Genomic DNA, 288,358 nt, shown 5'->3' with positions numbered 1-288,358 from the left:
GTGAAGTCCTCCTTATTTGTTACCACCGTCACTGTGTCTTGCGTTTGGGTCCAGCTCCACTGGCGTCCTAACACACTTCAGTTATGCACAGATTTAAAATATTTCTCATCAGAGGTATTATTAAATCCTTTGATAGCTGTTTTGTACTGTGCTGATATTACAATATTATAAATGAGAAAATGATCCCAAATCATAAAGTATTTTCTGTGTGAACTATACAACTTAAGGCACTTTCTTAACTTTTTCTTTAACGTTTCTTACAATTTTTGTTTGTTTGTTTTGTATGAGGACCTCCTTGAAATCATTGATCTGCAACACATTTGCCATAATATATGCATTTTAAGCAGCAACTCAGGTGAATGCAAGAGCTTAATGTTTCTGTCAAAGTAGGCACTATGTACACACACAAATCAAACAACCATAGAGATGCTGAAATGTACAGTTATAATGCCAGCATCCAGGGTCTGTGACCAGATTGAAAATGGTCATGTTTTGTTTTTAGGGACTGTTCTTGAGACTCACACGCCCAGTTCCTTAGGCTCGGGGTAGTTTGATCTGCTAGTGTAGTGCTGCGTTGATGTCTGAATACACAAATTCACATCCTGAAAAAGGAAGCAACTGCACTTTTCATTAAAGACCAGTGTTGGGGGTAACAACTTACAAAGTAATGTGTTACTGTAATTATATTACTTTCCTCCACAGCAAAGTAAAGTAAAGCATTACAGTTCAAATTTCAGTAATGGCATTGCAGTTATTGGATTATTAAAATGTCCTTTCCTGCATTACACACGCCTTTTCAAAAGAATGTTTTTCGTGCCGAATATTTAAATGTAACTTAGAAAATGGATAGTTCCAGTCAAAGATGCTAATTGCTCAATACAGTGTTCCAGCAATGTTAAAAGGCAATGGAATTGACCAATCAGAATCGAGTATTCAACAAAGCCGTGTAATAAAAAATATTCTTAAACAACATTCCTGTGGTCCTGAGTATTTATTTGTCACATTTATATTACGATCTACAGTCAAAAGTAATGTATCCATTCAACCCTTTTACTTTGCGCAACTCCGTTATTTTAATTTCAACCCTGTTACTGTATCATTTTTATTTAAATAATCTTAAATGATTTTCTGAGCTTACGAGGGTTTAACCGGTTGTCCTTTTAACAGTTTGAATGATTACATGCATAATGTATTTAAGCAAATATTAGAAAATAAATACTAAAATTAGTAAAAAAAAAATGTGTTCGCACATAACAAATAAAACATCTCATAAAAAGTGTACCTTTGATGCCTGAGCTGGACCAATCAAATAATTTGATGGTTTATTGCCTGTTTTTCTTACTGATAAAATAAAGGGTCAGTTTTGAAAAGTGCTGATGCCTAAATTGTCCTCTAATTCTGGAATGACTTAAAAACATTTAGCCTAGATTTGAGAAAAATGGTCCCAAATCACAATGTGTATTTTTGTGTAAATTTTGTGTCAATCACAGCTTGAGAACCTCTGATTTACCTCTAATTTTTTTCTGCCTTAGGTCATTCAAGACACTGTTCATCTGTAAAACATTTATTTCTATAACTGCATTCTAAGGTGGAGCTTAGGCCAGTGCAAGAGTTTAACATTTCAGTGAATCTATGCACTATATACATGGATAATTAAACAATTATTCAAATGCTGAAAAAATGTTGCCCTGATAAAACAACTGTGTGAACAGCAACCATGAGTTTTTGTGAGGATACTGTGACATGAGTGAATAAATTACCATTGTGAACAATGTTAACCACACTGTCAAGTATTTGCTCTCAGAAAGAAGAACTGAATATACTGTACAAATTTACCATTTTCAAAAACTGCCAATTGAAGTGTTCTTTATTTTACATGTCTTCAGTCAAGTGACTGATCGCATCATAATTGAATAGTATAAGAGCTCATGTGGCTAACTGTCATATCATGTGGTCTTAAGTCTTATGATACAATGTCTGCACCATCTAAACTGTCATGCTGGTGGTTACTTGAGAAACTGGTATACCAGATGGTGATCATCCTGTCCTTGTAAAGGGGGCACCTATCTAGTCCCACACTACTGGGGAACAGGTGAAAACTCAGCCAGATCAGCTTTCCATACCAGACAGGAGCACAAAACCCTCAGCACGCATTCAGAATCCTCACACCTCTTTTCTCATATAGATCCCGGTTCAAATACACTGAGACTGGAGCTGTGACACTGATGCTAATGTAAGTTACCCAATACATTATAGTGAGGGTGTGTCCTCTGGTTACCTTATGTGACATCTGTTGGGTTGGATAAGTACGGCCAAGGCGTTTGAGGAAGAGAGATAACCTTCCCAATCACAGTCACACCCACCATATCACTCAGCCACTCAGCCAAGACTCAAAAGTGAAGAAAGCAGCTGTCTTTTTTACTTCTTCCCCTTTCCTCCCTCTGGTTACTAGTTGAGTCTTTTGCTAAAACTGGTAAAACATTTCCTGCTCAGATGCTTTAAGACAAGACTCTTTCTGTTGGGAATTTCCACGCAAACCAAGCAACTAACTTGGGGAGGGACATAAAAAAGCTGCACTCTGAAGAAGAGGGAACACCTGCCACCTCTGCAGATGGACGCCCAGACACACATTTACACATTCAAACAAACTGTACAAAATGTACTTTCACTGGTCCAGATACCCTCCCATTTATTGCAGTCATTGTTACTTAAAGAACTAATCATGAATGAGTGAATGTCCACAATTTTAAAATATGTTGGCATTGTTCTAGAAAGGTGGTTTTGGAACTGACCTTACACTCGTTGACAAGTTCTGGATAACAATTTATTGAATGATGTTTTGACATATCACAAAAATTTGAAACAAATTGTCAGCATTGAGTAACAAATGATCTCTAACATAGTATGCATGGAGATCCATACATTATATCGCATGCTTTTTTAAATAAACCAGATGCCAAGTATGAATTACCTGAATCAGTAAATTAATGTGAATTAGATGAATTAGTGTCTAGCATCCTGTCAGAAGTCCTGGATCTCCATACAGCAGTCAAATGTTTCCAAGTTTTATATATCATTTGCAAGGTACAATACAAGTAAGATGTTCATTAAGATTACTCACAAAGGATCCATACATCCCTCTGCTTTTTACAGATCAGATTGTCAACAATTCAATTTCTACATATGCACTTCAATCAAGACTGACATCTGGAGGTTTAATTATACTTAAGGAAAGAAACAGTAAGAGACTAGATGGGTTCATTAAAGAGACAACTTTAAGGTGTAGTGTTGTGCTTGATGAGCTGAAAGGCCACTTCTTCTTTAGCAACATAAAATGGAGCTCGGTAGTGGGAAGGGCAGTATTGCTGATGGAATAATGTCTAGTTGTTGACTTAAAGACGCAACTTTAAGATGATTGTGATGTTCAGAGTGAGCATTCAGAATACTTATGAGAATTTCAAAATGAAAGAAGTACTAGAAGCTTCTGTAGTGATTACTTAAAAATATTGATCACTTATAACATTATGTGTAGTTGTAATCCCTCTTTGGGAGCCAGTGTGGAAAACCAAAATGCCACCTTTTTCCAATTACACATTTGTGTTGCCTACTCTGGTTGAGGCAGGATCCCCCTCCCCAACACTATACAGTCTTACGGAGGAAACGCTATTGAAATGCTCTGCTGCTGGTTTGATCTCTATAATAACTCTGAGTTGTGCTCTTGGGACTCACTAATCTTTTCCTTGAGTGCTTATATAATCCATACGCCAGGCCCTAGGATCTTTTAAAGAGTATATGACATGTTTTAAAGTGCAAGTGATGATAGCACAGTTTGTTTCTGGTATAGAAAGGAATACTACGATGACAGGTAGTTGTCTGGTTTCATTGTTTTCAGTTACCACACTTATAACTTCCCTTTGGCAGCAGACATAACAGTCTTTGTGGTTTTATCTCTTTGTATGAAGATTAGCAGACACAAGCTTTTTTAAGTGTGGATTTAGGAAAATCAGCACACGTTCTGTTGATAAAATGCCCCAGCATTTTTCAATAACAGTCCTATCTTTATGTAAAAAATGTCAAACAGTACTGAATATTTTGAGTTTTGTTTAAGGTTGATTTGTAAGCCTCTTTAATACATGGTACTCCAGATAACAGAGATGACAGAATTTCTGTTGACAATGTCAAGATTTCTGGTTTTTTGGAATGTTTTTCAAAAAAATCCTTGGTAGTCTGACATATTCTGGCATATGTAAAAGGCAGGCATCCTCTGTGTGTGTAGGTGTGAACTAGAAAATGTAGTGCTGAAGCTTACAGTTTTTAACTTCCCTGTCTTCTGTATGGTTTTGTGGTGAAATAACTGATTTACTTCTTTCCCCCTGTTTCCATTTCCTTCTTTTCTTTTTCTTTCTTTTTTTATTTTTTACTTCTAATTGTTGTGAATCTAAGCATTATTTTTCCCCACAGCTGTGTGTGAATGTTTGGACATATCTGAAATACAACACCGATAACAAAGTTTTGCACAGTAAAATTTCAAAAGGTTTCAGAATTCAAAGCGAGAGATGAACATACCTGCTAATTATATCACAGACATTTTCCAATCCATCAGTGATTTAAATTTTGCCTATAATCTTAGGAAGAGAAGAGCCATCAACAACAACGTGGGGGCGGCAGAGAAAGCATCTAGATGGCTCTGGCTGAAAAGGGGTGGCCAGTGGGGTCAGAAGATCGCCACTTGGACACAGGCCGAGGCTTGATCAACCTTTGTCAGGTCACTTGGACGAGGATGTCTGTTGTGAGACCTGAAACACCCAGTGACTCCAGGATACAACACCGATGATGTGTCCAAGTATGTGCATCAGGGGATGTATGACATACACAGCACAATAATGTATAGCATAGCATAGCATAACACAACAGAACACAACATAAGAACTAAATAAACAGAGGGGTGTGTAATGTCACACCATTTTTTTTTTAATTTCAAACACAACATTTTGATAATTTCAAACATATTTAAATTTTGATTAAGTTAGAAGCGGAACTATATGATGATATTATTCTGAAAATGTCACCATTGTCTCACATTTCTAAGTGCTTTTGTCTTCCTGCATGTGACAGTCCAATTGTAAATTAAGTTAAATTTATTTCCTTTATTAATCCCACCAACGGGGAAAATTCGACCTCTGCATTTTGATCCATCCAAAGCAGTGAACACAAAACACGCACTATGAGCAGCAAGCAAAACAGCACACACGGGAGGCACACTGAGAGGTCTTGCCCAATGGTACTTCAGCCGTGAATGTTGAGGGAGGGGAAAGCACTGTTCACCCACTCCCCTCACCCATATTTTTTTTTCTGCTGGTCCTGGTGATTGAACCAGCAACCATCTGGTTGAAAGCCCGCTTCCCTGACCGTTAGACCACAAAGTTTAAGACAAAATTTAAATATATATAAGGAACATCGTGAACATTTCATCATCGTGCAAGCTATTCCATATTGTAAAAAAAAAAAAAAAATGGGTGGGATGGGGGTAAGTTCCTGCATTCAGTCATTGATCTATTCCCCCAGTTCACTACAGGTTGTCATGTCTCAGTATATTAGAATTAGAATTTCTGTGATCACACACACACTGGGAACAGTGAGTAGTGAATTTAACCTCTGCATTTAACCCATCCTAAACACACACACCAGGAGCAGGAGTAGGAGCAGTGGGCTGCATGCCTGCGCCCGGGGGGCAGTTTTGGTGTTCAGTGCCTAGCCCACGGGCACTTCAGCTGTGGATGTGGGAGGGAAAAGCGTTGTTTACTCATTCCCCCCGCCCACATTTTTCCTGCCGGTCAGAGAGAAGTTTGACAAGTGGCTCGCTCACGTAGTGTTTCGTCATAAGATCTGAATTACAACCTGGACAAAGTAGCTAGCACTTGCCTTTGTCTGATCTTCCAAGTTGCCTTAAGAAAACTAAGTGTTCTATCACCAATGAAAGTTTTGAAATTAGTTAAAAAGTGAAGAGATTGAAACTGATTGCGAAATGTTTCAAAAGAAATGTCTTACATAGATGTCAGAATATCTATCAGATCTCATCAAGTCGAGTTTGCAAAATGTTTAAACTTCTTCTTTCTAGGCGTTGAAAATAGCTGTCCATTTCCTGCACATTTTGCAATCTGACCTCCAGGGATTTGGAATAGCAATGACTGTAGTAAACAAAGAAATTCAAAATGTGACTGCCTGGTACTAAGATAGCTACCTTGCTCTGAATGGGCCTCATTCACCGATATCTTCCTAAATTTTTTCTTAAATATTTGCTCTTGAGAAAGGTCCTCAGAAAAAGGTCTACGTCAGATTCATGTCGTGTTCTTCAACTGCAGAACTGTTCGTATCTTTGTTCTTATAATGATGAATCCCATGGTCATCGTAAACTTAAAGCGCGTGCCAGTTGTTCCTAATCAGGTAAACGTCTGACCAATCCCCATAAAAGGGCATGAGACTGCAGGGCCGTGTGCACGCACAGAAATCTACGGAAGCCTGTTTCAGCCACATTCCAAAAAAAAAAAAAAAAAAAAAAGTAAAAAGTTTGCTTAATTTCTGACTTTATTTTGCAGAATTCTGATTTTATTTCTCGGAATTCTAACTATATTTCTCACAATTCTGACTTCATTTCTCGTGATTCTGAGTTCTTTTCTAAAAGCCAACTAGCAGCTTGATCTATCATTTCTGCTCCCGCTTTAATGGTTCAATGCAACGCACGCACAGTAGCAGACAGGAGCGAAGGCTACAATGGCTGCGTCTGCTCTGTTCAGGTATTTTAATATTTATCCATATGTAAAAGTAAAACTGACTGATTCTCACACACCTGCTTTACAACCTATATGGTTTCAGATGGCATAACCCATAAGTAGTGTATGTAAAACTACTGTTCACTTATCACAGTCTCCATCAACTGTTATATTCTCATATTGCTTTTTTTTGTTCATTGTACAAAAGTATGAATAACTAGAAGGGCACTTGGAGAGTGCAGACCTCAGCCAAGGCCAACAGTCCACTCTAGTCGTGACTTGGCACACCATTCTCGTTAATTACGACGGGTTCGCCCCTGCGCGACAATTTCACTTCATTTTGCCATAGACACCGGTGTTACGAAAGTGGAAAATAATATGTGGATCCAATCTGTAACTGGAATCCGCTCCAAATTTAATGGGTCCTTTCTTGGCCCACACTACACACTGCGGCCAAGTTTCATGAAAATCGGCCTGGCGGTTTTTCTGTAATCCTGCTGACAAACGGACAGACAAACCAACAAACAAGTCAGAAACGGGCTTCCATAGATTTGTGTGTGTGCACACGGCCCTGCAGTCTAATGCCCTTTAATGGGGATTGGTGGGGCATTTACCTATGCTAATTAGGAATGACTGGCACACGCTTTCAATTTACTAGGGCAATGGGATTCATTATTATAAGAACAAAGATGCTAACAATTCTGCGATTTAAGAACTTTTTCTTAGGACCAATCTCAAGAACAAATTTAAGAAAATATTGGTGAATGAGGCCCATTATTCCCTGTCATAGTCTACTCATGTTGGAGCCAGACCGTTCAAAGTGCTCTCACCATGGAAGGATCCAGATTAGTGTCATAAATCCCATTGTGGTATGGGGGCACAAAACCCCCTCGGATTTGGTGTTGTTGCACAAAGTTCTTTGTCACTAAATAAAATGATACTATTTGTACTTACAAGGTGCAAATCTCTAAGTGGGATTAATCAGATTCAAAAGTGTGGGTACAATGGAGTTTCCTCATTTGCCTCATTCAAATTACATTGCAGAATGTAGCCAGAAGACTAATCTCCATTGTGGTTATCAAAATAAACAATTATTGTGTGAATTAATACTCTCATTACATGTTGAGTTTTGTTGTGCCATCATTTGCAAATTGTCAGGTACAAGAATGACCACAACTTCAGGCCTTAAATCACAAAGAAGAGCTAAACTGGTGTGACTGGTGTTACTGGAGATAAATTTATGTTAGAGATCATGAGATGGGTGAATGGAATGAAATGTTACCTGATTAACTTTGCAGTAGAACTTTTTAAGGAAACTTGCTGCTTCAGTCATTAATTCATCATGATGACAGATTCATGTCTTACAACCTTAGTAGCCAGTACTGAAATCTGGTAACTTTAACAGCCAATCAACCATATACAAACAGCTGCACTAATGACACTTTTTTCAGCAGGCGATAGCTATTTTTTTGCTCTGTGTGTGTTGTCCTGAAATTTCTGCCCGTTGCCATCAAAGCTTTTTTCTGTGTTTTCTTATTTTATATGAGCCGGACTTTTAGTGCAATTGTTACATAAGGCGGTTTACTTGAACCTTAACTTCTGCTTGAGGAGAAAACTCTTAGAGAAGTTACTTGTGACCGCCCTAACAACTGTCCTGTCCTCCAATTCTTTCAAAAGGGATATGAAAGTGGCACTTCTTCAATTAAGATAATGATGTGAAAATAGGGAGGCTCCCATGCGGTGTAAATAACTTAAACTTCTGTTTGTCTAAGAGTTACAGCTCACTCAGGCTTGTGACTGGAACACATCACTAAGAAAAGCAGACAGACATTTGTGTCCACCACAAGGGTAAGGTGAGGGAATGGTTGTCATCCAAAATCACATGTTATTTTAGACTATAGAGCTTACACAGGGGATGAGGGGAGATTTCTTGTGAGTACTTACCCTCTTAGAGGAGTCATATTTTCTGACGGAATAGTGACCTTGAAGTAGTGAACGTATGTGTTAAACCGAACTGTGGTGTTTTGGAAAGAATCATGTTTATTCGTGTCTTTTATCTGCTCCTCTCTCGTAGATGATTGTTGTGCTGATGTTACTGATGGTTGGGCTGGTTTCCAGTGACATAATCTGCCCTGATGGGCACAAATGTCCAGATGGAAGCACTTGCTGCCAAACGTCATCTGGATATGCGTGTTGCCCTTTACCTAATGTAAGTCAAATGTTTAGCGAATGGAAAGTAAGGACACAAGAAGTGACTGTTTGTCATGAAAGAAAAGAGGACAGAGTGAATAAAATGTAGTTGTTTTTTTTTTAAATTTATTTTCTTTTTGTTTTTATTGCTTGAGATGGACTTCTGTGAAATACCAGAATAAAAGCACCTCTTTGACCTATTTGAGAGTTTCTAAAAAAAAAAAAAGAAAAAAGGTTTTGTTTGTTTCTTTTCTAAGCACATCTCTGTCCTCGCCCTATGATGACCATGTGTATGTGTTTGACTGTGTTCCAGGCTGTTTGCTGTCCTGACCAACAACACTGTTGCCCAAGTGGTTACACATGTGACGGTGACCAGTGCAAGGAAGGGCGGCGATGGGTAACACTTAATACATAATGAATCTATTTCTTTTCACCTGTGAGATTTTTGGTTCACATATTTAATCTTTTTACATACATTTTTGGATAACTACAGAATGGCTTTTCTGAAATGCCCTTTGGGGCACACACAGACACAAAGGCAGAGGTTTTTGAGTGTTTTATTGGGGTTTTTTTTGCTGTTTTGTTTTGGTCACTTTAGGATTAGCTCCATCTGAGTGAGAGAAGCTGCTGTCCCTTTGTGTCCCCTGAGTGACACAGAACCAGAGGAAGAACCATTATGTCCCTGCACTGGGTCATGGACAGCAAGACTCAGGGTGGTCATGTTATACAGAAAAATGAGTCTTATGAATTTCTGCTCTATTTTAAGCCAATGTTGGAAAGATGATAAGTATTCCGGTTAATTTAGGTTGCTCGGCATTATCTGGATCCGCTCCTCTAAATCTAAACAGTAGGAAAATGTTCTCTGACATATAGTTGCAGTTGATAAAAGCATAACCTTTTTTGTGATTAATGTGATTATGCAAACACTTGAACACTTGCTCTTGTATTGGGATATACTGTGTCTTGATAATTCAGAAAATAAAGCATACAGAAGTGTGATATCTTCTCTCATTTTATCATTACACAGACAATTTAGTATAAAGATGGTAACAAGATCTTCTATGAAATTGTCTCTTATACCTTTTTTACATAATAATGTTCTAAAAGTGTAAGCCTTTCGCCCAGTGAATGCTAGGATAGGCAACGGCACTCCCGCGACCCTAAGTAGGATAAGCAGCTTAGATAGTGAGTGAGTGAATGAGTGAGTGAGTGAATGAGTGAGTGAGTGATTGAGTGGGTGATACATATGCTGTCCCTGGTGGCTTTTTCCTCTATTTTTAATGATCATATTTCGGCATTGTTGCCTGTTAAGACATTAGCGTTAGTTTAATCTTGCCTAACGTTTTGTAGGACATTATAACTCCTTAAGCAGTATAACATGAATACCTATAACTGTGTTCTCTGACGTGTCCCATTCAGGCTTGCTCTGTGCAGGAGGTGAGGAAAATGCAAGGCCTTGTTACTTTAAAAAAAAATGATTTTGCTGCATTTCATGTGTTTTAACTGTAGTTTAAAACAAGCATACAAACAAACAAACAAACAAACAAAGAAAAGTTAAGAAATCTTCCTAGGGAGCTATTAAGTCATAACTGTTACCACTTTCTTCCTTTTTGATTAACATTGAAAAGAATATGCCAAAGGAACATAAAAAAAGCAAAAGTGTATTAAAACATCCAGCCAGCTGTTACTGCATCGCTTTAGTTATCTCCCCTGAACGAAGTTGCCACGACTTCATAACCACCCCTCAGTGGTCCAAACTGTCAGTGGCCATCTTCACCAGACTACTGATTTTTTGTTCATTGGATTTTTTAGTTCATCATTGCACACGTCTTCCATTCCATCTGAGCTCATTATCTCTGTTTGCCCCTTTGTCTCTGCAAAGTCTCACATTCCCCTGTGTTACCGAGCCTTTGACTGTCTTCTTATTGATAACACGTGTGCTTACGTCTTGTTTCATTACCAAGTGTTTGTCTTTCCTGTGACATTGTGGTTTTGCTTGGTGTCTTCATCTTTCCCTGTTTTGTGCCGACGATTTAAACCCTCTCTACCGTAATCTGTTCGCCGGTAACTGGACCTGGCCCGATTATCGTCTTAAATAAACAACTTGCTCAACACATGGATCGAATCTCTTCATCGAGAAGAGGGCTGGATAATTAGTGGTGAAATTTCTCGATGATCAATACCACCGAGGGATCCACATATAAAAGTACAGTAATGTCAGTGACAGAACAACACCTGAATAAAATATTTATGAAACCATTTTTTCTACTGTGTTCCACTGCTCTGTCAAATTTTAACAATGTCTGACATCAATGAAAAACAACATAATCAAAACCTTAAATGATCGTGGGAGGTCATCACAAGACTGTTTGATTATTAACAGAGTAAAGGTAATAAAGATATGTCATCTGCCCACACAATGGTAGAAAAGCAAAATGTTTTGAGTCTTTTCTGATGTTGCTTTGTCTTGACCAGATGCATGCTTTTATTGCCAGACACTATCTGTCTAGTGGGGATGTTTTCTGTATTTGTTAGTGAACCAACTGTGACAAATATTTGCACTGCAACTTCATCTACTTGTTTCAGTCCAGTGTGTCACATGTGGTGATTCGTAACCAATATTATATATCACCTTCAAACATCCCTTATGATAAAACTGTGACCAATTCCCTTTTCCCTCACTAAACTCAAAAAATCTTGTGCGGGAAAAAAAAAGTGCTTAGTTGAGGTATTTGGCTTTCTTGTTGTAAGGACGCAGACAATGTTGTGTATTTGAGTACTGCTGAAACACAAATTCTCAAAGTGTAAGAAGTAATATTTCAGCCTTCCTGTTGATCTACAGTAAACAGTCAATTTACCCCAAATCTAAACAGAGAACAAGCCATTGTTGAGCTGCATTCACAGGCAATAAATTTGAATTGGATGTATAGTCCAAGCTATCTGTTTTTTCCCATTTTATGATCAGTCAGGTTATGATCTGCAGTAAACAGTCAATTTACCCCAAATCCAAACAGAGAACAAGCCATTGTTGAGCTGCATTCACCAGCAGTAAATTTTAATCAGATGTATAATCCAAGCTACCTGTTTTTTACCATTTTATGATTAGTCAGGTTATGAATTAACATTTTCCTTACATGTTACCAGAGGAAGCAACAAACAAACAAACAAACAAACAAAAAATCCTGACAACATTATTCATTAGTCATTATTCTACCACAGACATGAGGTTGTTTTCCTGAATTCAGCTACTTACTACAATCTGTTAAACAGCGCCACCCTCTCCCCAGGTGACAAGATGAACTTCTATAAGTTCACCACCATAGATATTTTGTCCATTCGTTCCAATGTAATTCTAGATCACCTACCCCGCGGATCGTCTCCAGCCTGCAGGGCTCTTATGACAATAAGTCACGCCCCGTGAAGCAGAGCTACAGTTATGTGCATTCTCTACTTGAATATGATTGTCACAAAATTCCGACCAATCACTGCCTTCGTTAACTGGTCATCATTTTCACTTGTTCAATCAGGTAAAGAGTGGCGACTGAAGAGAGCTAGGAAACTTCATAGAGCGAGTAAGAAAAACAACACAACATGCGTAATTTGTTTAACCCGCATTTTAGTGGGGTTTTTTTCCAGTCTAGAGTTGCCAGAAGGGAAGTGTTAAAGTATTGCACCAGTGGCTTAAAATGATCGTATTTTGAGGAAAATTATCGTACGCGAGTCATAACCGACACAGCAATTAGGCGTAAATGTGTAGGCCCTAATTTCAGAGAACACATATTTATTGAGACGAGCGACTGTTTTCAAATATGATAATTATCATGCATCTGGAAATACTGGGGGGGGGGGGGGGGGGGGGGGGGGGGGATTGCGTCACCAAAAAATTTGAGATCAGGAATAAAGTCTTATAGTTTATAGTATGAAATATTAATGGTTGTCATAATATAACATCACATATCAGGGGAACAATAACACCCCACTGTGCCTCTGGATTCTGGATTTTTTGAAGGACAGGAGCCAAGTTGTCAGACTCGACAGCATCACTTCCCACCCCCTCACCACCAGCACGGGGTGCCACAGGGATGTGTTCTGTCCTCGTTGCTCCTCTCCCTCTTCACTAATGACTTTAGTTCAACATCAAACTCCATCAGGACTCTGAAATATGCGGACGACACCACAATCATAGGACTGATCTCGGAAGACAATGAAGACGCCTACAGGCTGGAGATTGAGAAGTCAGTTAACTGGTGCAGGGAAAATAATCTGGTCCTGAACAAAAAACAGACTACTGAAATGATCATCGATAGAACAAAACAATCAATAAAAGAACCTATCCTCATCAACAGCCAACTAATTACAATAACCAACTCCTTCAAGTTCCTTGGCACACACATCAGCAGTAACCTGAAATGGGACTTCAACGCCAACCATCCAATGCAAAAAAAACCCAACAGAGACTCTACTTCCTGAGACAACTCAAAAAACACAGAGTCAGGCAGAGTCTACTGGTCCAATTTTACAGAGTCATAATCCAGAGCATCCTGGCACTTCTGGCTACTATCTGGTATGGAAACACATCTAAACACACAGGAAAGAAAATGGACAGAATTATCACCAGAGCATCAATGACCATAGGCTGCAAAGTAGTCTGGTAGTTCGGGTAGTTTGATCTGTGAGTGTAGTGCTGCTACAGAGCACTGACATCTGATTACACACAAATTCACATTCTGAAAAAGGAAGCGGCTACAGTTTTCATTTATTACATATGACAAGATGCAATGTAACTCACTGAACTTTATGTGGTTGTTTTCAGCTGTGAATACAGTCTCTGGCACTGCTTGATCGACAGCAGACAAATGTAAAGGTTACTTTGAATCCCTCATTTAAAAAAAGAAAAAAGAAAAAAAAAAACCCATCAGGTGTCCCTGGTCTGTGCTGGAATGATTTTTGCGGCTTTGTTACACAGTCAAAAAAATAGGTGAGTGTGAAGATGAGGTCTCCATAAACAGGTATAGAGCTATTGTGGATTCACCATGTGAGAATTATGTGGTATGGTGTGATCAGTGTCATTTGGGTGTGCCTTATGCATAGTGCATGAGAGCTGACAGCTATAGCAGCTGATTCACCCATAGGTGGCACCAAAAGACTAACCTCAGTGTCTGGGAATGTGGGAGTCTGGTATTCATATTATCAGCATGTCTACTATAGCCTTGACAGTCTGACTTCTGCTACACATAGGGTAGTGAGTGGAAAAGTTTATCAACTTCGATAAATTGGCTGGTGTACAAATTGGCACTGAAACTGGATGAAAAACATTCTTTATCTAGGACAGATAGTTCTGGTGCTTTTTGTACATTCTGGGCTTATTGTTTTGGTGTTTCAAATGCTGAAGACTGATCTACATAGAAGTACCAGAACAAGCTCCTTATAAAATATCCATGATAATCCTCATTAAAAACATTCATAAAATTATAGATGGGTTACCACCTATTTGCAGTTCTATCATTATACATTTCTAAATAAAAAAAACAAACCCTGTTTTTACATGCCCAATATAGGCTTCAGAAATGCTCCAGAAAACCCATCCTGAAGGTCTAGAAAGTTCCTGAAGTTAGAGTCTTAAAACAAACTGCAGGAGAGCCTCAATAACTATGCCCCCAAAAAACTCAGTCATTATGCGGACTACAGAGCATAATTTTGAGTAATCAGGCACTGGTCTCTATATGACTCCATGTATCTGGATGAGCACAACTGCCACACATTCGATGTGTGTCTGTTAACCATTATCGCTGACAGTTCACCCTATTAGGATTTGTCCCTAAATGAACTTTAGAGGTGGGGCTGAAAGTGGTCTAAGAAAAACGGATGTTTTGATGGTCATCAAAGTAGAGGATGTGATTCCCTAAATGTGTAGATCTGGCACCAAATAATCGATCAAGGACACACATATTTACACTCTGGACAGCATTCAACACTGACATCGACAAATGGTAATACAGCACAGTATGTGCTGAAGGAGACCAAAACAGGTCCGTGGTCAATGACTGTGGAGTAATATGAGAAAATGGCTCCATATTCATGATATTTCTTCAATTACATGGTCTATTGTGGAATGTGCCAATAATTTAGCCATATGTCACAAATATTCAGGCAGTGCCCAAAAGAAAACAATGAAAGAGAGAAATTTTCCTCAAGGTGTGATATAATTGAGACCTTTGATAGAAAATCAAAGTTCATAAGAGGCATTTCTTTGGAAATTTGATTATAGACAAAAACAAACAAACAAACAAACAAAAAACAGCATCGAGTTTAAGTACCTGCATGCATTCTTGTATAAGAATGTGGGAGAATAAATGTCAGCAAGGAGCCGATAATTGATTTACCACATCATCAAATTCAATTTATTTACAAAATAAAGTACCTGAACAGTATTATCAATTAGTACTGCAAAACAATATAAATTCTTAGAATTGTGTTAGTTAGAGCATAACTCATCTGGAAAGCATATTTACTACAGACATACCCTACTCAGAGATTTCATCTATAATATAGGCAACTGAACAAGGATGTAAAATTGAAAATGTACATAATGTTAAAGAAATGTTTTGCATAGAAGTACAACATGTCCCCAGTTCAACTTTTGTTGTGCTTACCGAAAAGCATGTGAGACAAATTATGGCAATGCCCATAGCACTTGGTGGTGTGGTTGGGTAACTAGTGGTTTTCTCACGTCATTTTTGGGCACAATGTAAGAAAGTGTGGAGACCTGGCACTAAATAAATGATCAAAGACATGTGTTTTCACTCTGGACAGTGTTTATACGGATTAACATTTGATGATAGGGCACAACAGAACACGATCCTCCATACCACCTCACGTCAGAGGCCAAGGTGGGCCACCAATACTTGTCAAAGAGGAGCTGGATGGTTCAAATTATTGCAGGATAACTTTTCACCCCCATTGGCAGAGGAATGTCCACTGTGTCCATGATTCCGCGAAGTCTTCTGTCAAGTATACACCAGAAAGTTGGACGGAGAAACTGAGTGATGTTTAATGAATGTCCTTTGTTTACACAATCGGAGTAACAAACGGAATATAAATAAACAGGAAAACAAAGGACGAACTAGAAGCAACGAACTAAGAACAAACAGGTAACTAGAGACACAATAAGTTTTAAGTAGCGCTCAGTAATCACTAGGAGGAGGTAAGACTTCGCTATGAAACAGAGGAACAATAGGGTTTATAAAGAGAGGGGAACCAGGGATAACAAGGTGAAGACAGGTGTGGAAGATAATGACTGAACAGGCTGATTAGCAAGCCGGCGAGACCAATCGCTGAATGGCTGGAGTTGGTGTGGGAGGAAACGAAGCTGCAAGGTGGAACTTAGGAGAATGCACATTCACATTTCAGTGCGTATATCCACTACATACATGGATAATATTTGAATGCTGAAAAACTGATACCCTGATAAAACGATTGTGTGAACTGCCACCATGAGTTTTTGTGAGGATACCGTGACAATGAGTGAATAAACTACCATTGTGAACAATGCTAACCGCACCATAAAGTGTTCTCTCTCAGAAACAAGCACTGAATATACACATTTTCAGTTTTGGAAAACTGCCAATTGCAATATTCTTTTATTTTACATGTCTTCATTTAAGTGACTGATAGCATCATAACTGGATAGTATAACTGCTCATGTGGCTAACTGTCATATCATGTGGTCAAGTCTTATGATACAATGTCTGCACCATCTAAACTGTCATGTTGGTGTTTACTTGAGAAGCTGGTATACCAGATGGTGATCAGCCTGTCCTCGTAAAGGGGACACCTGTCTAGTCCCACGCCACTGGGGGCCAGGTAAAAACACCTTTCCATACCAGACAGGAGCGCAAAAGCCTCAGCACGCATTCAGAATTCAGACTGGAGCTATGACACAGATGCTAATGTAACTTATGTAACTTTTGTTTTATTATTGTGAAAAACCAAAATGCCGTCTTTTTCAATAATGCATCTATGTTGCCTACTCTGGTTGAGAGTAGATTTTTTTTTTCTCCCAACACTGTTAAATTTTAGGGGGGATATGCCATTGAAATGCTCTATTGCTCATTTGGTCTCTGTAATTTCTCCAAGTTGTACTCTTGTCGTTCACTAATCTTTTCTTTGAGTGCTTCTACAAACCATATGCCGGTCCGTATTGTATCACTTTTAATGAATATATGACACATTTTAAAGTGCAAGTGATGATAAAGTGAGTGAGAAAATGAGCAAGTGGAAGTGAGCGCAGTTTGTTTCTGGTTTGGAAGGAATTATATGATGACAGGTAATTATTTAGTTCCACTGTGTTAAGTTACCACACTTCTCTTTGTTAACAGACATAACAGTCTTTGTGGTTTTATCTCGTCACATGAAAATTAGCAAGCACAAGCTTGTTTCAGTTTCAGTTTAATTTGTCATATGTAGGTTAACACATGGTCGACAATACAATGAAATGTGTCGGACAAGAGAAACAGGTCAACTCAGCAATAACTGTTGTAGAAATGCAGAACGTAAGAAAAAGATTCAAATAAAAAAGATATGAGCTATATTACAATATAACACTATGTACATTTGTGAAAGACACTTAATATGTAAAAGTAAAATGATGGGTGTATACAACGATATTGCACGTGGGGTATTTAGCAGTCCTGGTTTAATAGCAGCAGTCATGTCTGTTAGTGCACTTTTTAAAACAGCATAGTAAACAGTGCAGTAACAATATGTACACAGTGTAGTAACAGCAGGCGCGTGCACAGATAGATCTCAGGTGGTGCTCAATCACCTGCCCTTTTGGGCTAAGACTAGATAATTGCCCTTTTTGCAAGTCATTCTTTTCTATTTCTTTTTCTAAATTTATATTTTAGTTTTTAAATTTGGCCCATGGCATCAATTCTCAATTAAAAGCATGTTGTAATGCCCGACAACTGCATTTGAGTTCTAATTCTGCGAGACTGCACAAGCCCCTGCCCCCCCTCTTCGACTTCCCATGTCACAGCCACCACAGTTAACGCATGCAAATCGAGCGCCTTGTTCAGCAGCATCCACGTGTCGCTGACCCGCCTTCATTGGTGACAGCAAGGTACCGATAGTGTTTGCCCTGAGCCTCGGCATGGTTTGTCACTGTTGTGAAATTAAACCACTATTAAAACATCTCAATACAGCCAGGATAACTCAAGCAATAGCCCATCATTAAGTTTAAGAGCAAGCAATAGTTTGGCGTAAAATAGCGTCGTCAGTGAGAACGAGTGAACTCCGGTAGGCTAGTTCCTCTGTCAGGCTACTGAAACAAATAAATATGCATGCATTACGTGGTTAATAGTCTATGCAGTCATATTTGGATATCAGAAATGTTAGCTGACCTGTCACCCGTCACAAGAAAATGTGTAAATAGGCTATATGATTCGACCACTGCTTACATGCTCCTACTGATTAGCAAAAGCTTTAAGATACAGCTTAGTAAATTACTGATTTTTACTTCTGTGCAGCAAAATTTACTGGTAGTTGTAAGCAAGCCAACTTATTATCATTCAAATAGAATATCCCAGGGCCTTTACAAGTTCAGATTTGAAAATGTAACTATTCATCTAATTTTATTGAAATCATATTAGATTTCTAATTATAGGCACACAATTTATTTTAACTACACAAAGTGGTTTGGCGATTCTAAATTAGACATGAAGTTACTTTAGCTGAATATTAGTGTTTTGCGAGCATTATAGTTGGACTAACCTTATATAAGTCTGGTCTGCATTACAACACTTGCAGTAATCCAGATCATGTTTTTGCCTTAAATATTACACAAACATCGCCAAATGACAGATAGTCCATTAAAATTTGTCTACAGAAAAAGTAGGTCTGTAGGGTTCTTAAAGTTGGGCCACTGACAGTTACAGTCTGGTGAGGTTTACTGTTGTAATGCATCGACTGTCACCAAGCTGTCTTACCCACTAAAGCATGTACAATGTAGCATCGTTTTCTTTGTTGTTTCCTGTCCTTGTCATTAAAGTAGAGATAGTGAATGCTAAAGACCATCGTCTCTGTGTGAACTGATAATTTGGTAGAAATCTGTTGAGTATTAAACATCTATATGAGTATGGGTATTGAAATAAATAAGTATGTTAGTAAGTAAAAGATGTACTACTGTATAGAATTTTATTTTCTATGAATAATTATAAGAGGGATGCCCTTTTTTTTCGCTTGAGCACCTGCCCCCCAAAAATGTCTGTGCATGGCCCTGAGTAACAATGCAGTAGACAGAAACAAGTGTAGTAAACAATAAACAATAAACAGTAAACAGTGCGAGCGTGGACTTCAGTGCAAGTTCTGTTGATAAAATGCCCCAGCATTTTTCAATAACAGTTCTAAATTTATGTAAAGAAACAAACGAACTACAACAACAACAACATTTCAAACAGTAATGAATATTTTGAGTTTTGTTTAAGGTTGATTTGTAAGCCTCTTAAATACATGGTACTGCAGATAACAGAGATAAGAGAATTTCTGTTGACAATGACAACATTTCTTTCATTTTAGAAGGCTTTTCAAAAAAGTCCTTGGTAGTCTGGCGTATTCTGGTGTATATAAAACGTAAACATCCTCTGAGTGTACAGGTGTGAACTAGAAAATTAAGTGCTGTAGATTACAATTTTTAACTTCCCTGTCTTCTGTGTGGTTTTGTGTTCTCTGAATCGCTGATTTACTACTTTCCTCCTGTTTGCATTTCCTTCTTTTCTGTTTTCCTCTAATCATTGTTAATCTAAGCATTATTTTCCCCACAACTGTATGTGCATGTGTTTTGAAATATCAGAAATACAAAACCAAAAACAAAGTTGTGAACAGGAAATATTTGAAAGGCTCCAGGATTCAAAGTGAGACATGAACGTACCTGCAAACTATATCACAGACATTTTCCAATCCATCAGTGACTTAAATTTTAATTCTATTCAAATAAAAAGAGCCATACTTCAATGATAGTTCTGTCTTGTGCATTGCTGAATCACTTATCTTTACGAGATAAATAGATAGATAGATACAAACATACATACTAGAAGTGCACAAGAGACCTCATTATCTGTGTATGTATCTGTATCTGTTCAACCAAAAAAATGACCTGTCTCAGTATCTGTATTCTGCGACGGAGCATTAGGGCCACATTTAGGGAAAAAAATTTCGGAGATTTCAAGAATAAAGTCGTTATTTAAGAGAATAAAGTCGTTGAATAATGAGGAAAAAAATCGTAAATTAACGAAAATAAAGTCGTTATTTAGAGAGAAAAAAAAAACAAACAAAACATAATTTTTAGGAAAATATATTACATTGTCATTGTGCAAGCATATCGTTGTACCCCACACACATCAAAGTCTTGATATGTTAATATGGAGCTGATGTTCCAAAAGATGAAGTATTTCATTATTTGTGAAACCTATACTAAAATATAATTTCACAATTTCACGTTCCTCATTTTAATGCAGGCGGCAGGCTGCTCTTCTGATATTTCCCCTCTAAAATAACATGTGGCCTAAAATTACGATTTATTCTCGTTAAATTAGGACTTTATTCTCGTTAAATAACCACTGTATTCTCATTAAACAACAACTTTATTCATAATGACTTTATTCTCGTTACATATGGACTTTATTCTCCTTAAATTAGACTATTCTCGTTACATAACAATTTTATTCTCGTGAAATCACGACTTTATTCTTGAAATCTCAGAATTTTCTCTCAATGTGGCCCTAATACACCGTTGTAGTAGATAGTCGACCGGAAGTGGACGTGGTTTATATCGGAAGCCTCATTAAATCGAACAATATTTTCTATTGTAGCTTCTAACCTAATGTTCATTGGCAATGCAAATTTTGTGCCTTCAAAGCATCGAATGGATTTAATATTGGCAAATAGTTAATTACGAAATAGGCTATATTTCCAAATCCTCATACTGTATCCCCGCCCCCCCCCCCCCATTCTTTTTTTTTTTTTATGAACGGTCCCCACCACCAACCCCTTTAACTGGGGGACATTGAAAAATCAGAAACTGGAAAAAAAAATTTATAAATGCAAAGATTCTGTTTTGCATTGGAAATAGAAATTATTTACAGTAAAGACAGAAAAGCATCCCTTAGCTGAAGGGTATCTTAAATTTCGATGGTGCTGCTTTCACAGTTCTTGTGTTAAGGTTACTGCAGTTAGCTGGGGATTACTATTTTACTACAGTAATTTGCGCTGTCTGGGTGGGGAGGACTACAGAATATAGCGATCACCTTTAGTAATGTGTAGTAAATGAAACTACTTTCGGCTGCTTCTTAAATGGAGGGAGTGAACACATACAGCTAAAAACTGCAGGTTCTAAGTTTCATTTTGTCTTGCTGGCTCCTGACTGGGTGGGGGCGACCACAGAGTATAGCAATCAGTTTTCAATAATGTGTAGTAAACTACTTAGTGTAATCAAAGTCCTAAGTTGCGAACAGAATGGACATTTTTTTCTTGTGACCATCCACAATGATATGAATTGATCTGACGAAACAGACATGCCAATCAGCCCCCCCACTCCCCCCCCAAATAACAGCAACTTCGGGCAGAAGAAGTATCCATTTCCATGGCATTGTTTATGCTTTCTCGAATAACGTATTCGGATACATTCCCGGACATATACATACACACACAGATAACTGGCATAACATAACAATTACATAAACAGAGGGGCGTGTAACATTCATCAGATGGCCAATGTGGCATCGTTTTTTGTTTTTTTTTAAATTCAAACACAAAATCATTTGAATCATTTTAAATATATTTTACATTTTGATTAAATTAAACGCCGAACTGTATGAGAATTTAATTCTGAAAATTACACCATTGTCTCACATTTATAAATGCTTTCATCTTCCTGCATGTGACAATTCAACTGTAAATTATTGTAAGTTTTAAGACACAGGGAACATTTAATTAAAGGAGTGGGATGCGGGGGTAAGTTCCTGCATTCAGTCACTGATCTGTTCTCCCAGTTCACTACAGGTTGTCTGTCGCGCTGGTGGAGTGGTGCAGGACCCAAGCGCAAGACACAGATTGTAGTGACAAAAAGGAGGACTTTACTTACAAAACTGAAGATAAAAATACAGGTGCAAAACAGGAAGAAAAACTGAGAACAAAAAGGAGCAGCCTGACAGTGTGCAAACAAACACAAACAGCGATAGACAAAGGACAAGGCAAACACAAGGGCTTAAATACAGAAGGAGAACTGAACAGGGCAAAACAGGAATGGTTCAAATTAACGAGGTTAATAAATGGGACAAACAGGAACAGGTGAGGGGCGGAGACAGACAGAACAGGAACACAAAGACAGAACAAAACAAGAGTCCAAAATGGAGGTGCAGGCTGTGACATTGTCACACCTCTATAGAGTGCATGGCACAATCAACACTTAATTTTTTGTGTGTGTGCTTTTTTGGCTTTTTTTTTTAAAGAGCACTTTAGAGAGGGACCCAAGACATCCTTCCCAATTTTGCCACCCAACTACCTCTTCCCCCCCATTTTTTTTTTTTTTTTTACATTAAATCGCCACTGACTCCACCTCTTTATGATTCCAGTGCTATGGGGAATACATTTTTCGAAATCATCACCAAAAAAAGTTTAGACATTAGTTGAAAAGTGAGGAGATTGAAAATGATTGTGAGATGTTTCAAAAGAAATATGTCTTACATAGATGTCAGAATATCTACTATATCCCACCAAGTCAAGTTTGCGGCATGTTTATACTTCATCTTTCCAGGTGTTGAAAGTAGAGGTCCATTTCCTGCACGTTTTGCAATCTGGCTTTTGCAATCTGGCTGGATGTGAAATAGCAATGACTCAGTATGTAGTAAAAAAAGAGATTCAAACTGTGACTGCCTGGTACTAAGGCAGCTGCCTTGCTCTGAATGTTTTCAAAGCAACAAGAATTGTTGTTGACCTCAGGACCACAGCATGAGTGAGTCTCCTGTAATCTTTGCTGTTGCTGAGATAGCAGTTGTATCTTTCTTGTAGTTTACAAAGAAGGCAGAGCAACTCCTGTTTTTTTCCCTTGGTTGTTGCACAAAGTGAAAATACACACCACACAATAGTAATAGTCTTACAACTACTGCTCTATATTATGGTATATTCATTATACTATGTATATAACTCCTGCACTATGGCAATAACTTTTTATCTTCCTCACTATTCTCACTTAAAGGCTACTTATTACGTTACTAATTACTGCACAATGTAATGATACAACCATTATTTTTACCCTTGTTTTATTTTTATTATCCTGTTGTCCTATTTATCTTATTTTATTCTACTATTTTACTCTATGTCATGTTTGGCGTGTGCTGATGGTGTTGTTGCGACACTTAAATTTTGCTAGAGCTTAATAAAATATTTCATATTCGTATTCGTATTCAAAAATTAGTCACAGTGATCCCAACAAACTTTTTCCACTGTATCTGCAGCAGAACAGATTTCCACATCATCCATATACAAACAATTGCACTAATTGACACTTTCACTTTTTTTCAGCAGATGATTGCTATTTTTTGCTCTGTGTGTGTGTCCTGAAATTTCTGCCCAATCCCATTAAAGCTTTTATCTGTGTTTTATTATTTTATATGAGCCATTGTGAGCTGGACCTTTAGTGCAATTGTTACATAAGGCTGTTCACTTGAACTTGAGGAGAAAACTCTTCCTTGAACTCTTCTTGGGAAGAAGTTACTTGTGACTACCCTAACAACTGTCATGTCCTCCATATCTTTCAAAAGGGATATGAGAGTGACACTTCTTCAGTTAAGATAATTATGTGAAAATAGGGAGGCTCCCATGCGGTGTAAATGACTTCTGTTTGTCTAACAGTTCACAGAGGTTTGTCACTGGAACACAAGTGGTGGACACTTCGATTCATTTTAGTGAACCAAATCTTACGAACAGTTTGAGACACTGAATTGGATTTTTTTGGGGGGGGGGGCGTGGGGGGGGTTCAGGTTCTCACATATCTTTATTCAACTTACAAATATGTATTTAAAATATCATTGTGCTTATTTTTGTTTCTACATTTAGTTCATACTAAATTTGTGTTTACATGCTGTATTCAATTTTATGTCCATCATTTTATTCAAGCTATTTTGTTTTGTACTGTTGTTTGATTATTCAAGTAATAAACTCATTTTGCTTTGATTTAATTGTTTTGCAAGAGCTTCTTACCATTTTGAATTAAAGCTTATCTAGTGATTGAAAATTAGTTGGGTTCGTCATTTAAATAGATCTAGATGAAATGTTTGATTTTTCGTCATGCCATAGCCTGGATTTTATGAGGTAAAATAAACCAATTGATTGCATCAGTTAAGCATACATACATTTCTATTTCATCATACAACATCCTGTGTGTCTTTAAGATTGAAGAAGCTGTACAAGAGCAGACAAAGGAAAAAAAACCTCTCAGGAAGCAGATAGAATGCAAACAGCTTTAATCTCCAGATAACCCAGAGCAGTTCTCTGACACCAGACTGCCCATGCTCCATCTGACCTTTTCACAGCGTTTTGGAAAACCGGTCTCATTCAACACTCTGAAACGGACTCAAGCCTTCTTGAACAACCTGGTTACTTCTTTCTGTTGTCATCGTACAGAGTTGACATTTATATTTCCCATTGTTCTCACACTAGAGTCTCCCCTTCAACAACCACACAGCTGAACACACTATCACAGTCCACCAAACCTCTCCTCTTTCTCCCTAACAGTTGTCATGTGAGCACTGTCAATTGAGATACAATGCTGACTAAAAGGTCCTTAAATATTTAATGAGTAACGTGACATTTTTCACTGTATGAAATTGTTCACTAACCACTAATCTTGCCTTACAAGCACTCCGTTAACTATCTGTCAGCAGGTCTAAGTGTGGGCCAGAACTCATTCCATAACTGATATGGGGAAGTCATAGGGTATAAAAGGATATGCTGGGTTCGTCTGAGTCGAACTACAGACTGTGCAGAGCTCTGAGTGGAACCACTGTACTACACTATCGCACCAGTAACAGACAAGATGATGAAGGTAAGTGTGAAAATCTAAATGAATGTATAATTTGAAGAACATTCTCATTTAGACAAAAAAGCATCATACGAGCATAGGAAAAAAGCATCAATTTCAGAGCAGGTGGTACCTGAGGTTATGGCATGTCTTTTTCTCCTTTTTTTTTTCTTCAAGTATATCTCCTTGTTTTCTCTCCTCTCATAGATGATCGCTGCGGTGATGTTGCTGATGGTTGGACTGGTTACCAGCAGCATGGTCTGTCCTGATGGAAATGAATGTCCAGATGACTACACCTGCTGCAAAACTCAGTCTGGTTATGGATGCTGCCCTGCGCCGGATGTGAGTTACATTTTTAATATTTTGAATGTCAAGTTTTCAGCTGTAGAACATCAGGAAAAGTAAGAGAAAATACAATTAATCAGGTAGGTATATAATAGCTATTCTTGCACCTAATTCAGTTTTCTTCAGCCACTCTATGTTTTACAAGAGTTTTTGCAGATTTTTATTTAGTGTGTAGTTTTTCTGGGTATTTTAATGGCAGAAATAAATACAGTTGAATACATGTCTAATGACTGCTGTAGCAGTTGTAGTACCCAAGTTATATGCACCAAGAGTGAACTACAGTTAAGTATGTCATTTGATATACAGTTTAGCAACTGTTCTAATGTTACTGTGATTGGAAGTTTATTTAATTCCATCTGCTTTAGCTTTTGTGATAACAACTACATTGCCACAACCCAAACATATCTGATTCTTCATAGTGATTTCCATTTAATGCTCCTCCATAAACTTAAGTTGTATTTTTCTGTGAGGAAAGGCACAATCAGCACTTGTATTCACTGTCCAAACCTTGGCTTGTATCCTTAACTTACTTTGATTTTGTGCACGGAATATGCATTTACTGCCCAAGCAGGTACTTGCAAAAGAGCCTGAGACTCTCGACTCTGCTGCTGTTGGCTCTGAGAGCGTCTCCGTGTCAGCGATCCACTGTGACAGCTCCACTCTTTGCCCAGATGGCACAACATGCTGTAGGGATCCTTTTGGAAAATGGTACTGCTGTCCATTTGCAATGGTGAGTGTGTCTGGACTTTTATTGCTACAGTATGTAATGAGAGCAGAACCTGAGATTCTCAGTAAGACTTCATTTGGACTGTCTAAAATAAGAATTGTGGTATGATAAATCATTACAAACATTTCTAACACTTTCCATATCATCTTGTAAAACATGCACGGCAGCCATATGATAGCTTTTCATTCATAAAACTGTTTCACAGCTATTTGGGATAATATATAGGTTACACTTTAAAAACCTGTGCATGTGATGTTGTCACTGAACATTAAGAAAGGGTGTGTATATATTTTTCTTTGTTTATTTTTTGGTGTTCATCAATAGGGTCAGTGCTGTAGGGATGGGCGCCACTGCTGTCGCCATGGTTACCATTGTGACTCAACATCCAGACACTGTTTGTCAGGAGGTTTCCGTGTTCCTGCTTCCCCACATCTGCCCTCCTGGAAGGTGAAGACCACTGAGGTAACCAAATGCAACAGAGCAAAACAGTGATGTCATTCACAGAGCTACCTTAATCACTTATTGCTCACAAATTTAGGGGACTTTTTCTCTAAAGTCCTTTAGCCATCAAAGCTGATCTTTCATCTGAAAGAAATTAAAGAAGTAACCAAAACATAAACACAGTGATAGAAAGAAGAACATTTCTGTAGGTGCATTATTAAAAATGAAGACCTTTCACAAACAGCTGTCTCAGACACATAGTGCAGAAGTGCCCTGTGTGTTTTGCCCTGATGGTCTTCATTTTCAACCTTAAGAACACTGATTTGTTAACGTACATATGATAATTGTATCATCTCTGTTCTTTTTTTTGTGGAAAATACTCAAGCACAGACAGTAGATTTTTATTCTCTTCTGACTTTTTCCCATCTTTCATCTTTTTACAAACATTTTTATATCATAATGGCTAATTCTACTGATACCAAGTACTGGTTAGCAAAACAGGGCACACACACACACACACATGCTCACACACACACATGCACATGCATACACAAACACACACACACACACGCACACGCACACACACACACACACACAAAAAGAGAGAGAGAAAGAGAGAGGTTTTTGAGTGTGTTTTTGTTTTGTTTTGGTCACTTTAGGATTAGCTCCATGTGAGTGAGAGAAGCTGCTGTCCCTTTGTGTCCACTGAGTGACACAGAACCAGAGGAAGAACCATCATGTCCCTGCACTGGGACATGGACAGCAAGACTCAGAGTTCTTGTGTTTTGTGTGAAAAATCAGTTCTCCAATGTTGGAAAGATGATAAATATTCTCGTTAATTTAGGTTGCTTGGCATTATCTTGATCATCTCCTTTAAATCTAAACAGTAGGAAAATTTGACACATATTTACAGTGATGAAAGCATAATCTTTTTAGAAATTAATGTGATTATGCAAACATTTGAATGCTTGCCGCTATATTGTGATGTATTGTGTCTCGATGATTCAGAAAATAAAGCATTTGGAAGTGTGATATCTTGCCTCATTTTATCATTACACAGACAATTTAGCATAAAGATGGTAACAAGAGTTTGAAACTGTGTCCTGCACATTTTTATGTAATAATTTTCTAAAAGTGTAAGCTAGGATAAGGTAACTTATTCACCAAATAATCTCATCAAACAATAAATGATCTTTCTGTCTAACTGAACTACAACTGATACATATGCAGTCTCTAGTACCTTTTTCCTCTATTTTTAATGATCATATTTCAGCAGTGTTGCTTGTTAAGACTTCAGTCTTAGTTTAATCTTGCCTAAAGTTTTGTGGGAAATGATCTCCTACAGGGGCAGATTTAGGCATGGGCTACATGGACTGTCGCCCAGGATGGCATCTTGCAGGGGGCGGTGCAGGGCGTCGGAACAAAAGAGGAACGTAATGGTGACACGTGCGCGATTGTTTTTCTGCCGCTCATTTGCACGTCACATCAATGATATCATGTCACTGTGTGGGTCAATTAACCTTGTCTGATTCTAGTTTGTGAGCTAGATAGGCCACTGCCTGGGAAGGTCTCCCACTCAGAAGTACAAAATCCTTTGACAGGGGAATTCTATAAAACTTTTACCTCATAATTTGCTCCTCTCTTACCAGCCATGTTTAGAGAATCTGTTCAGAAGGGTGAGCTTCCTACTACATTAAAATGGGGGTAATTACATTCATTCCCAAAGTAAACAAAGATAGACTACACAAAGAAAATCGGAGACCTACTAGTCTACTTAACAACGATGGAAAATTATTTGCTTTAATTTTTGCTAGAAGACTAAAACAAAGGTTAAATCAATTAACAGGTGAAGAGCAATCTGGTTTTATGCAGAAGAGACATACTGTATTAGTAATAATATTCGTTTGATACTGTGTATGAGAGATTATAATAATCTAATACTTTATGTTTTATTTTGTGTATTGACTTTAACAAGGCTCTTGACACGATCAAGCATGAGTTTATTTTCAAAGCCATTTCTTTTTTTGGTTTTGGAAATTACTTTCAAAATTATAGTAATGAGTTTATTGTATTAATGAGTTTACTAATGTTTCAGATTTAAAGCTGAACTTGGATAAATCTGTTTTATTTCCAGTTAAAACTTGTAATCTGTCAGATTGTTATGGGATCCCAATTAAAGAAAAGGTGACCCACCTAGGTATTGTTATTTGTAAGGATGTGGAACCCTCTTATTGACCCTCTTATTGAAAAACAAAATTGAAATTGAATTTGTAGTTAATGAGGGATATTTCTATATATGGTAGGGTTTTGTTATCCAAAACAGAGGGAATCTCTGGATCAGTCTATGTCTCAATGTCACTCAGTATCCCAACAAATGTTACCAAGGAGTTGGATAAGATGCTTTATGATCATATCTGGAGGAATAAACTCCATTATCTTAAAAAATAAATTATTAGAGGTAGTAGAGAGCAAGGTGGTCTTGAGGTCTTAGATTTTAATATCTTGAACAATACTTTTAAGATAAAGTGGATTATAGAATTTTTTATAGAATCCCAACAGTATCTGGAACATTTTTCCTGCATATTTATTTAATTATAGTGGTGGCATTGATAAAATGCAATTTTTCTGTTGACAGAATCCCAATCAGATTAGCTATCTTTCATAGACAAGCTCTTTTAGCCTGGGCGTTAGTATGTAAACACAATTTCAGTCCTCACAGGTACTTTATTTGGAATAATAAGGATATTTTGTGCAAAAATAAATCAATGGTTTTATCACTCATGGCTTGACACTGGAATTTGGTTAGTTGGGGAACTGGTAAAGAAAAATGGTAGGTTACTGTCATATTCAGAATGTCATATTCACCAGTCACACCTAAAGAATATGCTATTATCTTTGATGCAATTCCCACAGGTTCTCTTCAGTTTTTAAAGAATTGTAATTGTTACATCTCACAGAGTGTAACATTATTAACTCTAAGCACATTGATATTTGGAATAAACCATGCAGTAACAGACACATCAGAAATGCTTTGGTCTGTGTCACAACTCCTACAGCAAAGTTCTTTTGGTCTTCTGTCATGTATGATTTGCAGTGGAAAAAGGCTTGTTGTATTCTAGATAAATATTGTATTAACAATAAAGTGAAAGAAATATCCTTCAAGATTTTACATTGAATTTACCCTGTTAAAGAAGTGTTGAAAAGATTTAAGCTAAATATAGACAATACCTGTGTTTTTTGCAGTTCAGACAGAGAAACAATACTTCATCTATTTTTTCACTGTGATCATTCAAATTTATTTTGAACCGATGTGCAAAATTTTATAAACATAAAAACGAGTACTAATGTACAGATTAATGTATTTGACATGATGTTATATTTTGTGTTTAGTGGGTTGGATAGTAATATTAACTATATAATTCAGCTTCTGATCATTCTTGGCAAATTCTACATCCACAAATTGAAATGGTTCGGATCCAAACCCTGCTTTAATCGGTTTGCTGTTGAACTCAAACAGTATGGCACTTTAATCGAATATGTGAAGAACAAAACAAGGTACTAAGACTTTCAATATTTTCAAGGAAGTGGATTTTATTTGAACTTTAAAAGCACTCACAATGAATGGACTTTGGACTCCTCTGGCTAATACAAAGTTGCTCTTTACTGTTTTTGTATAACAGTTGTCATTATACCTCTTTTTTGTAAATAAAGCTTCAGGAAAAAAAGTGCAACCCCTATAGACCATGTGCGATAATTTGCGCCCATTTTATCCGCCTTAAAATAGCAAAAGTGGCGTAACCACGTCCTAAAAGCACTTTTGCCATGAGCATTAGACCATGCCCTTTAGATCGTGAAAATAGAGCCCTATGTTATTTTATAAAAAAGTTACCCCATAATACTGAGTAATGGTTAATAGTAATGTTAGTAGTAAGGGAGAAAGGGGTAGGTCGAGCCAGTGGGTAAAATGAGCCACCCCCTGTATCTAGGTAACCATAAACAAAAGTAATCATGTGACCACAAATTAAGGAAGTACAGTTCACATAATTTTCTGTGATTGCACACACGCACTGTGAAAAGTGAGCAGTGAATTTGTCCTCTGCATTTAACCCATCCAACACACCAGTAGTGAACACACACACCAGATGCAAGAGCAGCATTCCTTGGGGAGTGCCTGGGGAGCATTGGAGTTAAGTGCCCTGCTCAAGGGCACACAGCTGTGGATGTTGGGCTTAGGAATCGAACCTGCAACCCTCCCGTCACAAGCCAGGTTCTCTAATCTTTAGACCACGGCTACCCCCATGTTATTCATTACATCTTGAACTCAAGAGCTCTGTTTGAAATGTCCACTTACCCACTATATAGTGTACTACATAGTGAATCAGCCATTTTGTAATGCAGTTCAAAATTTCAAATGTGAATTTACGACACTGTATAGTAGACTAAAAATCATCGAGAGGCACGGAAAAATGTAGTGTACAGAAGCTGTACCCTACATCGATCGACTTAAACCATCATGCATTGCAGCCTGTGTCATGAAAGCAGACAATTCTTTACAGACCAATCAGATGCAGATGTTTTGCTGTTTGTTTATGCGACAGAGATGATAGTTCTGAATATCAGGCGCATAAGTATGTAGCAGCGTAATATCCAAATAGTGTCCAAAATATCAACAGCTGTCTGCCCTTATCCCCCACTGGGTGATCTATGTAGCAAACTGTATAGTGAGTGAGTGAGTGGACAAGTGGATATTTGGAACACAGCAAAACACATGGCGAGAGTGGTAAGCAATCCAGAACGAAAGAAAAAAAAAGATTTTTGTCATGCCAAGTGAATTCAACGTGCTACTAAAGTTATCAGTCGTGTATCTTAATTAAAACAGATTTTCAGTTTTGGACAATATTACATGTTAATTTAATTCAGTGTAAGCTACAAAAAAAGGAAATAAACATAGCATAATTGCGGATCTGGGCCACTGTGTGAAACAGTTCTTTCAAAATGGAGGTTGTGGGGTAAAACGTGTCAGTGATGTTGGGGCAAGCTGAGTCAATGGCTCAATTTACTCCCCAAAAAGTTTAAATAGGCTACATATGTACAGAGTAACCTGTGTATTTAAGTATTATTTTCTGATATTTTAAACATAAGATCAAGAAGGCAAGGCAGTACAAAAGAAAGATAAATAGAGGCTCAGCTTCCTTGGGTGATCTAAAGAGAGCAGCAAGGCAAGTGTCAGAGGGGAGGTCCATTCTGTAGCAAAGGACCACAAGATATACCCCCTCAGTGTCATTCTGTCTATCAACAAAACAAGTAAAGGAGAAGTTCTCATTACAGGTTATGCCAGACTAGCAAAAGCTAGTTTGAACTTGCCAGCCACATCAAGAAACTTGCAGACCAGTTTCATGGACTAACTCCCTTAAAATTGTTATGCCCAGTCGAGGGGTAACTGAGCATAACAGAAAAGTGACTCCCCTCTTCCCTACTCCCAATGATGATCAGTGCAACGAAAAAAGTGATTTATTTACAAAAGATGGTAGTGATTAGTGTCGGGGTGAGCATGGCCAAAATAACAAACAAAACAAGCTATGATATCACAAACTATATATCCAACACCCACAAAAGAAAATACAAGTGCCTTACCTAACTCATTATCGAATAACAGGAGAAAAGATTAACCAACAGAAAAGGCTTCCCACCCCTACAACTACCCGGACCGTTCACACGAAAGCTATTTGCAATATATACAACGAAAATATCAACCAGACAATATATACACAGAAATCAAACACACACAGCGATCGCTTCAAGCAAGCATGGTCAGATTGGGCCAGGAAAAGAGGGGCAACTGGCATCTGAAGCAACGTCTTTTTAAAAACAGTGCCATCGGGCTGTGGACCAATCCTTAGCTGCAACCTGCATTAGAACACATTAAAGAAACAGAGAGACGTACGGGGAAACACACCAGACAGGGGGGAAACAGCACCACCCGCAGAAAAGGGGAGAAAAAACAGCAGCACACAAAACAATAGTACACACAAGAAAAACAGCACTCAAAAACAATAACGCACACTTATGATTTAAGGTCATAACAAATGCAGAGAACTTGCATTTGAGTTAGCAAGCAAGAATGGCATTTCTGTTCCTGAAACTGGATCGAGCAAAAGAGAGCAGGTTAGTGCTTTTTAAACAAGTTGCATTTATATTACACAATTACAACCACACATTTACAACCCAAGTTTATTTCCTTGCAAAATGATTACTTTAATGGGTTTTCACCTACGTCCTAGCACTCTTGAAATGTGGAATGTGGAGTAAGGCACAGATGCGCTGTGCTGAGCCACACTGAAAGTGGTCAGTCATCACTCAGTGCACACACACACACACACACACACACACACACACACACACACACACACACACACACATTCTTTCTGTGTCACTGTTACAAGTTCATAGTAATGTCTGATCACTGTTACAAGTGTTGCAATGTTGGTGTAATAAATACCTGATTGTTGACTAATGTTAAGTTTAAGCCACGTACAAACGAAAGAAAAATTTGGGATTAAATGGGTAATGGGAATCTTGTCTGACAAGCCAAAGAGAGGTCAAGAGATCAGTAAGAATTCACAGGCAGGTTTGGCCTTGTTTGGTTATGATATTCAGTAATAACCTTATGGCAGTCAAATTGCTTCCTTTTTGTAATCTGGTAATCTGAATATACCACTGCATCCATGCTGGAGTAAGCCCTATTTACTTCTCAGTATTTACCAGCTTCAAAGCAACATACACCTTTACAATAAAAGTTAGAATTAATTAATGCACAAACCCATAAAAGGCAGAATCCCTGCTAAAAGAAATAATTGTATTCCCTTCCCAAAGTTCAACTCAAATGCTTCCTATGCAACTGATCCTATTCACAGCTTTTTTAAGGGAAGATTTTTTCTCTGGTTATGTTGAAGGGAATGTCAGGATTCAGTCAAGCATCGAGTGTATGTGACTAGACTGAAAATGATCATATCTTGTTTTAGGGGCAGTTCTTGAGTCTCAAATGCCAAGTTCCTTAGGCCCAGGGTAGTTTTATCTGCGAGTGTGGTGCTGCACTGACATCTGATAATACACAACTTTGCATTCTGAAAAAGGAAGCAGCTACATTTTTCATTAATTACATATGACAATGCATTGTAACTCATTGAACTTTATGTCACCGCGACCCGGTCCCGGATAAGCGGCAGAAAATGATATGATATATATATGAACTTTATGTGGTTGTTTTCAGCTGAGAATACAGTGCCTGCTATTGCTTAATCAACAGCAGACAAATCTAAAGATTGCTTTGAGTCCCTCATTTTTTAAAAGAATTCATTGGGTGTCTCTGGCTGGCACTTGAATGACTTTTGTGGCTTTGTTACACAGTCACAAAAACAGTGAGTGTGAAGATGAGGTCTCCATAAACAAGTATAGAGCTATTGTGGGTTCACCATGTGAGAATTATGTGGTATGGTGTGATCAGTGTCATTTGGGTGTGCCTTATGCATAGTGCATGAGAGCTGACAGCTATAGCAGCTGATTCACCCATAGGTGGCACCAAAAGACTAACCTCAGTGCCTGGGAATGTGGGAGTCTGGTATTCATGTCGTCAGCGTGCCTACTGAAACCTTGAAACCTTGACTTCTGCTACACATAGGGTAGTGAGTGGAAAAGTTTATCAACTTCGATAAACTGGCTGGTGCACAAATTGGCACTGAAACTGGATGAAAAACATTCTTTATTTAGGACAGATAGTTCTGGTGCTTTTTGTACATTCTGGGCTTATTGTTTTGGTGTCTGATGTACTGTAGATTGATCCACACAGAGGTGCGAGAACAAGTTCCTTATAAAATATCCATGTTAATCCATGAATTTCTGGTCATTTAAGGGCACAAAGAAAGTGTGGAGGCCTGGCACCAGCAAGACCAAACAAGTGATCAGAGACATGATGAATAGAACCCTTCTAAACTTTCATCCCCTGAAAAAAAACATTTGTTGACCTTTCAGGATGTTTAAAAGAGGATCGATTTGTACATCCATAACTGGAGTCATACAAAATCCATACTTGCAAATGAAGTTAAGTTAAGTTAAGTCTCTGTGATTGCACGCACACACTGTGAACAGTGAGCAGTGAATTTGTCTCTGCATTTAACCCATCCAACACACCAGTAGTGAACACACAACAGACGCGGGAGCAGTGGGCAGCATTCCTCTGCGCCCGGGGAGCATTAGGTTAAGTGCCTTGCTCAAGGGCACACAGCCATGGATGTTGGGCCTGGGAATCGAACCGGCAACCCTCCAGTCACAAGCCCGGTTCTCATTTAGACCACGGCTGCCCGTGGTCTAAATGAAAGTACTTTCAGATAAAAAAGTGTCACAAATTTTTTAATTGCTGACTTTTGGCCCACAGACCTTTTTCACAACATCCAACACAGGATGTTAGTGTGGGCAATCATGAAACATCCACCTTATTTTTTGGAGGTGTATTCCATTGTCCCATTTACAGTTATCACTCAGTTAACTCAATATCAGCAGTTAACACAATCCCATGTATATAAAGCCATGTACTTCATAGATTTGACTAAGAAAATTGACTCGTTCATCTCACCAACACCAATTTGACTACTTAAAAATTTGATTGCTTATAACATTTTATGTAGTTGTAATTCCTCTTTGAAGCCACTTTGAGCCATTTTCTATAATGTGAAAAACCAGAATGCTATCTTTTTCAATAATGCATCCACGTTACCTACTCTGGTTGAGGCTGGATTCCCCACCCCCCATCCCAACGCTGTACAATCGTTCAGAGGACATGCCATTGAAATGCTTTGCTGCTCTTTGATCTCTCTATAATTCCTCTGAGTTGTGCTCTTGGGGTTATCTAATCTTTTCTATGTGTGTTTCTATAAACCACATGCCAGTCCACATTTGTTGTGTTCCATGCATATGCCAGTAGGTGGCGATAATGTATCCATGGATGTGACGTTGCTAGTGATCGGAAGAGTGAGAGAATACCACTGAGATCTGTTACTGCTATGCGCTGTCTTTATTAAAACCCATTAAACAGTACAAATGTTCAGTTATTCTTACAATATATACCATAACAATACTGTATCACTTTTAATGAATATATGACACGTTTTAAAGTGCAAGTGATGATAAAGTGAGTGAGAAAATGAACAAGTGGAAGTGAGCGCAGTTTGTTTCTGGTGTAGGAAGGAATTATATGATGATGGGTAATTATTTAGTTTCACTGTGTTCAGTTACCACATTAATAAACTCTCTTTGCTAACAGACATAACAGTCTTTGTGGTTTTATCTCTTTGTATAAAATTAGCAAACACAAGCTTGTTTCAGTGTGGATCTTGGAAAATCAGCGCAAGTTCCATTTATAAAATGCCTCAGCATTTTTCAATAACAGTCCTAAATGTATGTCATAAAAAAGACTTCAAAGAGCACTGAATAGTTTGAGTTTTGTTTAAGGTTGATTTTTAAGCCTCTTTAATACATGGTACTGCTGCTAATAAACAGACAGATAGATAGATAGATAGATAGATAGATAGATAGATAGATAGATAGATAGATAGATAGATAGATAGATAGACAGATAGATAATTAACACAACACAACACAACACAACACAACAGGATGGTAAGATACACCGAATATTTAGAAATGTGACCAATAATTTGTGACCAATAATTTTGTATTTAGATTGATTCCTCCTCTCTAAACTGTTTCTCAAGCACACTCTCTCTTCCCCACTGCTGTCAGTGGCCAATTCTCGTCAAGTCTCTTGGCCATGTCTTGCGCGGAAAGGCCTGTTTGTGAAAGGGCAAAGTCAAAAAGAAACAGCGTAAATGAGTTGCAGTACTAGAGAAACAAATGTGTGAGGTAAAAATGGCACTTTTTTAGTTAAATTATGATTTGCTGTCTGCTTAAGAGGAACCAAAGAAATAAAATCAAACTATCTGTACCATATTGAATTGCAAGGCATCATATTCTTTTGCATCACATGGCATCGTGTTTAATCGCATTGTGTTGAATCAAATCATGTCAAATCGCACTGCATCGTAATACAGGTGAATCGTATCATATCACATTAGTAGTTGCTTCATATATATCTTTAATGCAAGGATCAGATTACACAATATTTTTGTCTTTCATGATGGCCACTATGTCAGATTAGGCAATCAAAGTGCAATAAATTCTTGCCATGTCTTGGTTGGGAGACTAGCAACACAACAAGTATGACTCCAACCAATCATCATATGCTGCCTTGCAAGACCTTGTGCAGGTTCACAGGTCATCGGGGAGGACGACTGTCATTCATCCTATTGGTCGACGTCAAGGAACATGTCTTACGAGATGTCAGACTAGGCAGGAAAATACAAAAACCTCTGACATGCTAGACTTTTCGTGTTGTGTGATGTGTTTCCTCGTGGGGCATCCCAGATGCCACATTGCTGTTCTTAGATAATGTCACACCACAAGGGGTAAAGACGCCTGTTTGTCTTTCCTGATGTTCATATTGGGGCCCGGCGCTGGAAGTTTGTCCGCAACAACAAAATCATGTCAAAATTGGGCTGAAATTGTGTAGTCTGAAGAGCGGGCGAGAATACAGCCAATGGCAGCCTGAGCCTGCTTCTGGCAACTGCTGTTTGTCTGATAGTTATGATAATGTGGTGCTGATATGCCAAAAGATTAAGATTAAGATTATTTGGTTAAACCTACACTAAAGTATAACTTCACAAGATGCTACACGTTCCTCGTTCTAACGCAGGCGGCAGGCTGCTCTTCTGATATTTTCCCTCTAAAATAGCACGTGGCCTAAAATTACGACTTTAGTCTTGTAATATTATGACTGTTTTTTTGTAAAATTACAACTTTATTCTCGTAATCTTATGACTTTATTCTTGAAATTTCTGAATTTTTTCCTTTTTTCCCCCTCAGTGGGGCCTTAATAATCTGTCTTAGATCATGATTTGTTCTTCTTGAGTGAAGTATGCGGCTCTAGACCTCTCCATGCTTGCGACTGGTCATCTGGCACCAACACCACCCCTTTTATGTGAATATGCTTATAGCTATGTTGAGAAAACCTGGGTTGACTTAACAAGTTGATAACCACTGTTGTGACATCGTTTATGTGTGACTGCAGTTGTTAGGGCTTGTCAAGCCAGCTAACGAAAAGATACACTGAGTTTGTTTAACGTGCTTCATAGTATAGGCCCCAGTGCTAAAGATTCCCTTATCTAAATGTATTAAAAGAAATACTTTATGAATTTCATTGGTTGTTTGTTCATTGTACCTGAAATAGTAAGGGACGTTTGATATTGACGTAAAAGAGGGGAAATAAATAAATGAAAATAACAAGCACAAACAGATTTTACAGGGATGCATACTGCATACTTTGTATACTTTGATTAAGTGTTCACACCAGCATGTATCACAATGTAAGTATGATGCTAAACAAAGTAACTACATCAGTCAGTATAATACTATACAAGTATGATAGAAGGATATATCAATAACTCAATATCAGTTGAAAACTATTCAAATAAATTCAATCAGCGATTCAGAAATATATATCACAACTCATGTCGATTTAAATAAAACTTTATCGATACAACACTGTGTATCAGTATGTCATATCAGTTAAAGCTATCTCAACCAATTCAATACCATATATGACTCTTTTAAAACATATGAAGCAAATGAAAGACAGACAAATGTGGGCCCATTTGGGATGAGCTGACGACCAAGACGTCCAGCGTTGCCAGAGGTGGTATTAGACACTCCCGGTCGCCTAAACCTCTATCTGGTGTTCCAAAACTATAAGCTAACACCTACCTCGACCGAAAACTATTGAAACTTCAGTTTGAAGTCTGTAAAAATAAGTTTAAACACTGTTCCGAATAACACAACATAAATATGTGCTCAGTTCTCGATTGGATTACAGGAAAAAACCAAAAGTAAGACCTTTTTTTCAGTGAATTTACGTTAACGTTTGAAGCATAACCTATAACTGTCTGTCAACTCACTGGCGTCTCATCCTCTCCTCTCCCTCTCGCACACACCTGTGACATACCTTGGGAGAACCCTTGTCTCAACTGGCTTACTGTGATTGGCTATGAAGCTATACCACTTTAGAGAGGGACCCCAGACATCCTTCCCAGTTTTGCTACCCAACTCCCTCTTCCCCAATTTGTTACATTAATTGCCACTGACTTCACCTCTCTATGATTCCAGTGGTCTGACGTATACATTTTTCAGGCTAAAAAGATTGAAATTTCTTTAATCACAAAGAGGTTTGACAAGTGGCTGGCTCATTGGGTGTTTTGTCATAAAATGTCTGAGTTACAACCTGGACAAAGTAGCTAGCTCTTGTGTTTGTGTAATCTTCCAAGCTGTCTTAAGAAAACTAACGAGAAGTGTTCTTGCCAAAGAAAGTTTCAAAATTAGTTAAAAAGTGTGGGAATTAATTGAAAAATGTTTGCAAAATGCTTAAACTTCTTCTTTCCAGGCATTGAAAATAGAGGTCCATCTCCTGCATGTTTTGCAATCTGGTTTCATTGGATTTGAAATAGCAATGACTCAGTGTGTAGTAAACAAAGAGATTCAAACTGTGACTGCCTGGTACTAAGGCAGCTACGTTGCTCTGAATGTTTTCCAAGAAACAAGAATTTTTGTTGACCTCAGGACCACAGCATGAGTGAGTCTCTTGTAATCTTTGCTGTTGCTGAGATAGCAGTTGTATCTTTCTTTTAGTTTACAAAGAAGCAACTCCTGTTTCACAAAGTGAAAATAGTCACAGCAGTCCTGACAAACCTTTTCCACTGTATCTGCAACAGAACAGATTTCCACAGCAAAACATCAGTCTACAACAAAAAGACCTTCCAGCTAATTGGCACCAAAAATCACTGGAAAAAACCATCTAGTCTAACAAAGACATTTACGTGAAACATGGTTGTAAAACCATTGTTCCCTGTCATAGTCTACTCATGTTGGAGCCAGACTGTTCAGAGTGCTCTCACCATGGAAGGACTGGAGATCCAGATTAGTGTCATAAATCCCATTGTGGTTTGGGGACACAAAGCCCCTCGGATTGGGTGTTGTTGCACAAAGTCCTTTGTCACTAAATAAATTGATACTATTTGTACTTACAAGGTGCAAATCTCTAAGTGGGATTAATCAGATTCAAAAGTGTAGGTACAATGGAGTTTCCTCATTTGCCTCATTAAAATTACATTGCAGAATATAGCCAGAAGACTACTCTCCATTGTGGTTATCAAACTAGACAATTATTGTGTATAAAATAATACTCTCATTACACGTTGTGCTTTATTTTGGCATGATTTGCAAATTATCAGGTACGGGAATGACCACAAAACTGGCATGACTGGTGTTACTGGAGATAAATTTATGTTAGAGATCATGAGATGGGTGAATGGAATGACATGTTACCTGATTAACTTTGCAGTAGGACGTTTTAAGGAAACTTGCTGCTTCAGTCATTAATTCATCATGATGACAGATTCATGACTTACAACCTTAGTAGCCAGTACTGATATCTAGTAACTTTAACATCCAATCAACCACATACAAACAGCTGCACTAATGACACTGACACTTTTTTTCAGCAGACAATTGCTCTGTGTGAGTTGACCTAAAATTTCTGTCCGTTGCCATCAAAGATTTTTTCTGTGTTTTCTTATTTTATGTGAGCCATTGTGAGCTGTACTTCTAGTGCAATTGTTACATAAGGCGGTTTACTTGAACTTTAACTTCTGCTTGAGGAGAAAACCCTTCCTTGAACTCTTGAACTTCTGCTTGAGGAGAAGTTACTTGTGACTACCCTAACAACTGTCCTGCCCTCCATACCTTTCAAAAGGGATATGAAAGTGGCACTTCTTCAATTAAGATAATTACATGAAAATGGGGAGGTTTCAGTGTGGTGTAAATGACTTAGGGTTACAGGTCACACAGGCTTGTGACTCATCATTAAGACAAGCAGTCAGACATTTGTGTCCACCACAAGGGTAAGGTGAGTCCACTGGCCTTTGTTTATCTAGGCTGGCTTCTTCAGGTCACTCTGAGCAGATGTTTACGCGTAATCAAATATGAATCAAATATGCAAAATCACAACATTAAGTGTGCTACAAACTACAACATACTTGGTCAGCAAACAAAGTATTTTCTGTAATCTCTCCAGAGCCACACACATGCTGAGCTGAAACAATGAAGAAAATTCTTCTTCTCCATTCTGTGAATGAGTGAATGTATTCTGGTGTTGTACCTTACACTAATGTCTAAATATTAATGATGCATGATTATTGTTGTGATAAAATTATCATATACTCAATAATAATAATTATTATTATCTTTGATAATTGTCCCAGCCATGGGCATTTGTTCCACATCTGTATCTTATATCTTAAAATGCAGGCAGTTTCCATAAATCTAGGGCCCCATCACAAAAACCTGAGCCTAAGACGTTAAAAACACAAAGAGGTAGTGTCAAGTCCCATCATCAATCTAATCCCAGGGCTCCCACGCCTAATCCACATGACATAATAAGAAGTGACTGATTTGCTTTTTGTCCCTGCTGTGGACTGACATGCCACTGCCATGTCCACCCCTACATTCCCTCACCGGGTAGTTAATCTCTCGCTCATTGCCTCCCTCATCCTCTCTTCAGTGGGCCATGTGCTTTTGATCTCAGACTGTCCAACGGGCAGTGACCCAGGACCCCGTTTAAAGAACTCGCTAATTCAGCTGATGGACTGTTTTGTTCATTTGGCAGAATGGGACCTTATTATTAAAGACTTTAGGAATTTAACACCACGGGGTAATTAAATGCGTTATGAATATTTAAATGTTGCCTCTTCTTAGAGGCCATGATGCCTTAGGATAGGTTAACAATACTTTTATCTCAGTCTACTGCTTTTTGAAGTGAGTGGGGTTTTTTTACCGTGGCACTCTGGTAGTATGGCTCCCTGCTCTGAAGCACACGAATCGATTTGGGTAATGGAGGAATGGTTTTAATTCAATTCCTCAGCTTCTAAAGGAATCAGACTAAAGGCAGACGGTGAAAAAGAGGTTAGCAGCAAAAAGCCTATGATCCTCCACTGTGAATAATATGAAGTCTTTTCCTGTCACACCCTCTCAAATATGAATCTCTGTGTATGTGTGTGTGTGTGTGTGTGTGTGTGTGTGAATGCATGTGCCTGCATGTGTTGGTGTGTCTGTGTGTGAGAAAGAGAGAGGGCATATTATCAATGTTAAAGTGAGAAGAAATTGATGTGGCCAGTTCCTGTTATGCTGTGGAATAATTCAGTTTGCTGTGGGTAACAATGTTATAAAATAATAGCCTTTAAATAATACTGTCCATTATTTTCTCTTTGTACTCTCGCATTCTTCTAAAAGTTTCTCTGATTTTTTTTGGTGTCAATCTGTCAATCAGTCAATTTTGGATTGATTTTGGTACCTTCTGGCAGCATATTTCCCCTATGTTAATAAATTGTATCCAAGACTGATTGACAAAACATCACACAGCTAATTTAATCATCATTTAACATGCCTTAATTTATGTCATTTGCTGATCACTGCAAGGCTTTTCAGTGTTAAATGGAAGGCATTGAGTTTAAATGAGGTCACAGCAGACAATAGCTAGTTTACTTTTTGTCTTAATGTTCAACCTGCTTGTGCATAGGTACAACTTTCAGCGAGATGTAAAACAGAGTGTGCATTCTCTCTAAATCTGTTTACGAAATCTGACCAGTGTGTCTTCAGAGCAACCCAAGATTCACTTAGGACAGATGTTTTTTTCTGCCTACATGCCAAATTCAGTTTGTCACATACATGTGAATACTTGTCAGTGAATCTGTTTCTGATGGTGAAGCTAGTAGTATATACTCCCGTCCTTTCATCATTCCGTGTAGCTGTTGTTTATTATCATGAGAGGTTTGTCAACTTGGTTTTTATTTCATAGTCAGTTTGCATTTTTTGCATAGTCAGTCAGAAAGCTGTTTACTATTGACACTTGGAAACTGACTGCAACTCCCTTGGCAATGAAGGCCATTTGATGTTGGATCACATTGAACTGACAGCTTGAACTCAGAGAAGGATGACGAAGAGGTTTACCAAAGAGACAAAATGGACATCATCACTTTCAGTTTGCTTTTCTGAGGGGAAATGGTTCCCTTTAATATTGGTATGTTATGACAGCGTCAGATGTTTATGCTGCTACACCACCAACATCCTCAGGTCATCTGTCCTCAGTGGTGATCAGTCACTGCATGTTGGTGGTGGGTCTCCAGCTACCACTCTCTCCTAATCCACACCCAACAGGATGCTCACTCTGCAGCTGCAGAGATCCTCTGTGCTGCTGTTCTACTTGCTTGTCCTGTCACTACAGCACTAAACATCCGCCATGCGGGCTGTGCTGGAAAGCCCTAGCATCCCACCTCGACTGAGAATAGCCATGTGTGCCAGCCTTCCTGTCAGCAATCAGCCATCAATGTGTCATACTTTGTTCTTTTCCTCTTGTGAGCTTCCTTACACCTCTCTTCGCATGGCACAGTAAGTTCTATGATGATAATTTTCTTGGTCCCGAGTGACCGCAGGATGATGTCAGGTCTCTGCGCTGTTAGTACAATGTCTTGGAATGTGACCCATTTGTCCAAATCAGCCGCCATTCTCCAGTCTGTCGCATGGCACAGGATTCCATGGTTGTGCCCTTCCCTCACGAACACCATTGACTTAGGCCTCTGTTTGTTTACTTTGCTCTTCATCTTGCGTTCCATCTCTAGCACGACAGCAAGTTCTCTGAGGACCTGGTCATGTAAATGTAAATGTAAATGTAACTGTAAATCTCCGTGATCGCACACACACGCTGTGAACAGTGAGCAGTGAGTTTGTCCTCCGCATTTAATCCATCAAACACACTAGTAGTGAACACACACACCAGACGCAGGAGCGTCTGCGAGTTTTTGTCCTAGAAACATTAAATAAAACATCCTCCGAATCCTTCAACGGTCGACTTTAAAATGTATATAGTTAGAACGTGCATTTATTTTGTAGAAACACACGAGGGGAATAAAGAGAAACAGCATGCACAATTCAGTCTCTGAGTCAGAAAGCAGCCCTTGATGGCCCACCCATTTGCAAATAGAACTATTCACGTGATAACGGAATGATAATTCACGAGCCGTTACTGGGTCATTACGTGGCCACAAAACGTGTGGAAAGTGCTGTGGTTGCAGCTTTTCATTATCCTTCAGGTATCGCCATTGTTGGTCCCATATGCTGTATGTAACGACCTCGCCTCTCCCCTCGTCTGCTTCAGCCACTCAGCGTTCAGCGTCGCCGGTCTACTGATCACCGGTCTGATCACCACTCACCTCCTTCACCTGTTTGCACTTTAATTTCATTAAGTTTCCTCCTTATTTAAACCCCTTAGTTGTGCACATTCTTTGCGAAGTCTACTCTTGGTTTAGCACCACAGGCCTTTGCCTGATACTCTTGTGAGACAAACCCAGTTTGTACGAACTTTGTGAGACAGACCTTGTCATATTCTCCAGTTCTTTGTTTTCCTCTGCCTTTGTGTTAATAAAGTCCTGTGTTGCGCACTTGCGTCCTGCTGCAGTTTTGGTTTCCTGACACTATATCAAAATATAAAACAGACAAGAATATTTTGACTATTTGGTATCTCTGAGAAAATCGTAAGAATATATGATACTTGCTTCTAATATTGTCTAGCATCACCTTTTTTGGAAAAGAAATAACACCGGTTTATGACTTACATTGTTATTCAGACTATAACACTTAACACTTTTCAAGGACTATGATACTTTTCAAGGACGTGAAAGATATATGTTGCCTTAGTTGACATACTGAAGGGCTGTTTGCATAATTTGTTGAGATTTACTTTTTTGTTTATAAATAATTAATAGTATGGTATTTCAATTGACAACCACATTGTATTTCCAGAACATTTCAGCTTCACAATTCTGTATTACTACGCAACTGGCTCAATTGAACATAAACCTAGATATTCCATATTTCAATTTGTGTACTTGTATAAACTGTACATCACGACACATCCACTTAACTTTTACCATTTTTTTTCTACACATTTCTGAATCAACACACATGTTGTGCTGACATTTATGTCTAAGACTGAATTTTGAAGAGAAATATGAGTTGAGAAGAACACCTGAGTGAAAAGTAGGGTCTGAAAGCCTATTTAAGATGACGATTCATACAATCATGTGAGCACTGTCAATTGAGATACAATGCTGACTAAAACGTTCTTAAATATTTAATCAGTCATGTGACATTTTTCACTGTATGAAATTGTTCACTAACCACTAATCTTGCCTTACAAGCACTCTGTTAACTGTCTGTCAGCAGGTCTAAGCGTGGGCCAGAACTCATTCCATAACTGATATGGGGAAGTCATAGGGTATAAAAGGATATGCTGGGTTCGTCTGAGTCGAACTACAGACTGTGCAGAGCTCTGAGTGGAACCACTGTACTACACTATCACACCAGTAACAGACAAGATGATGAAGGTAAGTGTGAAAATCTAAATGAATGTATAATTTGAAGAACATTCTCATTTAGATAAAAAAGCATCATACGAACATAGGAAAAAAGCATCAATTTCAGAGCAGGTGGTACCTGAGGTTATGGCATGTCTTTTTCTCCCTTTTTTTTTTTCTTCAAGTATATCTCCTTGTTTTCTCTCCTCTCATAGATGATCGCTGCGGTGATGTTGCTGATGGTTGGACTGGTTACCAGCAGCATGGTCTGTCCTGATGGAAATGAATGTCCAGATGACTACACCTGCTGCAAAACTCAGTCTGGTTATGGATGCTGCCCTGCGCCGGATGTGAGTTACATTTTTAATATTTTGAATGTCAAGTTTTCAGCTGTAGAACATCAGGAAAAGTAAGAGAAAATACAATTAATCAGGTAGGTATATAATAGCTATTCTTGCACCTAATTCAGTTTTCTTCAGCCACTCTATGTTTTACAAGAGTTTTTGCAGATTTTTATTTAGTGTGTAGTTTTTCTGGGTATTTTAATGGCAGAAATAAATACAGTTGAATACATGTCTAATGACTGCTGTAGCAGTTGTAGTACCCAAGTTATATGCACCAAGAGTGAACTACAGTTAAGTATGTCATTTGATATACAGTTTAGCAACTGTTCTAATGTTACTGTGATTGGAAGTTTATTTAATTCCATCTGCTTTAGCTTTTGTGATAACAACTACATTGCCACAACCCACACATATCTGATTCTTCATAGTGATTTCCATTTAATGTTCCTCCATAAACTTAAGTTGTATTTTTCTGTGAGGAAAGGCACAATCAGGACTTGTATTCACTGTCCAAACCTAGGCTTGTATCCTTAACTTACTTTGATTTTGTGCACGGAATATGCATTTACTGCCCAAGCAGGTACTTGCAAAAGAGCCCGAGACTCTCGACTCTGCTGCTGTTGGCTCTGAGAGCGTCTCTGTGTCAGTGATCTACTGTGACAGCTCCACTGTTTGCCCAGATGGCACAACATGCTGTAGGAGTCCTATTGGAATATGGTACTGTTGTCCATATGCAATGGTGAGTGTGTCTGGACTTTTATTGCTACAGTATGTAATGAGAGCAGAACCTGAGATTCTCAGTAAGACTTCATTTGGACTGTCTAAAATAAAAATTGTGGTATGATAAATCATTACAAACATTTTTAACACTTTCCATATCATCTTGTAAAACATGCACGGCAGCCATATGATAGCTTTTCATTCATAAAACTGTTTCACAGTTATTTGGGATAATATATAGGTTACACTTTAAAAACCTGTGCATGTGATGTTGTCACTGAACATTAAGAAAGGGTGTGTATATATTTTTCTTTGTTTATTTTTTGGTGTTCATCCAATAGGGTCAGTGCTGTAGGGATGGGCGCCACTGCTGTCGCCACGGTTACCATTGTGACCCAACATCCACATACTGCCAGTCAGGAGGTTTCCGCCTTCCTGCTTCCCCACATCTGCCCTCCCGGAAGGTGAAGACCACTGAGGTAACCAAATACAACAGAGCAAAACAGTGATGTCATTCACAGAACTGCCTTAATCACTTATTGCTCACAAATTTAGGGGACTTTTTTCTCTAAAGTCCTTTAGCCATCAAAGCTCATCTTTCATCTGAAAGAAATTATAACGTGCAAAGAAGTAACCAAAACATAAACACCATGATAGAAAGAAGAACATTTCTGTAGGTGCATTATTAGAAATGAAGACTTTTCACAAACGGCTGTCTCAGACACATAGTGCAGAAGTGCCCTGTGTGTTTTGCCCTGATGGTCTTCATCAACAACGTGAAGAAGACTGATTTGTTAAAATACATATGATAATTGTATCATCTCTGTTCTTTTTTTTGTGGAAAATACTCAAGCACAGACAGTAGATTTTTATTCTCTTCTGACTTTTTCCCATCTTTCATCTTTTTACAAACATTTTTATATCATAATGGTTAATTCTACTGATACCAAGTACTGGTTAGCAAAACAGGGCACACACACACACACACACACACACATGCTCACACACACACATGCACATGCGTACACAAACACACACACACATGCACACACACACACACACACACACACACACACACACACACACACACACACACAAAGAGAGAGAGAAGGAGAGAGGTTTTTGAATGTGTTTTTGTTTTGTTTTGGTCACTTTAGGATTAACTCCATCTGAGTGAGAGAAGCTGCTGTCCCTTTGTGTCCACTGAGTGACACAGAACCAGAGGAAGAACCATCATGTCCCTGCACTAGGTCATGGACAGCAAGACTCAGAGTGGTCGTGTTACACAGAAAAATTAGTCTTTCAAAAAATGATAATTTCTGCTGCCTTGCCTTTTTTTTAATGCAAATGCTGGAAAGATGATAAATATTCCTGTTAATTTAGGTTGCTTGGCATTATCTGGGTCATATCTAAACAGCAGGAAAATCCTCTTTGACACATATTTACAGATGATGAAAACATAGCCTTTTTTTTTATTAATCTGATTATGCAAACACTCGAACCTTTACCCTTATATTGTTATGTATTCTGTCCTGATAATTCATAAAATAAAGTATTTAGAAGTGTAATATCTTCCCTCATTTTATCATTACACAGACAATTTAGTATAAAGATGGTAACAAGAGTTTGAAATAGTCTCTTATACCTTTTTTATGTTCTAAAAAAGTGTGAGCTAGGGAAAGGTAACTTATTCACCAAATAATCTCATCCAACACTAAATAATTTTCCTGCCTCATTGGTCTAAAACTGATATACATGCAGTCTTTAGTACCCTTTTCCTCTATTTTTAATAATCATATTTCAGCATTGTTGCCTGTTAAGACAGAGTTAGTTTAACTCTGCTTAAAGTTATTGTAGGAAATCTCCCATTAACTCCTTAAACAATATAACATGAATACCTATAAGCGTCCTCACTGACACTGAAAATAATATGCAAATGAACATAAGAAAGCAAAAGTGTATGAAAACGTCCAGCCAGCTGTTACTGCATCACTTTATTTATCTCCCCTGAGCGAAGCTGTCTTGACTTCATTAGGACCCCTCGTTAGTCCAAACTATCAGCGCTCACCTTCACCAGACTACTGCTAATTTGTTCATTGGACTTGTTAGTTCATGATTGCACACATCTTCCGTGCCATGTGACCTCATTATCTCTGTTTTTAGACTCCCTGTTTGCCCCTTTTTCTTTGCGAAGTCTCACATTCTCGTGTGTTATTTCATCGCCTTGTTACTGATTACCTGTGTACGGGCCTCTTGTTTAATTCGTCTTGCCTGTGACATTCTGGTTTTGTTTGGTGTCCTCATCTTTGTCTCTTTTGTGACTACGACTTAAACCCTATGCTGTAATCTGTTTGCTGGTAGCTGGACCATTGTTTGTTTTGACCTGAGTATCGTCTTAAATAAACAACTTTCTCCGCACATGCATCGAATCTCTTCATCGAGAAGAAGGCTTGATGATTAATGGTTACATTTCTCAATGATCAACATCGGCGAGGGATCCACATATAATAGAACAGCAATGTCAGTGACAGAACACCACTTGGATAAAATATTTATGAAACCACTGTAGCCACTTTTGTTCCACCTCCTTATCAAATTTCGACAATGTCTGACATCAATGAAAAACAACATAATCACCTTAAATGATCGTGGGAGGTCATACGATATGATTATTAACAGAATATAGGTAATAACAACATGTCAGCTACCCACACAATGATAGAAAAGAAAAGGCTTTTGAGTGTTTTACGACTTTGCTTTGTTTAGACCAGATGCATGCTCCTGCTGCCCAACTGGAAACAGTTGTTGCCAGACACTATCGATCTAGTGGGCAGGTTTTCTGCATTTGGTAGTAAGCAGACTGCAACAAATATTTGCACTACAACTTCATCTACTTTTTTCAGTCCAGTGTGTCATATATGGTAATTTATAACCAATATTATATGTCAGCTTCAAATGTCACTTGTGATAAAACTGAGATCTATACACTTTTTCCTCACTAAACTAAAAAAAAAAACAAAAAACCTGCTTGTTTGAGGTATTTGGTTTTCATGCTGTAAGGACGCAGACAAATTTGTGTATTTGAGTACTGCTGAAACACAAATTCTCAAAGTGTTTGAGGGAATATTTTAGCCTTCCTGTTGATCTGCATTAAATAGCCAATTTACCCAAAATCCACACAGATAACAAGCCATTGTTGACCTGCAGTCACAAGCAATACCTTTTAAGGAACCTGTAGCACGCGCCTCCTACCACTGCTGGTAATGTAGTGAATGAATAATTAGTTGGTAAAGATTGCAATTCCACTGGACCAGAATCAGAGGATCCTAGACTCGAACGGGAGACGGAAAGGGTTATTTGCAATATTCAATGACCACGCAAGACAAAAAGTTATGAACTGGTAGCTTTTATTTCTTTGAATATAACAAAATAAAATAAAATAAATAATATTTGGTTCAGTATGCAGTTTAATTATGCAACAAATGATTTCCTTTATCACTATTTCTTTAAGCTTGAATCATTAAATAACTACACTTATATCTAACTGGGTGCACCCTAACAGAGGTAATCTCAGTTCTAAATCTTTGGATCCAACATCAGGTACGTAGCAATATCATAGCAATACCTGGTTCAATACCATCCTTTACAGCTTACTTCAACCTCACAAGAATTCACTATTCACTGTACCAGCTATAACACAATCACCATACCACGGCTCAATAACACACTGTATTAGTAATTTGAATACTCAGTCCACTCACTTAAACCAGTGAGGGTTACGACTCAGTCCATCCACAGGCACAGGGAATACTTTGAAGTAAAGCAGATAAATGTCTTTCAAGTCAAGTAACAAAAAAATATAAAGTCACAGTCTGGATTTGAGGTTGTGCATGTGGTGCTGGGAGTTGAGTGCAAGAGTGGGGTTGGCCTGGTGCAGTTTGCAGGGTTTATCCTACCGCCATGGCAGGAGAGGAGTAAGGTTGGCAGTTCTTGACTCTGGCTCTTCAGTTCAGGAATCTTCAATCAAGGGGTCTAGAGATTTCATCTGGGTTGGCTCGCCATTTAACTCAAGACGACTCAAAAATCCTGACCTCCAGTCATTAACATGGCCAGAATAGTTCATTAATCAATTGCCTTTTGGATTTGTCAGAATTGTTAATTCCTTTAACTTGCATAAAATATATACAATGTAAATTGTACAGTCAGCATGTTTTAAATGAGCTTCACAGTAAATGAACTTGTGAATAAAGTGAAATGAGATTTCCATTCCGACCTAACATTGTATACACTTTTCATTTAAACTACAGTGAAACAATATCACACAAATTACAACTATAGTGTAAATTTAATACACCATAAAGCACTATACCAATAAAATGAAATACCCATAACTTAATATGTTGCTTCAGTATTGGGCATAACCAGTTCATTAGCTGAAAAGAAAGGAATGCATTTTCATGTTTCAAAACTATGCCACTAGGTGTCATACTCTCTATATGAAAAATGATAATGAATGACATATTTACTCAAGTTTACAGTTTTGGGTGACACAGCAGGCAAATAGAATCGTAATAAAATTTAACCATGTGTAGAGCAGTTGATAGCTGAGTTATTCCTGGATTTTTAAGTTTTTGCTGGCATTACTGGTATAAATTCCAAAGTAGAATTGTGGACAGTTGAATAAAGGAAGCCACACAATGCACTGTACACAAACTATCTTCAGCCAAATTAGTGCCCATTCCCTCCATGCGTTAACTACCATGCAAGATGTGCATATGACAACAACTTTGAATGATCACAAGCAGTTCAGTTATATTTTCCTGATGTTACAATGTTGTAATAATCTGGTCATGCACTATGTGGACCCAGTCAACAGGTTTAGTCAAGAGCACAACTTTCTGATTTGGTTTGGAAATTGGTCCATTTTCTCTGTCTGTCTGTCTCTCTCTCTCTCTCTCTCTCTCTCTCTCTCTCTCTCTCTCTCTCTTTCCAGTGGCTGACATTCCCATGTGAGCATACTACAGCTTATGCAAGATTTAGCCTATATTTGAGAAAAATTTCCCAAGTTCATGATGTATGTGAATGTTAAATATATACACTAGGCTCTTCACCCACCATCTCTTTACTGCTTGTTGCAGATTTTTCTGGATCAGAATCCACAGGGAAGTTAGGTGTTGAAATAAGTTTACATCCAAGACATCAAAGTCAGTAACAATTCATACAGGTATGAATTGTCAAGTAACAATTCATACAGGTATATACCAACAAATCCAGTTATGATGCCAGCTAAAAGGTGGTTAGGGACTTTAAACACACTGGTTGAAGGTTACTGAGTGCAGTGGTCAAAAATGAAGGCAACTGCTGTATGCACAGAGAACAATCTAGAAAACTTTCTCAAGAAAGTTACAGTCATTAAAAGTGTCAAACAATTACACCCTTTGACCAGCACAAACTCTGTAAACCTTTTACTTTTAACTGGTACACATGATGTACTGGCACTGATGCTCTTATTGCCTTGGGAAGATCCTAATGTTGTCTTTTAAAAGGGCAGTGATGTGTGTGAGAGATATAGAATATGCAGAGCTTGTGGAGGGATATTCTTAATTGTACCAGGGACCTGATAAAAGAAAGATTATTTTGTAGGGGGAAAAAATCTTCTAGAAATGCGAGTCGTATGCAGAAAATCCTTACATTTACTCATGTCTTTGAAATGACAACATATTATTTTCATCCATGCATCCATACATTCATATATTTTCCCCTCTCTCCCTCCATAGATAATTGCTATACTGATGCTGCTGTCAGTAGTGCTGGTCTCCAGCGACATCAGGTGTCCTAATGGAACTACCCAGATAGGAATACCTGCTGCAGAACTCAGAATGGATACGGCTGCTGTGGATATCGTAATGTAGGTTACCACTTTGCTCTTTAGAAAGTTATGAATTTTTCCTGAAAACGATTTGGAAAAAATGAAGGTGACACATCATGGATTAAAGGGGCACTGTTTTAAACGATGGGAGTGCATTTCTAACCCAATGTTAGAAACCAAACATTTACAATCTCTAAAATGTATTTATTACCAGTAATGAGCATTCTGGAGGTGAAAAAGGCAAAAGATCAGAGAGCTGAATGCTCAAAATAAATTTTCAATTTTAATTCATATACATAAGTACTAATTGTCCCTCAGGGAAAGCCTGAGTGAATGAAGACCCGAGTGAATAAAGAATGAAAACGGAATGAAGACTCATGTCAGCCACAGAAAAGATAAATGTGGTTTGTGAATACACAAACCGCGGGTGTGTCCCCAGTCAATTGTGACAATGTTTGCATGTGTGTCCTCTGTATTGTCTAGGCTGTATGTTGCTCTAACAGGAGGACCTGTCAAGACCTAGATTTCTAGATGCATTTTTTCAAACCTTGCTGAAGGCCTAGATGATGATGGACACTGTTGATACACGCATATCCACACATAACAACAAGGCAGAGACCTCATTCATAGGAAGGCACTGTGGACAACATATTCATTAGTTTCATTCTTATTCCCAATAAAAGTAATATTTCACACCTTAAAGTCTCTAAGACACAAGAATTGTAAAAGAGAATGACAATTTCATCATAATTTTTCAGGTTTATTACAATTGAGAAGTGGACAAACATTCACAACAGCAAGCTGAAGGAGACTACTTGGCTGAAATATCTTGCAAGCTTCCACAGTTTGTGTCCAGTGGTTCTATCACAGTTGCACTTTATTTCAAAGCATGGTCTTTTGAAAAGGTATACTAAACTAACTTATACTAAACACATACCTTTCATTTTCCTATTTTTTTTAGAGTCTTTCATCATTACATGTAAGACAGCTTATAAGATACGTCAAAAGTCTCATTCGTTCCAAACTGCCGCTAAGAACATAATCCTTTGTAGCGAGGACAGTACAGGGTGAAAGTGCACATATGTTCTGGCTGTTGGATTTTGACTAAGCTAAAGTGGGACACTCAGGAGCATCCAGAAAGAACAGTTTCGTGTTCCTTAAGTGAAAGAAGGCTTTTCTACACGTTTCCAGTATAAGCATCTGATGAAAGATAAGCATCAATTTTAATATCTGGTAAACAAAGATATCAGCAAAGTTCAATGTACAATCTATTAGCTTGTGTCTAACAACTTTAGGACCATGTAATAGAACTTCAGTGGTATTACATGGTCCTAAAGTCAGATTTCAGAAGGAGGAAGCTGGAGATGATCCAATTTATGGTGTCCTTCAACCAGTCCTCTGTCTTGCAGAGCTGAGGAACTTCATGTGGTTCAACTGATATGTACCATGGTATGCCGTCAGCATAATTATGGAACTGATATTATGTTTATAATAAGATCATAAAGAAGTAGCACTTACAACAACAAGAGCAGTCGCCAAAGCACTGAAGCCTTGAAGGACGCCGCGCTTTACCGGAGTGTGTTCAGAATGCACATCCTTTATATGTGTGAACTGGTAGTGTAGCCAGGACAGTTGGTCAAACACAGAGATAGACACTACACATGTTTTTTAGAGTGTAATGATGAGAGATGACATATAACGTGTGTGCACACAGATATACACAGACACACAGACATATAGACAAACAGACACACACACACACACACACACACACATACACACACTCACACACATACATACACTCACACACATACAAAATTTTCAGTGTGGTGACAGCCAATGGTACATCTCTCTGCAAGCGATCTTGCGCTTTAGAGTGTTTCAAGTTTGTAATACAGCAGATGAATGCATTTAACTTTGAAAAGAAAAGTATAGGTACATTACTGTACAATTATTACATGCATTCCTTTGGAGTGTAAAAAAATGATTTCGGTCAGGAATATCGAAAACAATATTTGAATTTACATGAAGCCACATACCTGACAACATATAACACACACACAGACACAGACACACACACACACACACACACTAACACACACAAACACTGCTGGACTGTCACTGCTGGATCTGCACATAAAGAAAAAAAAAATTATTGTTCATGACATATGTAAAGATACACACTGGTGGTTCAGTGGTAGAATACTCACCTCCCACGTGGGTGACTCAGGTCCGATTCCTGACCAGTGCAAGGTGTCTCTTGAAAGGTTCACAAATGTCAACAGCCCCTGGATGGTTTGACCAAGGTAACTGGGGGTAGCCCTGGCCTAAGGGGCCTAAAGGGCTACCCCCAGTTAACTGGTGACAGAACTGGTGACGGAAGGGTCACCAGTTTGATCCCCTGGACCAGCAGGATGGTGCGCAGGGGGAGTGAATGTACACCCACGGCTGAAGGGCCCTTGAGGAAGACACTTAACCCCCCGGAGCAGTGGCCAGCACTGTGACTGCCCGCTGCTCTTGCTCCTAGTGTGCGTTCACTGCTCCTAATGTGTGTGTGTTCACTACTCCTAATGTGTGTGTGTGTGTGTAGGATGGGTCAAATGTAGCGGTTGAGTTTCACTGCTCCTAGTGTGTGACCAATAAAGAACTTAACTAACTTATAAAATAGAACAACGTCTGAAAAACATCTAGAGAAAAATCAATCAAAAACATTTACAACTAGTCTCATTATGTGCTGAAATAACTGTATAACTAAGTAAAAGTAAGAATCTAACTTGAACTGAATATTCTTCTCATAAAAATAAGTGTATGAAATGCAGGGAGCGACATTTCAAAGTGCAACCTACATCTCTTTGCTGAGAGAACATGTGGCAATTCTCACAGAACAAAAACAGATCAGTAGATAACAGAAGGCTCCAGAGCATCCAATACTGACTGCAGATGCTTAAGTGCGGTCAGAGAAGAGAGGTGAGTCATTCAATGTTTTAACTAGAGCAGTCTCTGTGTTATAGTGTGGTCTAAAGCCTGACTGAAAACTTTGTATATAAAATTTCTCTGCAAGAATGATCATAACAGATTGCTGACATCTTTCTTCTTTTCTCCAAGACCTTAAAGGATAAAAAGAAGATTTAGAATAAGCCTGCAGTTGGACTTGGATCAAGATCGAAATCTTGCAGTGAATACTTTAAATTTCATATGTAACAGTGTTTTTTCAGTTGAGACTAAAGGCTTTCTAGGTAATGTCCTGGAGATGTGCTTAAAGTATCAAATATGCTGAGAATCCAGTTGGTGTAAAACAGTCAAATAGTTTTAAAGAATCTGAGGGAAACTTCGTAGACTGAGAGTCATTACAGCATGAGAAAAAAACACATGTCTTTTGTTTAAGTATCACATTTTCCATTTTCCATTGTGCATTTAAAATCATAAAATCATTACTGCTAAGGCACAAGAGAGCAGGGGAGTCAATTATTGCATAACGGCTGGTTAGTTTTAAAACTTTTTAATAGCAATCTAGGAGATTTATATACACTGCCTGGCCCAAAAAAAGGTACCATTTGGATTTGGAGCCTCTGGAGGCAGTGTTATGATCTGGGGTTGCTTCAGTTGGTCAGGTCTGGGCTCAGCAACATTACGTGGCAATAATATTAAGTCACTGAGTACCTGAATGTACTGAATGACCAGGTTATCCCATCAGTGGATTTTTTTCTTCCCTGATGGCACAGGCATATTCCAGGACAACAATGCAAAGATTCATTGAGCTCAGATTGTGAAAGAGTGGTTCAGGGAGCATGAGGAATCATTTTCACACATGAATTGGCCACCACAGAGTCCTGACCTTAACTCTATTGAAAGTCTTTGGGATGTGCTGGAGAAGACTTTACAGAGTGGTTCCACTCTCCCGTTGCCAACAAGATCTCGGCCAAAAATAAATGCAACTCTGGACAGAAATAAATGTTGTGACATCGCGTAAGGTTGTCGAAACAATGCCAAGGTGTATGCATACCATAATCAAAGCGAAAGGCAGTCCAACAAAACGTTAAAGTGTGTAACTTTTTTTGGCTAGGCAGTGTAGATTATTGCTATTATTTCCTATAAGCTTACATAGATTGACCCACATGCTCCCTTGAAACTGTAAATGGTAAATCCGTGTGTTATTTCGAACTTATAATTTTTTGTACAAACAAACGGTCACTGACAAAGGTTATTACTGACCTTTTTCTACAGGTTCTCCCATCTCTGCCAAGAAACTCTGCACTTCTGTTATTGGTATTGTTGGTTTCTTCATCGCTATCCTAACACAACTCCCTTTCACCTGATCTTTGATCATAAGGAAGAAGATAGAAAATCTCTTCAGAAAAACAATAGCAAACTGTTTTACCTATCAGGTCACGTTACTGACTGCTATCTAAGATTTTGCATATCACAGTATGGTGATACATGACAACACGTGTAACAAAATATTTACCAAGATTTTACAAACTACTCTGCTTCACTTCACTATCAACCCCATAAAACAATATTACATAAAATAATCATCAGAGCCTTTGATTTGAACAGGAAATCATCATAGCTGAGTTTGATTAAAGTACTGTTTGTAAAATGGTGTTGTAACTATGGTTAATGATAAAATGCAATCTGTCGATTACACAGGGTGAAGGCAAAAAGCCTTCAAGGATTTTATTCTTTTTCTTGTTCTCTGTGATGCTGTGTGACTGCCTCTAATGCTAAAACTGGGAGCCAGTTGGCCATGATTATTCCACAATCCCAGAACATGTGCTTTATAAAATGTAGCTAAAAGTTAGCGATTTATATTAACGGTCAAATGTCTTTTGTTTGCAGTCATCACAAATATCTGTAATCAGCCATGAATATTTTTTCCTTTTTAACAAGCCATGATTAAATCTGTTAGCTGTTCTATCAAGATAAAATCCGTAATTTCTCTGGCGCCCATGTCCCTCTATAGGTGCTGACAAAGTCACTGAAATCAGGCACTGCATTGTTACTTTCAGTCTGTTTTTAAACACTTGTGCAGAGAAGTGCATCAACACTTTTGAAAATAAGAAAACCAGTTTAATTTTGTATTTTTTAAATGTTCGAATCTATACACTCAGTTATTCTTATGCACAGGTTATAATAAGAAGAAACAAATGTCATTATTGTTCTTGTTGTTGTTGTTAGTTGTTGTTGTTGTTGTTGTTGTTGTTGTTCTTGTTCTTCTTCTTCTTCTTCTTCTTCTTCCTCTGATCATTATTATTATTATTATTATTATTATTATTATTATTATTATTATTATTATTTAGAACAAGAAGAAAAAGAAGAAGATGAAGACAAAGAACTGCCCACTCCCTTTGCCCATTAACTACCATACAAGATGCACATATGACAACAACTTTGAATTATTACCAATGGTTCAATTATCCTGATGTTAGAATGTTGTAATAATCTGGTAAAATTATATTATCCATAAGTTTGAGAAAATAGATAAGTCTTTAGTCTGGTTTTAAAGGTATGGAGAGAGTTTGCCTCCCTAACTTCTGTAGGTAAACCATTCCAGAGGAGGGGAGAGTGGTAGGAAAAGGCACCGTTGCCAGCGGACTTCTTTTTAAATCTTGGGACGACTAATAGTCCAGAATCTTGAGAGTGCAAGGTGAGAGCGGGGTTATAAGGTCATGCACTAATGACCCTAATTAGGACAAGCATCTTAGAAAATGAATGGTGTAATGAGCTGTGGAGATAAATCACGGTAGTGACACTTTAAAGACACTGTGAAGTACAGGCAACCACAGCTGCAAGTATTTCACTGTAAAGCTCACACTCCACAGCACAGTACTGGAATAACTTTTACAGTAATTAAATATCGAAATAAATTATGGATACTGTAGACAGTTTTACAGTATCACTACCGTAATTTATTTCTACAATGAAAAACTAGCAACCACAACTGCCAGTGTTTTTCTGTAAACCTCAGATTCTACTGTACAGTACTGTAATAACTAAAACAGTATTTTGCTGTTGAAATAAATTATGGTAGTGACACTGTAAAAACACAGGACAATACTGATGACCACAGCTGCCATTACTTCACTGTAATCTTACACGACAATCTCTTATAGTGTACCTAATTTCACGTTGGGAGTGGACTAAGATATGTTGTTAAAAAACTCAGATTAAAGATAAATAAATAGATATTTATTCAATAAGAATGTGGTGATCATAATTATTCATAGTCATAACAGAGTATATGAGACCATAGTTTAGCAAGCTGTAGTGTTACCCTATGGAAATTCAGACATCACTCCCAGCAGAATTCATCTAATCACCATCAAAAGACTTGTTTTTGGATGATGACAGAAAATATGTAAGAATGATAAACCAGTGCAGAAGTACATTACTGTACTTTCTGAAGTATTCATCCCCTTGAGCCAGCATTTGTTGAAGTACCTGGATCAGTGCAATTTCTGTATTAACTTTGTGCATCTGGACTTAGGGATCTGGCCCATTGTTGCCTGAGGAGTTTTTTTTTTTCCATATACTTAGTAAAACTGATCTCTGAAAAGAGGAATTGAGATTGCCATCATGGTCAGGACACATACACACAAGTATAACAGTGACATATAGAAGTCTAACTTAAGTTAACAGCAGCTAAAAATGACACCAGGCTTCTGAATACTGTTCAAATTCAGCTCACACAAAATACCCTGGTAATATAGATCAGGCAAGTTAGGTAAACACTGATTCATCCTCTTCACTACACTGTGTGAATTGAACGGTATCTTACTGCATTAGAGGGAAATCATTGTTTAAACTGTTTTCTGTCTTGAATTTTAAATAGGTGATACTTAGTATTGTAAACATTATCTCAGATTTTTGCTTACTGTTTAAAGATAGATTAAAGGCATGTTAAACATCTTGGACCAAATGTCAAGCAGCCTGAATTGTAAGTCTTTCGTATTGCTGGTTTGTTCATTTTTCTGTCCGATTTGTTTTTAAACAGGAGGCTTTCTTGATTTAAATATGGCTTTCTGTACACTTAGCTCCTTATCTCCTTGTGCCTCACTCAGTATTTGTCTGGGGAAAATTAATATAACCCTTGTAAGGAAAGCAGCACAGCATTAATGTGTACTTACATTCTAGTTCAGCTGAGAATTCTGGTTTGATTTCGACCAAGCTGAAGTCTGTTTAGAGACACTTAGGAATATCAAGAAAACAGAAGGTAATCATCCAGTCTCAAAATTATAGAGGCGTGGACAAGTTTCTAATGTGAGAATCTAATGAAATGTCATAATCAGTGGTAATACCTAACAAACAGATATCATCAAGGTTCAGTGTACAAGCTGTTAGGACCACATAATAGCACTTCAGTCTTATCAAAGTACAGGAGGAGGAAGCTGGAGGTCATCCAATTTACAGTTGGATGTCCTTTGAACAGTCCTCTGTCCCGCCTAACTGAGAAACTTCATGTGGTTCAACTAATATTGCAACTGATAATATATTTACAAATAAGATCACCATGAAGCATCAGGCACACACACACACACGCACACACACACACACACACACACACACACACATTTTCAGTGTGTTGACAGCCAATGTAAGATCTCTCAACAAGCAATCTTGTGCTTTGGGATACATTCATTAATTACACTCACCTATTACAAGAAGAATATACTGTACAATTATTACAAGCACTACACTGGAGAGTAATAAAATGATTATCTTCAGTAATTTTTTTTTTTCAAAAAATTTTTTCAAAAACGTTTTTTTATCAAAAACAACATTTGAATTTACATGGAGCCAAATACCTGATAAACTGGCTTGCCAGACAGTATCATACTTTGCGTTAACATGAAAAAGACATCCACACAAAAATTTAAATCAATCAACAACATTTACGACGAGTCTCATTATGTGGCGAAATTCCTGTTTAACGATGTAAAAATAAGGTTGTTACTTGAAATGAATATTCTTCTCATTACAAAAAGTGTGGAAAATGCAGAGAGAACTTTGCAAACAAAAATCTTTCTGCAAGAATGATCATAATAGATTGGAGACATTTTTCTCAAAGACCTTAAAAAATCAAAGGAAGATATAGTGTAAGCCTACAGCTGGAGTCGGATCAAGATCAAGATCTCACAGTGAATTTATCATATTTAACAGTGGTTGAGACTAAAGGCTTTCTAAGTAATGTCCTGGAGATGTGATGAAAGCATCAAATTTTCTGATAATCCAGTTGGTGTAAAACAGTCAAATAGTTTTAAAGAATCTGTGGCAAACTCAGTAGACTGAGAGTCATTAAAGCATGAGAAAAACACTTATGGTCTCTGTTTAAGTATCACATTTTCCATTTTCCATTGTGCATTTAAAAAATCATAAATCATCATTACTGCTAAAACACAAGAGAGAAGGGGAGTCAGTCATTGCATAACTCCTGGTTAGTTCTAAGACTTTTTAAGAGCAATCTAAGACAGTTATCTAAGTTACTGCTATTATTTGCAATCATCTTAGAGAGACTGCCACATTATTAGATAGCAGTCACGTGTGCATCCATCAAATCGAGTCGAGCTGATGATGAGACTTAACCTTTGCCCCCCGCTAACCTGTCATGAAGAATCCTATTAAGGAATCCTCATATCATAGAACAATGGTGCCAAGGACACGACACGTGCAGCAAAATATTTACCAAGCTTTTGTAAATTACCCTGCTTCACTTCACTATCAACCCCATAAAACAATATTTCATTAAATAAAATAATCAGTAGAGCCTTTGATTTGAACGAGAACTCATCATAGCTGAGTTTGATTAAAGTACCATTTGTGAAATGGTTTCATAAGTACAGTTAATTATGAAATGCAATCTGTCAATTACACAGACTGAAAGGAAAAGCTGTCAAGAATTTTATTGTTTTGTTCTCTGTAATGCTGTGTGACTGCTTCTACTGTTAAAACGGGAAGCCAATTGGCCAGGATCATTCCACAGTTCCAGAACATGTGTTTTAGAAAGATGTAGCTCAATATTACTGATTTATTTTAATGGTCAAACGTGTTTTGATCACAAATATGCCATCAGAATTATCCGCAATCACACATCAGTGCTTCTTGGGGGGGCGGGGGGGGGGGGGGGGGTTCTTGGTCAAGGTCACAAAGAGGAGTTCTGAACCTAGCATGCATGTCTTTGTGGTGGAAGGAAACCCACGCAAACACAGAGAGAATATGCAAACACAGAAGGGATCTGGGATGGTCAGGATTCGAACCCAAGATCTTCTTGCTGTGAGGTACTCAGCTACTGTGAAGGTTAAGGATGCTGAGCAGCTGAAGGTTGCTGAGAGCAGTTATCAAAAATGAAGGCAACTGTTCAATACACAGAGAAAATCAAGCTCGAAAACTTTCTCAAGAAAGTTACAGTCATTAAAAGTGACAAACAGTTACACCCTTTGACCCACACACACTCTGTTAACCTCTCTTATGAAGTGGTGCACGTGTAGCACCTGGCACTAATGCTGTTATTGCCCTGGGACGATCCTAATGTTGTGTTATAAAAGGCCAGTGGTGTGTGTGTGAGAGATACAGAACGCGCAGAGCTCGTGGAATCAAACACTGTAGGACCAGACAACTGACAACTGTGCCCATTACAAGATGATTAAGGTAAATGAAGAACATTGCAAGAAGTATGTATAATTTGGAAGGATATTCTTAATTGTACCAGAGACCTAAAACAAGAGGGAATATTTTTTTTGGGGGGGGGGGGGGGGGGGGGGGCAAACTAGGCTTCAGTGAAGTTTAAACCAACTCATCTGGCTGTTTAATTTTCTTTGTTGGAGGAGCAGCATCTTCTGGAAATGCAAGACAGTCATATGCAGAAAATCACCAAATTTAATCGTGTCTTTGAAATGACAGCATATTATTTTCGTCCGTGCATCTGTGTATTTTTCCCTCTCTTCGTCCACAGATAATTGCTATACTGATGCTGCTGTCAGTAGTGCTGGTCTCCAGCTACGTCAGATGTCCTAATGGAACTACCTGCCCAGATAGGAACACCTGCTGCAGAACTTCGAATGGATACGGCTGCTGTGGATATCATAATGTAAGTTACCACTTTGCTCTTTAGAAAGTTATGAATTTTCCTGAAAACGACCTGGAAAAAAGGAAGGTGACAAGACATGGACTAAAGCAGAACTAATTTAAAACATGGGAGTGCATTTCTAACCCAGTGTAAGCTATGCAATCTCTAAAATGTTTTTGTTACCAGTAATGAGCATTCTGGAGGTGAAAAAAGAAAGATCAAAGAGCTGAATGCGTCAAAATCATTTTCTATTTGTAATTAAGAAACACAAACCATTGGTGTGTCCCCAGGCAACTGTGACAATGTTTACATGTGTAACTTCTGTACTTTCTAGGCTGTATGTTGCGCTAACAAGAGGACCTGTTGTCCTTCGGGCTACAGATGTGTACAAGGTGGCCTCAGGTGTTTAAGACCTAGATCTCTAGATGTGTTTTCCCAAACCTGGTTCAAAGCCCAGACGGTGATGGACACTGCTGAGGTATCCACACATAACAGCAAGGCAGAGACTTCATTCATATGAAAGCACTCAGGACAACACATTAGTTTCATTCTTATTCCCAATAAAATTAATATTTTACACCTAAAAATCTTAGGACACAAAGGAACGTCTAACAAACAAGAATGATGAAAGAGAACGACATTTCTCAACTTGTGAATATTATAATTGAGGACTTTGGCAAAACATTTTTTAAACAAAGATACAAAAAATTCAGCATTCGTGAACAAGCACTGTGCAACCATACAACATGTTTTGAATGGACTGCTTGACTGAAATGATTTGAATGCTTCCACAGGTTGTTCCCAGGGGCTTTAGCACAGTTGTCCTTTATCTCAAAGCATGTTTCTTAAATACACTCAATTATACTGAACACCTTTCATATTCCCGTTTTTTTTAGAATCTTTCATCATTAGAGGATAGCTTACAATGTGTTTCAAAAGTCTCATTTGTTCCAAATTGCCACTAAGCAAAAATAGACCTAAGGCTATACACAATCATACAGAGTGAAAGATTTTTAGTGTTTTAACATTGTGCTTTTGTCACTGTAGGACACAGTGCCAGAGGACCCTTTGATGCCCAAGGATTAAGCTGGCAAGGAAAGCAAGACTCACAGTGATTGCGTTGTATAGAGATATTACTGTGTTTTATGAAAATGTATGAGTGTAGTCTTTTATATTATGATTGTGGTAGGGGTGGAGTGTTTTTTGTTTGTTTTTTTTACTTTGGGTTTTTCGTCTGTTCTATGCAGTAGTGGTAGGAAACCAATCTTTGACGTGTTTACGGATGATAATCAGATGTAAACTAACCAAATTCCACTAACTCCACTCATAACCTCTCAGCTCTACCTAACTTTCTGTATCATAAATTCATTTGACTCAAATCTGTTTTTAGCTATTGTACTCAAACTGTCATCTATTGTGTACTGAGTATTTGTAAATAAACAATTTAAAATTATCATATTTTTTCCCATTTCATCATTCCATAGACATTGTATGTCAGGATGAGATCAAAATCAGTCTGTTTGTGTACAGTATGCAGGAAGAAAATCATTTATTAACAAATAATCTATTATTATATCAGTATACTCTTCTGTTTCAGTTGTCTGAGTCTGTTACATGTACAAATTCAAGCATGTTTTCACTCTATCGTTAATGACCATATTTTGGAAATTATATAAAACAGGACAGTTAAATATTAATTGTGGGCTTGGTCTTATATGAAAGCTAAATTCATAACTGCCTAAATGGCAAATATGAAAGCCAAATCCTGTGTACACCATTTAATCAAGCATATCCAGTTACGGTGTGTCCCATACAGACATTTCACTACAAACTGTCACGCCGGCGGTGTGGTGCAGGACCCAAGTGCAAAGACACGATGATGTGGGTGAAAAAACGGAAGACTTTACTTAAAACGAAGATCCAAATACAGGTGTAAACTAATAACAAAAGCCATTAACAAAAAGGTGCAGCAAGACAGTGTGCACTAAAACACAGACAACGATAGACAAGACAAGGCAAACACTAGGGCATAAATAGAAGGAGAACTAATCAGGGCAAAACAGGATTGGGTGAAATTAACAAGGTAATAATTGGACAAACAGGTACAGGTGAGGGGCGGAGACAGACAGAGAACAGGAGCACAAAGACATGTCAAACCAAAAGTCCAAAATGGCGGTGCAGGTTGTGACACAAACAAAATGGACAAGGATAAATTTATTATTATTAATCCAATATAATAATTGTCTTTCTGCCTCTTTCATTATGTTTCTGAGGATAATCAATATAATCCTTCATAGGGAGGACAGTACAGGGTTAATGTGTATGTATATTCTAGTTCATTTGAGAATTTTGGCAGTTGGATTTTGACGAAGCTGAAGTCTGTTCAGAGACACATAGGAATATCCATAAAGAGCGGTTACACCATGTTCTTTAAGTGAAAGAAGGCTGTTTTACACGTTTCTACTGTGAGCATCTAATGAAAGATCAGCATCAGTGGCAATACCTAACAAACAAAGATATCATCAAGGTTCAATGTACATTCTGTTAGCTTATGTCTAAGAACTTTAGGACCACATAATAGCACTTCAGTCTTATCAGAGTACAGGAGGAGGAAGCTGGAGGTCATTCCAGTTTACAGTGTTCTTGAAACAGTCCCCTGTCCTGTTTGACTGTCTGATACGGAAACTGATACCAAGTTCACAAATAAGATCACAATGGTATGGTACACCATGCTTTACCTGAATGTGTACAGAATGCACATCCTTTACATGTATAAACTGGTATCCTTTGTATGTGTAACCCAGTCAGTTGGTGGGACACAGGGATGAACGCTGCACTTGACTTTTTTGATGTTAAATGTAAAAGTTGACGACTGTTGACATATAATGTGTACACAGACACAAACACACACACACACACACACACACACGCATGCGTAGGTGCACACACACACACACACACACACAAACAATTGTGTGCACACACACAACATTTTTAGTGTGGTGAAAGATCTCAATGAGATCAATGTTAGATCTCTCAGCAGGTAATCTGACAGTATTATTGAAAACAACGTATGAATTTACATGATATACCTGACAACATAGAACACACACACAGACACACACACGCACATGCACATGCACACACACAATTGTAAGTGTGATGACTGTTCATGTTACTTACGTAAAAGAATGAATTTTGGTGTTCATATGTGTAAAATGGAGCAGAGTCTGACATGAATTCAATGCATAGAACATTAACAAGTACAACAGACTTTCCAGGCCGTATCACACATTGCTTTCACATGAAAACACATTATGGTGGGTGTTTGTTCTGTAAAAATAATAAAGAGGTACAAAGATGAATTTTGGTTGAGGGTCTTCTTTTACTGAAGCTCAATGGTGGTTACACTCAAAGAAGGAGAGAGGAGGAGATGCTCTCTCTGAGTGCTGAACAAGATGTCACCAGGGCGCAGAGCAACCAATACTGACTACTGATGCTTAAGTACATTAAGTACACAGAGAAGAGAGGCAAGTCATTCAGTGTTTGAACTAGAGCAGTCTCTGTGTTATAGTGTTGTCTAAAACCTGATTGAAAACTTTCTATATAAAATTTCTGTGCAAGAATGATCATAATAAATTGCTGGCATCTTTCTCTAAGACTTTAAAAAATAAAAGGCAGATTTAGGATGAGCCTGCACTTGGATTTTGAACAAGATTTAGTTTCATAATTAGAGGCCTCAGTAACCCCTTTTAGAAGTGTGGGTACATGACCAAGATCTGGCAGTGAATGTATTATTTTTAACAGTGGTTTTTCTGTTGAGGCTAAAGGCTTTTTGCAACTATTGCATAACTCCTGGTTAGTTTTGAGACTTTTTAACAGCAATCTAGTATTATTGCTGTTATCTCCTATCAGCTTAGAGAGACTCACATATTTCCTCGAAACTGTAGGTGTGTAATTATGTATTTATTGTTTTTTGTACAAAGGTGACCTCCATGAAGAGTGGCAAATATTTTTATCCTTTCTACAGGTCCTCTCATCTATGCCATGGAGCTCTGCACTTCTGTCAGGGTCTTTATTGGTTTCTTTATCACTATCCAAAACACAAATCCCTTTCATCTGGCCTTTGATCATGAGGAAACAGAGAGAGAAAACCTCTATAGTAAACAACTGCAAACTGTTTTACTTGACAAAGGTCATGTCACTGAGCACTATCTAAGATTCTTTTAAAATCTCCTTTGCATCTGTACGAAAAACAAATGAGTAGCAACAATGGATTAAATTTGTTATTTAACAGTTACCATGTGTGTGTGCATAAAAGATAGAGGAGCTGATGATGAGGTTTAACCTTTGTGTATTTTGATCACAAATTTGTGTATTTTGATCACAAATATCTGTAATCAGACATCAAAACTGTTTTCTTTTCTGAAATTTTGGTGTTTGGCTTGCTGTGACATTAAAATTACTGTGGTATGTTGTGGCCACTTCATGAACCCTGCTCACTTTTCAAAGTATAATTTAAAGTTAGTAAAAAGAAAAAAAAAAAACTATGTATAAACCTATGCTAGGCATAACAATTATTTAGTCATTGGCTTTTTCGTAGCTCTGTCCCAATAACCTGCCCCCAAGATGGCCCATCAAGTCATGTTTTTTGAGGAAAGTGCACCCCCTGGTGATCTCATCTTAAAATCCTTGAACAAGTGGTTGAGAAAGGAAAGGCAGTGATCAAGCATACCTCATGTATGTCAGGCTTAAATGTTTGGCAGTTACTTTAGGTTTTCCCCAAATGAAATACACTGGCCCAAAAAAAGTTACCATTTGGATTTGGAGCCTCTGGAGGCAGTGTTATGATCTGGGGTTGCTTCGGTTGGTCAGGTCTAGGCTCAGCAACATTATGTGGCAGTAAAATGAAGTCAGCTGAGGATCTGAATGTACTGAATGACCAGGTTATCCCATCAGTGGATTTTTTCTTCCCCGATGGCACAAACATATTCCGGGACGACAATGCCAAGATTCATCGAGCTCAAATTGTGAAAGAGTGGTTAATGCAACTCTAGACAGAAATAAATGTCGTGACGTTGCATAAGGTTGTCAATACAATGCCACGGCGAATGTGTGCCGTAATCAAAGCTAAAGGGGGTCCAACAAAATAAAATATCAGAGCGCGCGCCGGGCATGCGCCTTTTTTTTTGTTTGGTCAGACAGTGTATATTGGATGTTGCTACTTTGTCGAAGTACACTTACAATGAAAATAAAATGAAATGGAATGAAATTAAATTAAAACTTTTGTAAATTGAGTTTCATATTTCATATGAATCAATTCAAATTTAAAGCACAGCTCAAACAGATGGGCTTCATCTGCAGTGTGGTTACCCACGTCAACTTTGAAATAAATCTTAGTGAACACTATTAATATTAATAACAAAACATTCAATGCAGTAGTACGTTGTCGTGTTTATATTTTCAACGACTTTAATTTCACGGAGCCATAACAGGGAATACACATACTTTTAAATGGGCTACAAGCACGTGGATGTAGGTTGCTGTGGCAACAGTCACAACATCCAGTGTCAACAGCAGCGTGGTTTGGTGCACCTCACTGTGGAAAATGTCTCAAATGTCAGCAATGAATCGAAAGTTAATACAAAATCTTGCCGAAACGATATCTAAGCAAGTCAAACATTGTAAGTGACGTAAGTTTAACATTTTCAGATGGCTTGGGTAACTCTGGCATTTCATATGCTAAACCATTTTGGCGCTCGGTTAAATTCACTAGCCAGCTACTGTAGTTAGCTGCTTAGTTGGGTGAACAGTGTCTAAAACTAATAACATTTTTAGATGCTGTAATTAGCTATCTAAGATTTGTACCTTGCTGTACTGACATTAAATTAAGGTGCTTAAGTTTTATGTCCAGAAAAACAATAATAGTCCCCTTCTCTTGGATGCAGTTAACAAAACGGAAACGATGTGCCTCATTCGACTGTTCAATGGGCTGGTCGGGGAGCAAACAGAGAGAAGAGCGGGAAATGGCTTAGATCGTGGGAAATTCCGAAATATACTGCACAATACCTTTGGAATGACTGATGACATGATCATGGACAGAGGTCTGTCATCTGATCTTTCAGGTTATAAAACACAAACTCTAAGTAACCAATTATTCTGTTAATATTCTGCTCAGTTTTTCTTTTCTTTTTCTGGCTGTAGTTTTCCGCGCATTTGACAAGGATAATGACAGCTACGTCAGTGTAAAAGAATGGATTGAAGGACTGTCGGTTTTCCTACGAGGAACGCTTGATGAAAAAATTAAATGTAAGTGTAAGACAATGACTTAATCCAGTTCGTTTTTGTACTGTTTACACAAACCCCATGAGAATGTCGTTTCATGTATACATTTCTTTTACTGTTTATATATAGACTGTTTCAATGTGTATGATCTAAACGGGGATGGTTACATTTCACGGGAGGAGATGTTCCATATGCTGAAGAACAGTCTGATTAGGCAACCAACAGAAGAGGACCCTGACGAGGGAATCAAGGACCTCGTAGAGATAACACTAAAGAAAATGGTAATACACAAGCTACACCCACCATCAACTTATGTTGAAATAATAGCCGGTTTAACGTTCAAAACGGAGAGAAGATGTTATTCTAACGTTTAAATAACATTAGCTATTGTGTATTTTGTTGCTATTTTCAGGATCATGACCATGACAGCAGGCTTTCATATGCAGATTTTGAAAAAGCTGTGAGAGAAGAGAATCTTCTATTAGAGGCTTTTGGAACCTGTCTCCCTGATGCAAAGGTTAAAATTGCAAACAGACTGGGATTAGATATTAACCTAATAAACAGACTGTTTTCTTTACCATCTAAATGTGTTCAGTGTTATTATTTATAGGGATGTGGCATGAAATCGAACCTCATCTGTCACTGTCATTTCTATTACAGAGTATACAGGCATTTGAGGCGGATGCATTCCGGGATCCATTTGAGCACTGAACCAGCCCTGAACCATCTCATAAAATCTTCAGTGTATAAAAAAAGTCTTTAATTATACAGGAATTCCATTTAGACAACTTTTCAAGAATACCATGGCAAATACATTGTAGATTGTAGGAGTCCAGTATGAGGGGAAGGCCTGATTAAATTCTTCTACGAGGCTTTGGAGTGGTGGTGTTTTTCTCTGCAGGTTTGAGCTCTGGAACCGTGGCAATCTATACATAATGAGAGAGCTATTAGTGTTCAGCAGTATACTCAAACATTCATAGTAACACCGTTTTCATAATTTAACATATAGATACAACAATTAACACACCGCTCACCTTTGTGATTTTGTTCCTAATCAAATTAGCCGTGATGTTCAATGACTCATCTTCCATGTCAATCTTGGGTGGTTCTGGTAATTTTGGTCCAATTATAGGTGCAATGTTGTCTGTAACATCCAAAGATGTATCTTCCTTGTCCTCCATCTTACGCTTCCTGCTCTCTAAGTGAGCAGGTCTCGGCATAAATCTGACTGAAGGTGTTGGATTGAAAGTCTTCCCACTCGCCGGTCTGTTTCCATGACTGAAGGAGTCCTGTTTTAGACAGACTGTGGGTTGTTCTCTGGTGTCAGTGAACTGGTGTAGAGACCCCATCTTATCCTCTGCAGGAAAAATTCTGTCTCGTAATGCACCCTTACTTGGAGGATGGCCCTCCTGTGGAGGTAACGGCAATAGCGGGACACCTGAGTAACAGCTGGTGTTTGAATTCTGTCCATTATGTTCATAGCCATACTCCTCTTCTTCATTTTGAGGAATTGGTGCTCTTAGCGTGTTGCTACAGGAAGGTGTTATACTCTTCTCATTCGTGAGATCAATCTGTTTTACTGTGGAGGGAAAAAAGAATCAGTCATTTACTTTGAGAAATGTGTAAATCAGCTTTAACCTTTATCACAAGTTCTAAAGTTACTTTAAGTGCTTCATGAATGGTCTTGGAATGTTCTAAGACAATGTGTGCTCTAAATAAATTGCGGGTGTTATGAATGAACAAACAGTTTGTCTGTGTACCTTTATTTTGACAGACTCTGTTCACATATCTCCTCCTATCCTGTAGCTTCTGTCTTGTGTCTTCCACAGTCTCATATTCAGGAGCATAACATACGTGCAGCAGCCCCCCATAGAAGCTCTTCTCGTCAGTGTTACGTTTGGCTGCCCTAAGAGTAGGTTACGTGAAGAACATGTAGGTCATGTAAAATGTCAGTCCTAATAACAAAATGTAGCAACGCTTCATACATATTTGATGCACCACACTGGGTATGAGGCCTTTTCTCACCTTGCACTTGTCAGCTTTTGGAATTTAATGAGGTAAACTTCAGTAAATTGTTCTGCAGGATACTCGTCAAGTACTCGATATTCCTCAATTACCCCATACAGAGCGAAGAGTTGAATCAGCTCTGTCATTACACCGATTGCCGGCACTCCTTGCACTAACAAAAAACGGGACTCCAAATTGATGGTGTACACCTTAAAGAAAAAAAAAATAGTGACAACACAAATGTGTAAACTTTACATCCATTCTTCGTGTCCCTTTCTGTGTCGCATATAGCATGCGGCATGAAACATGCACAACAAGCCTATGCTAGCCATGGGAATCAGCTAAGATAGTCTTAAGTAGTGACCTGGTTACAAAATAATTGTAGTATGAGAACAGTGAGTGGCTGACCTTGACGGCTCTGAGTCTTCTCCCTTCTCTATACTTTGGTCGTGTATAACAGACGCTCTGTTGCTCATGATGTTTGTACACTTTCGGCGTCTTCCACACTGAACACTCCTCAGAGGAAGCCATATTCATTGATCAAAACAACAACCGCCAGTAACAGGAAATGTATCCTCAGTCCAAAGTAATCAAGTGACACTAATCGATAACAACACAGGGAAAGACACCTCTGGTTTACGTAAAATATACTTCACTTAGTAACCTTAGCTGCATTGTTAGTGAGCTAATGTTTAGTTCGTAACCAAACACTTTGACAGGAATCCTCAGCCAAAACTACTTTTATTAACAAGCCACGATGGATTGATTGTATCGTGATCGGCTGCTTTTGCCTGATCCCGACTTCGAAATGTCATGCTGTATTTGCCACAGCAGTCAACTACCTCGTAGCCAAAGTACAATAAATGAGAGCTTGATACAACACCCACTACTATCTTTGGGTAAAGGCAATGTTGGGCACTCATGGAATTCAGCCAGTCACACTGGTGTTTAATAACGCCAAAAACTGCTTTCTTCATCTCTCTTCAAACTTAGTAACCCAGCTTTCTCTTCAAGAGGTAAATAAATACCAGCAACTAGCCAGTTAGCGTTCTCTTATTTGCAGTGTTAAATAAATGTGGAAGGTTTATTTTTAAAATAGCTGAAAATATTGAGGCGCTGATCAACATCATTATACCTTTTGGTCACAAGTCTAATCCAGTAATAACTGTCACTTTCTCAGAATAACACACTATCTACTTGTTAATGTGTACAGGTACTCTACGCTGTCGTTGTATGAACTAGGGAAAATCAGCCGCTGCTAAATGAAAAATTATGCTTTTTTGCGAAACTAGAATCACGTTTTGGAGCTCTCCTGGGGGATCAGTGCCCCTGTTTTCCTCAGCTGGATAACATGCAGACATTCAGCAGCTCAAGAGGATAAGGTAGAACTAAGCAGACAACTTGGAGAGAAGCTTGGACTAAAAGACGGGGAACAGGTCGGCAGCAGCAACAGATGTGTAGAAATTCTATTTATAAAATTACAGTTTGACCACATCAGTGAAGTTAGGTAATGGCTATGCATCACGTTTCAGGGCTTCCTGCGGCCATGTCAGCAGGTACAGTCTGTGCAGCAGGTGTTCGTGGAGCCTCTGTCCTCTGACGACTGGGAGATTCTGGTAAGGACCTGTGTCTTGTGTCCTCTTGTAACCCCAACATAAGAAGAGCTTGGTTTCAATCAAAGCAGTACTGTAATATGAGTACTTTAAAAGTCATTCTTGAATGATGCTGAATTCAGAAATTATGCTTGCCCCTCTATGATGTGGCTGGGCAAAATAGTTGTTCTGTGTCACTTTTCAAAGCTTTAATATTTTCAAATAATATGTTTTTAGGAGCTTCACGCTTTAACTTTGGAGCAACAGCTCCTGGACCAGATCCGAGTGGTCTTCAGTGATGGGGTATTCCCAGTGTGGGTGGATCAACACACAGTCATCTTTATTAGAATAGGTTAGCATGGCATCTTTCAGAGATGAATCTGGTTTGAGTGTACTACGAATGGATATATGCGCTGACCACTATATCTCCTTCCTCCCTGTAGCTGCTCTTTCTCCATCTGTCTCATATGGTCGACTGGAGCAGTTCACAGAGCTTATTGTCTCCCCTAAACAGCGATCAGGTAGTGAGGGGCTTTCCTATGTGCCTTCAACACCCTTAACGGACCCAACCCAGAATCAGCGACAGCAAGAGCACCAGAACTTTGACATACCAGCTTCCCCTACCTCTTCCGCGGAGAGTCGCTCTCATAACGAGTCCCCTGCTGATCAGTTTGCATTGAACCACAGCCACCAAGGTGGTCAGTGGGGAGGAATAGCAGATCTGAAGAGCCTCGTGCGGTATATGTTCAGAGGGAGATTTGACCCAGTGAAGGACATTCCCTCTGTTCCCGTTATTCCTGCCCTGCTGCGAGACTGTATTCTTAGAGTATGTAAATCTCCACCCACCGGTGTCTTATGTTCCGGTCATGGAGATGTGCACCTGCAGCCTTGGGTTCATGAAGAACAGGACAGGTTATTTGGTGGACAGCCTGCCTTAACGTATGGTCGGCTTTCGAGAATACACTCCCCAAAGGAGATGAGAGAACGAGCCAAACAGGCTATGGAAGCTAAGAAGAAGAAGAAGAAGAATAAAAGTGCCTCTCAGATGCAGAATGAGGAAGAGGACTGTGAGGAGGACTCTGTGGTGGTGAGGGTGATATGTCACAACGTGGAAAAATTACACGAAGGTCCGAAATCTAGCAGAGCAGGAGAGATCCACAATGGAAAGGTTTGGGTGAGTATCCGGCCATCTCTCAGCCTGTTCCATAATCGTTTTAAAATCTAGTCATAAAATTCAGTTTCGTCAGTCTAAACCTGACATACGTACACTGTACCTGTATTTGTTTTAGTCCTTTGAAATATTCAACCTTGTTTGATACTTATCAGATCCCAGAAACGTTGAGGTCCAGGTTACAGATTGACCTGCACTCTGCTGTGAGGATTCAACCCTTAAAATCAATTCCCCAGGTAGCACAGGCTGTCATGCTTCAGCCATTACAGCAAATGGTGAGTGAATTTGCCCCCTCTGTGCTGGGAAATTATCTCAGGACACCAGTCAAATGGAGGCCTTGGGCCGTGCGTCAAACTAAACTGTCAAATGTTGACTGTTAGTCCTCTATGTTCCTACAGGCTGACAATGAGAGAGTGGAAGATGTTCAAACTGCGTTTCTGGGTTGGCTGCATGCTCAGAGCCATGAACCCCTGGCATGTCTGACGGGACGCTCCAGCATCATCCTCTTACCCCACAGTGAGGGTACCAAAGAGTCTTTGCTATCTCCATCTATAATTACAATTACAATTACCGTTGTAATTGTGTGGCAGCCATGGTTGTTACTTATTGTTAACAGCATTTCTCTGCTCTCAGGAAAGTCAGAGTTCCTTCTGACTGTGCTTAAACCTGAACGTGAACCAAAGATGCCAGATGAGATTTTTCTTTTAACTGCTGGATTATTACAGAAAACAAACATACAGGTAACATACAGGCTCCCTGTGAATAGGTATTCTTCACTCCAATTAACCAATTAAAGGCATGTCTCTTGATGTTTTTCTTCATTAAAATGATTTTCTTTGAAACATGCCTAATATGTAACTGGAACAAATCTTTTTTGTTTTTTTTTTTATCTAGGTTGTGAGGGAAGTAGTGACTTTTCCCTCCACAAGCTCTACAAATGCTGTGAATGAAAAAGACTTCCCTTCTCTGTGCTCTCTGGGGTAAGCCATACCACACGTTCATATGGTCCTATATAAAACCCCAGACCTTACAGCCACTTTACACAAAATCAAACATGTATTTTTAGCACAGTATGTGGTGTAGATATATTCAGATAATCCTCATAAACTGTGTTTGTCCTTGGCTGGTTCCTTGTCCTGCCTGCTGGCCCAGTGGGGTGAAGGACATCAGTATGTCTGCATTCGACCACATCTCTCACAGCCTGATGGGAAGTCCCCTCTCCAGGGAGCTGGTGTCCGTCGGGCGAGGGCTCAAAAGCGGAGCTCTGCTCATCACAGGAGCCAAGGTAACTGCGGTCTCTGATTCTACATACGGTACACATAACGATAGAGCCAGGTTGAACCCATATCCTGTTACATCCTTTTGCGGAACCTGTACAATTGAGCAAACCGGTTCTCTGAGACTATATTCGAAAGTATAATAATTCAGTCACAATAAAGTCTGCATGATTTGCTTTCCAGTGAGTAAGAAGGTGTCAGTAAGAAAGCAGTAATTTCAGAATTTACTGACATCACTGTATACTTTGAACAACGTGTCTGAAACGCTTATCAGTGTCTTGATTTGCTACCTAGGGCATTGGAAAGACAGCTCTTGCCAAAGCTCTGTGTAGGAAGGCTATAGATCAGCTGGATGCGCATGTGGAAGTGATGGACTGTAAGACTCTCAAAGGTAGTTACAGAATGTGGAGTGACTTCTTTTTCTGTTGTCTGGGTGGAAAAAGTGGGGGTTTTTTTTGTTTTGTTTTTTTTAAAAAGATGTTAGATGTCTTCTGTGTTCAAGTGTTTGATTTTCATATGACATGAAATCTCTTAGGTAAACGTGCAGACACTGTGAGGCAGAGGTGGGAGGAGGTTTTTGAGCAGGCAGTGTGGAGACAGCCGTCTGTGATTCTGCTGGACGACCTGGATCATGTGACGGGGGCAGCCACCTCACCTGAGCATGAACAAGGCCCTGAGGCAATACTGCGTCAACACCTGGCTCAGAGTATGACCTCAGAAGCTAAAAGAAAATAAACTCTTTTAAATCTCTCTATATGACATCGAATTCTCTGACAGTATTCACGTGTGTCTTTTCATGTGTATTTTTCAGGCCTGAGAGACCTGGTGGATGAGGCTGTAACGCATACCAGTCAGATTGCTTTGGTAGTCACTGCTCACAGCGAGCATTCTTTACACCCCTCCCTGACACAAGTGCAGGGCTCACACTTCTTCCAGACCTTTACCAAGATCCAGGTACCAGATCAGGTGAGAGTAATACACTACATTTCCCATGAGCGCTCCCCAAGAAGACATTTTTCCATTACCACTGCTTCAGAACATTTATGCTGACTATGTCGACATTACACTTTATCATTTGAATAGAGAGCTGAAGAGTCTGGCCCAAAAGTTTTTTCAAAACTGTTTTTGGTCATACAAACGTAAATTCAGAATTTGAAGTTTCTGTGCTTTTTTGTGTGTTTATTAAGGCACAAAGAGTGGACATTCTCAAGGCCTTAATTTGCAAAAAGAGTGCCGTATTGGAGGAGTGTCTCCTCACACTCAACCTAGAGGGCATTTCAAAGGAAACAGAGGGTTATCTTCCCAGAGACCTCACCTTGCTGCTGGACAGGGCTATTCATGCCAATGCAGCGCACAGCAGAATCAGCAACTCCTCAGGTCAGTTGGTATCCGACACGACAGTAACTACAGATCATTTAGATTGATCCTCCTCTCAGTTTCATGTAGCTACTCTGTCTTTTTCCGTTAGGCCTGTGTTTGACCCAGAGGGACTTCTTGCATGCACTGAAGGGCTTCACTCCACCCTCTCTCTGGAGTGCCAAGCTGCAGGTGCCCAGCGAATCGGGGATGGAGCGGGTGGGCGGGCTTCACCACGCGCGTCAGTTGCTGATGGACACCGTCCTGCTACCGGCCAAGGTAAAGGCAGTTGACGTTGACCTTCCCGAAGTCCTTCCACGTGTCTTCCGCTCTGAGCTCTCTAAGTGTCATATCTTGTTCCAGTACCCGGCGCTGTTTTCCAGTCTACCCATCCGTCAGCGCTCTGGGGTGCTGCTGTACGGCGCTCCCGGCACTGGTAAAACTCTGTTGGCTGGAGCTGTGGCGAAGGAGAGTGGCATGAACTTCATCAGTGTCAAGGTGTGTGTGTGTGTGTGTGTGTGTGTGTGTGTGTATGCGGGCCTCAGAATGGCCATACGTTTCAGTCAGTGTCATTGCAATGTGCAGCATCCAGCAACAGGAGAACTGAAAACCAGAAGACATTAGAAACAAATCTCATCGGATTCCAGGGCAGAGGCAAAATGACTTATTTGACTGGATCAGCATGTTTTACTCCTACAATATTAAGTTTATCTACATTTTGGGTAGAGAATTTAGCTGTGTAGTCACTGGTTTAACATTCATGAGGATCACAGTGGTAATTTCCATTTCTATGCATTGCTGATTTAGTGTTCTTTACTTTCAGGGTCCTGAACTTCTTAGCAAGTACATTGGTGCAAGTGAGATGGCTGTCAGAGATGTGTTTCAGAGGTCAGTCCAGAGTTCAGCTCAAATACCTTACTGTGCAATAATAAAAGCTGTTGAGAGTGGCTGAGTGAAAAGGGATCTAACACTCTCTCTCTCTCTCTCTCTCTCTCTCTCTCTCTCTCTCTCTCTCTCTCTCTCTGTTTCAGGGCTCAGGCTGCCAAGCCTTGTATCCTATTCTTTGATGAGTTTGACTCCCTGGCACCTCGCAGGGGTCACGACAGCACAGGGGTCACAGACCGTGTGGTCAATCAACTGCTCACACAGCTGGACGGAGTGGAGGGCCTGCAAGGTACGTGAGAGTTAAAGTTCACACACCTGTTTGGACCTCTTGTGGTGTTTGCGAATTCAGTCATTTTATGTTAAAACGGGAGTAGGTGTGAAACTTTTTCTAGATATTTAAAGAGCTGAAGTCTTATCACACAACTTATACTTTCTGTTACTCACTCAAACTGACCTGGTGTCACAGGGAGTAGCTGAAATGTATTGGCATTCGAGCTCTGTCTTTGATTCTGTTCCTTAATGTCCAGGAGTGTATGTCTTAGCTGCCACCAGTCGTCCTGACCTGATTGACCCTGCCCTGCTTAGGCCTGGCCGACTGGACAAGTGCCTCTACTGCCCACCTCCAGACCAGGTCTGACCACAGCGATTCAGTATTCAACTCTCAATTAAGGAGTTCTCAGAGAGGAGACAAGGAGTTCACAAATCTGACATAGTTCATCAACACATTTCACATACTGGCATATTAAATGGTCTTTGCTGTTTTGGGTTTTTTTTCGGTTCTACAGGAGGCTCGTCTGGAGATCCTCAGGGCACAGACCCACTCTGTTCCACTGGCAGGAGACGTGGACCTGGAGCAAATTGCTGCTTCCACAGAGCTCTTCACTGGAGCTGACCTGAAGGCACTGCTGTATAATGCCCAGCTAGAGGCCATTCACAGTAGTGTGGGGCCTGGCCTGTTGCCTGTGAGTGACCCAATCAAGTAGACTGTAAGCCTCGAGCCAAAAAAGTATTGGCTAAACAGAGACACACTCCACCAATCACCAGCACCTGTCCATAAAGTAGGACACGAATGAATTAATCTTAAACAGTGTACGTAGTGCAAACCTAGGAGTACAGTATATTTCATCTCTTGCCCCTTTTTCTCTGAGTACCAAATTACCCTCGGTCTTCTAGATTTCCTTTTGCATGGCAGTAACCTTAGCCGAGGTTACAATGGCTACAACATGTGTGAGGCCAGTCACTTTTTTTTTTACACCTTATGAATAACCTACTGTTGTCAGTTGAAGTAATGCTCTTGGGAAGAACACTGTTCCCACCTATTGTACCCACTATTACATAGACACCAGACTGTCAGTGTTGGGCAAAAAGAGGAGAGGAACAGGGTTCCTGACTGCCTCACCTGTTCCTTTAGACTCCCAGTCACAGCTGGCAAGTGTGGCACCCAAGTTTCACCAAAACTTCAATCCTAGATACAGCATTCACATCTGGACTGTTAGACAGCACTTTGACTAGATGCACCACTCAGCAGCTGGTGAATTAGTTATTTTTCAGCCTCATGACATACAGAGGGTGTTTCATAAGCAAATGTTATAATTGTATGAAACAGCATAGTTAACCTGAGAGAAGAAATACCTTTAAAACTTTCTCCGATTTCCCCGGTAGGATCTCGGCTCTGGTTCAGACAGCGATGTCAGCCTGTCCTCCATGATCTTCCTCAACCACAGCAGTGCGTCTGAGGACTCTGCAGGGGAGGGGGATGCTGGGCTGGACCACTCCATGATGCTGCTGGAGACCACTGAACTGCCCCCTGAAGACCCACGACATAACATTTGGCGCCTTTACTTTGGTAGCTCCTACGAGTCGGAGTTGGGCAACCCCTCGCCCTCTGAACTGGTACGATCCTCTACAGAATGCTGACACCTGGCAAGGACCCTTTTTAGAATGAACCACTGGTGCTTTATTCATGAGACTATTTCTTGAAGTTACAAATGCATCAGTTAAATAGAACATTACATCAGTCATTATGAATCAATGGGAAGATGGTAGATGTTTGTAGCCACATTGCTTATACATCATAGTAAATCTGAGTGTAAATTTGATCTCTTTTCAGAATACATACTGTTATAGAGGTCTCAGACACATATATCCAATCATAAACATGAGGAGTTGCATTTTTTCTTACTCTTGGTTACTGAATTTTGTTCAAACACACGTGTTTCAGCTTGATAGTTTGAACTCTCAGTGTACTTGTGCCTTTTTGTTCCCAGAACTCCCAGTGCCTGTCTGGTCCAAACTCTACCACTCATGAACTGACAGGGACGTCAGTCAGAGACATGGGCTGCTGCCACGCTCCGGCCCTAATGGCTTCCCTTCAGGACGGCTTTCAGGAGCTGAGCCATGAGCAGACTGAGCGTCTACGAGCGGATATCAACAACATTAAAAACAACTACCGCAGGCCTCCAGTCCGTAGTGAACTTAATGTCCGTTCCTATAGCGCTGATTGATAAGTAAATAGCTCAGAGTCAGGTGTAATCTAACTGGTATGTGCTGTTTTTTCTAGGAGGACTCATCTTTTGTGCAAACTGGCCCCAGTAAATCAGCCTTTGTGATCTGTCAGTCTCACCTTACCTCAGCACTGGCCAACACTAGAGCCTCAGTCAGCAAACAGGACTGGAGGAGATACACCGAGCTGTGAGTGCTGCGTTCAGTGTCCTTTCTCCTTCTCAGTGTGCGTGTGTGTGTGCACGTGTGTGTGTGTGTGTGTGTGCGCATGTGCGCGCGTGTGTGTGTGTGTGTGCGCCCGTGTGTGTGTGCGTGTGTGTGTGTGTATGCGCTAACAGAGATGAAACTTGGTTGGAGGGGAGGTATTTCTACTTGTTGACCTTTCATGTGTTTGTCTGTTTTCGTTTATTTTGTAGTTTCGAGTCCTTCGGTGCCTCGAGAGAGGGAAAGCAGCAGAACGCGGCACTATTCAAACCAGGCCAGCGTGTCACTTTAGCTTAATCATAGCTATATACTCCCAGACACAAACACATGCATAGACCTGTTTTACAGTGCTCTTAACACTTTCCAGGTGATAGCTGCTATACTACCTAGAATAATGCGTGGTCTGCTGTGTTAAAGGCACATGCATAGTCCAGAGAGCCATGTGATTTTCTTTCTCATGACAGTATCTCAGTTTATGTAGTGCTGAGGGATGCATCAACTCTATATAAATAATGTAAATATGAACATGTGTTGGAAACAAAGCTAGTACTGTTACAACATTTCTAGGTATATTTAACTGAAATCCACTGCATAAACTCTTTAATTAATGATTAGTAAGAGAGTGTTTTGAGAAATGTTGTAAATCTACAAACTGTGTACAGAAACCTGTAAATCATGTAATTTAAAAAAGTTACAAAGTATTGTAAATATATGATATTAAAGTAATTTAGAAATTACTCCGTAGCTCCATATTGATATTTTCTTTTCTTTCTTTTTTTTTTTTAATTTGGTATGAATTTTTTGTTATGAATTAGCACTTGTTTAAAAGACAAATTTGCACCGATGACCACAAGGGCTCATATCTCAGATGATTTTATGACGATTTAGTGGGATTTTGTGTTGATTTATGTACTTAATTATCTTTATTTATTTACTCACTTATTTACTTTCTTCGTTTATCTGTTTATGTGTTTAGTTAAGTAGTTTTCTGTTTAACATCAAAATGCCCATAAATATTTCTGAATATCGAAACAAAGCGATAATGGCACAATAATTCAACAAGGTTGAACTTCCCCTTTAAGGCGAGAGACTCCCAGACAGTCATCTGAGGTGAGCAACTCAGAGAAAAAATAAAAAAATAACCAGCAGGTGGCAGAATAGCATAAGACTACACGTTGACTTTTGTGATTGAAAAGGAAAGTTTTCAAGGCAAGTTTTCATGATTTTAATGAACTGATTGTGGCTACCGAGCATCCAGTTTAAATCCACATTTCTGACATAAGAAATTGAACTTTAATCGATGGTAAAGAATTTCCGATAAAAGAAGTTCAATTTTAGCCTGTTGTGTTATTGGCAACAAAATATAAAAGGGATCATTTCAGTGTATTGCCGTTGTCACAATGAGAATGCACTGAAATTATCCCACAAAATTAAATTTATATATTCATATTTTAAATTTATTTGTTGAACTTTATGATGTACCATGGTATGTCAAACTCCCAGTTTGTTTCTCAAGCTATGCATCTCTGGCCCAGTTGCTCTAAAGACTGAAGTTTTAAAGAAAAAAATTTTAATTGAAATTTTTATGACTGATATTGATGCAATATTTTTGAATGCTATTGTTATCTCCTGTAAAAACTCAGGGAACTGGTCAGTGACAATGCACTGAAATGATCTCTTTTATATTTTGTTGCACATTGTAACTCTCAACACAACTTCCATTAATGAACAGAAATTAAACTTGGGGCTTCTCTTGCTCTGTTTTGTCCTCTCAGTAATTTTGAGTAAATGTCTGAAATTATGAAATAATTAATTAACTAAATGAACAGGCCAGTTATGTATTCTAGAATGGTCTCAATCAAGTTCTGACATGCTCTTGTAAAAAAACCTGAAATGGTGCAAATGTTTTCTCTATTGCCATCCTATCAGAAAAGTCTGCTTATCATAACACTGCAGTACAATATCTTGAACCTGGCTGTTCTGTTTGGTTTCAGAGGTACCTAAGTAAGAGAACCTGTGTTTTCCATTGACTCTCTTACCCTTTGCTAATGTCTGTATGTTCTCTCCTGGTTGCCTTGGAGTAGTGCATTGATGTACTTCTTGATTCTGATTAGATTTTCGGCCTTATGGTAAGAATGTAACCAAAGCTGTCTGTCATCATCTAGCACACCTAATTATAGTACAGTTCTTAGCGCACCTAATCATAGTACGGTTCTTTCAAGGCAAATGTACTTTCAGTACCATTCCATATGTGGGTGAGACAAATGCAAAAAGGGAAAGTAAACAGAGTCATAGTGATTCATAGTCACAGTACTGTTTTCTAAAAATACATTTCCTTACCCCTGTGTCTATTTCCATGAAGTTCTTACAAAACAATGAAGACACACATTGACTAAACAGGCATTCACTGTATTTTGATACCACTTTTATAAAACTGTTAACATTTTTATAACATCCGGGGTTATGAAGCTACTTCACAACATTTATGAATGTTATCAGAAGAATGTTATAATGAAGATAGACATTCACTCTGTCTAAACAGGTATTCACTCTATTATGATACCGCTTAAAAAAATTGTGATGTTTTTATAACATGCAGGGCTATGAAGCTACGTCACAACGTTTGTGAATCCATTTGTGTTGACATGTAGGATGCTGTGTCAGAGGCAGTAGGGTGGTTATCTGGGATGCAAACTTTGCATAACCTACAAATGTGCTGTAATAAGCAAAGCGTTGATGTTTAACCAAACTTGTGATAAAATGAAGTGTTGTTAGTCAGACAAATGACTTTCCATGATTGATACAAATGTGATTTAGGGCTCATTGCTTGTAAATGATGTCAAACTGGATGGAGTTGCCTGCAGTTTGGATTTAGAGGAACTGGGCTTTCTTCCTCTGGCCAGCAGGAATACGAAAGTAGCCTTTCAAGCACTGATCGGATTGGTCACCGCAAGTGTATCCATATTCACAGCAATGTTTACCATCCTTACAGCACTGACCCTGGCAAAGACACAAACAGCACAAATTCAGCAAAAAAAAAAAACAAACTTACTTTGACCTCTCACATCTGATTCTGATTCAGGTAGTGATCACACTGTAACCACGAACAGAACACTGGAAAGAACTGAAAGCTGCATCGTAAAGTCGGACAAGAATCTGTGGACTTACCAGTTGGTATGGGCAGCATCCCCACTTGCCGGATGGTGTCTGACAGCATGAATATTTAGCCGGACAAAAGAAGCTTCCATCACAGCGAATAACGCCGCTCGCGGCCTTGCCGTCTGTGGCCTGAACCAGGGGAGTCATGGGGATGCCCTCGTGTGTATCGCTCACGCAGGATCCGCCAGCCTCATCGCAGTGGAACCCCGAGGGGCAGCAACCTGTCTCAGTCAGACAGCACCGATCCTAAAGCAACATTAAAAAAAAAAATAAAAAATCACTCACCCTCTCATTCTCTGTCTCTCATCTCTCTCGCTCTTTCTTGACAAAATACATGATTGCCTGCGCTATGCCAATATTCAAATTCCTTGAGAAGCGGTAAGAATCATGTTAGCTAACTCTATAGGGCATGAAAGAGGGGGGAAAAAAGCTGCAGACTTTCGCGAGTATTTTGTGCTAAGTGTTGCGTTGGACATGGCATCAGAACTCAGCTCTTTCCTGAGTAGTTACCTTAGTGGTCTTGACCCTTGGGGAAGGCAGATGTGGGGAAGCGGGCAGACTGAGACCTCCTGGCTGACAGCGTGTTAATGTGGGGTCACAATGGTAACCGTGGGGACAGCAGTGGGTTCCGTCGCTACAGCACTGAGCCTATGGGATGAGCAGAATGGAATTGATTGTCCTATTTGTTTGTTCCTGTTTATTGTTTCCCCCTTTCTTAACACTCAAAAACTTTATGGAGGTTATGTAACAGTACTTTTTAAGAGTCACTTACACATTATCCCAAATAACTGTAACACATGTTTATGAAAGATACGTGTAATATTTGGCTGCCTTGCAGGTGTCAGAAATGGTGAAGAAAGTGTCAGAAATATTTGTAATCGTTTATGATACCACAGTTCTTATTATAAAGGGTCCAAAATGAAGTCTTCATGAGATTCTGTTCTCTTTATGTCCTGTCGTAGTAAATGCACAGATACACTCACCATGGGGAGTGGGCAGCAGTACCATATCCCAGAAGGAGCCTTACAGCATGTTGTACCATCAGGACAAGCAGCTTGATTGTCACAATGAACCACTGAAACATTGACACTCTCAGACACAGGAGCGGAGGACATAGGACTCTGAGGCTTCTTTGCAGGCACCCGCTTCAGCAGAGGAATGGCAACCAATGGCAGTCCCTGTTTCTTACACTGGCCGGATTGTGTGTCACAGGTGTAACCGTTTGGGCAACAGTGAGTTTGATCGTCACAGCAAACAGCCTGGGACACAGTTACACACATATGCACGGTCGTTACACATCGAGAACATGGAGATTTGGTTTTAAAAAGAAAATATATATACACTGATTTTAGTTGATACTTGTCTTGCATTCAAGTGTTTTGTATGCACACACTGCTTAAACTTCCCTTCTGCTAGTTTTTTTCTGATTAACTCTCAAAAAAGTCACTGGTATTCAATAGAAGTCCACTTCAAATAAGCTCAAAAATGAGCTTGTTCCTGTAACCTGTGATGGATATGTATAAGAAATTTCAGCTTTTGATTCAGTCTGACATCTTTTATTTTATGACAAACAATCATTTCTTGTGTTACTTTCCACTTACTAAACTTTCAACTCACAGAAGGGTAAGGGCAACATTCATATCCAGATGAAGTTTTGCAGCAAGTACTTTCATCTGTACATTGGTGTCCATCAGGGCAGTTAATGTCGCTGGAAACCAGCCCAACCATCAGCAACATAAGCACAGCAATCATCTACGAGAGAGGAGCAGACAAAAAGACATGAATAAGCATGATCCAATACCATAGTTCAGAGCAGTGTATACGTTCGTTTTTCTGAGTTCACTATTCCTTTAGCAAAAATATTACTCCTCTCAGAGGGAAAATGAAACTACTTGCGGGAAATGTCCCCTCATTCATTTACATCCCAGCCTGACTTTTTCAAGTTAAACAGCTCTTCTAGCGTAAGCTCTGCAGTGTAAACTGAAACATGATTTCAGATGATAAATATTTCCCCCGCCTTACCCTTGTGGTGGACATAAATGTCTGTCTGCATGTCTTAGTGTGAACTGTAACCCCGTAGACAAACAGAGTTATTTACACCACATTTGGAAACACCCTGATTTTCACATCATTATCTTCACCGAGGAAGTGCTACTTTCACATCCCTTTCGAAAGACAAAGATGAAATGAACAGTCAAACAAAAAGTCAAGTTCAGGTTGAGCTACACTGCTAAATATAACAAGTAACAACTTGAAACAACTGGACCTCAAGTTCACAACGGTTCACATGAAATAAGAGAACAGTGATCAGAACAGTCATTTTGCTTTGACAGCAAAACAGTCTCGGGCAGAAATGTCGGGGACAACACACACAGGCACGACGTAGCAGTAGTAGTCTGTAGTCAGAGGAAAAGTGCAAGTGTCATTTGAACAATTGTTTGTGCCATTTTTGAATTGTGTAGAACTAGAGGCTGTTAATGAAAAACAGGGTTAATTGTTTGTCCCAATACCGTTGTACTGTCTGTCGGACTGGCGTGACGGCTACGGAATATTGGTTTGTTATTAATGGTGCTGGTTACTTAGTTTGTGATTAGTTAATATATGATAATTATTAATATTATTACTGAAAATGAAAAACTGCTAATAATTTGGGCCAAATTACGTTTATAGGACAATCATTTTAAGCATGCAACAATGAAGAGAAACTACATATACGCGATAAGGACAAATGAATATAAGCAGGCAAAGGCTGTGTTGGATTAACAAGCACAGGCTTGAGCCACAAACCTCAAACCGGGCTGATGATAACAGAGAGATGGGAGGGAAGGAAGGAAGAGGTCTCTTATTTGCAGCAAGTCTGAGTTACAGCAGTTTACATATCCACAAGTCTTGTGGATTTATTCAAAAAGTTAGAAAGTATACCTATGTCAACAAGCTGGAACAAATACTATGGAGAAAAGGCAAGTTTAGTTGTACACGTTTTCTGAATGATGGTGCAGGTTTTGGTGTTTGTCTGGTAAGGAGAAGACAAATCTTAATGGTGAAGATCCATCCTGGGCACGGGGTCCTTGGGGGAACAGAGGTATTAGTTACAAAAATTGCCAACATGCCTTAATGCACCAGAATTTTATTGAGGTTGAAGAGGAAACCCCCTTGTCTACACCAACACCTTTGAATATGATTGACTCCACTCAGACACTGGCCACTCGCAGGTGCTAATAACACAGTTTGGAATGGCGACAAAGGACTTTGTAAAACAGTGCTCAATCTGGGGGATTGCTTTAAGAGTAGGTTTATCATAGCGTGGGCATTTGTGATACCCTCTGATCTGGATTTCCAGTTCCCACATGATGAGAGCACTCTTGGTCAGAATGGTCTGCATCCAACGGATAGCGAGTTGACTGTGACCAGGAACTTTGGAACATTTTAAGTGTTTCACGCAAATCTCTTTGTTAGACTGGATGTTTTGTTCCAGCGACGTTGGTGCCACTTAGTTGGAAGGTCTGTGTATTGTAGACTAATGTATTGCTGTAGCAAACTGTCATGCACACAGCTGTCACTGGGGCAGCGGTAAAGTTTTATCACACTTTCAGTGCTCAGATTCACTTTACACAGAAAAAAGAAAAAAAAAAAAAAAGAGAAGAATCAGGAACTGCAGTGGGGGGTTTTTAACAGTGAATTCAAATAAATATTAAACCACCACCTCAACACCTGCAAAGATCACAGGAGCTTATTACTAATGCTATGGTCCTCAGGTCAACAACAGTTACTGTCATTTTGGCAACACTGATAACATGGTACGATAAAGTAGTCCAATTCCGAAGCTTTTTTTTTTTTTTTACTATACACTGAATTGTTGTTTTGAATCAAGGCAAGTTAAATCGCCAAAACCTGTATGGGAAATGGATCCCCATTTTCAACTTCTGGGGGGCAAAAGCGGTATACAAAAATTGCAAACTGGACTGGGCAGGTTACAGTAGATATTTTGACATCTGTGTTGGACAGAATTCTTTTGAAACATTTCACAATCACTTTCGATTTGTTTCGTCACTTTTCGACTCATTTCAAAATATCTTGAGGTTTGAGAAGCTTTAGTGAATAACTGTGGGAGTAAGCTGATGATTGAATCCAGGCACTGACCCCATCTCACCCTCTGATTAGGTGGAGTAGAAGAATGTTCTCTTAACTCATAGCATTAAATGGTAAGTTTCAGTGAAGTGTTGCCTTTATATGCACAAGACATGATGTGTCTATGATATGTCTTTTTCTTTTTTTAATCTGAAGTATTTTGTACAATTTGTCATTTTCAAAAAATTTCTTTAGCAAAAGGTTGTCTTAAACTAATTTCATAATATGGCAGGCAGAGTCAAAAAAAAAAGTTGTACTTGAATTTCCAAAATAAATGCTCTTTGAAAAATGGTCAAAAATAACTCCAGAAAACTTGTGTTACAGAGTAACACATAACTGGTGAAAAATTAAGATTAGGCAGAGAAAGTAAGTGTGAGGAAAGCAAACTTCAAGGTCAAACAATGAAAACATACGTACAGAAGACAGGGATCCCGACAACCAGAAACAGGTGCCAGCAATACTCAGGTGAATTTGAACACTGTGCTCCGACTCCCTGTGGCAGCTGGAGCAAGATGCATCAGTACCCCTCCCTCCATGGCAGACCCCTGGTGACCTGGGACGATCGGGATGTTGCTTATTAAATTGGCAAATCAAATCTTAAATGGACCAATGAATTTACGTGTCAACTCGGGGAGTCTGCCAAATCTTCCTTCCACGCCTGAAAGAGAGAAAGGGTCATCTTCATCTAATGGCGTTGTGCCAAAGAGTGGATCAGAGTTGCATGAGCTTGTCTCCATACATGGATACACCAGGAGATAAATGCTTTCACAGAATGGGCCTCAACCTTCATGACCCTGAACAACAGAGGTTGGAGTTTAAGCTGAAATTCAAATGGGGACGATCCTGTAGATGAGCTACATATAAAGATTACGGGCCAGTTACACCCAGGTCAGGAACCAACAACCGGTGGGATGAGAGGAAGCAAAACATTGCGGGTACTTCTTGAGTTCTCACTTTATTCTCTCTGTCTGACCATTAGATGACAGGATCAATTAGAATGTCTATGAATGTGAACCTCTTTGCTCAAACCTTGAATGCTGCCTGTTCCCCTTGGACCACTGAAAACGAGTTTGAGAAGAATTGATCAAGACTGTGAGAGGGGCAGCAATTGAACTAAAATTTCAGTTGAACATCCTATAAAAAATTGCAAAACCAAGAAAGTGGTAAACTTGCTAAACAGAAGCCAGCTGTGGCTATTCGACAACAGCTTTCACTTTTTCCACATCTATTTGCACATCTTTGAAGGAAACATCATAGCCTAACAAGTGCTAACTGAGACTCAAGAAGATACAGGGTTACATTTTCAATATCTGATTCATATACACTTCAAAAACAAAGGCTTGGTGTGGTGCCTGATATTGAAACAGGAAGTAGCACTGCTGTCCAGGGCTTGAATTCTCTAGAAACAGGGCAATCCTCAAAGGGAATTTTTAAACTCTGTACTAAACCAAAGTCCAGGAGATGATCAGCAGAACTAGCACAGAGATTTACCTCCCGGAAATCAGGGTCCTTCCAGGTAAGTAAAGCTGGCAATAGAAGATGTGAACACTCCAGTCATTGAGATCCTTCCCTACTCCTTAATAAGCTCAGTCTCTTAGCAAACATTCCAGGCATTTATACCATGAGTCACCTGCCACTCCAAAGTATAGACATCTCCCATTTTTGCAGTTGTTCACTTCTCTCCCCTGGAGATTGACAAGTTCGGCTGAGCTGCATGCGTCCCTCAGGAGGACCATTCTAGAAAGAGGATTCCGTAACAAACGAGGAAATCATTTGGGACAGTTATTTCTTCTTTCTCCTGAATGCAATTATCAATTCCTATGGCTGTAGTAACGAGATTCTCAAGCCCAGTGCCCCAGTCTCTATTCGCCAGCCGATTTTGAATTGAGTTCAGAATACAATGAAAGTCTCAGAGGCCTCGAGTCTTGAATTCTACATCACACACTGAAACAGCCTGTGAACTCTGTCACAGGGACATTGTTCTCCTTGCTGCCTCCATGCCACCACCTGGAGAATCAACAACATGTTGTAAGGTTTCAGAAAATACATTAAAATCACTGCAAATACTACATGGTACAGCTACCCGCTTGGGGGATGAGAGATGATATTGAAAGTTGATATATACTATCTTTGCCTTACCCATTGTCAAAGATGAAGGCTGTAGTTTAAAAAGAAGAAGCACATTAGGTTTAAATATCCAGCTACATAAATTAGCTTTTTAATGATCTACATCACCATTTGTAACATTTATCATGTGGTCCTAGTTGATCCAACCGATAGGACAGCACAGACTGAAGCTGCTTCATCTCTACCTGGTTCATTTCTTGGCTTAGTCTTTGTGTAACGTCGAGGCTAAAGGAACCAAAGTGCAGAGATAGAAACAGAAAACAGGCGGAATTGAAAAGAAGTTCCAAAATCATTCCAGCAAATTTAGGAGTTTCAGATTAACAAATAACTAGCGATAAACTGAGTTTAGACAGAATTGGTAACCATGGGAGAAACAAAACAGCAAGAAAAAAGTGCAAGTGATAAATGAACTTGACAAAAGAATCTGCTCTCTGACTCCCTCTGGTGTCACATGTGGGTAGACTCAAGTAGTTATGAATGTGAGACAATGGTGTCATTTTCTGGACTACAACTCTCAGTAAGTTCAGCAATTAACTTTAACAAAATTTAACATGTTAAATTTGTGCTTGCAATGAAATAATTTGATTTGATATTTGGCACCCTATGAATGTTACACATTCCTCCATTTATTTATTTATTTTTTACTTTTTTAATTGAACGAGGTGTTTTAGTGATGCATGATACAGAGCTATAGCTCTTTTTTCAGGATAAGGACAAAGTTTAAGTCATTGGTGGATTGGAAAGTGACTGTCTTATCGTTTGCAGATATGATCATGTGTTGTTTTTTTATTTCTGAAATCTTTGGAAAATGTTACTGTGCACAATTTGTTGTTTCAGATATTTCAAAAGACTTACAAATAGTGAAAAAATAATGCTTTGGTAGGAAAAGAAAAGAGGGAAATGGAAGCATTTTACATATATGTAAATCACTGAGTTCAGAGACCATGAAACCACACAAAAGAAAGGGATGTTAAAAATGGAAAGTTATGCCTATAACCTTTGTTTATTCACACCTGCACAGGCAGAAGTTATCTATGTCAGGGTTCCTGCATGAGCTGTTTTTTTCTGTTGTGCCCCTGCTGGTCATTTCTGGTGTTAGCTGTCATTTGTTTTTGGTTTGGTCATGTGCTTTTGTTTATGTTGGCTTTCCATGTGCTCTGGCCCCACCCCTCACTTACTGTGTCATTGTGCTCACCTGTCTCTCATTGTAGTTGTATTAGTCTGTCTATCTAAACCCTGCCTGTTCTGCCCTTTGTTTGTCAGTTTGTACTGCTCCCCCCCCCCCCCCCCCCCCCCCCCCCCCCCCAGTGTGTTGCTCTAGCCTTCTGTTATTCTGATTGCCTTCCGTGTTTGACCTCTGCCTGTTTTTTGACTATTTTTTTTTTTTGCCTGTTGGATTTTGCCTCCTCTGCCTGCCTGCCTTGCCTTGCACCTGTTTCTGAACCTTTTGCCTGTCCCTGGAATTTGCCTTTGTCTTCTGTTTTGGATTGCTTGCCTCCCTCTGACTGCTCTTTGGTACGACCTCTGCTTGTTTTTTGGATTTCGCTTTCTGACTAGTGTGTTGTAAGACTGTTGCCTGACACAATAAAACATGTCTTATTCATTCATTGGTGAGTCTGCAATTGGGTCCCAAGTTTTCCCTGACAATCTACTTCTTTACAGTCACTGTTTTCTCTGGAACTTGAAGAAAAAAAATCTAAAAAAAAAAAATAAAAAAGGTCTTCTACACATTTTACAAAAAGGAGATATAGAAACTAATCTCCCAACATTTTTAAAAGGTCAGTTTTTTTTATAAACCAGAATATATCAGACCACTGAGGACCAAAAAAAAAAACCTCTGAAAAGAAAGTTTCTGTCACAGGGATATGCAGCATGATGTATCAAGGAGGCTGACAAATCAACCTCAAACAGAAAGAGAAAAGACACGGAAATATTCAGTACTGTTTAGCACAACTGATATATTTTTAGTATAATTTACAGGTGTTCATTAAAAACGTTTCATCAGCCAAAAATTCTGAAACCAATTTTCCAAAATTCATCGATAAGCCACGCTTATGCACTCTAATCTTCACCAAAAAACAGGAAATGATGTTAAGACTGTTATGACTGTTACCAAAAGGGAAGTTATAAATGTGGTAACTGCACACAGTGAAACAAAATAATTACACATCATCATATTATTATCTCTCCTATACCAGTGAACCCCAAAAGCGCAACTCGGAGGAATCATAGATCTCAGACCAACATCTGTGTATTTTGATGACGTGCCTTCTGTACGATTGTGTAGCGCAGATTCAACCAGAGTGGACAGCAGAGATGACATATTGAGTGTTACATTCCCGGGACGTTGTCTTCTGTGCGTGCGTCGACTCTATTCTTTTGCTTTTCTCCTACGCTCCAGGTTGCCAGAATATGAGGAGTGTTCTGACTGACTGGTTGCTGGGAGAAAATTTCAAATGAAAGAGTCCAGACCTCCGGGCTCCTCCCTCTGCCTCACTGTCACACAGATCAGTATAGTGTGTAAGCCAGCTCATGGTTAGCGTATTCATTTTTATAAGACCTGGATTTTTTTGCCTGGTATTTAATATATATATGTATATATATATCACGCTTGGGGGAATTATAGGGGAGTTTTTTATTTGATATTGTTTTCTCCTGTTCAGTGACAGAGTAAGGGTAGTTGCTTGCTATCTCTTTTCTTTGCATGAACTGTTCAGAATACCCCTTTCCCTTACTAGCCAGTATGTTTTGTTTGTTATTTTGGCCATATCCCTTTCCTGAGGTCTTATGCATATTTTTCCCATAGAGCTCCAATTAAAAAAAAAACACTCATGTAATTATATAAACCAGATATTTGTGTGTGAATCTGGGGACAGGGCAGGAAGAGAACATAAATCTTTATTTATGTGCGGCTCTACCCATGAAAGGGCTGTAACATGAGGAAGAGGGTGGCACTCTTGTTTTTCTCATTACAAGACACTGTCTCCCAGTGGCTTCAAAGAGGAATTACAACTAAATGTAATATAAATAATCATATCATGTCTGCACTCAGTATATCGTGCTGAATAGATGAACGGGTTCAGAATTTTTCTTTCTTTTCTTTTTTTTTTTTTGGTCAAATCTATGAAGCATGTACCTTTTCACATACGTGATCGAGTGTTCATTGGCCAGAGTTGAGCTGAGTCGAGTTATAACTGAAAAATGGGAGAATGAGGTGGAAGTCTTCTGGTTGTCAGCACTATCATACTGTTTAGAATGTTCTGAAAAAAGTCTGTGGGGCACAAAATTCAGCAAATAAAAAATTGTGGCACTTCATTTCACTGGGGAGAATTTGTTCCCTTTGAAAACTGAGAAGTATGGATTTTCATATCACTTAGGATGGCCAAATCAGAAACATCTTGAAAAGTCAACAAATATTTGTGTTTTAGAGGTTGGACATTAGAAGGGTTCTGTTCATCACTACAAATATTTCCAATTTTTTCATTCTGAAATTGTCATAAATATTCTGAATCCTCATCTTGGTCCTAACCCTCCAAAACCATTTTAAAGTTGTAAACTAGACATTATTTAATCATTAATAATGCCCCTCCACCTTCCAAGCTCCATTTTTGTCATAAATAAGTGGACTTTCAATTCATCAAATATGAAACTGCACCCCCAGTTGTTTTAGCTGTGAACATTCCATCTTGTCTCTAGCTGTTTCTCTCCTAAAGTATAATTCAACCTCTAGATGGCAATCTTGACTGACATGTATATGCACAAATACAATTACTGGCAAGCTGATCTGCAAAAAAAATTGTAACAGACTTATTAAATTAGGTCATATGGTATTTAATCCAGCATTAAAATGTTTGGGGTCATATGTGGTTCAGAATGATATAATGTCACAAAAAGTTGGCATAAACTATGAAGTTGTATGGACATTTCACTTCTCTCTCTCTCTCTCTGCATGTGTATGCATCTGTTTGCATGTATATGTGTCTGTGTGTGTGTGTGTGTGTGTGTGTGTGTGTGCGTGTGTGCGTGCGTGTGCGTGTGTGTGTGTGCGTGTGCGTGCGGTTGTGTGCGTGTGTGTGCGCGTGCGGTTGTGTGCATGCGTGTGTGTGTATGCTCACAGACATGAAACTGTAAGGCTGTCTTTGTGTATGTGTCTTAAAGCTGCCTTGCATCTTGGCCTGCACACTGTGACACTTCCTTGGCTGGCTGTGTTATGTGCAGCTCTACAGTGCTGACACTGTGCAGGACGGAAAGATCTAACCCAAGCCAGGAGAGGCTGGAGTGAGGCCACCGTGACACGGCAACAACTTGTCACTTAGTCTGCACAACCATGCGAGGCCTTCTACTGACAGACGCACCTCTCTGAGTCCTCTGGACGAGACCTATCAAATTTGTTCAAATGGGCTATAACTGATAAAGTCTATAGACAGACTTACAGTGGCAACGCAAACACCTGAAACTGATCATTTTGTAGTTAACTCCCTAAAAAAGAGGCAAATGTATCTAATACGTGGACAGGGCATTCTGATCAGCACTACAACAAGGTTTGAGGACGGCCACTGAACATACGTACTACGTCTACTAAATGACATCCATCAATGGCAATCAGCATCAGACCTGCTAAAGAAGAAGGGAATAGAGGTGATTCAAATGAAGTGTATACAAGGGGAAAGGAGGGAGAGAGGGGGCCTTTGGCTTAGGTTTAAAACACTGTGCCTATTTTAGTTTGAAGTGACACACTAGCCTGTTCACACAAGTCTGTCTGTCTGTCTGTTTGTCTGTCTGTCTGTCTGTCTCCTCGACTTAACAGAGAACCACAACACTTAGGCTTTCAGGAAAGGGAAGGCTGTGTAAGAGCCACTGCTGGCCTCCCAGTTTTGTGGGACCACTCATGGGGGGAGGAGGAGGGGAGGGGGGGGGGGGGCAGGGTCTGCGCAGCTGCCTGGCTCTTGTTCAAGCCTCAACTGCTGTGTGCCCCACTCAGACACCCTTTGGCTCTATCTAAAGCTTTGAGCTCCAGCTGCCTGCGCTTAGCACAAAAAACCTATATCACGAGCCCACATCAAGGTCGATGAGACATAGCAACATTTACGCTCTGTGGTAGCGATGCAGCACAGCTCTCAGTCAGAATCGTTACAGTTTGAGTTTCAGCATGGCGGGGGGGGGGGGGGGGAATCTTTGTCTGTCAACTGCCTTTCCTACTGAGGCCTCTGTCTCTCAACATGTGTGTCCCCCAGATAATCTCCCCCCCCTTCTTGTGTCTTCTCTCCCAACAAAAGATTAACGTAAAAACAGTTGCGAGATGGAAGTACTGGTCTATCAGGCCCGTTTGTCACTTTAAAGAGGTTTTGTGTGTTTGTAGGCTTGTCCTTTTGCAATGGACTTTGCCTCAGACTGAAACTACACTGGTGTTGATGCCTTTATTGCCTTATCCATGGTAACCATGGAGTTGTTTGGACACAGTATGAGAGAAATCATGAGACTCTCTCTCTCTCTCTCTCACTCACTCTCACTCACTCTCACTCACTCTCACTCTCTCTCTCTCTCTCTCTCTCTCTCTCTCTCTCTCTCTCTCTGAACGTGTCTATGTGTGTCTGTCTCTGTGAAGAAAGAGGAAGAGACACTGCGCTCTTACACTTGTTTTGTGGCCTGAAACACCAATGGGTGTTTCATTTGTGATGACAGTAGTGCACATGCAAAAAAACAGTCTTGCCACATAAGTATAACTGTAGAGAGTTTACAGACAACAGAAAGACAGAGAAATAAAGAGAGTAAACTCAAAGGGGGTGGTGGGGGAGCCAGAAAGTTTCCAAGTAAGAGAGGAAGGGGGTGGGGAGGACTGTATGCCTTTCAAGTCATCTGATTGGACAGTGGACTTTCATTCATCTCGCAAATGATTTATAACACTGGGAAACATTTGACCGCTGTATTGAGAAGCAAGATTTGTGACAAGATGCTGGACACAGCAATCTTCCGTGCATGTGTGTGTGTGTGTGTGTGTGTGTGTGTGTTTGTTTGTGTGTGTGTGTGTGTGTGTGTTCAACAGCACAGGGAAAAAAAACTCCCTTTGCTGCAGCCTTTGCATGTAGCGATCTGCTGGTCTCACCCTCTGCCCTGTTGAGACCGCACACTGCTGTAAATGCACAAGGCCCAGCGCTGCCGGGTCTAGTTACTCATTGTATGTCTGAGAGTGAAAATGTCTCAGCTTTCTTCACCTCACCACAGCAGGAACAGTCAAAGTGGGAGTGTATTTGGCTGATGTGTGCAACTGTACGTGTGTGTGTACGTGTGTGTGTGTGTGTGTGTGTGTGTGTGTGTGTATCTATGCATGCATGTGTGTCTGTGGTGCCTGCACTTTTGCCTCACCCCTTTAACGCATTCCACTTTCACTCAGCTATCTCGCCCACGCACTCTGCATGTGACTGCCAATGACAGGAAATCAGGGATGGCAAATCCTACTCTCAGCTTTCCAAGTTTCTCCTCCATTTAAAGCTTCCACAAGGACTTTTTTTTAAATAGCAGACTAACTCAGTTTGCATGAACGTATAACCAATCTGTTTATTCCCTGCACACTTAGACGGATACATATTTGCATATACTGGAAACAAAAAAAACCCAAGTCTCTGCATTATGGTGTTCAGTTTTCATTATTAGTAATTAGTTTGCAAACAGTCATAACCAGAGATCTTAAAAACTCACTTGAAGATGTAAAGATGTACTCACTGAATAGAGTGAGACATTTTGCTTTCATGGTTCTCTTAATTAAACTCAGGTTCTGTGGACTTCTATTTATATTTTATATATTTTATGTATATTTAATTAGTCCGCATGTCTAATATTAGGATTGGTCACTGGGCAAGGTGAATAAGGAATATTGTGCTGGGTCACAGTGAAAACAGTTGGTTATAGGAACTGAAGTTGGGTAACATTTTACTAAAGCCTCAGGGCACAACTGTGGAGTGACCACAGACTTTTTGAAGGTGGAGTGATGAAGTACGGTATTGTAATGTTAAGTGAGGTAAGTGTCGCTGCCTGTGCGAACTGGGAATCAAGTCCACATAGACGTAATCCAGTCTCTAACACCACTCACCTGGGTAAAAAAAAGCACAACCGTAACACTCTGTAGAAATTAAATCTGTATTTTAAACAACAAGTCTCTGTTTAGATGTCTTTGTTTGATTGTTTGTTTGTTTGTTTTATGATGAAACCTGGTTCTGGTGGAACAAACGTTTGTGCAAAGGTGAACGTCAGTGCAGTGGCAAATGAATTTTGTTTAGTTGGTCTGTCCAGCCAATGTCATTCTGCAGTCTATGTTAGTACCATCAATATCCTTTGGATGACATAATATCTGAAAGACATCAGGTAAAACTGGTCATGTCTAGAACATGGTGTGGGGTTGATGAGTCCTGCTATAGCAGCAATAAATCATTTTTCCCAGACAAGTATTTTTGCACAGCTGGGGTACATTTAACTCAGAAACACATTTTCAGTCTCCCTCTGTTTCTGTCTCTCTCTCTTCCTCTCTCTCTCTCTCTCTCTCTCTCTGAGACACACACGCACGCACACGCACACACACACACACGCATGCACACACACACGCACATACAGACACACACACACACACACACACAGTCAGTTCCTCTGAGTCCTGGGCCTTCCTCACGTGTTGTCCTCCTGGTCTCCTCCCCTGCAGACAGAAACGTGTGTTGCTGAAACAGCAGAGAGGCCAGACCGAGTCTGAACTATGGTGATGTAATCTAAAGAAACGGTTCTCCAAATATGCAGCCTGCTATACAGCCCCGTGCATTAGCCGCCAGACTACCAGAGCCAAAAATGATTTTGGCTCATTAGCTCTGCACCGTCACCAAACTATTCAGTAAGACATGCCAGATGGGATTTCTTTGTCTACACACACACGCACACACATGCATACACACACTCACTCACACACACACACACACACACACATTCATAAACAAATAGTTAGCCTGCTCCACCAAAGTCATCCACTTGAAATTTCTGGATTCGTATTTAAGTTGTTAGTGCTGACTCTCCTATGTGAACAGGTTACACTGGAAAATTCAAAATTTTGATGGACAGATAACATTTCGTAAACAGTGGAAAGGTTCACGAACAACCACTGCTGTGCAACTGTTTCTGGTTGAACACAAAGCAAGTTTCAGGGACTAACAAATTTATTCACAAAGCTGGGAACTTCAAAAGGCCAATAAAATTTGTCCCCTGAGCAAAAATGACTCTTAAATTATTTTTTCTGTGAAGGTCCAGGCCTATAACATTTACCTAGATTCACATGAGTCACTTTGAATTTCACAATATGGCAACTGGAGAAGAGATAACTGTGAGTTAAAAGATGAGGATTTCCATTGAAGGTTAACTGTTGACAAAGAAATAAGCAATAACAAAATGAGTTGCCAGGCAACAAGTCCTGATAGCTTGCATGTGTTTTTATTCTCGGAATATGATACCAGCAAATGCTTACTTCTCTATGCTTCTTATAGCTGTCCTATTGCAAAATACTGAACACTCTAAAAGACTGTTTTACAGTTATGTAAAAAGTACCGAATATTGTCACAAAAAAGTCTGCATATCTTTCAAAGTTCATGTCGTTAGTTCATATTACCATATTACCTCTTTTTCCACTGAAAAAGATTGCTGTGGAATTTACTCCTTCCGGTGACTACATTGACTTCACTGGTCTTTTGATGCTGAAGTGTTTGTGTGTAATCTTCGCTTTTAGTTAAAACACTCACTGCCTCACTGGCCTCTAATGAATTTTAATAGATAAACTATATACAAAGAGATGAGGGACAGCACGTGTCTATTTGGATGTGTCCTGTTTTGGGGGACAGAACTTCACTTTTCAACTGCATGTGAGGAGCAGCTGTCATTTTAACACATAAATGAATCAGCCTCACTGTGAGTCAGAGATGCTGTGTGGGTCCTAAGCTGGATAAACAGTCAGACAGCTGGGCCTGGACAATAGCACCTCAGTTAATCATTAATGCTGTTAATTAACAGATCATGAGAGATGTAGGTACTTTCCAGAACTGTCCACTTCCAGCAAAGCCATGTGCCGACCACAGAGAGAGAGAGACAGAGAGAGAGGCAGTAAGAGAGAGAGGGAGAAAGAGAGAGAGAGAGAGAGGGAGAGAGAGAGAGAGCGAGTGAGCGGAAAAAAGCAGAGAGAGGGACAAAAGAAAGAGAGAACTGAGGAGGCATAATGGAATGAGTTCAGTGTTGCCCACAGACCCGAAACTCGCGATGGTGGTGGTTAGTGACCTAGGAGGAGTTATGCAAACTTTTGGAACAGAAAGGTCTGCAGAGAGGTGTGAATTTCGCAGTTAGAAGTTTAACTGCTGCTACATGGTCTGCTGTGGTCTCTACACCTCCATAGTGAGGAGAAGCCTTTCAAGTCTTTTCTTCATCACAAATATTCTTAAATCTCTTCCGAACTGAAGAGTCCACGCACCCGCTGATCAGCGATCATAACATTTTGCTATTTAATGGAAAAGCTCACTAATTTTGACAGTTTTGACCTTTTGTCCTTGTAAACACGTATTTGTAAACACAGCATTTGTGGTAGACTGTTTCCGTACATCATCATCATTTACCTTTTTGTTCTTGACATATATATTTTGAAATACAGTATATACATCAGTGCAAACTTGACTTCATCGTGGGTTGACCAAGCAAAAATGAGCTGCACTCTGTCCCAGAGACCAACAGTAACAGTCCATGTCTCCTCCCTCTCTTGTGAGAATAAGTGGGAATCAACAGGAGTGTGCTGCATGTTATCTAGAGGAAACCCTGTTATACATTTAAGCATCATATCCCTTAAGTATCATCAGTGCGAAAATTCATGGTGATGCAGTCATGACTGTTACATAAAGTATGTTATATTGTGCAGCGTTGCAAAACCGTTTTTGGGACATTTCTTCTGTAGGATTGCGGAGATGTTTTAAGTAGACCTAAGCCTTTCTGAAACATTCCTGCTGAAATACATTATAACAACTGTTTGTAAACTTATGGAAAAGCTGTATTAATGTTGCCTCGACATAGGAATGTTCACAGTGTGTCCAAGCATAATCTTTTCTGAATGTTTTTGTAATGTTTTTAAAATGCTCCATAATGGTTGGCATGCATTGTAACACTGCCACAGTGGCACAAAAAAAAAGACTGAAACCACCAAAATCTTTTTTGGGATGTTGTGGCAAGACTTGATACATTGTATTATAAATGCCAAGAACAACTTATACAAAAGAAGTTTAGGAAACAATGCGTCCATTACAGGTTATACTAGGATACACTAAAAAGGTCCTGTAAACTCCAAAAAAAAAGTCCTGAAAACATAACAAGAATATTCCAGAAAGGTTGTGCTCGGATGTACTATAAACATCCTGAAAACTCCAAAAAGACACATTACTTAACTGTTACAAGAATGTGCTACGGAATGGTTGTGTTAAGATATACTTTACATATCCAAATCCCCTGCAAGAAACATTTTGTCTTGCCTGGAAAGCAAGAATCTTTCAGGACGCTATTGGCAGAAAAAAAAAAAAAAAACGTCTTTCATATGCTGCAAAGGTACATTTTAAGGCCAAATTTTTTTGAATGCCGCATGTAATTGTGTTGCCGAGCTTATTCTGGGAAGTGGAATTTTTTTTTTTTTTTTTTTTTTTTTTTTTTCAGTCAGTGAGCTGTGTAGCTAGTTAGGCTAACTGCCAAAAGATAGAAAAAAAAACTTGAGGAAATGAGACATACATATAGCTCCTTTCCATTTTACAAAATAACTCCACGTCTATCCAAGCCGTCTGCTATGGTTCCCATCATGAGTTCCTATTTTCTCTTTCCATTACACTTCAACAAATTTTTATTGGAACTTTTAGTAATAAAAACTATTAAAAAAAAAAATGATAAAAGCGACATTTCAACTTTGCTGCTGATGTCATTTTCTTTTGTGTGTGCAATGATACAAACTACATGAACAGTGATGACAGTATTATGAACAAAACCCCAACAATACCTCATACCATTTTTTTGTGTATATTCTTAATCTGGGCCAAAATTGATTTCCTGGAACTGTAAATGGGACCTTTCCAAGGGCCGTGGGTGCGTGTCCAGAAACTGACGTATTGTTTAACTCTCTTTAATGATAAGTTACAGTGTAGGAAAAGGGCCAAAAATATACTGGGAGCAAATGCTTCTTTATAGGTGAGTGAATTAAGCGATTAATATTCATCTGTGCTCAAACGTGCTTACATAAAACTGCTGGCCAGTATCAGCGGCCTATTATTCTAGCAACCATGGCAAGAAACTCACAGAAACCTACAGAATATCATTTTCTCTGGTGAGGGCTGCTGATTGGTCTGTTACAAATGGAATCCCTTTTCCTGGATAAGTTTAGCTTTAGAGATCAAAATCAATGCCATACAAAATACAAATGGCATTCTTAGGAATCACCTTCATCCCACAGTAAAGCATTTCTATGTTGATGGGAGTGGTCTCTTCCGGAATGACAATACCCCCAACCATTTGCCTCGTAGAGTCACTGAATAGTTCAGTGATCATGAAAACAACGTAAACCATATGCTAATGATATTTCAATCACAACGTCCAAACCCAGTTGAACACATCTGAGAAACCCTAAAGTTGCACTTGACACAGGGTTTTTCACAACCAAAGGACAAATAATGGATGTAGTTTGCAAAGATCCTGCAGCACATTTGTGGAATCATTGCAAGTGCAGTGTTGGTGGCTCATGGAAGTTAAACGTTTTATTAAGACACTGAATGTGTGTTTGTGTTTCCTTTGCTAAGTCAGTTATCTGTATTTGCCCTCTGACTGCCTTGATAAATATTGCACCCAAATGTTGTGCAAAGCCTCATTGTAAAACAAATCACAGTCCAGTAAACGAGGGATAAATACATCCATAATTTAACATCTTGTCATTCTGACAGCTTTTAAAGTGATAAATAAAAAAGCATAAGTGGAACATAGTTTAGGTATGTTCACTTTAAGTAACTAGTCAGCTTGTTGTTGTTTTGTTAGGGATTTTCAACAGCATAAATTCATTCAGATATTTTTTAATGAAATGATGCATTTGTTTACATATGAATTAACTTCAGGCCATCCTACTGAAGTTAGATCATTTGGGAGACAGGTGTTTAGACGTTTAGATTCCATGATGCATTACACCAGGAAGCTAGCATGTGACCCAATGAAATTAAGCCTAGTGAGACCAGGGTTTCTCGTAGATTTTCAATATGAAAAAGTCCAGCCCTTGTCAAGAAGCATTTCGAGAAGCATTTCTATTTTAAGAGAAGTAAAGAATGACTATGAGAACACAAAAATACACTCCTCTCTACTTAATTACCATAAATGGTCAGCACTTCCTCTGTGACACAGCACATCAAGGAGTGGTGTTTGTGTGTGTGTGTGTGTGTGCGTGTGTGTGTGTGTGTGTGTGTGTGCATGCATTGTGTGTACATGTTATGTGTGCATGTGTGTACAATAGCAAGGGGAGTGGCTAGGGCTGACTTCCAGGTGGCTCCTTTTGTTAGTTTAGGTGAGGAGACTGGAGAGTAGAGAAAATTGCAAATCACTGTGCATTACATTAAAGCACAGGGCAACAAATAAAAAAATTCTAAACTAGGATTATCATCACAAGGTAGCAGTGACGTGCACGGACGTTCAGAGGTGCAAAAAGCCTCTTGCTCAAAGCATTTTCTCCTGACCAGCTAGCTAACATATTCATGTTTGAGGGAGCCCATAACTGCGTCAGTGGGACGCAAAGCCAGCGGCTGCTGATGGTAGCAAGGGCAGATAACTTTATACTGAACTCAGTAGGCCATGGAGTCCCTTCCAACCAATCAGGAACTATCCTACTCATATATCCCTCTTGTCGACAGCAGCCATGTTGAAACTCACGCATACATACTGCCGGTCCTGTGCGTGCATAACTAATAGCTTTAACTAAAATAATATGGTGATTTAATTTGGTCTAACTTCAGCAATGATGTACTAGTGCTACTAATGGCTAATCCCAGCTATCAAAATCCTTCACAGGGACAGCTGGGCCAAAAGAGGGCAAATGGGCCGTCGCCCGGGCAACAATAGCACAAAGGTGTGCATGTCCCTGCAAGGTAGTGTCAATATTTCGATTTATGGTGCCTTATTTTGTTATCCTGACAGTAGTCCATGAAATAGGCTTTTCAAAGGAAACATTGAACTCTTAAATAGCTGGCAAGGCATTCAAATATGACTGAACTTCACAATAAGCCATGTGTTATTGGACGTTCTGATTCATACTTCACACCTGTTTTGTTTTTGTTGTTGCTGTTGTTTTTAAACCTAAGGGTGAATAACATGAATCTCTGTGCATACCTTATGCGTGTTAAAGATCATTTAGCAATCAATTTGATGGTTACATTTACATAAGACATACACAGGACCTCACAATCATACACTTGTAACGTTTTGCAAAGGGAAGAATAACTCCAGACGTATAGGTCAATTCCAAATCCACATTTCTGAGGCCATGTTAATATATTCTACAAATTGCTCACATTCACTTAGTTGTGATAAATCCTTGAAGTCACAACCAACTTTCAAATGATGATAAAACGATACTTATAAGATCTATTTTTTTTTTTTTTGTCATTACGAAACCACGCCACAGCTCAAAGAATCTTCTTCTCTACAGTTATGAACAAACAGTTGATAAAGGAACATTCATACAGTGATTAACAAATGTGAGGGTATTTCACTGAGCCTGTTTCCTTTCTGAGCCAGTGAAAGTACATTTTGTATGATGTGTAAATGCACTGTGTGTCTGGGCGTCCATCTGCAGAGGTGGCAGGTGTTCCCTCTTTCTTCAGAGTGCAGCTTTTTTATGTCCCTCCCCAAGTTAGTTGCTTGGTTTCCATGGAAATCCCCAACAGAAAGAGTCTTGTCTTAAGGGGCCTGTGATGGGGAAGGCTTTACCAGCTTTCCTGCAAAAGACTTCAGTAACTAGAAAAAGAAAAAAGAAAAAAAAAAAGCAAAGAAGACGAGAGGAAAAATCAAGCTTCCACAGAAAACAACCTACCATTGTCTCTCAGACCGATGCTTAGTCTAAATGGGTATATTCTCAGGCAGATGGGAAAATACGATCTGTGTTCCTCACTCTTCCGTCTTAACTGTTGACACAATCCCCAACACAGTATACTTGATTCATGGCAATTAATCAATTAAAAATCCACACATGAAGTGGAATAAGCACTTTTGTGAACGCCTCTTCTACTGAACGGCTGAGTGATACAGTGGGTGTGACTGTGATTGAGAAGGTTATCTCTTTTCCTCAAAAGCCTTAGCAGTGCTTGTCCAACCCAACAGGTGTCACACACGTTGACCAGCGGACACACCTTTGCTATAATGTATTGAGTAACATAAGGAACATGAGCCTCAGTGTCAAAGCTCCAATCTCAGTGTATTTGAATCTGAAGTTGTTATTATGGGAAAAGAGGTGTATAGATTCTGAATGAGTTTTGCCCTGTGGTTTTGGGTCTTGTGTGCTCCTGTCTGGTGGGGAAAAGTGATCTGGCTGAGTTTTCACCTGTTCTCCAGTGGTGCGGGACTAGACAGGTGTCCCCTTTACAAGGACAGGCTGATCACCATCTGCTATACCAGCTTCTCAAATAACCACCAACATGACAGTTTAGATGGCGCAGACATTGTACCATAAGACTTGACCACATGATATGACAGTTAGCTACATGAGTAGTCATACTATCCAATTATGATGCTATCAGTCATTTGGCTGAGGAAATGCATAAAAAAAAAGAAAAAAGAAAAAAAACGAACAACGCATGTGGCGATGAGCCAATCAAAATGGAAAATGTGTAGTTCAGTGCTTGTTTTCTGGGTTGTTTTTCACACAGTGTTTTTTTTTTTTTTTTTTATCATGGCAACATTCAGTCAACAGAATTTGGCACAGCCAGTAGACTGTTTAGTCTTCAGCTTATCAATAACTGCCAAAGTGCCTAGTTAAATAGAGTGTGAAAGAAAAAGCGGTAGTTCCATTGTCTGAGAGCAGACACAGCAGAGGGGAATAGTTTGCATACTTACGTGGTTTTTGCACGTTTTTCCCTCCTTTTACATATGCATGTTACTTCTAACACAAAATGTCATTTCACAACATGTACAGTTGTCGGGAGAGTATTTAGTTCTGTTTATGTACCTCAAACTGATGAATCATTTGTCTGGGCACATTTAAGCATCTCAGTAAGTGATAATTAACTCAACCACAGGGTTTGTTTTCACGTTCAGAGAAGAATAACACCAAAATAAAACACTGAAATGCTCCAGCTACTCTATCTAATACTTTCTATCTTCAATGTCCTGCTTTTAGATTCTGCTGTATGATCTTTTCACTTATGTCTTATGAAATACGAAACACCTAAGTATTTCAAATTTCATTTACAACGCTCAAGAGCAGGGAAACATAAACATTTTAATTAAGAATGACATCCTCTCAAAAACACATATGACTGTTTTTTGTTTTTTTTTTTCCAGCCTAATTACATTATGTCTCTCTGTTGAAGTCCCACAACCAAACATGAGACAGTTACTCACTTTTTTTTTTTTTTTTTGAATGACAGACATTCAGCATGTTTAGATGGTGTGTGTCCATACCACACACAAAAAAAATGAATTTTAGTTCATATGTTGTTTTTCCATTTCAAACAAGGAGTATGCATACTAATGTATTCAGTCAGTGCAATGGCTCTCAGGGTTCATTTAAATTGAACAATGATGATTCATACATACAAAAGCAACAGTTTACAGTTATTGGTTTAGAAACCATTGTGTACAATGTGTGCTTTGTGATGCAAATCCTAAATTTTGGATGTGTAAGAAAGTGAGTAGGGGGTGGCTTACCACAAAAAACCCACTTCAAAACTATTTTCGGTGCATTGCCTCTACTGTTTTCACTGAAATCAATACCTTGGAGATTCTCAGGACATTGAGCACAAGCAGGTACCCAAGAATAGCCCCCAATACAATTTGTTAAGGAAGCAGCATTAGATATATTATATGCTGAAGTCTAAACACCTTCAATTCCTTGCATAGAAATATGATGGAAAATCAATGAGATGTTTCTAACAATGTCTTCATAAAGGTAACATGGCCCTCAGCTTTGTTATGTTTCAAACTTGTGAATTGTGTCCAGACAGAAGGATGAGAAAAAATGTAGTGGAATTTCCATTTTTAACGAGTTCAGCATGAACTGTGTGAACCATTTAAACTTTCAGTATTACCAGTATAAACCAATGCTTCATCTTAACAAAAGAGTAAAATTTCACTTTCATCATGGAAATTTTTATCGGCTTGCTGTGCATATCTTTTATTTTGATAGACTTTAAAGAAACAAGGGTGATTTTTCAATAAAGATAAATGAATCAGCAATAGATGCAAAGCACTGGTATGATACAGAAAAGGACAGTAACTAATAGACTTTCAAAGTGTAAACAAAATTAAAGTTACCCAGAAATGTTGCAGTTGAGAAATCTTTTGATTAGTTTGTGGACTTGTTTCAATATAAAAGCATCAATAACACAAACAAAGAAACATACATGCTCATGCGCCCGTACACACACACACACACACACACACACACACACACACACACCAGTACTTAAGAAATAAGTATTTTAAAGTTTAAGAATTTTACCTGTGAATAATAATTTCATTCATTTTGATTATTAAGATGAAGCAAAATAATGTCTTTGCAGTCTGAGTTGTAACTGACTTTACAATTACAACTGAAGTGACATGATTACATCAGTACCAAAACCAGGTCCTGTCAAACATTAAAACATAAAGAATGTTGAAGTTATTCTTCAAATACAACACTCAATTGTAATATGCAACAAGTATTACATTACAAAATGTTACTACAAATAGAAACATTGCAATGTGAACCAAACACCTCAGACCTCCCATAACGTTTTGATTTGAGCATTTCTTTCCTTTGTTGGCACTGGTTTATGAATCAAGGCATCAAGGTTTATGAACGTGACTGTATCATCAGCATCTAGACACATACATTCAAGAAAGAAAGAAACCTTGTCAGCAGACCAATTCATTTATTAAGTAGACACGTCTTGTCTTTGCAAATTGAAATATCGGAAATAATGAAAACTGCAAAAACATCTTGGAGACCAGTGGCCAAACGTGAGAACAGAACAAATCCGCATTATGATAAAGGCGCTGGATAGAGCCATTAGCCGCAGGTCTAGAACGCGATCTCATTGCGCATAAGTGCGCTTGTCACTCTAAATTCCAAATGTTGTTAATAGAAAAGTTTTCAGCAGCCTTGATGAATCATCGGGTTGCACCTAATAAACTTCATGACTGCCCAGCTTTTTCGTCTTGTGGTGGTCCTGTTTTTGACACTGAGACAAAAAAGAGAGTGAACTATGAATGGTAAAGAAGCAGGGAGGCAGGGAGAAGGCAAAAGAAGGCGGTTTGCCTTTGTAGTTAGCGAGGAATGCGGAAACGTCCCTGCTCTGTGTCAAACTTCTCTGAAGGGGGTCAAAGCACATTCAGCCAGCGTGGGAAAGCGAGGAGGAGACGGAGCCCACAGACAATCATTGCATATTCTTGGATAGATGGAAAAAACATAAAGGAGGAAGGACGGAGCAAGCGGATAGAAGAATATATGAAGCTTTATACAGTGATCTCGTGAAAAAAAGTAGTCATACGCGCTCTGTTTTGTGCAAGAAATACGCCCCCCTCACTTCATCTGTTTGAGTTGCTGTTGCAGCGGCTGTACTGCTGAGGATGGGGGTTAAAGCGTGCACCATCCGACTACCTGTGTGGCCTTGCGCAAGGACAGTGAGAGTTCTGTGATGTATATGAACGCTGTGGGGATCCAAGTCCTTCTTCATCGCAGTTTATGAATGACGCGTCACTCCTAGCGGAATTTACATTTCAGGTGATTTTTGTGCAAATTTATATATTTTGCAAAAATATTTAGCGAAGCATAAAATGCGCTGTTATTTGTTTTTAAATGCAGCTTTAATATTAATTTGCTATCATAAACAGAAAGCGTGGTAGGGCAGAGAGATGATAATGTTTATGATCGCCAATATAAAACTGCCTCGAGGTACAGTGCATTCCTTCTAACTCTGCAAGTTTAAATAAGCCCATTAATTAGCCAGGGTAGCCTACGAAAACATCGTTAGTGTGAATACTCGGATCCACTGAACAACTTAATGATATGGCAAGTTTAAACAATGAAATCACTAACTTCGACAACCACGTGCTCGAGACGGTGTTTGTCGCTCATAACCGCGAAAGGGCAGCCCCGGCAATCTGTTTTAAAGTGAAGGATTTGTCAAAAGTCGCCTGCAGTGAAAATCTGTTTTGTTGTCTATTTTTAGTTACTTATTCTTTTCTTTGGTTGGGGATTTTTCCTTATTCAGCGTTTGGCTACTATAGCGCCAGTTACCAGAGACAAGCAGACACATCAGTTATGAAAAATGAAAATGAAAACGTTTCTTATTTTGCATATCTAAAACTTCACAATAAGTGTATTTTCTGAAGAAAATCACAGATGTCTTATGTTATAACAGGACGTGGATAAGTATCATTTGAAACAGTTAAAGAAAGTGGGAGTGGATACGAGCGATCTCGAATTGCGCGTCGTTTTGATTTAAAGTATGATTATTTGAGTTTTAACATAAAACTAATTAGTTTTTTTTAAAAAATCTTGGTCTTTATGTGTTTACATCTGCTTCCTTTGTGATTGTTCTCTACAGGCAATAACACGTGCCAGCAACCCTCTGCCAATGATGTCTTTGTAAAACATCTTGGTCGTCACATTTTATCGGGAATCCCCCCGTAATAGACTGCAACAAGGCGCAAGAGAGCAAAAATGGACAAAGAAAGTCTGACTCAACAGTACGAGCCTGTGGCCGAGATTGGAGAAGGTGCTTACGGAAAGGTGTACAAAGCACGCGATTTGAAGAATGGGGGACGATTCGTTGCGCTTAAAAGAGTTAGGGTGCAGACAGAAGAGGAGGGAATGCCCCTGTCAACCATCCGAGAAGTTGCTGTGCTCAGGCAGCTTGAGTCATTCGAGCACCCCAACGTTGTCAGGTAAACTAATTAAGACCTGCATGTGGAAGAGTTATGTAGGTTCACATTGATAGGTCTTGAAATTAGTGTCTCTTCCGCTCACGTGATTTATATTTCCTACAGTGATCTTACCTTAATTGACCTTTTGTTAGGACCAGGAATAACTCATTTGTACTTTTTGTTAACTTTCTTTCTTAACTCACGGGTATGCACATATGCAGATTTTTTCCTCATTCTTTTACTATATTAGTATTATTATTTCTGAGCATTCAAAACTGCAAAAATCTTTTTTCTTTATTTTTTTTTTTAATGTACTATGCTCATGTCATATCATACAGGGATTCCTCACTGGTGCTATCTTTGACTTCAAAATACATTTTTATAGCATGGCAATTTTTTTTAAATAGATCTGAAGATATCAGTGCTCCAGTTGGGTGATAGAAAACCACTGGTTTAGCATTTACTCAGTTAGTATTGTGTTTCTTTTGTGAGTCATATAGTCTGTCACAGATGCATTTTGCGACCAATGGGGGATTTTCCGACTGAAAATGTAGCTGACATGATACCTGCATGTATTGTTCTGGTAATAATTTGATGAAAATGTCATGTCTGTCATATTTGACTAATGTATATAGATGTGAAACCAGTGACATTCACATCAATTCTTTGTTCAGGTTTCTGCTTGGGTCATCCTGAATAGCTCGTGGTTGATACTCTGTGTAGTGCTAATGATTTTGAGGCGAATAATTGAAATCAAGGGCTGTGCCTTAATGAAAGTGACAGTTTGCAACTGCACCCATTTCATTTTAGATCCCTCCTTTACCCTTGGTGAAGTAGGGTTTTCTTGCTTTGAAAACCACGTATCTGTAGAAACACTCGCACATTCAACTGAGGAAGGACCCATTACATTTGAAGGACAAGCAAACTAACTCATTTAATCAGAGAGACTACGTCAATGACTGGCCTCAGTCAAGGCCCAGAACTTGCCATGAGGTCTAAATAGGAGTGGAAAGGTCTTCCTTGAAATCATTTGGAAAGGACAAAACAATTGCATCTTTTTTTTTTGGCTTTGTTAGGAGTTCCTCCTGAGGGTAAAAAGCACACCAACATTTAATTTAATGTAATTGTATTTCATTTTTTGATAGTTTTCCTGGAGGACATTTACCTTTATGAAAGGAACACTGCCAATTTAGGCATCGAATGAATGAAAATGACAGTAGACGGGTCATAAGAGTCAGGCAGATAGCTTGGATAGTATGGTTTTGAAATAAAAATAAAAAAAAGAAAAGCATTTCTTTTGAATAGGAAAAAAGTGTTCCTTAAAGAACGACGTTAAAAATTGGTCTTAGCAGTAAATAGAGTTTCTGTTCCCTCGAGTTGAGCAGCATGGGGGCCCAGGAAACCTACAGTGCTGTGTATTCTGGTGCCTGTGTAAGTACAGGCAAGCCATGGATGTTTCTAATGACAACATTATTCATTCCATATGTTTTATGTCTATTAGGAGGCTCCACTGCAGAGCAACACTGTGGACTTGAGTTTTCCTGAAGAGAACCTATGACCGTGATGTCGTGAATAGTTGGAAAGTTAAATTGTGAGGGAAGATCTAGGAATTTCTTTTTAAAACATGGCCCTATAATGAATGCGAAAGACCTTAACCAGTTGAAATACTCACAATACGTGAACTTGAACCCAACAGCACCAACACATCTGGATTTGCACATCTTAAAGGCCTTTTATTCATTACATTCACAAAATCACTCCTAGTGGTTAGAAATGTTCTTATTTCTTCTATAGTCTTCAAGAAGGCTATAGCTGCTTTATTTGAGGGCTTATTTTATAGTTTAGCTCTCAAATCGCTGAGTTGGGCACATCTGAAGGAGCTGGACAGTGTCAGGATGAGATGGATAAGACGCAGTAGATTTTAGCCTGCTCACATTCAGGCGTTGCTATGATGAGAGATCCTGGTTACCAGAAGACTCTGCTTGAGTTACCATGGTGCATCCTGAGTTACCATGGTGCCGAAAGAGGAATGTTGTCCGTGGTCCCCAGATCTTGACTGAGTTCTCTGGATGTTTTTTTTTTTTTTTTTCATTTTTTTTAAGGAGTTGAATTCATCCATTGAAAGGTCTCAGTGGTTGTTGTTGAGTTGTCCTCAGGTTTTTGTATGTTTTGTAACATGCTTCAAATACAGCAAGATTAAGTCGCTCTTACATTCTTCATTTTGCCTCCGCATTGAGATCTTTTCTGCATTTGCATGCACTTGGAAAGACTTCACAAAAAAACAGATTTACCCAGTAAGCATCAAATAAGCATGGTGAATACATGAAGGCCCACAATCATACTTATCTGTTGGTTCATTTATTACTGGTGACTTATGTCTTGAAATGACCACCCTACTCTCAGAGCCCTGCCTGGTGCACCTTTGAAGGAAGACATTCCGCTCATAGCCTAAAAAGGTGTAACTTAACTTGGAATATGGGGAAAATGTCCTGTAGCCAAAAAAATGATCAGTCACGAGGCTGGAGATATAGCCACTGATTGGCTCTTTCCATTTTGCCAACAAAGCTCCAGTATCTGAAGCATAGCAAGCATTCTTTCAAACTGTCTGGAAAACTAGTCCAGACAGTTAGCTGACAGTTTTTTACCTTTTCTCCAGCTGAATCATTTGAGCAAATACTACAGAAGGGGAAAATGCTATTAATAATGTTTCAGTAATGACATAGATGAGATAGCTATAAAACGTATTAATGCATTTGTGTTTCTTTCATTTTCAAAAAGATATTTACCCTCACGGCTCAGTGGTTAGCACTGTTGACCGGCAGCAAGAAGGCACTGGGTTCGAATCTGAGTCGTCTCAGATCCTTTCTGTGTGGAGTTTACATGTTCTCCCCATGTTTACGTGGGTCTCCTCCGGGTGCTCCGGCTCCCTCCCACTACAAAGACATGCATGCTAGGATTGGTTAAATGCAGAGCCTGCATTTCAATGCTCATTGCGAAGTGTGTGTGCATTTGTGACAAATAAAGCACTACTTCTCCTTCTTCAAAAGATTTTGAACAGCACTGTTATGAAGAAAGTCTTAACATCACAATATGTATATAACTTTACGAATCAACCATATTTACGAATTTGTTCTCTGTTCCTCTAGGCTGTTCGATGTGTGCACTGTGTCTAGAACTGACCGGGAGACCAGACTCACCCTGGTGTTTGAGCACGTGGACCAAGACTTGACCACTTACTTACAGAAAGCACCTGACCCAGGGGTGCCTCCTGAAACCATTAAGGTACAATGAGTCAATATGCAGACATTGAAATGGTTCCTCTGGGCGTTTTCCATATCTATTCATCAATAGCTGAGCTCAAACCTTGTATGGCAGCACCTGAATATGTCTAAAAAAAAAACCTCCAACAGAGATCACACAGTTTATAAACCTCTTACACTTTAGGCAGCTCAGCTCTGTGGCAAGTAAGAAAATAACTATAACTTTCTGTTTTGTTTTTTAAATCAAATATTCTTTTGTTCTTTTTTGGTTAGCGATGCTTGACTGCAAAAAAAATGCAGTGTAAACATACCTCTAACTACACCAACATCCATTACAAATATTACAACATCCGTTACAAACACTGCATTGAATCATCCCTTGATGAAAGGATGTGTTTGGAGTGAAGGCCTGTGTTTGTGGTGCATGTTTCAGAATGTAAAGGGAGTGTCCAGGCCTAGTTTAAACAGACACATGGTGGACTGAACTGCCTAAAATCAGAGTTATACTGGGCCTTTTGATGGGCAGCTCATGTGGTAGATGGGTTTCTAATTAAAGGGCTTGATCTCTATTTTTTCATTCAGTACTAACTTTTAGTGGAGACTGGTCTGATGAATCTGTTTGTCTGTCTGTGTGTGTGTGTGCACGCACGCGCGCGTGTGTCTGTGTGTGTGTGTGCATGGGTTTGTGTATGTGTTTGTGCACATGTGTCTCTTTGTGTGTGTGTGTGTGTGTGTGTGCACACATGTGTCTGTGTGTGTTTGTGTGTGTGCATGCATGGGTGTGTGGGTGTGGGTGTGTCTATGAAACGTGAGCAACAGAGAGGGCCATTACTCTTTGACTGCCCAGTTAGCTCAGTTATTCAGAAGATTATGAAAAGTTTCCCTTCAGCACTCAGTAAGACAGTGATCCTCATTCAGTTTAGTCTATTATCATCAATCCAAATGCAGACCCTCAGGACAAGCACTGGCAGTGTCCATTTACAGGTACTAAGAGCCAGACAACTGAAATCTTGCACATACGTCCTGATCACCTGCTGTCTCGAAATCTATTCTGACCTGTTCCCACACACTTGTCTTACAATTTCATTTATCATATTTCCATACCTCTGGCCTGAGGATATAGTGCATTAACTACAGGAACAGAGCATGCCAGTCTTTTTTGTTCATTTGTATTCTGTGGATCTGGAGCAGACATGTTAAACTGCTGATTGACACCTCGGGGGCTTCCTGTGCCAGGTTTGGATAACATTGTCATGAGCAGTTTAAGACACATACGCCACCCAGCAGTTTATCCCAACTCCTCATGCTTTCACATGGCTTTGTATTAGAATTGTGGTAGTTTCTGTTGACTCTGTCCGTTACCTTATGGCTAATAAAAGAACAGTTTATAATCCTGTATAATCCTCAGTTGGACTCATGGTTAATCATAGCCTCCTTTGCCAAAAATGACATGTGGTTGGTCATTTGATTAATGTTTAAAAAGGGGCTGAAACGTAAATTTCGCCACCCTCTTTTTAATGAAGACGTCTAATCACAATCAGAATCAGGCGACTCGAGAGGACTTTCGAAAGGAAACACTCATTGGATACGTTTGGCTCGACCTCAGTCGCGCCGCACACGTGACCCAAAGAGACTCCGTCCTCAAGGAAGCAAGATAACGGACGTTGGCTGCAGACACTGGACATACTGCTGCCCCAGCAGCCCCAAAGACCTCCCCAAAGCAGACCCCACCTCCACCTCCTCCCCACCCCACACCCCACCTCCTGCTTCCCAACAACTTCATTTACACAACTAAAAAGGACACCAGATTGCAGAGGCCCTTAACTATCCCCCCCACCCCCCCACCCCCGTCCACTTCTGGTCCATTTCGGACCCACCGCATGCTAATTGATGAACAGGGGCTCCCGGGGGCCTTGGGGAGAAGGGGGAATCAAACGAGCTGGAAGGACATCAAGCGGTTGGGTCTGTCCTGCTTTGCTTGTAGGACTGCGGCTGTTAGTCGTGCTGGCCAGCCGCGCGCCGTGCTGGAGGCCAGTCTCCTGGCCCATAAAGGCCTGGCCTAATGAAGCATGGGGAGGGAATTACACTAACGCTAACTGGCAGATGTCCGGCATTGTGCCTCGCTACAATAAACAATATGGCCGCCTCTTGCAAATTAGCATGAGAAAAGAGGCTGCCTTCTGGAAGCTATGTTTTGACTGTTTTTTTGGGGGGGGGGGTTTTCCCTGGATTGATTTTTTTTCTCTTTTTCCTTTTTCTTTCCCCTCTCTTCTTGGCTTTATGTTTAAGCTCATGGCATCCTGACAGAGGTGTTTTTCTTAGTTTGTTTTTATGTGACAGGTGACAGGTGTGAAGTGAGGCAAAGTGGGTGACTCTTTTGTTTGGATTCATTTGGTGAGGGTGTTCAACCCAATCAGGTTCTGTTGAACTCACTTCTTTTCCTTTCACTTTGCTGCTGCATTCCAGTTTTGAACTTGGGCCTCTGTGTTACTTTTGCCATAGGCCATGCAATGCGGTTATTTCAAAGGTTTCTTAAATGGGAGAGTCTCAGATTTCAGCAGAAGACACACAATGAAAAAGACGGTTAAATGTATGACCTGTTTGATAGTTTTTGCTTAGGTTTCGAAGAAAATAAATTCTTCATTTCTTTGCCAGCTGTGCTTACACAATAAAAATTAACCCTCGAGCTGCCTGTCCTTGCTAATCAGCCATAGTGTGTAGCAGTTGATGAACTACTGTATGTCTTCAAAGAGTGGGGTGGTGTATGTGGGGGAGTGGGTGGGTGCGTGCATGCGTGTGCGCATGCATACGTGTGTGTGTGCATGCGTGTGTGTGTGTTCATCTTTGGTGCGGCAAAAAAGGGTAGCTGTCTTTTTTTTGTTGTTGTTGTTCTTTCTGAAGTCTGTTGTGAGAAAATGTGGCAAAATGGCTATTTAAAGCCGACATTGAGGAACACAGGGGGGGGTGAGGGTTGATACCCTTGTGTCGGGCCCCCCAAAATAACTGCCCCCAAGTCACTGTGTGTCTGTTGGCCTGCCGGGTTATGGCTGGGTGGGCATTTAAAAAGGAGGCCTTGTTTATGCTGGGCCATTGGGCACGCAGCACCCTCCACCCCTTACCCCTCCCCAAACACACGCATACACACGTCTCCTGGTGCTCTGGCCCCTCTCTCAGCAGTATTAGACCCCCACCACACCCCCAGAACCCTCGCCTGGCACAGCCAGACCCCTTGCCATTTGCAAATGTTTTCTGCTTGAGTGTGCACCCTATTGTTTGAGTGGGTTGAATCACTCACCAGCTGGTTTGTGGGGTGAGTTGGGGTGTGGGCTCAGATCCATGTCACTTGTGAGGTCTTGGCAGCAGAATTTTTTTTTTAGGTCGAGGTTAGAGGAGAGGGGGCTTCTCAGTAGCCTGCAGAATGCTTGTTGTCTCCGAATCCCACAATTTATTCTCTCTCTCTCTCTCGCTCTCTCTGCCTCTCTCGCTCTCTCTGCCTCTCTCTCTCTTTCTGTCTCCTTTTTGTTGTTTACCCTCATTTTGTCTTATCTATCGGTCATGTAGCCCCCCCCCCCTTCCCCAGCAAGCCCTAAGACCATGAATTTCGTCTGATATTGTGCAAGTTTAACAAAAGGAAATGGCCCTTGAACCTTCCAGCACACCCCCCCCCCTTCCTCTTCTCTCCAAGGGACTTATGATATAAGGGGAACAGCTCTCTGTCCAGCTTCCCCTCAGTCCAAAGCCAGTGGATCCACAATTAGTTGTGATCCTGAGACAGTGACAGCTGTTGGGAAGCAGGGGCCCGTTAGACCTTGGGCTACAGTCATGTCAGTTATCAACATCTGCCACACTGTAATTTTAAAGAGACACGTGCCCCTTTTTTCTGTATGCCGAGCATCAAGAGGTCTAATTTTTGATGTTTTTGTTATCGTGTGCTAAAGAGAGAGCATTTAGAGGGAACTGTCAAAATAAATGAAACACTTTAAGGGGTTAAAAGATATATTGAAAGCGTATTCTTCCCCTAAAGTTTCAATGACAAAGACTGATCAACAGGCTGATGTTCCATGAGGACCAGAGCCTATGGTGACGATGGCATGGATGTATGAACGAAGGACATCAGGCAGGGTCAAGTGTGATCAAAAGCTTGACTCCCATGTCTCCGAAGTTGTGTCAGCGTGCACAGCAAAGCAGATGCGGGTTGCGAATATCTAATAAGTTGACGACAAGCACCGGCACAGGGCCAATCGACGGCCAGCGTCGCCGAGAACAGGCAGTGGTGAACTTCACTGAGAGAGATTACTACGATTTGTTTGTGGTGCATAAACTTTCATTACACCCAAAAAATGCGTGTTTGCATTTTTGGTGCAAGGAACTCAGGCAGTGGTCTGAGTGGTGGAACGAAAACTCATGTAGTTAGATGAGTCATACGCCTCACTCGCTTTTTCAACGAGCGGACAAGTGCAAGCGTGGCCCAGCTCTAAGAAAACCCATGGGTCCAAGAACATGTTTCCCACGGTGAAGCGTGATGGCACCTCTGTAATAGTGTGGGGTGCATGCATCTTGCTAGTGTAGTTGAGGTCTACTCAACCTCATAGAGGGTAAATGCGAATAAATGCAAAGTCAGTCTTAGTCATCGCCCTCGTCCTATGCTAAAGCGTTACTATCCTGATGGGCGGGATCTCGTGCAGACTGACGGTGTCCTCATCCACAGGACTTTATAAATCACCGCTGTCGGGGTTTGATGAGCATGTTCGCAACTGAAATCATACATGCTCTTTTGAGCGACCAGATCTTTTGATCCTGCTGAACACTAGTGGAAGCTTCTGGAACAATGCCTGAGACAGCGTTTTTCCACCACCTTCAACAAATTATGAAATGTTGGAATATCTTGTGGAAGAATGTTGTAACATCCCTCCAGCAGAGTTCAAGAGGTTTAATCCACACCAAGGCGCACTGAAGTGCCTTTCTGGCAGCGTTATGCTTTGTTACGACACCTGATGTTTCTTTTATTTGGCAGTTATCTGTAAAGAAGTGGTATGCATGGTCTTTTACTGCCTTCACGCCTTTAAGTTTGGATTTGCATGTCTCTCTTATGCAGGATGGGCTTAGCCCTTCCTATATCCTTTGTGCTGTGTTTAAGGCGCACAGCATCTGAATCAGTTGCATTAATGCAAGTTTTCCCTTTCTATGTTGTCAGGATATGATGTACCAGCTGCTACAGGGACTGGACTTCCTCCATTCTCATCGCGTGGTTCACCGGGACCTGAAGCCCCAGAACATTCTGGTCACCAGCGGAGGGCAGATCAAATTAGCTGATTTTGGCCTAGCACGAATATACAGTTTTCAAATGGCTCTTACTTCAGTGGTGAGTAACCAGGTTATATAACCAATTCTGTACTTAAGTACTCACCTGTGCATTTTTTATGCTCAAAATATTGCAACAAAAAAAGGAAAAAAAAGAAAGAAAGAAATTCAGTTACAGAGGACATCATAGAGACAGATCCGGTTACACAAGCAAAGACACACATCTGAGTTAATGTTATATGGTGTTGTATAACATTGTATAGTACTCATGTACATTTGTTTAAACATGCAAGACTATATTGCTTTTGCTATGCTAGTCAGATAAGGCTGCAGAACTCTTTTTAGAATCACAAAATCTTATTTAAGCCCCTGTTTTCTCTCTCTCTCTCTCTCTCTCTCTCTCTCTCTCTCTCTGTTTTGTCACATTTGTTACCTTTGCTACTGTCTTCAATTTTTTTTTTAACCTTACCTGCTGTCCTGCACCGATGTTGGCAATGTGCATTTGGTGTGTCTACATGCATGCTGGGTTAAGAACAACCTCCTCCTTACATGCTTAGCAGAGTGACATCATTGAACTTGCCTAAAGACTGATGTGGACCAATCAGATGTGGTGGTCATTAAAAACTCGGATATCAGACAGCAGCCCAAAAGCAAGCCCATAATGTCCATGTAAAATGTGACAGACAGTTGCTGTTTCATGTAGTGGGATTCAAAATGTTGCCTGGATAATGATGAAATGGATCATATGATGGGGTCGGTGAATTCCCCTTTCACTCTTTGAAGGCATAGCCTCTTGAAACGGGGTCTGATGTCAAAGGATAGGATATAGCCCCTGAAAAGACACAATGTGTTCCCTCATTTGCAGTTCATAATATTTCAGAGCTAAGTTCATTGTTAAGTGCTTGCTGAAGTGAATGTGTGGAGCACACACATAATTGTTCTGTCTCACTTATTCTGAAAAACAGCCTATTTATTGAAGTGAACTAAAAAAACAACAACATTTGAATCAAATTATTTTTTGTCTCAGAGTTTTAAAATAACTTGTGCATGTGATCCTTGAATAATTTAAACGTATCTTCACAGGAGTGGCAACAAATTCTGAATGACAGCCATAGCTTTCTGTCAGTTGTGTGGTTTCAGCGGTTAGGTTGTACTCTGAAAGAGGAAAAACAGTTTGTTTCACTTCTTCAAACAAGACCTCTCTGGCTGGTTGTCATTTGACAGTTAGACTTCAGCCAAAATTCACCTGGGAATCCACCGGAGGCATAAGAAAGTCCCCCTCACCCGCCCCTCACACACGCACAGATAGACACACACACATGCGCACAGACACACACACATGCGCACACACACACACACACACACACACACACACACACACACACACACACACACACATTTGTCTGCACGCACACTCTTACTGTTTGTATTTTCTGATCTGCCTGAGTTCACTTAGCTATTTGGTGGGGGAGGCAGGAGGGAGAGAGGAAGAGGGAGAAGGAGAGGGAAAGAGAGAGAAAGCATTGTGTGAGCACGGGATCTCCGTCACTCTTGATGAATTTTCCTGTGTCTGGAATCCCCCCCCCCATCCACTCTGAATGCTGCTAAAAAAAGTGGAGGGAGGGCATTTCCTCTCTCTCTCTTGGCAGATAACGTAATACCGTTATTGTGTGCGCTGCATATGCAAAGACGTTCATTGGTAGTCAAATTAAGATGCCGTTTGGTTCCTTTTTGCTCTCTGTCAGAAAATGATTGATATACTACAGAGAGAAACAGATGTTTCTGCCACTGAACTTGTATAGAAGGGGAAACCACGGACTGCCCTTGCATAGTAAGCACTAAACCACCAAACATGCAGGGAAAGCTCCGTATGATTCAAAAAAAGGTTAGCGATCTTTTTATGTCTGACACACAGAAGATGAAACGTGTAATGACTTTAAGGACAGCCCCGCTTACTTAAGGTGCAAAGATGATACAACCCCTGGGGATTTTTTTAAAACGCAGTGCTCCATTTAGTCAGTGTTCAGTTTACAAGAAGTGTGTGGCGTATCTTATTTTCCAGTTCCTCCTCCTGGTCCCTTACTGGTGAATATGGAATTAGTTACATTGAAAAATGTGACTTAAACATGGATTTCCATTGGTGCTGTGCAAGAAGCTAATTGAAATTTAGGGCCAAATTGAAGAGTCTTTCCTGTGGGCATAATTTTAATACGCCGAATCTGTATAGTTAATCAGTTATTGTGAAGTTTACAGATCAGCATGTAATTCATGCTGCAGCCAATGCTTTCTTGAATGTGTACATGGAAATGTAACTTGTCCTTTTTTTTTTTTTTACCTTGAATTTGGATTTCGCATATATTCACCTCACATCTCTCTCTCTTTCTCTTTCTCTTTCTCTCTCTCTCCCTCTCTCACATGCACACACAAACACTCACACAGAGGCTGCTACTAGTTGAGAGAAAAGCCGAATGATTGAGAACTGGGAAGACCACCCATTGGGCACCATAGAGGTGGAGATTACTATGACCCTACAAATCTTATGGGTTCACTAACATTGTTGATCATTAGAAAGACCTAAGCCCTCTTGCACCCATTGTGAGGATCTGATTGACAGCGTTAAGTCACTGGGCCAAGGTTCAAAAACAAGGCGAAGTTTCTTTCTCTCCTCTTTGGCCTTACGGGTACGTTAGCGCCCCTTCATCTCTAGCCCTGTCCAGACAGAGGAAGGGAAGTAGTCCAGATTCTTTGTCACTTTCTCTCTTTAGTCAGAATGTTCTGAGGGATTCCAAACCCTGGACAGAAGCTATTGTACCTTGTTCTATCCTGCACTAGTTCCATTGCTCTCTGTCTGAGCATAGATCTTAACTGATGCTAATGCTATGCAGTTAAAACTGGTCTCAGCTTCCTCCTCTGTGGTAGTAAGAAAAACTGTAAAGAAAGGGGGGGGGAGAGAGAGAAGACAGGCCAGATTGTCCCATGAAAGTGATTAGGACCCCAGTCTCTCCAAAGAGTATCATGTGCGTCACATTACACATGAAATTGGATTTAGGACGAGCAGGCAAAATACTGCAAATCATTTGTCCAACTGATTGTTTTTTGGGGGGGTTTTTGTTTGTTTTTGTTTTTGTTTTTTTGGTTTTTTTTTTTACCGTTACCAAAATATTCATGGGAAGCATCGAAGAATGGTGCCATACAAAGATAATGGGAACTTAGTAACACGGCAAGTAAAGTTTTCAAGTCAGTAGGGTCCCCTGAACCTAACCAGCAGAAAATATCATCTTAAAACTTTTCTGAAATAGAATATGTCTGCAGATTGCATTACCCACAAAGTGGGATGAGAGGCCTTCGAAATGTTGTGCTCTTTTCAAAAAAGATGACTTTGAAGTCCTGATAGTACAGATGGCAGACACTAAGTGTGTGGTGCCGTGTTCCAAAGAGAAAGGACTCTCACTCCCCCTTCCCCTCTTCCTGCAAATGGTTTTCCAGCATACCACAAGCTCCGTTACAGCCACTGCCAGGGGAATCCTCTGGGTCCTATCACTTCCTTCCTCTCTGATGATGGAATGAATTCCTTATGTTGGCAACACCTAGCTGCCATGGCCGAGATTGATCTGTCTTTTTTTTTCTCCTCGGCCTCCCGATGCCCACTGAAATTCCTCGTCCCTCAATGTTAAAATCAACATGCCTGTCTGGTCTGAGTGGATTTCGACGATTCCATGGAGAAAATCAGAGTAGTTATCTCTGTGCCTGGAACTCCCAAATCGTTTTTTTTTTTTTTTTTTTCCCTGCACCTAACCGTCATGGGAGATGGTTTTGGAGAATCTTTTTTGGAGACAGAAACGCAGCTCTAAAAATTCTTATGCAATGCTGACCACCATATAACTGACAACAGGTTTTCAGTTACTAATGAAACATCTCAAGCGCAGATAAACTAATCCCAAAATGAATGTTTAGGGGTTTTTTTTCATATTAAGGTGTAGATTACTCACAGTAAAACATCATGACTCAAAACGCTCATTTATAAAGTTGTGATCTAATTTTGGAATTTTCGTTTTGAATGGAAGGGTGTCAGGGCTGTTCTCAGGATACATAACAAAGAAACAGCTGTAATGTAAACAGTTCGGTGGAAAACAACAATGAACCTGCTCATAACAAAGAAAGAGGCAACGGTAAAGAAATCTTTTTTCAGCTCTAAACATAAGCTGCTGACTGATGTGTGTCAGAACTAAGGTTAATGCTGTTACATTGAAGTTGAATGTTGAGGCACAATGCCGGCATCAGAATGTATGATGCACAGTACAGATGGTGTTGTGTATGGAATTATACGGGATTGATATGACACATCATATGCTGCACTCGGTGGACCAAGTGATATTAAAGTAAAAACGTGTAGTTTAAAAACAGGACCCTGACTTGATACACACAGTGATACACACAGTGTCAGACTGGTAGATCAATATGTTTTTACTCAATATGTTTTTTTTCAATATGTAGATCAATATGTTTTTACTCCTTTCCACACAAAAGCCTCAACGTTATGTCCAGTTTTACAACCCAGGTCTCAAGCTGCAAGGATAATGCTTGAACATTTTGGACCTTTCTGATGTGCTGTGGCATCTCTTGTACATAACACTTGGACAAGAGTTTTACTTATTTTTCTGAGGAAGACCTAAGGGACTACAGGAAGTACTTGGGTTTTCCTCGTGAGGCAGTTTATATTTGTTTGTGCAGAAAGGTTTGGCAGACATATGAGACAGGTGAAAAGTCATTTTATCTGTTTAGACTCCTGTCCTTACATCTGCGATAATAGATGAGGCAATGTCTAGTCTAAATAATCTCGTGCAGTACTCCCATATCTACGGCACATACTGAAGAGCCATTTTTCCCATTTACAGCTGAAGGGGCCTAACCTCACCTTTTTTTTTTAATGTGAAGTAAGAGAGCTATTTTATATTTAGCCTAATCTGAATGTTTGCATTGTTCTGCTGAAGTCTGGAGTAGCCAAAATTTTACCTGTCAGTGAATTTTTTTTTTTTTTTCCCAAAACACTCCCTTGGACGCCTCTCGCCAAAATGTCAGTTCTGTTTAAAGTGTCATAAATCACAACTGTGCATATTTATCAAAGGAATTTGGTTTAAATGAAACTTCTGATTACTCTTAATGACAAGGCAGAAGGCGTCTTGTGAATGTGCTGCCAGACAGTGTGCTTCCACTCTGTACAGACACTGAGGCAGCAGCATTGCTGGAAAGAAAAAGAGGGAGGGGGAAAAAAAAAAGAAAAAGGGAAACATGGCACGCAGGAGAGCACGTGCGGCACACTCTGGGAATGTTTAGATATCTCCCCTGGTATTCCAAAAGAGAGAGAGGGAGAGAGAGAGAGAGAGAGAGAGCGAGAGAGAGAGAGGAGGAGGAGGAGGAGGGGAAGAAGAAGGGGGGGGGGGGGGGGGGGGGGGGGAATCATGTGCATGGTCAAGCTGCAGCAGGAAAAAAAAAAAAAAAGTGTGTGTGTGTTACTCCCAAACGGGTAACAGACACAAATGGAACAGCACAGTGAACAGTCTTATTTGGTATTTCCTGCCTGACCTCCCGCCACCAAGGCTATAAGGCTAGCAGCATTCCCTGGACCGTCAGTCTCATCTGTATTAATTGCTGAAGAGTTTCTGGCTGATGTCCAGCTCAGAAGGAGGACTGATTCAGGAGTAAGGGGGCATGGGGTGGTGGTTTGAGGGGGAAGGTTTAGGGCATCTGGATGTTAAAGCCTGGACTGTATGAGCGCGCGCGCACACACACACACACACACACACACACACAAAAAAAAAAAATATGACAGCATATATCAGGAATTTTCCGACTAATGATGTGCGGATGTGGTAGCGCTGGGGAAAGAGAGGCCTGACTGTGTGCTCTTTGTTCACTCTCAGAGGGCCCCATGCTGCATTCCTGTACTCTGTGCATACTTTGGCAACAGTTGTGGAGCGTTTTTTTTTTTTTAAACTGTATACAGTTTATGCACTCGACTCACTTCTGACTCACTCGAGACAGTTTATGTACTCGACTCACTTGTCATATATCTTTCTCTCTCTCTCTCTCTCTCTTTCTCTTTCTCTCTCTGCGTCAGCCCCCAACCACCACCACCACCACCACCACCCCCGGCACAGCTTGACAGTATTGTTGCAATGTAAATGGGCTTTTAAAAGAAAAGAAGAAGGAAAAAAAAAGGTCAGAGTGACTCCAGGGCTTCACAATAATGGTGTTTACAGCCCGTTTTTACAATGAGGCGAAGAACGGCCTGTCGCAAGACAAAACATAGCAGGAGGGAGGGAGGGAGGGAGGGAAGTTGACCCCGTGGTCATGCATCTGTTTCGGTTACCTCTAGGGAGCCGGTACGTTGCCCACTGAAACAATCAAGTTGTGAAACTCATTTAATGAATTTCAATTTTGCATGTCAAATGGTTGAATTTATTCAACGGATATACATTAACCAAGCCAATGTGATTACAGGTTTCGTACACATCTTTTGACTCACTACTCAACCTTGCTGTAGATAATGGGGGAATTGTTCTCACTTTCATTTTTTGTGAAATAATGGTGACAGGAGGACCCGTCAGTACACTGCAGTTGACTGTGTGATTGGTTTACAAGCCATGGTGCCAGTTAATGCAATAATGACTTGTTCTAATATTGACCTGATAATTGGCCAGTCATCAGAGCTTTGGCCTGGGTCAAGTGTGTGGACTTGTCCCTTTAAAAGTGTCCAAGGCCCAGGCTGAAAGAATGCGGATGAAGGTGTCATGTTGAAGGGGGCTTTCATCCCTCACTTCCTTTGAGAGGGAGAGAATGTAAACACAGGCTTCCAGCAAACCTCATCAGCTAGGCTTATTCTTAATCACAGTTGTAGACCTGTCAACCCTCACGTTTTTTCCGGGTTTCTCCCGTATTATAGCCTTCTCTCCCGCAGTGCTCCCGTTTTAATATTTTCCCTTGAACCTCCCGTATTTTTAACCTTTCATAACGTTACGTTCTAGGGCCTGGCGGTGGCGTAGCTAGAAATTTATTTTCAGACGGACAAAAGTGAGCTGGCGCGACTTTCACTCACAGTCCATCACTTGCCTACAGAGTCTTCGTAACCCACTGCTGCACTAAATGACAGGTCATACACCCTGTATCGCAACTGTAGCGTACTCAACAAGCCAGTCCAGTCCTCTGTTCTTTGTTTGTGCTGCAGTTGTACTGCACAAAATACTGCCGCATTTTTATTCATCAGGCACACTTTAACCAGAAGTAACGTAAAAGGCATGCCCTGTCACAACAAACGCACAATATAATGCTGTCAAAACAGTAGCTGGATTACCATCTAACTATTTAATGCAAATTAATGCTTAAACTTCACATCAAATCTTTTAAGTCACATTAGAAAGGAAACTTTTCACTGGAAAGCAAAAGGAATTTATTTGCTGGAAAGAGGTGATTAGAATCTGGTGAAATGATACTGGTTAATGGAAGCAGGTTTAGTAACATCAGCAAGGGATTTGTTGTGATTTTTACCTCGTATTTCCGTTGAAGTTGCCCTACAAGTTTTAAACCCATAAATATTCACAACTCCTCCTGCGATGAGGAATGTGTACATTTTTTATCCGCATAACACAGCTGATGGAAACGCGCACAGACATTTCCACAGCTAAAATTTTCATGAATGCACTTAAAATATGTGAATGTGTTGGGCAGGCCTTGCTGCTATCTCCTATTGAAGGTTTGCATCGCTGAAAGACAAAACCAGACTTGTTAACTGGAATTACAGATGTCAGTCAGACCCTTCAAGCATTATACAAATAATAAAAAAAAAATAGCAGTGCCAGTTCTGAAAGAGTATGTAGTATGGTGCTAAAGGTATGGTACAGAAAATAAAATGGCATTGGAGAACAGTAATTTTTGTTCCTTTCTGTCATGTAAAATCAGCTACACTGGGGTTAGGCTCACCAATACACTCCCTCACAGAAGTTGTTGAGGGATGCAAAGTCTGTGCCTTACATCTACAACAGGTCCCTTGTCACTCCTCACCAAGAGGTAAAAAGAGGTCATTAGCATCTGGTAAAATGATACTGGTTTGATGGAAACAGACTTAGTAACAAGGGGGTTTGTTGCGATTTTACCTCGTATTTCCGTTGAAGTTGCCCTACAAGTTTGAAACCCACAGATATTCACAACTCCTCCGCGATGAGGAATGTGTACATTTTTAATCACAGCATTCAGTGTTCACAGCATTTCACCTTCGACCAGGTATCTGACTGACCACCTAACTGTAGTCACTTAGTTAATGTAGGAACTAGTTAACCCAATCCTTGTTGATATTTTAAAGTTTTCAAAGCCCAGTGTTGACAGGTATGCAGTTGCTTGCTCTTATCTTAACTCCAGAGGGATGAAAATTTAAAAGAAAGAAAAAAAAAAGGAAGTGTAGTGGGTGAGCAACGGAAGTATTGAGTTCATAGGTAAAAGTGGAAAGAAACTGGAGTGGAGCACAGGAGAGTGCAGCACCTGAAGGTAGTGGTTCCACCTGGTTAGTGGAGCTGAGTGAACCCATCATTTCCCCTGCAAGCAGAGAGGTTTGTTCTGCAATCTCACCAGAAAGGAATGCTCAGAATGCCAGCCTTTAATCTGAAGTCAGTCATTGCTTCTTTATCTGACCCATTTATTTGCCACTAGCTTCACACGACCTCTGTTCGTCTGACCTCACATTCAACCTTTTATAGTATTGACTTTAGTATTGTGTTGGTTCTGACCGCGTCTTGATTGTTCAGTAAAGAAAATAAATATGCAAGTTGTGCATGAGGCTGCAGAGATGTGAAGGAAAATGTGAGTTCCCGTTATTGGTGGCCCTATTCGTCATACTGTAATCATTCCCACCAGTGTGCCCCTCCTGTGCGCTTCATTCAAAACAAGAAGTGTCAGTTGTTGTTAGTGACCTATGCTGTCAGTTGATAGTCATTATGAGGTTGATCACTGAGGCAGTAGAGCTGCTTTTATGAATGAGCTGCTTCTATCTAGAGCTGTATTCTATTGATGATCAATTATTTTGCCTATTTAGAGCAATGATGGTATTGCTAAAGCTAATGTTGTGTTGAGGTAGCATTGTGAGGTTAATATTGCACTGTGTTCTTATTGTGTTGGAGTTCTGCATTTTGCAAAGTGCTGTGGTTATATTTCGCAGTGAACAATCACAACTGTGTCAGGCTTACATGAACTGACGCAGGAACATTGTACGTGCTAGCTTAACAGCACCTTCAGTTACCGAGGCACCAAGCATGGGTCTGTGGTGTTGCCTTCGAATAACGCGGCATAGAGCAGAGCGGATATCAGCGCTAATTGCAGTTAGCAGTGGTATGTGGTTCTTCCTAGAAATCAGTCCCCCCCCTCCTTTTTTTTCTTTCATGTTAGATTCAGAGTACAGATGAGCATATTTCATAATGTAATGGAAAAACAGAAAGCGGTTAGATTGTGATAGCAGGGAGTGAAAGGCAGCCAAATTGACTTGAATATCAAATGATAACTCTTAGCAGTGGTGTTAAAATATTTTAAAAAATTTTGATTTCTTATTCCCTGCCTTTTCAAAACTTTACAATAGTCTATTGGTATGCCTCAAACACTGCTAATCAGTTCCATTTCTATAGTTTTTGTCATTATGAAGCCTTGGCCTGTGTTAAGTGAGTTGTTCTTAGAGAACATTGGAGTGTGTATTGCTGATGTAGAGCAGCATAACTCTGAGGGGTGGTTTGAAAAACTTTAGCCTCAGTGCCTAATCTTGAATGATCTGAGAACGAGCTCTATTTCAGAGTGAACCATGTGCTCTGATGTCTGATCACATGACAGCAGCAAATCAAAAAAAGTGTTTCATTCTTTTTTGTTCATCTGGTTCATCTTCAGCTTCCTCCCCATTTCCACTTAACCAGGAAGACTGATACTACCAGGAAGTGTCAACCCTTGCACCTCTAAAAATAGTTTGTTTTACCCGTGAAAAACGTGAGTGCTATTTTAAATGATCAAGCTCGTCTCACTTGTAAGGGGACTTTTAATTTGTATCCGTATGTAAAGATTGTGAAAATGATCAAAGCATGTGTAAGCTTACTGCTACTGTTTGATCAGGATCATGAGGCGATCACCAGGTGGTTAGCATCGCATTGTAATCTTTTGAACCACAACCTGTAATGAAACTGAACAGATCAGATTTGGATTTCTGATGCAATATTGAGGAGCTTAAGTATCCTATGTCTTCTATAGGTGGAATAGAGCAGTTGCATTGCTGATGTATGCCATTGTCTTGCAGTATTAGCTTAATTTCCTTAACCAAAGGTCATATGGGTGATCCCTCCTCTGTTTAACATTCTTTTCCTATCTGAACAAGCATGCCACACATTTTAATACAGGCCCTCTGATAAACGCCCTGGGCTTTTGCTTACAAACACTGGCCTGGCTGATTGGCTGATAAGCTTTCCATGCAGCTCGGAGGTGTTCTGGGCCCCGCGCCTGGAGGGGAAGCTGAAGAGGGAAAGCACCTGGAATCCGTCCATTTTTTCGTGCAGGGTCACTGAGTTTTGTCTGGAGGCTCGCCCTACTGTAGCTGTTTGCAACACTACCGCCCAGTACGCCGAGTCTGCTCCATCTGTTTCCAACAGTGGTCTGTATAAGGCATTTGCACTCACCGTACCTCTCCTCTCTGGGTCTGTGCCTGGGCCAGTGGTGTCGCTGGGTTTAAGGATGAGAGCAGAGGTTATGGTAGGACGGTAAAGCCCTGTTTCTCCCTCTCTGCTTTCTTCTTCGGCAGTGGCTAGCACGGTTAATCTGCTGAGGGCAGCAGGCCCTGGATGGAGTGGACATACCCTGGGTCCATGGGGGAGGTCTTTTTGTAGCTCGAAGTGGAAATTCTGTGTGATCCTGGTGTATTTGAGAAGGAAAAAAAAAATGGCACCGCAGCGACCTGCACTGCCAGATATGATTTCATACCTTATGTAACTCTGACATGGGGGCACAGAAATGATTGGATTTCATGTCACTCTGCTTGGTGATGTTGTCTGCAAAAATACATTGCCTCAACATTTTATCATTTAGCATCTTTAATTGCTCACCGATAACAACAAAAAACCTATTGGGGATGGTCTAGAAGAACCAGATGTGACCTGTTATCAAGCTCTGGGTACTGCACTGCATATGAGAAACATTTGAGATACAAGAGTGATATTTGTGTGATGGTTACCTTTATTATTTGCTTGTGTCTTTCCCAGATGGTCTTTAATTGCTTTTGTGTGTGTGTGTGTGTGGTGTGTATGCATGCGTTTCTTCTGCATTGCAGGTGGTTACACTATGGTACCGTGCTCCTGAGGTCTTACTGCAGTCCAGTTATGCTACGCCTGTAGACCTGTGGAGTGTGGGTTGTATCTTTGCGGAGATGTTTAGGAGAAGGTGAGACCACACACCAACATAAGGTTACTCATCAGTTCCCATCAACAGCATCCTTTTATTCTCATTTTTACTGCCCACAGTTGTCTGCATCTACAATCAGACTGAAACTTGTATGAATAACAATACACATGCAGAGAGCATAAACAGGTATTGCTGTGTGAACTAATATCCTAATTATGCCAACACTGCACTATCCAAGTTTCCTTTTTGAGACCTGTGGTGATATTTGAATGGGCGTATAGCAATAAATGTGTTTAAAGTGAAGTCATGAAAAACATTAAGCTGTTCTCGGGGCAGTTGCCACCCTATGCATGCAGGTGAGTACAAATGAAATTTATTTCTTGGTCTAAATGCAGTCTCTGTCATCCTATGGTATTTGTCCAGCCTCTCTTACTTAGAAAGTGCTGTTGACTTTTACCACGAGTTGTCCTCACTTTTATTTGGATTCTCTCCTCAGTGTTTCACAAAGCTGGTGAACTCATAAAATCTAAAAGAGCATTTTATGTGCTCCTTCTCCATTGCAGCCACATTTTCTTCCCTGCAGTTGGTTGGCTTATTAAACTGTTTCTGAAACAGCTCGTACAGTTACTGTGATTGCAGAATGCATCTGAGAGGGCAAAATGATATGCACATATCTGCCTGTGGTTAAACAGATTTTACCAACCCCACGTCTCTCATCGATGTTAGGCCGACATCCGTTGGCGTATTAATCGGGATTTTCAAAAGGCAACGGCTTTTAACGTTTCTTTCGGACGTCATTACTCGTATATCTGTAAATTTCATAATACACTCAGTGTCCTTGTTGTGTGGCAATACTTTCATGAGACTTCTGTTCGCGAGTGAACTTTAGAAAAGGACGGTTCAGTGGCATTTCAGATAAGCAGTCATTCACGAGGGAACAGTGCCAAGAATGCAAGCCTGGCTTGCAATTTGAATTTCCTTCCTTATCCACTTAGACACATGTCCCCACTCTGTAACGGTGGAAAGACCACAGGTGGGTTTCAGTGAAAATGTGCGTGTATATATATATATATATATATATATCTCTGTGTATGTGTGTGTGCTGATACAATGTGCATGTGTGTATAGCTCATGGAATGTTTGCTGATGCACATGTGTTTGCTTTCCTGCTTGCCGGAGGACGTGGATCACCGGGTGATTGTCACTCATTGTACTGGGGCGGATGCGGGGCCGTTGTTTTCCCTTTGTGATGACGTGAGGACGAGTTTGTGATGGCTGAGAGAGAGAGAGAGAGAGAGAGAGAGGTGTGTGTGAGTGATGGAGGGAACAGGTCATTTACTCTGTGTTCGCCATACTGCCCTGCATGCTTTACATCTTAAACATCCTGACTGGCCCAGACGTCTGTTTACTTACTCATGAGTTTTATCTGTATCTTAAAGCACATTATAGATAGCGGCAAAATGGTTTTTCCCATTTCCCAAGAGTCACTGCAAATGGTGTAATACATTAAACGAGAATGTATATTTGTAATATAATATATATATTTTTTAGTCCTTGCAAAATTACCAAGGCATGTACATAGCATGTTGGCTGATCGCCATTTTGTTTGATTGCTTAAAATTCCATCTCAGCATTCTTGCATGACTCTATCTGCACTGAGATCAACTTACGAGATCCCGTTTACATGTTTCATGTCTTGTTGTGGCATTAGGACAGCAGTAATGGAAAATGGGTAGAGTTGTTGCTTGAATCCAGTGAAGCTCAGCTGTGTATGTCTGATAGTGGAGAGTTAGGTCATCTTGGAGGAGGTCGTGTAATGTGAGGTGTGGTACCAGTGAGTCTGTCCTTCTGACATTGTATAAAGCCACTGTACTGAGCTCCTGGCTCCTCTCCAAGGTTGCCAGAGGGTGGAAAGGAGGTGCTTTGATCCCTGGTAACAGCGCACCTCCTTTTCTCTCTCCCTCTTTCAGGTGATTAAGAGGACTTTTTAAAAGGCCACCTGTTACAGATTAAAGGGCACCTGGGACCAGCCTCCGTGAGGCTCCAACTCCATTTCTCAGAAAAAAAAAAAAAACCTGAATGCATAGCACTCTCAGACCTAACACAGTAATGGAGGATTAAGACTCCCAAAAGCAATAATACGGACTTGCACTTCAAAGCCATCAATGTTTTTGGGTTTTTTTTTTTTTTTTGGCTTGTTATGTGACATCTCATGAATTTTAAGTGTCAATCAGAACACATTCTTGGGATACAGGACTGCCATTTGTCAAGCGGTGCTGGCCGAGTGCTGATAGCATAGGAAGCCTCCACAGTCTCTGCTTACATGGTTTGTTCCCTTTTTCTTGCCATACTGCAGTTTTCTGAACATGTTTGGCCTTCAGCTCCAGCTTTTTTATCTCCATCACACCCTTCATTGAATTCAATGTCAAACCTTTTCATTCACTGGGAATTCCTACGTATCTCATACAAGTCTGTATCTGCTTTATTCAAATGCTAAAGCTATTAGTCACAGCTTTGAGAATTACTCTGAGGAGAGTTGTTGACATTCCTGTTATCCAGGGGTCATGTGCGTTACATTAACGCAGTAAATTCACATTCTTGTTTACTTTGGGGGTTTTTTTTGTTGTTGTTGTTGGGTTTTTTTTTTGTTTTGTTTTTTTTTTCAAATGTGCTCATACATATCGACAGAAAGATAGAGAGAGATCAATGCCAGCTAATAAAGTGCTTTGATATACTCTCTTTCACACACACACACACACACATTCCAGAGGCTGTCTTGGTGGAATGTGGAGAGGAGGACTTACACTTGGAGCATGACTCCACTGTGTATACTGGACTGGGCTAATCAGTGTACCCACTCTCTCAGGAAGTCTTTCTGCAAATAATATCTGCCTTGTGTGAAGCCTCACATTCATTTAGACTAACAAGTAGTCCTGGCGAAAAACACATGATGCCCCAGAGAGCTGTAGCCATACTTGTTTTGGCATGACATGGCTCTGGGTGATTTTTTTTTTTTCTCCTCTCTGAAAATTAGGACTGGTTTGGTCTAGTGCCTAATGTGCTTTTCAATCATTCAGATTAAAAAAAAAAAAAAAAAATCAGGTGAAATGCACTGACAGTTACATGCCACAAAAAATGACAGGGAGGAATGATGAATCTTATCAACTGCATCACTTGTGATTGGCATTTAGCCATCTGCAGTTGACCATTAACTTTTAGTGAAGTATATTGATGTTCTGCTTCAGATGACTCGTTATAGACAGCTGTGAGGTGTTGAGACTCGGTGCTCAGGGGATGTCATAGGAATGAAGAAAACCTAAGGAGCATGTGATCATTGTGTGATGTTTTGTCTAAACACGGTGATGTACGACCGGGAATCAGTTAGAGACACTGTAGGATAATGACCAGAGTTTCCAGCCATCCGTAAAATTATGGATGTTCTTTAGAAATATAACTATGTTTGGTAAATCTGCAAACTTAACCGTTTGACTGTCTTTTTGTAACAGTATCAAACCCAGAAATCTGTCATTTTTTTCTGGCAGCAAATAGTTATATGTGTAGGTATATGCCAATCCATACACACACACACACACACACACACATATAGGCCTACATACATATGCACACACGCATACATACATATGCACACGCAACCATACGGAAATAATTTGGCTTTTCCACTCACATGCACTAGCTAACAAGAGCATACATAGGTCAGTTTGTCTGCTGCTGAGAAAGTCAGAGGACAGATGCCAGTTTATGCTAACAAGACAAGGTTTGCACTCAACCTTGTCTTGAAATCACTAGTTATATTATTTAACTATTGATCTCAAGACAAGGTTGAGTGTAAACCTTTGTTGCGTTACTGTTATGTATATGTGTGAGTATGTCTTGGAAGTCCATAAAAAAAAATCCAGCATGTCAGTAAAAATGGCTGAACTTGGGAAGTCCCATGAGTTACAAACAGAATTTAAGTTTGGCAGCCTTGGTAATGGCGAAGGAGACTATGCTCTGATGTCATTTCTCCTACAGTAGGTTGACCTCTGGTGGTGACTTGGGAGGTAACAGTTTCTAGCAGCAAGTGTGTTCGTTACAACTCAGTTAACAAGTTTCCAACGCCATCTCTGACTAATACATTTATTCCTGTGGTATATTTGAACACATTATACGCAAGCTATGCTTGATGTTTCAAAGGTTGTTTATAAGAAATCATTTACATTTTTCTGTAGAAAGACATGGATGTTGTTTGTTTCTAAAACTAAAGCGTTCAGCAGGTATTTATTGAGAGGAGCGTTTCGTAGCCAGAGATGTTTGTTGAAAAGCAATCCTTCTGCCATCTTTCCCTAAATCCTGTTCATTCTTGTAGTGTGTTTGAGGCCTATGGTTTCCAGTGGTTCGTTAGGGGGAGGGCTTTGCTTGTTTTTACTGCTTTCTCACAGTTCAACTAATCAGACTGTTCTTTCACACGACTCTTGCCCCCCCCCCCCTCCCCCCTCCCCGCCAAAAACAGAGGCATATAGAGAGCTAAAGCACACACAGGGAACCTTTTTTTTTTTTTAATTCCTCCGGCGGTTTGGTTTTGATGGGGCCTGTGCTGCGGGAATTTGTATGCAACCATGCCAGGAGGGAAACATGCCTGCATTTGGACTTCCAAATTCCCCCACTCTAACTAAAGCCACAGGAACCACCAGTTGGTCCAAAGCTTGTGCAGCTGCCTTTGCCCTCACATGTGCTGAACAGGGCCTCAGTTCTCCCTCTCAACCCAAAAGCACGGCGTTTACTGTAGTCCGCTGGTCGCTCATTACGTCAGAACTGCCACTAATATTGCCTGGCTGGTCCAATTCATAATGTAGGGAATTCATTTATGGTTTCATTTTTTTTTTCTTACAAGTAAAAGATGGAAACATCGGTTTGTAAGACTTGCTTATGAAATCATCGCAAGAAAAACAGGCAATATATGTCCAAATTACCTGGGTCTGATGAATGTAATATGAGCAAGATGACTGGAGTGTGTTTCAGGATATTAAATGTTAATGTGGTCATTTGTTTGTGATTGGCTGAGAGAGAGAGTGGAACTCAGTCTCAGCCAGTCACTAGCACGACCAAAACAAGTATCCTATTGATTGTAAAATGCAGCAGTGAAGTGTAATCATTTGATGTTGTTCATTGGTTCTGTTACTAACAAATGTTGTTGTTTTCTTTTGCTGCTCTTTTTCAGCCCTCTTTTTCGTGGAAACTCAGATGTTGATCAGTTAGGCAAGATATTTGAGTAAGTGTCGTCATTTATAAAATGCTATTACTTTACTAAATTTCAATTTACCAAAACTTCAACTATGTTACATTCTAAACCCTCTGACAAAATGATGATGATGTTGATGATGATGATGATAATGATTGGTGCAGCGTGGTTGGAGTGCCTCCTCCAGAGGACTGGCCAGAGGAAGTGTCACTGCCCCAGAGTGCCTTCGCTCCACGTCTGCCCAAGCCTTTAGAAGACATAGTCCCAGAGATGGATGAGCAAGGCAGAAACCTTCTGCTGGTATGTCATGGAAATTTTTTTTTCTCACGTTTCTCAGTGCCAAGGCCTCATTCATTAGGCCAAAACACACATTAAGCGTCTTTTCTTACACGGCCCATTGTGAATGTATATTACTTTTGCAAAGATGTCACAGACAGCAAGATCCATTAGACTATTTATTTGTATTTTATATATGTTACATATGTTGTTTTATATATTTTTTTTTGTCCCCCTACAGCAATTTCTTTCATTCAACCCTTCCAGAAGAGTATCTGCCTATGCTGCGTTGTCTCACCCATACTTCCAGAATCTGGACAGTTCTAGCAAGAGTCTATATGCTCAGCCCATGCCCAGCAAAAAGCCCTCCCTGGAGGAGAGAGCTGCCTGACTTCCTTACCCGCCCACTGTAGACTCACAGTGCCTGGAGCACGGACTCCGGAGCCGCCCCCCCCCCCCCCCAATTTAGTCTTCCGTAGCCACAAGGTGTATGCTGCTTCTAGGACCTTATTTTAAAAAAATAAAGTCAAAGCATTTGCTAGCTGTTCTATCTTTTTGTGCCACCGCTGTGAAATTACGCTTAGCAACAGCAGGTGGGACTCCTCTGCTTGGATAAATGTCTAGACCTCCAGACGCTGTCTCTTTTTCTTGCCTGTTTTACAAAGGAAGGATCTTCCATTCCTTAAGGAAAACCCTGCTGCTGGCCTCCATAAAAAAAGTAATCCCTTGGACACAATGCCATGGGCCACTTGAATTGTATAAGCATCATGCATGGTTGGGGCTACCAGAAATCTTCTGGGTTCCATCTACGTGTCACTGCCAAGTACCAGCAAGGACTCAGTTTAGTCTTTCTGCCAGAAATTTTGCTCTCACTGCCAGAGATCACCAAGATCTCACTCAGGTTTAGCTGCCAGACATCCATAGGGTTTCACATCCTGTCTTACTACCAGAGATTAGTATGATTTCACTCCAGTCTCACTGCCACACATCACGATGGGCTCATTGGGGTCTTTCAGAGAAAGATCTCAAGTGTCTCAATCCATCTCCTTGGAAGACATCGTCAAAGTTTCATGTTGGTCTGACTTTCCAGATTAGCACAGTTGCACTCAGGTTTTTCTTCTAGTGATATCAAGTCTCACAGCATTTCTACCACCAGAGAACAGCATAGTCTCATTTTGGTCTCACTTCCAGAGGTTAGCACAAGCTTAACTGTAATACATCGTCAGAGATCGTTTGGATTGCTTTTGGATTATTCATATCACGTCATTCTCCGGCACAACAGTAGGTGACCTTTGAACATGAGGTCACTCATCCCGAACACACATTCTCACACACACACACACACACACACACACACACACACACACACACACTCCTGACAATCTGTGGCCAAATGGTTATGTTGTAGTATCTGACATCTTCTGCTCACTGAGAACTATGGCAGACCAAAGCAAAATTGGATGGATATTCTCCCGTATGGCTTTGAAAGCAGTAGATGCATTCCTCTGCTAACCACATGGGTGAAGACTAGTATGCAGTCATTTTCATCCTGTGTTGTGTTCAACATTTCATACTCCAATTATTGCTCTTCACAGCATGAACATTCTTAAATGTCTAACTTTTATATAGTTCCAGTGTTACCAAACACTCAGTGCTTTTTTTTTTTTTTTTGTGGAGAACAGTCTTTGACTTCAGCACTATTTAACATCTGCACCTTTTTATGTTACATTTTAATTCTATGTATTTTTCCTGTTATTTTATACATTTGTGAAAGGTTGCTGTCTTATTTCTGAATTATTGTCTTAATTTTAGTGAACTTGAAATTGGTGGGACTTTGTTTAGAGTGCTTTATTTTATGTAAGACATCTTAGAGTCCATGTACAGTCATCACAGACAATAGTCCAGTAACTCTTTCATGTAGCTGGAAGGAAAACCCACGCTGTGGAGCATGTAGGTGTTTAAGAGAAATTGTGTAGAGGAAAGTAGAGGCTGGCAATAGAGTTAGAGTGCAGGTTTTTTACATGTGCAGATTCAATGCATAGGTAATGAAAGCTCTTCACATAGCTAGTGATACTTTTTAGGTGGCAAATGCAATGTTGTAAAGTTGAGAGCGAATTCGGAAGGGAAATGAGAAAGACTGTCCCGATAATATGGTTGAACACACAACAAGGTCCAGAAACCTCATAATTTCACAAACCTCATAGCGTCATTTGCTTTGTTCTTCACTTATTTGTTCTGATGTGCCTGGACACAAAAGAACAGTTCGGCTCTAAAAACGACTAAACCACCCCAATGATTTCACCCCGAGATTCTGGTTTTTCCATTTAAGGGGGTTTAGCAGGCCAACTAAAGAAACTTCACTGTATCATAAACCTACACATAAAACTCACACATCTAAAGCACTGGTGCCTCATACATACACACACTCAGGTTCTCCGTAGACTGGGTCTGTCACAGTTTGCACTCTCAGGTGTATTTATGGTTGTAGTTTAGATTCAACATGTTTCAGGTGTCTGTCAAGCTGATCACGAATACGTCACTCATAATCTAAAGGCGCTACTACTCCAGAAGATTCAGTAACAGAAACATAAATGTAGTTGTCAAACTGTTGACTACTATAAACTTTTCAGATTTGGCAACAATGGATTGCTTTTTCTGAATGGATTGCTTTCAATGGGTTGCTTTACATTATTGAAGTTATCACAAATTGTTCATATTCAAGTCTAATATTCCGCCTTCAAGTATCAGACAGTAATAAACTTCATTCATACTAAGTTGAGTTGATGGGAATAAGAATGTCCATTGGTCAGTTCATCAGAGATATAGTGTGTTTTGCCTGTAACCTCAGGCCACCATTTTCCTTCACTCTTCAGAACTGTCAACTTACGAGGCATAGCTCTACTTTCCTATGCTCACATATTAGGTATGACTAGGTGGATGCATTTAACCATATAAGGGCAGATTTTTTTAAAAAAAATGAAAATGATGATGTGTTTAGTTTGAAGCACATTGCCATGTGGATGTTTGATATGAAATGCTTCAGAACTCAGTCTATACAATGCTGATTTTTTTTTTTTTATTTGATTTGAGTCAGTTGAGTTAAACTTTTGAATTGTGTCAGGCTGTGGAATGTATGGCTGTTTTAATTGTGAAATTTGAATGTTGGCAGCATGTGCAGTCATGCTGAAACATAGCACCTTTAATAGAACACATCTCAGAGCTTTCCCTTGTGAATTTTAAAAAAGATCTTTTTTTTTAAATGATGAATTATTGACAAATTATTTTTGGCCAATTTCCTTCAGTTTTAATGTTCGAGGATTAATTACATCTTCACATTGTTACTAATTAAAACACATCTACTATATTTAGTATGGTTTTACAGAATTGCTTAGTCAGTGAAACATGATTAAATAAGGTGAAATATAATCACTATTAATTGACTATTTAATCTTTTCAATTAATATGAGATACTTTTTTTGTAGCTCAAAATGGTAGACATTTGAGTAAATACTTGCATCATTGTATGTCAGGATATTTGGTACTTTGCATTAGAATGTCACGCTATGTCTTTCTGATGGTCTTTATGTACTTAATGTACTTGATTTTAACTTCTTTAATATTTATTGTTAGTATTCTCTTTCAGTGCTATTTTTTCCATCACAGTTTTTACTTCATGGTTTGATGATGGCTTGAAATGGTATTGTTTGATGTATTGTTATACAGGATTCGTGTCACTATCTCTGATAGCATGATAATATTCTCTGATACTCTGATGGTGCTGTACTGTAAGTATTGATTCAAACTTGAAATGTAATGTTCCGAGGGCAAAAATTTGTTCTACACTAGAACACTCTGACCCTATGTAATCAAAAAGTACAGTTTTTCCTTTCTTTTTCTTTTTCTTTTTTTTTTTTGTTTTTAATGAAGTCCAAAATGAATGTGTGTTTTATTATGGAGTTGCCCACAGGCTGGAAAACAAAACGAAGCAAAATAAAAAAAAAACACAAAAACAAAACAAAAAACAATCAAAAAAAGAATGAAACAAAGAAACCAACAAACAAGCAAAAAAGAAAAAAAAAAAACCCAGAAAAAAAAAATCAGTCCAGGAATTCACAAATATTGTTTTTAATTTTTCATGTAATGAAATACCGCAACAAAATGTACAATGCTGTCTTACTCTTTGTTTCCATATACAATATTATTATTATTATTATTTTTTAACTATTGTTGCACAAGTTTATTATAGGTGAGATAGGCATGCTTGACATGAGTGGTTGAATTAAATAAGTAAGTTACCTAGTACTTTATAAGCTACAATTACTTTGTCTGTACTGGTGAGAATGATTCACCTTAAAAGGACCTGCCGCTGAAGTAAAACTTCTGGGATTTTTAAGTTATGAGGAAATTATTCTCTGAAAACCTTCATAAATCAATTATCCTCTGGCTGTCAAATCCTTTTTCCCCCTGTATGGCTCACTGTAAACTAGAAAATGTAATCTTCCCAACATGTCGGAAGTATACTCTTAGTGCTGGATCTGTAACATTGATGTTGTATCTGCCATAAATGCTAGTATGTCTTTGAGTGGAAATGTTGCTGTTAAAGCTTCACTGGAAAATTTGGAAAATTAAGCTGAACTGGATGGAATCATTTTTGCCAGACTTCTTTATTCTTCACTTGTCAAATAACAGTCAACTTAATGTATTTTATTGTTTTTCATGAATCGTTGCTCTGTGTGTCTCTTATGTACCTGATTTATCATTGCCATTAATAATAATAATAATAATAATAATAATAATAATAACTAGCAGCCTGTGTTGAACATATAAACATCACAGTGAATATTGGTCAGGGTCTTTGTTTTGCATGGGGTATAAGTAATGATCATAAGAGAGAATTTTAAAGATCCATAATCAAGGTTGTACAGTTAATTTACAAAACCATTGTGTTGTTCAATGTTATTGCTATGATGTACATTTTTAAACCTTTTTTCCCCTCTTTTTGTTCATTTTACATGCTGAATGATGAATTTACATGTTGCATTAGCCTTTATGTAATGTCACCATAATTACTTTCAAATATTTCATGAACTGTACATAAGCACATTTAATTCTAGTTCATATTCTAGTTTATGTGTATTTAATAGTTCACCTTGAATCATTCTGATAGGCATTACAGAATTGTTTGTGGGTATCTTTTTTTGGTTTTGTTTTTGTTTTTTGTTTTTTTGGTGAGTGCTCTGTAGACTCAGTACTTTAAGTTTTTTGTTGGTTTGTTTTCTTTTTTGTTGTTGTTTGTTTGTTTTTTGGGGGGTTTTTTTGGATGAAGTTCATTCTTAAGGTATGAGGGCTCTATTAGAGGTATGTCTGGATGGATTTAATTGCAAATCAAGTAACCTCACAGTCACTAATTTGTTCATTAAAAACAAATAAAACCCTACAGAACACATATATTTCGGTCATCTAAAGTAAATTATTTAAACTCATAAGCCACGCAATAGATAAATTATGACCCATATAACACAGTTCATTCATATAAAACAAAATATATGTTAAGCTTTGATATTCTTATTTATACAACACAGCTCAAAGCAGATGCCTGCTTGTAATGGCATGTCAGTCAGATTCATTTTTGTGCCCTGATTTTGTGGTGAGCTTTGTTTAGACTATTGTAAATTTTTGCATGAACCAAATTTAAAAATATGTGAGTGGACGTAGGTCACGATATTCTCCAAAGTGACATGCAATTTTGTTTTGTCTCTTTTCCATTTTTCGTTTTGGGGGTTGGGGGGGGGTAAGAAATTGAATAAGTTCTGTTCTGTTTTTTATTCTTTAAACAGGTTTTGCTGCTAATTCTGTCTTAGACTTTGGCTCAAAAAGAAAGAAAGAAAGAAAGAAAGAAAGAAGGAAAGAAAGAACAGCCCATTACAAATTGATACCAGTTTATTACCATGGATGAAAGCTGCTTGTGCAACGTGTTGTATCTGTAACTGCCTGACATTTTTTATTTTTGTAAAATAAATATTTCAGTGTGCAAACCCTTGCTGTCTCAGCAGCCTTTTATTATATGTGCAGCTTGCCTTTAAAATCACATAAATGGTCTTAGCTTGTACAGTCGTTACTGTGATCTCTATTTAAATCAGAGAGCTAGACCTTAAATATTTATATCTTTGTCCATTGTCCTCATTTTATGTGCAGACAGAATGAAATTAAACGTGAAGATATTGTTGTGCACCGAGCATATTTTTTTCCTCATGCACTAATTGAGTGCAACCATGTGTTGTTCAGAAAATGCGTTTGATTTCACCGAATCAATGTGAGTAAAATTGCAGAATTTTTTCACGATTACTCAATTTTCAATTCGAAACCAAGGTATTTAAATTCTGTGTCGTGTTGAAATCACTGTGACAGAACCTATGACTTACATGCAGCCCTGTTGACCCATGTTTAGAATGTCCTCTAATAGAAACATTACATGCCATGTCCAATACGCATTAGTAAGTAATGCAATAAATACCACTAGATGGCAGAAGTCTCAAATCTGTCCCTAAGTGGTTGATCGGGCATTCCACCAATACCAGAGTGAGCGCGGCAGCACCACCAGAGCAGATATGTAAACAAAGACTCCTGTCCATTTATTTTATCCTAATAATTTCAGACAAGATCTGTAAAGATGGGGAAGAGAGACAATAGAGTGGTAAGTCCGTTATACCGGCAGATTCGTGTAAATTGTACTTAAAGCTCGAAATGTTAGGGTTCATAAAATGAAGAGCTAAGCTAACCATCACCTTAGCTCATTGCTAATTAGCAAGGGGTTTTCAAGGCCTAACCCTGCCGAATCCGACTGATATCACTAGCCTCCCTTAATATCGAAGGATTCGACATATATAGTTCTTTGTTTAATAAATAGAAGTGATGTAACGTTCCAGTGTCTCTGTTGTGGCCGTTTGTTCTCTTCCTCTACCTTAACGTATCATAGGTCCCTTTACCTTAACGTATCATCCTTTGAGTTGTCTGCGTTACCTTCTAGAATGATTAAGTTATCCCCTCTGACATTAATATTCCTCGTAACCCGCGAACAATGAAACCAACCAAACCTAAGTTAGCTACCTTTGTTTCTTTGCTGACTTGAGAACTACCCTGCATTCACAAGGCTAATGAATTTTGCACAGCAAAGGTAAATATACGACTCTGTAACAAGAGGTAGCTAATTTCGCAGCCCAGGGCCTGTCAAGTCGACATTGTCGGATGACCACAAAGTATAACTGTTTAAGCAGTAGCACGAACAAACGACCTATCGTGCGGTTCAGTAGCTTGCTTGTTAGTTTTTGTTACCAATGATTGCTGGGAATGAGATTAGTAGTTGTTCCACCAACCTATCTTTCAGCGTTATAAGTGTTGCTAGCTAGCTAGCTAACGACACACATCTCAGCTAAGGCTACAGCCAATTAGCCTGTGAAGTCAACGTGGCCAGGAGCAGGGATTGCGACAGTTCGCTCCTCAGTTTTGCAGAGTAATGTTGGTCATTGTCAGGCAACGGTTATCCCTCGGATAAAACGATATGGTGTACTTATCTTGTGGCAGGTTTTATACTTAGTACTGAATTTCGTGGCATCACGTTTACGACAGCCAGCTCCTTAATGGCTACATGCTCGGTTCGTATTCTACCTATCTTGGCTGTCGTTTTGGAGAAAAGTGTCTGCTTAATGCATAAATGTAAATGTCATACAGTTTGTGCTAATATGACGCCGCCGCTATGTTGCAGGCGTACTTGAATCCTATTGCTGCCGCCCGAGCCAGAGGCCCCGCTCCTAACTCCGGACCCACCATTCAAGATTATCTTGGTCGGCCTAGACCCACATGGTAAGGGTGATATAGCACAAGTCTTTTTTCAAAAGGCGTGTGTTATGTATGGCGACAAAGTACTGCAATACAGATGCTGCAAAGGGTATTCCATATCATTTCTGTAACCTGACAAGATAGCCCAACCTCTGAAGAAACCCTAGGTCATCCCACTGTGTTTGTAGCAGGTTTGGTGGCAGTTGTCGTTGAAACTGCATTATTTGTTTTCCTTCTTGTCATCTTCTAATGTGTCTAGGGAGGAGGTAAAAGAACAGCTAGAGAAAAAGAGGAAAGGTTCAAAAGCCTTGGCAGAATTCGAGGATAAAATGAATGAGGTACTGTCACATTGGCGTTCTATAGATTTTGTTGTTGTTGTTGTTACTTTTAATCTTTTGGAGATTTAAAATACCAAATAAGATTTTTTTTTTTTAATTTTTTTTTTTTTTTCACAACAGAGATGGAGGAAGGAACTGGAGAAAAACAGAGAGAGGCTGCTCGGTGGGGGTGAGAAGAAGGAAAAAGAAAAGGAGAAAGAAAAAGAAAAGAAAGAGGTCAGTCCTTGGAGAGATGTTGCTCTAAATGCATGAGATGTTCTGCTTGTCCCTTCCCTGACTGTGTGTGATTCCTCATTTTGTAGAAAAAGAAGAAAGAAAAGAAGAAATCCAGCAGGGTGAGAAACACATTCCAGTGTTGACACATAAGCCACAGCTGCTTTTCATTCATCTGGTCCATTGTTGGTTTTGTTGTTGTTGTTGTTGTTGTTGTGTTAAGTTATCTGTTGTACTCATGGACAATGTTTGATGTCGGAATTAAGTTCGGTATTATACTAAATGTTGCATTCATTTTTCACCAGGGGTTGATCATTCCCCATCTATAACTCAAAATCTAATAAGCCCTGCTTTTATTGTGTTTGGTCAAGCATTCTTCATCTTCCTCCTCCTCCTCATCGAGTTCTGATTCCTCCAGCAGTTCCTCCTCTGAGTCTGAAGACGAGGTATGTCACTCTCGTGTATGAGATATGTGTGAATTCTACTACATTTTATTTCTGTGTGACCTGAAAGTGTTTCTCTGTTCTCCTCTACACTTCATTTACACTGTTAGAGATGGGCGGGTTTTTTTTTTTTCTCATCGTGGTTTCTAAATCCTCTCTTTTGTTCAGGAAGAAAAGAAGAGCGTGAAAAAGAAACGGAAGAAAAAGCGGTCCTCGGCCAGAAAAACTTCCGACGATTCTGATACGGAGTCAGAGGCTGACAGCAAGGTATCTTCACTCTTTCACCAAGACTGTCCATCGCATACACCACGATTATGTGAATGCCCACTTGTCTCTTCGTTCTTTGTCCTCTTTCCCTTGGGTCCTGGGCCGGGACACGATGAGTGACAGCCTCATCGCTTTATGATGGCTTTATTACTGAACTTTGACCTTTATGCCCTGGAGGTTATTTAAGAGTGACTTGTCCATTCATTCAAATGATATGTGGACATTGTCTGAATACACTGTTTAAACTCCAATTATGATGCTCTCTCCTCTGAGGAATGTAGCTAACATGTAATGTGTGAACACGCATAACGCAGCATGCATTATTTTTTTGTTTTTTTTTGTGCTGAATAGGTTTGCTACTCAGCTCTGAAACCTGTTCCTCTTACAGGAATTTTCAATGCAGTGAGTGTGTCATTAACAGTTCTGTCTTGTAAATGTGATGTGATGGTATTGTTTCAGGAATCCTCCAAGAGGAAGAAGAAGAAACTCAGGGAAGATGGAGACAAAGATAAGGTAGTTAGTGCAGCCGCCTACCTGAGCTCTAACATCCATTTCCCCTTGTTAGTTCCCCTTGTCTTTTTTTTTTTTTAGCTCATTTTAAAAATTTTCCCTACTGTAGTCTCAGATGTAATATTCTGTTTCTGAAGGATGAAAAAGCCTCTCGCAAAAAGAGGAAGGCCGAAAGAAGTCACAAGGGGTCATCGTCTGAGTCCTCAGCTGACTCTGAAGTAGATGGAGATGTGAGTGTGCTCTTTTTAGCAGAGATATTTAAGGCTCTCTCAGAAGTTTCCTACAAGGCGGAAAAAAAATTTCCGTTCGGTGGTTTAATGTCTTTTGACAGCCAGTGCTGTGTTTAAGTTGTAATTTCAGTGAAAAGCGGGCAGTGGATTTGTTGTTAGGCTGAACTGTACCTTGTTTTGTAGGTTGAATCCAAAAAGAGGAAGCTCAGCAGTGAGGAAAAGGATAAGACAACAGTAAGTCTCTCTGAAGTAGCCCTGCCTTGAAAAAGCAGAACAAATATTTAACAAGTCTTAAATGTGAGACACGCTTGTGTCAGTGTCACTCAATTAAAATGTAAAACTAACATAGCAAAACTAAGTTAATCAAAGAGACAGGGGTTGATGCTTTGCCGTGCTAAATGAACCTCATGACCCTTGTCCACTGATGCAGAATTTGTTATTATGATCGATGCTGGGGGTTTTTTTAGGCATCGTTTACAGAATAATGTGGATTGTGTCTGCTTTGCTCATCGTTTCCAGGACAAGTCAAAGAAAAAGAAGAAGAAGAAGCACAAGAAACACAGCAGAAAGAAGAAGAAGAAGAAGGCAGCGTCTGGATCGGATTCAAATTAAACCGAGGCCGCTCGTCACGCGGCTTGAGTTTCACATTCGTTTGAGTGAGGGGAGCAGAGAGCCCTTACCAGAGTACTGAAATTTAAAAAGAGAAAAAAAACTCAACGGACTGACTGCTTTATTTATTCTGGGTTGACTTTGAGGCAAAATGATTTGCTTCTTGCCCAGGATAAGGGCCACGTGAAAGGCTCTGTAGAAGGGAGGGTCAGTAACAGGTCCTCTCAGATATGAATTTGCATCCCTGTGTGTTCCCTTTTTTTTTTTTTCTTTGTCTCTTTTTTTTTTTGGGGGGGGGTTTTATTTTGAATAGCTGAATATTCTCAGTTCAAATAAAGATTAGTTACACCATTGGCTACTGTGTGTGAAATTTAATGATGATTCAATTTATATGCATATCTTCTGTCCATGTCGTTCAAGGAGCAGCTCCCTAAGAAGTGGATTTACAGTGGTTAAATTGCTAGAGTTAAAGAATAAACAGACAAACTTTAAAGTGACATGTTCTGTATGGCCAGTTATTGCCACAGGGAATGAACTGTGTAACTGGTTGATTGTGATACAACATGAATGGCATCATAGGGAACAGGTACGTTGGCCAGTCTTCAGATAAAGTCATCATGACAATCTGTGCTTTGACGTTTGTGACTCAGACATGAAATTACCTGAATGGTATTTGTCATCTGATCTCAAGAGTTTGCTGTAAATGTGTGTTCTCACGGCACAGCTCTGTATAAATGATGAATTGGTGGTGGTGAGCTGTTTTATGACTTTCCCTGGTTCCGTTTTCTGGAGAGTGCATGTAACCACACCGTTCTGCCTAGCAGCCTCATAGAAGAAGTACTTTATTAATCACACACACACACACTTATGCTAGGAGCAGTGAACGGTGAATTTAACCTCTGCATTTGACCCATCCTATACACACACACACACACTGGGAGCAGTAGGAGCAGTGGGCAGCCGCAGTGCTGTGCCCGGGGACCAGCTCCAGTTCTTTTACCAGTGCCTTGGTCAAGGGCACTGACAGGAGTATTAACCCTAACATACATGTCTGATGGTGGGAGGAAACCAGAGCAAACACGGGGAGAACATGCAAACTCCACACAGAAAGGACCTGGGATGGCCATGATTTGAACCCAGGACCTTCTTGCTGTGAGGCAATAGTGCTAACCACAGCTTTAAAAAACATGTAAAATGTGACTTCATATTTAAAAATAGTTGGAGTCATGTATCTTAGAGGTGTACACGTCTAAGTCTAGCGTATCTCTGCAGACTTCTTGCTTTGAAAAAGCCATAAAGCACATTTGTGTTCTGTCTTCCCTTATGTGTTTGCATATCTAAGCCTCTGTTAGTCGTACACACAGTATGTTGTGTGTGTGTGTGTGTGTGTGTGTGGGTGGATGATACTCTGCTTATCCTGGAACAGTTAGTATGCCGCTACTTGCAGTGTGTGCCCCATTGTTACTTGTCTTTGTGCACCAGTTTCTAGCTCTAGGCAATGTATCATTTGATTGTACTTCTCTGTTGTCATAGAATGAATTCTGAATCTCGTTAAAACTGTATGGATAAGTGTTTTGTCAGTACCCATATTTGAATTTATGTGTGCAGATATGCTGCAATGCTCTTGCCAAGCTGTCGCTCTAGAGTAAAAGTTGATCCATCTGTGTTGGTGTTGTTGCATCTGTGGCCCTCAGTGGGGGCGTCGGCCATTGGAAGTCCCTGCCAGGTGTACATCTATGATTTGTATCACATGGGAGGAGCCTGTGTTGGCTCCTCTAATTTCCCTGGCAAATGCTGTCACCAGTTCCCCTTACTTGTCATAAGCCAAACATAACTCCTTAAGGACAGCATGTAGAAATGGACTCTATGGGAAGCACCGTGTTTCTGCTGCCTTATGCAATTCTCCTGTTTGTCTCTGGTAAGTGGATACTCTTATGTTTCACTTGTTAAAACTCATATCACACAGCCTTAACATACCAGTGCAGTGCCCATACTGTAATACAAATCAGGTCCGAACAGCAAATACAAACGAGGTTCAAAACAACTGTTGTCTTAGAGAGAAGTTAAAAGACTTGGGGTAAATTGTGATGGGATAGATTAAAAAAAAAAAAAAAAAGAATCCAGACATTTAAGTGTAATTAAAGTTTTTTTTGTTGTTGTTGTTGTTGTTAAATTGTAAATTAGTTATCTAAATACTTTTGTACCTTTAATTTTTCAATTCAGAGTTGTTGTTTTTTTAATGTAGGAAATAGTGAAATTGATATATGAGATTCCCAGTGCTGATGGATCTTCTAATGTGTGAAATATAATTTTCAGAGTATTTTGCCATTTTTGCCTTTTTAAATTGTTTGTAGTTTTTGCAAATTTAAAAACTGTTTGTCATTCCTAAAAAAGAACAACCGGTTTTGTTAGACACTATATAGTCTATCTCCTAGATTATGTACAGTTCAGTAAGCAACAGGGAAACTCCTATGACAAAATGCTCTTATTTTTGAACATTATAACACAGAAATGGAAAAAAAAACAAAACAAAACAAAAAAAAAACGGACAACAAGCGTCTGATTAAGACAGTTTTGGTAATAAAGTGTACATCTATGAGTTCCCATATATCCTCATTGACTCATCACACGATTGCCTGAACAAACAAAGCGCTTTATCTATGAAATTATAAATTGATGCAGAGGAGGAAAATGGACTTGCCATTTATTTCTGCCCCAAAACAATAGCATTTCATAAGTGTGAATAGGCCGATAAATGTGTTTGTGTTGGAGGTGCCAGGGTTTTAATTGTTGATGAAGATAGCTCTTTACCTAAAAGCCCATTGTTTTGCTAATCTCTTGTTGCTATCCCTATCACCACTACAATCTGCAGCTTGTTTGGAGACAACAGGAGAAGAGTGGGCCAAGCACACTCTGACACATTCAAGAGAGCTCCATGGTTTAGTGTGGCGTAAACAGAGGCACACTTCTAGCCTGGGCTCCACCCGCCCAACCACCCTCTGTGCATCCTATAGGGGTGTCCTTATTTATTATTTAGTACATAACAGAAGCTACACAGTAATCTATTGTAAGGAACAACATTACCAGTCAGCAGGCCTAATATAATTGAGCAAGGGGCACTGGCACATGTGTTTGGGGAGAGACGAGGAGGAGGGTGTGTGTGCATGTGTGTGTGTGTGTGTGCATGCGCGCGCGTGTGTGTGGAGTATGTTTACTTGCAGGCGGCCTACCTGCCTACAGCCACGCAAACTTACCTGGCAACACAATGTAGACACACAGCTGTCATTAAAGATAAGTCCATTGCCTTGTGTCCTTTTCTCCTTCCCCTACTCCTGTGTTATTCTGACAGTGTGCACTCCTCAGGCAGGTTAGAAGAAAATTAGAGGGTAAAGTGACATTCTCAAGCGCTGAAAACAATAGACAATAGACATTGTTTCGTTGAGTGAAATAAACTGAGATTACTATGGTACTTTTTGTTTATCTCTTAAGGTGATTATGTTTTCTCTTATCTGGGTTCAGACTAAGAACGACAAGAGTCAACATCCAATTGTGAGACAGCAAAAGATTCAATTCCATGCGAAACAATTTCTTCACCCTGCCCATGTATTTACTTAAAGACTTGTTCAGGTGGAATTAGACATAGGTTTGTCTTTGGTCACACTCACTGGAAACCTTGTAAATGTTTGCCCAGTTCAGTTACAGGATACACTGATTAAGGCAAAGGACAGGGTATGATGTCATCTGCTGTATATATAGCAGGTCCAGTGTATAAAGCATTTATCTGCAATACACAGTGTGATAGCATCAAAACTACCACAGAAAAAAAAGACAAATTGTCTGCCTATCTAAAGTTTCACATTCACGTGTTAACCAGTGAAAATCCGTCTAATGAGAAACATTGCAGCCTTTGTCGATTTGTCATATAATCTGGTACATGCAAATTCAGCATTAGGGTAAGGGCTAAAAACAACAGGCAGGTGTATCTCGTAACCTCTTATTGAACAGATTAGCCTGTTGGAGTTCAAATGTGAAAAGCAGATAAATACTTGAGAGAGTAATCTCAAAGCTTCAGACCACTGTACGTGCAATGATGTGTCTCCTAAGTGCCATTTGCTGTCACTGTAAACATCACTCCCTGAAACTCCAGAGTGTGGTTGTGGCACAGTGTCATCTCAGACGAAACTCTATGAAATTATCCCGTTTCTACTGGGTGAGAGACCCACATGTCACTCATGAATTTAAAGTACCTCTGTATAAAAAAAAGATAAAAGATTCACTGATGTGTGAATGAGCCCTGTCAACATTTCAACAACTAAGTCGTGTTTGTCAAGCTACCTGTTTTGTTGGTTTATGTGTTTATGTCAGCCTGAAGGCCGACTGTTCAAGCAAAGTACCTCATTTTCATATCTTTTTCCTCACAGGCATTACCTCACACTCACCAAACGTCAACATCAAAGTGTCGCCCTTCATCCACGGGATAAAGGGAAGCCCTCTCTACCTGGATGTGGAGACCCACTTTGGGTTGGAGAAAGTTCAGTTCCAGGGCAGCTGGTACCGGCTTGAGCCCAACCCCACCCATTTAATCACCTTTAATGAGAAGACTGGCATCCCCAATATGGACATGGATATTGTGTACCGTCCACCCATGTCCCTGACCATCAAACGCCTGGATGAAGCAGCAGAGGGGCGATATCAGCTGGAGGTTAATATCAATATCACGGGAAGACCTGGCCTCGTGAAGTTCAAGAAGACTGTGGAAATCACCGTAAATGGTAAGAAATACTCCAAGGAATCGACTACACTGAATCAAAACTTAAATGTCTTAGATTGATACGATAGAAGACTTCAAGGGCATTACAGCTTGACTGATTTGAAGACTTGAAGAGTAGACTCATAGTACCTATAGGTATGTATAGGTAGTCCCTTAAGTCAGATGACACCTTCGTGTTTGACTCTTTACGACGAGAGGTAAAGCAGCTGATATTTATAGTTTTTTAAAACAGATATGTTCTATCTCTCTTGTAGTGCCTGTGTCCACTCCTGTCATCAAGAAGAGCACAGAGTCTGCGCTTGTGGAGGACAAAGACAATGTAACGCTGAGGTGTTTAGTGGAGACTGGAAATAAAGTACAGTTTACATGGAAGAGGAATAACAAACCATTGGAACCTAATCCACGTTACACATTTTCCAAGAACAATGATATCCTGTTTATCAGCCCGGTGCGGAAAGAAGACATGGGCCAGTACCGCTGCACTGCTGAGAATCTTATCAACAACAGAACGAGTCACTCTGTCAATCTCGACGTGTTCTGTGAGTGAAGTTTTTTTTTCGAGGGTGTTCAACCGCTGGCTTTTCTGTCCTCCATTTCATAACTGCAGGCTGTTCTAACCAAGTTTGACACATCCTCTTTTTGAAATTCTTAAATCCTCTTTCTTTGAGGACACTAATTTTCAGTTTAGGCAGGAAAGAATGAGACTGATTTCTCTTGTGTATTGTTGGTATGACAGGTTGCTCATAGCGTGAGATGATATTATTCCAACATTATCACTACTGGTGATATAGACCCATATTATACTACTACTAATACTCCTACTACTTACAACAACAACAACAACAACAATAATGATAATAACAACAGCAAGCAAATGATCAAGAGCAAGAAGAAGACAATCTATTTAATTATCAAATGAAGACATCCTCTCACTCTGTACCATGTGTCAGGTCACAGATAACCACAGCTTGCTGAATTGGACAGCTTGTGTCCAACTCAAATCTGTTTGGATTTGAACTCAAATGTGTCTGAAGTGTTTTCTTTTGCAACTCAAATATTTCTGTCTTCTCTGAATTGTAGATGGCCCATACAACTTGGCAGTAAATTCAGAACAGGGTCTGAGAACAGGAGCGGTGTTCACTGTAAACCCCGGGGAATTGGTCTTCTTTGATTGTCTGGCCGATTCCAACCCTCCAAACACATGTGTCTGGATCTCCAAAACCAACAATGGGACCGAGATCATCATGACCGGCCCACGATTTAGTGTGACATCATATGAACTGGCCCAGGCCAAGGAGTACCTGTGCAGAGCATTCAACAATGTCACAAAGAAGCAGGATGAGACCCGGTTTACTTTAGTGGTGGCTAGCCTTGGCGTCGGTAAGTGGGGCAGTGTTCATTCGGGTTAGCGTTCAGATGTGAAGGGAAACTGTGTACTGTTCTAAATGTTTTGCAATAATTTGTGAGATATTGTTTGGGGGATATACTAGGTTCAAAGCATCTACAAATATCTAATCTTTGTAAATACCTAATGTTTTTCTTTGACGTTTGAAATCAAACTCTGACACTGCTCAAAATTCATTCTCCTGATAAGGAAATGCAAAGGTCCAATTTTTTTTTTTTCAGTTGCTAAGTGCATATCACTGTGTCCTGTGTTTAAGTCTTGCTGCTTCATTGGAAAGTAAATAGAGGACAGCAGGTGTTCTCTCTGTTTACTGTGCTTTACTGCTTATGAGATTTCTGTGTGACTTCAGCTCCGGTTGGCTTCGGTTTCAGAATGGAAAAACACAGTTTCCGTCTCCTGCACCGAAATTGTTTTCGGTCAATATGTTTCAGAAACAGTAACCAACTGTTTTAAAACATTCCGAAGGCCTAGATTAGTCTGATCTTTTTTTACTTCCATATTTTGGATTCTTGCCTTGAACCCATAACATTTTACGCTCACTGACAGAAGACATGGATTTATTTGTTTGTTTCGATGAGGGTTAAAGACCATGATCCTGAGCTATTGAACTGTCATTTCAGGGCAACAGAAACATGTTGGGGAGGAAAGCGCTGTGTCCCCCGTTGCTGCAGTTGCCATCTCCTCCTTGCTGATCATAATCTGCATGCTGTTTGTGTTTCTCAGAAAGACGTGTAATCCCAAAAGAGGTAGCTAACTGATGAACTTTTTTTTTTTTTTTTTTACCATTTTAAATGACTGAGATATGGGTTTATGGTAATGAAATAGTAACCTGTTGCCAAGTGTTATTCCCATATTCACTCTTGGCTTCTTATAACGCCCAGAGCTGGATCTAGAGAACTCTTTTGCTTGGAGTCAAACTGACATGTTAATTTTTCAATTATAAAATGAAAACTGGTACATGTATTCAGGCTATAAACAAATCAGCATTAGTTCTAAGGGAAAACTAGTCTTATTTTTGTTTCAACCTTACGGTTCAGACAACCCCTGAGGTACATCATAAATATGATATGATTATAGATTACAGAGCACTTGGTCCATAAAATGTATCTATTCATTTAAATTATAATCCTCAAAATGAAATGTATGTGCAGTCATTTCAAATCATTATTTTTTTTTTTTTGCCCTGTTTTCTTCAGTGATTATGAAGATCTACAGCAGGTAAGAGAGTAGCTACCTATTTTTTGCCCTTTGCGAGCAAATATTTACCTCTTTAATTCAGAGAAGTGACTTCTAATCATTAATATTTTCCACTCCTACTCTTCAGGCCCATAAATGAACCAAAGAAGCCCCATCGTTCAGGTAGGATTTCATCTCATTGTTTATGTGCCAACTTGCCTATCTGTTGGCAGGCATGGCTGTGTACATAGCCTCCTTTCAGACAAAACCTATTAAACTCCTCAGACAAAAACAATTACTGTAATCGCATTAGCTTTATTTCTGTTGGACCATCTCACAAACTCAATCAATTTTTAATTCTGTCTCACAAAGTCAAATCCATACGAATTTATCGCAAAGGGACATTTAGTGAAACTCGATGTCTGACAAAATGCTTTTTGTTTACAAGTAATAGCAAGTAGTAGGTAATGGACTGACATCAGGAAATAGCTGTCCCTCTATGTTCAGACCGAAAGTAATATCTCACACATGTAAACAAGGGGAAAAACACAAAGACATGATGTTATCAGATGTCTGCCACTGAGATGGAACCTAACCATGTGACAAGCCAGAAAATAAATATAATTGCCCTAATATGGTCTTTCATGCAGGTCTTCCTGCCTCTGAAAGGGATCGGTATTTACAAAGCCCTGTGTATATTAGTAGGTATAGAGAACCCGTGTCCTTTTGGCAAAATATTGGCAAAAAATAATTTATAGATTAATATACACAACATTTATATAAACCAGATTAGACATATAAAATGAGACATTGTAAAATGAGCATGAGAGGTAACAATACTTATATAAGGTAAAATCCTATACTCTAAACATAAATAAGTGCATTCTTCTGCAATGGGGCCTATGGTTAAGCACTAATTAGGGTCATGGGTAATTCATGTGCAAGTGTTCTGTTCTGACAGGCCATGAGGATGCAACTGAAGATTTTGGTATCTATGAGTTCGTTGCTATACCTGGGAAAATGGAATCAACTCAGGTAAGACACATGATGAGACTCTGTGTCTATGACACACGCAGATTCCCCATCAGAACAAAAATGACTTTATTTTCTCTCTCTCTCTCTCGCTGTCTCTCTCACTGTCTCTCTCTTCCTCTCTCTTTCATGTTTTTATAGGCATCCTGCCGGTCTCTTGCACGACTCGATTCATTCAAAGATTTGCATACCACCATCTATGATGTCATCAAACATGTTCCAGAGAACCCAACTCTGAGTCTGCTCAAGTCAGACATAAGTTAGGTCTTTCTTTATATATATATATATATATATATATAAATATGTATGTGTGTGTGTGTGTGTGTGTGTGTGCATATATATATATCTTTAGATTTAATAAAGGATGTGTATGAGGCTTCTTCCTTGAGCAAGTACTGCAACATCAAAACATGAGAGCACTTTCCAGGTATACATTTATAATTCATGGCAGTGGTCTCCCCATACCCTCAGGGCATGTCTAACTCCTTTTACGGACACAAAATGATGATACAAAAACAATTCAATAGCAGCCTAAGTGCTCTCTTTCACATGTAGAAATGATGATGTCGTTTGGAGTTACTACGTACAACGTTTTCATGGAGATGAAAAGATTAGAGCTTTAATGACACAGAGCATCACTGGCACACCAGTGTTTCATTCTTTCCAAAGCAGTTATGAGTTACTTTTTATTTTTTTTCAGCTGATACATTAATGTCATTACTAATCGCTGAGTTTGAAACAGATGATAGTCGGCTTATGTATCATGTCCCTAATGAGTCTCATAATGAAGGCCTCAATCCTGTAGTCCTTTGAGCTGAATCTGTTTTCTTTCATCAACATGTTCACAATATTTATTTAATGTTGTAAATAATGTTCATTTTCTTTTGTACTTCATATCTTCATGTACTTCATGATGTCATTTATGATGTCATTTACACAACTCTAATCAGTCAAAATTTAGTTGATGTTGCACGTGTATATAAGCTGATTTTTTTTTGTTTGTTTTGGATTATATTGGAAACAACATTGGTTTGCCTGTTTTGCTGAAACTCTGACAGAAAAGTGTTTATTAATTGATACAGTGATACCTAGCACACACTAGCCTCTACAAGGTTGTTACCTTGAAATATAATGTGTAAATGATATGTATGCATTTTTACTCTAATGCTATATTTTTAAATACTGTATTTCTTCGTTGCATTTTATTCAGTGTCTTAGGAACTGTGCCTCTTATGTTCTTTTTCATATGTTCTTTTTCATACATTTCATACCAAAAAAAGCAACAACAGCAACAACAACAAAAAAAAACTTATGTCACAGTGTGTGGCAGTTTCAAATTCATCATCTATTCATTTTTCTTTATAAATGTTTAGAACTTTTGTTGTTTTGATCACAACTGAAAACATTTTTTTTTCTATTTTCAAAATAAAGATTTCTAACAACGTGATGTGAATATTAAATCGATACATCATCCTCAGAAACTGACCCTGCAAGTTCTACTGAAATGAGGTAATGTCTAAATGGCAGACACTGAGTGTCCTCAGCACATGGCGTCATGTCAGCAGTCAGGATGAAAAACACAACAGAAGGTTCAGGTTGTGGCAGTGAGCTCTCCACCTGGGCATGCTGTTTCTTTGAGTCACGAAGTGACTGGGCCCCATGTGTTGTAGGGGTGAATGAGCGAGAGTCCATTTAATTAGGCAGGCTTGTGTTTTAGGATCACTGACACATTGCTATGATACTGCAGTACTGACTGGCAGACTGAATAGAATTCGAGGAGTTTGAGATGACATAATTGATGTGCCGGGTTACCTACACTGACCACAAACATATGAAATAAAAAAAAAAAAAAAAAAAAGAAATCATTCAAAACACTGTCGGGTTCCTGGAACAAGAGTGTCTCGAACTCTAATACTTGTAGGTAGATTGTAAACAATAGACTATAACCCTTGTGCAGACTGGATTATGTTTTATGTCAGCAATCTTTATGATGGGAACTCATTACCAGGAGACCATCTGTTCAGTCTGTGTATGCTTTTGGGGAGGATCCAGAGAACTGCACTATGACAAACAGCTCTGCAGCCTGGAGCCTGAACCACTCCCATCATTTGACAGGGAAATCATCATTGATGTAAGGACAGCCATAAACCAGGAGCATGCCATTGCCTGAGTACTGTTTAATCCATTTGCCGTCAAACTACTGTATGTCTCCCAGGGGATAAAAAAACTGGTGAGAGGACTTAGGGCCGCAACACACACATACACATAACACTACATGAGAATGATGGGGCTGAGAGTTTTCAGAAAACAGACATAACTAGTATAAACAGTTCTCAGAGCAATGCAACAATAACCATAAACGGGGGGGGGGGGGGGGGGGGGGGGGGGGGGGTGTGTGTTACATACTGTGAAAAACACTTCTATTACATATGCTGATATGCAACTAATGCAACTAAATGCTTGTCCATACCTCTGGACTAACTAACTAAATGCTTGTCCATACCTCTGGACTAACTGTGTGTGTGTGTGATTTCACACACACACACACACACACACACTGAAATTGTTGATCATTGTACACATTAACTCTAAATAATTTGCATAAACATCAGCGCAGCTAATGAATAGAATACTTCCCTCTGGACAAACCTCAAGTCTATGTCTTCATTTTGCATTTTAAGGTCTAGCTAATGGATCACAGATCTGGAATAATTTTGTTCCTCTTATAAGTTACATTCTTTGAGATGACGTAATGTGCCTTGTAGAAATGACTGGTATTTCTTCACAGGGCAGATCATCCTTAGAAAATTACTGCCACCTACTGGCAAGGAGATGTTTCTCCATTTCATAGGGGGTGGGGTGAGGGTGTACCGATGCCCCCTGCAGTCTCAGAGGGTGAACGGCTGTTTGCATGTTTTCAGTACATTTTAACGGGATCAGAACGCAACCGCAGGAGTACCGCAGACTCAGGGTCAGTGGAGTTAGAGGATTGTAATTTGAAAACCCTCACTTCACTGTTCTGCAACGCATTAATTCTTTTCGTCTTTCTTTATTAACCCATTTAGTAAATTATAAACTATATCTGAGATACTGGCGATACAATCCCCAGTAATAACTTCGAAATCATGATTCAACATAGTAGATATTTGATCAAGCGTAGAATCAGGCATAGAAATGATGAAATGATGGGATAACAAACCATTCGAAATGTCTGAAGTGGGTTTTACTATTTGAAAATCGACTTCACATTGTATCCTCAAAAAATCACTGTAACACCGTAAATTTGGACTTGTTAACTGTGTGAACTGTAAACTTCAAGTCCTTTGAAATGTAGGTATAACTACACTGTAACATATTTTACATTGTGGTGTTTGCAGGTTTTGTTACAGTTTGTAAAAATTAGTACCCCAAACACACCTGTTAAACAACTTACTGAAGAAGAAGAAGAAGAAGAAGAAGAAGAAACAATTTTGACGAGAACGTCATCATATGTTACCATGCGCTGCACAATACACCAGAGGAATCAGGAGACGAGACATAACCGAAAGACTGGCAGCTCTGAACTTGTTGAAACGTCAGTGCCAGATGCAAATTGCAATTTAAGTCAGCGAAGTACTTCCTGAGACGTCACATTCTCAAATTAATCTGGCTCTTTCGTAGAGGGTTTGAAAGTAAACTCTATTTGACATGAAAGAAAATAATTAGATAGACGACAGTTGGATAAAACAGAGCAACAGGTAACTGCTATCTAGTCTGAGCTGCAAAAATATTTTGTATCAAAATCGGGGATGTCATGTTTACGAAATTAGAAATGATAAACTACGTACAGTAATTTTTACTATTATTCTGGCCACCGTTGTGACTTTCAACCTTGGCTTGTCATATCGCAGTATGTACAAATAACACAAATACAACAAATACAATTTTTCTAGTATCTGGGAAATGTAGTTTATGAGGGGGGTACGTAGTACTTCCACTGCCGTCGCGAACCACAGGCTCCAGACTGCACTACAATGTGGATATATCACATGACTTAGTAAGAACATGGCTGCAGTCTCTTATTTCAGGAACTGAAGCTTTTTTCAAAAAGAATTACACCCAGTTGTTCAGGTTGTTTTCAGAGCCCTCTTCTTTCCATTACTCCAAGATGCAGAAAATTAAGTCTCTAATGGCTCGACAGGTGAGTGGCACCTTTTAAAAATGTATGCCGTGTTTGGTTTGTATGGCGGTCAGGAAAATTACAAGACTGAAAAGAACGTTTCGCAAATCTGTTGAAGCATCTTGACAGCTGACAAGGTAGTCACTTTCAGGGAACTCAGACACTGGTACCAAGCCTTTAGTCCTGTATCAGTGTCGAAGCTGAATGGTAACGATGCTTTATAAACAATGGACATAATACTACATAGCGTCAGAAATAAATGGGCGAATGAGAAAGTGATTATTTTGAGGTGGCTAATGTTTGCTAATGCGGCTAACCATCACTAGTCACCTCACTGACAGGCAGGTGCACTGATGCTTGATAAATAAGACGGTCTAAACAATCTCGTTGTTTGCCTGCAATAGACAGTTTTAGCAAATGAAATGTGGTATAGCGGAATAAGGAACGTAAAGCAGGAAAAGCTGTGAGGTTCTGAAGCTCTTTGATGACATCAGACGTATTTCATGCACAGTTGTGTGCCTTACATCCAGTAGGCGATTTGTAGGGCGATGAGGAGTGGATGCCATCCCCTTGTTAGCAAAATGACCAAAATGCATCACTCTTGTTAACCTGTCATCCCCCTGTATACTTTATAAAGTACCGTCAGTGACCATTAGATCCTCTCCTCTGTTGGCCACTGGGCCATCTCCCTCAAATCGCCTACTACACACATCCATACAGCTTTAACAAGTGATCCTATTGCCTGCGTGGCCAACACTGATATTGTTCATTTGTGTTTCTTTTTCCATGTAAGGGCCTTAAAAGCCCCCAAGAAAGCATGGCGGATATCAGTCCTATAGAGAACTTCAGGATCCCCAGCAAGGTGAGCTATCAGTTCAATCAGGCATGGCCTAAATATATTATATTTATTTTATTATGAGATACAGTGTTGTTTATCTTTGTGTATCAGAGAATATGCATTTGAGCAAAGGAAGGCAGATACACACTATAGTGTTTTTCTCTTAAATCTTAATGCATGCCATGGTGACCCATAAAGAGTTTGTATTTGGGACAGTTGTATATGATTTTGGGCTACTGGTTGTTTTTCTAATGATTGTAACACATTTCAGTTACAGAAATAGCAGAGCATTGCACATTGCAAATTATCAGGCCTACATGTTTCACAACAGCATAGATTTGCTTGTTGTTTTATTTCTTTTTTTTTTTTTTTTTCAATGTCTTAGTTGATGAATTTTAGAGCTGTTTATTAAATTACTGTCTATGGGAGTATCCTCAGACAGAAACTGTCAAGAATAGATCATCTTTAATGAAAAACCAAGAGAACAGCCAATACAAAAAAACATTTTTCATACATACTTTATTGATTTGTGTCTGTCTTTGAGAGGATTATAAATGAAAAAAGATAAGGATGATTCAGATTTATAAATGATTTGCGTCAGAGGTTTTGTGCTTTAATAACAGCGAAGATTCTGCATTTATCCACTGTTAAAAGACTTCATTGGATTCCAAGATATTTGCTAGTCTTGAAGCCTATACAGTTCAGTGAAAGCCATTATTTGAGGTATTGGCTCATTCTCTTTTATTCAAGGGGTGATGCAGTCAATCATTTAGGCCGCAAGGCAGAGCAATGCACCGCTAATGGACTGGACTCATGCTGTGTTTAACCTTTCTCAACTTTTGTTCCTAACAACTTGTACCATATTCCATTTGTTAGAACCTTGGAAAAGCAAAAAGCTGCCAGCATTTTAACAGCTCTTTCGAAGTCGTGAAAAGGTTGAAGTATAGGCCTACTCGTAACTTTGTGCATTTTGACCTTCATCCACTTGGGTAAATGTTTTTTTGGAATCGGCCTAACTCTATTTCTCTGCACTCCTGGGTGATACAGGGGAGCATTAATTCAACAGGACGTTTTAATTTCCGCCATTTCGGGTTTTGCTGCAGTCGGTTTGGCTGGAAGCTGAGAGAGAGGTGGCCACAGACTGTAAAGGATCTATTTCGGTCATCATGGCCTATACAGGCTTTGGTCTGATTGTATGGATCGTTGTTGAAGTTTGTAATAGTACAAGCTTTCTGATCCACTCCCCTATCAAGTGTTTTTTAGCGGCTACCTTATTTAATGTCTGTGTTTAAATGGGAAAAAAAAAAAACAAAGCACACGCCTGTTCGCCTGAAAAGGCCATTTTTTATCATGTCATGCTTGACTCCGGATGCAAAGTAACAATATAATTTTTTACAAAAGGCCATCTGGTATAGGTTCCAAGCGGATTATCTTCATCACTCTATGACACTCTTTGGATGCAGTTCAGGCCAAAGCAAAGTGTTGAATCATTGAAACAAATAGGCCACACACACACAGTAAGCAAGAGAGTGACGCACAAGTTTTGATGTGTTCAAAAATAATAGGCTAGCTATTTGCTGTCATGCTGTTGCCTTTCCTTTCTGGGAGATTTGAAATTCTGGTCGTGCATTTCCACAGTGCAGGTGTTTTAATGAGATACACGTTTTGTTTTGTTTTTTAATTTCATCTTGCTGTGAGATGCTCTCTCTGTAACATGATCTCTCTGCTTGTTCCTCTTGAAGTCTGCAGTATTGCAAGTGTTGATGTTTACTTATAAAAAAAACCCCTTATTTTACAGAGTAAGCTCGAGAGTTGGCTAAAGTAACAAACCCAGAAATGTTTGCAAAAAATTTGTATATCCTCTAAACGTGTCAATATAAAGACTAGATGAGGTTCTTTGGTTCCAAGCGAAGTAATGATTCCTATTTGGCAGTAAATGCTGTATTTGTGACTCTCACGGTGTAATGTAGGTAATATAGGTTCCAGTTCTGGGCTCCGTGTTGAACATAGAGTGTCTGTGTAGTCGTCCACTCATCAGGGGGAAGCAGTATGATGGAGAGTGAAGGATTGAAGGGTAAATCAAAGTGAACCAGAGCAGGGAAAGGGCACACACTCTCCCGTCAGCCTGACGGTGGACCAGCAGGGTCCTGCAGGTGTTTGATCTGTAAGGTCCCGGTAAACCTGCAGTTAGCCCACATGTTCTGGCTGCCCTGCCTGGTTGGGAGCCAATACTGATTAATTAGTGAAGGACCTGCTGAGCTGAGCAAGATTTTTGGAATATTCATATTTTAGGTAATACGTTGCTGGCATAGGACTCTAATTATGTGCCCAGCATTTATCAGATTCTCTGGGAATCATTGACGTCTGACATGGGGCCGAACCCGAGTGTGGCGTGAGGGGAAAAGTCATGACCGAGGCTCGGATGTTCTCAAGCCTGTTATTTTTGGAGCTGCTTTTTGTATGAGATATTTGTGCTGCTCTCTTTTCTTTTCTTTTGTCTTCTTCTTCTTCTTTTTTTTTTTTTCGGTGACGTGGAGTTCAATGTGTCACTCAGGCTTTTATCCAGCCAGTGTTTTTGACAGTAATGTTTCACAAAGACTTTAAAAAAAAAAGTCTTTCTGCATGACACAAACGTACATTTGGTGACAAAGGATTATCCCTTCTCCATTTTTCTTCACTACAGAAGACTATTGGGAAAAAGAAAAAAAAGTGTTTCTTTGATATGTTCTCTTGCCCTGGCTGTTGAGTGGGCTTGTTCTATAACTCCTGTTCCTCACATATCCCCCAGTAGATGGCGATAAAGTCATACGGTTAAAGGTACAGATGGAATTGCCTTGGTTCTGAAAGAGCTGACTAGGAGCTGGAGTAAGTATGATGGAAATGTCAGGAGGTGAACTGCGTTTTATAGCCTCGGTCCAATTCGTATCATTACGGTTTATTTTCCTCGTCCAAAATTCAATTACTTTGGTAACATCACACATTACGTGAAATTGGGAAACTGTTTGTCGGCGTTTGTTGCTGACATGGTGAGGTGAAGACTGACCTTTGACCTTGTTTATTAGCTATAAGAAGCAGAGTTTTTCAATATAGACAGTCGCCTTAAATTGAACAGGTCAGTCAGAAACGGCCTCACGTCTCTCTCGGTTAACGGCGTTAACCTTCAGGTGGATGTTGAGGACACTTCTAACGCGTGACTCAAGGCGAATGAATATTCAAATGCTGTGTCACAGACGCTTGATACGGTTTGGCCGCGAGAGGACGGAAATATGTTTGGAGGGAGGAAACAATGTGCCATGCCTCACTTATCTCAAGCTTCATAAACACTCCATCCTTACCTGCTATTGTTCTTTCAAATCCTTTATGCAGTGCCCTTTTGTCCTAGCTCTGGGCTAGGTACACGGCGTAACACTTCAATTCATCAACAAGAGCTTTGATTTCATTTCGTGCCACGCATCAGGCAGCAATCTTTTATGTGCAAATAGATGTTTATTGTCCCTCTTTTGTGTTTTACAGGAGATAAAGCAAAAAAGAGGTTGTAATTTTTTATGGATGTTGTTATGTGTGGATCTTCAAACCTAACTGGAGCAAAGCGCTGAAAGCGTTTTAATTAGATGTCTCCCTGGTCGGCTCAGCGAAATCGACGTGGCCGTGTGAATACAGCAGGAAATGAGGCGGCGGCCGAAGCACTTGACCTCTGCGACTCGGTTCGCTCGCCGGCTTTATGAAAAGTGCATTAGAATAAAAGACACTTGCGTTTTCCTTCTTTCCCTCCTCGACCGAACGGGAAGGGGTCCTCAGAGAAAAAGAAAGAGGGAGAGAGAGAGGGGAACTGTTTTAAAATAAGGCAGAAGGGAAGAAGGGAACGAGTGAGAAGCAGGTGGGGAGGAGGGGGGGGGGGGGGAGAGAAGAAGCAAACTGTTGTTTAAAATTCACTGGAGAATACTACCTGCCTAAAAATGACGCTCGTCTGCCTCCTCTCCTGCGCCTTTGCCAGTGACTGGTGACTCATCCCTTTCCGCCCCCTTCCTCACTAGAACCGCAGTGTTTAAACCCACCGCCCACCCACACCTCCCCTGTGGGGCTTTGTCTCCTCCCACCGTAGCAGAGGAAAGACCTCCCATTACCTCTTCCTTTTCTTAACCAACTTCTTCTTCTCTCTCTCTCTCTCCCCATCTGGCCTCCTCTTGTTTGTTTATGTGTGGTTTGAGTATGTAGTGTATAGAGGTGTGTTCTAGGAATGCTTGGTGCCTGTGCATTTTTTTTTTAATGCGTCATGGGATAAATGGTTTATGACGTGTAAGGCTCTGGGAAGCATTTTAGTTTTTGGAGAAGTTCTCTTGCCCTTGCGCCCTGTGTAAATGTCTACTGAGAGCATCATTCAGGGCGAAGAGGACAGAACAGCATCACATTAACGTTTGAACTGTTTTTTTTTGCGGTAGATTTCGGTAAAGTGTCTCATTTCAGACTCAGTCTGGAAATTTAGTCAATTGTCCTTGTTGATTTGTTTGGTTCTTTTTGGCCTTTTCTTGTCTTTATGTCTTTACCAAAATTGATTTTTGTAGGATTGCATCACCGTCATTTGAATCATGTGCTTCTCATCTTGCCTCTCAGTATCTTTCTTCAAAGGAAGCAATAAACCCTTGTTAATGCCAGATGTGTTTTTGGTGATATTGATGTGTGTCTGTTTCTGTCCTCATTAGAGCCAATGAATGGATCCCCTTAGGGAAGAGGGCTTAAAAAACTTAATCTGCAGACTTGAATGTGCTGCGTAAAGGCAAATAGGAGGGGGAAAAAAATCAATGTTCTCCCCTGCTTTCAAAAGACTCAGGGATCTTTCTCCCACGGTAGTGTACCAGAAACCAGATGCTTTACGCTGTCAGTGCTCACTTAAGTAGGATGTGACATTTTTCCCTCCTCTCTCTCTCTCTTACAGGAGGAGTTAAGGGAGCTGAGAGAACAACCCATTGATCCTCAGGCGGAGCAGGAGATCATCGACAGCATTGAGGAGGTGTACTTCTCCAGTGACTCCTTTGATATGGTGCAATATGAGCTGGAGGTGTGTAGATATGTGTCACACTCGCAAGTCCCTTACCCTTTTTTTCACCTCTTTTATTAAACCCGAAATAGCACTCTCCGTCATCCACTCCCACTCCCACTGTCACACACACACACACACACACGCACGCACACACACACACACACACACACACACACACACAGCCTCACACCTCACAGTGTCTTCCCTCCCACTAAAACAGTAGTGGAATCAGAGAAACGGGGCACGGTTTTGGAACGTGCTGATATGATTGTGGAGTTTCTCCTCTGCTGGCGGAATAAGAGCGCGTCTTGGCCCTCGCGTTCACTGGGGCGCACGTTTACCGTGCAACCGCGCACCGGGGTGCAAAGCAGCTTCAGGAGTGTATGCGCAGCTCGCGTTCGACCCCAGACTGATGGATTATACGCTTACTGGCGGTGTGAAATCTCATTAGATTTGCCGGTGCATCACAAACCACGCCAGAAATGAGAGTTTCAGCCAAGGAGAAAGTAATTACTCCTATGCAGGACTTTTTTCTTTTCTCTTTCGCTCTTTATTTTGGCTCGTGTTTTGCGGGGCTAGATTGTTCGCTTTTTTCCCCCCTCGTGACAAAGAACACCACGTTTAATTTAATTCATTAAACGACCAAGTGAGGGTGTAGTTCATTTGTTTGTTTGTTTTTTAATTGAGAAAAAGTTTGTTCGTTCAGCCTCTTTCTCCTGTTTATAGTCAGAGGTTTAGAGGATAGAGACAAAGCTTATTGGATCTACACTGAAGCTCATGTCAGAATGCTCTCTCTCAGATTCAGAAATACCCCTGTGATATATAATATATCGACTATATTTGGGTTTGAATCTCTCTTACAGATGAATAAGTGTTCACATCTCAAAGCTTATTGTGTTTGTCTGTCCTCAGAAACTTCCACCTGATTTGAACCTCCAAGAGCTGGAAGAGTACAGGGACAAACTGAAGCGGCAGCAGGCAGCTGTAAGTATGGATTCAGTGACATTATAAATCAAGGAGAATTCCTCTGTTCCAGAAAAAACGAAATATCTATATAATTAAATGTCCCATCTTTTTTGTAATAGCTAAGTAATTAAAATTTAAGTGCAACCATAAACTCAAGCCTTGTGTAATTGGACATGCCCCTACTGTGAATGCCCATTCATAAAATACCTCCCCAATGAACTGCCATTTAATAAAAGAATAGCCGTTAACCCTCTTCACGGTTCGGTTTACGCCTTGGTTTTGTGGGCCAAGGTTTGGTTTGGTTTGCAACATAGTTTGGCTTGAAAGAAAGTTGAATGAAGTCGGAACTTCATTTTTTCTTTCTTTTTAATTTATGCATATAGAAATTTAATGCAAAAAGAACAGATTTAATTCAAAAATGAGAATGAAAAATGAGAATGAAAGAAAACTAATCTTCAGTACCTTTTATTTCAAGGCTCTTCTTTTGGAAAGCAAGCGTAACAAAGCTAAACTTGAGCAACGGTTATTTTAAGGCTCTTTTCCATTACGACGAGTGAACTACTGTAAATTTTAACATCAGCGCATTTAAATTTAACACACTTATTCAAGAAAATGACTGGGAGAAGATTAAACTTGACCTCGAATTACTAAAAAAAAAAAAAAACGAGTAGGAGAAAACGAAACTCGCCCCGTGAGACTGTCGCTAGAGCATGCCATTTCAGCTGAAAAAGAAACACGTGACGACTGCAAAAGGACAACCAACTGCTCTGACCTTTTCCAGGGCAATGAACTGTTACTCCGATGCAATAAAAACAAGTTCCCACTAAGAGAAGCCTATAGAGTAGATCCACTTTATTCATTTATTTAAATTCATGTATTCCAGTATAACATGTTATTTATGCTCCGAATAGTGGCACCGTGCGTTCTGTTTTTATTTAAAATGGCCGACATCGTCGTTAAAGCTGTTGTCATTAATCGTCTGCTCACCTGAAGCATACGCGCACAGCACGATAAGCACGTTGAATGTATTTTCTCACAGCAAGAAATGAAAACAAAACAGCATACCGGCTTCACATGATGATCAACGCTATTCTTAATGAGCAAAAATACCAACAATGTGCAATATTCTGCTTTACCCACAATATGTATTCCTGTGGTATTACCTTTGGGGGGGGTGGAAAAGCTTGCAAAAAACAAAATTTGCAGTTCGCTACACACTTACTGTAAAGTGAACTGCAGAACTATGTTTTTTTTGTTTCCGTGCAACACCGGCACACCACTACCATTTAAACACACCCCGGATATTCAGCCGCTCAAATATGAACTCACAGTTGGTTCTTTAGCACTGCTGCAGTGGTGTGACTCCCCCATGCGTTGGTCACATGTGGAACAGCACTGTCCTTCCTGCATGTTTTGGATGTCAGCGAGCATTAGTCTGTGTGCTCCGGGCCCAGCGTGATGCAAACCTCACTCCTCTGCACAGGGTGATCCTTAGTTCATCTGCGCCTTGAAGTCTAAGATGTGCAGTGGGTTGACTTTTTTTTTTTTTTCCTTTTCTTTCTTTTGGGCAAATGTCACACTCTCCTCTGGCTGACTCTCGTCTGAGACCTCTATTTTTTTTATTTTTTTATTTATTTTTTTCTGGTGCTGTCAGAGCGGGAAGCCAGTCAGCACTGGCAGGGTGAAAGATAAGGAACCCCTCTGTGGCCCTGAGGGAACCAGTGTTCAGTCTGATCTCTCCTCGTGCAGGGGAGTGAGGGGACTGAACGCTGGCAGCAGCGTGGACCCCTGGTGGCCCCCTGGTGGCCCCCTACTGTTCTCTAGGAGGAACAGATGGTAGCTGCTTTCTCCTCGCTGTCAGAACCACTTTCCCTCTGAATTTACCCCAAAATATGAATGAAACTGCATTGTCTGTATCTCTTTATAACTTTCATAAAGACGAACCTCTTCTTCTTCTTTGAAATGCTATGTTTTTGCGCGGAAATAAATCTCTTCGTGGAAACAGGCGTAGACAACTATTTATGTGTCCTCTATTGAAATTTTGTCGGCGATTTCTTTTTCCCTAATTCCCCCCGAATATGCTGTCTCATCTCAGGACATCTTGATGGCTGCTTGATGCAAAACAGCCATATCCCTGATGTATTCTCAGTGTGTGGAGCTGCGTGTGTGTTTTTCTGAAAATCCTTTTGTCTGAAGGGAAGTTGGCTGACAGCCTTACTCTTCAGCACGCTAACAGGCAGCTCTGACACTTCCCTGGCAAAAAACCCATCTCACCAGCTAACTGCTTGTCTGCTGTGTGTCTGTCATTCACAATAAGAATGTCACAGTCCTATTTTTAGACAGGCAACAGACAACTCCTGCTCTCCTAAAAACATGTACATTATATGAGGAAAACACAACTCTGATAATTCCTCTGATGATTTGGGCACGAATCACACTGTAAGTGACTGCATGGCGGGATGAACTGTTTTTTAAAACTGTTCTCTGGCTGAACAAAAACTGTGTCCCTGGCTAGAAGGAATGCTGTCCCCTGCTTTTGGGGCTCTTGGGCTTGTTCACAGCCAATAAGTAGCCTCTTAGATCAGCCTGTGGCCGTGCACACACACACACACACACACACATTAACACACCGATGAGTAGTCCAGGGTGCACATGAATGTGGTCCTCTCTACATCAGGCAATGGTACTTGCTTGAGGATGCACTATGACCATTTGCTGCCATTGACTGTGACTGCAGTTGGCCTTGAAGTTTACTTAGAGCCTGTTTGTGCACTGCAATACTAATCAGTGTCCCTGATATAAGTCTAGCTGTTTGAACCTAAATGGGTTCGGACTCAGAAATTGATTTTGCGGGGAGGCTAGTTTTTGTTGTCTTGAAGATTTACGTCACTTAATAATTAAGCAAGATTTAGATGATTTAGTTTTACCCCTGGTCTTTTAAGAACGCTGTTTACTTATGTGCACAGGATTAGGTTTGAATTTTTTATGAATGCAGTGCACGGTTTCACGCTCTCGCTATAAGAATCATTGTGTTTTCAGGTTAATGGTGTTCTTTTGCGTCTGTGATTTGAAAGCACGGAGCCGTAATCAGCTGGGACAGTTGTGTGTTTACTGTTGTGATGCAGGTCATGTTTAATTTATTTTTAATTAGAGTCATCCTCCTCTCGAGAATGTCTCGCCGTTGAATCCATCGACGCTTTGAATGGCTCGTGCAACAATTATGCACATGCACACATATCATCTTCTGTCAGGAACCTGCCTGCCTGAAACAGACAGCGCATATCAGAGGACTCCACACCGTCTAACTCTGTCACGCTACACAACTAAATGACGATAGGAAACTATTAATGGAGAGAAACAGGTTAGAATTCCACTTAGTGTTATGGTGTGCCTCGCAGTGATGTATACCTATTCTAACCCTGGTTGTAAGTGCTTTGTGGGTACATGGCATTGTATTGCACTGACGTATTTACATGTTTAATTTTTGATTTAGTCCTTGTAATATGTGATTCCATGTAATAATTCCATGTATGTTAGTGCATACTGTAATATACATAATATACCTAGAAGAAATGTAGTTTCATGTGTAATTGAAACCACACCTCACGTAAAACGGATCCTTAGGCACCTTCTCTTTTCCCTTTTTCCATTAAAAAGGCTTTAGTGTTAGCTTATATTAAAGCTTACACTCAAGGTTTGTCCATACTCAAAGGAGTTCTCTCATCCTTTCTTAAAGCCACAGCTTACTGTTTTAAATAGAAATGTAACTCACCAACAGGTGGTGCACTGATATTAGTTTTAATGCATGGACCACCCATAATGGTGGAAGAGTTTGTGCTGGTCTGTGAGAGATAACCTAACAGCGCTGAACCAGTGCTGGTTCCCACAGGCCCTATCACAGTTATAGTTTCCATTAGACTACCATATCAATTTAGCATTCATCTTCTTCCCATTTGAAAGTGTCACGGCACAGATGACTTTAACCCTGTGTGGCTGAGTGGAACTGATTACAGGTGTAATGGTTTGTATTTTCACTTCCTGTTGTTTTACAACTCACTACCCCTCCCCCCCCCCCCCCCCCCACCTCTCTCTCTCTCACCCACCCCCCTCCTTATTCTCTCTCCCTCTCTCTTTCTCACTTTTCTCCCCCACTTCTCTATCTCTCCCCCTCTCTATCTTTGTCACACTCACACATGCTCTTCGCTGCTTCACTGCCAGTCAGTCTCAGCTGTTGGCGTTGTGAGTTCTGTTAACATACACCACTGCTCAACTGAGTCTTCCATCTGTTCTGCTCCTCCTAACACTCCCACGTTCAGCTCAAGCACCACACCCCACCATCCAGCTCAGAGACCGCTCACACAACCATCTTAGCCTTAAACAGCGTTCTCTCAGTGTGTGTGTCTGCCTGTGTGTGCCTGTGTGTGTGTGTGTCTGCCTGTGTGTGTGTCTGCCTGTGTGTGTGTCTGCCTGTGTGTGCCTGTGTGTTTTTCTCCTCTGCCCGTTTAGTTCGGGTTGACTTTCCCTCAAGCGGTGATCTCCATCAGATGGTTCCCGTTACGTGCCGTCAATCGGACTGGAAGCACATTATTTAACATGGATGATTTGACGTGTCAATGACAGTTATTTGAAATTTAACTAAACGATGATCTCGCCGTAGGCTTCGCTCCCTTTCGTGACCGCGTATGCTAGCTGACCGGTTTTTGCCAGATTGTATTATAGTGTAAAGTCTTCATCCTGAATTTCTCGCTGTTTGTTTTAACAGTGGCGGACATCATAATAAATGTCACAGTTTGACACCATAATTCATGACAGATGTTATGTTATGTCATGTCATTACAGACCAAGTCAAATGAAATGTCACTGATCATAGCACTCTAGTGTGATAATGGATACTGCTGCTCTTTTTATTTTTATAACTAGCTATTTGGAGGCATTTACATGTACGTTCACCTGCCTGTCACATGACGCGACCATCCATCGTTTTGCCGTTCATTATTCACCGTCATTTCAGATTTTGCTCTACAAGAGAGCTGTAGCGTTAGCCTTAAGAGTTACAGATATGGAAATGAGTCCATCAAGTATTATTCAACAGCGATGCCTAAGTGCGCTAGCCCTGTAATGACTGAAAAGAAAAACCATCATTTCGTATGTGAATTCTCACAGCGCTGTTATTGTGTTTCTCAAATAAAGCCTTGAGCGAAGATTAAGTCCACATCCCGGGGTCTTTCCTCAGCATTGAATGCCAGATGTAATTGTGTTGTGTGCGTGCACTATTAATCTCCACAGGCTACGTCTCATGAGCCAATCCGTGTCTGTAATGACCTTGTGCTGGTATTTCTTTTTTGTTAGGTGTCAAAAAAGGTTGCAGACCTCATCCTGGAGAAGCAGCCCTCGTATGTTAAGGTGAGCATTCCCTTAGAATGAACCTGTATCGAAAGCCGTTATCCATGGAATTGGACCACAGCCAGTTGTTTCTTGATTACTGAGCCCAGTCTCTAAGTCCATGACAATTTGACCCTTGATTTTCTAACTGCATTGTCCCTTCACAAACTCAGCACAGGATTTGTCAGGTGCAAAGTCAAAGAGCCGACCTCTCTCTAAAGTAGGCTGCGCGCCTTATTCTGACTGAACTCTTGTCAGTCACACTAAAGATAACTGAATTGTTCATTTCTACTTGCTGCTTAGTTACCATGGTAATAAAAGCTGTTTTCCATGTACTAAAAGGAATCTGTTTGCTTTTACCTCTGTCATATAAATTGTAGTTGGATGATTTTCTTGTGTTCGTGGCACGACTGATGGACATGTTGGTAATGAAGTCTGTTTGAATTTTTTTTTTTTTTTTTTTGCTCTCATCTCAAACGATCATTTCCCAGCATTTTGGGATCAAAGCAGAGAGAGAAGAAAGAGTGGCTATGTCCTGTAGCCTCCGGCTGTGCTGCCTCAGATCCCTAATAGGATCACTTTGAGGATTTTTTTTTTTTGTAGGTATCTGTAACGTCAAAAAGGCTTTGATCAAGAACTGGTAGTGTTCACACATCTTAAGTAAAGGAACTGATTTATACAGCATGTAATCTATAACTCAAACGGTGTTTTTGATTGGGCTCGAAGTGATCTGTAGAGCTGCTGGTGAAGGGTTGATGGTACTGATCCTGACAACGCACTGCAAATGGATGTTTTTTGGGTTTCTCTTTCTGCAAGATTAGTCCAGTATTGAAATCAGTTCACCTAAGTATGATGTGTGTATGTTTGCACACCTTTTGTTCATAAGTGCTTGCGAGAGGTTTGACACATAACGGTACTGTATTCTGCAGCTCTCACATCTCAACTCGGTTCTGTTACAGTGGTGGAAGAGGCTAGCCACGGAACCTCTTTAGACCTCCTGGCACCCAAATGCCTCCGGATCCTCAGCCTCCTCTCGAATGTACATTAAATAATGAACTAGTTCTTCACGGTTTGTCTCTCTAGAATTCACCTCTGTGTCTTAAACTGGATGGTGGTTTTCCTGACCAAAATAGTCTAGCATGCTGTCCCCACAAAGAGAAAGAGAGCGAGAGAATAAGACAGAGGGAGGCGGTTAGGAGGCCATTACCCAGCAGAACTTTCAGTTACTCAGTTACTGTCTCCACTGTATTGTAATTGCAACAATAACCCAGAGGGTTCGTTTCCTTTTCTCGCGGTCAAGAAAAAAGAAATAAAAATTTCTTTGAAAAATCCTGGGTCGTCCTGTCACTAACGACGCGTTGTGCTAAAGAGGGAGTACCAACTCAACCGCTGAGTACTTTTTTTTTTTTTCTCCTGCAATGCATACTGGTTACATGGAATGAATAATATCACATTTTCCCCCACAGTCAAGAAGGTGCCCCTGTTATCTCACACATCAGAGGGTGTAAAGGGGTTCCGCTGCTCTCCGTAATGTTCACAGATCAGTGGAATGAATCGATGGAGCGGTAGACAGGGTATTGAATTGGTCATTTAAGAAAGGGCTGTGCAATCACAAAAATTGTCATGGTTCTTATCAGCACAACTTAGACCAGAGGCCTTTTAATGGAGAAAGCGATGGAGACGGTAAGGGGGGGGGGGGCAGTCAGGTGGTGAAGCAGCTTGTTCCAGCGGTCAGGCCCTCTATCCTAATGAATAGCCCTCTGAGTTTCCTGACAGGTAACACTAGAGCAATTAAAGGAGCCTGCGCTACATTTCTTTAAGTGATTTGCTCTTATTAGTGTAAAGGCTGGATTGGCATTTAAAGCCCTGTACGCTGCTTCGCATGTGACTGATTGGCTTCAGGGAAATGGTGTGCTCCGCAGCAAAGATGCTTGTTTGTACAGGGCAATTAAATTGAAGCACAACCTTAATATCCCATGGCTGGAAGATTTTCCCTGGGGGGGAAAAAAAAAAAAAGTTTTGTGTGGGATATATGTGTTAGACTTCAACCCAATGTCACCTTAAGGTTCTTCTGACTAAAATAAAAAAAAAAAAAAAAAATGTGAGGAAACACTTCCATGTAACTTGGTAGCCAATGCATAGTCAATGTGTAAAGGTCACGGGAAGGTCGAACCGTACGTGAATTTAGAACATCTTGTCCATCCCTTGCGGGACTAAAACAGTGACCTTGGCTCTTAACACAGTGTTCCTTAGAAGCAGGTCGAAAAAAATGTGGTGGATTCAGGCTTCTACTGAGAGACTGTCCTTTATGAGAGCTCGAAGGCGACGCTGTCAGATAAGTTTTCAGCAGCTTGCCACCACCGTTAGACAGTGAGCAGATTCAAGCCAATGGCTTTATAATTTGTCTCTTCCACACCACCTTTACTTTAAGATCTCAAAATAATGAGGGGTTCTTTTTGGCTTGTTTCTTTTTTTGCCTTGGAGACATCTGCCGTCTATTCTGCGTGTGTGTGTGTGTGTGTTTTTTTTTTTTCGCTTTGGGTGCCAGCTTGATCCTGGGCTGCATTTCCCGCCTCGGGCGTCTGTCTGTAATAGTGTGGGACGTTTCTCTAAAATGTACCCGAGCGCCATCTGAATCCGTGTGCTCTGAAACACAGATCGCTCACCCCGTCTGACCCGTATTCAGATCAGCGGCACAGATGGGACCGGGATTGTTTAGGTTGGCCTTGTTTTTCTTGCCGCCGTGTTTCTCCGGAAACACAGGTGCATGTTAGAACACTGCCCTCTGTGACTGGTCCACACGTTGGAGGGCTCTCTTTTGTGCTAATGGCACTAATGACCAGGGGAGGAGGGGCAGTGGGCAGGCAAGATTCAGTACTAAGGCCAGGGCTGCAGAAAATACAAAAAAAAAAAAAGCCATAGACATTCTGGCATAACCGTGTGAAAGCAAGAAGTGTGTCGTTTGGGACCTGTAAATCCTTTTCTTCAAAATTCAAAAAGACTTGTATTTAGCCTATTCACTGAAACCAAAAATTTTACATTTAAACTTTTGCATTGTATAATTTGTTTATTCCACTGAGGGGGGAAAAAAAGAACAGACTTGTCTTATTTTCGCCAGATCATCTCCTGTCTAATTGGCCAGAAGAAAGACACAGGGCATCATCTTGTATTTCACCAAAGGGAGATGCGCTCACAGGTAGTTTAGACCCCCGTGTCTGTCTGCCTCTTCCTGGCCGGGCTTCAAAAAGAGAACGGAAATGCTCTGGTTCCGTTCGTCACGGGCAGCGGACTCAGTCAAATTAGCACTGCGCATTCATTAGGGTGTGAGTCATTAGTTTTGGCTGTCTCTTACTCCAGTGTTTCCCTCTACCCTACAAGGACCATGAGACTCAGAGAGGCCAGGGCTTGGCCACCGCCTGTCATAAAGGTGTCCTCAAGGACCCATCATAAGGGGTTTTCTGAGGCTACTTCAGAAAGGCATCCACCCACACCTCCCTGCCTAATGCCAAAGCAGTCAGCTTGGTGACATTGCTGTGACTTGGTGTCATTGGCTCACAGGATTAAAATGGTTTGTCCTGTACATGCAAATGTTTCTCTGGCCCTATTATTGCTGACATTGGCGTGTAATTTACCTTTTCCCCTTTCAACACGAACGGCAGGGAGACTGCAGAGTGCATGTTCTTGTCTTTTCTGTTTGTAATATCAGTCTTTTCTATCACAGCCCTTTTTTTCTGACCTTTTGGGTGCACTCCAAAATATTGGAGAAACCAGACCGGCGAAAGTTGAATACATTTTTTGTTTATAACTCAGAGCCCTGGGGTTTTCTCAGAGATAACCGACGCTATCGTCCCTCTTATTCTGAATGCTTTCACTTGTGAAGTCGGAAATAAGGAAGCCTCTGTGTGTGTGAGACCTCTCTGTGGAATCGATTTTTCCACCTCATATTCTCTCACTAAATAATTATCTTTAACGTGACAGTGGGGATGATGTTTTCTTCTCCAACACTAGCTCTTTCTTTGTGCCCAGTTGATGTGCGTCTTAAGACGGGGTCACCCCGTGTTCTTCCACCTCAGGCTGTGACAGCTGGCTTCTCAAAAAGAGAGATCTGAGGAAAAAAGAGAGAGAGAGAGAGAGAGAGAGAGAGACAGAAAGATGAAAAATGAAAGAGAGCAAAACCTCTCCCCCAAATTTCATCCAGTGGTTGTTTCGGATGCTGGTTAATGTTGGTTTGGGACGTGATCCTTCGCCGGCCAGATCTCTCTGACAGAGAGCTTGTTTCCTTTGCAAAAGCCTCTCTCTCTGGTCACCACCTTTCCTAGGTACACGTTGAAAGGGGAATTAAAAAAAATAAGTAAATAAAGACCCTTTCATTGTGGTCAGTGTGGCTTGATGATGGATAATGCAGAGATATGGGTGTTTTTCATAAGGGTCACAGTGGAAGCTGAGGACTGTGAAGGAGAATATTGTGCCTGGGAGAATGAGAATCCATTAATGATAGGAAGGTCACTCACACACTTTGAAAGAATGCATAGGCTGATAGTGAATATTAAAGATCCTGAGTCTTGCTATAGTGTCGGTTTCCTTATTCCCATTACGCTGGAGAAGCGCTTATGTAATGATTCAGGATGTGTAAGTGTCCTTATATGGAAATGAGTAATTAATATAACAACCTTTCAGGAACTGGAGAGAGTGACATCACTACAGACGAATCTCCAATTGGCCGCCGTCATCTGCACTAATGCCAGAAGGTCGGTGTCTTTGTCTTATTTTCATCCAAAACATTTTAATTCTAAAAACAAGTGATCGTGTTTTCGGAGTCAGCAAGCGCCCCGACTGTCTCACCTCACAATCTTGAGTGATGTTGAGATGGTTTTAGCTAAAAAGGCTTGATTTGGAAACTTGTTCTGGTTTGTAGGCAGCTGAGATGTGCTAAAGAGGGCTTTACTGAAGCAAGCCTTGGGCTCTTGGCCAATCAGAGGCGCAGACAGCTGCTGACGGGACTGCTCAAATCTTTGAGAACCATAAAGACTCTGGTAATCCCATCAACACTTAAATCACATCACATTCTCTAGATTAATACTTAAAGTGTGTGTGTGTGTGTGTGTGTGTGTGTGTGTGTGTGTATGTACACATGTTCACAAGTTGATTGTGTGAGTAAGCATGGATATGTGCATTCTACTTATCAAACTTGAAAAACCCTCTCTTTTACTCCTCTACAGCAAAGGACAGATGTTAGACTCAGTGAAATGCTAGAGGTAAGTTCAGCTTAGATTACTCTCACCTCTCCTCTCTTTACTTAGAACTACAGAGGAAATCCAATTACGAAGATACACAGGACAGCCTTTAATGAACCGACATTACACCTTATTACACTCTTTGAAAATACACACAACCATAGAAACCATCTGGAAATGTTTATAGCGCAAGGTCCTCCTCATGTAGCGTTTGGAGTGTGCAAGGCCAAGTTGTACGGAACAGCACGTCATTATCCATTAAGGAAACGTGTACAAGTACACACATGTGTGTACAGGGGGGACAACTGCTTGTAATACCACAGGAGAGAGGACAAATTGTTGTCATATTGCAGAACTTTGTGTGGGTTTTTTGGAACACATAGAACCAGATGCAATGTTCCAGTCTCAGTATGAATACACCTCTCATTAGCATAGTTGCTTTGTAGAGCGGCCTCGTGCAGTTTTTTAAAGTGTTCGTCTAACATTAAACCCGTTTTTCTGAGACCTCTGGATCTTTCATGCCATTTAAAAAAAAAAAAAAAAAAATCCTGGATGTGAAGGTTAACTCTGCACAGGCTACACACAGTTTATTGACAGGCTAGATCATTTACGTTTGTAGTAAATGTTTTGTTCGCAGGATTCCTTTGCAAACGTTTCAGCGCTCTGTGTTTTGGTTCCACAGGAGGAGGACTATCCAGGTGCGATCCAGTTGTGTTTGGAATGTCAGAAAGCCGCCAGCACTTTCAAACACTACAGCTGCATAAGGTATGTGAAACACTTCCAGGCAGCTTGACTACCATAACTCTACCTCCCAAAGTCGTCGCTTTTTAAGACCAAACCAGGTTTGGCACTTTCAGAGTCAGCATGCTTCTTCAGAATGTTTTTTTTTTTTTTTTTTTAAACAACAGTAAAGTCCTGGGCAAATTTTTCTCATGTTCCGAAGTGGTCTACGAGGCCTTTTTGTATTCATTGTTTCATGTTTGTAGCTGACAAGATTTTTGTTCTGTGCTAATACTTCTGAATTTTTTTTTTTTGAGTTAGGTGGTTAAAGTGCCAGGATATGAACAAAATCCATTCAAATGTGAATGGAGGTCCTTTAAACTGATTTAAAAGTGTGCTCCGCCTTTTCATTTTGAGCGGTGTCTGAATTTACATTAGCGAAGACACCACAAGCAGGTTTATGAGTGGTTAGAGCATCCTCATTATGTTGTGTTATAGAGTGAGAGATTCAAGTATGCTCACGAATGTATTAAACAGAAATTGGTTTTTGATAAAAAAAAAAAAAAAGAAAAAGAGAGAAGCTGGAACGGTCTAGAATGCGTTTAGAAGATGACTCATGCTCAGACTCACTACGGAGCTGAGGTGAGAAGAAAACCTTCATCATTATTTTCAGATTAGCTCGTCTCAGCAGTCGCTCTTTTGTGTTTTGTATTTGTGAGGTTATCCCGTCGTCCTGAAGGTGCGGCAAAGTTGTCAAACGTTACAGCACAAACAGTGAATAGAAGTCAAGGTGCACTTCCGCTCAGTTTGGTACTCAGTGAGGGGTTTGGAGGAACTGTCTTTTGACCTTCCTTTGCGGTCATGTTTGTGGATGAAACTGTCTCCTAAATCTCCTTCACTTAGTTATTTCTTAGAAAGATTATCCAGTGGTCTTTTAAAGCGTGGAGCCAGATAACATTTTTCTGCAAATGAATCTTTGCATTATCTGTGTCTGAACTGAAATGATGGTGCCTATTTGAATGCCAGCCTTCATATTTTATCTGTTCCATTAAAGAGAACATTAGAAGTCAATTTTGAATTCTCTTGAGGGATGTAATCGGGGAAGTTTAACAGCCGTTGACCCCGCTCGTGTTTAAAAAAAAAAAAAAAAAAAAAAAAAAAAAAAAGGATGCTCTTTAAACGAGGCGCGAAGGCTCATCGCCGAACAGCGTACGGTAACGGATGTGCCCCCCACTGCTTGCCGATCAATAAAAGCCACCGCCTGTGCTAATGGCTTGTCATTATTTCATTAGGGTATTCCCCAGGGTGGAGTGAGATTAGGGGATACAGGGGCACTGACTGTTTAAGTGCACGGTCTGAACTACACAGCCCATCTCTACCTGGAGATCTCTCTCCTTCTCTCTCTCTCTCTTTGTTTGCACTGTTCCGTATCAGTGATCAGTGCCAGTTATCGATCCACAAGCAAACATTTGGGGGCTGGTACTGCTAGCTTCTTCTATCTTATTAGCCTCCAGATAACCCCTATCTACACTGGGAGATATCTATGCATTTGTAATATTCTGCCAGCCCATGGAAACCTACTTACCCCCTGCCTCCTCCCATTCAGTCCTTTTCCTTTGAAAAGGGAATCATGAAGCTGTAAATGCTCACTCCTGTACTCTTATAAAAGGTCTTCCAGACAAAGGGTCTACTTTTGTCCTTTTTTTTTTGTTTGTTTGTTTGTTTTTTTGCTCGACATTTTGTTCTGGCCAACGCTGACATACTGTTGTAAAGCCCCTGGATCTCTGAGTTACTTGATCCAGGAGAATTTGTGAGCAGCAATCTGAAAAAAAAAAAAAGAGCTGAAAGTGACTGGTAGTCTTAGAAAGACCACGTTTACCATCAGGAGCAGCCCCATAATGTTGCCCGGACCGTCTACGTTCGGTACGCAACATACACAATCACTCCTCGAAAATAATGAATGCCTCAGAGTGGTGGTATGGGGAGCTTGGCTGGAGTGAAAGAGATGCTGCTTGCCCCCCCCCCCCCCCCCCCACCCCTACACACACACACACACACACACACACACACACACACGTGCAGTTGCCGGAGAGAAAATGGACTTCATTGGATGCTTCTTCACAGTTAAAAGCCTGTCTTGTTTTTGCCTTGGCTTAATGATGCATAAAGTGTTTTCATTGCTTAACTTCACTTTGTGGCGACAGCCCCTGACTGCTGAAAGCATTGTGAATTGTAGCTCACAGTATTTTCAGTTTAATTGGCAAGTTTTGATGAAGACTGCGACAGAAGTGTGCATCTCTGTGTGACTGGTTTTTGTTTGCAAGTCAGAGGAATTTTTTTTTTTAATTTTATTTCTTCATTCCCCCTCTCCCACCCCCACCCCCCCTCCCTGCAGCCTTTTGGGGTAATTAGTGTCTAACAAGCCATTGTTTGGGCCTTTCACAATCAACTGAGCGTTTGACGTCAGACTCATCAGTTTCTGCTAACTCAACAGGCAGCCCAGAGGGGGGCATCAAATGTCTATGGCAACAGAGGAAGTGCATTGCCACATCTGGACACAGCTGTCACCCAGAAACACGCAGAGATGATGATCATTTTTTAATTGTGACATAGAGGAAAGTAGACCAAACGAATTAGCCCACGAGGTTGAGCCCGGAGGGTTACATCTTGTGAATCAGCTGCCGGCCCTGCAGTTGCTGACTTTTTCTTTCTGGAACTTTCTCAGTCAACTCACACTGATGCAGTTCTGACTGGTTATGTTCTAAAATTAGAATTGTCGAACCATCAAGGAGAAATCCATGCTCTGGGTAGGGTTTTACTCTACCCCTGTTTTTTTTATTTTTGGCCTGCTATGTACATTTACATTTGTACAGTTATTTATAACCGTTTTACAATAGACATTCATTTATTTAGTGTTCGCAGATGGTCAAAATGAACAAGTACTTGGTAGCCCAAGCAAGTTTAAAAACAACAGTTTTTGTCATCAGCTTTTCTTTTCAGTGTTGATAAAGATAATTTCCAAGCTTGACTGCAACTTATAGCTTGCTGCCAGGTAGGCGCCAACTTTGTGTGGCTGGAAAGATGTTTACTGTGCTGTAAAGCTGAGTGACATATATGGTTAAACGTCCCAGTGCTTTTACACTGTATGTATTATCACTTATGGAATGCCTTTTGTCCAATTAAATAACTGGACCGGAACTAACTGTTATATAATTTGAATTGGACTGCAATTAGCTCTGGGCTGTTCGAGAGCCGGATTTGGCCCACTGGCCACCGTTTGAATAGGGCTGTTTTATACCATAACCACAATGCATGGAAGGAAAACTGTTTTCAATTTTTCAAATGTTGGGTGCCATTTCAAGTGTCTAAACATGTGATGACATCAAAAATGTTGAGTGAAAAATGAAAAACATATATACACACACTCACTCAATCATTCAAAGAAGAAAAAAAAGGCACACGCCTTTTTGTACTATGAAGAACGGTGAAATAGAGGTCGAAGCTCCGAATCCATTCCCACAGTTCCACAATCCAGTGAGGAGGACCAATTAGTTCCCAACAGAAATCCCATCTCCACTGTGTGGACATGGTTGGTTTGGGTTTGGGTTTGGATTTAAAAAGGCTCGCCATTGTGCAATGATGTATACAGTTACAATACAAAATGATGTGTACAGTTACAATACAAAATGATGTGTGCAGTTACAATTATACCATGATACCATGATTTTTGGTACTCGGTGAAAGTCCAGCACATACTTCACGCTTCATGTCCCACGCAACTGCCATCTTTCTCTTCACCCCCACATCTATCTCACACACTAGCTCTGTGTTTCATTCTCTCTCTCTCTCTCTCTTTCTCCCTCTCTCTCTCTCGCTCTCTCTCTTTTTGAGTCTCTTTGTTTCCACATGCTTGCACAATTTTCAGACATCACACCGTAGACAAATATAGAAACACACAGATCATTTAAGCACCAGACAAACCACCAAAAAAAAAAAAAAAAATCACTTCATATCATTTTAAATCGATTTACGAAATGCAAAACTGGCATGCGTATTGACACCCGGCTGTAAAACGGCTGTGACTGCCAACAGGGAGCCCACTGCAGGAACATCTGTTTCCAAGTCTGGCACTTAGATCAGAACACGGCCAGTAAAACAAAGTGACTGTGAAACAACCGCTGGAATGAAGGCGATGGTATTCTCTCAGACTAAAGAAAGGTTATAGTTGTCAAACATGAACGTGAACCATGCCTCCAATAGCCAACTCATCTCAACTTCACTGATAATTATATCTGCCATTCCTATGTGCCTCAGTCTTCTTTTTTTTTCAGTGGTTGGCTATAGGTCATACCCGTCATAAAGCTTATAAATATGTTGTGAATGCTGCTTCTTTGTTAACAGAGAGACAGAAAAAAAGCCCAGGGTTGGATGTCTTGCCGTCATCAGTTTATTTCCAAGTGTTCCATACAAATGTGAATGAGCTGGGTTACAATATGTTGCATTGATTACAAATCCGTAATATCATCCATCATTCAGACAAGGCGCATTTAATGCTGAGAATCATATCCTATTCTGAATTTTGCCTTTTTAAAACTATGAATTCCCTCTCTGTTACTTAGTGGATCCACAAAAGACGTGGGCCCCCAGATAAACCAACCCGATCTGGACATGGAGAGGGATTTTTTTTTTTTTTTTTTTAATTTGCCTTTTTTTTCTGCAGGAATCCATGAGGTTTTATCTTTCAGTTCTAATCTGGCCTGGTAATGGAGTCTTCGTTTATCTGCTCGTTCAGGTGTAGAACAGTGGAGTTAATTAACGAACGACCCCTAAGCCGGAACAGGGACCAGTGCTCTCGAGTTTACAAAGGATTACCCCGAACCACTGTGGTCCTCTCTGCAGTTTCCCCTTTGTGTTGCCTCATTCAGGCTGCAGATTTATTTTGCTGCAGTCTAGACGTGGACTTTTTTGTAGGAAGGCAGAAAGCAAGGTTCGTTTTGGTGTCTATGTGTTTATTAGTTAAAGGAGAAAAGAGAAAAACAACCTGAGGACATGTTGAGGCGCTTCAGTTTTTACCATTCATTCTGCGTAATGGTTTCATAATAAAACCGCGTGGAATCAGTCTCTCTCTTTTTTTTTTTTTTTCCTCGAGATCCTGTCGTGAAAAGTCATTAAAATGTGATTACACGTTCCCTCCCCGAAGACCTTGGCTCGGCAGGGGGGCTTCAGGCAGTCACAATAGACGTCTGAACGAGTCAGGGAATCGTTAATCAGCTTGACACGTCAGGATTCCTCTGGAGTGCCCCGAAGGTGGACCAGAGATGAGTCACAGCCCGACCATCCCCAAAATCACGGGCGACCACCCACCCACCCCCCGCCTCTACAACCATCCCCGTTATGCCTGCTGAGGTATTTTGGGAGAGGTGCTCAGGGGCTGTCGCTGGCCCTTGTCATTCTCTCTGAGAGCCCTCTTTAAGAAAAAAAGAAAAAGCGACACAAATGTCTCTGTCTAAAAGAGTCAATTTACTAGTGAAAAGGTCATACCCCCTGCCCTAATACTCCTCTGCTCCCTTCTAACACAGCACGCATTCCATGCTTAGAGTCTCCTGTTTCGCTCTGCAGTGCCTCCTCCAGGTATAGCTATCTGGTGTATGTTTGCGCGCTAGCTCTGTGGGTCAAGATTCAGCACATTAGCAGCAATAATTGAAAAGGGGCGTCCAGGGTTGCAGGAGCTCCTCTTTCCTGCGTCTTCCAGTCAACCGACTGTTAGAGGGGGAGAGAGAGCTGTTTTTAATTGAAATTTTATGCATTCTGTCTGATCATCTTGCAAGGCTTAGCTTGCAGTGTTGCGCGTTATTAATTTTTATTTTTTATTTTTTTGCTCTTGTCAGAACTAGTTTGTTTGAAAATGAAAATCACCATGTTTTTAATTGCTTTGTTTGTGAGTACGACAAAACGCTGCTCGCAAAATTGCTTCTGGGGTCTGCTTTGTTTCCGCGCGCTAAAATCACGCAGCACGTGGCATACATTCTGGGAAAGCGGTCCTATCACAGACCCCATCCAAAAAAACAACCGAAAAAGAGGAGAGTCGCTGATTGCTCACGCCGTCATTAGAAAACCAGGTGGTTTCATATCATGCACAGAACATCAGATACAGCCATGTACATTATAGAGAACGTCCAAGTACCTTTGTGCTTTAGACGTCAAAGCCACTTCCCTCAGTCAGAAAAAGGTGGCTCGTTGAAACAGGTCTCTTCTGAGACACAGCAGCCTCACTCCAGCCTTTCATGCATCTGAGAAAAAATGCTTTACGCTCATTATGTGTCTTGATGTACTGAGCATAGAGGACAAAAGCTTCTCCCCTGACTCTGTACTGTAATCAGGCTGAATGGACGTTTTTGGGGGTTTTTTTTCTTTCAAGACTTTTTTTTTTTGGGTGATGACGTTAAAAAAAAAAAAGCAAATCATCAAAACGTTAGGTTAAAATGTTCTATGCCCTCTTTTTTTCCCTCAGTGAATTGAATTCGAAGCTCCAAGACACTCTGGAACAAATAGAGGTATGTAACTCGATCTGAAATGTCAAACAAGTGTGCGCAAGAAGGTAACAAATAACGAGATCTTTTTTTTTCTTTTTTTTTTTTTTTGAACCAGTTCTGTGTAACAAGGCTAGCTTCAAATATTGCAGTGGAAGTAGATTGTTTAAAATGGCATGAATAATATGAATATTTGCATCATTGATATTAACGAGCAGTCGGAACTAGCTGTATTAGTGTGCAAATTCCTTCCCTCTGAAGGCTGGCAGATTGCACTGGGGCATATTAAAACCTGACAGATGCAGGGCCGTTCTCTCTCCCAGTTATGCTGCACTGGGAGACTCATGCAGTTAATGTAACTGGAAGGGCCATAGCCTAGTGTTAGACTCCCCTGCTTTTTTTTACCCATTCTCTCTTATATTCACACATCCTGCTCACTGTGTAACTCAAGCCTCTCTCTCTCTCTCTCTCTTTGTCTCTCTGCCAGTAAATTAATTAACACAGACCTTATTAGTCAATTTCTCTAACCTTAATAACCCCCCCCCCTTTCATTTGTGTGTATAACACTGGTATAAGAACTTTAGTTTAATAATGCGTTTATTCTGTTGTTCAGCACAATTGCTTGAATCAGTTTTATTTATATACCTGCAGCTACTCATCTCTTAACCTACCTCTGTCTGAAATGGCATTGGTACACTGTAGCTTTATTAATACATTTTACCTTTAATCAGTGTACAGATTTTAAAAAGATAATGTAAGAATGTATTAATAATTCATTCGTTTCATTAAAGTTATTTTTGCTATTTGTTAATCAAAAAGGGTTTTTTTTTTTTTTTTTAAACCTTAACCGAGGAGTTTCTTTTGCCCTCACACGTTTTCTAACCAGGCTGCTTGTTATGAGTTTTTCTGTAATGTTAAGTCTTTCCTCTGGTCCTGTGCTTCTTTTCTCAATACACCTCATCTGTTCTCTCTGTTCCTCCTGTCCACACAGGAGCAGCTGGACGTGGCCCTGTCGAAAACCTGCAAACATTTCGATGTTGCCCACTACACCAAAGTTCAGCTGGCGTATTCACTCCTGGGGAAGACACAGGTAAGTGAGTTATCGTTCATCCCTGCCTTTGTCTGAGCATCAGTTTTCTCTCTCTCTCTCTCTCTCTCTATTCACTCTCCCTCCCTCCCTCTTTTTCCCTCCTATTTTGTTTTCCATCGCTCTCTCTCTTCTCCATCAAACTGAGGAGATGATTCATTCGGGTTGGGGGGGGGGGGGGGGGGGGGGGGGGGGGGGGGGTGCAGGCTGCAGGAGATTGTAACTGCCTCAGCCAGCAGGGATGGGATCTTTCTTTTTCTCGTCTTTTCTTCACCCTGGGATTTTGTTTTCACTGAATCAGAAAGCTGTTATTGAAGACGAGCTTAAGTTTGTGATTACTGGTCTGTTATCAAATTCTGTTTCCCCTCTCCAAACCTGTTCTCCCTCTCTCTCCTCTGAAAGTTGTAGAAAAAAAAGGGGGGGGGGTTGCTTGGCATGGTCTGCCATTGATCCAAAGAACTAGAAATCCACATGTATCAGGGATCGATTTCTGACATGCCGACGTTTTCCTAGGGCCTTTTGAATCTCTGCAATATACTGAACAAAAAAAAAAAACGCACATGAAGAATAAAAAAAATGAGGTAAAGGTAAAATCACTGTGTGTGTGTGTGTGTGTATGTGTGTTATTGAACAATATCCTTTTCATTCCGTCCGTCAAGACTTATCCTTTAACATTGCTTTGGCCGAGGCGGCCGCGGCGCGAGTTCCGTGTGGAGCGCGTGTGTTTGCGTGCTTAACTCTTCGCTTTAATCTGCGGATGCGTCGCCTGGCTTTGCTTCAGGAGCTTCCAGGAGCAAGCTTGATTACTGAGGCCTCTACTGAGACTCCTGCTCCCTCTCTTTCTCCTTCTCATCTCATTTATTCAGGACTGTGCACAATCCCTGTCTGGATAGACCAAAATATCCCCGCAGCCATCTGTGAGACAGAACCCTGGGAAAAGTGCCCCCCCCCCCCCAACTTTTTTTAATGTATATTATCAAGACGACTGGTGACAGCGACGTTTTTTTCAATACCCCTCTGTTTGTCTGAACAATGCGCACTTTCTAAGATATGGGCTTGATACCGAGAAGATGTTTCATTAAGCCGAGAGAGTCTGTACTGTGGTTGTTTTGGGGTTTCATCTCTGTTGATGATGTTTTTGATCCATTCCGTGAAAAGCATGCCTTCAACGCAATATCTGTTTATGATGGGCTGTCAGTGTTTTGTTACGACTTGCATCCTTTGCTTATCCTCTTCATCTCTCTCTCTTTCTCTCTCTCTCTCTCTCTTTCTGTCAAACTGAGCTCATTGATTTAAAATATATGGTCTCCAGAAAAACATTGTGCTTTCAAAGCTAAAAACCATTAAAAGCAAGCCTTGAACCAATTAGACATCATATGGTAAAACTGACTTTCTTTCACTGGAGGTAAGCCTTTTCTCTCTCTCTCTCTTTCTCTCTCTCTCTCTCTCTTTCTCTTTGGCTGATGATATCTGCAATTAGCCTAATGAGTATAGGCCATTTTTTTTTCTTTTTGCTCTTATCATTTGTTTACTGTTTTGCTGAGCTCATTTATCTAATGGATGCTGAAGTATTGGTAGGAATTGTTGTCTTTTTGAGAACATTCTCTTGATGCAGGTTTTAATAATCTCATATTAATCTTAGTTTGATGGGATGATGGAACTGTGACACTGACCAGACTTTCAAACTTTTTACTCATGTAATCTGGTTTCTGCCTTTTTTTGAACAATTAGGCGACACTTCAAGGATAAATGAAGCTATAAGCACTGGGATTGATGGAATCCTCTGGAAGCATGAGGAGATGTTTTTGTTCTGAAACAAGAAGGGGGGGGGGATGGAGGGGTAAGGAGCATAATTAAGCTGTAAGAAAACTCTCTCTCCCTCCTGTGGGAACTAGACTCCGCTTCACACCACAGTTCTTTAATGAATCATCTCCTAAGTGTGTGGGCTGATCTGAGCCCGCTGCCTCCGTGGCTCCTTCTGCTCTCAGCTCCTCCCTGCCTGGCTTGAAGTGGAGCAGGAGCTAAAGAGGATGGCCCTGGAGCTTCACAGCTGGGCTACCAGGGCTGCAAACAAGGTCTTGTTCATTTTAGCGGGTGGGCAGATCTAACTAGTCTCATCTCTCTGTGGACAGAGAGTCTTTTCAATGTGGTATTAAAAAAAAAACAACAACCTGCAAGTGTGAATGGCTTGTTTTGAAGAGTCATTTGTGTTTTGGTTACTTCTGAGAATCTCAAAAGTGGTACTTTGAGAGCGATGTTTTTGTGGGGATGTGTGGTAGAAGGGAAAGGCTTTGATAACATCTTCACATCGCCCGGAGAAGTGCTGTCACATGATAAGATTGTTCTGTTCGGTGTGAAATGTGGGAACTGACAGTCAAAGTATGTTTATAAAAGTGTCAGAAAGTGAATTGGCATCTCTGTTTTGTTGTTGTGAAAGAGAGTCTATCGGGAATGTCAAGAGGGGAACAAAAAATAACCAACAGATGTCCTCAGTGGAACAAGTGTGCTCAAATGATTCTAATATTCCTAAATCCCCAGTTAATGCTCATGTCTATTTAAAGCCCATTTTGTACACATTATATGCAGAGTGCTCACTAAGTGATATGTTCTTATAAAGAATATGTAGGAAAATAAAATGCAAACAGTGTGCCTGTTCAAGAATAGAGAGTATAGGTTGTTTGCATACGACCTTAAAAAGTGTTTATTGAACACATCAGCGTTCTTAATACGTTTTTCCTTTATCAAACCCCACCTCATATAAAATTCTCTCTATTGTGACTGAAAACATGATGTGGGTAAAAAAAAAAAAATATAAGCTAGAGAGAAAGAAAGATAGATGGATATATGGATACGTACTTAAGATGTAGCTGGGGGGGATGTCACCGTGACGCTAACGGATACCAACACTGCGCGTTTCTCCTCTCTCCTCAGACGGCCATGGACCAGCTGCACATGCACTTCACTCAGGCCATCCACAACACCGTATTCCAGGTAGTGCTGGGCTACGTGGAGCTCTGCGCCGGGAACGCCGACACCAAGTTCCAGAAGATGCAGTACAAGGACCTGTGCACGGTATGGCCGGTCTCTGCTAACTTCCCTTTAAGTGTCCCTCCTCTCCCGTGGTCACAGGATCAGGATTCTCTTTGTGTTCATTTCAACAGCTGATAGTCTTAGGTATTAGAGTTATTAGGTCACAGACAGCCACAGGCAGAGATCAATGCTAATTGTTCCCAGATCCCCAATACTTTGTCCAAGCATCATCTCATGTGCTGACCTACAAAGCCTTTTTTTTGTGCTTTAGTCAAGCGTTAAATGCGTCTTTTCCGTTCCTGTTAGATGGCATATTTCTCTTTTCTCTTCAGGAGAGATGGAGAGAGACATATTGCCTCGCGAACGTGCGAGGCATTGTCGTTCACGGGCAAAGCAATTAATTTCAGTTAACTCAAGAGGAATGGACTCTTTCAGTGGCTCCTCAGAAGCTGTCTGGGTTTGAATTGTAGTCAGTCCAGGCTCTTCAGCCATGACTGTTTGAGGTCCATTTGCATACTCATAAACTCACCGGGGCTCATGATTCACAAACACAGTAGCAGTTGTCCTCATTCAACCACTTTATTACCCTCTGAAATGGGGCGCGGAGATTTAGAAATCTTTCCCTCGTGGGGTCTGTGTTTTTTTGTGTTTGTGTGTCACTTTTCGCCAGTAGATGGAGCACCACCAAAACCTGCCACGCATCCCTGCTTATAAGCGGAGGTGTAAGACAGTCTTAGCAGCTGCAGGGTTTTTTTTTTTTTGTTTTTTTGTCTCTTGGCGTTGGACGATAATTCCATTTTTATGCACAAGCCGCTGATGTAGGGTCTGTCACTTGCCGTTGATGTTTTCAAATCCAGCCAGTCAGTGGGGTGTCCAACAATCTGTGTGACGCCTAAAGAAAGAGAACTGTCAGTATAGCTGCCCTCTCCTCTGATATGAACACAGTGAAGCACCATGAAATGGAATGTACCAACACATTGATGTAGCACGAACTAAATCTTTTGAGAAAAATCCAAGTTTTTTAGGTGAGGAGGCGTGTTGTTGATGAATAGTGTTAAAGACATATGATCAGCAGGAGATTGTGTAAGATTCTTTGTAGTGGTCCGGCCCTGATCATAGATCTCGGGTATTTGGCATGATCTTTGCATAGAATGCCTCTGCACCTGGTCTTAATATATTTGAAAGGGAACACTCCTGCTATGCACAGAGATAGCCCTTAAGAGGGCCTCAGGTCAAGGTTTACACTAAATTTATATGATACTAAGTCTCTCAGGCTGGAGCTTTGAGAATGCTAACAAGCAGTTATTTCATTTGCTAATTTATAAATGGACAGTTTAAAAAAAAAAAGCTGCTCTACGTGCTTCCTTGTTTCAACTGAATGAGAAAAGTCAATATTTAGTTCTCTGAGACTTATTTGTTACACAAACACTGGATTGTACCCAAGTGATTCTCCACGATGCTCACATGCTCCTTCCCAAGCAAGGGATTGATCAAATTTAGTGTTGTTGTGGCGACAGCCGTGTGACGGATTGTGCCGGAACGCAGACAGCATCGGGAGCCTGTTTGCATGTAAAAAAAATGGAACATCATCCCTTGGCATCAGGTAACATGCAATCCGTGGTCCTACCAGCTTTGGTTGTCAGTTTTCCCCAGCAAAGCCTTTGTTTCTGATGACAGACCGGAGCTTTCCCGCGTTTGGATACCTGTTCACAGCTGTTTTTTTTTTTTTTTTTTCCTTTTTTTTTGTCAAATAGATTCACTATGTTTTTAAATTTAGTTTTCATTTTAGATTTGTTACTCTTCAAACCCTTTAGAAATGCAGCCAGAGGAAACAAAAAAAAGAAAAAAAACCCTTTCCTCGTTTTAAATTCAGCCACGAGTCAGATCTTTATGAGTGCTTTCATTTTTTTCCCCTGGACAGCACAGGAGATATTGGTCATAAGGGACAGTGTTAGATAAACCCTCTGGTGTGTCACCAACAGCCCCTGCCAACTCCGTTCTCCTGCCGTGCTATCATAAAATAAACATGACTAGAGAGAGAGGGAGGTGTGTGGGGGGGAGGGTTATGCTAATCGCTCCATCCCCGAACTGCATTGTGACAATTAAAATTCTGCTCTAAAGGTCTCACCTGTACCGTGGGAGAATAGGTGGGATGCGGTGGGGGTGGGGGTGGGGACGACACCTCATGAAATTTACATAAAAATGCCATTTCCCCAGTCTCCCATCCCTCTTCAGCGCTGACCTCTTCCTCCAATTCTCGCCTGTCAGAAATAACTGTCCCACAACACTCAGCCCTCAGCCCATCTGGAGAGCCACACTTCACCGTCAACAGCGGTAGGCGCGGCTGAAAAACACGGTGACAGTTCTTGTCATATGTTCCTGATGGAGCATCCCGATAAACATAGAAGATGAGTATAAAATCCATGACCCTCTTGTGCCGCTTTCACGGCCGCTCCCTCTCCACCCCAGGTGGGGCTAAATGATCAATATCTGCTGTTCCCCTTGACATTATTTGAATCGTTGGCTGGCAATGATGCGTCCGCCGTCGCTCTCGATAGGCCTTATTAAACATCGACCTTGGGAGCTTGCTGAGGGAGATGGATCTGTGAAATTGAGCTATGTTTCTGTTAGCGGTTTCATGATGATGCCGAACCGATCTCCCCCCCCCCCCCTTTTTTTTTTTTTTTTTCCCCCAACACCTTTTTCCACATCGCGCCTCTCCATTCTGCTCTGTTAGACATGATTTAACTGTTTCTTTGCCCTTCATTATTTCATCTATGAATTCACTTTCCTTATCAGAAATGCTTGACCAACTTTTTTGTGCTGCTTCACACTCTGCCAACTCTATAATTAAACATCTATTGAAAATCCCTATATTCATCTCTGATGAATGGAAGAGTGTTTTAGCTGGGGGGATAGAGATCACATTCATTCTCAAAAACGGTCAAAGCGTTTACAGAATCTATTCATCAGTACAACCTCTTTGATGGTCAATGGTAATAATGGTAGCTTGCCAAGATATTGGTCATAATCATTCAACAGAGAAATGTGCACGCAAAGGCATTTGCAGGGCACTCAGTTTTCTGCGGTCCCAACCCTTAAGAAGAGTCAATCACATCTCTCTCTCCCTCCCTGTCACCCATACATCAGGGTATAAATCAGGTCCCCGATTGTGGAGCAAAACCGTTCCTTTGTGGAAGGAGGGAGACCCGGCAGGAGCAGACACGTCTCCAAACCCCTCCCCTCCCATCTTCATTCACCCAATCGCAGATCAATAAAACTCAGGGTGCCATCGCATAAAGAAATGCCTTTAGGAAGCGGTTGGGTCTCTATTTGTCTACCACTTTATTTTGTAAATATACAATGTTTGCTTTATCGTCTGTCTCGCGGGTGATGCACAAGACGTTGCGTGACCCCCCGGCTGAGGCGGCTAGCTGAGGAAGCAGGTTAGGCTGTTAGCAGTAGATCTCCTCCCACCTAGGCGAGGGAACATTTGATTAATTCCGTCTATTAGCTCAGCGAGAGCCGTGTTGATGCGCACTGATAAGGGAGGACACGCCAGCGCTGTCATTAAGATTCAGCGCGAACGAAAGCGACACTCGGGAGGCGGGTGGGCGACGCTTCATCTAATCAAAGGGAAGTGCGTATGGGAGAGACTGCGGGTCACTCTGGAACCGGTCGCCTTGATTAGCGCTTCATAACTCAAAACACTGCATTAAGGATGTGGCATAGTAAGTGGTGCGTGCGTGTGTGTGTGTGTGCGTGTGTGTGTGTGTGCGCGTGTGTGTGTGTGTGCGCGTGCGTGCGTTTGTGGGGTCACCCTACATCCCATTTACAGGGAAGGGTTATGATAGGTTAGGAGCCGTAAGGTCAAAGGTATAGGTCGTGGCATTGGCAGCACTAAGAAATGCCTCCTGAGCCAAAATCAGGTCACACAAAAGAGGAGAGCACTGCCCATGTAAATGGATTCATTAGCGTAGATGTCATCTAACGAACATGTCGGCAATCACAGTTTGGTTCTGCTCACAGTGGCTTTCTGCTAAGCTCTTCAGGAAGGCTGAGTGAGGTTCAACTATTTGTATTTGAGCACCAAAGTAATTAAGATGAATTTTTTAAACCTCTGGAAGACTGTTCTCCATACTTAAACTACATTGGGTTAATTCTCCTTTCTTTTTTTATGGGGTAGCATGCTAAGTAGTAATCGAAAGTTAATTGAAAAAAAATTTAAATTACCACACTCATTTGTTTTCTGTTTACTTCATTTGCTTAATTAGTTCTATGCTCACCTGGAAATGTGTTTTATTTGATTTTAATCAAAGTGCCTGTAAATATGATTTGCCATCCATTTCTAATCCAAATGGCCTTGCCGGAAGTACTGCAACAGAGAATTTGGATGCTGCTTTGGTGATCAACAGTACCAGTTCAGTGTTACATTATACTTCAAATTCCTTTTCAGTGTATATTTCGCGCTGAGTATTGAGCCTACAATTAATTTTTCATTTACACATAAACGACGTATTACTATCACACGAAGCAGTGATAAACCAAGATATAACAGATGTTCATAAGCTTCATAAGTTGCTTTCACCGTCTGATGTGATATTAGAGTTTGTTAACAATGCATGAGGAACAGGAGTTCTCCTGAAGTAAGTCTGGACTAGCTTTGCATCAGCAGTCGTGTAGCGTTTTCTGTGACTGAATTAAGGAATCTGCCTCAGGAAACTGGGCTTTGATTGTAGAGGCCTCACAGCGCTTTGCTTGCACTGCAGATTTACACATTGCTGACGACAGCAGAGCTTTTTTGTGCCGTACTCCCTTTCACTTTAGGGGGGAAAAAAAAACAAAACACAATGATCACATTTAAAAATAGATATGAATCAGCTAAATTTAGGACCAACACAACCAGCGTCTACCCCCTCATCTCCACTCAGCATTTCATGCAGGAGAATGCAGGCTGTGACTTAGTAGAGTTTTGTCCGTCAATGTAGTCAAAAAAGACCGCACAAAAAAGGTTCAGGGCATTGCATGTGAGACTTTTAACGGATTTTTAACAGACTTTCTCTTCTCTTATATTCAATCTAATCTCACGTTCACCTCAGAAAGTGAGTGCATGTGCCAGTGACCCCAATTAAGATGGTTCCTAGTTAAGGGTGCGCACTGCTGGCCGTGTCACGTCTCAGTCTACTCTTATCTGAGTGTCCATAGATCAGATAGACCTCCAGCACTTTTTTTGTGCCCTTCCTGTCCAACTCCAGTTGCCTGGCAACATTATTGCGATATGTAGCGGGGAGTTGAACTGCTAAGGCAGTACAATTGATTGTGTATTTGGAATGACTAATTTCCCCTTCCGGCTCACCTCAGCAGGTTACGCTTTGATTTCTTCAGATGATTACACCAGCACTTCCTGTTTCTAGGCTGTTAACTGTTCAGCTAGTCTGTGTTTGATAGTACTCTTAGCCCTTATGCGTCATCAGTCCTGAATGGTGTCTGGACAACATAGTTTAAACATGAGAGGGGAGAGGAGTCTCTGTCTCCCCTCTTTTAAGCATATATATTCATGTTTTTTGCAAGTTAAGTCCTTGCTTGATTCACTTGTTGTGTTTTAACTGATGAATCATTCCTATTAATTTATTCTGTTTGGAGTCAGAATTACTGCATTATCTCTATGAACAATGCCTCATCCCTGTATGCATACAAGATTTGAGCAGACCTCAGATCTGTGTCTCTGACTGTTCCAGGACTTTCTATTAGTGTTAGCGCACAAAGTTGAAATCTTTTTTTTCCCTTTCAACTTTTTTTTTAAGAGACTCCGATACTTGTCAATGTTCTGCCAACTGTGCAGCTTTCTCTCCAACACACATGTCCATCAAGGGTTAAAAATTTGGAGTAAATGTTTGTTTGGCTGTGTAAGGTCGGACCACTAAAGACCCTTACAGTTGGTCTAATTTACAGACGACTAGCAAACTCACAAATAAGTCTGAATAGAAGCTCGTCTGGAAACCAAGAGTCAAGCTGTGATACATAAATTGTTCTTAAACCGCAGCTAATGTTAGCTTTTCCACAGCTGGAGGCCATGTTGCTATGCGCCATCAGCTCCCTTCAAAACACTGCTGTGAAAGGCGCCTTGGTCTGACAATAATTTACAACACCTCAATTCTCGAGAGCATGCGGAGCGGCTGCACACATGCGCTCAGTTAAAACAATGGCACTGCTGCTAGGCTAACGTAGCCTGAATGCTAACGTTGACACTGCCTTCTCAGACAACGCTGATGAATATGTGTGTGAGGAGGGTCAGCCGTGTTTTGATAACTGCGGCTAGAGAAATACCGAAAGCCCTTGCTATGCCAGCTCCATAGCCACGAATCTAGCAGCTCTCACGGATTATGTCAGCGGTCGGGGAATTCGATTGTGACTCAGGTCGAAGGTGGGCCAAACGGTATTTCATGTTGAAGGTTCTCTCCACGGAAATGGAATAGTCTTTCATTTTCTGCCTAGACTTGATAGGAAGGATGTGGTTGCAGTTTCTATGGTATTAATTCTGATTACTGCGCTCCAAGGAATGCAGTGAATCCCCCTGTGATTTTTTGAGGATTTAACGCATGGTAAACGTTCAACCTCTTTTGCTGTCCAGGTCCTTCACTCTCTCCTGTGTGTTGGTGTTCTCTCACTCTCAGATTTATTATTTCTAAAATGTCACTGGTGAGATTTGGGGGAGGATTACATCAAGCACTCGGGACTCAACGCAGCTGTCTCTTGGTGTTCCACAGAAGGCCCACTACTTAACGTCCATAGCTGTTTGGGCCTTGGTAGAAATTTGTGATTTTTTTTTTTTTGTTGTCTCTAGTCTTGTCTTTTTATTCCTTTTTCCCTCTTTTTTACCACTGTGTAAAAGTGCACAGAAAAAGGAAAAGCCATTTATTATTCTGTTTTCATATAGAGTAAATCAACTTTAACCTCATAAATGTCGTATCAATCTCCAGTAGCCTCTCAATAGTGCTTTTATTAAACGGACTTTGAAATTGCTGTTAGACCTAAAAAAAAAAAAGTTTTATTCTCCCTGAGCAGCAGCCCTTGTCTGTCTCTGGTTCATAAATCATAATTAATAGTGCTTAAACACAACCTGAGCCAACTGCTCTAACACCTTTTTCCTCCAAAGGCAGCAGTCGTCCTGTCTCCGTGTGAAGGTGTTAATAATGTAACATATTAGATGCATGCTGTCCATGACTGAGGACACTGACATTGATATTGAAACTTCATCCCTCTCTTCTCTCTTTCTCTCTCTCTCTCTCTGTCTCTCCCCCAGCACATCACGCCCGACAGCTACATCCCCTGCCTCACTGACCTCTGCAAGGCATTATGGGAAGTGATGCTCAGCTACCACAGGACCATGCAGTGGCATGAGGAGCATGACAAAGAAGAAACTGCAGCACCCAGTGGAGGTACAGCCGTCGCCTTTTCTCCTGTCAGTCTCACTGTCATACTGTCACAGTTCATCCCAGTTCCATTATCTTAAAACACATCTTTGGGTACTGGAGCTTCCAACAACTCCAACACTCTGGCATTGCTCCTCTTTACCCTCAAAAGCAGGCTTTTAAACAGATCTCCCCAACCCTTATTCCTTCATCGAAAACCATTGTAAATAAACACAAACACAGCCCTCAGATTAGCATCAAAGTTAAAGGAAAAGCGTGTTTCACAGTTCACCCCTCATGTACTGTTCACGTTCTCCCTTTCTGCTGACTTGGCTGTGCTTGTCCTTTGGGTGTTCTTGCTGAGTGACCGTGTTGGTGAAGTGTTCTCTCGAGTCATTGACGCCTTTATTAGCCTCCCTAAATCAATGTAAGCCCAAAGGGATGGAGCTCCTCTAGAGCGTACACTTGACACATGATTGGTGGCTTTGTAAGTACTACACTTCGCCACCCCTGTAAAGGAAATGGGTTCTGGTGCGGTTTGCATTTGTAGAGCAATAGATGAAAGAGACGGGGCTGGTAATTGAGACTAGTGTAGTGCTGATAGTAACTTGTAGTGTACTTTCTAGCACTGCTTCAGTGCCTTGCTTGCGGTGTCTATCATGAGTACGCTCGGCGGGCCTGAAAACAGAATGTGACCTTGGAAACTCACTTAATCATGACATTGCATCTGCTACGCTGAAAAAGGCAGGTCCTGCAATATGCATTTTCTGTGGATGAAAAGATTATTTATTTCTTCTAAAAACAACAACAACAAAAAAAATTGACAAAACTCGCCTCATCACCATATTGAACATACTCATTAGACTGTCAGAGGTGCAGCTCAGAGAAGTATCTCATCTTGTTAACAGTCAGGGAGAAGAGGAGATGAGTGAGTCACACTCTGCTTTTGTCTTCTCAGAAACTGCTTTTCTCTCTGTCATAATCACAGGCGCTTCTTAAGAACAGAGCTAAAAAACTCTAATAAGCTGTGCTTAAATACAGATAGATCTTTTAGACAGATGGCTCGTTTTTTTTCTCCTTCTCTCTCTCTCTTCCCCCCCTTTCTCCTGCCACTCATGCTCTTCTACCCTCTCCCTCTCTCTCTTTTTCTCTCTCTCTCTCTTTCTCTCTCTCTCTCTCTCTCTGAAGTTATAAGACTTTGCCTTTCTGCAGTAGGTTTTCCTGCTTGTGAGGCCAAGACAATTACAGGACACTTTGACAGTGCAAAAGTGTCAGGGCTAGTCTTATCAGGGATGAGCGCCGGATTCTTGCTTGACTCATCACTTAGGCCACTTCTCAGAGGAATTTTCAGATCATCTAGTAATTGTAGGTTTGCGATTTTGCTATTTAACTTTTTTTTTTTTAAGGTTTCTAGCATCAAACAAACCCTGGCTCCATGCGTATGACTCTTCAGCGTATTATAATGTTGTCTGCAGTTCTGATAAACTGACCTTCCACAAACTTTGGCTTAGCTGAAGTCATTCACACTGTTTTGGTAGCTGTCTCTTAAGTTTATTTTCCAGATGCCTATTGGGGTTCGACACCTTGAGTTATGTCTGCATCAACCTAACTGTAAAGAATTCCCACTTTTACTGAATTGCTTCATCTGTGTTTGTACATTACGCCAAGGACAAACAGCATATTTATGTTTATTCTTCATCCTTCCTTGAAACTGTTGACGCAAATGTTCTATATGGATAACCATATCGTCCCTCATTTAAATTAAAAAAAAAAAAAAAACCCTCTTTCCTTGACTGCTTCCAGCTATCTGTCCTCACTCGCTATGTGTCCTACGTGTGATTTACATGTCGTGTAACCTGTCACTAGCTATGTGTGTGTGTGTGTGTGTCAATGCCCTTGGCCAAGCTTTCACTAAGAAATATTTTGCTGAGTGTCAGTTGCATAAAGGATGACTGACCTAAGCAGACCTCACTGGAGGTGAAGGCTGATACGCTGAACTTATCATGGTAATGTGTCTGTAATTAATGTCACCCACTCGATAAAGTGAAGTTCTCTCTATAATGAATATAAAGGGGCTGGTTTTTTTCCCCCGCTATCCCATGCCACACACCCTCTGTGCCAGATAGAATTTGCAGCAGGCGTTCGGAGGTCCTGTCATGTTTGATGAGGGTGGGTTCTGTTGAAAGGTTAAGTGGTCTGGAATCAGGAGCTGTGAAAGCGACAGACCAAGACTACGCCGCAGCTCTCTCCACGTCTCTGCTAGGCACCTTCTCAAAACAAACTGCGTGAGAAATGGGAGAGTAGGAGGGCCAGATTAACCAAGAGGTATTCTATTACTCATTTTCATACAGCTTTACAACAAGGACACCGACTCAGGTGTTACTTATTCATTTGTTTGTTTAATTTGCGGCTTGTGAATTTTTTTTTCCCCTATTAATCATCAGTACAGTGAAATGAAATAATCATTACCAGCTCAGTCCCAAGTGCCACTGAGTGTCACTGTCTAATGATCTGTCTTGGTCATTTCAGGCATGACTTGTGGTGAGTTACACGATGTGACAGATTTAGCAAACAACATCCAAGAAGTTCTATCTTTGCTGATGCTCTCTCTGTTCAGTTTCGAGAATTGAATTTTGCTGTGTGAACTTGCTTGGCCACCCTTGCATGTGTGGAACATAGAATAATGTGCCAATCCCTGTGTCAAATTGACAATTACACCTCTGGTTGCCTGTCACTGCCTGTAGCATTTATCTCTGTTCCTTGTTAATACAGCTCTACTTTTCCTCCCGTCATTTGGTGGGGCTATCAACAGGTAAATTGCTTTCGTTGGCGTGTGACTTGCTTTTCTGCTTAATTTTGCTGAACACGTAATCCTTGCCGACTGTGTCTGAGAAGAAAAAAAAAATAGAAAGAGGTTTTGGCAAAGTAACATCCATTTAAGTCCAACTGAGATTAAGCCTTTTTCTCTTTTTTTTTTCCTTTTTTTTTCTCTCTCTCTTTTTTTTTTTTTTTTTTAAAGAATTGCCCGTGGTGTCTGACTTACCGGCAACATGGACTACAACCCCAGCCTTTAGCTTGTATGTTTGTTTGATGCCCTTTTTGATTTTTCTTTTTTTTCTTTCGTTCCTTTTATTTGCTTTTTTGGAAATTTATTTATTTAATTTTTACACAGTCAAAAGAATTGCGCCATTTGTTGTACGTGTATTCATTCAAGGCAGATACAAGGTAACAGAGTTAAAAGTAACGGAGTGAAAGAGAGAGAAAATTACTTCTTTATGTGAGGGCTTCGCTCCAGTGGTTTGTTTTGCTTGAGTGGGAATGTCCACCAGTTGTCCTTCAACTTGTTGTAAGCATCAAGATATATTCTCTCTCCAGAGGGCCTTCCACAAACCTCGTTCCAGGTTGTCTGACTCAGAGGGTGTTTGGCAGCTGTACTGCCAACCTTAACATAGCCTTATTTATGTGCAGTTTAAGTACCATTTGCCAATTTGACTCTGATGATAATGCAGATGTAAAATGCCCACAGAACTTGAGCTCTCCTGGAAACAGGACAAAAACACATATTTTTAACACAAACATCCAGTGGAAAGCAAATGTTCAGCTGGTGAAAATGGCTTGATGACAGCGAAATGGTGTTGTATATTTATTGATTCTGCTTTCTCTTTCAATTTTTCCATTGAAATTCCTTCTCAGAGTTATTCAGTCTTGATATAAAACACACTGTTGAAAATAGTCTACTGTAAGAACAGTGAACATGTTTCAAGAACAAGAAACAAGAGTCAAAGAACAAGAGACTTGCCCAAGATAGGAAGAATGTGGATAGAGTCGTCTTAGGATGTATTTAAGAGTGAAATGGGATACATTTACTAAATCCCACACCAAGCTTAAAATGAAAGTCGTTGAAAAATTGGCCAGTCATTTCATGTCATCCCGCGCTTCAGTTTTATGACCACAGTGGAAACCTTCCAAATGAAGACAGAAAGCCTTACCAACTCGAGTAAGAGTCATCCTTAGTTTTCACCCTACATCTTGAAGCCTGTTTTTCTTAAACGGCTCATTCTTTCACTCTTGTTTACTCTTTAGCCACTCTTAAGGATGGCTCTGATTTCCTCTACACTTACCGGTCTGTGCTTATGAAGGGAACTCTTCAACTTGAGACCATTATCGGTCATCAAAAGAGATGAAGAGAGGCAGTGTTCAGAGGGGAAGCAGCACGGACTCGCTGCCCTGTTCGTGGAATTAACCAAAAATCCTGCTTGTTTCAAACTTCAACCACAACGAGCTTGAGCTGCAGCTACATCTCCGTGGTGGAGTCAGGTTGACTCTCTGCTTGAGCCAAGGACACAGACCGGTGATGAAGACATGACACTGACAGTTTAAGTTCAGCTCACTCTGTCTTTTGGATTGAACGATGTGGCTATCAGTGTTTTTCCAGCTCTTTGAGACAAGACCAAGTCTTCTTCTAATTAAAGGATTTGGCTGTTTCGTCCTGTTGTGTCCGAGAGGGTGGCAGATACTCTCTGTCTCTGCTCTCCAGTGGGCATTGAATCAAAGCATCACATTAAACCGTTCATGATAATGAATTTTTCCTCTTAACACAGGATGGGCGCCTGAAACACACGTTTTTTTTGGGGGTTTTTCTAAATATGCAAGATTCTCCTTGTTTGGTTCAGGCTGCCATTTATAACGCACAATCATTCTCAACTCTCTATCCTGAGGCAGCGATGGACATTAAAGATATATGTAGCTTTGCCGTAATACCACATACTTCCTGATTTTAAAAATCACAAAAGCTTGGTCCGTGTGTCCAGATATGTAGTGTCTAATCATGCACGGCCTAAAGCTACGAGTACGAAGTACTCTGATTTAAAATACAAAAGGTGAATTAGGTTTTTTGCTCCGTTGCCTGGGTCACAACATCATTTTAAGCCCTTATGATTCTCGTTAGTACCTGTTTATTAGAGGATCCCTTCCCAGAGACCAAAATATCAAAAGTTTCACCTTACTGAATATTTAGCATGAGGCAGCAGGAGGTTTTTCTCCATTGTAAAGAAAAAAAGGAGGCAGAATATCTTGAGCCATTGACAAACCACCATCATGAAACATCACCATACAAAATGAAGTAATTGGGAAAATATTTTCTTAGTTTTCTGGATGCCACTCTGACAAGTGGTAATGCAGTGAAATGTGATGGACTGTAACTGGCAGACAACTGTTGCATACATCGAAAGCTAATTTGACACACAGCCAAAATAGTTTCAGCCCCCCCCCCCACCCCAGTGTTTTTATGAACACACTGTTCGGTTAGGCTGCCCTGCTGCCAGTACTATCCAAGGATGCTGAAAAACTCACTTGAATAAGCTGTGTGTGTGCATGTGTGTGTGTGTGTGTGTGTGCGTGTGGAAGAGAACGTGCTGCCAGGAAGATGATATTTTTCTTGCCTTCTGCTTCACTTGGTCTGTCATGATTTACATTGTGGCTTTGCATAGCTGCACTCCTCCAGGATGAGCGAGGGAAAATCCAACTGATGGCAGCGGCCAAGGAACTCTTTGATTCTGTTCCTGAAATTTCACTGCAACCACCTTTAATGAGAACGTAGAAAGAGGCTTATGACCGCTTCTTGTTGCTTCTGTGACAATGTCTGTATCCTGTGAAAAATGAACACTAACAAGAAAGATTCAGTTATTAAATATAGCAATTGATTGCTTGATAAAATATATAACTGAAATACGCAAGTCGCCAAATATACTTGCATTCTGAGGAGCACTTTTTCTTGTCTTTGTAGTGCTTTATTGTGTTTTTTTCTTTTTTTTTTCATGTTTGATGAAAATCTGGAAATCTGCAGCGTTCTTTCCCTCTAAAACATAATTGCAATTCATTGTAATTATTGAAAAAGGATTTCAGCACAATGGAAACAGTATGACCTCTGTGTGTATGACTAAAAATGCATTGTGGGAAAGTGACTTGATGAAAGGTGTTATTTTATATGCATCCCCCCCCCCTTTTTTTTTCTCTTTCTTTTTTTTTGGCGCATCTAAGGTGCTGCTAAGCTTTGTGCTTCGTAACATTATTTTTCTACAGTGCAGCCTTCATAATGAGGTCACAGGCAGTCAAGCTATTCTGAGATTAGTAAATGTCACTCATCGTCATCTCTTCTCCTCTCTTCTGTCCCTTTCTTTTCATAATCCTGGTATTACATTCATATCAGTATCCCTTACCTGAATTTCCTGGTCTCCACGATATGTGTGCATTTAGACAGATGCCCTATCCATTCCTTATCATAATTAAATAAGTATTGTCTCAAAGGACTGCTTATGTACATTTTTTCTTTCTTTTGCCCCATGTTAAATTGATCTAGGAGAACCATTTCAGTGCTGGATTTTCATCCTTTATCTTGAAAGTATTTTTAGCCCGCTCGCTTGAAAATAGGTCTTTTCTCTGCTCAGTTTATTTCTGGGTGCTTGCTTTGGCAATGCTTTCCGCCTATAAGGGACTTTGATGGAACGACCCTTTGGAAAATGGAGATTTGTAAAACCTCTTTTGTGGTGCCCAAGTAGAAGGTCAAAAGATGCCTAAGGCTCAGATAAACGTAAAGGTGAATTTTCAGTCTTTGGGATTTATTTGTTCAGCAGCCAGATTCCACATAGTTAGTGGCAGGTAGAGGAAGCGTCTTCCTCTCTATTTTTTGCTTTCATTCTTTCTTTTTGTTGTATGCACATGGATTCACATGACAACTGACACAAATATTTTGTCACATGGGGCTGGATGAACTGTATAAGCACTCGTATAGGAAAAGGAATTTTCCAGAAAAGTCTTTTGTCTGTCTGCGGTCAGAGAATGAGATGCCTTGCCTAAACAGTCACAGTCCGAGTGATGATGGAGTTATTCTGATGTAGAATAGCAATGATATGTAAAAATCTGTTCCCCCGTTCAGTGGAGGAATACTTTGCAAATGCCAATAGACAGTTCTCTGGCCTCATCCAACTTGTGCTGCAGCAGATCATAAATCTCTGACATTGTTGAATTCAAGTGTTTCCTTACCATTTCACGGCTTGTGTTGGGACCATTTGATGTTTTTTTTTTCCTTCACTTGATTTTAAGACATCAAAACTAGGTAGACAGGCTTAACAGTTCTTCAAAACCTTTGCTTTTGTCAGTACTTTTGTTAGTTTCTTAGAATCAACGTTGTATCATCCTTGCAACAATGCTATTAATGACTTTTTAATCCTGTCTTAAAAGCTTAATGTGCTTTTTTCCCCCAGCCGAAAATGGTATTTCTGTAGTGAATAGACTATTAATTAGCCCCATGTCAATGTCGGCGAATTTGACTGTGATAAAATGTCAAAATCTTTAACATGATGGCCAAACCTTCCCCTTTTTATCCATTTTCATATATCAATCATACATTAGTTAACTTTCACTCCTTCACTCTGTTTATGTGTGTGTGTGTGTGTGTGTGTGTGTGTGTGTGTGTGTGTGTGTGTGTGTGTGTGTGTGTGTGTGCGTAGGTGAGAGTTGATTGCGTTGGGCTGTTAATGATGTTCAGAATTGTTAATGAACAGAACGAGAACTGCCAGACATTGTCACCTCAGGGTTTTCATGAATCTGGCTTGCTCGGTTTCTTATTTAAGACAATGGGATGCTTACAGAGTTTGGTGATCTGACCACTGCTTTAGTGACATTGTTTTCTGTGGCAGTGAATGTGACACACACATGTCCTCAGGTTTTTTTACTACTGTACTTCTGGTATGTGATCATGGATGACAGCCCTGCCAATGGGACGGGGAGCTCGTTATCAGTTTCAGTCTTCAGTCCAGAGAACTGCATCATTCTATACTTACATTAGACGAAATGTCCTATGGTTTCTCACTTTTAATGTCGTCAGAATAAAAAAAAAAATTCTCTCCTTTCTTTTGAATAATAAAACATTAATCTTGTCAACAGTTCACCTACGCTGAGACATTGATCGATTTTTATAAGTCGCAACTGTGATTCCAAAATAAATATATGGGGTTATTGAGCCATTCAGTGGCATAGTTTAGTAGTAGTGCAGCGAATCTTTAAACTATACCTGTTGGATTCAGAACATCTAATAATAAACTTTAGAAAAATCATAGAACTGATGTGACTGTGTCGGATTTACTGTGGCGTGCAAGAAGAAAACAAATTTGTTTTCAGGAAAAAAAGAGTTTTGTTTTATTCTGTATTTTATTCCATTTTTTTTTTTGGCTGCATTATGAAGTAAATTGGTGAGGTTATTCATTCAATTGTCTCATGATTATTTAGAAAGATTATATAACTTCTGCATCTAGTCATACATTGTTCCAATTTCAGAGGGTGGTTTACTAACTAGGTCATCTTGGCCAGCTATCATTAGCTAGCTAACAAAGTCCACTAACCAGGATACATTCCTCAACAGCCACCCATCAGTTCAGATTGTAAAGTCAAACTAGCCAGTTCTTTTGTTCCAAACAAGTTATTTCATCTACCGGTCAAGTTTAAAAAAAATCTAATTTCCAAGTAGCTAAGAATCAGATTCGTCAAGCTTTGCCTATGGCCATTTTTTCCACACCTGACAAAAGAGCTGAAACACAAAATTAAACAATCTGTCTTCTTGACTTGGCATATGAATTTATTATATAATGGGACGTGTTCCATCCTTTTTCTCACCTGTTATTGGAAACGTCTGCATTATGGTGACCTTATAACGACAATAAATACACCCATTTAGAATATAGAAGGCCCATAGCTTACAGTAAAGAAGAAAGTAGAGTAGGTAGGTACAATTTTTTTTCTTTTTCGCACACAGAATCGACTTGATAATGAAACGGCCAAAACTGAAACGAGGCCACTGAGGAGGCTAATGATGCTAAGGTATTTTAATAAGTTATCAGGAGTACATATTTGGGTCATTATTGTTAGTTTCTGTTTATTTATTTATTATTAATTAAATCAGAGTAGATTTCTTAGGCATATCATGGAATTCTGCGCTGTTCCGAGCCTGTATCGGACTTCCGATTTTATGTTCAAATAGCGCTTTTATGTTCAAATGTACCCTGCTCCCTTTCAAGTCAGAAGAAAAGCAAATGTGAGACAGAGAGGGAGCAACAGACGACAACATCATCATTTCGTCCCGGAGCACGTCAAAGTCCCAAGTCACCTGTATATTCAGCACCCCCATATCGCCAGAATGGAATGATCCTCGTTTCATAACAACATTTTGCAACTATGAGATGCAGTCCAATCAGGCTCCTTAGGTCAAATCGTTGAGTAGTGGACTATTCGGGGTCACCCCTAACCTGTACTATAACTGGGTATGAATTTGTTTGGCATCACAGTCGTGGCAAGTGACATACTGTGTCAGCAGTGACAACATAAATGCAATACTAATTGACATCTTAAATTCTTTAAACGTTTTATGGGCGTCTCTCTCCATAGATGGCAGTAGTGCAGAGGGCTCAGAAGAGTCCACCGTAGGCCGCAGCTACGTAAAGAAGAAGCTAGAGCACGGGCTCACACGGATCTGGCAGGTTAGTTAGCTTGGTCTTTAACCGTCTGTCCCTGTGCATGTTTCTGCTGATGTATGGTCACCTTCTCCTCCCTTCTTCTTCTTCTCTTTCTCATTGTAGGATGTCCAGCTTAAAGTCAAAGCTTACTTGCTGGGAACCGACATGTCTAACTTCAAATACGATGACTTCATTGTGGTGTTGGATGTTATCAGCAGGTAGGGGGAACCACGTACCTCATTAGCACTAATTGGATTGGCCTGCAAGGTCTTTGACTGCACAACTCCAGCCCCCTCTCTTCCTTTGGGCTCCCCTTTAATAAAACAAGAGTGTGTGGTGTGGGGACGTTTGAGGGCATCAATGAGTCCACTTGTTCCACAACTTGGAAAGAGCTGTAAACAGCCCCGTACAAGTCGGACAATTAAAAGGCCATTGGGAGCCTGTGAGGCCTTGGCCCTTTTGGCTGCTCTCTCCTCACGGCTCACTGGAGAAAATGAATGAAGCCTCTCTGTGGGACACATGTCTTGTGAAATAACTCGATGGGGTTAATTAGGAAGTTGAACCACTCCTTTGAGGGGCAGGCCTCGCTCTTCCTTGTGGTGTTTTTTTTTCTGCTTTTTTCTCTCTTTTTGTCTCTCTTAGCCTCATTATTTTCCCTTTCTTTGATCTAACAGGCTCATGCAGGTGGGAGAGGAATTCTGTGGCAGTAAGTCGGAGGTGCTGCAGGAGTCCATTAAACGCCAGAGCATCAACTACTTTAAGAACTATCACAGGTAAGGCATGTTGCCCTGGCCTCTCACCTTGCAGTGTCAAGAGTTCAAATATAACTCAGGTCTTGGCTCTTAATAAATGAAATTGCCTGTGACACAGTGCGCGGTGATTATGTTGGACTGCAGGTGATTCTACACTGGTATCTTCCTGCCAGGACAGACAAACAAATGTTTGAGTACCTCAGCCACAGTGTTTGTACTGAGGACCAAATGCTTACTCTGTGACAGTGATCTCCATGGATTGCCAACAGTTGCAAAGCACAAAGTCTTATATGAATACTGTCCCTGCTGGGTAAATATGGGTGTATCAGTACAGGAAAATCCTGTCTTGAGTGCCTGTCACAAATGAATGGTGGACAAAGACATTGACGCACCCAAAGCTCTGCCCCTCAGGCTGAATCTGAAGAAGGACAAACAGCGTGGGATCTATGAGATCCATGAGTCGTTGTCAGTAATGCTAAGACTATTTGAAAGGAGGATAGAGTTCTCTGCCGCTTGCATAATTTTCAAATTATCCCAGTACTTTCTGCATCCGTCAAGTGGGTTTTCGGTTAACGACTTGAGTGTATGTTGCCTTCATTGTCACACAGCTTGCATCAACACGTTCTGTCATTAGGACAGATATTGCACCCTGGGGCACAGAATGGAAAGAATGTATTGTAGTTCCCTAAATTGTGATTTATATGCTGTGTATATAGACATCTCGGTTTTAATGTGCACAGGCTGTTATGTTTGAAAGTATCAAACGCCCAATCCTACCCACTTTGTGATTTTAATGGAGAATCTCATTTTCAATTCAAAGGTGATTAACATCGATCTTTCATTAAAGTTGTATTTGGCTGCTATTTATATCATCCAAATTAGCGCAGAGCTGAAAAAGCTGTAGCGTCTGGCGTAAGTCTCAACTCGGCGATGTTAATACTGACATTTCATGTGAAGGAATTGATATTGACCCAGGCGAGCAGCTGGTCTCCTGTTCTATGATCAGAGTCAGATCGCCGGGGCTTCGTCATGCCAACAGCTGCCAGTGACCTTTCAGAACTCCATTTGTGTCAACATTTTTAATCTCCAGTCCACCAGATAACAAAGGGTCATCAATCTGTAAAGATCTTGTCAACCTTTTGTCTTGTTTGCCCCTCTTTTTTTCTCCATCTCCCATTTCCCTTAGAACCCGTCTGGAGGAGTTGCGGATGTTCCTGGAAAACGAGACGTGGGAACTTTGTCCTGTTAAGTCTAACTTCAGTATTGCCCAACTCCATGTAAGTAGAGAACTGGTCAAATGGTTTGAAGTCTTGAATGTAAATATTTTGAACATTCTGAAATTAAGTTTTCTGAATCATCAATCTGAATATTCAGAGCGCTTTGAATCTTAATTAATTTTTGATCAGGGTAACATTGCTTAGTTCTCCTCAGCAGCAGACATAACACCTCAGATGCGTTTTAAGTATTTAATAGAGACTGCAAAGGTGTCTGGTCTCTCAGTTCTCTGGTACTAAATTTGCCCCACTTCAAATAATTTCAGGCTGTAAAATACATATTCCACCCGGCAGTACTCCTTTTGCAAATAAAGAAATCCTGTTCATATTGAATCTCTCTCTGCTTGTGTTCTAACCCAGTGCTTTCACAAGCAGTTTAAACATTAGAAAAGGCAATGCCAAGTTTATGAATGAGGTTCACCAGGATATTAGAGTTTGTTTAAACATGCTATTTCTTTCTAGTGGTCTAGCAATGTTGCACACATCGTAAGCGATGATCTGTTTTCATATCTGCAAACTGTATATATCAGGCACCCCATGCTGTGGATGAATTCACATGGGAACATCTTATGAATAAATCAGTCAGCATTTCCTTATATTATCATATCTATAAGAGATGTCTCCACAAGTTAAATCGTCTGCCGAGGATGATTGAAGCTTCCGCTGTTTTTTTTTTTTTTTTTCTTTTTCTTTTTCAGAAAATGAAGGGTATTGCTGAAGACATTCAGCCCAGTTCTTATGGCAAAGACGAGGTTTAAGAAGAGAAAATATCTGAGCGGCATTATCATTTGTAGAGATATTTAATGAGGTGCATTAACATAACCATCTCTCCTCAGCTCTCTGATGGGGAAAATGTTTAAACCGTTAGGAGTTTAGGGTCATTTAAAGCTATCTTCTCAAAGTTCCCACAACCTTCTGTACTAAATGTTTGATGGACGCTCTATTTGCATACTATTTTTGGACAGATTCCCCCTCCCTATTTTTCCCTTTCTTTTTAAGCTGTGTAGCTCTATCCGTGTTATTTGTGGATTGCAGGGATTACTTTGCTTGGAACAAACATGTCCTATCTGAATCATGCAGTTTAATCTTCCTCTAATTAGAATGAATTTATACACTGAGGTGTGTATTATAATATTGTTCTCTTTCCCTGGCATAAATCCACGAGAAATAGTGCACTGCCTTATTTGAATGCAGTGCACTGAGATTTAATTCAGGTTCAAATGGAGAGTGTTCATGGCGGAAAAGCTGAGGCATACCTGATATTTTCTGATTTAACAGTTTTCTAAACCTGCCTCAAGTTACATTCCCAGTTTGCCATGCTGGGCTGCACTTTTGATGTGTTGAGCGTTCCGTCATAAGTTGCACGACTGGTGATTTATGCATTTGTTGAGGCTTTCACTGGTGTGACTGGTCTCAAATTCTCAGACAAATTCAGTCCAAACTGGAGCAACCTGATGTCTGGAAATGTATGTTCACATTGGTTGAGTGACTGTAGATGAAGTCTAGTAGGATGGCTTGACTTTAAAGTTATTATGGGTGGCTGACCTTCGTAAATATTTCATGTCATTCATATGTCTGTAATGAATAACGTAGTAATTTGGAGATGACGTCACTTGTTCCACCTGAGTACAAACGGGTGTAAATCAGGGTCTAAAGGCTGTGTGAAATTCAGTTTTGAAAGGCTTCATGAACCACACTAGTTACCATTAATGTCCTTTAAAGGCTTGTGTTTACTTCAGTACGTGGTACATACTATGGGCTAAATATGAAGTGATGTGTCTTCACTGTGTGTTTGTTTTGTCTTTTTGTTACAGGAGTTCAAGTTCATGGGTCAGTGTCGTTCACCCTCCGTGTCTCCCAGCAGACAGCCAAACTTAACATCTCCTGAGGTGGTCTCTCTGTTTGAACAGTACCACAATGGAGGAAACCCTTTTGAGATGCAGATCGACAACAAGGAGGAGGAGACTGAGGATGTGCTTGCCTCTAATGGGGTATTCAGTGTTACTCATTCACGACTTTCTTATTTCTTAATTATTATGCTATTAATTTGACCATTTTGATTATTTACTTTCTAATTACTTAATTATTAATTTGGTAATTTTGTTCAATGAATAAATGAGCCCCAGTGCAAGGGTCTATCTATCTATCTATCTATCTATCTATCTGTCTGTCTGTCTGTCTGTCTATCAGTCTATCTGTCTGTCAGTCTATCTGTCTGTCAGTCTATCTGTCTTTCTACTGTAGGATTTGTGAGTACTTTGCAAACACTCATGTCCAACAAAGGGCCCTGCTGCCTTTTAATTATTATGCCCTAGTTTTATATAATGTAATGTGCCATCAAACCGGAGAAAAGTTTAATCTCTTCACACGTATCATTATCAATGCCACAGTGAGTTATTATCCAAATTCCAAAATAAATAGGGGCAGTAATTAAGTTGGACATCATTATTTTTGAGCGCTAAGTGCTTTATAGTCCTCATAACTGTCTCAAGAGAATCATAACTGATCTTTATGGAGGGCAGCGCATCTGCGTGCCCAGTTTACACCACGCTATTAGTGATTTTGATGTGCTTGACATTTCAGATGAGATCATGATGCAATGAAAATAAACAACACGTTTAGATCGTTCTAGTCTATAGCCCTTGAAAGAGGAAATTGTACCCAGAGAGTGGTTATAGTGGAGTGTTTAAAAAAAACAACAACAACGTGTGGACCATGAGTACTGAGTGCAGGCTATGCTGTGTCCAGCCTGGCCAGCTAGTCCAGGTTTTATCTGTAGAAAATCAACAAACATCTTCACCAGACAGACTTGCATTTGCATGAGATTAATTACATCAACATATAACCAACAGTAACAAGAAGAAATTGTAAACTGTGGAGCAGTCTTTTGAAAACATGACTTACATTTGAGATATGAGGTAAGAAAGATATTTGTGATTTAATGTCAACGATCCTATGAAGCCACACTTTTTTTCATTATCATGGGAAAGTCTTTATGAAAACACAATTCACAGTTCCTCACACCTAAACATCAGAACCATGTCAACGCGCAGCTCATAAATGAGAGAAAGCGGATAGGCGAGCCAGTGAATTGAAAAGATGTAATAAAAGCCAGCAGATGTTTACACTGTACAGGAACATTAAGTTTGTGTGCGTGCGGCTGCAAGTGTGAGAATGATGCGTGGGCTCGAGCTTATCCCGCAGTCAGATGGCCGTTCTCTGACCCTGTTTCTCTGACCGCCGCCTCCTCGTTTTGGCTGCCCGCAGTACGAGTCGGACGAGCTGGAGAAGAACGTGTATCAGGACTACGACAGTGACAGCGATGTGCCTGAAGAACTGAAGCAAGACTACGTGGATGAGCAGACAGGTGACATCCCCGTGAAGAGGTTAGTCAGAACAACTCAGCCAATTTTTTTTTTTTTTATTTTGAATCGTTAACGCTTGTCTTTGGCTGTTAATCTGTCATTAAAACGTTTGTGAGCGAAAGGTAACTTTCTATATGCCTACGCTGGGCCGCGATCACATAACAGTCCGCGGGCGCCACGATAAGAGTTTATTAAGTCGTAAAAAAATCAAAATTGGCATCGTTTGAAAATACCACATTCTTTCCACACCTAAGCCTGTGTAAAGTTTTTACGTAACTTAAATAAATGGCCCTTGGATGTGCCAAACAAAAAGCACCGCCGTCTCAATATGGTTTTATTTTTTTGCTGTGGGTTCTGTCATATTAGCTTACCTCAGGTAGAATTTAGGTCATCAAATTCGGAATAGCTTAAGGTTAACTGCAGTCAGAATGCTCTTTGTTTTCCCCCTTAATACTGGGATACCGACATTGCTGAAAATCAATCATAAAGTAGCTGTCTCTAAGGAATGCCCCAACTGTAATAAAATGATGGAACCCCTACAAGGGATGAGAAGAATTTGGACATCCTATTGAAATAAAAAACCTTAAATAGCCATTACCCTTACTGCTGTGAAATGAATTCCCATTCTGCGTATATCAACAGACAGACTATCATTATACTCTTTGCAGAGAAAAAGAGGCTTAATTATCTAGTATGGAATTAGCCCATAACACATGTGGCCTGCATTTAGAAATACTTTGCATCGTTAATGGTTTGAATGGAAAACTGTTCCATTAGAAAACAGTGCTTGGTGGCATTGTGGAATATAGAGTTTGTAAACGGTGATATCTTTGCTTTCTAATGTAAGCCTGTGGTTGTTTTTTTGTGGCCACCACCAAAAGCAGAGTGATACATACATCGTAAATCATGACACTAATTAGAGGACTCATTAAGCCGTAAACGATAATGAATATTTAATATTCTTGCTTTCATCTTTTCTCTGGCTTATTAAGATAAGAGACGGTGCTTCTGTGCTCTGAACCAGTTTATTTGTTTCACATTGTCACACCAAACTTTATCAGACCACCAGCTGTTCAGAGACTTTTATTTTGTCATGCTTATTTGAATAATGAAGTTTCTATCACCATACATGCTAAGTATTACATGCAACAAAATGTTACTGTGTTGATGTTTTTGTAACCATTTGTCACATTGTCCATTTAGCTTCTAAATTTTTGTGATGACTTGTACAGTACTTCATATAATGCTGTACCAAGGCCATTAGTGTTTTCAGTTTCTCAAGTCCTGTTTGGAAATGCTAATCATACAGTTCACTAAACACTCACTCACCTGAGAATTAATTAAGGCGAGATAAGAGAATTACAGTGACATTGATGAGTGAATGTCTAGATGACAGTTGGGTAGTTGAGTTACAAGTTTGAATTGCTGCTTTCTATATCTGAGACCCAGTTTAAGCTGGGGCAAAAACAAAATATAAATTAATGAAGTGATTTTCCGAATCTAAGCCCAGAGGTAAGGCGTGACCTTCACCTGTCTATCTCGCCACCACTGTCTCCCCTTCCCCCTCTCTGGTTAATCAGTGTATCCAGAGAAACTCTCCGCAGCAGGAAGAGGTCGGACTACAACCTGAACAAAGCCAACGCCCCCATCCTAACCAACACCACCCTGAATGTAATCCGGCTAGTCGGTGAGTAATTGGCACCTAACTCGAAATCCATTTAAGATGGTCAAAGCGATGACGCAGACGACCCCTGTGTGAGGGACCTCCACTGGCCCTGTCAATTAATGAGTTAATAGCTGATTTGCGATGGTCAATGACTTAGGTGTGTGATCTGATTCGGCGTGGAGTTATTAGCTCTGTTGAACACATGTGACCGCCCATCTCTTCGGTGTAATTTTGGTGCTGGTCTGACGTCAGTGCCTGAAACAATGGACTGGGTCATTAGTTTAAACCTTCCCCAGCTTAAGTGAAAGAGAGGACCATCGTTCTCCACAGCAAAGTGCTCACTCGCTTTCTGATATCACCATTTTTGGGGGTTTCTTTTTTTTTTTTTTTTTTTTCTTTGGTCGTCAAAGTCAGCCTTCACTGGCGCGTAGCGTAATGTGAATTATTCTAAGTGGATTAGCAGAGCGCTAAGTATTCAATAGGCTGTTAAACAGCTTTGTTCTTCAGAAAGGAAAAGTTTTGGATGATACATTAATGTGAGCTACATTTTAAAGGGAAGATAATGTGGTCAGAGATCAAGAAACTTTCGTCAGTTCTCAGAGTTAGGACAGGTGTAATCATACTCCATTCTGCTAATTAATTTTTGAGCTAACTTTCTCTCCAAAAAGAATTTTTTCCATTGTCATATAGGCTGAAGTCATGCGCACTGAACTACAATTTTTATTTTAACAATAAAATAAAGTTTTGTGATATTTCCTGACTACTTCCCTCATTATAGTTCTCATTGTGTTGTAGCGATCTTGTACTGTTGACAAGCAATAGAAAAGCTTGTTGTAAACCAGGTACAGAAGTTCTTGCCTCAGCACAAATGTGGATAGGGTGGAGTTGTCCTACCATTCATCAGCAGTGATTCAATCTTAACCTTATTACTCACTCGTATTCCGTACTTATTCTTTATTACTTTTTTTGCAAATCAAATTCGCTCTCCCCAAAGTGCATGTAAAAGCACTGGTCAATGATTAAACAGTAATGAGAGATGCTCTCCCTCAGGGGGTTCTATTCTATTATGATTGACTGGGGAACATCTTTTGTCATATGATGAATTCTCTCAAGACTCATCTGATACACTGACGACTGGAAAATTAAAAGATTTCAGGCAAGATAAGGCTAGATTGTAGGTCACTGATTGTAGTTTACTTCTCTAGGCTTGCTTGTTTGTTTGTTTTTTCATTTGAAAAGCCATATTTGTTGTTTTTCAAGTTTGTCTGCTGTTTCTTACTGGATATGGTTCTCTGGTTTTTTGGGGTTTTTTTCCTCTTTTTTGTGCTCTGTTTTTTTCCCCTGTTTTTTGTGCCTTTGTCCCCCTTTTTTTTTTTTAAGAGTTTCTAGTTGAATTATTGATGAAATGTGTGTTACTGCTTTCGAGCAAAAGCTGTGCAGTGGATTCAGCCGCATGTGTGACGTCTTATGTGTTACAGGAAAGTACATGCAGATGATGAACATTCTGAAACCCATCGCCTTCGACGTCATCCACTGCATGTCTCAGCTCTTTGACTACTACCTGTACGCCGTCTACACGTTCTTTGGGAGGAATGACATGGTATGGAATGGCCTGGCTCTCATCTGAAGCCTCAAGAGCTCTCAGTAATGTTCTGTGGTCCTCATTCTCTGTGCTCGTCGCTTTTGACTCTCATTATCCAATGAATTATGCATCGGTCGTGTGTGTATGAGCTTTGCCTTAATGTTCTTTTGCTGCTCTCCTGCTTGATGCATGGGAACATGTGACCCCGTGTTTATGAAACCAGTCTCTCATTGGCAGTCTCATATGTCCACAGATTCCTGTGGGTACATTTTTCTCCGTAATTACCACCATTATTATCTGGATTAAAATATACCAAAATGGTAGGGGAATGGCATTTTTTTGGATCATTGAGGATCTCGGTAAGGCATAAAATCAGTACTCACCTCACTCTGACTTTGGTGAAGTATCCGAGGCTTTGAACCTTGTACGTGATCTGGTCCTCATTTCTTATCTGTTGAAAAGTTGATCTGATCTCTGTGGCTTTGTGATCCAGTGTCACACAAGCACCTCCCCTCCCTCCTTCCTTAACAGTAGCTCAGGCTGTGTAATGTATGCCACAGAGGTTCTCTCTTTCTCTCTCATGAGCATAGCTGTGTTCTGCGACAGTGTTAACCACGGGGGAGCTGGTAATAAACTCTGCCGAGATGCCAGCAGAGATGAGCAGCAAATGATTGTCTTCAAAAGGGGAGGTGGAAGGTGGGGGTATGTTCTTTGATGTGGGAGCCATAGTGCGGGATTTTGTCAAAGTTGCTGGTTACCACCCCTCTCTCTTTCTCTCTCTCTCTCTCTCTCTCTCTCTCTCTCTCTCTTTCTCTCTCTCTCTCTCTCTCTCTGTATACCCTGGTAAGGTGATGTTTTTCTCATTAGCAGTCACGGTGCAAATACCACAGAAACTAATTGAGAGCTCAGAACATAATGTATGTGTTTTCATGTACTCAAGACAGAACATTAGCTGAGGGTAACTGCTGAAGTTGATGTTATTTGAAGAGTGTATTGGGACATGTAAATACTATTACCCTTGACCATGTCTGCAAAACGTGTAAAACTGATACGCACACATGCGGCTGCTCAGACCCGTGGATAGGTTTGAGCGCTCAGACCTCGCTTATATGGAACGCCATTTCCTTGAATAATGAGAAACATTAATATTCCAGTTGGTAATATGCCATTGTGTACTGTGGCAATATTGGCTCTGTCATTGCGCACGTGCTAAGATGCATCGGCCCCAGCATTTGAGATTTGCAGTTTGAAGTTAATAACTTGCCTTCGAGGCATCGAATGGAAAGAATCGGGGAATGAGATCTGAAAGATACGCAGGCACTTTATCGGAAAAATGGATCACCTTCCCGAATGATGAAAAGGCTCAGCAGAGGGGGGGCGGTTTCTTGGGTCCCACTTTGTGACTGTTGCATAGTAGAGGAGAGAAAAGCAGACTCGCAGCTGTCACGCTAAAGGATTGGGCCCGCTGGAAAGTTTGCAAAAAAAAAAAAAAAAATCCCCGAACATTAGCAGAAGATTCCACTTTTATTGTCCCCATGACAGCCATCTGTCCAATAGGCTCCAAGAGACTGATGCTGTTTGCACAACGCAAAGCTGTTATTTCTCAATATCGCGAAGCACGTACACTGTCAGGGAGAAAATTCCGAATTGTTCCTCTTGAAAAACCTCAATAAAAGAAACATTAGGACGCGCTCTCTATCCTCGCAAAATTCACAATGTCCTAAAAAACAAACCCATAAATGTGTAAGTCAGATACCGACTACAGAGCTGGAGTGTCTCCTTATGTTGTTTTTTTGTGTTTGTAGAGTCTTGCATTCTTCAGTACTTTTATTTGTTTTGTTTTGTTTTCTATTTGGTTTTGTTTACTTGTTTTGATTCCATTTTTTTTTCTATTTTAAGCCTGCACCATCATCATCTGCTCAGGTCAAAGAGCCTGGTGCAGCTAAACAGGCATCCCCTGCCCACTGGGTAAGATTAGCTTTTCCACCTTGTCATTAGAAGAAGCATCTGCTGTGATGTGCTGTGTATTCATCCTAATTCTGTGTGTTCTCTGTCACTTAGAATCCTCTGTCCTTTGCTTTGTGTGATAGACTCCGATCGGGGATTTTCCCTCGTCCCTTGACAGTCCAGAGTGTTCTCAGAGCCCAGACCTAAGCAATAAATTGTGATTATTGACTTTTAGTTACAGTGCACATAGTAGGACTGGCTATGGTCTGCTGAACTATATGTCTAAACCTGAGAAAGGTAATCCTACTCCTGGAGGGGGACACTTCGGCAGGATTTCGTTCCAGATCTAATCTAATGTTCTAGTTCATATTGAGATGGTCCTTGTGACCTTGATTGACTTAATCAAATGTGCCTTTCTAGGGTTAGAGCAAATGCCTGCATATCCTCCAAACCCCAAGTGGGAGATTCGTCTTTCCCTCAATGCACCTGCAGCGTTTGATTGAAGTGTTACAGGAACACGTCATTATTGTAAATATAGGCTATTCATCACATGGACACACAGTATATCTCAGAGAACTTAGATGAACAGACTGAACACACATGCTGGTCTTATTTATTGACCCTGGTCTAGTCTCAATGAAGTGCAAATTATTAGATGCTCTTTTTACGACTTTTTGAAGTTGCATCACAGAAAGTGCAATTTCAACAAAGGCAAGAACATTTTCTTTTCTAGTATGAAGGCCAACCTCATTTAGTTTTATTCTTCAAGTATTTTTTTGGTCTCTTGGTGTAAATATTGATGGAAAATGTGGCATTTCATGGCAACGCTTGCCAGAGATTGATACACGCAAATGCGATTATGAGAGAGATCATCTATTTTCTGAGATACTGTGTTGCTATGAAAGTAGCCCCAGATGGTAAAAGATGAGAGACAAATTTGTTTTCCCATCCTTTTCAATTTTTTTTTTTTTTTTTTTTTTTTTGCACATGGAGAGTTTTCTGTTCTATAAAAATTTTTTTACTGTCAAGAGAATACTTGTGCTCTTCAAAAAAAAAAAAAAGCTAAAATCAATTTCAAAGCCCAGGTGTAGGAACATTTTTCTTGTCCTTTGTAATTGTATGACAGACCTGCCTTCTTCGTGACCATGGTGATTACAATTACAATGTTTCAGTCAGTGATCATTGTAATTTGACCGTAGCTAATGCATCTTATTGGTTGCAAGGTTGTCCAGCTAAACCCAATTTATGCGTTTGTACTCACCGTGAACTCATCTTTTATAATCGGACAGCATCTTCCCTGAACAGTAGTGTTTTTATTTTCAATAGAATTACCATAGCCCATGTGCCACGACCAAGAACCAAATTGCTACCTATGAACATAAATCAAAAGGCAAGCCCTGTTCCCAATGAGCTGAGCCCTATATATATATATATATATATACATATATATATATATATATATATATATATATATATATATATGCACATATATATATGCGTGTGTGTGTGTTATTGAATGTTTGTGCAATTGGGGAATATGTCAACTCCTCCTCACAGTGCATGAATGATTTTTCTTACTCTCTCTCTCTCTCTCTCTCTGCAGTATGAATCATCAGGACTGGGCCTGATTAGCAGCAGACTCAGGACCACGTTGAACCGTATCCAGGAGAGCCTTATTGACGTGGTGAGAGGACATTCCTACTGATCATGCAATGCTCTTTCTCTTTCTCTCTCCCTCTGTTAGAAATACTTCTCTCAATGTTTTTCTCTCTTTTTTCCCCTCACCTGCTGTTCCCCTCTTTTGTTTTCTTTGGTCTCTCTGGTTTTGTATCGCTTGCTTGTCTGTCTCCGATGCATGTGTACACACACACCTTTTCTCTCTCTGTCTCACTCTCTCTGTCTGTCTGTCTGTCTGGGCGTAAGCCTTTTTTTACGATGCCGAGTGGAAAGATTGTAGTGAGTGGTTCACACAGCCCTTATCAGAGCCCATCATCTCATGGCCTCTGAGCCCAGAGTCAGCCGTTCCCACAGGTGGGGTAATCAGCCTGAACACAATTAAATGGACCTGCTCTCATTTCATAAATGCTCTGGGCTCTTTATGGTTTTCCCCATTAGGCGTCCCAGGAGCAATGGCCTACTGGCTGTAACACAACACACACACACACACACGCACACACAAAGACATACACACACGCGTACAGACACGCAAATAGCCAGTCATTACAGCATTATAGTGTCTAGTACCTCCCTCACTGCCATAGAATTCTCCCCCCACAGTCTTAGATAGGGCAGGAAAGGGGTTTTTACTAGTAAACCACTGAAATGGAGCAAAGCCCTCCTGGTTTCTGAATTCACTGCACTCGTAGTTGTCATGGGTTCTCTGAAGAAGTTTCAGGTAAGTCTGAGCCTAAAGATAAACTTGTGGAAGGTGACAATTTGGTGGCGGGTGTCAGTGTTTTGGGGGTGCGAGACTGGCATAATAATTTTGATCGCTTGTTTCTGCTGCCTGCGCTGCCAACCTGCTTCCTGGCAAGTGTCCTACCTTGGCAGTCTGAGTCTGTGAAGCTCAAGCTTACACTCCCTGTGTCACTGCTGTGTTTTTTCCTCTCTACTGAACTGACCAGGAAATGAATTTCCATTTGTTTATATCATTTGTCAAAAAAAAAAAACACTTTCTCATGGTTGTCTCAAAGCCAGCAATAATCATCTGACAGAACCGAATTCAAAGTAAAGTTGACTACACAAACCCTGATTTCAGATGCTGTGCCGTGACCAGTGACATCAAGTCCTCATTATTTTAGTAGGTTATCATTTGTGACTCAGACTCAAAATGTACCAGTCCTGTCATGACTGTCTGTCAGGACACATCAAGCTTTTAGAAACATCTTTAAAAGGCACTACCCACAGTCAGGGTTATTTGTTTGGTCTGTACGCAGTGCCTCAATCATCGAGTTGTCTGAGCTTAGCCTCTGAGAGACTTGAGTCTTCAGGGCTGACATTCGTGTCGTATTAGGCAGAATTGACAGCACTTGGGTCTTGTTGCTAAGAACAACTGTCTCTTTTTCCCCCCCTTGAGATTATCCAGGAGCATTTGAGGTCGTGACAGTCAGTTTGTTAGATTTATTTATGTGTGTGCGTGCGCGCGCGCGCGTGTGTGTGTGTATTTCTGTGTGTGTATCAGTGTTGAAGAGGTTCGTGGTATTGATATAGTTTTTGAGAAAAGTCAAGGTCAGCGGGGTTGTTGCAAAGCAAAATTAAACTCTTACTCAAAAAGACACTTAAATTGTTTTCATCATGAGGTTTCCATTTCTTGATGACCCATAACTGAATTACAGTACATCAGTAAACTGTATTCTACAGGCTATGTAATATACATTTCAGTATAACAGTGGATGTCATTAAAATGTGGTCTATAAAGTAAGGAGCTATTTATCGTTCATTTGAGGACAATGTGATTATGAAGGACTAGGAGTTTCATAAATGCCTTATGGACCAACAAGCATCTGCTATGGCCTATTATGTCACATGAAATGTGCTCCAGCTCCTTTCAGTGAGATGAATAGCCGTAAAGCGCTACCAAGCAGAACGCGACTCTGTACTTGTGCAGGAGTGAAGGATGAGAGAGAAGGAAGGAGAGGTGCTTTTATCTGGATATGAGCTTGATTATATGACTGTGTGACCCAGTCAGGACACCAGAGGAATTAAAAGCTCTTTAAAACATTATCACCTCAGCGGCTGAGGGAAGGCCCTTTTTAGATATTGAACGATAGTGGGGTTTTTTTTTCTTTTTTTGTCTCCCAAGAAATGGATTTGAAATAAATGGATGGAATAAAAAGCTTTTAGTCTCTCTCTACACTGAAAGCTATTTTTACCTAAGCAAGTCAATAAATCATTCACCAGCTGAAATGTCCTTTTTTTTTTCCCTTCAAATATCTGCTTCGTTTTTCATTTGACGTACACTGGTCTTCTGTCTTTTCGTGTTACCAGTGATTTCAGTGACAGATTTGCCTCATGTACCATATTCAGTCAGATCCAGAACCAGCATCTGTACTCTTCCTTTTTCTGCTTATTTATACACATCTAGGGGGAGGGCACATTTGTAAGCACAATATAGAGTTAATTGCTTTCTGCATTGTCCAGTTGTAGACCTAGGTGCTTCCACATCGAATGCCCACTTGTTGCTCTGTCATTACTTTGTTTTAAATAAAAGTAAGAATGGAGTGAGTTACGTTTTACCCCCCCCCCCCCCAAAAAAAAAATGAATGAAGGCAATTCATTTTGGATTTAAGCATTTTAGCACTGCCATTTTCTGTTGTCTGACGTTTCTAAGTTTTATCAAGAAGTTGATGACAGGTCACCCATTGGAGCATAGCAACAAGGCGGCGCCTGTCCCTTCTTTTTGCAGTCCAAGTCATCATTCTCTCCCCTGCTCCCCTAAACCTGTACTACTGTACTGCTTGTCCCAGAGGTTCAGTCAGCCTTTCATGGAGTGTCACTCTGACCCACATCTTTAGAAATGAACAGAGATTTAAAAAAAAAAGAAAAAAAAAAAAAAGAAACAGCTCATCTTCTCATGTATTTTTCCAGTCTCAGATTTACCTGTGGCCCACTGTGCTGCATGTGGGAATGTTGGGTTCTGCCTGTGTTTTCTATCAGATTTTGAGTCCCTGCATTCCCTAACCCCCCCCCCCCCCCCCCCCCCCCAAAAGACAGCTGCAGCCTAATGATTAGCTCTCTCTGATGATCATATCGGGTTCCCCAACCTGCTGGGCTCTGGGACTCCGAATAAACTGTGACTGCAGGTGGCTTGGAGAAGGAGGCTACTTTGTATGTCGGTGTGTTTGTGTGTGCTGACAAACAAGTGATGCATTTGTGTGTTTAAGCCCTTAATACTACACTCACACTCAGTAAATATACTTTTTTGATAATCACTGCTAACACAGGTCAGATGTTGGACTCTCCAAACAGTGGGGAAAAAAGACAAACCACAGCCCATGAATTTTTAAACAAACAACAACAGGTTCCAGTCAAAGTCGTATTGCCAGAGCCACAAAATGGCACTCGCTGCACTTACTCAAACAGATAAATTTAGACTCTTGTTTACAACCACAAAATCATTTGATACATAAATGGAAAAATGTAGGCTTTAGTGCAGTGTCGCTAACTGTTTTGAATGAACGAAAGCTTTGGTTTGGTTCGTGGCTTGGACTGTTTTTGGATCCAGCCTTGATCACCCTCCGTGTGTCCATGATGCCAAACTCCCACGGGGCACACCACAGTCTGTCGAGCGGAGGTCCTTTTGCCTAACAGCTTGGCGGTTAAACTTACGCGCGCGATCGTATTGCGGTTTCACCGCGCCACGGCTTGGCATCGGTGGTAACCCAGTCTGAAGCATTCGTTCTCAGGGGCCTGTGGGTGTGTGTTTGGGCATGAGAATGCGTTCGCTGATTAAGTCGCTCCAGACGGCCCTCTCTCCGACTCGGTACGTGGCAGCAATATCCATATCCGTATCCTCCTTGCTAATGTTGAAATGTGGCAGCCCTAGGGTGTTCTCATAGTACGGCGAACTGCTGTGTTTGATGTGGAGCTGGTTTATAAGATGTCCTGCTGACTTAGACCTGCTCCAGGCATTACTGCAGGAATACGCCAGTGTCTGTCTTTCATAGCTGTGTTCTGGGTCTGCTCTTTAAATATTCCACATTGCAAGTGGTAGAATTAGCCTTAGCACTAAGGCCTGCAATAGATGAGTGAAATACCCTTGGTTTTTTTTGGGTGGGGGGTGTTTTTTTTTCACCAGCTTTCATCTGTACTTCCAGGCATAAGAGCATGTTTTTTGGGGTTTGGGGTTTTCTTTTTGGATTTTCTCTAAAGTCAACTTTTTAAATAATTTCTTTAGCAGAACAGGGACTCCTGAGAAAGTGTTGTTTAAGTTATTCACGGTTTTCTTTGATTGACTGACTGTTGACAAAGAAAACTGGTCTGACTGTGTGGTCGTATTCAATTGAAATGTGTTGATTTCAATCTTGTGTCGCTCTCGTCTTCTCACGATTTAAATAAAGCCACCTACAGTTATTGGTTTTCAACAGGGCAGCTGATTTAATTTCCTCTCCCCCTGCAGAAGTGACAGAAAGGTCCTCCTCTGAGGAAATCCAACCTGAGCTTTACTTTTTCAAAAAAGAAAGAAAAAAAAACCTTAAGAGAATGTGACACACGGGGTAAGCAGATCTGTGGGGTAGCACAACAGCCTCAATGCAAATGAAAGTCCTAATTCCGTTTGACACCTTCCCTAATGAGAAACGAATTTGGAATATTAGAGGAGGTTGAAGAATCAGCCGAAGCTATACACTTGACAGTAATTGCCTGCAGACTTCGCTGCCCTAGCCCTCCAGAAATTCCCCTCAGAGTAAAAGTAGAAGAATGAGATGGCAGATGGGAAGACCCTTAAATGTAAACATGACATTGGAGGTGAATGGAAGGAGTATGTTGGTCTTCTTGTAGAACTTGCTAGAATTCTGACTTTTAACTTCGTTGCGACCGACTAATAATACGGCTTACAAAACAGCTTCACGGGAGCGTTGACGCGGTGTTTTGTTTCTTTTTTTTTTCTTTTTTAAACCTTTCGCGCAGACTACAGTTCTGTTTCACAGAACTCAGATGACTCTTTCATCTGAAGCCCCTTCTGCCACCCTCCAGCTCCTCTGCCTGAGTGAGCTTTTCCTCAACCCTGTAATATACGTTATGAATCCATCGACAGACGGCAGTGCCATTCATAAGGTGTGGGCTTTAGGCAATCACTTTTCCCCAGCACAATGACAGATTGTTTGGAAACACAGGCTGAGAACTCAGGCCCTGAAATATCTCTGCTTTTGAACAAGTTAGCCACCAGTACCAAAATGGGGCCCAACAATAACAGCAATATTTCAGCAGGGTGAGCCTCTACCACAGGCCAAAAGAACCTCACACAGCAGAGCTTTGCTTTTCCAGATGAGTCTGTGATGGAGCTGGAGATCTCAAAAGCCAAGATAATTCACCACTATTCCATAGATTCAGCTCCTCGTGAAATTTGAAATCCCTCGTAAGATAAAAATATAAATCTGACATGATGTTATTGACATAACACAGACATGAAATATGAAGAAATGAAATAGATCATAACTTAAATATGTTTTTGTGGCTATTAACTGGAAGATATTCACCTATATTAACAATGAATTTGGTAGACCCCCGCCTAAACAGAAAACTGATAGCTTCATCCTTATGTTTTAGTGCCTACAAAAATAAGAAATTTTAAAGTAAACCGTTTGAGTAAAAGTACTTAATTTAAATTTAAAGTAAAAGTATTTAAAGTAACTGTTGGGGAAAATAATAATTTCTCAACAAATAATCTACTTTTCTGAGTTCTCTAGCTTTAAGTCATTTAAAAACCACCAGGCAATATAACATAACCTCTCTAAGACCTGTCCAGCACATGTAAGATAAAGCACAAAAAAGAAGAAGAAAGAAAACAGTAAATACACATTTCAGACTTTGATGTTGGTGGGAACAACATCAGTTGGTTAGCCACTTTGGCAGAAAAATTTTTCAAATTTATCAATGCAGCATTCCTAATCTTTGTTTTATCCTTCTCTTGGCAGAGTTTTTGTTGTTCTGCTTCGTAGAAAAGCTCCAGAGCTTAATTTCTAATCATTAAGTCTAGCTAGCGCTGATAAACTTTAAGCTTTGATGCAGTGACCATGATCCAAGACATCGTTCAGTGAACCTCATCCATTTTTTTAGCAGCGACATGATCATTTGAGGATGTGAACCATCATTATGGTGCATGCCCCCCCTCCCCCTTTTCTCTCTCTAGGAAATGTAATGGAGATAACTCCCTCGTCCAGAAGTCTTTTTTATGATCATAATATCAAATATAAAAATTTTCCACCGTAACTGCCGGCCCATGGAACTTAGTATCGCTATTTGTATCCACAGTATCTCTTCGACTGACTTGAAATAACAGGGGGAAAAATATATATATATAAATTGGGTTCGTAAGATAAAAATTACCAATCCCATAAAAATACCAAAAACCTCATTTGGAAATAACTTTTGTTTCCATTGCTAAAATGCTTGCAATGCTGATTTTAAAATATAATTGATTTTATTTTTATGTCTGATGACTATAACTGATGACTGATGTACTATGTCCGGTAACTACCCTGTATCAGGGCTATGGGAGCAAATGCCACCTGTTTTCAGCATGGGTGTAGTTAACCAAGCACATGACAGGACAACCATTTGAATCAGCAGCTAAACGGAAGTGACAGCCAGATACAACACCGAGAAGGCACAGGACACGATCTCTGCTCTCTCAGTGGGTTGGTTGGGTTGGCACACACACACACATGCACAAACACACTCAGGCACGTGCACACGCGCGCACACACACGCACATACACACGCACGCACAAGCAAATGCACGCACGCACACACACACACACACACGCACGCGCACACACACACACACACACACACTCAAAAGTATCAAGTTAATTTGTATGACAGTGCACTTGTACACTCCCACGCATGAGCAGGAAGCTGAGACAGAATGAAGAGAGATGGAGGTGGACTACATTACTGATGGTGTGTGAGTCTGTCGGGGTCAGGAGAAGACTAGGGCTTCCTGAAGACAAATCTGGGGAAATGGAGAAAGACTTGGACTGAGCAAGTGAAGGATAATGTGAAGAAAGGCATTGGAAAGTGGAATTGGTTGGGGAGGGGGGGGGCAGACAGGGACACATTACTGGAACAAAGAGAAGGATTTTAATAAGAGATGGTGAAAGCGTTGGCCAGAGGGGGGAAAGATTGGACTGAGAGTGAACATGGAGAGATGAGGGTTTATGGATCCAGCTGGACGTAAGAGCCACGCTTGTTATGGCACCTCGAGAGACACTGATTTCTCTCAGGGCTCCCTTGGGTTATTGTGTAATCACAGGGCATTGTGGGCCAGATAGCTATTTGTGTTTTGTGTCCCTTTCCAGCAGCAGAGTTTGAAAGCTGACTACAATTTAATGAGTTTGAAAATGAGATCAAACAGGGGGAATCTGGTGAGCTGTTTGTGTCCTTTCCCCTTTTGTCCGTTCTGGTGTCCACCAATCAAAACTGTAATGTATTCTCGTCAAAGCCCTGTTGTGCGGCTCGCTTTGCATAATACCTGGTTGAATATGCATTTCTTGTCTTATAATAGTATTATTTAGTACACATGACAAAGTACAAGTCAGATAAAATGACTTTAATCCATCTATAATTATAAGGATGTTTAGGTCAGCATTTGCTACCTTTCCGATTACACAGTCCCGCTGACAGGGCCTTGTAGAAGTTCTTAAGTATTGCCATGTTAGATTGTAATTACACCAACATTATCTACTGTCATTTGCTTTTGCAAAAGATTATAATTAGGAAGTCAGTCATCAATTTGTACTTTCTTAATCTTAATCGAAATATGCTTATTCTGAGAGTCTCGTGTGTGAGGGAGGTGTGGCCAAGCCTATAAAGAGATGTCTGTAAGATTTTTCCTTTTTTCCTTCGTAATCAGGAGAGTCTTTTTTTTCTTCTTCTTCTTCTTCTTTGAAAAGCCACTGGAGAGGAATCCTGAAAGGATTAATTGCATTTGGGGTCTACTCCCATTCATTTTTTTGGATAATTAAAGTTAGCTATACAATACAACATATTCTTCTTCACTAGCCTGTATCACCCCTTACTCTTGGCTCTTTTTGTTCCCTGTCTGGAAACCAGATTTGGGTCTCCATTCTCACGGAGCAGAGTGTGAGAGGTTTTTTTTTTCCCCCCTCTCTGTGTGCACTTGCTCGGTGTTTTATCTGATTTCTTTTACTTCTCCTCTCCCCTTTTTTAAAATGAGTTTGAATCCGCAGCTCAAAATGACAATGGTTTATTTTCTCTTTTATTTATAACAGAGTAAAATAGGGAGGGGGATGGGGGGGGGGGGTGGGCCTGAAAAGTAATACTTCCTCAGATTAAATATTGATTTTTTTTTTTTTTTTATTAAGCTCCGAGATGAATTTGCTCTGAATAACCATTTTGAGCGACGGAACACTCTGCTCCGTGTAGCGTATCACGGCATCTTTGCAAAAATCCTGCATTGCATAATGATATTGTAAGACTTTGACAGGGCAGAGTGAGAAATGGTGATGAGGCAACAAGGCTAATGGCAAGTGGCTCCAACTAGACTCCAGAATCACCTCTGCCCAGACAGTGTCTGCCCTCTTGGATCTGGTGCTAGCCTACCAGTTTTATGCTCAGTTACCTCTATCACATTTTTGTCAATATATACACTCCCTGGCATGGCCTCTTCTGTCATAACTGCACCACCTACAGAAGCACCCAGAGTATCATTGACAGATAAGCTGAGAACATTATGAAGAACATTCTTTTTTTTTTTTTTCTCCTTATTGAAAAGCTTTCATTGTCAGCTTCTCCTCTGTGCCCTTCAATATTCATTATTACATATGCATATAGATTCAATGTGGTTACCCTCTAGATTACAAGAAGTCCTCCACTTCACCCAGCGTGTGGCAATTCTGTTGTACGGACCAGTTTTTTAGGATGCTATGGTAATATGAGAGAGGAAGGTCAAATGCTTTGATAAATTCAGTGAAAAGGACTGTAATGCTTTTCTCTCACCTTCTTTTGCTCTTTGGCAGTGTATTATTTGATGATAAACAAAAGGACTTAAAGGTGTCCTTGCTTTTTTTTTTTTTTTCTCAGTTGGGGCGTTTTAGTTCCCGTGACAGATAGATGAGGTTTGTTGGCATAGAAGACTTTAATGCACTTGCCAGGTTGCAGTAGATTCATTTCATGACCTGTCCTTCATACTCTCCTTTGGCTGAGTAAGACTGCACCGCCGTGTTTCTCACACAAAAACATTTGAAAGGATCAAAACCTTACACTTCCACCTGACTGCTCTCCCTTTTTTTTTTTTATTGTGTGTGTGTGTGTCATTTACCGCCCAAGGTTTTAAGTTTAATTAGAGAGATTAAAAAAAAGTTCATCTCTCTGAATGTGTATGATTACAACCAGAAATACTTTTTCCTCTTTCTTTTCTTTTCCTATTGATACACTAGTGGCACACCGATGTTCTTATGCCAGTTTTTTTTTTCTCCTCTTTCTCTATTCATTTTGTCCTCCCGAACTGAAGCTTGCTTTTTTTTTTTTGTCTGAGAACTAAGGCAGAACCATATGCGTGCCCTGTTGCAATCCCGAGCTGTTTGCTAAGGTTTATGTTTTTCTATATGAGCAGACAGTCTGCCAAACTGTCTTCTCCACATCCCCTCCTTTTGGTTTTCTCTGTCCCAACTTAAAAGAGCCAGGTTTTAGAACTTCACTCATTTTTTCTCTTCTCATGTCAGTCTCGCAGAGGATTAACCAACTTTGCATAATTGTGTAAAGTATAATTTTATGTCATTTGAATTTGTAATACTGTATTAAATGTCAGCATAGGATTCTTTCTTCGCTTTGTTCCATTTTTCTTTTTGGCAGTCGACTGAGTGTTGAACTAGTTGAAATGTGTAATGAATAATCAGACCGGGTTTCCCATGAACGGCTTTGCGAGGGTCTTGAAAACCGATGTGAATCTTTTGCGCTGCATTAAGCAAATGAAGACTCTGTTGGTAATCACTTTCTTCGCCAAAATAGATATGTAGCGTATACCTGAGAACTGTCAGCGCCATGGAAACGACAGATGAATGTCATGGTATTTTCTCTCATTTCAGACTTGCGTGCTCACTACTTCTTTCTTGCCCCCCTCCCCCTTTTTGCATGTGCATGTATGTGTATGTGTGCACGTGCGTGTGTGTCTTTATTACTCAAATTCACAATTTTAGTCCAACTTTATGCTTCCAAGAAAATATTCCAGCAATGTAAATAGTTTTAGCATGACTTTCTTGTGAAAAATGAGAAAATTAAAAAAAAAAAAAAACGGTTCTCTGAAAAAAGAGATCCAGACCATATAGTTGAATGTGTGACTCAACAAAAAATTAAGTCGTAATTTAAGTCTTCTCTCAGTTCTTCCAAGGACGCCAAATAATTTATGCAGACTGCGAAATCTTACCCTTTTATCCCTTCAAGATCAGTCATAAGATGATTGAATACCAGAATGTCATCTATTGAAAATGTGGACTACATTTTCTGTCTTTTTATTAAAACCGATCCTGAGGCCTCGGGCCAAATTTGATCATGAATTTCTTTAAACTTTGTCCTAGAACACTTGTCTTAGTTTATGCTGTTGGTACACATAATTCTGGGGGTTAGAGGTGTATAACTGTCCACATACGAGCAGACAGTGAATTAAACTTTGTATTAGTGTTCTATCAAGTGATGTACAAGCGTCTGTTAGCATGGTCATTTGCACAGTGGCATTAGCTTCTCCTAGTTTGACCACTTACATTTTCACAGGGCAGTGCATTGTATTGTCAGTCAAGCAACTGCTAGAGAACCAGAATTTTACAGACGATGAAATCAATTTTGTATAGCAAGTATAGCATTGAAGTGACGTGAAGTCATTAATGTCTTTCACAACAAATAAAACTTATTTGCATAAATAATCAGCCATTGTTGCTACAATTATAGCCTCTCCCATTGGTCAGACTTTTCTTTTGCAATGGAAGATGAGCTGTACCTGCATGTACATGGTGACAGGAGCACGAACACTGGGAATTATCACTGAACACTGGTGTGTGTCAGTGTGTTTGAAAATATTAATTTTTTCACGGGAGATGATGCTTTAACACTCGCGAAGCTCGCATTAAGCTCTCCCAAGTGTTTCGGTCATTAAGAAAATGTTGTTTGATGTTGATCGCAGTGTTTTTCTTGCAGTATAAATGTTGCAGAGAACAGATCCTTGAGCTATAGTCAGAAAGAGGTCAACTCTAACGCGGGCTGATGAAAGCAGAGAGCTGCCCTCAAACTGGATAGATGTGATTACAGATTGCAAGTATAATTTTGCCTTTTGTTAGATCAGACAGGAAAAAAATGATTTTGAAAAAAAAAAAAATCGGTCATTTAGTCACGTAATGATATTCATCTGTTGATTGCGGCAAACGTTTTATTTTCAACCAATCCTCACAGGGCACTGAGGTTGGATATTTTACGGACTAGTCAATGCGTTGTTAATGTTCTGTCAAAGAAAGTGGTTCAGTTACAGAATAACGTAAGCCAACATTTATTTGTGTGTTTTAGTGCCGCATGCAACATCAGCATACTTTGGCCCCAGAATTAAGTGGGAACTAATGGATTATTTGGATTTACGCCCAAAGCACAGTAGTAGTGTTTAGGCTTGTGAGAGAGCTGAAGTTCTCTGCAAGAAGCAACCTTATCTTTCTTTCCACCCTCTGTCACAGTTTGAAGATGCCATAGATTTCATATCTGTGTTCTGGTGGCAGGTGTTTTGTATTTGTGTGTGTGTGTGTGTGTGTGTGTATGTATGTGTTTGTTTGCAATTGTGCACAGCAAGATGATTTTCATTTTCTGCTGTGGTCCAAGTGGTCCTGCATTGTGTTTTAACACACCAAACAATTTCGAGTTATTTAATCAGCATGTGAATTATTTCTCTGCAGTTGAAGACAAATAGACCTATTCTTTTTCACATCCCATACTCTTCATCCCGACAATGTCAGAGACATCTTGAGAGAACTCTTTTTGTGGTTTAGCAATGCTACCAGTGTGGGTGAGTATGGGCTGAGAATGTGGGAGGGGTTCAAGAGCTCAACCCAAGGAATACTGTTCAGTGATATCTTATCTGATGAACAAGCTTTACATCACTGTCCTTTCAAGTCTGATACTAAACGAAACTGATACTGTCGCTCCTTTGTCTGTGGCAGATTGTCCCTAAGTGCTTCATGTGCCGCAGTAATGCCCAGGGGTCATCTGTCACACACACACATTTGTGCTGCACTTTTAGAATTAATTGTACATTTCTTGCTAAGAAAGACATGAGCAAAAAACTAACGAAAAACTGTCACTTAGTGTTTTTTTGTTTTTTTTTTCGTTTTGTCTTGTTTTTGGCGAAGGCAGCCGTTGCACTGTGTATATGACCTCTTGATCTCCTGTGTATGTTAGAGTGTTGAGAACCGCTGAATCCGAGAGTTTTGTCTTTGAAGGATGAAAACCATAATTTGTTGATGTTACAGTAATAACACACAGCTGTGTTTTGGAGTTCAGATGAAGATGGGAAGAGCCGCCCTCCGTGTTGTAAACTAATTTTGTGTCAGAAATTGAATGCTGTCATTTTTCTTTCCGTATATCAAGCCATGATTCTTATTTTCCCACTTTTATGAGAGCACTGACTCATTGCTGGCAATAAACGCCCCTTTTCCAGTAATATATTTCTGCAATCACTTTATACACCTAACATTTTTGAGCATCTTTTTTGATAATTATGTTCTCCCTCCGTTTACTTTATGCTCCTTAGGTACTTTTTCCATGATGTTATGAGGTCTGTGTTCACTGAGATGAGTTGACTCCTGATATTGCCTTTATTAACGAGCTAGAGCAGGATGAGTTTTGGGATCTGACTGAACCTCAAAGCGCTTTCACCCAAAGATTCAAAATCGATTAAAATCTATTCTGAAAATCTGAGCAAAATCTGGGTGGGGGGAGGCGCGGCTAACCGGTAGCAGTAAAAAGTCGAGTAAAGTTCGCATAAGACCGCATAAACTCTTTATAGAGAAAGAGAAACTATTATCCCATCAGTATTTAATGCTGCATTAAAGGAACTACGGCACCACAGTGTTCTCAGCTCTGCTGTGTATATTTTGGAGTGGGTCATCAAACGCACACAGAAAGTGCCTCTGTAAGCCAGCAAAGCGTTGCATCATCTTCACAGTGGCTGTTAGGTTTACACACGTTCTGGTCGGGAAATAAAAAGAATGTCATTCCAGTTCAGTTTGTTTGTTGGATTTTATTCTCTTTTCATTCGATTTTTGACAAGGAGTAATTACGTGAAGCGTAATGTGCGAGCGTCTTATTTTTTGTGTCTTTTGCCCTCTGCAGGAAGCAGGCTCGGACAGCGCCGGCCCTCACCCTAACCCGGAGGAGAGGAAGGAGAAGGTGCCCAGTCCCCACCTCAGTCAGCTGGTGGTCCTGACCACTAGTGACACGCTCTACGGCCTGGCAGAGAGAGTGGTCGCCACCGAGTCACTGTAAGAATCCCCGGCTTTATGACCCTACCAGTTTATAGTGTTGTAACCAAAAATATTCCGTTTTTGTCCCCTCAAAGACTTCCAAAGGTATAAAATTTCCATTCAAATTTCCCTGAAGTATTATATCCTAAAAACTCTCTCCATCTTATGTCTGCCAGCTAACTTTTCATTTTGCTCTTTATTTAATGAGCACCTGTGATTTAAAAAAAAAAAAAAAAAGAACTTTTCCAAGGTGGGTGGTTTGTTTGGTTGTTTGTTTGTTTGTTTGTTTTTTGAGTGTGTGTGTGTTATCAGTGTGTTAATGCTGTGAGTCAGATGTTTTGGAGCTTCCAAAGGACAAACATATAAAAGATTTTAACATGCACAGAGATTTGTGGAAACACTGACTGAAGAGATTAACGAGATCTTTTTCGTCGTTGTTTGTTTTTCCAAAAATGTTTGTGTTACTACACTCTCAGGGTCACATCAATGATTATCTAAAGCATTTCTGACAGAAATGTCTGTTTTCTCTTTTGAGTCTATATCAGAGCCATTCCCCCTGACATTATTTGTCAGTGATGAAATGGAAAATAATTGAGTATATCAGGGGCATTAAAATTCAAAAGATTTATGACATACAAAATCAATAACTTCTTCAATAATTAATTTTGAGATGATATAAAACTCTTACGATAGCGCGGGGGGGGATTTCTGACTTTAACCGCGGAGACGGTTGTCTGAGATGGTCGTCGTGAGAAATGCCCCGCTGGTCAGGACACTGCTGTCCGCTCTTGAATGAGCCACGTTCACAGTTTGCGTCTCAACATCTTTTTTTGATGTTGCTAGGTGATCTGTCCCTAAGCTCTAAACACCCAGACTTGCCTTGTCTAACGAAATCAGTCATCAAAGCCGCTGTTATCTAATCAGCATGCACCGTTCAACCCAGCATTTTTCCTGATGACTCAACAGAGGCAGTCACTCTCGGTTTGGCCCTCAGCAGGGTCATTTATTTCGCTAAGTGCTGTGCAGCTGATGCTGATTGGGCTTACCTGCCCTCCGCTAATCTAACTACCATTCAGGCTCCAGTCGCCCGGTGCCCAAATCACAGCCCGCCGCTGAGACCCGCTCTCGCTGGAGACGTGTCCTGTTGGCATTCTGTCACTTGTTGGAAGAGAGCGCGGAGTCCGGTCTGCACAACACGCGCGCACACACACACACACACACACACACACACACACACACACACACAGATCCAAAAGCATTTAGAATGCATACAGATTGAGATCTGGTACCAGTCCGATTTCCAGATGGTCTGTGACTCATGCCAGTGGCAATGGTTTAATACAGAAGCGTAAAAAGTTTTCTGAAATAAAGTGCGAAAGTGAGCAGGGGATCAGAGTAGAGAAATAACTTAAGACCTAGAAAAAAAAAAAAAAAAAAAAAGAGGCCAGATCTCCTCTCCTCATGGTTCTGTGCCTGCATGTAATTGCATGGGGATCCCCCCCCCCCCCCCCGTGTGCTGAGCAGTTACAGCGGCGAAAGGCTATGCTCTGACTAACCCTCCATGTATAGCGTGTGCATGCTTAGAATACACCGCTCTTAATATTACCATTACCTGTGGCCGACCTCTCAAAAGGTTATGGCTAGTGTAGCACCTCATTGACCCTCCCCACCACCTTCCCTACTTTAATGGAATAATCAATGAAGAGCAGGAGACTGTGCAGAGATCAAGATTATACGTGTGAAAGAAAAGAGACAGAAATGAGCCGCTCTTTGGAATGGGAGAAAGATGTTAATATAAGCGTAACCAGATAAAGTCCAAATTACGGCCCTCTTTCCTTTGCACCATTTCTCCTGCAAGTAAACACATTTGTTCCAGTTTTATCCCGCGCATAATGCTATTTTTAAGTTTGACCAAAACAAATGTATTCGCGATGGCTCATTTAAACAGCTCTGACTTAACTGAAATAAGCCTGTGTTTCTTTTATTGTTTATGAACCTCTGGAGCACAGTAATGCTCAGGATTAGGTATTAATTCACTCCATCTGGTAACGTAATGGCTTAGTGAACCTCTTTTTTTATGAACATTATTTCTCTGACTTTTAGTGTGCATTGTAATTGCATCTCTACAGAGCATATGCATTTTGAGTTGTTCCGAAATACTCCAGACTTTTTTTTTTTTTTTTCTTTTTGAACAAGCCTTCAATAAGCATCGGGGACTTGAGGAGATTTCCCTCTCCATCCACTTGTGTAAATACTCAGCCTCCCATATTTGAATGTCATTATTTCGCCACTTGTTGCAGGAATCGGGCCTGAACAACAGGCTTCGAACGGCTGGAGATCTCCCATTGCTCATTATTTATTAACACTCTAACCGTCTGTTAAAGTAGCCTGACACTTCGCCACTTTACGTTTATGCTACACTCTTATTTTTATCAGGTTTAATATACTGTTAATTGGACACTCAATATCCACTCCATGCCATTGTGTGGGTAAGTTATTAGCATAAATTAGACCTTAATCGTTGGGAGACTTGCACAGCGTCTGTGGGCAGTGCACGGTTGGATGTAATTATTTGTGAGAGCCCCAGTGTGCAGCCAATGGGAGCAGTTAGAGTCAGCACTCTGTTAATTGCTCCTTCTCTCTCCTGTGTGACCCATAATTTCTTTTTACCCCTGATACCTCCCTGAATGCGATTTTTATTTGTTTTGATTTCATTGAAAGCTAACAAGTTTATGCAATCAATTTACTTGTATTAAACAAATGAAGGCGTCTGCCACTGAAATTAATTTCCTCTCTTTGTCATTTCTGTTGTTTACTAGCCTTTCATACCATTGACTTGCTATACTGTGATCTTAATACATCTGTGATTTATACTGTGATACATGAGATAGGTGAAAAGAATGTCGACTCGTATAACACGAATGGGTGACCTGCTGGGAGCAGCATGGCAGTAAACGTCTAATGAGAATAATGGTAGTAAATGTATTTAATAGAAAAAACACCCCTCTGTATGACCCTGTTCTGAAATAGCGTGTAACCAAACACGTTTTTTTATGCCATACAGTGCCTGACATCTCTCTATACCTCGCTTAGAAGAAAATAGGTTCTCTTTTCGCTCAGACCCCAGTATTCTGGAGTTGGTCTTTCAGGAATCAATTTTATATGTGTTTTGCCTAAAAGTGGTCTCCGATCATATTCTGTCCCTTTCACAGGGTCTTCCTGGCCGACCAGTTTGAGTTCCTGCAGCCACATCTCGACACCATCATGCCGGCCGTCAAGAAGCCCTTCCTCCAGCAGTTCTACTCACAGGTCGGGCCCTCTTAAACTCTATTTGTGGAGCTGACCTTTTCCTTTTCGCCCTTACGCAGAGCTTTCCAATTTCCTCCCTTTGGTTTTCTCCCCATCTGGACCCCCCCCCCAGGGGTTGTGCTGTGGAAGGGAAGAAAACCCTCGCTATACGTCCCTTCACATGGTTTTCGCCACGTTGCACATTCAGCGGGTCTCCTCTTTTCTCCTCTTTTTTTTTTTTTTTTTTTTTTCAAACCGTTCTTTGGATTCGATATCGCACCACCGTGCCGCGGCTTTTGAATTCAAAGGACTTTGTGAACCTTACCGGCACCCAGATAGTTTGACATTTACATAGACATGTCGTAAGATCCCCTGAAGTTGCTAGGGACTACCTAACCCCATTATTGCACTATGCCCTGCCCATTTTTAAGTGACACCGCTGGCATATTTCCTTCAAATATCAGTAAATATTAATGATGACATATTCTGACTCCTGCCAAGTGTGTCTCTGAGTTATAGCTGGTGGTAGGTGAATTTACACAACTAGCTTGTGGGGGTTATTACCTCTCTGAAAGCCCCTTTCGCGCTGTCCTCCGCCGCTTTCTCTATTGCAGACGGTGTCCACAGCCAGCGAACTTCGCAAACCCATTTACTGGATCGTGGCAGCCAAGGCCATCGATTACGAGCAGATGCTGCTGATGATGGCGGGAGTGAAATGGGACATTAAAGAGATAATGTCACAACACAACATCTATGTGGATGTCCTTCTGAAGGTAATGACTCTTTTTTTTTTGTGGGTGGAGGGTCTATTTTGCGCGTGAATACAACGATTTAAAAATGTGCGTACGACTCTTGTGAAGCGCGTCCATTATAGTCACGTTTGTAATTATCGGTGAAACTTTTTAAGGGTTGAAACAACCGCTGAGATGCAGTTTGTTTTGTGTTTTTGTGTGCTCTTGCATTTATACGTTAGACAGTGTGTCTGTGATCACTTGCAATCTGAGATGCATTAGACTTTGTTGAAACAACTGTAAGATAATCACTGGTATCCATCATACCATTCCTTGCTGATACGGTCAGTTATTTAATTGCCAAGAAATTTCTCAATCAAATTTCTTGTTTGCTGTTTTATCATGTTTCATAAAGCCTTGCCAGCTTTACAACTGAGTATGTATACACACAGGAGGTTGAGGATGTATGTGTGTCTGTGTCTTACTACAGGTCATTTACTCTAAACTTTTTCAGTGATGGGAATTTGATCACCCACTTTAAAGCATGCTCAATTTCTTTCTTTTTTTTTTTTTTTTTTTAAGTTTGATTTTGACCTGCGCCCACCCCTGCTTTTGAAAAATATTTATGCGGACATTCAGTCCAAACTTAATATAGGCATAAAAATAACAACGAGAACTCACTCCATAAAAGTACTGTAGTGGATACTTGTAAACAAACTAAAGGTTTGCCAGGAGGTTAAGTAGTCTAGTTCATGCCACGTCACGCTCAGAGATTAATGGAGAATGAGGTAGGTTTGACCATTTAACCTTTTGTAGGAACGCATACCAAAGACGCATTAGCTTAAGCATAAGCGATCAACAAAAATTATTGTCTCCCTTACACACCCCTCTGTCTCTACTGCTCTAGAGGTGAATACAGGTAAGTGGCCTAATGTAATATCCTATTTCCATTTATGCTTTTGGGATGGGCAACTTCTCTGTTAGTGGCCAGGACAAGGGTGAAATACACAACATTTGCAAACATATTTTTGAAAATATAGTCACCAGTCTGACAAATACTCTAAACATCATTTATGAAATAATTTCAGTTTGTTTGGGGTTTTTTTTGTTTGTCTTTTGGGGTTTTTTTTCTTTGAAGGCCATATAGTAAACATATTATTGAACACAAAATGGTTGTTTTTCTCGTTGAAGAAATAAACTATAAAAAATAATTGATTGAAAATGTTCAATTCCCCATTCAGCCTAGCTGGTTTTGCTTATTTCGTCTCTGTGGACTCCTCCCATAGTTCTTACCACAAGTGAAAACTTCTATTTCTGTCTCATTGTTTATTGTGAATTTCAAGCCTCAGAGACGTCATGTAGCCTACCCCAAGTTGCTTTCGCACTGTTGAGCTGAAACCTTCCCAGACTCACCAGACTTCTCCCCAGACCTTTCTTTGTCTCTTTCTCTAGCTCTCTCTGTGAGTTGGCTGTTATTATTTTGCGCATTCTTCCTCAAATCTGGTTCTGGCAAAAATATTCACCAGGACAAGGACCAGAATCCTCCTTTTCTTTTTTTTTTTTTCACCCTCTGCTCATAATTAAAAGCTTTAAACCCGGGGCGTGTAATCATCAGCCAAACAGAGACCGCAGCATTCGCTTGAAGTGACAACCAAACGGACTCCAGGCTTTTCGAGACCGTGCGTGTGAGGAATCCTCGCCTGTGTCATCAATAATCTCCCGTCACCTCTTTACAAACACACAATTTACATTGTGCGTTAATGAAATGTTAAATGTTTTAAAATGGCACACACGGGGCTTTATCCATATACCCACGCGATCCACAGGTAAACTTGCCAGCGGGTGCATGCACAACCCATGCATCTTTGCTGTATGTTTGTTTTCCAAGTGAACTGGCAATGAACCGATTCTACACCTCAATCTGCACTGCATCCCCCGGTGCTTACAGTTTGTTTAGATGAAACAATGATGTTGATACTCTAGCAAATAAACAGTCATCACACTATAACAAAGTTTCTTATGGAAGACATCGTCCGTGGGGCCCGCATTGGCAGCTGCGTGTCGACCGTGTGGTCTTTTCCGGTTGAGAGCTGTTCCTCTTGGGTCTGCTGCAGAGGGAACCTCCCGAGGTTACAGCTTCAGGCTGTAAAACCCAGATACGTTCTTGCTGTCCTCAGTCTTATCTGTAATGCAGCGTATTAAAACACTCTCCAGAAATAACCCTCCACTCTAAACACACTGGCCCAAATATTTGCTTTTCTCCCTATCCCTTGTTTAAAAATACAGGTATCCGCCAAAATAATAGAAAGATTTGAATAAATAAGGGGCAGTGAGAACATAGAACGCAAGTGCGTCTGCATCCTTAGTAATTAATTCACTTAAAAAAAGGGGAGGGCTGGAGAAGGGGCACATTTGACAGGAAGTTTAGTGATGAAGTTTAGTAATGAAGACTGTTCAATTTGCTGTTGTTATCATGCAGAAAATTAGCTAAGGTAATGTTTCCGTGGAAGTCTGAGCTAGGGTTGTCTGTGGTTAAAGGTAATAGGCTTTGAAAGTGAAATGTCTTTTTGGTTCAAAACGCAAGCCATTAGAAACAAACAACTCTGAATCATGGGACTGCGAATACCAATCTAAAACGTAAGCAGACCATTTGATCACAGTACTCTGTCAAGTGCTTGTGCAACGCACAGAAGTGAGCATTGTAGTTGATGATGTCCTTGAGCAGTCTTATATTAATGGTGATGATGATATAGTTGAAGTCTTTTGAGCAGATGAAGACAAGTTGAATAATCTACATCACAAAGAAGTTAATGCACTTCAGAAACCCATTATTATACCGAAGAAGGTACTTTTGTGAGTCAAGGCACATTTCTGGTGCAAAGAGCAGTGGAAAAGACTGTCAGATGGTCTTTCCGAAAGTGCTCTCAACAAATGTATGTTACACCCACATGCCTAAGTGCTTGTTTCTCACCATGATAAAGGGTTCTAGTATCTGCGTTACGGTGTGAGGTGTTCCTTCCCGATGTTGTTTAGGTCTACTCTTTGAACATAAAGCCTTTCTGAATGGTCATTGTCGTCCTATGATGAATCACGGCGAGTGTGATCACTGAACGATTTGAATGTCAGGAAAGCGATGTTGGCCCTATTCCTTGGCCATTTCGCTCGCCCGGATCTCACTTCGGCTGTCCGTTCATGGAAGATTCGTTACCCGAGATGTTCTGCGTCGCCCTCAGCAAATCACCGCGCCATGGAATTTCTCGTGGCGCAATATGGAGTCGCATCCCTTCAGTGGAGTTCCAGACACTTGTAAACTCTGTGCCAAAGTACACTGATGCCGTTCTCACAGCTTGAGGTCCCCCTATTAAGACACTTTGTTTGCTTTTCCTCCATTTTCGTCAGTGTGGATTGATTCGGCTTCAGAACTGTGTTCACTTTATTTATGTTCCCTCGTTTTTCATCCATCCTTTTCTCAGCAACTCTCTACGTCTCAAGATGAAATTTCCATCTACAGTTTTTCTCGTTCACGCGCGTTTTTCCTTGAACGCTTCGCCTTATGAATTCCACCACCTTGAAAGGTTGTCTGTATTAATTATTTGTCAAAATCTGAATTATTGAAATGGAAGGATAAATGCGGATTTCTAATTTTCTATTTAAAAAAAAATGTAAAAAAAAAAAAAAAACAACATTTTTTCTGAGCCCCTTAAAAATATCTTTGTGTCTGCTAACCATCTCCAGAATTTCAGGAGTTCTCCTTTCTCCAGATAGTCTTTATTCATGCCCGTTCTCATTCACACAAACAATGCGTTTTGCATAGAGAGTAAAGGTACGATTTGAGGCGTATATCGAGGCCACGATGGCTAACTGAACAGATGGGGGTTTTACACTTAAATTATGAGGGAAGCTTATTTGCACACCAAGCCCACTAAATCCCCAAATATGCATAATCATGTGTTTGGCAGTCAGATTTACATAAGTCCTGAACCATGCGGCAAAGTTTGTGGGTTTTTTTCCTCTCTGCAGATGCCAGGGAAACTTGGCCACTAATGAAAGTCATGCTCACCTTCGTGGAATGTAACTAAGCACGCTGAAAGTGAGACACACAATGCTTGACATCTCTGGTACCCCCATCGTTTAGCTGCCTATGCCAGCACTGTTTTTATTGAGCCAAATTGCCTGAATTTGCCCCGGCCAACTGAATTAAACATTTTTTTCGCGACAGCTCAACAGCCTGGGATTTGATTCTTTATTTATAGATGAGACAAAAATATGCCAAGGTGTCAAGGGATGGCTAATTGGCTTCTCAAATAGTACAGCTTGATGACTGCCTCAATCAGTGACTGTTCCCTCTCCTATGATTTACAAAAGCAAAGTACTTTTGTGTTTGTGTTTGTGCGTGTGTGTGTGTGTGTGTATTTGTGTGTTTACTTACCGTTGGAGCAGATTTGTATTTGCATTTAGATTGGTACCATTTAAAGAAGATGTCGGGACAGTTTCCTTCACTAACCTGATCATGACACTGATATTGCTTTATGCGCAGTTTGAGATAGAGTAAATCAGAGTTATTTATAGGCTTTAAAAAAAACAAACTATTTTAAGCTAGGCTATTAGGTTAGACTATTCTTAATGACACTGTGTGTGTGTGTGTGTGTGTGTGTGTGTGTGTGTGTGAGGAAGGGGAGTTCGCTGGGTAGATAAAATTTGGTACTCTTTTGCCAGCATTTTGTGTGATTAAGATGAAACAGTAACTTGAAGCACTCTCCCTCATTTAAAAGCTAAAAGCACATCCTTCCCATAACAATGGCATTTTTCCAGAGCTATCCGCCCATGCATTACTGTGGTGGCAGATTAAATTGACCCTTAATTTGAGAAACACTTCATTGACGTGCATTGCTTTCCCCAAGTAGCACCAAAGGGAGCACTGCACATCTGGGTTATCTCTCCTCATTTTTTCAGCCGTTGGGCCGTTTAAGGTTATCTAAGTCTGTATATTTATAGCAGTGAATGACGTTTGGCAGTACACATTGGATGTAGATTTTTATAATGTGCTCTGATCTCGGAGCTCAGGAATTCACTATATTATCTGTCGCAGTTATCTGTTGCTCAGAGCGACTTGTTACTGAAGGACACCCAGACATCAAAAATGAAAAAAAATCACAGTTTTGAGACCAAAAAAGGTTCCACTGGTGTTTTATCTTTCAATTTTTCAGCAGATGAAACAAAAAGAAAAAAAAAAAGAAAGGAAAACTGACAAAAAAAAAAACTCTTTCAATTATTTTAGACTTGGAATGAAACTGAATTGATAAGATTTACATGAACCAACCTAATTTAATGCTTTTGATTTGTCTGTTTTCTCAAGTTATGGTCAGGATTTGAATCAGGGATGAGGTTTGAGTGTCTTTTGTGGTCATATCAACTACAGTTATCTGACTGCACAGCAACTTATACAGAATTGTTTCCCCCCCCAAATCCCATGGCTTTTGTGGAGTTTGGTGGCTGATTTTTTTTTATTTTCTTTGCTGCAAAATCCACATCAGTATGTGTAATGTGAAACACAGCTTGTGCAGTGCTCCATGCTGGATATAACCGGAGAAGATATTACCCTTATTGTCCAGATCAGGGCTCACCAGAAGAACACAGAGGCACCAACAGAGAGAGATTATGGCCTGCCGTGCCAATTGTCATTCTCTGTACAAAGAGCAAGAGCAATAAAGACGACCAAAAACTCTTCAACTTTGACAGCTTCAGAAGGTGCATGAGTAAAATGTGATGATGAAAGAAGTCCCAGGGAGAAAATAAATAATAAAGAAACTAAACGAGCCCTTACTGTTAGGTCTCTTATTTCATAGGAACACAAATATTGCCGTTTACTGAAAATTAAAAGTTAACTGACAGCTCGTCAGTTTGTCTGACATACAGTTTGCATGTAATGGGTACAAAGTTTGGAATACCTAACTTAAGACCTGGGCCACTGATGTTAGTTTTTAAGCATTGTGAGACTTCTTTTAAATGATAGCAAATAAATGGAATCATTGTTTCATCTTTCATTAAAATCCTTCACAATGCTGGCAAAAGAAGCCCAGATTTTATCAAACGCCTCTAAGTCCGCCCCCCACCCCCCCACCCCCCACGCCATTAAAATAAAAACATGACGCATGAGACTAAGTGATCTTATAACACTGAGCTTCACAAAAGCAAGTTATTTTTTTCCCCCTTCAGTCACCAAGACGTCGCACAGCAAACAGCACTTATCAACCACTGATTATTAGTTGGTTGACATTATGGATCAAACCACTGAAACCCTGAAAAAAATAAGTCCCCTTTGTGTTAAATTTGTAAATGAAGGTATCTGTGCAAACTGCTGCTGTAGGCTCGTGCCAGAAAAGATGATCCCTTTAAGCAATGATGCGCTCAGTGTGTTCTGGGTGAAAAATGCTTTGTTTAATAACTTTTTGTCTTAGATGACTTTGTACATGAGAGCAGAGGAATGAGAAGATTTATCCTGACAGAGTGAAAACTTTTGGTCTGGAACATGATGCATTTTCATACATACATATATATATCTGTGTGTGTGTGTGCTCATTTTTTTTGCGTGTGGTGTGTGTTACAATAGCCTCTGATTAGACATTAGCTTCTGGGTTACAGAAGTCTTTGCTGTGCATCATTGACAAAACAGCGCAAACAAGGTGCAAAAGCACAGTCAATGACACATGCGTCAGTGTATTAAATACGTCTCAGGGTGTTGTTTTGCTTCTTTCTTTCTCTTCTTCCTTTTCAATGTGAAAGGGCAGTGTACCTGACCACAACTTAATCAAGTCATTTTTGAGGGATTGCATTGCACTTCTCCAAAGGAAGTGCTTGTGATGGACATTTAATCACAGGGGCACAGACCAGGACATCCATATAACTAGAGGGTTTAGACCCACAACACGTCATCGTAAACATTAATAACACTCAGATGTTCATGCCTGGAGTGGGTATCTATGCAGTTTTGAAGTCTTCATTGACATAGCTGCGGTTCCACAGGGTTAAGTGTCTTCATTGACCTAGGTTAGAATGCTGACCTTAGGGACTGGAGCACAAATGTGAATTTAAACACAGTTTTAGAGGAAGACCCCACAATGCTTCAGGTTTTTGATTTAAGGTTTTTACATCTTGAATTATGTTCTTTTCCTCTTTATCAGTTTATTCGTGCATGCTGTGTTTGTTCCACTGAACACTCCTGAAGGACATCGCTAATCTCTTAATGAGCTTGTGATTTTTTTTTTTTTCTAAATAAATAACCCCTGTAATTCTGATTCAGTGGTCTCTTAATCAATTTGTACCAAGGGCAGAACATCAGAATCTGATTTATTTTACACATTACCACAGGAAACATTGAAGAGTCATGTATAAGCCCTTGACATATTTACTCATAGGTGTAGACTGATTTATTAAAAGCTAGGGGTCAATAGCTATAGCATCTCATCATTTCCCCACTAAGCAATAACCTCGTATGTCACTGGAGGCTGTTAAGGCACCACCGAGAGCACTGCCAAGGGATAATAGAAGATAATGGTGGAAGTGCATAAGAAAAAACACGGGGCACTTCTCGTACAACCAGTGCCTCACACACAGTGCAATTTCTGTTCTGCAGGAGTTTGAACAATTCAACCACAGGCTGGCCGACGTGTCTAAACGGGTTCGGATCCCCCTGCCCGTGTCTAATGTTCTGTGGGAGCACTGTATCCGCCTGGCCAACAGAACCCTGGTGGAGGGGTGAGTTTCATTAACACTGCGTCGCTATTCACAAAGTACTTCACGAAGACTATGACTGTAGATGTCCTGAAAGTCTGTTTTGAGGATTTCATTTTACTTGTCTGCAAACACTGACATAGCAAAATGTGTTTTATTACTATTGATTTTTTTTTTTTTTTTTTTTTTTTTAATCATGCATGAAACTAAATTCTGACTCTGTCGGTTCAGTTTTATGCTTTTTTTTTTGTCAAAAGTTCTCATGTAAAGATTTATCACACCACTTTGAAGGAGTACTGTATGTGTTTCACCTATGCGCAAAATTGGATTAACAGCAACTGGATTTGGAAAGTGTGGAAATTTTTGCTGCTTCATCCATCTTGCGTTTGATACCGATCTCCTTTTTTGAGTTTATGTGGAAGGGTGTGTTTTCTTCTTTTTTTTTTTTTCTTTTTTTTTTTTCTTTCGCCTTACGTCCCTGGGGCGCTCTCATAAATATTACAGAATCTCTGTACTTCTATCAGGAGCCAGATGCCTCCAATGAGTTACAATCTCAAGAGAAGCAATAGCTCCTGTCACATCCCAACTTCTCATCTCTCAAGGAACATCTCTCGGGCACATTCAGACTTAGAGGGAGTTTGGAAATGCATCAGCTCTGCTCGCTCTCTCTGTGGCTCCGACCCTACAGGGAGCGTGTTTTACATGATTTAGTCCTTAAGAAGCATTCCTAAGGCTAGATATCAAAAACTGGGCCTTTTAAAGGGGAAGTTCATCTTCTTAAATACGTGCTAAATTTTACGACTGCCACCTTATAATTAAATTGTCGGTCTGATAGCTTATTTCAGCAGATCAGTATTTACCATTAGGTTTTTTATTTATTTATTTACCCCCCTCCCCTTTCTGAAATCCATTAATTATGTCATTACACCATTTTTGTGGACTTGCAGTGCAATAATAGCTCTACATCCCATCTAAGACACCAACAGTAAAAAATGCTGCTTTGTCTGGTCTCCTGTGAGAATGAATGAGAGCAGTTATGGAGAAGATTGTAGATCACACAGAAAGGGCAAGGAACAGGTCTTGTTCTCTTTTTTGTTTTTTTTTTCCCCTTTTGATCCACTGTCAGTGCAGCCAAAACAGTTATGAGTTGTAAAAATGTTTTTAAAATATAACATCAGAGGCGGTCCGAAAACTCTTGCCACTTAAGCTTTATTTACACTACAGGGCAATGAGCAATTCCACATTGTTGCTCTGATCAGATTTTGTCAGGCTGAATGTCATTAATTCTGTGAAGTGACCCATAACGCCCATGTTCATGAGGACTGTGAGAAATACAGTGTTATTTAGTCAAACATACCACAGAAAAAATATCAAATAGATTGTGCACAAAAGATTATGACTTCACATCTGAACCATGGTCAGTTATTCAAACCATTTCAAGCTAGCCACAGAAAACTGAGAGCTAACTACTACTTACACCGCTTATGTAGCTGACAGAAATTATTTCCAGGCTGTTCTGGATTACAGTTGGTTCTCAGTCAGTGCAGGTATCAGGAAAACTATTGTTTTTGGTATTGATGTATTCACAATCAATGTCATATATTTAAGTGATATAAACCATTAAATATTTCAATATAATATTATTTAATATGCCCTGCAATGGACTGGCGACCTGTCCAAGGTGTTTCCCCACCTTTTGCCCAATAAACGCTGGGATAGGCTCCAGCACCCCACAACCCTAATTAGGATAAGCGGCTTGGAAAGTGAATGAATGAATGAATGATTTAATATGTTTAAATATGAGTGCCTGCTACCCAGGCCTAAGCATACACATCGCCCTAAACAGTTAAAGATTTGTAGCTTTAACATAATGATGTGTAAGGTATGAACGTAATGCATTCTCTCTGCCAGTGAGACATTCTTCATGGATGAGGCAAGTTTGCGTGTGATGAACTGGTGTGCTGGTGATGGAAACATCCTTTTTCCCCTTGCTTGGTGATGACGAACATGTTTCGTCCCTTAGTGGACAGGGTTAAGTTATGTAGCTTTCCCCCTTTTCCCAGGCCATGAGCATTCATTCATTCATTCATTCGTTCATTCGTTTTCCAAGCCAATTATCCTAATTAGGCTCGCGGGGGTGCTGGAGCCTATCCCAGCGCTCGTTGGGCGAAAGGCGGGGGAAACGCCCTGGACAGGTCGCCATTCCATCGCATGGGCAGGCCACGAGCAGCCCTGCAATATTAACATACCACATGTCACCAACTCCATGTTTCAGACATGACTCACTTTGTGATCGTAATGCAGTCATGTAAGGCTGAGTTGAAAAACAAACAAAAAAACAAAGAGGAAAAAAAAAACCCAGTCCCGAATACTAGAATCTACGGAGGTAAACGAAGACCCGCTCGACTGATTTTTTTTTCATCACATTTCAGAGTGAATCATTCCAGCTGAATACAAACTGTACCTCCATTCATAGGCATGATGACAGCTTTGTTTATTTGCTGGTTTGTTTACACAGCCAGCTTTTTGTTTCTGTGCCTCACTTAGAGTACACTATTCAAAAATAGCACTTGTTTACATACATAACTAAGTCACCACTCACTCTGTTATCATAGCTGCTCTGACAACTTCAAACAGAGAGAGAGAGAGACAGAGAGAGACAGAGAGAGAGAGAGACAGAGAGAGAGAGAGAGAGAGAGAGGAGGCAGAGACAAGACCCACTTGATGGCCACGGCAGTATCTTTCCTCCACAGAAAGCAATTACAAACCTGCCAACCAAAAAAAGCAAACAGGGGTGTCAACAGGGGGAAAAAAAAAAAAAACCTCTCTCGCCTCCCCACTCTGCCTCTCTACATGTTTACATGCTGTGAAATGGCTGTCACGCCGGACCTTTAGACCGCTACGATCCTCAAAACGAGTCTCCACCAAAACTGCTTCAATTAAACCCGAGGATCAACATCAACATGCTACGCTGAGCGAGATGTGTCTACGCTCATCCAGAGAACTGGCTGTGATCACTCACAGCTTGAGGTGTCCTTCACCGGCCAAACCTGGCCATTACCGCTAGAGCAGCCTTTTTTTTTTTTCCATATCTGTCTCATCAGCCTCATCTCTCCCTGTCGACGTTATTATTGTGAAAAGGAAAACGTCCCTGCAAGATGATGCATGGTCGTAAATTGTTTAATTGAGACATGGAGCGTTTCCCCAAGGGTACTATCATATCCTCAGTTTTTCTTGTCTCTCTGGGCTACATATTTTTTGATGGAAAAAAAAAAAGAAAAAAAAGGAGATCCCATTACTCATTGGTTTTCAAGAGCACATGCAGACGTCAAAACGATGGAAAATATTAGAATGAATGGCACTGGTGACATTAATGAGTGTGTTTTGGTATTCCCTGTATCAGCCTTAGCATGAGTGCCTCAAGCTCCTCTCCTCTTTTTACCCCTCTCTCCTGGCGGCCAGCTATGCTAATGTGAAGAAGTGCAGTAATGAAGGACGTGCCCTCATGCAGCTTGACTTCCAGCAGTTCCTCATGAAGCTGGAGAAGCTGACCGACCTCCGACCTATCCCTGACAAGGAGTATGTGGAGACCTACATTAAGGCCTACTACTTGACGGAGAATGACATGGAGCAGTTCATCAAGAACCACAGGGTGAGAGGTCGCGCATGTCCTAGACTGATGGGGTTTATTTTTTCTTGTAAAGGGGCATTTATCTTGGGGCTGATAAGGCCAGACAGGGATTACGACTGTTGCTAAATGGAATTCTGTGCTTAAAGGAAATCCTCCATTAAAACTGTAATTTAGGCCAAGACTAGGCTTAATCTCTTTGAAGCCTCTGGTTAATACGGTAGGTGTGCATGTGAAAGGTAGTTCTGCCTTCAGGTTTTTTTTTTTTCTCCACTGACAAAAATTATAACCTAAAGTAAATTGTAGCTGAAATTAAGTCTTAATGGAGAATTTTCATGCAAATGTGCAATTTAAAGTAATTGAATCTCGTCTCGGTAACCAAACAGAAGAACTGAAACAAACAATTAGTAGTACTGTCTTTCTGTAATGACCAAGTTGTTGTTACTGTAGCTCTCCTTTAGTAAGTAAAATGGAATCGCTGAAGTTTCGTGTCCCAAAGAGCGCAATTTCTTTTCAGGAAAAACAGTCATTTCGCAAAAAAAAAAAAAAAAAACGTCGGCTGGGCGGCAGAGCGTAGTTTTTGTAGTAAGGGAGCTGAACCGTTCCGCCACAGCGAGCATCTGAAGTCTAACTTAAGGGAGATTTGTGTGTCCACACAGACAGGAGAACTGTTTGTTGATCATGAAATATGTGTTGTCCTTGGCTAGGAGTACTCCATGAAGCAGTTGGCTAACCTGGTCAACGTCTGCCTGGGCTCCCACATCAACAAAAAGGCCAGACAAAAACTCCTCGCAGCCATCGACGACATCGACAGACCCAAGAGATAAACAGCAGACTGCAGCTGTACAGAAAAACAAAAGTCCTCTACCATCCAGTCCTTAATTAGATTCCAGTCTGTTCTGTCGTTGCATGGCTAGCCTTTCATCAGAAACAAATGTTTTGGGCCCTCTACGCTTTGCTTACATTTTCATGCAAATGTAATCCGATCCAATGCTTACTGTACACAGTGACTGTTTTATGGAGGACTCTGTGTATCATCTGAAGATGTGAACTGTTAAATAGTTTAATGTAACTCTCTTGGGGTAAAAAAAAAAAGAAAAGAAAGAAAATAATAATAATAATATTTGTGAAGGGTTACGTGGTTAAAACCCAGAAATGTGGTCATTTTTGAGAAAACAATTACTGTTCTGTGTTAAGCTTCACAAGGAAACTCGAGAAAAAAGATTCGGTTTTGGTCTCTAAACAAGCTGACTTGAAAGCTGAGATGAAGGGTTGTCTTTGCTGTCTGATAGTGTATGTGAGGTGTTGGTTAGAGCCTGTGAACTACGAGCTTCAACTAAACAGCTTATATGTTCAACAAGGTTTCAACCTTATGAAACTCATCAGCGGTACCCTCCTTAACTCCCACATACTGTTATGTCTGAGCTGCTTCTGTCCAGCCTGTTACACTAATACAACCCTAGACTTTGTATTATGTCTTTTCATGTTGACGGTTTCTTTCCTTGAATCTTGATTTTATTATTATTTATCCAATGATTTTTTTTTTTGTGGACCCCAGGATTACATCGGGGGAGTTGTAGATTGTGGCAGAATGCATTGCAATGTCATGCTGTTATCATCATTAGAAATATTATTATCGTTCATAATCTATTGCTCAAATGTCTGTGTGTCATTTTCTGCTCTGAGAAGACTGAAAAATACCCTGGACAAGAGAGATTTTGATTTCTTTTGTTTTACATATTCAGAAGTAGAGAAAATGATGACTTATAACTGTATTGTATGTGTGAATGTTTGAAACACCTTATTTATTCAGTTACGGCTACTGTAATTCTTAGCTTCAACAACAGACAGTGCATAATTGATGCCAGTGAGTGAAAACGATCAGTCTTTTCCAATGGCATTACCCTGCAGTTGTCAGTACGTGTGTGAGAAAATAAGACTCCGTACATAATTAATATGAGCATTCAACAGATACAAAACCAAAATGAAATGTAATGAGTTGTTGATCACGACAGTAAAATAAACACACTAACATTTTTTTCCCATTATGATGTCTCTGTTTAATTCAGTGCTTATGTGTTTACATTCTTTTTTACAGTATTTATGGCCCTTGTCAAAGCCTTAAAATAATTCAGGACAGCCTACCCCTGTTGCATTCAAGTGCCGCGCTGTGACGAAGCTAAATTTAGCGCAGCCCCCCCCCCCCCCCCCCCCCCCCCCCCCCTTCCCCTGGAACGTCTTTTAGTGGATAAGGCTGTAGGAAGGCAGAGTAATGAATTATCGTGTGGAGTGAGCATGCATCGCGGCTGAACTTCAGAGATGTTGCTTATACAGAAACGTTTGGGACTAACAGATATTTGTATGGTTTACCTGAGCGGGCCTGTGCTTTCGGGGTCCAGTGTGAATGTCAGAGGCACACTAGCCCCTTCCCTGGAGCCTCTCTTTTATGCATGAAGGAATAGATAATGCAGAGAAGAAAAAACTGTTAGAATGGGTGGAGGAGAGATTTGATGTCCTTAACTCAAGCAGCCAAATCTAAAAGGAAGTGTAAAATTATACTTTTCAACGCACACCCTCTGTGTCCTACAGAGCAGTTCAATGATGAAGTCGTTATGACTGAACAGAATGACAGGAAAGATGGTAGTCTCTCGCATATCCCGGTGTTTATTTACTTTGAATCTAGATACACATTTTTAACATGGAATAAAATGCCAGGAAGTCAATATCAACCTGAATTCTCATCTAAATGACACCTGCCCCCGGTAAACAAACTGCAGAAACTCACACAGTTATTCTTTTTGTTTGTTTGTTTGTTTGTTTGGAGTGAAATGACTTCATAACTTCCTCTGTGGTTCTATCTCTTTCGCCCTTCCAGCTGCACATTTTAAACCTCAGTGGTGTCCAAGACTTAAACTCAGTTAATTGGCTTTTTTCTCTCTCTGAAGATATGCTGTTTGAATATTCTGTTTTAAATAAGTAGACGGTATTGATTTGGGGATGAGTCACAGGGAGTGGGAGGCAATTTTTATGGCTTTTTAATGGCCATGTCGGGGAGTTGTCAAGGTGCTCTGGGGAAAGTAAGTGCATATGAGTGTTCCAAGGAGAAAGAAACAAGTTGTATATATCCTCACAGTCGTAAGCATCACACAAACTGTCTAATGGTGTCTGCACTCAAATACGATGAGGTAAACACCCACAGGAACACAGACAGACCTCGACATGCAGATACACTCCAACTCAGTCCATCATGAAATATAAAGCATTACTAACAAACTGAAACTCAGACACATTAATGTTTCTCTCTCTCTCTCTTTTGTTCGCACACACGCGCCCACTAAGGAGAGATTTACTGTAAGGTTTTTGGCTCCATTTTGATCACTTTGGGCCGTTTTATTACTGTCACGGACAGTCTGTTGGCATCGCTTAACTATAGCAAGCCAGTGGCTCATCACTCATCTGCACTGTGACTTGCAGTAATGATCAAAGTGTTCTTCTGTTTCATGTATATGTTGGATCAGCACAATTTACAGAAAGTTGATATACACAGTATCAGCACCATAGGCTCTGTGTATTGTGATATTTTACCACAAAAACTGAACACCTTAGACCACACATTAAGAGATTCCAGTGTGGACTTATAGAGAAAACTGCCAAAGAAACTACTGACCAAAGGAAATATTTTCTCCTAGCTTCTTTTCATTTAATATCACTTAAAGCCAATAGCTGTTATGCACTGCTAGGCCTGAGCTGCATGCACACTGTTTTAAATGGAAGTTCACCCTTGTAGCCTGAGTTTAACAACTGCCTCCGAACTATATTAAATATTTGTCAAAATGTTTCTGGTAAGTTCTCTCACCAGACCAATGTGTATATGTGTGTAGATTTTCACAGCATGCTAATGTTTCACATGGAATGTATCATACAGTATATTTTAATGTTTGTTATTACCTCTAATATAATGTTTTACTATATATATATATATATATATATATATATATATATATATATATATATATATATATATATATTAGCTGGTGAATCACGTACCTGCTATGGATAATTTGTTACTCAGAAGTGCCTCTGGATTTCTACAATGACTATTATGTATTCTCACAGCTCCAGCATTTTCAGAGATCTGTGGCATAATGGGAGTTCAGGAAAAACTGTGGAAAGCTGTTTACAGCATCATCATTTTGTGTTACTTTGTGAAAACACGATTTTCACTTAGTCCTGAGAATTTAGATGTATCAACCAGATTGTAAGACCTTGGGCTTGCAGGATGTTTTTTGTTTGCTTTGTTTTGTTTTTGTTTTTGGTTTTTGGTTTTTCACTTGACATTTAAAATATTTATTTGTAAATACTACTACAAAACAACCAGCACCATTAATGTCAAAGTTAATGAATACATTTTTGAGCACATTTTATTGCATTACAGAAAATAGCATTTTGACAAAAATACAGAAAACAAATTTTTCTTTTTTCTTTTTTCTTTGAAACTAAGGGTTTTTCATTAAGAGAAAAAGACAAATCAGACAGATGCTCAGGTAAGCGGACTAATGGATCCATATGTCAAAAAGGGTGAATTTGCTTTAAAGGTTAATTGGATGAAGTGGCACTGACGTGCTGGATCAGATGACGAAAAGAGGATAATGACAATAAGTATATCTAGGCTAGGTATCGCAACAGGCCTACATCCCCGCAGGGAAGAGGTCAGTGTTTCTGACAAACTGTCCCCAAAACTGTGATCCACATCTACTTTGAAGTGATAATATGCATAGCATACCTCTAAAGTCCCATACTGTGCCCAAAAGAGCACAAGCACTCATGGATCAGAACGTCAGAACCAGCAGTGGATCCTGTGGTGCATGGTCGTTAAAGCACCAGAATGAATCAGAGATTACCTGCTGTTAAACCCGGGCTGACGTGCGCTTGTTGTTACAAAGGGCATCCGAGAAAACATAGGTGTAAAATAGTGAGCCTGTGTCGCATCAAACACGTTAAGCATACCGGTGGGCAGAAAGCATAACCGTGCACAATAAAGACTTTTCCGAGTCCACCGAAGAGACCTGGAAGTAATTCTTACACATGCTGTCATTAGGGTTCGGGTCAGTTCATGAGATACTTCATTGATTCCGATTCAAATTACACGCTGGAAGTTGAAATGGAAAAACCAACAAGGGAATAAAGTTGGAATCAAATTGAATTCCATTAAATTTCATTTAACGCCACTTTTTGGGGAAGTATACACAGGAATAGAGTGTCAACACAAGAAAGTTGAGGTTGTCTTCTTTCGTGATTTTTATCCATGAATTGCGAGCAAGTCGTGAAGGAAATAAAACAATAATATGTTAGTTACATAAAAGTATGTGATAAAGTGTTAGTTTTCAAATGGTTCCATCTGTGTTGAAAAGAATATTCATTCAAGATAAAGCAGATGTTTGTTGTGACTGAGTGAGATGTGCCAAGAGAGGATTTATTCGATCCACATTTCTCCACGAACCTCTCAGGCAGACCTTTATGGAAATAGCAAAAACTATATATTTTTTAGTATATCAAAAGTTAGCTTGAAGAATCTGTCAAACACATACTGACAACATCTGTTTCTCATAATTCAGCTGCTGAAGGCTAAGACCTATAGCCAAATATCCTTAACACTTATAAGCAAATATGTTCAATGGAGTTTTTGAAAAAGAATAACATAAACGGCTTGTTATAGAGACCTTGGATGTTTTTTAATTTAAAATCGATTGGGCTAAAAGACAAACAGAAGTTGAGGTATGCTCCATGTCTTTATTGAAAGTCCTAAGTTACACAATTTTGTATAGAGCCATGCTTTCTCCCCTGTGTCTTGATTCCAACAGGCAAAACTTAACATTGTTTCCATAAGGCAAAATTATGCCTTACAAAAATGTACCAGGCAATAACATGGTAGTAATATAACGTCACAATCCACTGATCTCGCTTAATAGTTTTCCCCAAAAATGTATGGACATGGCACACACACAAACACTAAGAACAAACATTTTCCAACACCTCCTCTGACACTTACAGAACTGAAGTCTGTTATCAAAGTATTCACAGTTACATCCCAATAAATACTAGAATATTTTATTTAAGCTTCACTTTCATTCCTTTTATTAACGTGTGTGATTATTAATGGATGAAACACTTTGGTCCACTAATTGGCATTTTGTGCCATGAAGTAGGAAGTTCTGGATGGGAACTTTTCAAGCATGAAAAATCTTTCACTGCATTTGAATGGTACAAACAGAAACAGCAAAATGATCCAGATTTGTGCCTTGCACAACTTTCTGAGACTAAGAGTGAGATCTCACTCTTGCATGAATATATTTCTATGTTTGGATGCTAGTTGGTTATTTGCTGACATTGGATCACGTGTTTATGAACACCACTCATATTCAGTATTTGCTTTGATACCGAAGGGTTGAGCAAAGCTAGGAAATTCTTATTTAGCCAAAGACAGAGGATATAAAGTAGATGTCAAATGCATAAATCATAGTCCAATAATAAGGGTCAAATAACAGACCGCAGTAAATGTGAATTAATACGGCATCATTTGCTTTTTAACTCATGTTACTTTTGTTATCAAGAGACATGTCATGATCAAAGGCATGATCTAATTAATACAAAACGGAATGGCTTCAGGATCTTATCATGATTACCAGGCTAGAGCTCCTTTAAGAAATCTTCTCATCAAACTTCATCAGTCTAAATGAACACTTTAAACAACCCTCGCTCATCTCAGTCAAATGATCTTTTCACCCATCACAAATGAACTAAAGTCCACTTAAAAAAAAAAAGACTTACCATTCCAAAAAAAAAAACAGATACAACGTTTTGAAATATATATTTTATATTTCATTTCCTGATCCTTCTATGATTTGATGATAAATGTTTGTTTTAACCATGCAGCAGTCTCCAAAAGTTTGAAAATGAATTGGTATAACTCAGATTGGGACTGAAGCAGAACTATTGCATTTTTACAAGACCATTCAGTGATGACATTGTCCTTCAGATTTTCTTTTTCCTGTTTGTTTGGCTTGACATGTCCAATTCTGGGCAAATAACACGCTTGAATAAGTTGGTCAGTCCCAACCATCAGAGTCCTTATCAGGGGCATCACAGATGGTGTTCTGAGTACTCACGGCACACAGACCTTTGGCCGCACTAGGTAACCTAACAGATGCTCTTGTTTTGCTTTTCACTTGTGCCTTCTCCATCTCTTTAGCAAACTAAATGTACAGTTATAAAAAGATGAGAGATGAATACCCCTGAGGTACCACCCAGGTCGTCTTGACAACATCTCCGTCATTCATAGTCTCAGAGGCTATTGACCATGGCAGGAGATGATGAGCAGGGACCATGTATCTGTCTAGGTGGTAGCACATTCAAAGGAAAGAGATGTCGTTTTGGAAGAAGCATGTGTCACTCAATCGATCCTTTTTTTTTTTTTTGTCCCCGTTTCTTATGTCTGCAGTGCAACACCGGATAAATAAACAAGCATCTTCCCCAGATCCCCAAAAAGCAATCACTTCGGAGGAAACCCAGAATCCACAATCATTTTGCCCTAAACAAAACTGTTTACTGAGTTGTTCTGACTTACTAATTGTGTCTTTAATTGGTCTAGTTCAATGGACAAGTTCAACAGAGCTGAAAAAAAACAAACAATACTTTTCTAAGTACTGCTTGCAGAAAGGCTGCACATTATACAATCTCATTTCTACTTCAACAAAAACTTACAAATGCTTCCCGAGACTATGATTAAAATGCCATTGATTTTCTTGTCCTCGCACAAGCCACACTTGACAGCAATCCAAGAAAATACCCACTTAACTTTTTGATAACATGGTCGAGTGCTCTGTAATAGAGTTTATGTTCATTGGAAGCAGATGCCATACATAAAAGTCAGCACAACTTTAGTGAGATCTTCATTTGATCTGAATCAAGTCTGATGCCCTGTATAGAAAGTAGTTTGCAAATGCTGATGAAGCACTTTGTCATCCAATCAGACACTTTATTGCTGATGTGAAGTTTTCACGGTTTTTTTTACAGGGTTGCGCAACGACAGTATCCTCACTATTTATAGACATTTTGTTGTCTGGCCGTAGCACTGTGAGATGTAACTACATCACCTTTTATTAACATTACCCATATTAGACTGTATTCTTATATGCGGTGGTAAAACAAGGGAGAGTGAACGATTAAGTTTTACGAGGCTTAGGTAATTGAGCGGGTTATGCTGCTGTGTAAACCTCCGTCGTGATATGATTGAGAGTGAGTCAGTCGCCACAAAACCAAGCCCTGTTTTAATTGTCACAGTCATAAGCAACAGTTGTTTTTGTTTTGTTTTGGGAGTGACTTAGAGGTTTACCAGACTGTATGTTCGTATGAATGTGGCAGCAAACACACAAAAGCGACCTATGCAGATGGAATGATATAGTGTTCTTCGCTCTGAGAGATCACCGTGTGTCCAGATACAGACCCTACGATCTCTCTGTAACAAGTTCAGTTTAGGTTCATTGAGACATGTCAACAAATACCTCCAGCTCAATTCTCTCGGCACAGGAAATATGACCTTTGTTTTCAATGTCAGAGGTTGTGAGGAAGCAGACTGAGATTCATCGGCTGTTGAACACAGATCGCGCTGTTACAGAATAGTCGCTTTTATAGTTTTTACACACCCAACATAAACGGTTAGTGTAGTGTCAGCCTTCGATAAACGTTGCTGAGGAATATTCCTCTTCATTATACGTTTCAGCGCTTGTTCACTCCTGAAGTAATGTCAACCTCCCTGGATAATTTGGGTCATTATTTCCATACATCAGCTGTTATCCTCTTTGTTTTTCTAATCAGAGACCCTTTTTGATGATGATTGAAATCAGTTCTATCTCACCATTGATTTTTTTTTTTTCATTTATATTCTACGGTGAAATTTGGAGAGCTTCAATTTAAGATTTTAAATACACTCTAAAAATGTACTTTAGAGATATCTGAAGCAAAAAATTCTAGTAATAGTTTTCCAATAGAACTGGTTTTAATATCTTTTTTTATTGTTAGTGGTCTTCCGTGGCTGATATCCTGGCAAAGTGAAACATACATTCACTCAGCTGAGCGAGTGCAAAGGCAAGATAAAAAAGTCGATAGAATGGAATAAAACAGAAAAAAATAGAAATAAAAAATAAAGAAAAAAAACCTGGCAAGCAGTTTTTCTCTTTCCTCAATTCACATTACTGGCGTAAATGCGAAGGTGAGCTTACCATTTTTGTTCATTTCTGATTTGTGAATAAATTGTGGTAGGCTACTTTTGTGCTCCACCATCGATGTCAGTATGCAAGGCTTTGTGCACTTCTGCAAATGCGCAGGTGAAGAGATCATCCATAACATTTTTATTCATGAATCCTCCAGCCATTAGCTCCTTATGTCTGCATCAAATCAGAAGTCCATCGATAGCCCTTACACAAATACTCTCATCATGTTTGGTAACGCCAAATGAAAGGACTAATTACTCACGCAAAGAAAAACACGCAAAAATAGACGTATACAGCCTGAAGTTAATTTCATGGTCTTTGGACACGCAGCCTCGCTTGTCAAAATAGAAAAAAAAAAAGTTTCGACGACTTGCCGTTTTTTTCACTTCAGCAACACCAAGGTAGGCACCTCAAAATATTGTGTATCAGGTGCTTTATGTTTAGAATCATTTGTTTCAGTGCTGCCTTGCTCATTTAAGTAATTTAAGTAAGTAATTTAGTCCCATGCTTTGTTTAAGATTTTTGTTTTTTTTTGTTTGTTTGTTTGTTTGTTGTCACTAATATTCATGGTGATTTTTTAATTTACAGATGTAATTTGCACACTCACAGGTCACCAGTTCCTCTGCACCCTGACACATCTCTCTGTACTGTTCAACAAGGTTAAACTATGACATGCTTGTAGGATAGGATAGGATAGGGTGAGGGGAGAGGGGTATTAAATACTTGCAGCTCAAGGTACAGTGTAAAACAAATAGAACTAACTAGAACAGTGTAGGTGAACAGAGCAGTTGGAGCACATTTATAAAGTGCAAACAATAGCAATAAAAATAACAGTGCTTGTAAACATACAGTCATAAAGTGACAAGAGAAGTAGGGAAACATGTAATAGTAAAGTAAAGTGACAAAGTGATAAAGAACATGTAATGATGAGGTGGCCAGGGACATGAGGTAAGTAAACATGCCCTGAAGTGACCTATGTGACAAAGTCACCAAGTGCACTGTATAAGTACACATCTGGATAGAGTGACCATGTGTTTCAAGTCTACAAGTATGTAAACATGCAATAGAGGGTCCATGTGTGCCAGTGGAAAGGAAGTTGGGGGGGGGGGTACACTGCTTGCTGAGACAGGGGTTGGTGTCACAGGCTGTGTTAAACAGTCTGATGGCTGTTTGTACACAAGAGTGCCTGAAGTGATTCTTCCTGCGTCATGGAGGGATGACCTGTCGGCTGAGGGTGCTCCTGTCTGGCCTCAGCTCATCATTGGGAGGATGGGAGGAGTTACCCAGGATGGAGTAGATCTGTGCCCTTAACCTCCTCTCTGCAACCACCTCCAGACAGTGCAACCGAAGCCCCAGAAACAGAGCTGGTTTTCTTCACCAGCATAGGGCTACCATACTGAGAATTGCTTCTATCTCCTAACATTCAAGTATTGTGTTTTTTTGTACTCATGTTGTATGCGTGTGTGTTTGTGTATGTGTATGTGTATGTGTATTTGTGTGTGTGTGAGTGTAAGAGAGAGAGAGAGAGTCTGTGTGTGTGTGTGTGTGTGTGTGTGTGTGTGTGTGTGTGTGTGTTTTGCATTTTGTTCTGGGAAACCTAAGTTGAAGAGACGGAGCATAAGAGACATCGGGTTGACCCTATAGCCTTCGTGATTTAAAAAATATGATGTCGCTTGAATGACACAGATCCGCTCAGCAGAGTGAAAACAGCACAAATTTTCTCAATTCTTTTTACACCTCCCCATACATCCATGAGTCAGAGCCTAGTCTATGTATCATTCACTCTCTGGAGTGGAAAAAAATGAGGTTCATGAGGAAATCATTGCCCCAGAGTGTGTTTAAAACACATCCAGAGCTTTGACTGTAATTTCTTTTAATATGGCTTCTTGCCTACCGCTGTATACTGTTGCACTGTATTTGTGTGTATCTCTCTCTCTCTCTCTCTCTCTCTCTCTCCCTCTCTCTGTATGTGTGTGTGTGATTAAAAAAACTGTTTTTCCTAGAAGCATAAATTAAACATATGCCATGTTCTATGCTCTAGTGTAAGATAATACAACACTGTACCCATCACATTATGTGTGTGATACATGCCTGTGAGTAACATCCTAGACAGATTCACACCCACTTTTCCAAAGCATGAAATACAGTCAAACAGTCAGGGACACAGTAGAAACAATCACAGGGGGTCAGTAACTATGCATAAATTGGGCTAATTCATTTTAAATTGTAGATCAGGCTCTGTGACAAGTGAACTCTCCCTCCACTGCCTTTTGATTACTTGATGGATTATTAAATTATAACTAGTCTTACACTTGGAAAACAACACAATGCTGAAGAAGTTTGATTGTCTGAACCATGATCGGACTCTTTTGTTAGTCTTGGCCCTAAATTGTGGGTTTGATGTCGCAAGACATCTGTTTCATCTTTATTTTTTTGCCACAGAGTCGTTTTTCAAACTTTGGGTCACCCTTTCATTGTCGTGTTTTTTTGAGACGCCGTGTAGCATTTTGACGTAATTTGTGCTGATTGCTTTCTGTATGTGCCTACACATGCCTCGAAGCATTCAGTCCCTAAACATTAGTCTCAGAATGGTAATGTCCAGTTAAGGAATTCGACCGATAAATCTTTCACGAGACAGCATCTCTCTCTCCCACACTCACACTGACTGGAATTCAAGTCCCCCCCCTCCAATGTCACAGCTTACATATTATCTTTTTTTTTTTTTTTGCCATGCAAAGTTGATGACTGCATAGCTACATCGTTTTGGCATTTGAATGCTAACATATCAAAATGATTGCCTTGAACCAGACATTGCATCAGATAATGTTTGTATCAACAACTCAACAAATCCGATCCAATGTAAAACAGACCGAAATGTCATCTTTAATAAATGACAATGCTGTTTTATCACTTTTATTTTGTCATACAGGACTGTTTTGGTTAATATTTTAGATTACGTTTTTGACCTTAACAGACAGTGCTCTTTGAAAACTTTACAATGCAATCTGCAAAAAGTGCATTCTGATTTAGAACACAGAGCTCAGTTGGCTGCGAGACATTTGGCCTGAATGCTTGGTTGAATCCAGTCTGAAGTGAATTAGGGCTCGATGAATTCCATTTATTTTCTTGAGAACAAACCAAATCTTTTTTTGACATATTCATTATCGCTTTGAGAGAGCGGTCATCCTTACTGCGTGCTATTCCACAGTAATGTAAATTTACGTTTCAAACCGTGGAGGAGCACTGCCCAGTCAGTCCATTTTTTTATTATTATTATTGTTTTGCTTCGTTCTTCATATGTATATCTTTTATATTTCACAGTTGTTGGGTTTTTTTTTTTGTTTTTTTTAAATTTACAATTTATGCTGTCACATGCACAACTGGAGACTTCGATGACTCAATGAGAGGCTTAGATTTCTTAGTTTGTTCAGTCACGCAGTCAGGAGCAAGGAGTCAAGCAGTAGATCCAGCACAGTGACAAAGTTTATACAGGGTCCATAACATGTTAGGATGAAGACAGAGAGACGAGCCAGTCTTAAGAGAAGAAAATTACCTGCTGGGGCAGCTTGTCAAATATTGCTTAGACAACCACAAAAAGAAATCCTTGTGGCTGTGTGCTGAAGTCTTCCCCCACGGGGAGCGAAGGCGTGTAACTTTTTCAACGTCTATGTCATAGGCAACAAAAGCAAGACAGTTTGTTGTGCTTAGACCTCACACAAATTAGGCATCGGGGTTTACCTCGCCGCGTGTTCTTCCACTTTCCGCTGTGCTGCTTTTCCTTGCGGTCAAGTCATTCATCATCAAGATGAATGGAACAGACTCTGCACACTGTGTATTGGAGAGCGTTCTATGGGCATCACGCTCTTGCCCTTTTTGACTGGAAGCATAATTTGAGATCATTTTTTTTTCTCTCTCTCCTGTCTAAGCAGTCTCCTGAGATGCCTGAGTAAAACACCTGCATGTGAATTAACTTTTTTTTTTTTCCCTTTTTTTTTTTTTTTTTTTTGCATCACTTGCACACGTTCACTCAACCGATCAGCTCTTAACGTTTCCATTGTCCTTAGCTTGTTATTTGTAGTAGGTAACAAAATGGACATGTCTGGCAAGTATCCGAAGGTCATTTTGATCAAAAGCTTGACACTTCTTATCTGGATATGATGGGCTTACATTGTCACTGATAGTAAAAAAGAAATAAATAAATAAAAACCCAAAGGATTCAAACAACCAAACATCTTAGAGATAGTGAAAGACAACTAGCCTTTGACACCACTCTCTCTCTCTCTCTCTCTCTCTCTCTGCTCTCCCCAGTTTTCAGTTTTCCATTCAGCGGCTTCTCTCAGCCTCTGTCCGGACTTTAGATTTACGCCCTCAGGGTACAAATGAAAACACGCTACCACAGTTCCAACCGAGCGTGGAGACACCTTGTAAAACGAGTTTTACTACCGTGAAGAAAGTGCAAAAACCGAATACTGAAGGGGGCTCTCCCCGTCTCCCTGTTTTACTCTCTCCACTTAACATTAAATGGCAACATGTGGTGGTGCAATGTCTTGTCTGTTGACTCACAGTGAAGGGGATCAACGCTAAACACGTTATGTAATAATTTGACCGTGTAATCATTTAATTATGTAAAATAAAATAATTATTGTAATTCAATTTCGTTCTGTTGTTCACAAACACAGTTTTGTTAAATGAGAGGTGCTATTAGTCACTGAATGCAAGTAATTGCACCTGAACTCCAGTTATTGCATCAGTAGCACTTCTTATGCATTTCGCTTGCCCCAATTAAATGATATATTTGCCCCGAACTGTTTATGCACATAGGGAGAAGAGGAAGCACTGGGAGCTCATAAGAATGTAATGATGAATTCTAATATCTTCGGGATGTAATTTCCAAAAATAAAAAAAAATAAAAAAAAGAGGAAAAATTATGAGCGATGAGTCAGCTTGAGCTGTCCATTTGCAATATCTTTGCATTGCGTGGTAAATAAATATTCCATTAAATCTGATGTTCGGCAAGAGTGCATTTGCATTTTAAGGTCTGTGTCGTGTTTGCTGGCAGTTCTTTATGTACTGAAGAGGAGTTCACAGAATTTCTGTCTGTATGTGCTCACAGCTGAAAGAAAGGGACCCGATTTCCGCTTCCCGATTATATATTTTGGCTTGTCATCCACAAATGAGTAATTTGCCATGCAAAGTTCAGAACAGGCTCAGACATGAAATCGAGGATCTGAAGTGTTGAAAGTCATCATTCATACAAATTAAACTAAAGCTATCTTTGAAAGTGGACAGGCTGCTTCTGAGCCCACACTGGAGGGCAGTTGTTGGAAGGTTATTGTGTTCTTACTTCTACTTGATTATTGTAATGTTAATCACATCAAAGGGACATGATTTGATCACACAGCTTGCAAACATCGTTTCGATGGGATGTGAGGCCATTCATAATCAAAAATGAATGTCATAGGGCTAGGTTAAGTGTAATTATAGCTTTATGTGTGGTTTAGCACTCCTAGATACTGGGTTTCCATATTGAAGAATAAAAACCCCTCTGTATCTCTAGAGACATCTAAAGCAGGCTAATCTGCTATAACAGTTACAGCATTGAGAGCATTTTATGGCCTCTAATTGTCTGATTGTATGAAGTGTTTTTGAAGTGTTTTGAATTAGTATGCATGCGCCTCTTTTATGGCACCACTTTCCACAAAACAACAGAAACAGTGGCATGAGAGGGGTACATGTGATTCTCAGGAGTGTTTCTGGTGAGAGGGAGAGAGAGAGAGAGAGAGAGAAAGAGAGAGAGAGAGAGAGAGAGAGAGAGAGAGAAAGAGAGAGAGTGTGTGTGTGTGTCTGTGTGAGTCTGCATGTGCATTTATACATTGCTGTTTCATGGTTTGGTTCTCAGGATACCAGCCTTACAAAGTCCATAGATGAGTAATAGACCTCAACAGGAACCTCATTATGCTGCAGTATTGACTTAAACAATGTATTAACAGAGTGTCCATATAACAACAATTACTGACTTATATAATCAGATCTTTATACAGACCAGACTAAGTATCAGAGATGGGGAAAAAAGCTGATGAAATTCATGCTCAAAATTTAGCATGATACATGTCCAACAACTTTTTAGGATATTCAGCATAAAAAGAAAGACACCAACAAATAATATTTTTATGAGTATATTTCTGAAGTAGATAGGTTCACAAAGAACTGGTCAGGTTTTGCCAAAAAAAAAAAAAAGGAAAAAGAAATATACATTATATTTGACATATGGCACTCAGAGAGGAAAAAAGTTATAGCATATCAAGCAAAACAGTTTAAAAATAGAATGGCATTTAAACATTTTCACAGTGTAATGTAATGGAACAGTTACTATATGCAGAAATTCTCATGTCAACAACTTCATTTGGCACGTATAAAGTACTGACTTCAGCATCTGGCAGTTCCATAGCGAATGTCACCTCATCTAGAATCAAGGAACACCCCAATACATGACCATGCCATAAACTAACATCCTGATTTTTTAACTTTTTCTGTGGTAATACTTTCATTGCTCCTACTTGTATACATTTTTATGTGTACACAGTGTACTTTATCGATTGTCATTTCATTGTTCCACTCACATAGACGTTTAAACAAATACTCAAATACATAATGAGTCGTACTCGAAATATTAAGGGCATTATTTACATTCAAATTTTTTATTTTATTCCTTGGAATCTTGGACAAAATGTATTTAGCTTTTGTATTGCCTCCTTAACATGTAGTCTTAACACATTCAACTTTTATCTAGCAAATTGTTTGCCCTTGTTTTTCAGCTCTCTCTTGTCTCTGACTAGTCCAAGATCAGAAGAGTGAAAACAACATTTAAGAGCAGTGAGAGGACTAGGATGAACATTTAAAAGGTCATATTCTTAATGGGTTTTTTTTTCTGCTGTTTGTTGCACAAAATGCACATAATGTTGTATTGACTGACAGTGGGTTGATCGAGAGTGAGATTTCAAAACATTTTCCAGCAGACCATCAGTGAAACGGTCTTACATAACACTACCTCCGCTGAGATCAAATGATTACAACGCACATTTGTTTGAAAAGGGCATTGATCACCATTTTCACTATCTTCAGCACCGTGAGCAAAATGCAAAGTTGCACATTTCAACCAAATTTGTCAGAATGCTTCTCAGCTTCCTGTGTATTATCTATAGATGAATAGATGATAATGACGTACACGTAAAGGTTACATTTTGGTTCAGATCTGTGTTAACCTCTTCCTGTCGGAAGCAGTTTTTTGTTAAAGCGAATTAAAGAGGACACACTTGAGATCACTATGTAATCAATGTTTATCCTTCCATTGCAATCAGCTGAGGACCACTGAGAGACAACAAAATCCATTCTTGTTAAAGATAAACAACCTAAACCATTTTTCTTTTCCATTTTTATTTAATTGACTCCACTATCCTTGGAATTACATATTACTGAGAAGAATACCCCTTTGTCTTTCTTTTGTTTTGTTTTTTTTTGTTTTTTTTGGGGGGGGGGAGGGGTGGGGGCCAATCACCTCATTTAGATCACCTCATCACACTTATCTCAAAGGAGCAATGGGAATGATACATCTGGACCCCATGGCTTGACAGCATTAACACTAGAAGCAAAGACCAGTTGTAATGCAATTGGTTATGTCCCCTAAGGTGATGTTTTGGCCAGGGTTACAGTCTCTCTAACAAGTGAGCAGCAGCCATTGCCAGTTACACAGCTGCTTAACCGTGAGCAAGATTATACGAGTATCATTGTCCTCCTAGAGAGCTACATGTTTGGCCAGACAATAGCAAAGAGTTTCTGGCTGGGCTAATGGCTATGGCTATACTACAACTTAAAGGGATGTAGTTTATGATATCCAACGTGTAAAAGATGAAGTTCTTGACATCGCTCTGGCATTTTCTTTAGCTAGACTGAGGCAGCCATTGCATGGATGGTAGAATCTTGAGAGTAACAGGTAACTGGGCCAAGCAAACTAGGATAAAGTTAGAAAAAAAAAAAAAAAAGATGGAAAACATGGTAGCTACTTTCACCTGGTTCACTTAACATATACAGCCATTTCACTATCCAGATATTGACATTTAGCTACAATCGGTATATACAATGTTTTGTCGTATACTATCTGCATGTTTTTTAATGTTTGGTTAAAGATTGAATTTTGGGTGGGATTATACAGCTAACCACCAGCCGTCTAATGTCTCTCCATATTCTCATACTTGTTTGTTTCTTCTCTAAACATAGTCATTTTAATTAAAAGATTAACTTATATGCACTTCTGAGAGAGTACCAACTAATTCTCCATCGTCTTTTGCATGCTAGGCGGCAGTCCTCGCAATGCTAATCTTGGCAAGACCAGGATACTGCTCTGTCGTAACTTGTTGCAGTTTCAACCATTTGACTTTTAAATCATTCTGAGTGTTCCAATATATTTTACTACTCATTTTACATCCTACCGATATAACCAAATGTCTGTTTTTTCAAGCAGTTTTCAATGAAAGGGTGTTTTGATGTTCATTTTATGGGCACGGCTGATGATATTTCGCTTTAAAAGAAATGGCTCATAGCTGGATGATAGCTGAAATGAAGAAAGAACAGAGAGTCTCTGTCAGTCTTGCACCTGTAGGTAGTGATGTTTAGTGGAGGTGACAGCCATACCAGAAATATCTCGAGATGGTGCTTCTGGTAGAGAAGTCACATGGCAGATCAAAACTAATCACAGTCAGGGAAATTCATTCAGCTGAATTTGATTAGGCATGATGTCAAGTCTTTAAATTTTAAGAGAGGTGTCACAACAACGGCGTCTACACCAGTGAGACTCCCAAACACAGAGCAACGATGTGCTCTGTACTGGGTGTCTGGTCCCCGAAAAGGCTCTTGGAAATACATGTTAAAAGAAGCATAAGGGTAATTTGTACAGCGATTACGGTTGACCGATATTGTTAGTAAGTCATGAAAAAACCAAAATCATTCAGCTCTTTCAAATATGTATGTTAGATACAGAGTAGCCATCCATTTTTGTAACTACAGTTAAACTAAACCATCATCTACCCTCATAAAGGTCTTACAGATGTACAGATATCAAGGTATACTGTTCTGGATTATATTTTTGAGAGCTATGCCATACAGTAATGCAAAACAAAATGCTATTAAATGCATGTTATGAATGGAGCTATGATTAGACAAGGTTCACACTATTTTTTCTAAACCAGTGCTTTGTGACCAGAGTGAAATGTGTTTGGTCTCCATGTGCTCTCTGAACCTTTTAGCATTGCTTTTTACATTCTTTGATGTTACACCCAAATTTTAAAAATGTAAAATTCTGAAGTACATGAAATAAGAAAATCTGTGAGAATCCAAAGAGAGAATCTCTACAGCATGACCTCAAAATACAATGGTCCTCAAAATACAATGATCCATCCAAAAGTTGGAAATACCTAAAAGCCTCTTCGACTGAGAGATGAAGTATACTTTTTAATAGTACAACCTTCGGGTTCATAAACTAAATCCTCCACAAATAAGATTTACAACTGACCTCTGTACAACAACAAAAAAAATTCAACACCATGTTCAGTTATAAATGTTTATGCTGCAATTACCAGGTCCAGGATATTGACACAACACGCTTGACTGTGTAGCTTTCCTCCCTCAAGCCAAAGCTTTAACACCATACACAATATACACAAAGCTAAAAGCTGATAATAATTCTACAGAATAAAAAAAAACAAACAAACAAAAAAACAGTGTGCACAAGTTCAATGATATTAGCAACAGGAAATGTTAAGGAATGAAAAGATCAGGACAGTGGATCCAAGTAACCATTTTTTTCAATCCACAGATGCATCATTTCCTCATACTTGAAAAGTATCATAAATTTTTAGAAATTTCTCAGTCACATGTCATAAAACAACAATAACAGACATTTTACGATTTACATGATGATCCATTTATAATAACAATTAAAAAAAAATCATATATTCTTTATTTTCATCTTAGAACTTTTGCTTAAAAATAAGTACATCTTTATATAATCAAAAGAAATTGTGCATTCAGTAATCTTCAAGAGCTCTTTTTTTTCTTTTTTTAAGATAAGAAATAGTTGGAGTTACTGATGCTCAGTGCAAACAGTTTTGATATTTCACAATGTGCATAACATCTGTCTACCATATTACTCAAACTAGACTCCAAGTTGTAACAAAGATCATAAAACAGAACAGACTACCTTGCTTTCCTCTTAGAATTTTTTTTTTTTTTTACTATCACTGTTCCTTTTAAATGTTCAGTTTTTTGAACAACTATAGGAGGGTTAGGTAGGGGCAAATAAAGTGCTGTTGTGGATGGTTTTGTGTGAAAGTAATCACTGACCAGAGGGGATAACACTCTACTGAGGAAACATACAATTATGGAGACATGCCACTTTTGACAAAAATAACAGTTGAAATGGTTCTGAGGGCACCTTCCAGACAACATTGACCTTAAAACACAAACTGTAGCTAAAAACTAAAAAATCTCTGAAGTTTATTAAACCCATTATATTTGCCGCTGGTTATTTTGTGATTTTTCTTAAAGATGCAGGTTTTATGTCAATTGAATAATTTATTGTTTTGTAAGTTCGTTTTGTAAAGCGCTGCTAAAATTGTTTATCTGTTTTGTCCTTTTCCTCCATGTTCCCCTCGCGACAGAAACAGCAAAAGCACAGCTGCCTAAACAGTGAAAGCAGTCAGGAGCCCCGCAAGACAGACAAAAGCTATTTTGAGTTGCAAAACAACCGTCAGAAAAATAAAATCTTCTAAACTATCCTTTGATGACACTCTTAAAGTGAAACCAGTGGGTATATGTACAGGATTCCAGGGCTTAGGCACTGATGAACTTTGACTTTCTTGTTCACAGAAACACATCAATAGCCTGTCCATTTGGAGAGGGATTCGGGGGGGGGGGGGGGGGGGGGGGGGTCTCCTCCATGTTTGGATCGGAGTTGTCGAGGAGTGTCTCTCAGCGTCCCCATAATCCAACTCACCCTTTGGTATAGGCAAAGCAACTGTAATGTTTTTGTGACCTTCCTTAGGCCTCAAAAAATTTGTGAGGAAACCTGGAACTAGCAGCTTAATACACATGCCACATTCCCCGAAAATGCAGCTTCTGTTTTTATCTCTTTTGCTTGTTTCAAGCAGGAGCAGCAGCAAAACCGTTTCTGAAAATGAATGTTGAATGCATTTTGAAATGTAAGCATCGGGACACCTCTCACAGGAGATGACACTGCCAAGACAGGGAATCAGGTGTCTCGTTCAACCTTTTTTCGCCGTCAGCTAAAACAGGAGGACCTCAGGAACGGCACCACTGCTGTCCCTTAGTCAAGGGCTTCCAGGTCGTCTCTTATATGAGTCCCTTCTTTCTGAAACGTTTTACTGTATTTTATTTTATTTTTTATTTCATTTAGTTTGATTCGACTTTATTTTATTTGATTTGATTTCATTTCGTATTATTTCGTTTCATTTTTCACTGTCATTCATCAGACGCCCACCTCAGGCACACGCCTCTCCCGCCTTGAGAGCCACTAGCTCCGAGTCCTCCACCTGCTTGCCGTTCAGCTGTTCGCTGTTGCAGTCATGGTGGTACATGAAAGCTGGTACCTCGGTGATGGAGGTGGCGGTGTAAGATGTAGATCTCATGGAGCAGTGCTCACGCCGTCGTTGGCCCCACTGTGCCTTGTATTGCATCCACTGCCTCTTTAGGGCTGCCTGAACCTGGAGGGAAAGACATCTTCAGAACGGAGCCTAGGGAAATGTGCATGACTACAGTCAGTTCCATAAAACTTAGAGCATTTTCCTGATGACTATGTCTAGCGACAGAGATTGGTTTTGGTTTTTACTGGGTTTCTTTACGTATCGAAATCCGCAGTGCATATTAGCCAGACTAGTTAAGTTAGATGTCTTAACTTATTAAACAGGGACAACAATAGCGCGCTGTACGTTCTCGTTAAACCCTATCGTGTAATCATGATCGTAATTGGAACTCATGGAGCACAAAGAGTTATTTCCCATGCATGTTTTTGTTTGCACGTTTTCCAGATGGCTCCGCTGACCTGGACAACAGCAAGTTTCACATGGTCATTTTGGTCCATGTATTTTTAGTGCAGAATAAAGCGAGGCTATGGGATCAGCAACAGTTACAAGTGGAAGGAGGGGGAGCGAAATGAATGGGAGCACAAAATACCCCGAGTAAGGGTACAGGAAAAATCATTAAGCAAGAGGCAAACAAACATTCCCACAAAAGAGCCATTAACACGTGTCAGCGCATCCTTTCTCTGTCCGAAACGGGATCTGTCTTTTGGACACATTGAAATAGTTTACAAGCCAACACTGATGCTGATGAGAGGTGGCTGCTCATGCATGAGCTAATAATTGACCCATTTTCCAGGCCCAGAAATGATCCTATGTATAAAACATGACTTATCTGAGGCCCAGTGAAAGCTGTTAATTCACCGCATTCCACAGCATGCCAGGAGCCTCATGCTGAGTATTCAAATGCGATTCCAGTGAGTGTTTTTTTTTTTCTCGACTGGATCTCCGCATTGTTCTCCGCATCTCATCCGTAGGAACTTGTCAGAGTTATTTTTCCTCCCATTTTGTCTGCTAAATGGTTTTGACTGGTGAAGCACTACATGTCACTGTTGGGTGCTTTCCTCACGCAACCCCTTCACCTTATTGGGCACCGTGAACATGCCTGGCCGCAGATAAAGGAGCCCACATGCCTGGCCACAGTTAAAGGAGCCCGCCAAATAAAGTAACACAGGGGTGAGCGCAGGAGTTCTCACTCGCTCATTATCTAAGCCGCTTATCCTAATCAGGGTCACGGGGGTGGGGGGACCAGGAAACCAGAGCTCCCGGAGGAAACCCACACAGACACATTGAGAACATGCAAACTCCACACAGAAAGGACCCTGGCCACCCGGCCAGGAATCTGACCCGAGACCTTCTTGCTGTGAGGCGACAGCGCTACCCACCGCACCCTTGTGTTCACCAAGGCAAACTCAGGACCACTCACATTTACATAACCTACTACTGGAATCTATTACTTAGAAAATGGATACACAGGAGGCAAAATTAATTGTGCGTGTATGTACAAGATTGTCTAGTATCTCGTGCCGCCTTCATTTGGATTTGTGTGCCAATGCCTTCGGGGTAAAAGTTAGTATTTTAAGTAGTCACGAAAGCACTTTTTGAAAAGCATTTTGTAAATCTGAAATGTCATGGTGTTGTCCTTTAAATGAAACAGAAGGAGGTGCATTCAACAATCATTTAGTGTAACTTGACGTTACAAGCCTCATCGCAGTGATGACATCAAGCTTGTATGAATCAATGTGTCAGCTGTACGGGATGACCAGGTATTGACCCAGAAACTTACTGCATGCTTGACTGACTGGAATGCTGAAAACAATGCACCACAAGCCAGCAACTGTTGCTATGCTGCGATGACAAGCATCATTTTCCTTCTTCCTGTGAAACTGAGTCGGTCATGTACTATGTGTCCTGAATAAACGTCCCGTTTGATGTATGCACTTTTTATTGTTATTGTTATTTCCATATTTGTTCTGCTGACATTATTACAACAGAAATACTTACCTCTCCATTGAAAAAGCAGAATATTGTGGCCACCAGCAATCCCTTTCGAAAGGAAATACAAAGAAAGAATGTCAGTTTGTTGTCATTTAATAATTTAGAGCTTAAAATAACAGACTTAAGATGTGAAGACAAACACAAAGACAGAGATCGATACTAGACACCTGGTAATGCATTAGTATGTGCATGATGTAGTCATAGATCTCTCCAGCCAAACGACTCTCCGGCCGCCAAGGGAAGATGACGAACTGGATGCCCAGTAAAGGCACCAGGATGAGGGTGGCTCTCACTGCTTTCATGTACATATTGGACTCAGCTCGGTGAGTATCCCTCAGCTTGGTCACCAGCACCCTCACTATGTTTAGCAGAAAGAACAGATTCACCTAGGAGAGAACGCGTTTCTTCTTTTAAAGACATTCCACAAAAGAGCACAAAGACGTGAGGCATAAATGTGTTTTCACCTCTACTCCAAAGAAAACCCCAAAAAAACAGAAAAACGTTAAGTCCCAGCGGTAAGTACTGTGACTATCAGACCCCATCGAAGGAAAAAAAAAAAAAAAGAAACAAGAAACAAAAAATATGTCCCCTAAAGTATTTGGATTTTTTTTTTTCTTTTTTTGCTGAGACTTTCAGCGCTTTTCACCGAGGAAGATATACTGGGGAGGACCAGTTTTATAATTACTCAAGTCGTCAAATTATTGGAGACCAGTCTGACCTAAAAATGTGCGAGAGTAAATACGGCGGTGAAAAATGCACTGTTATTGGGGATGCTAAATGTGATGACTCACCAACAACGCGGCAACGATGGGACCGTGAACCACGTAGAGCAGATGGGTGTCTACACTCATCCAACAGCTGGTGGAATAAAAACAATAAATCTGAACTCCAGCATCTGCACACCGAGCTTGGCTCTCTTTATTATTTACAGGAGAGGACCAATGAATATTACTCACTTGTCATCGAAATACTTTTTCCTTGCCACAGCATGGATAGACGCAGGCACCAAGGGAAATCCTTCAAAGAACAAGAGTTACATTTGTGTAAGTCGTGACTGACAAATCATTGTCATTAGAACACCACATGGACAAAAACCGAGCACTTGATGTTATGCAGACATTGCGGTATTTGTTTGGTAACATCAAATAAAATCATGCGGGGAAGGAACGCGGTTGGAACACGAAGTTGCGTGAAAAAGTCAAACACAAAACACGAGTTCTTTCTTCAATTTTAGTTTTCAGCGAGGGGTTCAGCGGGCTTTGAATGAACAGTCTTCTTTGACGAATACCGTAATCTGTCCTCATCCGCAAACAACAGCCAGGCATTGTTTTTACTGGGCTTTTAATGTTAGTGTGGGCATTAGCAGATGAGTCTCCTTAGGTCAAATGAAAAGGCAATGAGGCTTGTCAGCAGATTGGTTGCAGATGCTCCTGGCGCTGGTCCATTCCTTTGGGAGCTTTGACAGATCCTCCCCAAGGTTATCACACCATCTTTAATAATGGCCCCCATTCACAGCTATATTGTTCACTTATCAGCTCTGCCCCACAAGCCTCTTTCCACCCAGACCAACGGAAACATTTCCAATGGGTGTCATAATAAAGCCGTCAGAGGTGCAAGGCGGCAAAAGCCACCTGGGAGGATGAGGCATTAAACCTGATCTCCAATGGTGTGCAGCCCCCCCCCCCCCTCCCCACACACACACGATACCCCCCCCCCCACCGGAGATTGTTCCCTAGAGGTGCATGAGCTGATTTATCAGTCGTTTAGCGATTGTTTGTGGAGCTTTTAGTGTCTTTTGCCAGCCAAAAGAGTATGGTGTGATGAAATATCCAATCAAATAAATTGTGGAGTGGAGACTGATGGCAAGCCTCGGTAACCGGTGTGGATCAGGATTTCCAATTATACAGGCAATAAGCTGAAACCCACATGCTCATTACAGCATTCAAAATGCGCTGTAGATCTTCCCTCAGTCGATATATGATAGCAGGCCGTAAGGAAAATGCAATACATTTACAAGAGACCCTGAGTGAAAGTAAAAGTCCTCCATTTATAATCAGGTATTTCAGTTTTTGGCAGGAGTCAGAACATTAATAATGAACCTGAGTATTCAGTCTTATGTTATTGCTATTTTACAATGTTTGCTGTTGTTGTGGGGTTTTTTTGTTTGTTTTTTTTTATTTGTCACTTGTTCTGTTTGTTTTCCTTTTGTTTTATTTTTATTTATTTATCTGATACACAGTAAATGTTGAAAGGAGGGTTATACAAAGATTTTACATAAGAGATGAGAGGGTGGTAACATTAGCAATAGCAAGGCTAATGCTTATAGGTGCTGTTGTCAGTACGGCAGTGATAATACTAATCATAGTGCAGTTAGTGGCAGCATTAAGTGCAGTTGGTGTAGAGATGGTAATAGTAACCCTAGTGGTAAAAGGAGCTGTTTCTGATGTTATTATACAGGAACTTACCCCAGCCTAGGAGGTAATACCAGTGCAGATGCTGCTCCTCAGCAAATACAGCAACCACGATAAGTGTGTGCAGGTAGATCCCCTCACACAACATCCAGAAATAGTTACAACCCAGCATGTACATGTGGAAAAAGTGGAGTACCTTGCAGCCAACCTGCAGAGAGAGGGAAAAAGACATTGCAACCCTCGCGTCAATAGCAGCATGCAGCTCAACCAGCTCGAACAGGAAATCTTTAGGACCTCTTTATAAGCTCAATGGGTTTGTGTTTTTGTGATTCTGTGGGGAGGATGTTTGGACTCCATGCTGAGTTATATCCTCAACACTAATGTCTTTGACAAGTTTCAGCTGAACTTCTTATGTCTTGTGTCTTACGTCCTGCTGGATTTCCCATATAATAGCTACCAGTCGTGTGGAAAGAATTTTCCTTCAGAAATTAAACTCTTGTCATTGTCACTGAAACTGCTACAGGTTTTTATTTACATCTTTGTCTGTTGTTTTTTTCCCCCTATTTCTTTGTATTGTAACATCTGTCCTTAAGATGTTTGGTCCATGGTAGCTCTACCCAAGAAACAAGTGTGGAGATTTAATTAGTGGAAACAAGAAAAAGTCTCTACCTGCTATCTCTGAACCTTTGGATCCAGCACCCCAAGAATCTGTCAGTTAATCCTAAACCTTTTTGCCATATGTCTGTTGTTTGCCTCTTTGGTGTTTTTTTTTTTTTTGCCATATGTCTTCTTACATGTGTCTGCATCTTTAAACTGGCGTACATTCTGCACGCGCGGTTTCATGTGCAGTTTCCATTCAACTCCTACGCTTTCTATCCTCTTTGATTTAACCTGTGACATGAAGCTACAGTCTTGTCTGATTGATGAAGTTTTGTGGTGTATTTCTCATAGGACAGAAGACTAAACTAGTCTGATGAATGCTTTGTGTCTCTCTTCCCCTCCTACACTTGACCTGAAAAACTGGGGATGCGTTTTCCTCTCACCGCCGAAAGTTTGACTCACCACATTTATACTTAACATGCTCACACACACACACACACACACGCACACACGCACGCACGCACGCACGCACGCACACACACAAACACATACACAAAAGGGATTTGTTCTTCTCAGCAAAACAACGATACCATAAATTAGAGAAGGAGAGCATAGCCCAGGCCTGACTACATCCCCAAAGATTCAGCGTGTCTCTCTAAGCCCATCTGCTATGTACACCCTACTGTGATAACCAGACAAATTGAAACAGCATCTCTGAGGATTCTGAAATTCTGCCATCGCTCCTTCTTCACCACAACAGGAACACTACTTTTTTGCACTGAAAGAGGCTCAAGAATATGTAGCTCCTTCTAATTGGATATACATATATTTCCCAACAGGCCAGTCTGTTTTGAAAGGTAACACGGGGCCAAATCCTGGATCAAGATTCCATTCTGTCTTCCTCAGCATCAGGACCCTTTCGGGTGTAAATCCTCGAAGAAAAATTTCAGTCCTTTTCAACTTTTCACATAAGGAATCTAAAAATAGGCTCTTTGTTTCCAAACAATCTTTAGAAAAGGTCCAGCTGCACCAGACCTGTGGTAGCGCATCATACGGTCCAGTCAAACAGCGGGGCTGGAACACATCTATCGGGATGAGTTCCTCAACTGCTTTCATTACTGTCTGTCTCAGGAATACAGTGAGTGGGCAGACAGAAATAAACACAGAGCACCATGAAGTCCTTTTTTTTTCCCCCAAAGAGAATGTGACAATACGAGAAGTGAGTGAGAGCTGATAAAAAAAGAATGGGAGATTGAATCCAGACCATGGGTAATTTCAACATCTGGCAACAGTACCATCTTTAAAACTTTGAGCCTCTCTAGATGAAATCGCTCTGAGGCATTAAAGCAGATTTGTTATATCCATATTCATCAGTTGAATCATCCCGAACGCTTGAATCTTCAATTGTCTAGTGCAGTCTTGATTTGTATGGGTTAGGCTTTCCTTAAGCCTAGTTAGCTGAACTGTAACCCCAAGTCACATGACATTTACAGTAGCACCAGTCATTCAAGGTATCTCTTTGAAGGGCTTTTCAGTAATGTTTTGATAATGGTTTTCAGTAACTAGAATGTGGCTTAAAAAAGCAGCACTTATATCATCAGCAAAGACAGACTCTGATAAAAAAACATTCCATGAAGACAGATTTATCCCTTCCCCAGTATAAAGCTTGGACCAAAAGAATTCACCTCGGCAGCACAGAGCGCCAGGAACTGAAGTTGAAAATTATGCAGGGGTAGTGTTTAACTCAGACAAATGAATCAGCCATGTCAGGAGCATATGATAATACAGCCATATGAAACTTTATGATCACAAAACCATAAAAGTCAAAAGCTTTTTTTTTTTTTCAAAATGTTTATGGGACATGACTTCTCCAATTAGTCAATACAGATCCAAGTCTAAAAGTATGGGCAAGTTGGAATAACAATGAAAAATAAAAACTGACGCATCTCATTTGTCCAGAAAAGGTAACTGATGTGTGATTGCACTGAATTATACACAAAGTGTAAATTTATAAAATGATTTCTTATTGAAGGAAATTAATAATTAGTGAGTTAGAAATATTTTGAGCCATAAGTTCTCTTTTTTTATTTTCTGTTGATAGGTTTTCTGAGATATTCTGCAATACACAACTCATTCATTCTAAACCACAATCTATGTTTTATACAACAAATTCAGAGTTTTTGCTTTTAGTATACTGTATCGTGTAGCACAAATAGGAACACATTCTTTAATAGCGACATCTGCATTTATATGTCCAAAAAATGTTTTTGTAATTGTTGGCAAAAAAAAGGTCATAAAATGTGTTTAGCAGTAGGAAGTCTTTTGCAGGGAAAAAAACTTACAGGATTCCTCTCCACCACCTTAGGGTTATTGACCACAGCAATAAGGTTGACAATAGTGAAGGCTGAGTTCAGCACATAGGAGCAGAAGAGGTTCTTATGGAGTGTTATCCTCTGGCAGCTCAGACTTCTAATGAGAGAGAGAGAGAGAGAGAAAGAGAGAGGGAGAAAACGAGAGATAGGGAAAGAGATGGCTAGTGTGAGAGAAGCTTATAGGTGGGAAAACTACATCAAAGCAAATGATCTAATTAAATGATTATTATGAGGTATTTTAAAAGTGGCAAACAAATGGATGATAATTCATATGCATATACTTTCATGCAATTGTACATTTTGTATACTACATTTACGTGTATTTGTTTTACACATTTTTGCTGAATTGCATTTTCAGACAGTCACATTTAATCTGGATGATGAAAAGTCCTTCTCCATCGAGCCACACACATATAGACGCATCAGAGAAAGCAATCAAAATATTCTCTGTCTAATAAGGATTTTTCAAAGGCAAAAAATAAAAAAAAATACTGTCCTGTTTTTATAATAAAATGCTCATCCGCAGTATCAACATATTTCTTTCTACAAACAAGACGCCTGTACCTTTGATGAAGTAAACAGAACAATAAATTACAGTCCAGTGGAAAGAGTCTCCTGGCCCTTACCAGCATAATGCGATTGCCACATGCATGCTGTACTCCACTCATTATAATAAGAACCCATACAAAACACACTACATACTATGTAGATTATTTCTCGAGTGTTTCTTGCATAGCTCATTTTTAAACAGAAAATGGCCGAAAGAAGCAAAAAAAAACAGGTTTTTTTTCTTCAAAGCAGAAAAAAAAACAGAATAAGCGACGATAGAATGATATTGATCCAGACTTCTGCACACAGTCATAGTTAAACATTTCCTAAAAAAGTCCTTATGTGTACATCTGAATGAAGTCCCTGATGCTGTGACCTTCAGTTTTCATGGGAAGCTCTTCAGAAAATATTTTGTAGTTTCTAAACATAATTGAATAGAGTGAATTTGTGCGGACTCGTTTGCCCCTGCTTGACGTATGCCGTTAAGTACATGTCTATTTAAAAAAAAAAATTTTTTGACAAAAGCTTTTTGAGTCAGCAGCCAAAAGCTGTCCAAGGACTAGCTAAACATAGAAGTGATCTCGAAAATGATAAACACATCCATTAAGAAAAAAACAAAAAACATTTCCATTCAAAATGCTTACATAAAGTATGTAAATAAGAAACAGTCAATTCTTTCTTTCTCTCGTCCTTTCCTTCTATTTCTTAAACATGTTTCTTCTCATTAAATTTCTCAAATAAGTCGTATGGCTTCGAATTGCCGTACGCACCTGTTTTCAAACACAGATGGTGTTGTGCTTAAAAACAAGATTCTCTGTCTGTCTCTATCTCTGAATAATCAGAGCCACTAAAAACACATGGTTAAAAAAACACAACCTAAATGAAATGACACATTCTCTATTAATGAAGTCACGCAGCTCATATGACCGAACCAGAACAAGCACGGTCATCAGCAGAGGGCAAAATGGGGTGTGGTCCTGCTCCAACAGGACTAAATGGAGCCTGAGGTAAAACCGTACTTTTTTTCCGCAGCTAGCTAGAGTATTTTTAACTGAAATTTCTGGCAGCGTTCAGGGGAGATCATAAATAAAGGGCTAGTGCAGCTGTATACTGTCAAATACCTCTGTAAACTTCACATCTGCAACCAATAAGACAACATTAAGTCTTTGACGTTTGAGGAGCACAGACTATAAATATCATACCACGATCATCAAAACATGTTTCTTAAAAATCAACAACCCATTATTTTTACGTTCTACTGTGCATTATACGTGTACATAATTTGTACATATTTGTACATGATTTGTACATATTATATGACTATCTCTGCCTCTACCAGCATAATGTGAGTCCCAAATTAAACTTGCACCTTATGCATTATGATGTCAAGTGGTGAAAAATACACATACATTTTAAAAATTACTTTTGGAAGATTTTTAAACAGGATAATACCCAGTATAAGTGACAAAACAACAATACTTATCCAAAGCAGTATGCATTGTCATAAAGGGAATTTGGAAATCACATTGATCAGAACCTCTTATTTGTAAATCTAAATTAAAGTGATAAGATAAGATAAGATAAGATAAGATAAGATAAGATAAGATAAGATAAGATAAGATAGGATATTATCTAACAGCTGATGTCTTATGTAATATCTCCTTTTGTGTAGCAGTTTGAACATGTACATACAGATGGAGAAAAAAGTGAGAAAAAGACAACAAACAATAAAATTATGCTGTAAATAAATGTTATGCACAAACAATACACACAATACAGCTCTATGAACACTGTACCCAGAACCACGTACGCTGCTCAATGTACCCCTCAATACAATAGTCAACACACGTAGCAGAGTTTGTGGGCGGAATATGCAAAGGAAGTGCAAAAGAGAAGATGACTCTGTTATACAGTAATGAATGAATAATGTATCCTTAGTGCCTTATTTTGCTATATAATAGTCTAATAGCTATGTGTAGAAAGCCCTACCAGAATATCTCCTTCCTACAATTAGGCTGCAGCAGGCTTTCATTGCAGGATCTACATACTTTGGTCACTGTGTCGTGGAGTGGGTGGATGGTGTTATCGAGGATGGCCCACAGTTTGGCAACCATCCTTTCCTTCACCACTGTCTACAGCAAGTCCAATGAGAGCCCAATGACTTGGCTACAGTGACAGTGTAAGATAACACACTAGCTATCTCAGATTGGTAAGACATGTGCAGTCTGCTTTGGCCTTTTCTGAAAAGAGACAAGGCCTTCATGACAAACCAACGACAACTTCTTAACACACATGTGAAATCAGCTCGTGAGGCCACATCCCCTCTACACGCTTTACGTCTCTAACCAATAAGATAACGTTGAGAACTCAGAACTAAAAAGCCTTGGTGCTGGACTTCTTTGAAGACTTTGCAACAAGAGTTTAAGTTTCATGAATTTTCAATGAATGTCGCACATAAGATAAGTCATTATGTTGCTCTGTGGATGTATGAAAGGCTTCGATTTCCCAGTTTCAGTCACTGAAACGTTTGCCTGTGGTAAAGGTTTAACTGACTTGTTTAAAAAATGATTGCATTAAGATATCCAAAACTCGAATTTTTGTTCAGCATGGTACAATTGTGCACAGAAGTACAGTCTCCCTAAAATGAGTATTTTGAAGCTGTTTGTACCATTGGAAAGAAATATCCCACAATGCTATGGAAAAAGAATTGTGCAGACATAATCTTTTATACTTGCTCCCTATAAAAATGTTTTCTCAGCTAAGTTACCACCATCTTTGAGGTTTTCATCCACTTTCTTTAATAGCATGGTGCCGAGGTGATTACTGAAGGTTAGTCACCCCAGTCCTAATTAGTACTGATGCGTTTGATGTCTTTGACCATCCCAAACGTTTTCTCTGACTAAAACTTAGCCGTGGCGTCCCTGAATCTTGCAATTTGTCCTTAATTGTGCACTTACCAGGTTGTGAACATGTTCAGTACCCGTGTGGATGAGAAAGAAAAACATTTTAAACCTGCTGATGGCAATGTCTGAGATGTTGTATGAAACGGATAATGAATATGGTCTCTGTACCCCAGCACCATATATTTAGCTGAGCATGAAATTAGTGCCCTTTGGAGTGTGAGGTCTAGTTCAAAACCAGAAGACCTTCGGAAACCTAACAAATATAAGCGCTTTCATGGAACAAAAAGAGATTGTTTATGTAATTACAGAGGCAAGCTACAAAATGTGAGGTCACCAGCATCAGCGGACATTAAAACACAAAACCTGAAATAGCCAGTATATCTTTCAAAAGTATGCCATATGCCTTATACTTTATATTACAGTAGCCATTATACCTCACAAAGCTACAATGTGCACCATAAAGTAAGAAAATATTATAAAAATATATAAATATATATAAATATTATGGGCTTTCTTAAAATATATATATATATATATATATATATATATATATGATGGGACTATGCACACCCTAGATAAAGAAAATCCTATCAAAATGTCTATAAACTTTATGCAAACTAACTCAATCAGTAAGATGGAAAACTGAGAAGATAAAAGATCTTTTAGGCCATATGGAGATAATCACCCACTGCAGACTGCCATAATTGTAGGGGCAAAAACACATTTAGGCACTGTGTGAAGATTGCATTTCCATAGGACCACATAGCCGTTGGCACACCAGAGGAACCACCTATCCATCTTTACAACTCAATTTCAATTTGGCGACGGGGTGATGAATGAGGTGAGCTAATGTCTCTTGGTAAATCATTCTACGATTCTTTCTGGATGAAGACTGTGTCAATTAAAATAAATCTTCTCCTCCTCCGCACGAACCCCTTCATTACCATCAACGGCTCTGACAGATGACATGTCACTGTGAACGAGACAAAAACCGCAAGAGATGCTGTGACAACCCCTCGGCTTGCGGTTTTAGTTGGAAGAAAGTAAACAAAGGAGGAGCGCGTACTGGGTGTGCGACATCAATCATTTTCGGGGCGAATATAATACATGAAGGCAAATACCACGGTGCCTGTGGATAAGTCAGTATTTCATCAGCAGGAATAGAAAAATAGAAGTTGAAAGCGTGCATATTTACCTGAAGTAAAAGAATATAGCTAGAGAGATCAGAAGGGACGCTATGGACAAAGCGTGACCCACAATGGCCATGTAGTACAAGATGAATGCCATCTGAAACAGTGCAAATAAAAATCACTCAGCCAGAATATCCGGACATTATGACCGATAAGCAGATTTAAATATGATCAAGTTGGAAATTATATGAAGGAGATATGAGAAACATCCAGTCTGGCTATGACAGTTGTTGTCCCTACATGTACAAATCTATTTCATTCCAAAGTTTATTTGATCAGTTTGTCCTAAATCATTCCACCATCATTTTCCCCCTTTCATGGAAAACATAAAGATTATATACAATCCTAGAATAGATGAACAAATCATGCCCATTGTCCCTTCATTTCGTTTGAACCCATACCCTTCCTTTGGCTAGATGCCCTTGCTTATCAAACAGGACAGGAAACCCTGTGCAATGTTCTTTTATTGAGCACTGATGAGCACAAGCTTGTTTACTTCAATCTGATCTCAGATTTACTTAGTCAGGCTTTCTTTTGGCAGATGTGTGGATGTTCTTTCCATTTTCCTAAAATGAAGTTTTTATGAGGTCACACCCTCTGAACTCTCACCTTTAGCTTATCCTTTGTGTAGGCAATGCAAAGGGTGTAGTTGGACCATGTCCTGTTTGTTTCAGGGTGCCGGAACCAATTTCCATTCTCGTCACAATACTTTGTGACCTTCTCTGATGAAAGAAGATATCATAAAGCATGTCATTTTTAAGGAAACGTTATCTGGAAATGGGTATCACTGACGGAATACGAACATTGACGGAATACGAAGCAAATTTTGAGGCCGCTCAGTTTGCGAGGCTTACCTGTGGAGTCAAAGTCAGGGAAATAGTTGGGACAGTTCTGAAACGTGTATGTTCCCGCTGGGGTGTCGTCCCAGCATAGCCACCCGTCCCAGGTCCGGTTACAGTATGGCCCTGGATTCAGAGTTCACAAAAGGACAATCAAATATGAAAATAATCAAAATAATACAGCAGTGCAACTATAGCTCAGCAATTTATAGCTAAAGTCATATAAGCCAAATATGAATGAATGTCAGTTTTCTCAGGTCGTTTGTCCATATTATAATAATTCCCTTGGCGATGGTGGTTTTGACAGAATAAGAATTGCATTGGCCAAGCATCTGACCCTATCACTTTAAAGGAAAACCAGAACGTTTATAACCTGATTTGTTATATGGCAGGTCTCTGTTCATTTTCTCAAAGCATTTATATTGGCCATCAATTATTCTTTTCCTCTCTTCCAGCCTCTGAGTCACCACAGGGCTGATGAGAGTTTCCACTGTGGGGTCTTCCTCCGCTTCACTGAATCCATGAACTTGCGGTTTCTGGTATTTAAAAAAATAAAATTCTGGAGATCATCAACACAAATAACGTGATATTAATAGCATTTGCAATTTAAAGGAATGTAAATAGTGGCTCTGAAGTGAACCAGTGCAGTTTTAAATAGACATAAAGGTTAAACGCCTCCCCGGTCAGTACTGAAGATCTGATCAGGAGCGCATGTGATTTTATTCACTTCCATATTTTGAATAAGATGCTATAGATAACAGGTTAAGAGATGGTGTTAACTACTGCATATATATATATATATATATATATATATATTTTTTTTTTTTTAGAACAGTATCTGTCCTCTTGGCATGAACCTTTTTCTGCAATGATTTAGACCCTGCAGAATGTGCTGGGTTTTTTTTATATATTACAGTTAAATCACAGGCCAGTTATACATATATACTACACACACACACACACACACACATAAATATATATATATATTAGCATCATGTTGAAATGAACAAGATAAATAGTGACTAACCAAGGACTTCTGTTTTAAACAATGGACAATTCATGAATCACTGAGAGCAATCCATTCACAATTACCTTTAATTTGTCCTTTGAGTGGGCTAGACAGGGAGACCAGGTCTTATTGATGAAGGGGCTCTGAAGCCAATTACCAGATTCATCACAAAACCTTGTCACTTTTTCTGTGAAAAAAAAAGTGTAATCACCGACAGATTAATTTCTAGTGACAAATCTGAGAGTTGCCCCTGTTGAATTAATCACTGTATTCTTTTGATTGGTTAATCCTGATTCATTTGTCAGAGTACTGCTCGTCTCCAAATATAGATCTAAATGAGCACAGTCAGTATTTTAACGCTTTCATAAGCATGTGCTTTGCCTTTAAAGGCACTTTAAGACATGTCACCAGGTTGTGTCCCTGTTGTTGATTTTCAAAGTGTTATCCACACTGAGGTCTTTAAAGGCTGAAGTCCCTGCCTCCATTTCTGAAAGTCACTCTTACCGACTCTACTAATACATACAGTAGACATGTTAGATAACACCTAAAATTGTTCTCTCTCTCTCTCTCTCTCTCTCTCTGATCTTGGCCTTCAAATGAATTTCTGCCACAAAATGGTATTTACTTTGACTCCTTTTATTGACCACCAAGAGTACATTATTATATCAGAACTGATGGAAAAACGGCCTCCTGTGTAAAATGTCATGTGAGGAGAGACATGGAGAACAGTTTGAGATTGCAGCGTTTTTCCATGACTGCTCACTCTCCTCTGCCACATAATAAATTGTTTCAGTCTCAAAATAAATAAAGCTGGGGAGATATTTACCAGACACCCAGAAAGATCTAAAGAAAGCAGAAATTGCATCTTCTTCACTGTCAAGACTTTCACTTTGAACTTCACTGAGAGCTCTGATATCTGTGTATGCAAGAGCTAAAGTGTGAGTAAGAATCCTGAGAATATTTAAGTCACCGATATCTTTGAAGGTACGTTTAAAGATTATGTCAGGGTTAATCATCAGATCAGTTTCTTGTCTTGTTGCTACACTGACAACTACTCTGTTCAAAAAGGAAAAAAAAAATGAAGTGTCTTCAGTAATAACGTAATCACTTCCAGATCTTTTTGGAAATTCATTCAGTTGTTCTGATAAAGACTACAGAAATGGAATGTTTTCAGTCTGGATTGTATCATAGCACCCTTGTGTGGTTTACGCTCATAAACTCAGCAAGAGGCAAAAAATACGGAGGCACAAAATTTCTCTGACATGCAAGATGAAGTGATTTGAATGCTACACAAATAGTCCAGTGGTGAGTGCAGGTTTCTGTGTATAGCAACCGTAGTACAAAATGAAGTTAGCACATGCTAGAAGGCTTTGCATAGTGCCTAATTAAGAGAAACGGCCAAAGAAACTTAATCTTAACACTGATGTAAGACATAGTGCTGACGTTGTAATAAATTTTTTACGTGTTTCTTACCCAAGGTGTCGAAACCTGGGTAGTCTGGACAGCTCTGGGCAGCATAAGTCCCGGCTGGGGTTTCGTCCCAACAGAGCCAACCGTCCCAGGTTCGGTTGCAGTACAGACCTGTTCGACCTTAAACAGAGCCAGGTGTTTTCATTACATAAATCACAGAACCTACAGAGAATAGCCCAAAGCCTCACCCTGCCTGCACATGAACCTAGAGCAAACTTTTGTGCCATAAATGTGATATATACATTGGGGAAACCTTGCTATGAAAAAGCCCAGAATGATAACTGAATTGCAGAATTTGTTACTTGGCAGTAACACAAATATGGACATAGTTAGAGGGTGGCAATTTAAAGTGTGCCACGGATTTCCACAAAAAAAAAAAAAAGAAAGAAAAAATACAAACTAGCTCTTGCCTGTGTGTCTGAGAGCTGACAGCGTCCAAACGCAACTGCTACATGATGAAAGCGTCGGTGCTTGTCATTCATTTTGAAACTTGTTGAAACATCAGTAACTCTCATTCATTTTGAATCATTCATCAGCTGTAATTCATTCTGAAACTTGTCAAGTGAGGGAATTTATTTCCACTCCGTACCTGTTCTTGTGGGCGGCATTTCTCTGCTTAGGAGGTCAAGACATTTATATTGGCTTTCAGTCATAGTTTGCATCTCTCCCTCCATCACCACTAATGCAGGATGGAGGGATAAGTCTGTTGTTGGCTCTGCTTTGGTCTCTGATCCAGCCATGGTAGTCCCCTGTAAAAAGAGAAGAACTTTAAGCAAAAGCACAGTTATAATTGAACTTTTACGGTGTCGCATCAAGCCAAACTGAACACGATACGTACGCACACTTAAAGACGTCGTCGAATTTTAAAGTTTTTTCAATGCTCCTTTGAAGTATGACAGAAAACAAGCATTTAAAAAATAATTTCTGTGACCACTTTTAGACCAACAATAAGAGAGGACTCTGAGATCTCCACTTTGTTGCATTTCTATGTATATGCAATTTCACACTTCGAGTGCACTTGAGATCCAACAAAGGACTGGATAGTGCGATTTTCCCTGATATGATTTAGTGGAAAGCTGTGGTGCTCATATCAGCAGCGCGTGATTCGAAGCGGCTTTAAAAGCTTCTCCCAGTTATTCTAAAGCCCAAAAATAAATGCGTCGCTCCACAATGACTCTGAGGAAACCAAGACTCACACAAAACTGGGAACCAGTGTTCCCTCTCTTAAAATCCCACAGTGAATTAAGTTTTCAATTCGGTCTGGCATACTTCCCTCCCACACATGACATTTTAATAAATTCACTATTACAGGAGCTCAAAAAAAAAATCAGTCAAGCCTCTAGGGGTATATTCATTTCACTGCGTGAAAAGAGGTGTATTCGGCCTGGAATACTCCTGTATATTCCCGGATACTCCATAGATTATCGGCTGTATCCGGCAGTTTGCAGCTCTGTTACGTGGCATGGAATACTCCTGAATATGTACCGTGTTTTGGGGTCTGCCTAGAGCCTTTAGTTGCCATGGTGAATAATCCCTTGGGAGTGCTTTGACGGGAACATTTGCACTTCACACCTTGGGCCACCAGGTATCCTGCAATTGGTCAAAAGTCTTTCTTTGGATTGGTGGAGCAATGTCTTGCCCCTCCTCTAAAACCCTTCCCCATTGGTCCATTGTGGGTCCCCAGACATGAATTCATATGGTTTATATAACAATAATAATAATAATAATTATTATTATTATTAATGTTATTATTATTATTGGTGGTGGTGTTGTTTTATGTTCATAGGTAGATTGTATAGATAGTCTGGCAAACAAAAATGAATTTACACAAATTTTATTATAAATAAAGCAAATACAGTATAATATAAGGCATATAAATTGACAATTTTATATATATATATATATATATATATGTATATAATCAATGTACAATATATAACAGAATAGAATACATTAGAACAGAATATACTGTAATATCATAGTATATAATACAAATGCTTTTGGGAGCATAAATGAAACTCTAAATGTTGAGCATTCCCAAGAACAACCCAGCTTCCGTGGTCTCTATTCGGTAGCACCCCACACAGTGCAGACAACTCTGTGCTAGGCGGGAAGACCCACGCTGGCCTTCCATCCAAGATGGCGGCGTCCTCTTCAGAAATTATATCTACTGATGCGGTCCTCCATATGGCAGCCTCTTCCCCAGTTTAAAGAACACTAGCTCCGGCCTTGAGCAGATGCAAAACACAGTGAAAACAGAAATTAGATCACTGAAAACAGCAAATGGAGAAAAAGTCTAAGAACTACTAGGGAAATGATGTTTTGACTTACTCTTCTCCTCCTTTGCCTCGTTCGAGTGGCGATCCTGCCCCCCTCTTTGTTCTCTGGATTCACCCGGTAACTCTTTCGAATAGTCTCAATCGGTCTTTCAGGATGCTAGAGAGAAAAAAAAGCGGAGAAGAAAGGAAGATTGATTAAAAGTTTGTTTAGAATTCCAAGCACTGCTATGAAACAATCGCGACGATATAGTCTACCAATAAAACACGCTGTCCTACCTTGTCCGTGGATCATATCTGTGCGTGTTGTTTTCAGCATTATGCATTATCCGCACAGCTTCCTGTAGAAGCAAAATTAATACAAGAGTTAAATTCAACCACATTAAGGGATAAAGCAGATAAAGAAATGTGAACGTATCAGAATGCGCGGCAGTCAAAGACGAAAGCCAGAAGGCTACAGAAACAGAACTTACCGAAACAGAGTTATTCCCCGCTCGTCTTCTTTTCTCGGGCAGACTCCTCTTGCGCCTCTTTGATGGGACTCCATCCTGTCCAACCGCCAAATAACATTCTCCATGAACGTTTACTGCTGTTCAGACATCTTCTTAAAAATGCATTTAACGGGGACACCAGTTGTTTGTTTTCGTTCGGACTCGGCAATTGGATATTCCCGGCGCACGAGTAGCCTCTCCACTTCGCTGTCCGTTCGAAAACTTAAGTGTTCTTTTGCAAGCCATCTTCAAAATGCACACTATCGACAGAATACGGAGTACAACTTCTGTAATCCTTCAGTGACTCGCTTCTCCTTACCTTACTACAGGTAACCCCTTCCCCAAAGCAAATTTCGCGCTGCAGTTGCACACAATGCTATTGGTTACTGTCACCCTACGCCACGCACGCACAGAAAACTGATTGGACAGGACTCAACCTTCGATTCTAAGTGGGTGGTTTGAAAACGGGGCGCGTCCTCGTACTGAGGAGAAACATTCCGAACAAACAAGCGAGAACCAACAACAAAAACTCCTATGCCCTGCAAACTTTTTTTTTTTTTAAAGTCCTGTATCCTTTGTCCCCCATCCCTCATACTGAGATAATGTCCCGCATTTTCGCTAGTCGTTTGGTTTTTAACTGTCAGAAATAAAAAAATATATGGATCCGTTATCTTACCCGCCTGCACATGAGCATAGTTTCTAATCTATTTAATAGCGCTATGTCAAAAGCAGTAAAAATGCAACATAGGCGAGTTTTTTTTAAAAGCCTTGCTTTCACCAAATGGCTGAGAGGAGAGCGTTGAGGGCGGTCATCAAGAGTCTGTGGCGGCCGTCAATCAAACTGTGCAGCTGTGGGGCCGACGAATTTTTTGCTACGTCACAAAAACCAAACTTAGTAAAACTTTACAGATATGAAGATAAACGCTGTCAGCCGACGTCATGGTCAAAAAGACAGGAAAAAGTTCTTTTATCCCTTCTGACCATACTACTCATCCAATAGAGATTTTGGCTTGATATAAAGATTTGCATTGAAATTGTTTTATTTTATGTAATATTTTATTTTGAGCCTTATTTATTCTTATAGTTGGATTTGGTCAGGGGTTTAACTTGAAAGACTTGAGCTGTATGATGCCTGCTGCTTTGCTTAAGTACAGTTGCCTTTGATGGGCCTGTAATGGCCAATGCATGTTGGATGTCTATCAGTACAAGTGTATACAAGTGTTTCTTATACAGTTAGACTGACATTATATCTAAGTTTTACATCATCTCTCAGCATTAGTAACATCTCCCATATTGTCCCACACAAACTTACTACTTGTCCCCCATTTGGTCTGTTTGCATCTGGTCACCCTGTACCTTTGACCCCAAGTAAAGGACAGTTGCATAACCATCAAATATGTAATTAATGAACCTCTCATTTAGACTTTTTTTAAATTATGTTTTCAGTGTGTTTTTGTATGCTCCATTTGAAGTGTCCATTGTAATTTAGCTGCACGACAGAGCAATGACATTAAAGGCTACATGGGCCTACCACTGCTGTATTATACACCATGCAACACCTAAGAAGTTTGTGTGGTTATCAAAATATCGGCTAAATATTACATATAGGCTAACTGATAGAAAGTTACAGTGAGGAAGGGGGGCAGGCTTCTATACCCAGTCCCACCTAGACCACTGACAGTTATTAGCATTTGAAAGGCCAAGCCATCAGCTAACGACTGTGGTCACGCGGATGCCTGAAAACTGCCGTCTAACAGCTGTATTCGGACATTTGTGGGAGTTTTCAGGTCCGCATGACAAAGTTCTGCGGGCATCCGAATACCTCCAGAAAACAGCAGGTTTAGCGGAAGTTTACTTTGTCCGGATATTTCCGAATACACCACTTTTCACGCAGTGTTTGTTGATACTACCCACCTGCCCTGTTTGTATTACTGTCATTCTCTCAATATATTTTTGGTTAAAGTTTTTTGAGAAAATTGAGATTGTTTCACACAGAGCCAGTCTTACCGTACAAAAAAACAAAAACAAAAAAAAAAACACTTTTTAAAAAAGAATTCTGATGTCCCATGTAGCAGTTTAGCAGCCGTACATATGATGTCACTCCAAACATTGAAGTAAATGACGTCATACATACGACCACCAGGCCACCACCCATGTCAGCTTGGCACAAAAAAAAAAAAAATCCCCTCACTGGTTCCCCTTTGTCAGTTAGTTGTCAATTAGATCACATTACATTCTATTGTATTTAGTTCATACAGTAACTGCCAAAATAAAGGAAACACAAGAGCAAATGGTAAATATAGTGTACTTTAAGCAGGTGTTTCCACCTGGGTATGATCCTGACTTAATTACACAGGTAACGTCCCATCATGTTTAGGGAGAATGTAAATATATAAATATAGAGATCTCAGCGCTTTCTTTAAAAACGAGTAACTAAAATACATTTGCCGAGGACTTCATTGACACAGCCTGAAGAGAAGACATCATTAACTAAGATCAGCGGTGACTGAAAGTACATGTTCCTTGATCATGCTTTTGATCTAGATGCAAGACAAAAAAAAAAAAAGCCAACTGACAGCAAATATCAATCTTGAATATGAGCAGGCGTTTTCATTACCAGACAGTCTGTAAAGAACTTCACAAAAAGAGATAGCATGGTGGGAGTGCAGTTCAGAAATCACTTATTACACCAAGAAAATGCATGTGCGCAATGAAGTGGTGACTGTGGTCTACTGAGCAGTGGAAAAGTAGTCAGGTGAGTCAACCTTGACCCCTCACAAGCAGACAAGTGTATATGTGACACACAGGATAAAAACCCTACATGTCTAAGTGCTTGTTTCCCACAGTAAAGGGTTCTGGGGGGTGGCGGGGGTGTTATGGTTGGGTTGCATTTCCCGGCATGGTTTAAGTCCACTCATCCCATTAGAAGGTGATGTCAATACCAGTAAAAACAGATCTACTCTGAGTGGTCATTTCAATTCTACAGCAAAGCATTTCTGATCTCTGTGTGTGGCCTCTTCCAGGGTGACAATGCCCCCATCCACGAGGCCATCGAATGTTTTTTTCAATATGTAAACAATATAAACCACATACTGCGGCCACTACAGTGACCAGATTTGAGGCCATCTGAGCACTGATGGAAGATTCTGGTGCAGTGCCAAAGCCAACATTCCTTACTAAGAACAAATAATGAAATTTCTTGTGTATGAATGGTGTCATATCCATCCAATAAAGTTCTAAACAAGTGTACAACCTATGCCAGGGTGCTCCGAAGCTGTTTTGGTGCCTTGCGGTGGTCCAGTACTATTACTGTGTCCTTTATTTGACAGTTATCTGTGAACCAGGGAATACTAAGGCTGGTAGAAAGTAACAATGATCCGCAACACTGTACAAATACTGTTAGTGATGTATTGAAAGCATACACCTTACCTTTCTCATTCAGCTACTGCAGAAATATTACACAGTTCATTTAAACGGAAACACACAAAGTCCAGAGCTAAGGACTACATATATTCTGATAGGAACTTACAATTTTAGAATTTCTAAGATAAAAAAAAAAAAATCAAATGCAATCTCATAGAAACTGATTTACATTAAAAAAAAAACAATTAATGAATTGACTTGGCTGTAAACGCTAACCCAACAGTTTGTTACAATATACTGTACTGACAAGCGCTTTCTGCACGCTTAGTATGGGCTCTGATCTGTGATAAACTGTAATTAAATGTCATGTTGTATTATACTTTTGAATTCATCATAAAACAGACTGTCCCACCATCTCATTAATATTCCATTAAGACTATGCTTTGTAACTGTCAGAGTGTTGAATTTTTCAAGGTCACATACAACAAGGATGCAGTGGGAGTAGAAATGATAGCGTCAACACAGAGCGACATTTGACCACATGTTTTCTTACAGAGGACAATTGACATCAGCTGGAAAATCGTGTTTTGGGGGGAGACCTACAGTGAAAACTTCACACACGTTATGATCAGTAGCCTTATATAAATAAAAAAAACACCCTCAATCAGTCTTGCGGCACAAACAACGTCAGGCAGAGCAACAGCCTCACAGCTCAAGGGTTTTATCCTTTCTTGGGTCACTCAGGCTTTTAATTACCAAACTGAAGTAATTAGTGGTTAATGGATTGTTGAACTACAATAGATTAGTCTTTTTCTCTCGTTAAGAATCAGAAAGAGTAAAAAAAAAAAAAAAATCTGTAAGCGCATGACATAATGGGGTTTTTAATATAACGCAAATTTATCTTCATTTTAAAAGAGCAAAAATCCATGAGGCATTTCACTTAAAGAACACACAATGAAAAATAACACGTGATTTAAAGTATTGCTGCAGCTTTACTACAGTCCTGTGATAAAAGAACAAAGTAAATACGCTACAGTCAGCCATTCTTTCTAGACTTACCAACATTAAAGATATCGAAAGCAAGCAGATCCTGAGCAATCCCATGATGTCTGACCTTCACTTTTATCTGAAACAAAAAAAAAAACGAGAAGAACATGGATTAAGATGTTATCGATCTTAAAAAAAAAATTTACCCAAAAAGGAAGGTGAGGAAAAACACATTAATACAACCTCTAACGAAATGAAACACTGCCATTTTGTTAACAGCAATTATTATTTTTATGCTGTGAAGTGATATTTCTTCCCAAAATGTTGCTGCACTGTATGAGGAGGTGTGTGTGTGTGTGTGTGTATGTGTGTGTGCGTGTGTCTGTGTGTGCTGGGGGGGGGGGGGCGCTAATTAAATGGGTGTTAATCATTCTACTGTCACCTATAATGCTAGTTGGACTTTCACAGGTTGTTGGTTGTGTCTCAAATTGTCAGTCTCCACTGGCCTCTTTACTCACACCTTTGTAAAATCCACTTTAGTGAGCAAATCACTCTCCAGTGCAACCTGACTCCCACTGGGGCTGTTCACTCTCAACACCTCAGCCTGCCCCTCAGCTGCCCACAGAAACCTGATAGACAGGCTCCAGAAATAGTCACAAAAGCCTGATGATCCACTGCTCTGCAAAGATATGCACCGTTATCAACAACACAGAAACCACTTTGAGCTGGTCTTCTACGCAGCCATTACTGTACACCACCAAGAGCTTAACAGTCAGGGATTTCATTCTGGCTTGCAGATAATTTACTGGTATCTCTAAGTGAACCATCATCTTCAAATGTGGAAAACGAAAAGACATCTGAAGTTCTCCATTCCATCACCTGTTAAAACTAATTTTCACCTGTTAAAAGTAATTTCTCCGTCAAGTACTTGAAGAAGGAATAGTATATTATTAGTATTCCAAGGCATATGCCTGCAGCATCTGATGTAATGGAAACGTCCAAAAAGTCGCGCGGAAAAACAAGTCCAGCGCTGAGGCAAAGCAGAACATCACCTCATTCGGCATGGGCGTGGATGGCTGCCAGCCTTACCCATGCCAGATGGCTGAGGACAGTGGCACAGGAAAGCAGGGAAGTGGCCCTGGCAGCTCAGCGTATAAAATGCTGTACAGGGTAGCGAGGGAGGACAGTCGTGTTTCAAACACCTGCATACATACGCACGGACCTCGGCCAAAGGCAAGGCACAGGAAACCCAAGAGATGGATGCGTCTGCTCCGTTTCTACCCCACAACAGCTCTGTTCATTGCCTGAGGTAATGACAATCGGAATTGGTGAATAAATGGTATGTTACAAAACTGTTGGCCTCTCTGGCCCATCCCAGTGCTTAGGAGATTTGGCTGAAGTCAGAGAGTTAACTGGGACTTAGGAGTCTGGCGTTGTTTCTGTGTATATAACAATCAAGGACACAGTTTGTCGAGGATGACTTGTACAGAACCAAGGATACAAGCTGGTAAATCAAACTTTCCCCCAAAGCCTGCTTATAGCCCAGCCAAGACTTGTGCACAATTTTGTTGGGATACTCTGTAAGGACGGGTATTCAACAGCAGTCCTCAGGGGGCCGGAGTCCAACTGAGTTTCTCGTTGTTGTTGTTGTTGTTCCACCTATGGCTATATGTTTGTGAC

The 288,358-nt window shown here is 40.1% G+C and overlaps 10 protein-coding genes across 10 annotated transcripts; 7 read left to right on the top strand and 3 right to left on the bottom strand.

Moving 5' to 3' along the window:
- The first annotated feature begins 25,050 nt into the window (after positions 1-25,050).
- Positions 25,051-27,213, top strand: LOC115824775 (progranulin-like). Its single transcript, XM_030788529.1, has 5 exons — positions 25,051-25,059; positions 25,243-25,377; positions 25,952-26,110; positions 26,432-26,569; positions 27,208-27,213. The coding sequence occupies exons 1-5, from the start codon at positions 25,051-25,053 to the stop codon at positions 27,211-27,213; spliced, it is 447 nt and encodes a 148-aa protein (XP_030644389.1).
- A 40,505-nt stretch (positions 27,214-67,718) lies between these two features.
- On the top strand, positions 67,719-69,106 carry clxn (calaxin). The gene is made up of 6 exons (XM_030788527.1): positions 67,719-67,794; positions 68,059-68,214; positions 68,315-68,419; positions 68,525-68,676; positions 68,808-68,912; positions 69,056-69,106. Exons 1-6 carry the CDS (start codon positions 67,719-67,721, stop codon positions 69,104-69,106), a joined length of 645 nt encoding a protein of 214 aa, XP_030644387.1.
- Positions 69,107-69,208: 102 nt separating this feature from the next.
- rbm48 (RNA binding motif protein 48) lies at positions 69,209-70,933 on the bottom strand. The gene is made up of 5 exons (XM_030788526.1): positions 70,811-70,933; positions 70,421-70,611; positions 70,156-70,301; positions 69,430-69,974; positions 69,209-69,321 (listed from the first exon to the last, which is right to left on the bottom strand). Exons 1-5 carry the CDS (start codon positions 70,931-70,933, stop codon positions 69,250-69,252), a joined length of 1,077 nt encoding a protein of 358 aa, XP_030644386.1. The 3' UTR covers positions 69,209-69,249.
- Positions 70,934-71,310: 377 nt separating this feature from the next.
- On the top strand, positions 71,311-79,717 carry pex1 (peroxisomal biogenesis factor 1). Its single transcript, XM_030788916.1, has 24 exons — positions 71,311-71,418; positions 71,695-71,838; positions 71,935-72,018; positions 72,232-72,346; positions 72,438-73,168; positions 73,321-73,440; positions 73,564-73,687; positions 73,799-73,905; positions 74,060-74,145; positions 74,318-74,450; positions 74,737-74,833; positions 74,978-75,148; positions 75,254-75,408; positions 75,630-75,819; positions 75,911-76,077; positions 76,162-76,296; positions 76,622-76,686; positions 76,830-76,972; positions 77,211-77,314; positions 77,469-77,645; positions 78,346-78,576; positions 78,951-79,145; positions 79,244-79,374; positions 79,602-79,717. The coding sequence occupies exons 1-24, from the start codon at positions 71,311-71,313 to the stop codon at positions 79,684-79,686; spliced, it is 3,798 nt and encodes a 1,265-aa protein (XP_030644776.1). The 3' UTR covers positions 79,687-79,717.
- Positions 79,718-82,054: 2,337 nt separating this feature from the next.
- LOC115825611 (progranulin-like) lies at positions 82,055-84,614 on the bottom strand. The gene is made up of 6 exons (XM_030789395.1): positions 84,571-84,614; positions 84,166-84,300; positions 83,532-83,807; positions 83,059-83,196; positions 82,558-82,794; positions 82,055-82,389 (listed from the first exon to the last, which is right to left on the bottom strand). Exons 1-6 carry the CDS (start codon positions 84,583-84,585, stop codon positions 82,261-82,263), a joined length of 930 nt encoding a protein of 309 aa, XP_030645255.1. The 5' UTR covers positions 84,586-84,614; the 3' UTR covers positions 82,055-82,260.
- A 23,126-nt stretch (positions 84,615-107,740) lies between these two features.
- On the top strand, positions 107,741-133,822 carry cdk6 (cyclin dependent kinase 6). Its single transcript, XM_030788954.1, has 7 exons — positions 107,741-107,964; positions 111,090-111,225; positions 116,398-116,565; positions 127,846-127,955; positions 133,135-133,185; positions 133,320-133,455; positions 133,673-133,822. The coding sequence occupies exons 1-7, from the start codon at positions 107,741-107,743 to the stop codon at positions 133,820-133,822; spliced, it is 975 nt and encodes a 324-aa protein (XP_030644814.1).
- Positions 133,823-140,013: 6,191 nt separating this feature from the next.
- fam133b (family with sequence similarity 133 member B) lies at positions 140,014-144,155 on the top strand. Its single transcript, XM_030788960.1, has 11 exons — positions 140,014-140,125; positions 141,194-141,291; positions 141,527-141,605; positions 141,726-141,821; positions 141,908-141,940; positions 142,190-142,264; positions 142,430-142,528; positions 142,988-143,041; positions 143,176-143,268; positions 143,452-143,502; positions 143,788-144,155. Exons 1-11 carry the CDS (start codon positions 140,102-140,104, stop codon positions 143,878-143,880), a joined length of 795 nt encoding a protein of 264 aa, XP_030644820.1. The 5' UTR covers positions 140,014-140,101; the 3' UTR covers positions 143,881-144,155.
- A 1,579-nt stretch (positions 144,156-145,734) lies between these two features.
- Positions 145,735-152,525, top strand: hepacam2 (HEPACAM family member 2). The gene is made up of 9 exons (XM_030788525.1): positions 145,735-145,795; positions 148,299-148,649; positions 148,903-149,187; positions 149,729-150,028; positions 150,674-150,799; positions 151,250-151,271; positions 151,378-151,412; positions 152,191-152,264; positions 152,403-152,525. Exons 1-9 carry the CDS (start codon positions 145,735-145,737, stop codon positions 152,523-152,525), a joined length of 1,377 nt encoding a protein of 458 aa, XP_030644385.1.
- A 3,814-nt stretch (positions 152,526-156,339) lies between these two features.
- Positions 156,340-244,228, top strand: vps50 (VPS50 subunit of EARP/GARPII complex). The gene is made up of 28 exons (XM_030788894.1): positions 156,340-156,441; positions 157,214-157,282; positions 162,192-162,314; positions 163,209-163,280; positions 168,612-168,665; positions 173,322-173,392; positions 173,560-173,677; positions 173,864-173,899; positions 174,561-174,643; positions 181,110-181,152; positions 182,120-182,218; positions 185,147-185,287; positions 192,549-192,684; positions 202,096-202,187; positions 202,287-202,381; positions 202,838-202,936; positions 204,102-204,192; positions 206,004-206,180; positions 207,457-207,575; positions 209,135-209,241; positions 210,699-210,820; positions 214,353-214,433; positions 227,795-227,943; positions 231,138-231,234; positions 231,828-231,986; positions 239,578-239,699; positions 243,138-243,327; positions 244,011-244,228. Exons 1-28 carry the CDS (start codon positions 156,409-156,411, stop codon positions 244,128-244,130), a joined length of 2,898 nt encoding a protein of 965 aa, XP_030644754.1. The 5' UTR covers positions 156,340-156,408; the 3' UTR covers positions 244,131-244,228.
- A 19,896-nt stretch (positions 244,229-264,124) lies between these two features.
- Positions 264,125-287,742, bottom strand: calcr (calcitonin receptor). Its single transcript, XM_030788524.1, has 17 exons — positions 287,731-287,742; positions 287,199-287,357; positions 286,751-286,817; positions 280,151-280,327; positions 279,565-279,672; positions 278,175-278,278; positions 277,456-277,618; positions 277,098-277,208; positions 276,853-276,965; positions 276,249-276,340; positions 271,572-271,698; positions 268,684-268,837; positions 267,175-267,235; positions 267,010-267,076; positions 266,386-266,604; positions 266,225-266,266; positions 264,125-264,346 (listed from the first exon to the last, which is right to left on the bottom strand). The coding sequence occupies exons 1-17, from the start codon at positions 287,740-287,742 to the stop codon at positions 264,125-264,127; spliced, it is 1,998 nt and encodes a 665-aa protein (XP_030644384.1).
- Positions 287,743-288,358: the final 616 nt, after the last annotated feature.

The sequence above is a fragment of the Chanos chanos genome, chromosome 12, assembly GCF_902362185.1.
Source record: "Chanos chanos chromosome 12, fChaCha1.1, whole genome shotgun sequence".
NCBI lineage: Eukaryota > Metazoa > Chordata > Actinopteri > Gonorynchiformes > Chanidae > Chanos > Chanos chanos.
This window is presented reverse-complemented; position numbering and strand designations above follow the sequence as displayed.

Excerpts from the sequence above, each read along its gene's own strand:
- LOC115825611 (XM_030789395.1), bottom strand. Across the intron at positions 83,808-84,165 it reads AATGTTGCCCTTACCCTTCT|GCTGTTTGCTGTGACGATCA; the intron begins GTGAGTTGAAAG and ends ACTGTGTCCCAG. Across the intron at positions 83,197-83,531 it reads ACTGCTGCCCACTCCCCATG|GCTCAGTGCTGTAGCGACGG; the intron begins GTGAGTGTATCT and ends CTCATCCCATAG.
- clxn (XM_030788527.1), top strand. The coding sequence starts at position 67,719 with ATGTCTCAAATGTCAGCAATGAATCGAAAGTTAATACAAAATCTTGCC. Across the intron at positions 67,795-68,058 it reads ATCTAAGCAAGTCAAACATT|TTAACAAAACGGAAACGATG; the intron begins GTAAGTGACGTA and ends TCTTGGATGCAG. Across the intron at positions 68,913-69,055 it reads CCTGTCTCCCTGATGCAAAG|AGTATACAGGCATTTGAGGC; the intron begins GTTAAAATTGCA and ends TTTCTATTACAG.
- hepacam2 (XM_030788525.1), top strand. The coding sequence starts at position 145,735 with ATGGACTCTATGGGAAGCACCGTGTTTCTGCTGCCTTATGCAATTCTC. Across the intron at positions 148,650-148,902 it reads TGTGGAAATCACCGTAAATG|TGCCTGTGTCCACTCCTGTC; the intron begins GTAAGAAATACT and ends TCTCTCTTGTAG. Across the intron at positions 151,272-151,377 it reads ATTATGAAGATCTACAGCAG|GCCCATAAATGAACCAAAGA; the intron begins GTAAGAGAGTAG and ends CCTACTCTTCAG.
- rbm48 (XM_030788526.1), bottom strand. The coding sequence starts at position 70,933 with ATGGCTTCCTCTGAGGAGTGTTCAGTGTGGAAGACGCCGAAAGTGTAC. Across the intron at positions 70,612-70,810 it reads GAAGACTCAGAGCCGTCAAG|GTGTACACCATCAATTTGGA; the intron begins GTCAGCCACTCA and ends TTTTTCTTTAAG. Across the intron at positions 69,322-69,429 it reads TTAGGAACAAAATCACAAAG|ATTGCCACGGTTCCAGAGCT; the intron begins GTGAGCGGTGTG and ends CATTATGTATAG.
- cdk6 (XM_030788954.1), top strand. The coding sequence starts at position 107,741 with ATGGACAAAGAAAGTCTGACTCAACAGTACGAGCCTGTGGCCGAGATT. Across the intron at positions 116,566-127,845 it reads AAATGGCTCTTACTTCAGTG|GTGGTTACACTATGGTACCG; the intron begins GTGAGTAACCAG and ends TCTGCATTGCAG. Across the intron at positions 133,456-133,672 it reads AAGGCAGAAACCTTCTGCTG|CAATTTCTTTCATTCAACCC; the intron begins GTATGTCATGGA and ends GTCCCCCTACAG.
- pex1 (XM_030788916.1), top strand. The coding sequence starts at position 71,311 with ATGTTGGGCACTCATGGAATTCAGCCAGTCACACTGGTGTTTAATAAC. Across the intron at positions 72,347-72,437 it reads AGTCATCTTTATTAGAATAG|CTGCTCTTTCTCCATCTGTC; the intron begins GTTAGCATGGCA and ends TCCTCCCTGTAG. Across the intron at positions 75,149-75,253 it reads GCGTCAACACCTGGCTCAGA|GCCTGAGAGACCTGGTGGAT; the intron begins GTATGACCTCAG and ends TGTATTTTTCAG.
- fam133b (XM_030788960.1), top strand. The coding sequence starts at position 140,102 with ATGGGGAAGAGAGACAATAGAGTG. Across the intron at positions 141,822-141,907 it reads AAGAAAAAGAAAAGAAAGAG|AAAAAGAAGAAAGAAAAGAA; the intron begins GTCAGTCCTTGG and ends CTCATTTTGTAG. Across the intron at positions 143,503-143,787 it reads AGGAAAAGGATAAGACAACA|GACAAGTCAAAGAAAAAGAA; the intron begins GTAAGTCTCTCT and ends CATCGTTTCCAG.
- calcr (XM_030788524.1), bottom strand. Across the intron at positions 280,328-286,750 it reads TTTCGATATCTTTAATGTTG|TTCTTCTCTTTTTACAGGGG; the intron begins GTAAGTCTAGAA and ends TTTTGCTTAAAG. Across the intron at positions 268,838-271,571 it reads AGGTGGTGGAGAGGAATCCT|GTTGGCTGCAAGGTACTCCA; the intron begins GTAAGTTTTTTT and ends CTCTCTCTGCAG.
- vps50 (XM_030788894.1), top strand. The coding sequence starts at position 156,409 with ATGCAGAAAATTAAGTCTCTAATGGCTCGACAG. Across the intron at positions 192,685-202,095 it reads AACTGCAGCACCCAGTGGAG|ATGGCAGTAGTGCAGAGGGC; the intron begins GTACAGCCGTCG and ends CTCTCTCCATAG. Across the intron at positions 204,193-206,003 it reads TCAGTATTGCCCAACTCCAT|GAGTTCAAGTTCATGGGTCA; the intron begins GTAAGTAGAGAA and ends TTTTTGTTACAG.
- LOC115824775 (XM_030788529.1), top strand. Across the intron at positions 25,378-25,951 it reads GATGCTGCCCTGCGCCGGAT|GTACTTGCAAAAGAGCCTGA; the intron begins GTGAGTTACATT and ends CTGCCCAAGCAG. Across the intron at positions 26,111-26,431 it reads ACTGCTGTCCATTTGCAATG|GGTCAGTGCTGTAGGGATGG; the intron begins GTGAGTGTGTCT and ends GTTCATCAATAG.